The sequence below is a fragment of the Pongo pygmaeus genome, chromosome 16 (genome assembly GCF_028885625.2).
Source record: "Pongo pygmaeus isolate AG05252 chromosome 16, NHGRI_mPonPyg2-v2.0_pri, whole genome shotgun sequence".
NCBI lineage: Eukaryota > Metazoa > Chordata > Mammalia > Primates > Hominidae > Pongo > Pongo pygmaeus.
Window position 1 is genome coordinate 26,060,999 of NC_072389.2, and position 288,358 is coordinate 26,349,356.

General features: G+C 42.8%; 4 protein-coding genes and 4 pseudogenes across 13 annotated transcripts in view; 4 read left to right on the forward strand and 4 right to left on the reverse strand.

The window, feature by feature from the left end:
- Window positions 1-23,011: 23,011 nt before the first annotated feature.
- On the forward strand, window positions 23,012-36,294 carry LOC129014717 (putative golgin subfamily A member 8F). 3 transcript variants are annotated; one of them, XM_054452385.2, is made up of 20 exons: window positions 23,012-23,157; window positions 24,854-24,973; window positions 25,560-25,619; window positions 25,808-25,888; window positions 26,744-26,782; window positions 27,042-27,089; window positions 27,178-27,262; window positions 27,358-27,467; window positions 28,499-28,585; window positions 28,692-28,799; window positions 28,968-29,082; window positions 29,472-29,728; window positions 29,995-30,099; window positions 30,238-30,348; window positions 31,415-31,490; window positions 31,923-32,014; window positions 32,584-32,681; window positions 32,764-32,864; window positions 32,954-33,109; window positions 33,195-36,294. In XM_054452385.2, the coding sequence occupies exons 1-20, from the start codon at window positions 23,074-23,076 to the stop codon at window positions 33,377-33,379; spliced, it is 2,118 nt and encodes a 705-aa protein (XP_054308360.2). In that variant the 5' UTR covers window positions 23,012-23,073; the 3' UTR covers window positions 33,380-36,294. The 3 variants fall into 3 exon arrangements, with proteins under 3 accessions (XP_054308360.2, XP_063509266.1, XP_063509267.1); XM_063653196.1 differs by lacking the exon at window positions 30,238-30,348 and having other exon boundaries at window positions 29,995-30,063; XM_063653197.1 differs by lacking the exons at window positions 23,012-23,157; window positions 24,854-24,973; window positions 25,560-25,619; ... (3 more) ...; window positions 27,178-27,262; window positions 27,358-27,467 and adding an exon at window positions 28,049-28,148.
- Window positions 36,295-84,200: 47,906 nt separating this feature from the next.
- Window positions 84,201-97,369, forward strand: LOC129014530 (ATP-binding cassette sub-family B member 10, mitochondrial-like; annotated as a pseudogene).
- Window positions 97,370-107,480: 10,111 nt separating this feature from the next.
- Window positions 107,481-157,941, reverse strand: LOC134738395 (putative HERC2-like protein 3; annotated as a pseudogene).
- Window positions 157,942-161,133: 3,192 nt separating this feature from the next.
- Window positions 161,134-201,442, reverse strand: LOC129028691 (uncharacterized; annotated as a pseudogene).
- Window positions 201,443-209,246: 7,804 nt separating this feature from the next.
- LOC134738207 (C-terminal-binding protein 1-like) lies at window positions 209,247-211,043 on the forward strand (annotated as a pseudogene).
- Window positions 211,044-220,043: 9,000 nt separating this feature from the next.
- Window positions 220,044-267,293, reverse strand: LOC134737581 (E3 ubiquitin-protein ligase HERC2-like). Of its 8 annotated transcripts, XM_063653245.1 has the most exons (15): window positions 261,936-267,290; window positions 249,579-249,757; window positions 248,691-248,826; window positions 245,009-245,130; window positions 242,383-242,541; window positions 242,181-242,297; window positions 241,624-241,767; window positions 241,407-241,531; window positions 239,557-239,735; window positions 239,372-239,469; window positions 232,630-232,764; window positions 230,551-230,638; window positions 225,467-225,573; window positions 224,686-224,795; window positions 220,044-221,037 (listed from the first exon to the last, which is right to left on the reverse strand). In XM_063653245.1, exons 7-14 carry the CDS (start codon window positions 241,667-241,669, stop codon window positions 224,740-224,742), a joined length of 834 nt encoding a protein of 277 aa, XP_063509315.1. In that variant the 5' UTR covers window positions 241,670-241,767; window positions 242,181-242,297; window positions 242,383-242,541; window positions 245,009-245,130; window positions 248,691-248,826; window positions 249,579-249,757; window positions 261,936-267,290; the 3' UTR covers window positions 220,044-221,037; window positions 224,686-224,739. The 8 variants fall into 8 exon arrangements, with proteins under 8 accessions (XP_063509315.1, XP_063509313.1, XP_063509311.1 ...); XM_063653244.1 differs by lacking the exon at window positions 220,044-221,037 and having other exon boundaries at window positions 224,660-224,795; window positions 230,551-230,641; window positions 261,936-267,293; XM_063653243.1 differs by lacking the exons at window positions 224,686-224,795; window positions 225,467-225,573; window positions 230,551-230,638 and adding an exon at window positions 224,583-224,653 and having other exon boundaries at window positions 261,936-262,118.
- Window positions 222,584-229,784, forward strand: LOC134738389 (golgin subfamily A member 6-like protein 7). Its single transcript, XM_063653219.1, has 8 exons — window positions 222,584-222,803; window positions 224,331-224,459; window positions 225,580-225,630; window positions 225,719-225,812; window positions 225,895-226,001; window positions 227,278-227,336; window positions 227,665-227,806; window positions 228,101-229,784. The coding sequence occupies exons 1-8, from the start codon at window positions 222,720-222,722 to the stop codon at window positions 229,190-229,192; spliced, it is 1,758 nt and encodes a 585-aa protein (XP_063509289.1). The 5' UTR covers window positions 222,584-222,719; the 3' UTR covers window positions 229,193-229,784.
- Window positions 267,294-280,851: 13,558 nt separating the features above from the next.
- LOC134737586 (uncharacterized) overlaps window positions 280,852-288,358 on the reverse strand; it is a 13,989-nt gene continuing 6,482 nt past the window's right edge. The window contains exons 4-7 of the mRNA XM_063652334.1: window positions 287,435-287,536; window positions 285,018-285,142; window positions 282,136-282,713; window positions 280,852-280,892 (exon numbers count right to left, since the gene is read on the reverse strand). Of these exons, the coding sequence (XP_063508404.1) occupies window positions 282,710-282,713; window positions 285,018-285,142; window positions 287,435-287,536 (231 nt within the window). The 3' untranslated portion in view covers window positions 280,852-280,892; window positions 282,136-282,709. The remainder of the gene's footprint in view (window positions 280,893-282,135; window positions 282,714-285,017; window positions 285,143-287,434; window positions 287,537-288,358) is intronic.

The window sequence follows — 288,358 nt, forward strand, 5'->3', positions numbered from 1 at the left end:
TCAATTTTGTATTTCTAAATGCCAAAATATCTTGGTACTGACAATCTACTTGTCACTGCATTGCAAAGAAAATTCAGCTTATGGAAGATCATGCTCTTATTTACAAGTCATTTCCTAAGATTGCAAAATATTTTCACATTAACATTTGATAATCTTTTTATTTTTGTTTTATTTATGGTAATAATTATACATATTTATAGGTTACATGTGATTTTTGATAGATGCAATGTGTAATGATCAAATCAGAGCAATTGGGATATCCATCACTTCAAACGCTGATCATTTATTTGTGTTGATAATATTTCAAATCTTCTTTTCTAGCTATTTTGAAATGCACAGAAAATTATTGATAAGTATAGTCATCCTAGTGGGCAATAAAACACTAGAATTTATTCCTTCTATTTAACTATATGTTTGTACCCCTTAATGAAACTCTCTTCACCTTCTACACCCTCTCTTCTTGGCCTCTGGTATCCAGCATTCTAATCTCTACCTCTATGAGATAAACTTTTAAGTCTCTCACATATGAGTGAGAACATAAACATGATAAAGTTTTGAAAATGGCTTTGTAGTTTCATATTAAAACCTGTAATCATAATGTGGTTATTCAGATGTTTACTTTCAATAAAATAATGAAGCAGCAGAAATGGTTAATAGTTTATGTTTTGACAACTATTGGTCAAAACCTAATATCATAAATTTTAAGAGGTAAAAAGTACATTGCTTAAATATTGCAGTGTTAGTAATTAAATAAAGTGAAAATAAAATTAAATAAAATGTGGTTTTCATTTTCTTTGGAACTGAAGTTTAAAGAAATTTTAAATAGAAAATGAAAAAGATAAAGTATATGGTTTTTGAAACTTGAAACAAAGCTAGATAGAATGGATAAGATCCAGTATTTGATAGCACAGAAGGGTGACTACAGTCAACAATAATTTATTGTCTATTTTAAAATAACTAAAAGAGTATAATTGGATTGTTTGTAACACAAAGAAAGAATAAGTGCTTGAAGCTGTGAATCCCCTATTTACCGTGATGTGATTATTATGCATTGTATGCCTGTATCAAAATATCTCTTGTACCCCATAAATATGTATACCTACTATGTACCCACAGAAACTAAAAATTAAAAAATCAAATCAAATTCACAAAGAAGTCTTCTGACACTGTCAAAGGCTGCTGCTAATAATACTGCCTCTTCATAAAAACTCACTTAGGTAGGATGTACTTGCCCAGAGACTCGTACTCCCAACTAATCAAGAGGCTGAGGCAGCAGGATCACTTGAGTCCCGGAGTTCAGAATTACAATGAGCTATAATTGTACATTGCACAAAAAAAATGTAACTTCAAATGGTGTGGGCATTTCATTTCAATCACTGAGATGGATAAAATACAGTCATCAGTACTGATTATTTTCTGTCGGTTTATTAAAATATTTAAACATCTGTGGTACTTTTTCCTTAAAATCCAAGAAAATTTGTTCATTTCCCAAAGCAATTCTGCTTTTTTGCTCTATTTAACCTTGCATACTGCCTTTTATAGTTTTATGGCATCCTCAGTTTTTCTCTATGTTTTTACTGCTTCACATTTGGAGCTTATTTCCTTCGTATTCTGCACCAGTAGCCAGGTTTTAACCAATCATTACTACTTCTCAAATCTTTAAGTCCTGGCTTAATAAGGGCAAGCATCTCATCTACTACTTAAAACTAAAACGATTAAAATTCCTATTCAAAACATCATTGCTAAATTAACAATCATAGTCCTGGCTGGTTATTGAGCATTTTTTTCATGTTGATGAGTTTAAGCCTAACCATTGACTTATTGAGTTCTTTACAGGAATATGAAGGGCTTCACCATTGGTTAACTACCCTAGCTATTGTCAACTGTTTCCTGGGTCCCAGTGTGTCAGAGAAGAATAGAATATAAATAGACACTGAGGTCAAAAACCTCATCACTTATAGAGCAATGTGGGGCTTTTCAGCTCCTCTTCTACAGCATGTGATTTGCTTCTGTGAATACCAGTGACCAATCAGACAGCAAGGCTGAAGATTAAATGAGTAGATAAGGGTGAAATGATCAGAGATAAAAATAATACTCTTAATATGGTGTCCTAACACTGCATCCAGAGAATCATGTCTTAGCTGAATAAATGTTTCTGATATTTAAAAAATAGTCAATTGCATTCTTATCCATATAGTCAAACCAATATACTAGCACTGGCCAACTTTCTGATACCAGTAGACAAAATGACATAAGCATATGTTTTTGTTTTTTCCACACTCAGTAGCTAAAAAATTTAGATTTCATATGCTGAGCATAATCAGACTATATTTGATACAATTATAGCCTTTGGTTATTAAAACAATAAGGCCTAGGAAAACACTCTTTCTAAAAATCTACTATAATAATGAATTATTTATCCTTGAATGTATTCTGCTCTTTAGAGAATATTACCAAAAAATTTCATTAAACATTAAAATGAGTTTTGATCTGGGAACAACATTAATTGTTCATAAAAATCAGGTTTATATACTAGTTTTGCAAGGTCTGATCACAAATTGATAAAAGTAACAACACCTATTCCCTAAACTTTTTATTTCATCTTATCCAATTCATTCAATACACAGATACTAAAGTATAAATTGATATAATGTAGAGAGGACTAATTAAATGACGTAAAACTCATGACAATTATTAAAAATATATACTACAGAGAACAGATACAAATAAATTTCTGAGGAAAAGATATTGAACCAAGTAAAATGTAATATCTAAATGGCAAAATACATAAATCAAGAAGCCTAGAAAATACTCAAGTGTTTCTCAAATAATTTGTGATTTGTTTCTCTCTAAGAATTGACAAAGGAGATAACGCGTAACAGCACTAACAACATGACAAGCAAAAGAAAAGGAGCTAAAATTAGAGAAGACAATTAAGTGATGACTAAATTAGGAAATGAAGCAGTGATGAGAGCAAGAACAAATGGAGAGAAATGAAAGAAGAAAGCCATAAAATCCAACTGGTGAAAACATAAGGAACAATATTTAAAATGTGAATTAAGTCATAAAACTTGCAATCGTGACTTTTCATTGTTCTCAGATTTAAAATCCAAAATCATTAATACGATGCAAATATCCTAAATAGTCTTGATCTTTTATTTTCTATCTCATATTCTTTGTTTTCACCTCCAAATTTTCCATCCTCACCTCCCATCCTCCATACTCCAACCCCTGCTTTCCACATAGTGTCACTTCAAATATATTCAAATAGCTGATGTCTCAGAGATCCAATCATCCACAAGGATGTAGACATTAAAATACAAGAGAATTTTATCAACCCCTATCCCACAAGTTACTGACACAGAACAACACAGGAAATTTCACCTGTGATACAATTACTCTGGCAACTGAGGTATCCGGGTTCTATCATCAGGACTGAGCAGGTGGCTGGTGTGACCCACGGAGAGGAAGGAAGAGCAGTGTGGTGAGGTGGCCCACCTGAAAGCCACATGGGGGAGGGGAGCCCCCAGCCAAGAGAGGCGGTGAGCGAGCGTGCTACCCAACCTGGGAAACCATGCTTTTTCCATGGAACTATGCAACCCACAGATCAGATGATCCCACTTGTGACCCCGTACTACCAGGGCCTAGGATCCCAGCCACGGAGCCGCACAAATTTTCAACAGCCACTCAGCTAGAATCTATCTAAGCCTGTTGCATTCCCGGGCAGAAGGGCAGCCATCACCACAGCTGTGGCTGCCTGCCGTCTAAGCCATCTGAGCTTCTTGCAGGAAGGGCGGTAGCCAACACTGGGACTGCTAGTTGGCGGAGCACGGTGGCTCACGCCTGTAATCCCAGCACTTGGGGAGGCCAAGGCCGGCAGATCACAAGGTCAGGAGATCGAGACCATCCTGTGTAACACGGTGAAACCCTGTCTCTACTAAAAGTACAAAAAAAATTAGCTAGGCGTGATGGCAGGCACCTGCAGTCCCAGCTACTTGGGAATTTGAGACAGGAGAATGGCGTGAATCCGGGATGCGGAGCTAGCAGTGAGCCGAGATTGTGCTATGGCACTCCAGCCTCGGCAACAGAGCGAGACTCCATCTCAAAAAAAAAAAAAAAATTCTGCACAACGTCTATCTAACATTGTACTGAAGGTCAGCGCCAGTGTAATTAGATGAAAAATTAAATAAAAGACATCCATATTGGGAAGAGAGAATTAAAATTGTCTCTACTTGCAGATGGCATGATTTATATACAAAAAATCCTAAATAATTCACTAAAAAACTACTAGAACTAACAAAAGTGTTTGATAAGTAGGCAGGACAAAAAATCAATACACAATAATCAACTCTATCTCTATACACTTACAATGAGCAATCAAAAATGAAATAAAGAAGCAATTTCATTTACAACAGCATCAAAAAGAAAAATAGTACATTTAACAAAAAGTGTAAAACTTGTACTCTGAAAACTAAAAAGTACTGTGGAAAGAAACTGAAAAAGTCATAAATAAATGGAAAGACATGCCATGTTCATAGATTAGAAGACTACTTGTCGAAGATGGCAATACATATTTCCAAAATTGATCTAAAATATTCAATGTAATCTTCATTAAACTCCCAGATGACTTCCTTGCAGAAATTGACTAACTGATTCTAAAAGTCAAGGAACTTATAGTAGCCAAAACAACCTTTAAAAAGAAGAACAAAGTAGGTGGAGCCAATTTCAACAGTTTTTTTTTTTTTTTTTTTTTTGAGTCGGAGTCTCGCTCTGTCGCCCAGGCTGGATTGCAGTGGCACGATTTTGGCTCACTGCAAGCTCCACCTCCCAGGTTCATGCCATTCTCCTGCCTCAGCCTCCCAAGTAGCTGGGATTACAGGCGCCCACCACCACGCCCAGCTAATTTTTTTGTAGAGACAGTGCTTCACCATGCTAGCCAGGATGGTCTCGATCTCCTGACCTCGTGATCCGCCGGCCTCGGCCTCCCAAAGTGCTGGCAGTACAGGCGTGAGCCACCACGCCTGACCAAGAGTTTCTAAAAAGCTATAGTCATAAATATAGCCTGGTACTGCCGAGAAGATGTCATATAGTTCAATCAGATAGAATTTAGAGTCTAGACATAAAGGCTTTGGATAACAGTCAATTGATTTTCTTTTTATATATATTTTAGGGAGAAAAGGATTATTTATTTATTTATTTATTTATTTTTGAGATGGAGTCTCGCTCTGTCACCCAGGCTGGAGTTCAGTGGCGCGATCTCGATTCACTGCAAGCTCCACCTCCAGGGTTCACGCCATTCTGCTGCCTCAGCCTCCCCAGCAGCTGGGACTACAGGCGCCCGCCGCCATGCCCGGCTAAGTTTTTTGTATTTTTTTAGTAGAGACGGGGTTTCACTGTGTTAGCCAGGATGGTCTCAATCTGCTGACCTCGTCATCCACCTGCCTCAGCCTCCCAAAGTGCTGGGATTACAGGCGTGAGCCACCGTGCCCTGCCGGATTTATTTTTATTTTTATTTTTTTACTTTAAATTCTGGGATACATGTGCAGAATGTGCAGGTTTGCTACATAGATACACGTGTGCCACGGTGGTTTGCTGCACCTATTGCCCTGTCCTTTAAGTTCCCTCAGTGAATCAATTTTCAACGAGTCTATCAATGCAAAATGTTGACAAAGATGTGGAGCAACAGGCTCTCACCTACTGCGGAGATTATAGTTTGCTACAATTATGTTGGAAGACTGTTTAGCATTATCTAATAAAGTTGAAGATGGCACATTCTACAGCCCAGTGATTCTCCTCTTAAGTATATTTCAAAAAACTCTCTAGCAAGAGATTGTTTTTGCAAATAGAGACCTGAAAACATGCTCAAAAGAGCATAGTCCACAGTTTAAAGAGAAACACTGGAAGCACTTCAAATGTCCATTAACAGTGGAAAGAGGCCTGGCGCGGTGGCTCATACCTGTAATCCCAGTACTTTGGGAGGCCGAGGTAGGCGGATCACGAGGTCAGGAGATCGAGACCATTCTGGCTAACACGGTGAAACCCCGTCTCCACTAAAAATATAACAAATTAGCCAGCCTGTTGGCGGGTGCCTGTAGTCCCAGCTACTCCGGAGGCTCAGGCAGCAGAATGGCGTGAATCCTGGAGGCGGAGCTTGCAGTGAGCCCAGATCGCGCCACTGCACTCCAGCCTGGGTGACGAACCAAGACTCCGTCTCAAAACAAAAACAAAGAAACAATCAGAAACATTGGAGTGAATAAATAAGTGATTTATTCATGCAATGTATTCATATGTGCAATGTAAAGCTACAGTTTTATGTCTCGACATGTGGGAAATGCAAAATGATGATGTTGAGTGAAAGAAGCAAATCAGGGAAGCATATATTTAATATGGGTCTACTTACATAGAGTTCAAAGCAGGCAATACCAAGTATTACTTAGGGATATAGGTATACTACTTAGGGAGTATACATATATATAAGTATAGATATATTACTTAGGGAAATATTTATGCATTATAAAAGTATAAAGAAAAGGAAATGACAACCACAAAATCCAAGGGATTGGCTTCTCTGAGGGAAGGAAGAAATGGGATTTTTTTAAAAGCATCAGTAGGAGCTTTTAAGGTTCTGAAAATAATTGTTTCTTAAACTGAGTAACGGGCAATTGTTTTCATTACATTATTAAGTATACATGTATATGTTGTTCATATTAAATCACAAGACTTAATTTCAGCTTCACTGAAAATTATACTAAACTTCTCGCTTTTAAGACCAGAATGTCAAAATTTGAAAGAACATGTGTCCATGAGAACTGAAAATGCAGCAGATTTAATGAGAAGGAATTTGGAGACAAGGAGACCAAATAGAAGTAACTTGCTGCCTTAGTTCCCTCCTCTCATTCCACTCCCACATGTTAAGTGAGCAAATCAAAGACAAAGTCACTCCCACTAAAAAGGATAAGTAATAATTAGAAATAAAACAGCATGGGCCATTGCATAAATGTTCCAATAAAAATTGGAAGTGCTATAAGAGCAAAAAGTAGGTAAAATACAATTCAGAAAAAGATTTACTCTAGAAAACAGGTGAAAAATCTTCCTGACACATTACTATTTATTTTCACAGAAAGAGGACAAAAACTAATTGAATAAAAACAATTTAAGGAAGAAACAAGAGGTAAAAGAAAATATAAGACAACAAAAAGACATGGAGAGTTTGCTGTCAGTCATAAGGGGGAAAAAGATAATGGCTTAGAGATTAATAGAATATTCCTGATCCTTGAAGTAAGAACGTTTGAGTTCAAATCTTAGCACTATCATCTACAGTCATATGAACAGTGAGCAAGTGAAGTCCCTCTCTGAGCCTGTTTACTCATCTATAAAATCAGGACAAAATTTATTTCAATGGGTTTTTAAGTATTAAAGGAATAACCTAGTCTAATAATAGACCAAAGAATGTACTCAATAAGTGTGTCTCCTTTCATACATCTGTTTATCTGTTTGCCCCTGTCTTTGTCCTCTCCATCTGTCAGTGTCTTACTTAATTTTTCTCTTTAATAAAAACTACAACTAATTCTTGATTATTTGTGCTCATAGAAAACAAATGAATAGGAAGAGTTTAAGTCTGCAAAGTATTCAAAAGACTCCCTCAACTATTAATTTCAATCAACTTTTCTAGGTAGTATTTTTCTACAGTTTATTGCAGAGTCGATGCTGATGTGCTAACTTTGGATATTCTACAAAGCCAATAAAAGAAAGAAGCAAAGCAAGCAAAAAAGAGAGAGGAAAGGAAGGAAGGAGAGAAGGAAGGAAGAAGGAAGGAAAGAAAGGAAGGAAGGAAGAATAAATGTGAGTTCATGTATTTGGTTAATGAGGAAATATTATTCTAAAATAATTAAGTAAATCTGACCTATTTGTACTAGCTCCAGTCAAAGCACTAATAATGTAATGAGATGAACAAAGTAGGAAGAGGGTATAAAACATCATGATGAATTGTTCTACAAAATGGACCATTGATTTAATTCCTTGGGTCATTCATTCCTTATTATCTCAACCAGTGCTATGCAATAAAACATTATGCAATAAAGGAAATGTTCTGTCCAATGTAGGAGCCAAATAGTCACATGTGGTTATTGAGCCCCAGAGGCATTATTAGTATAACCAAGGCACTGAAATTTTAACTTTACTTAATTTTGCTTTGTTGAAATGTTAATATAAATAGCCACATGTGGCTAGTGGCTATCATTTTGGACAGTGCAGATCTGGACTAATTAAGTCATATCATCTGGTAAGTAGAAATAATTTCATTTAGATTCATTTTCTTCATCTTAAACAAGTCTTTTGTCATTAATGACTGTGTCCCTTTATATAGTGATCAATTCACAATAGTAGCAGATCTCGCTTTCCATTACTCTCCCTTCTCCTGCTCATATCATCATGGAGGGACAAATAACCCAGAAACAGTTAAAGATACGGTGTCCAATGAGCAAGGCTAGATTATTGGTGAAGCAACATGCTCAACAGATTTTTCCTCCATGTTTTGCACCATACAATACAAGACATCCTCAGGCATATTCTCTCCACAGCCCCACAAGGTATTTCTAATGCTGTTTCTCATAATATTTTTCAACATAGGCTCACGATTCACCTTATAGTACAAATGTTTGAGGACACCATTATTATTCAATCCAGATTCATAGCTCTCTTGGGTCTGGAAGAAAATATTTACATTTCAAAAGAAAAAATTAATTGCATATCCTTTACAAAATACATGCTGAATATTGCTTTTCTCAGTTATGATTTTAATAACTATTGGACAGCTATAAATTCCAGAGTGCCCTCCTGGGAGGTACTTGAACACAGGCATCTATGTGACCATGTGAGTGAAGAGTATGTGGCCCTGCACAGATAGTGAAATTCAAAAAAGGCACCTATTGGGAAACTTAAGGACCCTAGCAAGGACTTGTGCCTGAAGAGAACACCCCATCTCTTCTAGGAGGTAAATAGCACTGATTACCTGCCCTAACCAGACTTAATGTTACTTTATGCAGCTTCTGACCTCCAAAATATTTTCACAACCCTTCCCAACAGTGGAGTGCATTACCCACTTATGGCCTTTGGTGGTAAATCACCCTCTGCTGTGTGAATATTTTATTATGGGGTTTAGAGCAAATGTCCCAATAAAAAGAGACCGTCTTACTCTGTTTATTCACAGTGCCTAACACCCGTCTTGTATATAGTGAGTGCTCATTAGATATATGTTAATAACATAAAGAACAACCATAATTGGGATAAGCAGAATTCCAACCATGCCATATTACCCTTGCATGATTTAAAAGAAATTGTTAAAATATGTTTTAAAATAATAAGGCTTAATTTACATGGGTCCTTCAAATTATTGCCATCCTTAATGAAAATGATACATCAGAAACACAGCTTCTCTCCCAGGAAATATTTCTTCCTGTGTTTTCTCTTGACCAAAATAAAATGCCATGTCAGTCTCTCCCTCTATACTTCATTTCTTCTTTAATTCTTATCTATAGAAATAGTTTCACAATTTTGCCTTATATTAACTTTCTTTCCCTACAAACAATCTCTAGCTAATGAGTTTCCTAAATTTATTTCAAAGCTGACTGTCAGGTCAGACTGTTCAGAGAGGTTTGATGTGCCTATAATTGGTATATACGATGACTATGACAAGATAGCATCAAACTTGGGAATATGTGTAGCACCTGAGATTTATACTAATGGAGGAGATTGGCAATGGACATAAGTATCTAATGGTCTTGAGTTTTCCACATTCTAGGCACTAAAGAGAGCTTATGGTGATCCAATTAAGGTGACTAGAGGGTATATTTTTATAACAGTAGTTTAAACAGTTAAATTAATGAATCTAAAAAAGGAGTAAGAACTATGTGGAGTTTAGGAAAGCAGCATGAAAGAACAATGTTGTAGCAGTTATCTATCACAAGAGAATGTTCTGGTCACTAAAGTGGCTTACTCTCTTCTGTGAATGGGAGGAAGTACCCACATGGTCATCTAATTCCATTTCTTCCGAGTCTATTCACTAATAAACCTAAGGTTACAAAGTCTGTAGCACCATTATCTTAGTATGAAGAAAAACGTTCTTTGGTGGTGGGCACCATTATTATGTTCACAGGAAATAAAAGCTTTGCTTGTAAAGTAATAAATAGATACTCTATTCTAAACATTAGTCAGTTCCCTGAGGCTCATCAGATCTGGCGCACTGACAAGTTTAGTTTGTGGATTCAGAAAGGAAAGACCCTTGGATTGCACATCGACATTGCAAACCCTCCCTAAGAAGTCAGGCTGTCTCTTTTTAATATCTCCAACTCATTATCTTTATTCTCAACATTCTATGTCTGAAAACACCTTGACAAGTCCCATCCTTTTCACTACGTTTGCACATGTATTCTTTTCTCTCTAAGAGCCAGAGAAGCAATGGAAGATGGGCATTTGCCAACTGCCAACATATGTGAAGCTGAATCTTCTCATTTCTTGACTTGTAGATAACTCCTTTGTTTTACCCCTTATATTGGTGTTGAAGCAAAACATCTTCTGAATCAAATTCATTAACCCTACAGAGGTCTGACTAATGGAAAGAGAATACATTTAGGAGCTAAACAGATGTGGTTTCAATTTTACATCCATCATTTGCATTCACTTGCCATTTGAGATCAGACAAATCCTTAACCTCTCTTACCCTCAAAGTCTTCATCTGTGAAAATAGTAATACTTATATCACAAGAGTAGGAGTATTTAAGGAGTCTATATATATTTAAGTATCTGGAACTTCATGGATATTCAAAAGTATTCATTTTCTTTTCCTCAATATAATCTTCTCTGGCTAATAGCTTTGGCATTCCGTAGCATTTGCAGGACTCATAATATCTTAGTGAAAGGGATCATTCCAATTAATATTCCAGCCACTTTTTTCTGAAATTGCCAAGGCATAGTTTATCATCCTGTGTCCAGTATTAGTTATATCCTTGTTACCAGCTGTAACTACAAATGCATGGGTTATATTGTTATTTATAATAAAACTATTTTTCTACAACCTTTTAAGGGACGCTTTGACTTGTTACATGCATAGTCTGTGTGTGGACATCTAATGCATGGCTTAGCACAAAGCTAATTCTCTTTCTAATAATTACCATAATAAAGTTGTTAATATCAACACAATTTACAGGCTGTTGAATATACGGTCATATATCAGACGACAAAATTTTGGTCAAAGATGGACCACATACATGACAGTGATCACATAAGATTACGATACTGTGCTTTTACTGCACATTTTCTATGTTTAGATACACAAATACTTACCATCGTGTTTTAGTCGCTTGCCTACAGTATTCAGGACAGTAATATGCTATCCAGGTTTGCAGCCCAGGAGCAATAATAGGCTCTCACATATAGCCTGGGTGTGTAGTAGGCTACACCATCTAGGTTTGTGTAAGCACATTCTCTATCATGTCCAGACAATGATGAAATTGCCCAATGATGCATTTCTCTGAACATACTGCCATCATTAAGCAATGCAGGCTGCATATAGTTAAGCTGAAGAGGAAACAAAGAATTTGGCAATCTATGTATATTTATTATGATATTTCCTTTACTGGTTGGTTCCATCTGAAATCTGTTCTCTAGCTGTCATCCTGGATAGTCTATGTCCAAGCTTTGTATTCCAATTCTAGCTTTTGACTTACAGCCTGTGTCTTTGAAGAGAAAAAACTGTATAGTGTAAAATGCAGAATAATGCAGACAGATAAGCACAAGCCCAAGATCCAGGGGGAAAATGGGTTAGAATGGAAAGAAATTATATTCTGGGCAAACAAGAACCTTTCTTGCATTAACTGTAGATTTCATCAAACCTTGTCCCATCCTTGCTACCAGCTCTGTTACTTCTGAGTAAGGTGCCAGGATTTGTGGGGAAAGCTAGTAAACATTTTACAGGGTAATAAAAATGCTGACAGGCCAATGGATTAGTTAATCTATCTGGGAGGCAAAAGAGTCAGACTCAAAGATTTGGAGTGATTTGGCTAAGTCAGTTTTGCAGCAGTATCTGAAAAAAGATGTAAATAGAAACATTAATCTCAAGTATGCACAACCTTAAAAGAGAAAAACTAACCTATATTCAGTTAAACCTCCCCTGACTCTTGCCACTCAGAGACTCGGTTAAACTTCTCCTGACTCCCAATTCCATTGATGTTAGCAGTCTTCCCACAACATCTGCAAGCTCAAAGATTCATTTCCTCCTGCTTCTATTGCCACTGAAATCTCTGTCTTCCTTATTTGTTTTTATTGACAGGCAGGGTCTCACTCTGTTGCCCAGGCTGGGATGCAGTGACATGATCACAGCTCACTATGAACTCGAACTCCTGGGATCAAGCAGTCCTCCCACCTCAGCTTCCTGAGTAGCTGGGACCACAGATGGATGCATCTACATTCAGCTTTTTATTTTTATTTTTATTTTTTTAGAAACAAAGTCTTGCTATGTTGCTCAGGCTGGTCTTGAACTCCAGGCCTCAAATAATCCTCCCACATTGGCCTCCCAAAGTGCTCAGATTACAGGCATGAGCCGCTATGCCTGGCCCTTGGTTGTCTTTAATTCCACAGCACCCTCAGTCCCTTCACCAGTTTCCAAAAGAAAGACACCACTAAAATAGCACATTTCATGAATTGGAGAGGCTTCCTGAAGACCAGGGGTGACACATGGAGAGGGGTTACCTCAGAGAGCTCACATGTGCCCACAGTCTCCTGGTTGATCTTTCAACATCTCTAAACAACCAACAGAATCTCTTGTATCACCCAAATGGAATCGATTTAGAATATACCCTAATTCCTTGGGGCAAAGGAAAAGGGAGAGCATAGTACCACTCTACACTCATAAAAATCCTGTCCTTCAGAGACACCTTTCACTTTCTCAGGAGAGTTCCGTGAACATCATTTTCTCTGGCTCATTACATGTGACATTCAAAATGGTGGTCTTGGCCAGACACGGTGGCTCACGCCTGTAATCCCAGCACTTTGGGAGGCTGAGCTGGGTGGATCACAAGGTCAGGAGTTAGAAACAAGCCTGGCTAAGAAGGTGAAACCCTGTCTCTACTAAAAAATACAAAAATTAGCCAGGCACAGTGGTGGGCACTTGTAATACCAGCTACTTGGGAGGCTGAGGCAGGAGAATCACTTGAATCCGGGAGGCGGAGGTTGCAGTTAGCCCAGATCACGCCATTGCATTCTAGCCTGGGCAACAGAGCAAGACTCCATCTCACAAAAGCATAAAAGAAAGTCAGGAAACAACAGATGCTGGAGAAGATGTGGAGAAACAGGAATGCTTTTACACTGTTGGTGGGAGTGTAAATTAGTTCAACCATTGTGGTAGACAGTGTGGTGATTCCTCAAGGATCTAGAACCAGAAATACCCTTTGACCCAGCAATCTCATTACTGGGTATATACCCAAAGGATTATAAATCATTCTACTATAAAGACACAAGCACATGTATGTTTATTGCAGCACTGTTCACAACAGCAAAGACTTGGAACCAATCCCAATGCCCATCACAGATAGACTGGATAAAGAAAATCTGGCACATATACACCGTGGAATACTATGTAACCATAAAAAAGGATGAGTTCATGTCCTTTGCAGAGACACGGATGAAGCTGGACGTGGACACAGGGAGAGGAACATCACACACTGGGGCCTGTCAGCAGGTGGGGGGCTAGGGGAGGGATAGCATTAGGAGAAATACCTAATGTAGATGGCGGGTTGATGGGTGCAGCAAACCACCATGGCGCGTGTATACCTATGTAACAAACCTGCACATTCTGCACATGTATCCCAGAACTTAAAGTACAATAAAAAAAATTTAATTAAATAAAATAAAATCAATTTTAATTAAGTAAAAAAAAAATGGTGGTTTTAGAGACCCCAACTAACATTTGTGAGTGTTTATTATGTGCCACTCACTTTATGTTTACCACCTACATTCCTCACAAAGCTGACCCTGTGCCATCTGCATCATACAAAACAGGAAACTAAGGTTCAAAGAGGTTCAGTAACACTCCAGGTGTCACAGCAAGTAAATGATGGAACTGAGGTTCTAACTTAATTAGATTGACAGCAAAACCTAAGCTTAGCTCCCCAACCTCTGACTTCCTCCACAATTGCCCTCTCACCAAAAAGGAGCCACTCACCCAATTCTGTTAATTCATAGTCTCAAGCTGTGAAATACCCTGAGGAGCTGGAAAGGTAACAGACAAAGTCCAAGCTAGAGCAAAGGAGAAAAGCCCCTTTCAGCTTTCTTTTCTCTCATCATAGAGAAATCCCAAATTCCAAGTGCTTCTGAGCAACATTGATATTGTCTTGTAAAAGGTTTGTAGAATACTCCAGCAAAGAATGCCAGGAAAAGCCTATAAGCTACTGATTCTAACAATCATTAACAAAAGGCGACTTGATTTCTTAAAAATAACAAAAAGCAAGGCAGTTCTTTTTACCTTTTGCTTGAAGGCAAACAAACAAACAAACAACTTCATCCCTGAACACACCATTTTAGGTTTCTATTTTATTTCCTCCATTTTAGAGAACCTGAAGCAACAGGCTAACTAGCCCATTTTTATTCCACATTTATGCTGACATTTTGCATTTATAAAAAAGCACAGGGAATATATTTACAAATTCAACAGTGAGGAAAGGTAAAACTTTTCAAGTTTCGCCTAACCTAGTTTCCACAGCATCTTTAAATATTTCTTTCATCAGAGGAGCAGATGTTTCAACCCTGTACAAAATCTGAGAAGGCAACAGCCTGCTCCTATTTTTTGTTTTGTTTTTAAGACGGAGTCTCGCTCTGCCACACAGGTTGGAGTGCAGTGGCACGATCTCGGCTCACTGAAAGCTCCACCTCCTGGGTTCACGCCATTCTCCTGCGTCAGCCTCCCGAATAGCTGGGACTGCAGGCGCCCGCCCCATGCCGGGCTAATTTCTTTGTATTTTTTAGTAGAGATGGGGTTTCACCATGTTAGCCAGGATGGTCTCGATCTCCTGACCTCGTGATCCACCTGCCTCGGCCTCCCTGGGTGCTGGGATTGGAACAGGAATTAAAAGAATTGAAAAAATATGTAAGCAAAAACTCCGCTGTATGTTTAAAAAACCCAATTCCCCCTGAGAATGAGAAAGAGCTGCAGTCCTTTTAAAAAACTGCCTGTTTTCCTATGGCTAGTGAGCCTTATCGCTGCCTTCCCAGGCATTATCAAAACCCTAATTCCCTAACTGTGCAACTGCAAGGTCACTAAACAAACAAATGCAAGTCACAAAACATATTTTTCCTAAAAATGTAAAAAAAATATATAATTCATGCTTCAATTAAATAACTCTCTGTTTCTCGCTTCTGTAATACGCTTCCCCCTGCACAGATCTACCCCTGCTCCACAAAATGCTAAAAGATAACTCTTTGTGCAGCTCAACTCTTTGATCTGCCTGGCCTGGTGGCTCACTCTTGTGATCCCAGGACTTTGGATGGCCAAGTAGGGCGGATCGCTTGTGCCTTGGAGTTCCAGACAGGCCTGGACAACATGGTGAAACCTGGTCATTTTGTTTTGTTTTGTTTTGAGACGGAGTTTCGCTCTTGTTGCCCAGCTGGAGTGCAGTGGCTGGGTCTCTGCTTGCCGCGACTTCCGCCTCCCGGGTTTTGGTCATTCTCCTGCATCAGCCTCCGAGTGGCTGGGATTGCAGGCATGAGCCACCAAGCCTGGCTAATTTTGTATTTTTGTATTTTTATTTTGGTACAGACGGGGTTTCTCCCTGTTGGTCAGGCTGGTCTCAAACTCCTGACCTCAGGTGAGCCACCCGCCTAGGCCTCCCAGGGTGCTAGGATTGCAGGCTTGAGCCACCCCTCCCGGCCCAATTTATTAATCAGAAAGGAATAGATCGTCCTGGTGTAGTGGCTCACGCTTGTGATCCCAGTACTTTGGATGGCCAAGCGCTGGGTATCGCTTGAGCGTAGGAGTTCCAGACCTGCCTGGGCAACATGGTGAAACCCGGTCTCTCTCCCTTTTTTTTTTTTTGAGGCAGAGTTTAGCTCTTGTTGCCCAGGGTGGAGTGCAGTGGCTGGGTCCCTGCCGTTGGGGACTTCTGCCTCCAGGGTTTTAGTGGTTTTCCTGCCTCAGTCTCCGGAGTGGCTGGGACTGCAGGTGTGACCAACCGTGCTCGGCTAATTTTTTGTTTGTCTATTTGTTTTTGGTAGAGACAGGGTTTCTCCATGTTGGTCAAGCTGATCTCAAACTCCCGACCTCAGGTTATCTGCCCCCAGGCGTGAGCCAGCGCACACGGCCCAATTTATTTTTATTTCATTTTTTATTTTTCTATATATATATTTTTTTGAGACGGAGTCTCACTTTGTCACCTAGGCTGGAGTGCAGTGGTGCGCTGTCTCTGCTCACTGCAACCTCTGCCTCCCAGGTTCAAGCGATTCTCCTGCCTCAGCCACCTGAGTAGCTGAGATTACAGGTACCCGCCAGCACACCCCTCTAATTTTTTTTTGTATTTTTAGTAGAGATGGGTTTTCCTCATGTTGGCCAGGCTGGTCTCGAACTCCTGACCTCAAGTAAACCCACCTCGGCCTCCCAAAGTGCTGGGATGACAGGAGGGATTGGCCTGGAGTGGTGGCTCATGCTTTTGATCCCCGGAGTTTGGACAGGCCAAGCGTGATCCCTTGATCCTAGGAGTTCTAGACCAGCCTGGGTAACATGGTGAAAACCGGTCTCTCTCTCTCTTTTTTTTTGAGGTGTGCTTTCCCTCTTGTTGCAGGGCTGGAGTGCAGTGGCACGGTCTCGGCTCCCTGTGGCCTCTGCTTCTGGGTTTGGGTGGTTCTCCTGCCTCAGTTTCCCGAGTGGCTGGGATTGCAGGCGGGAGCCACCATGCCTGGCTCTTTTTTTTTTGGGGGGGGGTAGAGACAGGTCTCTCCATGTTGGTCAGGCTGGTCTCAAACTCCCGACCTCAGGTGATCCACCCTCCACGGCCTCCTGGGGTGCTGGGACTGCAGGCGTGAGCCACCGCTCCAGCCCAATTTATTAATCAGAAAGGAATCGATCGGCCTGGCATGGTATCTCATGCTTGTGATCCCAGGATTTTGGACTGCCGAGTGTGGTGGATTGCTTGAGCCTAAGAGTTCCAGACCTGCCTGGGCAACATAGTGAAAATCGGTCTCTTATTATTATTTTTTTTTCTGAGGCGAGGTTCCCTCTTGTTGCCCAGGCTGGAGTGCAGTGGCTGGGTCTCCGCTCATGGGGACTTCTGCCTCCCGGGTTTTGGTGGTTCTCCTGCCTCAGCCTCCTGAGTAGCTGGGATTACAGGTGCCTGCCACCACACCTGGCTAATTTTTTTGTATTTTTAGTAGAGACGGGTTTTCATCATGTTGGCCAGGGTGGTCTCAAATTTCTGACCTCCGGTGATCCACCCACCTTCGCCTCCCAAAGTGCTGGGATGACAGGCGTGATCGGCCTGGCATGGTGGCTCACGCTTTTGATTCCAGAACTTTGGACTGGCCAAGCCTGGGGGATCGCTTAAGCTTAGGAGTTCCAGACTGGCCTGGGCAACATGGTTAAACCCAGTCTTTTTTTAAATTATATTATGATTATTATTATTTTATTATTATTATTATTATTTTGAGATGGAGTCTCGCTCTGTCACCCAGGCTGGAGTGCAGTGGTGCTATCTCGGCTCACTGCAACCTCTGCCTCCCAGGTTCAAGGGATTCTCCTGCCTCAGCCTCCTGAGTAGCTGGGATTACAGGCACCCGCCACCACACCTGGCTAATTTTTTTTTATTTTTAGTAGATCATGGTAACTGCCTTAAAATGATGATTGTTCAGAAAGTCAGTTTAATTTAGATACTAAGGATATTGAGGTTATGTAACATTTGAGCAAGTTCTAAACAAAAAAAGAGAAATAGTATATTTAATTGCTAATAAAGTATTGTCAACTCACAAATATATTCACATAACATGTATTTCAAGAGCAGAATAACCATGAATATAAAAGGAATTAGCAAAAATGAAACAAAAAAGACATGAAGAAATACAAAACAGATGGAACAAATAGCACAAAATATGATGAAAGTTATAAAAGAAACTATGCCAACAATCACAATAAATGTAAATAGACTGAATAATTAAGAGAAAATGACTATAAAACAGAATTAGGGCAGGCGTGGTGGCTCATACTTGTAATCCCAGCACTTTGGGAGGATGAGGCAGGCGGAGGGATCACAAGGTCAGGAATTCAAGAGCAGCCTGAACAACATGGTGAACCCCGTCTCTGCTAAGAATACAAAAATTAGCCAGCGTGGTGGTGAACATCTCTAATCCTGGTTACTCAGGAGGCTGAGGCACGAGAATTGCTTGAATCCAGGAGACAGAGGTTGCAGTGCCGAGATACACCATTACACTCCAGCCTGGGCAACAGAGCAAGACTCTGTATCAAAAAAAAAACACAAAAAAATACAAAAAACCCCACAAAAAACAGAAAATAAACAGTATGAAAAGACATCTAAAACATAAAGTCACAGAAAGACAGAGAGAATGAAAAAAGATCCACATGTCATATGTACCTAACCCAAAGAAGGGTTGCAAGCTATATTATTATCAGATAAAATAGGCTTTGGGCAAAAAGGAATATGGGAGACTTTTTAAGGTCACAATATAATGATAAAAAATCTAATAAACCCAGGGAGAAGGTAATCTAAAATTTTAATGTATCTAATAACTAGCACTCAAAATACATGAAAGCAAAATATGACAAAATTGCAACCCTGAGAGGGCAATTTAAACACATATCTCAGTATCTGATAAAAGCGACAAAAAACAATCAGCATAGACATAGAAGATCTACATCTGTCTAGAAAATTAACAAGCTTGACCTAATGTACAGAAAAAGCATATCTCTCCAAAGTGACAGAATTCACCCCCCCCAAGTACATATGTACTGAGCCATAAGGAAAATGTCAAGAAATTCCAAAGAAGCGGAATCATGCATCCATCTTTCTCTCTAACCATAATCTCATTAAACTAAAAACAATAATAAAAAGATAAAGTAAAAAGCCAGAAAGGCAGATAGTAAATAAGAAAGTGACAGAGATGTTATAGATTTTGTTAAGCATAAAAACCTTGTATGGGATAAAGCAGTCAAAGGGATATGCAAATTTACACAGAAATCCAACCAATATAAATCCTTGAAAGATACTACATACAGATATTTCATCAGTTCTCACATGCCAAACCCAGCAAAGCCAAACTTTGGAGCCTCCCCTATGAGCAGACCTGCCACAGGAGGAGAGGCAGCACAAACCTCCCTTTGCAGTGACAATGCCACACTATGTGTGCTTCTTACCCCATCACCTCTTTGGAAGTGGTCTACCCCACTCAGTGCTACCTGACAGTAGCTTCCCTCATACCACTCTCAATAGTTCACCCCAAGACACATTGGGCAACTCTGTACCTCGTAAGCCATTGTGAATCCAACTAATAATGGCATTCAGAATGTTAGGAATCTTTGAACTATTAGATTCATAGTGATATTCAAAAGAAAGAAAACGACATAATTTCTTTTCCACACACTTGTTGCCCACATTCAGTGTGTAAAAGGCAAGGGGAATTGGGAGTACCCACAAAGAACCTGATATTGATGGCACATACATTTCTTCATTAGGAAGAATAAATTTAGACTGTAACAATTTAAAAAACCAGAAAATACAACTATACATTTTAGCTCTTATTAAAATCCAAGAGGTTTAACTTATTTGCTCCTCATTTAGGTAATTAGTGTTTAAAACATTTCAAAGATAACATATATAATGGCTACGATTTCTAGTACTTTTTAAAAATTCAAGCCCAGTCTCTTCTAATTAAATGTATAAATTATTTATCTCTGGCTTTCTTGAAAAGAACAAAGAGCCCTAATTAAAAAGTAAAACTTAAATTTCCTCTCAAAAAATTGTTACATCAAAATTATCTAATAAACCTTAGTTCAGAAAATAATTTCTGAATTAAGAAAATATGAATAATAAAACCAACAGTTTATGTTCTGAATTTCAAATGTTTATTTTTTATTATTTTTAAAATTTTGTTTTAAGTTCTAAGGTACATGTGCAGGATTGTTACGTAGGGAAATATGTGCCATGGTGGTTTGGTCCATCTATCAACTCATCACCTCAGTGTTAAGCACAGCACACATTAGCTATTTTTCCTGATGCTCCTCCCCCACCCACCCTGACAGGCCCCACTATGTGTTGTTTCCCTTCCTGTGTCCATGTGTTCTCATTGAACCTCACATTTTTAAATACAGCATATGCCAGGTGTCATTTCAGTACCCATAATTGTACAGACTACTATGTAAGCTAAAAAATGTTGATTAGATACAAATGTGTTAAATTTATCTTCTCTAAACATGTGGAAATTCTCTAGAGGCTACTTCCAGCTTCTGTGTGGATTGTGGAGCAGGCTGCTATCTGTCCCCCAAAAATGAACACCTTAAAAAAAAGAGAACTTTCTCAGCCTCCCTATTGCACACACATATGAAAAATATGTTAAATTCAATGCCAAATATTCCTGAGATCAACACAGCAGTGATCCCAAAGAGAAAATTTCTCTTTGCTAATGGGCGCAAACTTGAAGGGCAAAACAATGGAAGGGTAAGTCTGCAGACTCAGGGGTGGGACTCAAGTCAGAATCACCTGGAAGATCATTGCAACATGTTTTTGTTTTTTTAAATAGCAAACACCACCAAGTGGAGCCCGTGGGGTTTAGTAGATATTAAACCTCTAAGGAGTGGCACATCTGAGACTGAAAGTCCCATCTTTTGATTCCCAGCTCAAGGTCTCTGAAATGCCAGCACCAGCTCTGAAATTGTTACTCTGCATTATTAGGGAGACCTTTTCTTGTATACTGTCATACTCTTTTTTTTTTTAACAGTTATACCTGATCTTCTTATTTTTGTGTGTGTTCCATCAAAAGTTTTTCATTCTAAATACTTCCCTCTTTCCAACTGAGCATTTACATCTGTAACAAGGAGAAAAACATCTAACATCTCTCTCACCCTTGGTGTGTGTTTTGTTTTGTTTGTTTTTGAGACAGGGTCTTGCTCTGTCACCTGGGCTGGAGTGCAGTGGTGTGATCACCATTCACTGCAGCCTCGACCTCCTGAGCTGAAGCGATTTTCCCACCTCAACCTCTATGCAGCTGAGACTATAGGTGTGTGCCACTATGCCTGGCTAATATTTGTATTTTTTGTAAAGATGGGTTTTTGCCATGTTGCCCAGGCTGGTATTGAACTCCTGGCTTAAGTGATCTGCCTGCCTAGGCTTCCCAAAGTGCTGGAAGGAATTACAGGTATGAGCCACCGTGCCTGGCCTCACCATTGTTAAAATCATGGAAATCATGTTTGCAAAGCAGGTTGACCTGTTTAGAAAAAGGTGTCATAATGTCTCAGGTAACTCCAAAAAGACAAAGCTATGAAAATTACTTCAATACATTCATTACAGTCTCAGTATAAGATTATAGCTTCCTCTCCCAAAGCGTAACCACAACCTGACGCAGGATGAGTCAGTTTGAAAATACCACATACAATATCCTCTTGAGTAGAATCATAATTTAGAACTCTAAAAATGACCAGAAACAACAATGTCCAAGTTTGTTTTACCTAATGTGTTTCAACTTATTTGACTAGAAGACCCTTCATTCATGCAACACTTAAAAATATCCCATGGCAAATCTAGTTTTCTATGAATAATGAACAAAACATTTATAATTTAAAACTAAAATTGTCTTCTAAGCAGAGATCTACATATCAATAAAATGAAGAAATAAAATTTCCATACTGTTTTCTTCCCAATACAAGGATTAGAAGGAAAGGGAAAAGAGTAACAGCGAGAATCAATAGCCCATGTCTGGCCAGGCACCATGGCTCAATCATACCTGTAATCCCAGCAATTTCAGAAGCTGAGGTGGGAGGATCGCTGGCCTTTAGAGATCCTTGAATGAAACTCCATCTCTAAAAAATTAAAAATATTAGCTTAGAGAATCATTTGGGCCCAGGAGTTTGAGGCTGTATTGAACTATGACTATGCTACTGCATTCCAGCCTGGGTAACAGGCTGCTTAAACCTGGAGGGGCAGAGCTTGCAGTGAGCTGAGATCGCGCCACTGCACTCCAGCCTGGGCAAAGGAGTGAGACTCTGTCACAAAAAAAAATAAAAAGAGATTCTATTCACAATAGCAACAAAATCCTGAGAAGATATCTAGCAAAGTATACACAAGGCCTTTCATGAAGAGTATTGCCATAGCCTGAATGTGTCTCCCAAAATTTATGTGTTAAAACTTAATTCCCAAGATGATAGTACTAAGAAGTGGGGCCTTTAAGAAGTGATTAAGACATAAGGGTGAGCCCTCATGCATGAGATTAGTGCCTTATAAAAGGGTTTGTGGGTGGTGGTAAATCTGTCCCTTCTGCCTCATGAGAACATAGCATTTGCCTGCTCCAGAGGAAGCAGCATTCAAGGTATCATCTTGGAAGCAGAGACTAGGCCCTCACTAGACACTGTATCTGCTGGAGTCTTGATCTTGTTCTTCCCAACCTCCAGAACTGAGAAAATAAACTTCTGCTCTGTGTAAGTTACCCAGTCTCAGGGGTTTTGTTATAGCACTATGACATACATATATACATGTATATAAAGTATACACACATATATTTTTTAAAAGCTTTTAAAGCAAAAGCCAGCCCTGCCCCTCTCCCAGAGTGGGCAGCGTCTCCCCTCTCTTAGAGTGGGTGGGGACAGCGGTTGCATGGGCAGCTTTCCTTGTGGGCCACAGGTCCCTCTGGACACATGATACCTGGCCACGCCCCCTTTCCCTTTCATCTTTCTCATTGACCAATGAGCTTGGAGCATTAAGGCCACACCCTATTCTGCATTCTACTGGAGCCCTGGTTACGCCTCCTCTGGCTCAGTCGCACAGCTACCTGGTAGGTGACTGGAGGTGTTGATCAGTGCTCCCTGGGATTTTGCTGATGTGGCCCCAACCCCGCCTCCTTCCCCACCCTGCGATGGCAGAAGAAAGTCGACAGAGCAAATTGGCAGCAGCCAAGAAAAAGGTAAAAACCCACCAGATCACGGCCCCCCAACACAGCTACAGATCCCCTCCAATGACAAGACTGCTGCCAGAGTCCATACCACTTCTGAGGCACACCAGACTGGGACCCCCACCCGGGTGCCTCTGGGCTACCCCCACCAAAGTTTTGTCAGTCAGCCCCACTCCTTCAGCAAGCAGCCCAGTCTCTACCCTCACCAATCACCCCAGGGTGACTTTGGGCAGGTGAATCCTGGGGCTCCCCACTCCTTTACTGTGCTCTCATCTCCTGCTGCCACAAGCTTGACCTCCCTGGGCTCTTTGGGCTCACATCTCCAAGGACATGGGTCTCACAGCCCCAGGCCCCACCCTCACCAGTCATCCCTGGGTGACTTTGGGCTGGTGACTCCTGGGGCTCCCTGCTGCAGACTCTGCCCTCCCCTCCTGCTGTCTCAAGGTGGACCTCCCTGGGCTGTGTGCACTCACGTCTCCAAGGACCTGGGTCCCATCTCTGTTTTTCCCTCCCCTATCATGGAGCGGTGACTCAGACATCATGCTGATGTGGTCCCTCCCCCTCACCAGGAGGAGTGGAATGTAGTGATGTCACAGTCCGCCTAGTAACTGTCATTACTGCAAGACTGGCCTTTGATCTTACAACCCAGTCCCCTAAGCATTGTCACCCCATTTCTAGTTCCTCTGGTCACAGCACAAATTTCCAGCTGGAAGGGGAATGGAGACTGGGACCTAGGAGCAAGAGGTTTCAGGCTGCCTCACTCCCTTAACATAGACATTGACAGTGGGAAAAGCCTACACTTCCCCTGTGAGCTCAAAACATTGACAGCATCTCTGGATGGCAATTGGAGAATGGGTTTGGTTTGTTTTGGTTTTCTCCTAGGCTTCTGCTTTCCAGAGAGATTTTAACATTTTTTTCTGAGTTCTCCACCTCATATTCTAATTCTCCATGGTTCTGGGACCAGACTGCCCTTCAGTCAGTGGTCTCTGAAGTGAGATTTGCTCATCTTCTGTGGAAAAGATCTTGGGAAACTGAACTTGACAGCTTGAATCTTCCTCATATTGTGTAAACCTGGGGTACTTTGAGTGCCACAGGATAAATGTGGGACATCTTTCTGAAGCATCAGTTTCCCTTGATTCTCTTGAGATCAAGAGAAAAAACATTAATGTACTTAGGGATGACAGTCACATAGGTTTCTAAGAGTATACCAGACGTCCTCTGAAATGAGGCTTGGGTTGTCCTCTTTCTGATAAATTCCCAGATTTAACAGAAAGGCTGCCTTCTGCCAGGAGGATACATTGATATAAAAGTTTGAGAGGTACTGGTGCGCTTCTTCACACTGACAGACGTGTGAGGATGTATGACTCTGAACAACACGGCATACAGTTCCTGCCTACTTAATGTTTACTTTTCTACCTCTGCCTCTGGTTTTTGTCCCTGGCAGCTGCTGATTCTTGGCAAAACCCCAGAGTTTGGAGTCAGAAGACTGAGTTTCAGAGTTCCTGTGTCACCTTTTTCTTTTCTTCTTTTTTTTCTAGCCATGATATCAATCTCTCTGAGTCACTAAATGATTGTGACAACACCTTGTATAGTTGTTGGTATCATTAAATCAGATGGTGTATAAAAGTATTTTATAAAAACTGTAAAGGAGGATGTGGCTTTAGGGGCTGATAGTTCTCATGAGTATTACTGCTCTTCTTTCTGACAGTTAAAAGAATATTGGCAGAGAAACAGCCCTGGTGTTCCAGCAGGAGCCAAGAGGAACAGGAAAACAAATGGTAGCATCCCTGAGACAGCCATTTCTGGTGGTTGCCACTCACCTAGAGATGTGAGTCTTCGCTGACCAGGTTCCTGGGGACAGGGGAACCAAGGGGCAGAAGAGGATAATTGTTAAGATTGTGGATGGACTGTTGGGTACCAGTGAAGAATTCTAGGTTTGAATCCTACCTCTTTGTCTGGTAGGGATATGATTTAGGGCAAGTTGCTTGACCTCATTGGGCCTCTCTTTTCACATCTGTATAATAGAGATGGTATTGTTTCACTTCCATTTGTGAAGTTTAAGTGAGATTTATTATTGTTGTTTTTATGTTAATCCCTAGTACATGACCTGCTGTAAACACCCAGGACACCCAGGATATGGTCATTGCTGTTTGATTTTCCTCATCCCCAGTCTCAAGGGGAAGCCAGGACAATGAGAACAGTCACTTGCCATCAGGAATCACTGAAAGGGCCCCAGGATGGGATGATGCGGAGATAAGAACCATGAGAGAAGTTGGCACAAAGGAGTTATGGGACAAAGGGTCGAAGACAGGCAGAAAAGAAAATTGTGCCAGTTGATGGGGAAGAAAAGAAGTCAGAGGGCTTAGATACTGAGGGGGACAGAACATCTCCATGTGCACTCTCATCTCTTGTAGTCAGCAACAGATATCCACGGGGAGGGCCCTACATCATCTGCTACCCTGAAGGATCTGGAGGTAAGAGGCTCTGGGCAGAGGTGCAGTGACCCTGCAGGCCAGCCCTCCAACCTCTGCCCACAGCGGGGACTGGGTGCCCCTCTGCCAGCTGAGACAGCCCATACACCACACACCCCAGCCCTAATGATTGTTCTCTGTACCTCTCCACCCACTCCTCCTCCACCTCCTCCTCTCTGCATGTGCCTCAGAGCCCGTGCCAAGAACTAGCAGTAGTCCTGGACTCAAGGTCTGTAAAAGTCAGTCAACTGAAGAACACCATCAAAGCTTTGGTAAGAGTCCAGTGGGGTCCCCTGATTCCACGCTGCCAATCCTGGGCTCCAGTTTCCCCTTGGGGCCCTGAAGAAAGGGGATGGGGGCCCCTGGTGCCAAGAGCAAATAGGGAGCTGGGGTGCCCAGGCCTCACCTGGAGGGACCCCAGAGCATGCAGCATGGTTCTTTTTTGCTGCCCTCTTTGCCAACTCTTTCCTCTCCAGACACCCCTGTTCAAGTCCTTGCTACACATGCCCTGGGCTTGTTGCCTCTCGGGGAAGTGCTAGCCTGACTGGTTGTCAGGGGCCCTGTATTTCTGCCCATGACTCAGTCCCTAATTTGCTCTTTGATTCTGGACAAGCCACCTCTCCTTTTTGGGCTCTTGTTTCCAGAGAAGGTAGTGAGTGGCAAAGATCTCTGTTAGCTCTGAGTGTCCGACATTTAAAGGCCTCCTAGAATGGAAACCTCAGGGCCAAGGGCTCCTGTCTGTCCTTTTCCACCCTAAATCTTCTGTGAAGAACCGTACCTGGCCCGTACGTGCTCAGTAAATGTTTATTGAATGAACGCACTTTTCTAAATCACAAGTTAGCAGAAGGGGGTGACTTTCTCAAACTCCATCTCTAGAGGTTTATGTTACTGTCCTCTCAAGAGATTCCAGATTCAGACCTTGAGTTCTGTGGCTGTGGACAAAAGCCAACAAAGACCCAAATCCTCTGTCCTTGGGAGCTTGAGGAGAGTTTACCAGTTCAAGTTCCCACTGGGTCTGAGAACTTTGCCTTTAAAATCCATTCCTGGCCCCTGCCTACCACTGCCTGGTCTGGGGAATAGAGTTGAGGAGGCCACCCTCCATCACCTTAATGTGACTCTCCCCACAGAAACAACAGAAGAAACAAGTGGAACATCAGCTGGAAGAAGTAACATGATTTCTTTGTTTGCTCGCGACATGACTGCTGGGGAACACTCAGATGTAGAGGCCCCGAATCTCATCTCACTCACTCCCAGCCTGGGGAAGAAGGCTCACCCCCAGATTCCACCCCACCCCCACAGGGTCCCTGATAACCTGGTCTCATGGGTGGGCCTGTCCTGGGGCAGTGGTGGCATTCTGGGGACATGTCTCTTGCTGTGCCATCTCTGCTTCTGCCTGGTAAGAGCTCTGTCTTCCTCTTCCTACAGGAAAAGAAAGCAAACAATGAGAAACAGAAAGCCGAAAGGGAGCTAGAGGTGAGTGGAGGGTGTGAAGTTTCCTCCTGTCCTCTGGAGAATGTTTCTTTCCCTCTCTTTCAGCACTTGCTTGGCTTTTCTCCCAAAGTTTCAAATCCAGAGATTGGACATACAGAAAGGGAAACTAAATACGGACCTGTACCACATGAAACATTCTCTCAGATACTTTGAAGGTGGGAATCTGGGCACCCTGTCATCCTTCAACCTGGGACTTTGACAGGTCTTCAGGGGGAGTCCTTTGGGCCCCATCTCAACTCTCTTATTACAGGAGAGTCCAAGGATCTGGCCATCCACCTGCAACATTCATTGCAGCGTAAAGGAGAGTTAGAGCGGGCTCTCTCTGCTGTCACCACCACACAGAAGAAGAAGGTGGACAGGGTGAGTCCAACCACCTGCCCCATCCCCTGGGAGCCCGGCTTCACAGATGGAGGAGTCAGCCTAAAAGTCCCTGCTGCAGGATGGAGTGTCCTGCCCAGAAGGCAGCATGGCCATTTCTCACTGCTTTTTTGTATGGTTGTTAGCGGCAGCCTGGGGCTGAGTCATCTGCTGTGGGTGAGCTGGGGGGCACTCTGGGGAGTGAGCACTGGACACAGAGCTTGGAGGCCAAGTGCCTGCCCTGCCCTTACCTGGCTGTGGTCTTGGCCAAGTCCTAGGTGGGGTATTGGGTACTTGTACTGTGAAGGCACAGAAGAGTACATTTAGTATGTTACCATTTCTGTAGAGAGAGAAAACGTGTGTGTGTGTGTGTGTACATATTATGATAATATACATAAAACATGTTTGCAAGGGTTCATAAAAACTCAGGAGAGAGCAACAGGGTGGCTAGGAGATACTGCCCTTCTGTACCTTCTGAGTTTTGGATTATGTGAATGTATCATCCTTTCAAAAAGTGAACAAAAGATTAATTTTCCCCTTCCTATCTGTGCCCCCACCCCCAGCAAGAAAAATGGGCTTGGAGAATTGGATAGAACTGAGTGTTTAAATCCCGGCTCTGCCTAAGTGATCTTAGGCAAGAACTTAACCTCAAATACTCCATGTTTTTTCATCTACACAATAGAGGTAATCATAGTAACTGTCTCCTATGGTGGTTGCCAGGATTGAATGGGATTGTTAGCATGGTACCTGGTGAAGCTCTCCATAAAGTTTCAAACAGTGGTAATAATAACAGTAATAACAATAGCAATATTATCTGATGTCTCTGGGCCTCTGTTAGCCAGCTATAAATTCGATCTCTTTCCCTGTCCCTTCCAACTTTACTGAGTTCTTCAAAAACCAAACCACAGGCTTGGAAATGCCTTGATCTTTACTGAGTGAGTTGTATATTGGGCCTAGCCCTGGCCCTTTTCAGGGGTACAGTGTGGAATGGTCCAGGCTCCCCAGATTGAAACTTCTCACTCTTCACCATCCAGTTCTCCAGCCGCAGTAAAGCACATATGGAGTGGAAGTTAGAGCAGTCCATCCGGGAGCAGGCACCGCTGAAAGTGCAGCTGACACAGGTGAGGTTTTCAGAGGGAGGGATGTAGAAGGAAGATGACCCCAGGTGGCCAGGTGCAGGTGAGGACCAGTGACAGCCCTTCCTAACTTCTGTGCCCATTCTTGCAGTTGAAGGAGTTGCTTAAACAAGTCCAGCTAGAAAGGGATGAATATGCTCAACATATAAAAGGAGAGAGGGCCCGGTGGCAGCAGAGGATGAGAAAAATGTCACAGGAGGTGAGATCTGACCCTTCAGCACCCCCACCTTAGATAGGTCACTGGATCTTTCTGGGCATCTGTAAAATGGGAATAGTACAGCCAGAGGTGGTCCTGGGTCTGGGCTTTGTGGAGGTGGAGGCAGAGAGGCAGATGGTAGCCTGTCCAGCCTCCAGCCCCTCTCTCTAGGGCCCTTTCCCCCTGTGTTTTGGGCAAGTTTGCACATTGAAGAAGGAGAAGAAGCATGATAAGCATCGGGTAGAGAAGCTGGAGAGGAGCTTGTCCAAACTCAAAAACCATATGGGTACGATGGGCTGGCGTGACCTGGGAGAAGGACTGGCATCAGAGGGCTGTGAGGGTGGCTTCGAATGCCCCAGGGAGGTGGGTGGATGGAAGGGCTTTGAGGCAGAGGGAAAGAGGTCTGTGCCAGGAGACGGCAAGCCTTGTCATCTCAATGAGCCTCAGTGTCCCCATCAGCAAAGAGGGCCCATTGCCAGCCACCCACAGTGCTCTCCATCTGAAAGTGGTTTGGAAAATTGGCTACCATCAGGGTGCGAGGAATCATTAGCAGCGAGGCCAAGTTTGGGGAGCCTGAGAGGATCTGTGGACCAAGAGGAGGGTTTTTCCTTTATTTATTTATTTATTTATTTTTTTGAGAATCCAGAGGCCCTTATTGTCTGCTTCCTTTCTCAGCTGAACCCCTGCCCCCAGAGCCCCCAGCAGTGCCCTCTGAGGTGGAGCTGCAGCACCTGAGGAAGGAACTAGAGAGAGTGGCAGGAGAACTCCAGGCCCAGGTGGAGAACAATCAGTGCATAAGTCTCCTGAATGAGGGGCAAAAGGAGAGGTTTCGGGATCAGGAGGAGAAGCTTCAGGAGCAGGAGGAGAAGCTTCGGGAGCAGGAGGAGAGGCTTCAGCAGCTGGCTGAGCCACAGAGCAGCTTCAAGGAGCTGGTGCATTGCCCCAGCTGGGGACCTGTCTTCCTCCCTAGCCCTCCAGGCATTTGTTTCCCCACCTGTAAAATGGGGCAGTGTAGCCCTCACATGAAATGTTAATTCTAAAGGCACCTGTGAGCAAGAGCACTGCTCTGGTGGCTGTGGGAGAGAGGGGATGATTTTTCTAACCTGCCTCCACCCTTCCCGGTGCCATGGGAGGCAGACACCAAGTTCTGGGGTCTCCAGCTGCAGTGGGTGGTGGCTGATTGCTTCTCTTTATCCAGAACAAGGAGAAAAAGAGTGTACTACAGTTGGAGCAGCAAGTAAAGGAGGTGCAGGAGAAGCTAGGCAAGGTGAAGGAGACGGTAACCTCCACCTCATCCAAGAAGGTCTGGGAGGCAGGCAGCAGCCTCTGGGGAGGGGAGGTGCCAGGCCAGAGGCAGCTCCAGCCTGGGGGCAGGTGACCCCAGCACCCTCCAGGGCAGTCCTGTGTCTGTTTCTTGCTTCCTGCCCTCTGACTTTTACAGGTGGTTAGCCCTGGGCTCCTCCCAGGTCTGGACATCATCATCCCAGCTAGAGGCATGGAGCCCCCCAATCACAGGGGAAGACAGAGTGGTATAACAGGCTCCTTATGCCAGGTGCGGTGGCTCATGCCTATAGTGCCAGCACTTTGGGAGGCTGAGGCAGAGGAATCACTTGAGGTTGGGGGTTTGACATCAGCCTGGCCAACGTGGTAAAACCTCATCTCTACTAAAATTAAAAAAAAAAAAAAAAAAAGAAAAATTAGTGGGGCATGGTGGCGCATGCCTGTAATCCCACCTACTCAGGAGGCTGAGGCATGAGAATTGCTTGAGCCCAGGAGGCGGAGGTTGCAGTGAGCTGAGATTGCACCACTGTACTCCAGCCTGGGCCACAGAGTGACACTCTGTCTCAAAACAAAACAAAAAGTCTCCTTAGATTAAAACTGGATTCCAGCCTCAGTTCCACTGGTCACCATTCAAATACTTCACATCTCTAAGTCTCTGTTTCTTTAACTTCAAAAGGAAGTTAGCATTTTCCTTACAGAGGTGCTGAGGATTAAATGAGATAATACGTGGAAAGCATTAGGCCTGTAGCACACTTAGCAGATGGTGGTTGGCTCCCACTACTTTTCTACCAGTCTGTGGTCTACAGTTGAAATGGTGAGAAGAGGGTATGAGATTTGAGGCTGGGGAAGGAGGCATGGGGTTCTAGGAAAGCAAGGCAGTCACTTAGGCCTGAAGTAAGGGGCCAGGGGCCTGGGCAGGTGACAGAGCCCCACAGTCCCCTCACTACCCTATTAATGGGCCCAGAATCTAGAAGCCAGCCACCACGTGCCCTCATGCCCAGGGTCTTCCTGGGAGCTAAAGAGCCAAGAGGCTCAGAGTCTGCAGTGGCAGCCAGACCATTACCTGGGTCACCTGCAGCAGTACATGGCCGCCTATCAGCAGCAGGTGGCCGTCTATCAGCAGCTGACCTCTGAGAAGGAGGCGCTGCACAGACAGTGACTGCGGCAGACCCAGCTAATCAACCAGCTGCAGCGGCAGGAAGCTTGGGGCACAGTGGTGGCCGAGATGACCCGCCAAAAGTTGCAGGAGACCCAGGGGAGGGAGCTGCGGAGGACAGGGCCTTGAGGGGGACGACCTGGCAAACTCCGTCCCCTCTCACTCTTTCCTGGCCCCTTAGGAGCGTCTGGAAGCTACCAGCCAGCAGAACCAGAAGCTAACAACCCAGCTGAGCCTCATGGCTCTCCCTGGGGAAGGTACGGGAGACTGCTCAGAGGAAGAGGAGAGAGCCCCAGGAGGAAGGGGGGACTGTTAGCAGCATAGGATTGAGGAGTTGGAAGAGACCTTTAGAACAGCTGCTCATTATACCGACCGGGTGCCTGCACTAAGTTCAGCATCAATATGGTGACCTCCTGGGAGCGGGGGGGCCACCAAGTCGCCTAAGGATGGCTGAACTGGCTGAGGTCAGAAAGGGAGCAGGTCAGAACTCCCGCACAGACCAGTAGTGGGAATGTGCCTGGGCAGTATAGCAAGATCTTTGTTCTTAAAAGTAAAAATAAAGAACAGCAGCTCATTCCTCCCTGGGGAGGGCCTGGCTCAGGGTTACACAGTGAGGGTGGAGGCAGAGGTGGGCCCACCATACCTCCCTTGTTGGGTTTTCTGAGGACCACTCTGGCCAACTCCCTCAGGAGATGGAGGAGGACATCTGGACAGTGAGGAGGAAGAGGCACCTCAGCCCATTCCGAGCATCCCACAGGACCTGGAGAGCAGGGAGGCCATGGTGAGCCTGACTCCACCTGAACCCATTTTGCCACCTTCCTCTGTGGTCCCTCCAAGACCCCTTTATGCTCTTAGTTTCCCTGCCTTCTGATTTCTCTGGACCCTCACCCCTTCCGGGAGCCAGTGGTCAGACACCATTTCACCTGTGACCAACACGTTCACTCTCTGAGGCCCCAAGGGAAGGGGCTGTGCTCCACCTGTCTGTCCCATTTGTTCTGTGTATGCCCCTGCAAGAATGCTCACATCTTACCCTCAGGTGGCATTTTTCAAGTCTGCTGGAGCCAGTGCCCAGGAGAGGCAGGCATGGCTATGAGAGCAGGTGAAAGAACAGAGGGTGTGCTGCCAGAGCCTGGCTCACCAAGTGGCCTCGGCCCAGAAGGAGCCAGAGGCAGTGGTCCCAGCCCCCACAGACTGGGGGCGAGTCTGTGAGTGGGGAGACCCAGTAGGCCCTGCAGGAAGTCATGCAGAAGCTGGCCCATGCCAGGACTCACCTCCAGCTTCTCCATGATTTGAAAATGCCACCTGAGGGCAGGTCGCTGCCGAGATGTGACCCCATTATTTTGGCTCCAGAGCGGCTTTATGGACCACCTGGAGGAGAAGGCAGACCTGAGTGAGCTGGTGGAGGAAGAACGTGGATTCATCCAGTACTGCAGAGACAGATGTCATCTGTGAGTGGGAGGCCACGGCATGGCACGGGGAGCTGCAGGGCTGTGGGAGGGGCCCCAGCATCTGAGCCCTGTCCCCCGGCAGGAAAGTTCATCACCTTATCACAGAGCCAGGGGGCAGTGCCAAAGATGCGGCACCTGGAGGAGGACATCATCAGGCTGGCCCTGGACAGGGAGGAGATGAAGGTAGAGTGTGCAACATCTCTGTGGGAGTGGGGGTGGGGGTGAGGGTGGGTGCAGGCATCGGCATGACAGCTGAGCACCCCTCCCTCCAGGTGAAGCTCCTGGAGCTGCAGGAGATGGCGTTGCGGCTGGTGGAGACTACAAAAAGGGGTACAGCAAATTCCTGGCCGCTGCCCAGAACCCTGCTCATGAGCCCGGTCCAGGAACCCCAGCCCCCCAGGAGCTTGGAGCTGCCCACAAGCATGGTGGTGAGTAGAGCCCTCAGGCGAGGTGGGCAGGCAGGAGCAGGGGGTCTCGCACTGTGCTCAGATCCCCGCCTCCCTCTCTCCAAAGATCTTTGTGAGGTGAGCTTCACTGACAGTGTGGAGTCTGCGCAAGGAGAGGCCAGGGTGGGTTCTCCCCATGACAACCCTACTGCACAGCCAATCATGCAGGACCACCAGGAGCACCCAGGCTTGGGCAGGAACCACTGTGTGCCATTCTTTTGCTGGGCTTGGCTGCCAAGAAGAAGGAGATAAATATCACTGTCATCCAAGAGCTGCTCAAGAAATTTTTAAAAAAGAAACAAAGTTATTGGTTAATCTCCTACACAATTCATTTACTTCATTTGAATGTTACAGCCACTCATGATTATTTGTGTTTCTAATTTATAGTTTAAGTTTCTTTGTAAATAGTTAAAAGAGAGTTGGACTCTGTGGCTTTCACTGATGTTCACTCTGGTATCCTTTAGCAATTTTCTTTTTCAATTTCATAATTGTAGGTCATTAGCATGCATATTGAGTTTGCCCTTATGTGGTGGGAGTTCAAACACACAAAGACCCAGTATTTGCACAAAACTATTCTCGCTGGTTTGGAATAGGCTGCCATGTGTTTTTAATGTTATTGCCGCATGTATATTCATTACAGAATTCAGATAAAATTTGCTTACGTTCTGCTATTGTTTGATCTAATCTTAATCACAGTGAGCTCTTCATTAGCTCAATACGTGGTTTGCCCCCAAGTGTGCACTGTTGAATACTTTGTAATATGCCACCATGAGTACTGACATTTAGAGTTGTTTAAAGGCTGAGAACTGGAAACAGCCTTTCCCCCATTTTCTGTGTATTGGTGATGGGAGTAATAACCTTTTGGGGGAGCTTTTTAAATCTCACAGAAGACAAAAGTGGCCTGCTCTGGCAGGTATGTGCAGGATAAAGTGTGTTTCATTTGTTCTGGTGCCAGGAATTAGTGCTGTACTATGGTAGTTTCCTTAGGATTTGTATGTGTTCTGGGCTCATGAAGATATTGCATCATGAGCTGCAGCAGTTGTACTCTTTTTCAATGACCTAAAAAGGGATTATTTCTGAGGAATGAAAGGTTCCCATCATTGACTGTGGATATGGAAAACCTTTCCTAGCTTAGAGCATTTGTATCTACAATACATTTTGAAGTCAGAGTTCATGTTACCTGTTTTAATCACATGAATACATGTCCCAGCACACAAAAGGGCGCTGGTTGGCATTCTTCTTAATGTATTTAGTAAAGATCATAAGAATCCTTTACGAGTTCAACTGTCCCTGGAACAGGCATACAGGCTCTAGTCAAGAATGAATTAGAGTGAAGGAAAGCTGTGTGACACCTGGCATTCCCCTGTTCATGGAGCTTCTCTGAGGCTTGAAGACTGATTTTACCATCTAGACATCTCTGGCTAATACCTATTCTTCAACCACCTTTGTTACTCTGACATAGGAATTTACTTCTTTTCCTTGAGTGGAAAACACTTTAAAAATTAATAATGAACATTATTATAAACTAATATACGTGAGAGTACTTAGTTGAAACAAAAAACAGTTGTAGTAAACAGTATTATACTATCTTTGAAAATCAAAGAGAAGTTTATGCAACTTAAAATGTTTACAAACTGCAGTGCAATCTACTGTTTGTGAATGTCAGTGTATTAGGAAATGTGTCTACACAATCACAGAGTTATATTTCCTCACAAACTACGAAGAGCGAAATATGTTTTTGTACCTCTCAGTTTCAGTTAGGGACATATTTTGTGCAGTATTTATGTGATTGTGCCTATGCATGATGAATGAATGAAGTTCAGTCATACATTGCCTAAATCATAACTTGATGATGCTTGGGAAAGACTCAACAGTTCAAACTTCATGAAGTTCTAATGTCTGTGTTCCAAAACACATGACATTATTAGGATGTAGGGAGATATGTATGTGTGCTCCCTGGGGTGGGGATTTCTAGTTACTAGTCCATCTCCATTTTTAGCATTTGGCATCCTCATGACAGGACTTAAAGTCCTGTTCTTGCCTTTTATTTTCTGAACTTGCCGCTTTTGCATTCTTTGAGTTCAGTTTAAAGACAAGTCCATTTTAAATCCTTGGGCTAGAAATCGGACCACTGTTAATTAGCCACATTATTTGGTCTAATTTTTTTCTTTATCATTCTGAAACTGGGTTTATCTAATACATTGATAAATTATTTCAAAGGTAATTTTATCATTGAAATCACTTCACTTTTACCCTGACAAATATCAATGACTAAGAATGACCTTCGGATAGGGTTTAGCATCTGTAACCAATCTGACAATAACATGTTCATCAGGTGCCTATGGATTAAATCACACATTGGCACATTTAAGCTAAATGCCAGTCTGGAAAATAAATTTACTATATTAACTGAAATAGCACTCTTTGTGTAGGTATTTGTCATACGTTTAAGAAACAGCTGAAAAGAATGGAAATCGTAGGCCAATAACTTAAATCTTTCTTCAAAGTGTATGCAGTCTTTTGTGACACCTGATTCAGCCGAGAATTTCTGCTCTTCCTCATTCAGTATAAGGCAGCTTTCAATTTGCTTTGAAGGCAACATTGGAAGGTTAGAGTTCATCAGAAACATAGAATTTTAAAATGTGAGTTCAACTGAATAAATTTGAATTTCTGTAGGAAGAATCAAAACACCTATTTAAAGATTGCAAATATAATAATCATTTTTAAAGTATTGGATTAAATCTGATAGGTTTTCCAGAAATGAACAAACATCAGCTCTAAACAAAAGCTGATTTTTAGAAAATTTGAAAATGTAAATCAACCCTATCCATAATATAGTTTCTCTAAATCTTTATCTTAAAGAGTCATTTTAAAATAGTACAACTATTAAAAAATGTAACTGCTCTCTTAATGTTCTGAAATAAAACATTTAAAATATGAATACTGTAGTTTAAAAGAAAGAAATGGTGGGAAGGAAAAGTAGAGAAAGAAATGCCAGTTCCAGTCCAAAGCTTTATTTGCCAAGTTTTCTTGGAATGAATTTTTCCAATTTACAAATTCTTGTAAACAGAATGTATAATGGAAATACTGAAAGACTTTTGCCTAACATGGCATTATTTACTGCTGATGTGATGCTACTGTAATGTAATAAATTATTAAGTTGTTGCAAAGTGCTGTTTTTGCCTTAAAATTTTATTTTGCATGTCTTGAAAACTATAGTATTAATGGTATTGATACTGCGCAAATGCTGGGCATGCTTGGCATGAGATAATCTGTTTCATTTTTACAAAATTGTAATATATGCAAGGGTTTATTAAAAGAACACAAAATAAAAAAGTTATGGGATAAAAAAAGTTATGGGGTGAAAAAGTTACAGGATAAAAAATGTAAAAAATTGTGGCAAAAAAGTAGAAAAAAGTTTTATGAAAAGTTACCCAAAAAAGGTTATGAAAAAGAAGTTATGGGATTTAAAAAAAAGTCATGGGAGCTGGGCACGGTGGCTCATGCCTGTAATCCCAGCACTCTGGGAGGCCAAGGCGGGTGGATCACGAGGTCGGGAGATCGAGATCATCCTGGCTAACACGGTGAAACCTTGTCTCTACTAAAAATACAAAAAAAAAAAAAAAAAAGAGCCAGGCGTGGTGGCAGATACCTGTAGTTCCAGCAACATGGGAGGCTGAGGCAGGAGAATGGTGTGAACCTGGGAGGTGGAGCTTGCAGTGAGTCAAGATTGCACCACTGCACTCCAGCCTGAGCAACAGAGTGAGACTCCATCTCAAAAAAAAAAAAAAAAAAAAGTCATGAAATAAAAATAAAAATTAAAAGCAGGCCCCTATAAGCAAAGCCTGGAGAAGTGGGGCTGGAGCCTCCACTGCCACCATGTCCCTACCACCCCTTCCCAGTCACCCCTTTACAATTAGGGTAGCAAGACAAGACGTCTGTCTAATGGGGAAAGACAAACTGACCCTTTGCCACCTTGACCAGGGCTGAGTCCTTAAATTTCTGGATGACGATGATTGTTATTTAAGAGCCAGAGGCTGGTGGAGTCGGTTAGTTTGGAGGAGGCCTCGTGGCCTCCATACTCGCAACTTTTCCCTCTGGGGGCCTCCAGTCTTCCTATTCAGAGAGGTAGCTGAGGCAGGACAGTGGGACTAAGTGTGGACCAGGAGAGGGCATGGGCTGCTGGGGTGACCCCCCTTCCCCAGTGTACATACTGTGTCTGTGTAACGTTTTGTATATTCCAGAGGGTAGGGCTGCCCCTGTATCGTACCTAGCGGAGGTTGGAACTGGCACATGGGAGGAAGTTCTAATAATTATTTATGGCTGGGAAACTTATTTATTGCTAGCACTGGACATAGGAAGGAGGCAGGGATAGGGTCGTGGCTTCCCGGTGGTGTGATCACAGCTCACTGCAACCTCCAACTCCCAGGCTCAAGTGATCCTCCCACCTCAGCCTCCCAGGTAGCTGGGAGTATAAGCATGCACTACTATGCCTGGCTAATTTTTAAATTTTTTTGTAGAGAAAAGGTCTTGCTATGTTTCCCATGCTAGTCTTGAACTCCTGGCCTCAAGTGATTAACCCATCTTGGCCTCCCAAAGCACTGGGATTACAGGCATGAGACATTGCTCCTGTCCATAAGGTTTTCTCTTTATTACTGTTTTGTTGTTGTTTCATTTTGTTTTGTTTTGTTTTTTGACAGAGTCTCGGTCTGTTGCCCAGGCTGGAGTGCGGTGGTGTGATCTCGGCTCACTGCAACCTCCGCCTCCTGGTTCAAGCAATTCTTCTGCCTCAGCCTCCCGAGTACCTGGGGTTACAGGCACGAGCCACTGCATCTGGCTAATTTTTGTATTTTTAGTAGAGACAGAGTTTTGCCGTGTTGACCAGATTAACCTCCAACTCCTGCCTCAAGCAATCTGCCGTCCTCAGCCTCCCAAAGTGCTGGGATTACAGGGGTGAGCCACTGCTCCTGGCTAAGATCCCATCTCTATTTAAATAAGAAAAGAAAATTCAGAATATGTGGAATACAGAACACCAAAGACCAAAGTTATTTACCTCTCCGAGGTAATCTGTGTAAACAATTTGAAATATATCCTTTCAAGTTCATACTTGCTATGCATATATATACATATACACACATATGCTGACATATTCCCCCTTCCCTGCTGTCATGCTATTAGTCTCCTTTTTTTTGTAGAAATTGGACCAATTTTATGTTCTTTGCTGGCCTATATTTCTACTATTCAGTGATGTGCTGCGAAGATGGGTTTAAGTCAATTTACGCAGCTCTTCAATATCATTTTAAAAGGTTACGATATATGATCATATGAAGGTATTACAATTTATTCCAACAGCCCCCTTTTGCACATTTAATAATTTCCATTGATTTGCCAGGGAGAACATTCTCATGCCATGGCTACATCCTTTTGTACGGCCATCCTTAATTATTCCCTTAAGATAAATTTTTAAATAAAGTTGCCTTATTTCTTAAAAAGTAGTTTTTGGTAGTTTATATGTAACACTGTAGGTTTATGTGTACTTGCAAATAGCTATAGTGCCAGTAACAAAGTGATAACATTAAACTCTTTCACATATGCCAAAAATATTTTGATTTAGCATTTCATTAAGTGCATGATTATAGTCTCTATATCTTTCGAATTACGTTTCTATCTTTACAATTTTCAGCCGAGATACTTAGAGGTCATGTAGTAAATTAAGGTTTTCTTTTTTAAATAATCTCCATCTTTCTAAATTTGGTGAGTCACAGTAAGTTATTTTTGGGTTGTTGAAAGCTGTGTCTCTGTTCTAAATATGAGCCCAGAAATCATGCCACTTACACAATATGCTTTGTCTTCTAACATCAGAGTGTCTGGTAGAAGGTGACTGTTCTTGGAATTTAAAAAATCTAAACAGGACAAGACAAGAATCTGGAAACTATTTCTGTTTCTGATAATATGGCTGAGTAGGTAGACATGCTGGATAGTCCTTGCAAAGACATACTTGAACTTGCCAAAAAAAAAAAAAAATCCAGAATCTCTAAGAATGAAGATGAAGTGAAAATCAGAAGGGCTACTGCGAGAATAATGGGGAAGCAGCCCCAGTTATCAAGGGACATGTGCATGTGTTCAATAAAAAGTTTCAAACCTAAAAAAAGTTGAGAAAAATAATGTAATTGCCCTACATATACACATCATCAACAATTTTTCATTCATGGCATGGACAGTTTTTTGGTTTTTGTTTTTTTTTTAAAGGTGGGATTTTGCTGTGGTTGCCCAGGCTGGAGTGCAGTGGCATGAGCTTGGCTCACTGCAACTTCCGCCTCCCAGGTTCAAGCGATTCTCCTGCCTCAGCCTCCCAAGTAGCTAGGATTACAGGCACCTGGCACCACATCCTGCTAACTGTTGTATTTTTAGTAGAGATGGTGTTTCACCATGTTGGCCAGGCTGGTCTTGAACTCCAGACATCAGGTGAACCACCTGCCTCATTCTCCCAAAGTGCTGGGATTACAGGCGTGAGCCACCACACCTGGCCACAGCCAGTTTTGTTTCATTTATATTCCCACTTCATTTTTGTACATTCCTTCTTCCTCTGAATTATTTTGAAGTAAAACCTAAACATCTTATCATTTTTTAATTACGTTATATGTATCTGTAGAAGGCAAGGAATTTTTAAAAATAAATATATTCACAATGCCATTAAATACCAAAAAATTAATATTCTGAAAATAGCCACGAATCCAGAGTTCACATTTTCTTGACTTTCTCATAGGTGATTTTTTTCCTGTTATCTATTTCAATCAGATAACTGTTTGCTCATATTTAATTCCTTACTGAGCAATGTCTAAACTTAAACTGACATAAAACCAGATGATCTGACCAAATGCTTAGTGTAAGAAAAAACTTCAAACTGCAAGAGGATGCCCTCCAAATATAGAAAGGACCATTGTTTTAAGAGGTATGTTAACTAAAATGTGGCAATGTAAGGAGCAGAGCAGGAAGAACCTTTAAGTCGGAAACTTACAACAAGTCAATTTCACAGTCAGTTTCCGGGTCCTTCCACAACAACCTCTGGCATCTGTTTTCTCTACAATGGAGGTAACAATAGCAGCTATTTCAGAGCAGGAAAAGGCTTAGAGCAGTGCTACAAGAGGGTCGTGGCTATATAAAGTTTAGCTATTTGTATATTGTAACAAACCAACTTTTTTTTTGTCAATAATAGATTTCTTTTGGAAAAGTTGTGAAGCTGTTCCTGGATTTAGCAATTTTATATACTTTCTTTTTCTTTATTATTTTTTTTCCTTTCCCTTTTCCTGAGACAGAGTCCCACTCTGTTGCCCAGTCTGGACTGCAGTAGTGCCATCATACCTCACTGCCACCTCCACCCCCGGCTCAAGCAATCCTCCTACATCAGCCTTCAGAGTGGCTGGGACTACCCGCGGGGCCCACCAGGCCCGGCTAATATTTGTGGTTTTTGTTTTGTTTTTCCATTAAGGGACTGGGTTTCGGGCCAGGCACAGTGACTCACACCTGCAATCGCAGCACCCCAGCAGGCCGAGGCCGGCGGATCACCCGAGGTGAGGAGCTGGAGACCAGCCCGACCAACATGGAGAAACCCCATCTCAACCAAAATAAATAAATAAATAAATAAATAAATAAATAAATAAATAAATAAAAAAGTAGCTGGGCATGATGGCTCATGCCTGCAACCCCAGCCACTCAGGAGGCTGACGCAGGAGAATCACCCAAACCGGGAGGCGGAGGCCCTGCGAGCCAAGACCGCACCACTGCACTCCAGCCTGGGCAACAAGAGGGAAACTCCACCTCAAAAACAAACAAACAAACAAAAACAGGTTTCACCATGTTGCCCAGGTGGGTCTGGATCACCTAGGCTCAAGTGATTCGCCGCGCTCAGCCGTCCAAAGTCCTGGGATCACAAGCATGAGCCATGAGGCCAGGCCGATCTACTCCTGTCTGATTAAAAATTGGGCCCAGCGCGGTGGTTCACGCCTGGGATCCTAGCACCCCGGGAGGCCGAGGCGGGCAGATAACCTGAGGTCAGATTGAGGCCAGCCTGACCAACATGGAGAAACCTGTCTCTACCCAAAAAAAAAAAAAAATACAAAATACAAATGTAGCAGGGCATGGTGGCTCACGCCTGCAATTCCAGCCACTCGGGAGGCTGAGGCAGGAGAACCACCCAAACCCGGGAGGCTGAGGCTGCAGGGAGCTGAGACCCTGCCACTGCACTCCAGCCTGGGCAACAAGAGCGAAACTCCCTCTCAAAAAAAAAAAAAAAAAAAGAGAGAGACTGGGTTTCACCATGTTGCCCGTGCCAGCCTAGAACTCCTAGGCTCAAGCGATCTGTCGCGCTCCACGTTCTGAAGTCCTGGGATCACAAGGGTGAGCCGCCACACCAGGCCCATGTGTTCCTTTCTGATTAATAAATTGGGCCCGGCGCGGTGGCTCACTCCTGCAACCCCAGCACCCTGGGAGGCCGAGGCGGGCAGATCACCTGAGGTCGGGAGTTTGAGACCAGCCTGACCAACATGGAGAAACCCGTCTCTACCAAAAAAGAAAAAAATAAAAAGCTGGGCATGGTGGCTCATGCCTGCAATCCCAGCACCCCGGGAGGCCGAAGCAGGCGGTTAACCTGAGGTCAGGAGTTTGAGACTGCCCTGACGAAGGGAGAAACCCCGTCAGTACCAAGAAAAATAATAATAATACAAAATTATCCGGGCATGGTGGCTCATGCCTGCAATCTCAGCCACTTGGTAGGCTGAGGCAGGAGAGTCACCCAAACCCAGGAAGCGGAGGCTGTGGGGAGCTGAGACCACGCCACTGCACTCCAACCTGGCAACAAGAGCGAAACTCCGCCTCAAAAAAAAAAAAAAACAACAACAAAACAACAACAACAACAAAAAGCGAGACCGGGTTTCACCATGTTGCCCAGGCCTGTCTGGAACTCCTAGGCTCAAGCGATCCCCAGCGTTCCGCCATCCAAAGTCCTGGGATCACAAGCATGAGCTGCCACACCAGGCCCATCTATTCCTTTCTGATTAATCAATTGTGCCGGGCGCGGTGGTTCATGCCTGCAATCCCAGCACCCTGGGAGGCCGAGGTGGGTGGATCACCCGAGGTTGGGAGTTTGAGACCAGCCTGACATGGAGAAACCCCATCTGTACCAAAAAATAAAAAAAATAAAAAATAAGCCATTCATGGTGGCTCACGCCTGCAATCCCAGCCACTCGGGAGGCTGAGGCAGGAGAATTGCTTGAACCCAGGAGGCAGAGGTTGCGGTGAGCCGAGATCATGCCACTGCACTCCAGCCTGGGCGACAGAGCATGACTCCATCTCAAACAAACAAACAAAAAAAAGCAGGAGTATTTATGAAGCAGCCAGGAGCTGGATATGTGGCCAGCTTGCATCTTTGTGATAAGCATTTGATAACAATTGAGCTTAGCAATAGAGTTACGGAACTGGTACTTAGATGTTTTTCTTTTTCTTTTCTTTTTTTGAGACAGTGTCCTGCTCTGTCACCCAGGATAGAGTGCCATGGCACGATCATGGCTTACTGCAGCTTCAACCTTCTGGACTCAAGCTATCCTCCTGCCTCAGCATCCCAAGTAGCTGGGACCACAGGTGCACACCATCACACCTGGCTAATTTTGAAATTTTTGTAGAGATGGGGGTCTTGCTATGTTGCCCAGGTTGGTCTCAAACTTCTGGCCTCAAGTGATTCTCCCACCTCGGCCTCCCAAAGGGTTGGGATTACAGGTGTGAGCCACCACACCTGGCCTGTGATTGCTTTTCTTAACATGGTACTCTGCCATGGTACTCTGCCATTATATTCTCTATTAGGAATTTGATATGCTCAGAAGATATAGTGAGTTGCCTGTTTACTAACATGAGGGTCCTTTCGGGTAGTGTCCACCACAGGAAACATTACTATTTGGGTTTTGTGACCCATGGCAAGGACCCAGCACTCACCTTTCCAGACCTCATCTGGTGGCCTTGTCATCCTGGAGCTGAAGCTGCATGCGCACAAGCAATCAGTCACAGTGTATCCGTGCAGGGTCCCAACCCACTCCAGGGTTCATTTTGGGATGGCTTCCCCTCCCTCAGCCCGGTCTCCAGCCCCATTGCTCTCCAGGCATGCCCATCTCTGTCTCCACGGTGATCATGTGTTTGCAGGGAGCCATCAATATCCTCTTCTCTTACGCTTTCTGAATGGGAGAGTCAATCTCAACCAGAAGCTAGCAGGGACTTGGGTGGACAGGTGTCTCACACTGGATGGGGGAATCCAGGTGGGAGGGGAGGGTGGGCTTGCTCTCATTTGTGGGTGGGTCATGGGATTTGCTATGAAACTGGAGGGAAAATCTGGATCCCTAAAGAGGGGTCCCTTCCCTTCCTAAGGGAAGGCCTCAGCTTCGAGATGGCAGGAGGAGCTGGGTAGCCATTGGATATGGCTAAAGCACACGAATCATGACCATGGTGCACTGTTTGGACAGCAAGTCAGTGGCCCAAGGAGAGAGAGGTTAGTGATGGGAAGCGTCCTGGGACTCACCAATGCATCTTTATATTTTTCTCTTTAAACATTAGGAGAAGGCTGGGTGCTGTGGCTCACACCTGTAGTGCCAGCACTTTGGAAGGCTAAGATGGGCAGACTGCTTGAACTCAGGAGTTTGAGACCAGCCTGGGCAACATGTCGAGACCTCATCTCTACAAGAAATTTTAAAATTAGCCAGGCATTGTGGTAGGTGTCTGTGGTTCCAGCTACTCAGGAGGCTGAGGCAGGAGGATTGCTTGAGCCTGAGAAGTTGAGGCTACAGGGAGCTGTGATCTTACCACTGCACTCCAGCCTGGGCAACTGAGTGAGACCCTGTCTCAATCAATCAATCAATCAATCAAGAAATATTAGGAGGAGAATGTGTTGATGTCTCTTTTCTGTCATAAGCTTGGCTCTCTAAGAGCCTTTTCTTCCCAGGAGGACAAGCTGGTGTTTTACGAATCTAGGACTTCTTGCCTGAAGCTTGTAAAGTGCTAGATGGAATGAAAACAGCTACAGTAAGAGCAGGCTCTTATGCAACCTTGTTACACACAAGGCATTGCTCTAAGTGCTTTGCAGGGGTTGAGATGCACTTGAATAGCTGAGGACAATCTAGGGGTGGGGTTTCCAGAGGCTGTTAGGGGAGCGGCCCCCAGCCTTCCTGGTGGAATCCCTGAGCATTAATCACACACATAAGTTTCACTCCACAAACTTGGGTTGTAAAAACATTACGATCTAGCCAGGCGCAGTGGCTCATGCCTATAATCCCAGTACTTTGGAAGGCAAAGGCAGGAGGATTGCTTGAGGAGTTCCCGACCAGCCTGGGCAACATAGCAAGACCCCATCTCTACCAAAGAAAAAAAAATGGCAGGGTGTGTTGGTGTGCACCTGTAGTCCCAGCTACTTGGGAGGCTGAGGCAGGGAGATTGCTTGAGCCCAGAAGTTCAAGGCTGTGGTGAGCTATGATTACACTACTGCACTCCAGCCTGAGCAACAGAACAAGACTCTGTTTTTTTTAAAGCCATAATCCATTATTTTTTTCTAAATTAAATGGAATGTGTTGTGAACCACAATCATTTATTTTGTTTACTTATTTATTTATTTTTGAGATGGAGTCTTGTTCTGGTGTCCAGGCTGGAGTGCAGTGGCGTGATCTCGGATCACTGCAACCTCTGCCTCCTGGGTTCAAGCAATTCTCCTGTCTCAGCCTCTCGAGTAGCTGGCTGTGTACCACCACACCTAATTTTTGTATTTTTAGTAGAGATGGAGTTTCATCACGTTGCCCAGGCTGGTCTTGAACTCCTGGCCTCAAGTGATCCACCTGCCTCAGCCTCCCAAAGTGCTAGGATTACAGGTGTCAGCCACCGTGCTTGGACCTAGCCACAATTATTTAATACCAGGGCTCCCTGCCGTCGCTCTCCAGAGCTGCGAGAAGGTCTCAGGAGCATATTGGGTCAGGTATGTGTGGAAAGGCCCTCCAGGCTCAAATGCACACTGGGCCTGCTCTGTGCCCTGACTCCAAGCTCCAGGAGCCCTCAAAGGTGGCAGTTCCATTGCTCATGAGCCAAGCTTAGGGACCGGGGCCCTTCCTAGCAGCCAGAAAGAGCCTTATTCTTAGCATTTTTTTTTTAATAGAGACAGAGTCTGGCTGTGTTGCTCAGGCCAGAGTGCAGTGGTTCAACCTCATAACTCACTGCAACCTCAAACTCCTGGGCACAAGCCACCCTCCCACCTCAGCCTCCTGAGTAGCTGGGACTGCAAGCATGCACCATCACACCTGGCTAGTTTTTAAATTTTTAAATTTTTAATTTTCTGTAAAGACAGTGTCTTGCTATGTTGCCCAGGCTGGTCTCAAACTCCTGGCCTCAAGCGCTTCTTCTGCCTCAGCCTCCCAAAGTGCTGGGATTACAGGCATGAGCCACCTTGCCTGGCTCTGTTCTTAGTACCAAGGGCCCTCACACCCCCTGTCTTTTCTTGGGACTCTGCCAAGTCCCAGGCTCCTTCTCAGGCTTGGGGATGGTATCCAAATCAGCACATCCACTTCCATCTCCCCACCTCTCCCCAAACCCTTCCCTCCGGCATCTAGAGCCATCCTGAAGTTTCTCTTCTTGAGTCTAGTCCTCCTGGGTATGCTTGGGGACTGAAATGCTCAAACTGGCCTCACCTCTTGACACTGTAATTGTTCCTTATCTCCTGTTAAACAGGAACGCTGCTTTGTGTAGTTCAGTGCCTGCTGCCAAGTCAGAGCTGTGACCTCAATGAAAGTGGCCCAGCCACACCAAACCTCAGTTTCCATAACAGTCCTGGGATCCAATGTGGCTTTCACACTACATGTCACTTCACTCTATTATCTCCGACGGAAAACCAACTCAAACTGGCTTAAGCAAAAAGGGTTCTCACTGGGCCATGTAACCAAAAAGTGTAAGCATAGGTGTGGCTTCAGGAATGGCTGGATCAAGGCACCCACATGTGGCATTGGGAGTCCCTCTCCTGGCTGTTGGTTTCAGTTTTCTCTGCAGGGGTTACACTCAAGCATTTGTTGCCTCCTCATAGTGGCAAGGTGGCTGCCCAGGACAAGAGGCTTATAGCCAAAGGCTCAGCTACTTAAGGATAAGTTCCATCAGAAGCCCAAGTTGAGGCCGGGCTTGGTGGCTCACACTTGTAATCCTATCAGTTTGGGTGGCTGAGGTGGGTGGATAACTTGAGGTCAGGAGTTCGAGACCAGCCTGGCCAACACAGTGAAACCATGTCTCTACTAAAAAAAAAAAAAAAAAAACCCATGAAAATTATCTGGGCATGGTGGCACATGCCTGTAATCCCAGCTACTTGCAAGGCTGAGGCAGAAGAATCACTTGAACCTGGCAGGCGGAAATTGCAGTGAGCTGAGATCACGCCACTGCACTCCTGCCTGGGCAACAGAACGAGACTCCGTTGGCAATGACTGGGTCATCTGTTCGGTCCTGAACCGGTCACTGTGTCAGGTAGAAGCATTGTTTGATTGGCCAGGCCTGGGACACATGGCCATCTCCAGACCTAGGAATGGCATCATCTCTACCCAAACCCCATCAGCCAGGAGGTGGGGAGGAGCAAAACTTCAGAAGAAACTCCGGGCCCTGTCATCAAGCAGAGGAGGAAAGGAGGCCACACAGACTGAGACATCAAGTACCCACTGTGCCCTCACCACCAGCTCCTGCCCTGGCCAGTGCACTCCTGGACCATCTCTCCTCCCCGTCTTGTTCACAGTCACCCTCTCACCCCAGCAGAGATCAGGCCAGGGGACTGGTGGCAAGTGAGTGAAGGGTTTCATCAGTGGGGGTCCCTACCTTCCAGGCACAGTGTAAGTGGACCCCCCACACACGGGGGCTCTCCTGGGTTACACAGTGTCCTCCCAAAATTCACATCCACCTGGAACCTGCAAATATGACCTTATTTGGAAATGGAGTCTTTGTAGATGTTGTCAAGATAAGATGAAGTCATACTGTTTTAGGATGGGCCCCATATATGGTAGGACTGGGGTTCTTATACGAAGAGGGACCCTGGCACACAGATGCATACAGGGAGAGCGCTGTGTGATGAGAAAAGCAGAGATTGCAGTGATGCTGCCACCAGCCAAGGAGCCACCATCAACCAGGAGACGGGCATGGATCCGATTCTCCCCGCGAACCTCCAGAAGGAGCCAACCCTGCCAACATCTTGGTTTTGGACTTCTGTTCCCCACAACTGTGAGACAATACATTCTGTGGCTTTAAGCTTTATGATAATTTGTTACTGTAGCCCTGGGAAAGGAAAACAAGGGTAGACAGATACTGATCAAGTAAGCAAACAAATGCGAAATTGCCCTGTAATAAGTGAGGTGCAGGGTGCCTGTGCTGGGGAAGAATTCTCTGAGACTTGAAGTCAGAGAAGGAGTTAGCTAATGGGGCCCACAGGGGTCTGCACACGCAGCTCACGGCCCAGCTCTCGTTGGCCGAGTGTTTTCGCAGGGATTAGGAACTGAGAATGGTTTTGCAAGAAGAACATCCCAGGCCGAGGTGACGGCATGGGCAAAGACCATGAAGTGGGAGGCGGCCTCTGTGAAACCAACAAGCTTTCAGCCACGTGGGTCTCTCTGATGCGTTGTCTCCGCCACAGAGGGCTTTAAAAAGCCCCGAAACTGGACAGGTGTCACTGCCTGTGGCAGTAGCGGCCATTTGGTGCCTGTGGTTTCAACTCCACCCGTTTCACATGTCTATGTTACCAGACTGGCCCCTGAAGGGGATCTGCGTGCCAGGCCCTGACCTGACGGGCTTTGGAGACATCCTCACCAGTGTCCCCTGACCTACGCCCCGCCCTGTGGAGTGAGGCCTGGTTGCCCAAGCTGGCTGGGCAGGGCTGTTTGCTGCTTCCAACAAACATAGGAGAGAATGTATTGCTGCTTTTTATTGCCAGTGAGAGCTCCGCAAGGCCTGGCCCGAGATGTGGCTGGCGTGAGGGGTCCTGGACCTGCTGTGCTGGGGATGCATCCAGTTCTGCGGCACTTGGTCCAGCGAGGACTGGAGCCCATTGGGGACGGGGCCTCGGGCTGCAGGGGCGGGGCACCGAGCCGCCTGGGGGTGGGGCCTCAGGCTGTTTGGGGGCGGGACCTCAAGCTGTCTAGGAACGGGGCCTCGGGCCAGCTGGGGGCGGGGCCTCATGCTTCAGGGGTGGGGCCTCGGGCTGCCTGGGGGTGGGGTCTCAAGCTTCAGGGTCGGGGAGCCTCGAGCCGCCTGGGGACCAGGAGACCTGTTGGGGAGGAAGTTCTGGAACTGCTGAGGAGGATCACAGTGCTTTTGCTTCCTCTAGGAGACCAGCTGCACAGGCTGGAACATGCCATCTCTATGCCTGTTTTCCTGTCGAAAAATCCAGAGACATTACTCTCAACATTTTTTCCTCTGTAACACAATATTCAAATATGTAACCCCTTGGTAAAGCAGTTGTAAGAATTAAACAAGAGGAATTGTGCTTTCATTCAGCAAATATTTTTTGAGCAGCTACTAGATGCCAGGCACTGTTTTAGACGCAAGTGATACTTCAGGAAACATAGACAGACAGACAGACATGCCCTCCTGGAACTGGCATTGTAGAACAAGGGTCCACATCCTGTGGCTCACAGGCCAGATCTGGTTGACCATCTATTTTTGCAAGGACGTTAAACTAAGAATGATTTTTGCATTTTGATTTTTATTTTATGAAAAAAAATTGGGGGCTGGGCGCGGTGGCTCACGCCTATAATCCCAGCACTTTGGGAGTCCAAGGTGGGTGGACCACATGATGTCAGGAGTTCAAGACCGCCCTGGCTAACATGGGGAAACTCTGTCTCTACTAAAAATACAAAAATTAGGTGTCATGGTTGTGAGCACCTGTAATGCCAGCTACTTGGGAGGTTGAGGCAGGAGAATCACTTGAACTCGGGAGGTGGAGGTGGCAGTAAGCTGAGATCGCACCACTGCACTCCAGCCTGGGCAACAAGAGTGAAACTCTGTCTCAAAAATAATAAAATTAAAATAAAATAAAAAAGAGTAGCCTCTGGATCAATAGCTCAGTATCACCTGGACATTTGTTAGAAATCCAGACCTACTGAACCAGAATCTGTATTTTAGCAAGACTCCCAGGTGATCTGTGTGTACATTAACGTGTGAGATGTTTTTGTAGCAACATGCATGGAACTGGAGGTCATTATCTTAAGTGAAATAAGCCAGATACAGAAAGACAAATATTGCATGTTCTCACTCCCAAGTGGGTGCTAAAAAATGCATACACATGGCTCCACAGAAAGTGGAATAATAAACAATAGAGATTCAGAAGAGTGAATGTGAATTCTGGTGGTTCATCCACCGCTGTGAATCATGAGAAATAGTTTAATGGCTGCCAGGTGAGGTGGCTCACACCTGTAATCTTAGCGCTTTGGGAGGCCGAAGCAGGAGGATCACTTGAGCCCAGGAGTTCAAGACCAGCCTGGGTAACATGGCAAGACCCCATCTCTACAAAAAATGCAAAATATTAGCTGGGCATGGTGGCAAGCACCTGTAGTCCCTGCTACTCAGGAAGCTGACATGGGAGGATCATTTGAGCCTGGGAGATAGAGACTGCAGTGAGCCATGATTGCAGCACTGTACTTCATCCTAGGTGACAAAATGAGAACCTGTTTAAAAAAACAAAAATAGGCTGGGTGCGGTGGCCCACGCCTGTAATCCCAGCACTTTGGGAGGCTGAGGCAGGCGGATCACCTGAGGTCAGGAGTTTGAGACCAGCCTGGCCAACATGGTGAAACCCCGTCTCTATTAAAAGTACAAAAATTAGCTGGGCATGGTGGCGGGCACCTGTAATCCCAGCTACACAGGAGGCTGAGGCAGGAGAATAGCTTGAACCTGGGAGGTGGAGGTTGCAGTCAGCCGAGATTGAGCCTGCACTCCAGCCTACTCACAGAGCGAGACTCTGTCTCAAAAAAACACAGCAGCAACAACAACAAAAAGAAATCACTGAATGGGTACAACATATGTTATCGGGATGATGGAGATCCTAAAAGCCCTGACCTGACTGTTACACAATCTATGCAGGTAATGAAATTGTATTTGTTCCCCATAAATTTATGTAAATAAAAAATTTTAAAAAGTGTGAGATGTGCAGTTCTAAAATGATGCAGAATGCTCAGCACAGGGCCTGACACTTAGCAAGAGCTCCATGAATATTAGCTAATGTGGTGGATGGACTCATGGTCCCCCAAAGAGGTCCACATCCGAATCCCCAGAACCTGTGAAAGTGCTAATTTACATGGTAAAAGAGGCTGTGCAGGTGTGATCAAATTAAGGCTCCTGAGATGAAGGAATTCACCTGGATTATCCCCGAGGGGCCCAATGATGCAATCACAAGGGTCTTTTGTTTGTTTGTTTGTTTGTTTTTCGAGATAGACTCTCACTCTGTTGCCCAGGGTAGAGTGCAGGCTTGATCTCAGCTCACTGCAACCTCTGCCTCCTGGGTTCAAGTGATTCTCCTGCCTCAGCCTCCCGAGTACCTGGAATTATAGGCATGCACCGCCATGCCCAGCCACTTTTTGTACTTTTAGTAGAGATGGGGGTTTCACCATGTTGCCCAGGCTGGTCTCGAACGCCTGACCTCAGGTGGCTTGGCCTCTCAAAGTGCTGGGATTACAGGCATGAGTCACCACACCTGGCCCACAATGGTCCTTATAAGAGGCGGTGGGCAGGACAAGAAGAAACGTGAGATGTGAGGCTGGAAGCAGAGGGTGGAATGCGTGCTTTGAAGGTGGAGGCACCTGCTTTGTAGGGGGCCTGTAGAATTGGGAAAAGACAAGGACTCAGATTTTCCCTCAGAAAGCCCTGAAGGAACCAAGCTCTGCCAACACCTTGATTTTAGACGTTGGACCTCCGGAACGGTAAGAGAATAAATGTATCTTATTTTAAGTCACTAAGTTCGTGGAAGCTTGTTAGAGCAGCAATACAGAATGAATATAGCTGCCATTCTTATTGTTATCCTGTTTGTCGTAGGCTGGCTCTGCCATCTTCCCATTCAGTTGTTTAGGAAAGTTATTGAGTCTCTCTGAACTTGAGTTTTCTGCCCTGTAAAATGGAGACAAGTTTTCCTACTTCTGGTCAAATGAGATAATGCACGTAAAGTGACTCCAGCTGTCCTGATTGTTGTTGCTCTTGTTTAAGTAAAGGCAGTGGCCATGGCTGGCTCTGTGTGACCTTGGGCAAGTTATGAGACTTCTCTGAACTTTAGTTTCCCTGCCTACAAAGTGGGGGTCATGACAGCATCCACCTCCTGAGGCTGTCGTGAAGCTGGAAGGAGACCCTAAGCATAATTTCTGGGCCCATGCCTCGCCTGAGGAGGACGCAGGTGTAATTCTGGCTGAATTGGAGAATGTGATCTCTCAACTGGGTGGGCTCCTCTAAGCTGTCCTGACTCGGGTCCTCTGTGCTGGATCACAGCCTCAGCCTGGCTGGCAGGGGAGTACATCATTCCTATTCCCTTTGCCTCCCCATCTCTTCCCAAGTGGACACCACAACCCCATTGCTTTTTTTAGAGATGGAGTCTCCCTCTCTCACCCAGGCTGGAGTGCAGTGGTATGATCTCGGTTCACTGCAACCTCCGCCTCCCGGGTCTAAGTGATTCTCCTGCCTGAGTAGCTGGGATTACAGGTGGCTGCCACCACTGCCGGCTAATTTTTGTATTTTTAGTAGAGATGGGCTTTCACCATGTTGGCCAGGCTGGTCTCAAACTCCTGACCTCAAGTGATATGCCCGCCTCAACCTCTAAGTGCTGGGATTACAGGCATGAACCACCGTGTCTGGCCCCCATTACCTTTTGTTGTGACTGCAGCAGACTCACTGGGGGGCTTCTGTCCCCAGAGGGCGGGGAGCTCAAGTTAGTTCATTGAGGAGGGGCAGGGGCCACTGGGCTGGGGCAGGGGCTGGACATCCCAACACGAGGGTCCTTCCTGTGCTGAGGTTCCGGACTGAGGCGGGAGTCAGTCTGAGGCCTGGCCGTGGGGCTTGGCATCTATCCAGGCTGGAGTTTGCAGGATTTGTGCTGTGGTGCTGGACTTGGCTCCCTCGGAGTGTGTGTCTCACTGGATTGGATCTGTCTGTGTCTTGGGGGTGTTCTTTAAAGGGAAGAACCTGACAGACTTCACACTGCAGTGCTGCGTGCAGGGCCTGGAACACAGAAAATATCTATTGGACCAGTGAATGGATAACCCAAGGCACTGAACGTCCCCAGTGCAAACAAGAAGGGAGTTTGTGTCAGTGGGGAGTCTCCCAGGCCCCAGTAAAGGCTGGTTGACCAAGTCCTAAGTTCTGAGTGTTGCTGAAGTGGCCTTGCTCCTCTGAAAACAACTGTGTGCATCTCAGCCTCACCTCTCCTGGAGGAGGGGCTCTCACTTCCTACTAGACCAGGACTGCAGCCTCAGAGAGGTTTGAGGGTGTGCCCAGGGCTACACACTTAGAGTGAGTTTGGGGCGTGAAGCAAGGATTTGTGGGGTGGCTGCCCAGCTAAGCACCTGGACACTGTTCTGTAGGAAAGAGAGCCATTAAAGAATTTGTTTCTACCTCTTTTTCTTCTTGGTTTTGTTACTTTCCCCCAACATTTTATTATGAAAATTTTGAAACAGCAACATCAACTCATTAACATTTTACTAAATTTGAGTGATCACACATCCATCCCTCTATCCTTCCATCCATCGAAATTTTGGGTGCATTGTCTCTTTACTTTTACTTTTTCTTTTCTTTCTTTTTTTTTTTCTTTTTGAGACAGAGTCTCACTCTGTCACCCAGGCTGGAGTGCAGTGGCACAGTCTCGGCTCACTGCAACCTCCACCTCCTGGGTTCAAGCGATCCTCCCAACTCGGCCTCCCCAATAGCTGAGACTACAGGTGCCCGTGACCACCATGCCTGGCTCATTTTTGTATCTTTTAGTAGAGATGAGGTTTTGCCATGTTGGCCAGGCTGGTCTCAAACTCCTGACCTCAGGTGATCCGCCCACCTTGGCCTCCCAAAGTGCTGGGATTATAGGTGTGAGCCACCACTCCTGGCCCACTCCTGTTATTTTTTTATCCAAGCACCCTGTTCTTATCCTTCATAGGATGATTACAATTAGATACACACTATTTGTTTCCTTTTGGGTGGGGCTAGGTCTGTCTTGTTCCCTCCTGTGTTCCCCAGTCTGGCACAGGTTGCATGTTCTGTAAGTATCTGCTGAACGAACAGATGAATGAGGGAGACGTTACTGGTCTTTGCTCCTCCAATGCTGCCCCCCACCCCCCATGTCATGTCTCTACATGTCTGATTTCCTGAGAGAGGCTTACGTGCCTGGCATGGTACTGAGCCTTCTATGAAGCAGCCCTCTAAGGGAGGGATCCCTAGGTCATACATTCACAGATGCGGCAGCTGAGGCTCAGAGAAGTGAAGTGACAGGCCCCGGGTCACACAGCATCGAGGGGGCAAGTCAGGATATGATTGCAGTTGCTCTGACCCCGGGCCCATGCCCTGAGTCTGTGCACAGCCAGACTCAGAGATCCCAAAGTGGGTCCCCATCATGTCCCGGCTCTCCCCACTTCAGAAGCAGGACGTTGAAAATTTCAAGGGGCCCCAGATACCCCACCTGGATGGCGTCCTGGCTCAGGGCAGACCTGTCTCCCAGGCTCCGCCTTATGTTCTGCTCTTTCTCATTGCCTCCCAAATTAGTTCCATGTTCAGCCCGGGGCCTGTGCATTCCACTTGTTTTCTGTAACTGGAGCTCCCCCAGTGCTTGGCACCAAGCTCAGTGACTTGGCGTCGGCTCAGGTTCCTGATTTCCTTGGACAATTTCAAATGATTTCACTGGCAGAGAAAAGCCCAGCCCAGGGTCAGTGAGCAGGTCACTCCCCTTTCGTGTAATCAGGTAGAAAAGGATCACAGATGATGAGCATTGCCTCCCACGACACACAGGCTGTAGGAACAGGCCTCCTTTTCTACTTTCACCCTGGAAACCACCTTGCAGGATGGGCCTTGCGATCCCCACTTCACCGATGGGGAAGCGAGGGCTCAGAGAGGTTGGGTGCTTTGCTGAGAGTTGCACAGCAAATGAGTGGCAGGGCAGGATCTGTCCCCTAGTCTTCTGGCCCCAACATACAACCTCTTCCTCCCAGATTCCTTTCCGGCTCCAGGCTGCAGCAGGAACCTGGCCCTGGGGACTCAGAATGGCGACAACCCACACCTTGCCCACAAAGACCTCAAAGTCAAGCAGAAAAAGACTAGATTGAGCACAAACAGTGATCAAAGCAGCACCCGCCAACGTGAGACAATATGTATTTTTAGAGAGTGAGTCCGTCCTGATGATTCACAGGCTTGGCTAGGCTTGCAGGGCAGCCCCAGGACACCAAGGGCAGGGTAGGAGATGAGCTACCCAGGGGCCAGGAGACCAGAAGGGGGTCCAGGGCTGTGCCTCCTTATTCTCCATTGTGTTGTTAAGGGCTGGAGGGGGGGTGGACGCCCTCCCACTTGATCGGAAGATGCATTTCTGAGTAAGTACTTAACTAGCTCACGGTCACAGAATTAGGATGTGATACAAGCAGCCTCCCATCACTTCATAAGCATCTGCTCTGGACTGGGCACTGTGACGGGTGCTTGGGAGATGGCAGAGCATGAAACTGACAAAGTTCTAACCTCATGCAACTGATCTTCCAGAACAGGTGTGGGCACACTTTCTCCATAAAGGGCCACATAGTAAATATTTTAAGCCTCGTGGGCCATGACAGCTCTTAAGGCTGCAGTTGTAGCTGGAAGGCAGCCATATGCAATACGTAAATGAGGGGGTATGGCTGTGTGCCAATAAAACTTTATTTACAAAATCAGGCCAGGCACGGTGGCTCACGCCTGTAATCCCAGCACTTTGGGAGGCCGAGGTGGGTGGATCACGAGATCAGGAGATCAAGACCATCCTGGCTAACACGGTGAAACCCCATCTCTACTAAAAATACAAATAATTAGCCAGGCGTGGTGGCGGGCACCTGTAGTCCCAGCTACTTGGGAGGCTGAGGCAGGAGAATGGTGTGAACCCAGGAGGTGGAGCTCGCAGTGAGTGGAGACTGTGCCACTGCATTCCAGCCTGGGTGACAGAGCGAGACTCTGTCTCAAAAAAAAAAAAATCAAGGAGCAGCTAGATTTGGCCTGTGAGCTATAATTTGCTGACCCCTCTTCTAGAAGATGCCTTCATCCACACCTGGGTTCCCCTCATTTGCCCTCTGCTGTGTGACTTGGGGACCCCGATGGCCCTACGGACTGTGGCCTCCAAGGCAATGTGCTGGTTCTGCAGGTGAAACGGCGACAGTGCTCTGTGTTCCCTGAAGATGTGTTTGCATTTGGCCTCACAAGCCCCCACATGTAGCTCTTTCTGAGTCATGTTGTACTGTGACCTTTTGGGCACCAGCATCCGTGTGTCACTTGGTTCAACCTAGTGCTTGGTCCATAGTGGGTGATGGATGAATGTTTGTAGCATCTGCAGAGTGAACAGACCCAAGGCTATGCCTAGTCCTGTGTATCTTCACTAAAGTGAGAAACTGGCAATAGAGGGGGGGTTGTGACAGAGCCCAGGGCCCCCTCTGGTCTTCCTCCTTGTCCTCCAGGGGTCCGGGTACTGCACTGTCTTACCCCCACCCCATGCTCACAGAACAGTCCAGGAGGAAGGTGCAGGGCAATGGGGAGGGCCTGGCTCATTGTGGGCACTAGTGCTGAGCCCCGGCTTCCTGATCTGTGAAATGGACGGGGAGATGAGGCTCACGTCTCTCACAGAGGTTGCTCATGGGCTCAGGTAAATCCCTGTGCCTGCTCAACCACCAAAATTCAAGATGAACTGTCTCAGGTGTGCCTCTCAGCTCTTCTAAGAGGTGGAGTTAGGCTGGGCATGGTGGCTCATGCCTGTAATTCCAGCACTTTGGGAGGCCAAGGAGGGCAGATCACAAGGTCAGGAGATCGAGACCATCCTGACTAACACAGTGAAACCCCGTCTCTACTAAAAATACAAAAAAATTAGCCGGGTATGGTGGCAGGCGCCTGTAGTCCCAGGTACTTGGGGAGGCTGAGGCAGGAGAATGGTGTGAACCCAGGAGGTGGAGCTTACAGTGAGCCGAGATCGTGCCACTGCACTCCAGCCTGGGCAACAGAGCAAGACTCTGTCTCAAAAAAAAAAGAAAAGAAAAATAATTAAACACATACGTGTCCATAGGCAACAGCACTAACGCATGCCTGAACAAACCCTCTCTAACACATGTGTTTTCTCTGTAACGTAGTCACTCCTGCCTTGCTCTCACTGCACACGGGTGTCATTCTAAACATCGACACGACCGCAGAAAGCACAAAAATGGGACAAATTTGGCACTAAGTAGACCATGAAAAGGATACTTGTTTGCGATGTGAGAGCTGAGATCAGAAGGCAGCGTGAGATCTTCTGAAACCTCAGCTGGGAACACGCCCCTCAGACAGTGGAAAGTTTTTGCCATTTGCACATGTCTGTGAATGACCTTGAAAGCACCTCGAGTGTTGATTTTTGACGTTACAGATATATTCTAATAAGTAGGTGAACTTGCAAATACAGAATCCACAAATAATGGGGATTGAGTCTGTGTCTGTAAAAATTTGTGCTCAGTCATTAGCTGAAAGCAGGCTGTGGAAAGGTGATTTGGATTTTTTCTACATATAAGAAAAATCTTTTTTTTTTTTTTGATGGAGTTTTGTTCTTGTCGTCCAGGCTAGAGTGCAATGGCGCAGTCCTGGCTCACTGCAACCTCTGCATCCCAGATTCAAGCAATTCTTCTGCCTCACCCTCCCAAGTAGCTGGGATTACAGGCACCTGCTACCACGCCTGGCTAAATTTTTTGTATTTTTAGTAGAGACAGGATTTTACCATGTTGGCCAGGCTCGTCTCTAACGCCTGGCCTCAGGTGATCTGCCGGCCTCGGCCTCCTAAAGTGCTGGGATTACAGGCGTGAGCCACTGTGCCGGCCCAGATAAGAAAACTCTAAGGCCAGGTGCAGTGGCTCACGCCTGTAATCCCAGCACTTTGGGATGCCGAGGCAGTTGGATCACGAGGTCAGGAGATCGAGACCATCCTGGCTAACACGGTGAAACCCCGTCTCTACTAAAAAAAAAACAAAAAATTAGCCGGACGTGGTGGAGGGTGCCTGTAGTCCCAGCTACTCGGGAGGCTGATGCAGGAGAATGGCATGGACCTGGGAGGCAGAGCTTGCAGTGAGGTGAGATCGCTTCACTGCCCTCCATCCTGGGTGACAGAGTGAGACTCCATCTCAGAAAAAAAAAAAAAGAAAAGAAAAATCTATGCCACTTTTGAGAACTTGCTTTGTGCCTGTCTGAGCTAAGCTCTTCAAGGCCTTATCTCACTTAATCCTCAGAAGGGTCCTGTGAGTTTGGTACTGTTTTTATCCCTGTGTTACAGATAAAACACAGAAAGGTTAAGTAACCTGCCTATCATCACACAGCCAGCACATAAAACTTGAAACCAGGCAACCAGACACCACACACACAACACCCCTGGTACGGGCCTGGCATAGAGTGTTGTTAATAGGCTGGTGTATTTTGAGCAGTGATTGGACCCAGGCCTGTGTGGATTCTAAGCCCACCACACCATGGAATATGACTGTGGGGAGAGTTTTTGTTTTGTTTCATTTTTTTTTTTTTTTGATAGTCTCTATCACCCAGGCTGAACTGCTGAGGCATGATCTAGCTCACTGCAGCCTTGAACATGTAGGCTCAAGCAATCCTCCCATCTCAGCCTCCCAGGTAACTGGGACTATAGACATGTATCACCATGCCCAGCTAGTTTTTGCTTGTTTGTTTGTTTTCTGTGGTTTTGTTTTGTTTTTAAGATGGAGTCTCACTCTGTCACCCAGGCTGGAGTACAGTGACGCAATCTCGGCCCATTGCAACCTCTGTCTCCTGGGTTCAAGCGATTCTCCTGCCTCAGCCTCCCAAGTAGCTGGGACTACAGGTGCCTACCACCACGCTCAGCTAATTTTTGTATTTTTAACGGAGATGGGGTTTCACCATGTCAGCCGGGCTGGTCTTGAACGGCTGACCTCAAATGATCTGCTTGCCACGGCCTCCTGAAGTGCTGGGATTATAGGTGTGAGCCACTGCACCTGGCTCCCAGCTAGTTTTTAAATTGTTTTGTAGAGATGGGGTCTTGCTATGTTGCCCAGGCTGGTCTTAAAATCCTGGCCTCAAGCCATCATCCCGAGACTACAGGCATGAGCCACTGCACCCAGCACATACATTTATTAGTGTGCATGGTAGACACTCCATAAAGAGTGGTTTTAGCCTGGCCAACTGGCTGTAGGATGTTGGAGATCAAAGAGACTTCAGATTTCATCTGTCAGCCCAAAAGAGAAGGGGACTTCTTTATTTTTCTGAGACACAGTTTTACTCTGTTGCCCAGGCTGGAGTGTAGTGGCACAATCTCGGCTCACTGTAACCTCCACCTCCTGGGTTCAAGTGATTCTTGTGCCTCAGCCTCTTGAGTAGCTGGGATTACAGGTCCCCACCACCATGCCCAGCTAATTTTTGTATTTTTCGTAGAGGTGGGGTTTCACCATGTTGGCCAGGCTGGTTTCCAACTCCTGACCTCAAGTGATCTGCCCACCTTGGCCTCCCACAGTTCTGGGATTACAGGTGTGAGGCACTGCACCTGGCCAAGAAGGAGACTTCTTTAGATCATTCACTTGTTCATTTATTCAGTTAATCTGTGATCTGAGTACCTTCTGTGTGCCAGATCCAGGACTAGGGACATGGAGGAGAATGTACAAGCAGGTCCTGCCCTCAAGGGGCTCCTAGTCCATGGGAGACAAACACTGAACAACCACAGGTCCACATAAAGACCAGATTGCAGCTGTGATGAGTGCTACCAAGAAGGGAGGAAGCACATGTGCCCAGCTCCCAGGGGCCATGTCATGAGGGTTCTGGCCCCATTGCGGCAATCCCTTTCCCTTTCCTGGACATTAGTATCTCAGCTTCTCTTGTAGTTAGAAGTGGTTGGCCTGGTGCGGTGGCTCAGGCCTGTAATCCCAGCACTTTGGGAGGCTGAGGCGGGTGGATCATGAGGTCAGGAGATCAAGACCATCCTGACTACCACAGTGAAACCCCGTCTGTACTAAAAATACAAAAAATTAGCCGGGTGTGGTGGCAGGCACCTGTAGTCCCAGCTATTCAGGAGGCTGAGGTAGGAGAATGGCATGAACCCAGGAGGCAGAGCTTGCAGTGAGCTGAGATTGCACCACTGCACTCCAGCCTGGGCACCAGAGCGAGAGTCCATCTCAAAAAAAAAAAAAAAAAAGTGGCCATGTGGGCTGGGCATCGAGGCTCACACCTGTAATTCCAGTGCTTTGGGAGGCCGAGGTGGACAGAGCATTTGAGGTCAGGAGTTTCAGACCAGCCTGAGCAACATGGTGAGACCCTGTCTCTACCAAAAAAAAAAAAAAAAAAAAAATTAGCCGGGTGTGGTGACACATGCCTGTAATCCCAACTACTCAGGAGGCTGAGGAGAATTGCTTGAACTTGGGAGGCAGAGGTTGGAGTAAGCTGAGATCGTGCCACTGTACTCCAGCCTGGGTGACCCTGTCTCAAAAGAGAAGTGGCCGTGTGATCAAGCTCTGGCCAATGCAAGGGATAGACACTTCTTCCGTCTCTTTTTGTCTTGAACTAGGATGTGACAGCACACAGGCTGGAGATGGAAAGCAAACACACAAGGGTGGCAGACTGAGAAGACAGGAGGAACCTGGATGCTTTTTCAAAAAATTTATTTTTGTGGAGACAGGATCTTGCTATGTTGCCCAGGGTGGTCTTGAACTCCTGGGCTTAAGAGAGCCTCTCACCTTGGCTTCCCAAGCTGTTGGGATTACAGGTGTGAGCCACTGCACAGCCAGAACTTGGATCCTTGATGCCAAAGAGCCGCAGTGCTAACCTCCAACCTTGTCAAATATGGCCACTGTCTGCAGCTTTAAGTCACTGCCAGGTGGATTTCCTGTGACTTGTGGCCGAAGGCACTCCTGACTCAGCCACCCTGAGGACCAGCTGTTGAGGTTGGGGCCTGTACCATGGGGAATTCACTGGGGCCCAGAATGGGATCCCACAGCCTCTGACTCCTCATTCAGAATTTGCTCTGCTCTGCCTACTGGTTCCCGAAGCTTGGTCCTTGGTTAAGCTGGGTTCTGCTCCCGTATGTAAGCACTGCTGCCTTGCCCCTCAGGTATGGGGATTCCAAACCGCAGTCCCTCCCCAGCCTCCTGCACCACCATGTCCTCACCGTAGGTGCTGCGTGCTCTCCTTTCAGCTGACCCCCCGGCCCCATTCCTCTTACAGTAAACTTGTTTATAAAGGAGGCTTTCCATCACCATCAGTGACAAGCCAGGATAACTTGCCATAAAACGAGGCCATTGTTCCATTTTCCCCTCTCTGAAATGGGGGTTATAATATTTTGCTGTGTTTGGTGTATGAAAATGCTTAGAACAATGTATAGCTTATAGTAAATGCTCAATAAAGGTTTGTTGTCACTGTTACCCCTGAATAAGAAGGTCCTTGTAAATACAAACAAATACACACATATAAACAAATACTTACGGTGGACCATATGAAATCATCATCTGACTGTTTTCAAGCTATAATCACAGCAATTGTATTTGGTTTAACTATGTATATGTATATATAAAGTATAATAGCTGAGTTCAGTGGCTCAAGCCTGTAATCCCAGCACTTTGGGAGGCCAAGGCAGGAGGATTGCTTGAGTCCAAGGAGTTCAAGACCAGCCTGGGCAACATAGTGAGACATGATCTCTATAAAACACTTTTAAAAAAAAATTAGCCAGGGATGGTGGTGTGCACCTACAGTCCCAGCTACTTGGGAGGCTAAAGTGGGAGAATTGGTTGAGCCCAGGAGCTCAAGCCTGTAGTGAGCTATGATTGCACTGCTGTACTCCAGCCTGGGCAACAGAGCAAGACCCTGTCTCAAGAAAATAAATAACAAAGGCTGAGCAGGGTGGTTCACGCATGTAGTCTCAACACTTTGGGAGGCCAAGGCAGATGGATCACCTGAGGTCAGGAGTCCAAGACCAGTCTGGCTAAAATGGTGAAACCCCATCGCTACTAAAAATACAAAAATTAGCCAGGCATGGTCATGAGCGCCTGTAATCCCACCTACTTGGGAGGCCGAGGCAGGGGAATCACTTGAACCCGGGAGGCAGAGGTTGCAGTGAGGTGAGATCATGCCACTGCACTCTAGCCTGGGCAACAACAGCGAGACTCCATCTCAAAAATAAATAAATAAATAAGTAAAGTGCAGGTCCTGGTGTGTGTCCGTCTGTCTTTCCCTCCCCCTGCCTCCTTTTTCTCTCTCCCCCACCTTCTCTTTCTCTCTCTCCCCAATACAATATAATATATGTATATATCTAAATATATGATAAATAGATATTCTAAATGAAAAAGCCCTGGTCTGTGAACCACAGAAAATGGTCTCACTCCCACTTTGGTTGCACTCTGCCCTGTGGGGACCCCTGACTGAAGGAGGGCAGCTGAGAGTTGGTTAAATGCTTCAGAGTCACATGGAATAGGGTTGGAATTATGGCTATGTCACATTCTGGTAATCGGACAGGGGACAGCCTCTCAGGTACCCTGTATGTCAGTATCTCCCTGCCAGGTGGTATGTGTGTTAAATGATGTCATGAATGTAAGTGCTTAACCCAGGCTGGGCACAGTGGCTCATGCCTGTAATCCCAGCACTTTAGGAGGCCGAGGTGGGTGGATCACCTGAGGTAGGGAGTTCGAGACCAGCCTGGCCAACGTGATGAAACTACATCTCTACTAAAAATACAAAGATTACCCAGGTGAGGTGGTGGGTGCCTGTAATCCCAGCTACTCGGGAGGCTGAGGCCAGAGAACCACTTGAACCTGGGAGGCAGAGGTTGCAGTGAGCCAAAATCATACTGTTGCCCTCCAGCCTGGGTGACAAGAGTGAAACTCCATCTCAAAAATAAATAAATAAATAAAAGTGCCTAACCCAGAGCCCAGCAAGTGATGAGCAGGCAATCAATGGCGTTTTGGTTTCTCCTTTTCCTTCTTTCCATTATTAGAACGTTTAGTTGTTAATATCATGTACTAGTCAATTAAAAGCATCTGCCAAGGAGTACAGAGAGACAGAGTTCCAGGAGGGCTTGCTCTGCACAAGTGGGGAGGGGAGAGCCTGTCTCCTGCCTCCCAATCTCATAGCACTTGTTGCTCCCCCTCCCCGCTTCCCAGTCTCCCAACGCAGTGTCTCAGTGTCCTGCCAAGCCAGCCTTCCCTCAGCTGCACTCTTGTGGACTGGCCCCTTGGTAAGCACTGGCCTTCGTGTTGCCTTCTTGCCCTTCATTGAGTCATTCATTTATTTAAGAACCTTTCTTGATTGCCTGGGCCATGCCAGGCCACCTGCCAGCCCCTGAGGTCACAAAATGAGCCAGGACGTCCGTGGCTTCCCAGAGAGCACAGTCCAGAGATGGAGACAGACTCAGAACCAAACCCACAGGGCCTCCCTAAGTTTGAGGCTCTGGCTCAAGAAAAACAAGTTGGTCATCTCTTTAGAAAAAGCCTGAAGCAGCTGGGTGCAGTGGCTCACCCCTGTAGTCCTAACACTTTGGGAGGCTGAGGCAGGTGGATCACCTGAGGTCAGGAGTTCGAGACCAGCCTGGCCAACATGATGAAACCCCGTCTCTACTAACAATACAGAAATGACCCAGGCATGGTGGTAGGCACCTGTAATCCCAGCTACTTGGGAGGCTGAGGCAGAAGAATCCCTTGAACCTGGGAGGCGGAGGTTGCAGTGAGCTGAGATTGTGCCATTGCACGCCAGCCTGGGCGACAAGAGTGAAACTCCATCTCAAAAGAAAAAGAAAGAAAAAAAAAAGCCTGAAGCTCTGCGCATTTCTGGTCATTGGCTTCTGTGGCCCATCTCCCTACCTCCTGCCTTTGCACACCCCTTGGTCCAGCCAGAATAAGACATTTCTAATCTTCCAAAGACAGGAGCAGGAACTAAGAGTGTAGGCTGTGTGCCTGTGTCCCCATCTCAGCCCTGTGACCTCGGGTGAGTGACAAACACCTCTGGTCAGTAAAAATAGATGCCATAAGCAGACATGGTGGCTCACATCAATAATCCCAGCACTTTGGGAGGCCATGGTGGGAGCATTGCTTGAGGCCAGGAGTTTGAGACCAGCCTGGGCAACATAGTAAGACCCCATCTGTAAAAATAAAAAAAAGGCCAGTTATGATGGCATGTGCCTGTAGTCCCAGCTACTCAGGAAGCTGAGGCAGAGACTCACTCGAGCTTGGGTTGGAGGCTGTGGTGAGCTATGATTGCACCACTGCACCCCAGTCTGGGACACAGAGCAAGACCCTGTCTCAAAAGGATGCTACAGCACCTACCTGGAGCAGTCGGTGCCTCAATTGAGTGAATGATGGTGTTACCAGGCAGGTGCAGGGGCCAGCATCAGCTCTTTCCTTTCTCCTCCCCTTGGCCAGCACCTCCTGGGGTCTAGGAGCCATATCAGGAATGATTCTGTCTCTACTAAAAATACAAAAATCAGTGGGGCATAGTGGCATATGCCTGTAATCCCAGCTACACGAGAGGCTGAGGCATGAGAATCACTTGAACCCAGGAGGCAGAGGATGCAGTGAGCCAAGATCATGCCACTGCACTCCAGCCTGGGTGACACAGTGAGACTGTCTCAAAAAAATATATATATATATAAATATATATAAACATATAAATATATATAATATAAATATATACATATATATAATTTTTTTAGGCCAGGGGCAGTGGCTTACACCTGTAATTTTAACACTTTGGGAGGCAGAGGTGGGAGGATCATTTTACCTAGGAGTTTGAGACCAGTCTGGGCAACATAGTGAGATCTTATCTCTACAAAGAAAGTTTTAAATTATTCAGGCGTGGTGGTGCATACCTGTAGCCCCAGCTACTTAGGAGGCTGGGGCAGGAGAATCCTGCTGCTGCATTTTGTGCTATTGCCCTCCAGCCTGGGCAACAGAGTGAGACCCTGTCTCAAAAAAGAAGAAGAAGAAATACATATATATATTTTAAGATCCATTTTAGCGTTGCAGTAAAATTAAGAGGAAGGTACAAAAATGTCCCATGTAGCTCCTGCTCCCACACATGTATAGACTCCTCCATTAGCCACACCCCTGGACAGAGTGGAATATTTGGTACAATTGATGAACCCACACTGACACATCATTGTCACTTGAGGTCCATAGTTTGCATTAGGGTTCATTCTGGGTGTTTTATAGTCTAGGGGTTTGGACAAATGTATAATGACATGCATCCACCAACATAGTATCATACAGTTTCCACTGGACTAAACCTATTTTGATTGAGTTGTCATACAGTAAATAAATTAAGCGTCATAGCAGCACAGTGTAGCGCGGAAAGCAGAGACTGGAGTCAAGCAAGCCAGGATTTCTGCTCTGTCTCTATTACTTACATTGGTGTGGTTAAGGCAGGTTACTCTCTGAGATTCTGTTTTCTCCTCTGTAACACTAGAATGATTCTACTTACATGATTCAAGTAAGAATAAAATGAGAAAAAAATAAAATAACGAAAGGTAACACACTTGGTACAATGTCATAATAAATAGCAGCCAGCTACTCCCATCCTTGATGTCTATCCAACCATAACTGCGATCCCATCATTAACAGGTTCTGACATTTTGACTTGTCTTCATTTTCTTATTTATAATAAGTGGCAAGCAATGTCAATAACCAGCTCAGTTACCCATAATAGTTGCAATATTTAAGCAGCAAACACCAAAATAATATATCAAATTATAAAGACAAATATCTCACACAAAATGGGAGAAAGAAATACTGGAAAGAAATGAGAGGTAAATTCTCAACTTCCACTGTGCATTCTCTGAGAGAAAGAAGTTTTGCTGTGATTTAAATCTTAATAGGTAATTGAAATATAGATGTATAACATTATAAAAGTGCATTTCATTGAGTTATAGAATTTCAGGATTGTTAAGTCCAAATAGTTAATGGATACCTGAATATCATTAAAAATGCTTTTTACTTTAATTTACGCTTTAGAGCACTTTTTTAAAAGGCTGAGGAATCCCTGAGTAAGCAAAATGGTCACAACCCAAGAATAAGAGGTTAGAGGTGATAAACGGAGGTTATCTTCAGAGAATCCTCTCCATTTATAGGTACTAAGCTGTGAATGGGTACATAACCCTATAATAAACCTTCAAAAGAGATGGGTTGGAAGAAACGTACAAATCTAAATCTAGTAGTTGTTCACTAGTGGGCCAAGGCAATTGGGGAGAGATGCTGTAATAAAAGATAAAATTCAATCAGCAACTTAGTCCAGAATTTTTCAAAGTATAATCCACAGCCCAACTGTGCCTAAATCCTCTAGGGACAGTGAGTGATGGTGGTAGACACTGAAAATACAACCTATTTTTTTTTTTTTTTTTTTTTTTGAGATGGAATCTCGCTCTATCACCCAGGGCAGAGAACATGGGGAGGGAAACAACACACACTGGGGCCTGCTGGTGCAGGGAGTGCGTGGAGAGGGAGAGCATCAGGGAAATAGCTAATGCATGCTGGGCTGAATACCTAGGTGATGGGTTGATAGGTGCAGCAAACCACCATGACACACATTTACCTTTGTAACAAATCTGCACATCCTGCACATGTACCCTGGCACTTAAAGTGTAGATTTCAATAAACAGAGATGATCGAAAAAGGATATTACAAAAAGAGAGAACAGGAATAGAAATGAAGGTCAGAAATGGAGAACATAATTAGAGAAAGGCGTCTGTCTCCACTTTCCCTCTACATGTTTTATCATTCCCTTGATCTTAATCTACTTGACTCTTTCAATGTTTCTCCAAACTTTGCTTTACATTTGATTCTCTTTATTATTATTCTAATTAATGCTTTCAATACCCATCTCCACCTAGACTACTGTGACCATCTTCAAAATGGCCTCTTCCATTCATTTTCTCATCTTTGGATCAATCTGCTGCCTCATTTTACAGCTTAAAAAACAGGATTGGATTTCTCAGTGCCCACTGAATAAAGCCATAAATCTTTAATATATAATGTCCCAATATGTCATTCTAGGTTTTGGTTTTATAATTTCCCTTAATGCAGATACATGGAGGTCATGAAATAAGCAAAGAAATCAAGTAACAAAAAGACTGAGATCCAATTAAAAAGCCATGGATGGTTAAAGCATGGTATATGAGGATTTTCCAGCGGTCTGAGTACTCATGATATTGAAAAAGAATGAAAACTACAGATTTTGGGAAGCTCAATTTTGTAAATATATGCACATATGCAGAGGAAATGTCCAACTGGAGGTAAACTATATGTTATAAATAATTATTTTTAGAAAACAGGACAGAGTCTCCCTCTGTCGCCCAGGCTGGAGTGCAGTGGCACGATCTCGGCTCACTGCAAGCTCCACCTCCCAGGTTCAGGCTTTTCTCCTGCCTCAGCCCCCACCAGTAGCTGGGACTACAGGCGCCCGCCACGACACCCGGCTAATTTTTTTTTTTGAGATGGAGTCTCGCTCTGTCGCCCAGGCTGGACAGCAGTGGCGCGATCTCGCCTCACTGCAAGCTCCGCCTGCCAGGTTCAGGCCATTCTCCTGCCTCAGCCTCCGGAGTAGCTGGGACTACAGGCGCCCGCCACCACGCCCGGCTAATTTTTCTGTATTTTTAGTAGCGGCAGGGTTTCACCGTGTTAGCCAGGATGGTCTCCATCTCCTGACTTCGTGATCCACCCGCCTCGTCCTCCCACAAAGCGCTGGGATTACAGGCATGAGCCATCACGCCCGGCCAAAAAACATTTTTTTTTTCTTTTTTGAGATGGAATCTGGCTCTGTCGCCCAGGCTGGAGGGCAGTGGCACAATCTCTGCTCACTGCAAGCTCCGCCTCCCGGGTTCATGCCATTCTCCTGCTTCAGCCTCCTGAGTAGCTGGGACTACAGGCGCCCGGCACCATGCCTGGCTAATTTTTTGTGTTTTTAGTAGAGACGGCGTTTCACCGTGTTAGCCAGGATGGTCTCTATCTCCTGACCTCGTGATCCACCCTCCTTGGTCTCCCAAAGTGCAGGGATTACAGGAGTGAGCCACTGCCCCCAGCCAAAAAACATTCTTAAATGGCATCATTCAAATGAATGCATGGCGGGGGGTAATGCCTCACATCTTACACACCTCTTTATTTTTGAAAGACCTTTCACGTGCATTTTTAAATTTGATCCTTAATATAACACTGTACTGTATTAGCACAATTTTACAGGACACGAAATAAATTTCAGACAAGGTGAGTAACTTCTCCAAGATTAAGTAATAAAGTGCTACTGTGTTTTTCCTTTCTGTTGGAGCACAAGAACATTAGAATTTTCACTAAAGAGGAGCTGTAAGTATATTAGTGGGAGTGGGAAATGGAAGTGTCATCTATTTTTCAAAAGGTGGCAGATCTGCAATATTTAGCGAGAAACGGGGAGAAGGAAAAGCCAAAACAAATGAACTCATTTATTTAAAAACATTATCAGCATTACCCTGAAAATTACCAAAATCTTATTTGCTATATCAATATATTTTTGGAAGCATTTTATTGAAGCATTCTTGATAGAGTTTTAATGCATTTAATGCATGCTCTTTTTTTCAGGTGTCCAAAGAGAAGTGCGCTTTTTGCAATAGATCGATATTTCTCTAAGCCTGCTTCCCACACCAACTAATATCAGATTCACTACCATTTTTTGAGAATAGACTTCTAGCTCTTACTCTCAACAAAATTAATCACAGTTTTTGGGAACTAACCCAGGTATCTTCATTTTCAACCAGCATCTAACATTTGGCTAGTAAGTTGTGAGAATCAACAGATTTTACTTTTTTATTTTTATTTTTATTTTTATTCTTTTTTTTGAGACGGAGTCTCTCTCGCCCAGGGTGGAGTGCAGTGGCACCATCTCGGCTCCTTGCAAGCTCCGCCTCCCGGGTTCACGCCATTCTCTCGCCTCAGCCTCCCGAGTAGCTGGGATTACAGGCGTGCGCCACCACTCCCGGCTAATGTTTTGTACTTTTAGTAGAGAGGGGGTTTCAGCTTGTTAGCCAGGATGGTCTCCATCTCCTGACCTCGTGATCCACCGGCCTCGGCCTCCCAAAATGCCTGGATTACAGGCGTGAACTGCCGGGCCCGGCCCTACTTTTTTTGATATGATATAGATGCAGGCAGAAATATCTAAATAGGGTTATAATCAACCCAAATCTTTTTTTTCAACTATCATAAATTACCACAAAAATTTTGTTCCATGTGAAAAGATTACCTAATGAATGAATAAGTAACTTGGAACTTTAAATAAAGAAAATGGACAGACACTCATTCACACACGTAGGTAGAGGAGGTGCATTGCAGTAGAAGAATTTCTTTTCTAGATTAATGGTTGTAAATATCCCCAATCAAATATTAGTTAATAAGGCAACATTGTCTTTTGAAAAATAATTTGAGAAATGACAATAATTTTGTTTCTGCTACTAATTTTTACCTCTGATTGCTAAATGATCTAACAACTACCCATTGTTCTCCCTGTGTTTGTTTTCTAGTGTAAATTTGGTAGACTTAATTATGGGTGATAATAGTAGCATTTTTGAGGGATGACAATCTTGTGTATTTCAATGCATAATTATAAAAGCACTCTTGACAAATGAATTGATCATCTACACAAAATAGGCATGGGTGTAAAATGCAGATCAATCAAATGGAAGATCAATCATGTTAAGCAATATTTTCCAACAGTTCTTTTGAGAGATATTCAGAGAGACAACAAGGAAAGTAAGTTTTAAATAATCTTGTAGATGCTATATTTTAAAAGATACTAAGTACATTTTTTGTTTGTTTTTAACCACAAGATTTCTTAATGTAATGAACAGACCAATATGCAGTGAATTTCTTGGAGGCAACTGTATAGTTCACTGTTGAATGTATTTGGCAATGAGACATTTTTGCAGTTATCTTGTGGGACTAGGATAATGTGAGATGGATTCAGAAAATCTGAATTTAAGAGTATACAGCTCTGATGAACCACATTAACTTCTAGCTGATTTAAGATCTGTCTTTCTAGGAAAAAAATTAATTTTAGATGATTTGTATACTACAGGTAGCGTGGCCCATTGTAAAAGTTTAGAAACCTCCCCTTATCCTCCTTCTTCCCAAAAGCATATATAATTATTTTGCCTTGAGAATGAATAGTGGTTTTTCATCACTTCAAACATGATTGAATAACCTATGAAGACCCAAATACAGTGGGAAAGACAGAAGAGAGTCCCAATTCGTTGGTTATTGATTATAGCTCTGCTGATTTTGTGCCATCCCATTTTGGTCATTTTTATGGGTTCTAACATATTCCATCTGTTGAGCACCTATCTCTCTGTGTCTTTGAACTGACACTGAACATGTGGACTCTAATTAGTTCCTTTACAATTTCCTGGTAAGAGTATGATCTTACCTGTTTATTTGAAATCTCATGGCCTCTTGACAGCTTTTTACTATCTACATTGTTACACATAATTCAAAGATAGAGAAAACACAATGAACATTTAGATCAACTAACTCACACTACAAAAGAGGAAATACAACATATTACTTCTTTTCCACTCCTGCCTATGAGACTTTGCAATGTAATAATGATCCTTTGAAACCTCGCTGATTTCTACAGAGTCTCCAGACCTAAATTCTCCAAAGTGATGCCTTCAAACTACTGCTTAGGACATGGCCTGTCCCTGGAGGAGAGTGAGGTACCCCCCAATCCCCGCCACTCACATAGAAACGTTTGTGGGAATAGGACTAAGCTAAAAATTTCACGAGGCAATAAAGTATTTCTGAGCCAGTGCTAGCATTGTTTCACATCTCTGTATTCCAAGACTTAGCTTTGCAGCTGTTGCCTGACACAGAGAAAGCCCTCAGTATCTTTGTGTTAGAGGAATAATCAGAAGTATAGATAAATAAATTGAAAGCAACAGCTAGAGTACATTATACAATCAGAGCTAATTGTCAACAATACAAACTGTATACCTTGAAGGACAAGGTCTAAAATTTATTTTTTTAAGGTAGAAAAAGGATTATCTTCTTTACTAGATTTCCAAAAAGCATGATTCAACCCTCATCAATTTCTGTACCTGTGAATGTGCTTTGGCATTATACTTACACAGCATCAGATATTTTATACTCTGGATAATTAGTGGACAGTTTTGCACTTTTGATTTGATATTATACCATCAGTATTCAACAGTTACTTTAACCGCTACTGAAATATTTTAAATACACTGCATTTAATCATAGCAATTATCCTGTCTGCAGAAGTTTCCAGTGACAGAGAACTACCCTGTGATTGACAACCAATGATGAATAGTTCTTTTTTTTTTTGACACTAAGTTTGGCTAACAAGTAAATGAGGATTCTTCACATTTTCTTTGCTTTGCCTTGCCAAGTGTAAAAACTGTAAGTCCTCTGGCTGACATTTGACTTGGTGAAACTATAATTGTCTCATTGGTTGTGGCTCTGTTAGAGAAAAATTATACATATAATCAACTATCAGCTCAGATGAATTTCTCAGCTATATTGCTTACTTTTGTTTGTCACAGAATTAACAGGAAAATTTATTTTTCTCTTTAATCTCCCTTAGAACATAATAATTGAATCCATTTCCCACCACAAAACTCTTATCTCCTGCTTTGTTTTTTTTTTATAAAGAGAAACTTTAGCACAAAATACATATGGCCCAAAGACATGTTGAAACATATACTGAATATACTCTACAAAATTTTAAATATATATGTGAAAAATTCTCATGAATATGTGACATAAAAGGTAAAATGAAAATTGACTTTTTGAAATAATAATCAGTTAAGAAATGGGTATTAGGAAATAGTTCATTCTTTTTTGGATGCATATGCTAATGAGCCTTTAGGGAAGGTTATGGTGTGAAATCTAAGATTCAGGGATTCAGATGTTTCTCAGGGAATTCTGTGCAATTAAAAAACAACATTTAATGGATGTGGTATAAAATTATCTTAAGTGATTCTATTCCAAGGGGAGGAAATCATATTTTTCTAACACTGAAACTGAGAGAAGTTTGGAGACAATTCCGAAAATAGGAAAACAATTTAGTTTCAGAAAATTAACTGCTGTAATACCACAATACTAAACCTGGAGTTGCAAGTGTGTTATATAAGATGACCAGGCCCTAAGATGTCATTTTTCTTACCTTTGGTAGGATAGAAAAGGACTATGATGCCTTGTTTATTATGTTCTAGAATTCTTATTAGATAATTACATAGGTTGTATTATTTAATACTTCCTACAAGTCAAAGAGATATTACTTTCTCTCTTATTTTACAGATTAGGGCACAATATTTGAATATTAGGTAATAATACCTAATGTTATAGTGCCAGGGAATGGTTGAACTTAAAGTCCAATCTGCATGCAAAGACAGTGTTCTTTCCATAAACTCTTCAATTATATAGTCTGTATAAGAGAACTCTCTCTTTTCGCTGAATGAATTAATCAATTTAGTTACTAGAGTAAAGCTGGTATAATTTAATTTCTTGAAGACCTTGGCTTAACACAGGAAAATAATAAAATAGAGTAAAAATCTTTTGAAATAACAATGATGTGTCTCTCAGGATAATAAAGGTAGGAAAACTTCAAGGTCCAATAGTAGATGGATGATTAAACAAATTATGCTATGTCCATATACAGGGTATACATATTTAAATCATTACTTTAGTTGTACAATATAAACTTTTCAATATGTCACCAGATGTTATAGTAAAACATTAAGGGAAAATAATTAATACCAATGAAGGGAAATCTTAACCTAATATTTAATACTTTATCACTTAATAAGATTTTGAGGAACACCTTTCTTATTTCTTTGTTCCTTTTAATTTAGAGTCACAGAGATTTTGTATAGCCAAAAAAAGAAAAAAACCCAAGAGGTATTTTATATATATATATATATATATATATATATATATATATATATATATTTTTTTTTTTTTTTTTTTTTTTTTTTTTTTTTTTGAGACGGAATCACCCTCTGTCACCCAGGCTGGAGTGCAGTGGCACGATCTCGGCTCACTGCAAGCTCTGCCTCCCGGGTTCACGCCATTCTCCTGCCTCAGGCTCCCAAGTAGCTGGGCCTACAGGTGCCCGCCACCATGCCCGGCTAATTTTTTGTATTTTTAGTAGAGACGGAGTTTCACCATGTTAGCCAGGATGGTCTCGATCTCCTGACCTCGTGATCCGCCAGCCTGGACCTCCCAAAGTGCTGGGATTACAGGCGTGAGCCACCGTGCCCAGCCGAAGCCGGCAAATATTTCACATGTTCTAAAAGTTCTCACATTCGCAACAGTATTTAGAAAATGAATGGAAAACATTGACATAAGAGTAACTTGTGTCTGCATTCATTAAATTTAAAATTTTTTTTTAATCTTTTTTTTGAGACAGAGTTTCACTCTTTTTCCCCAGGCTGGAGTGCAATGGCATGATCTCGGCTCACTGCAACCTCCGCCTCCCGGGTTCAAGCGATTCTCCTGCCTCAGCCTTCCAAGTAGCTGGGATTACAGGCACCTGCCACCACGCCCAGCTAATTTTTTTTTTTTTGTATTTTTAGTAGAGACGGGGTTTCACCATGTTGGCCAGGGTGGTCTCGATCTCTCGACCTCGTGATCTGCCCGCCTCGGCCTCCCAAATTGCTGGGATTACAGGCGTGAGCCACTGCTCCCGGCCACGAAGTCTATATTCATTGTCTCTCACATACATTTTGCCCGTTAAAAATACATTTTGTGCAGTTTAAGCCCCAAGTGTCACAGAAGTACTGCAGTACTTGAAATTCCAAAGTGAGACATTTCAATCTTCTTTAAACTGGAAATAAGTCTTATACTTGTCACCTCTTGTAGTTTATACAGGTCTCTTTTGATCCTTTGGCAGTTACTTGCTGAATATTGAAAGGGGCTTTTTTGACAAATGTAAAACAGGGTTTATGTGTGCATATTTATTTTTATAATTTTTATTTGTTGCTAGGTCCAAGAAGCCTTTTTCTCCCCTTGGCATTACTTTGATGCACCTGTTATGATCCTGCTGAAAGCTCTCTTGCTTCTTTGGAGCTCTGAGAGGAGCTTTGTACCTTTGACATTTTCACTAGCTTTTGGCTAGCTGCGAAGATTTCGGCTGCTGTGGTGCAGTACAGAGGCAGCCATGTATTGGGCTGCCAAGTCTCAAACTCTTGTTTAGCATGACAGCGAGAACCTCCAGACCTCACTAAAGAGAATCTGCAGAACAGAACTGTGTTCTTTCACAAGGTGGTTGGTGCCAAGGCTGGGTTGGTCTTTGACAGAGCAGAAGCCAGGATGCTCAGTATCGGAAGCATCCTCACACACGGTTTTCAGCTCAGGAGTTGGGGTTAGGGATGAATTTTGCCAATACTGGATATAATGGGGGATATTTAGAAAAGGTGCCAGGCATTGAACAGATTCAAATTTTCCCAGTATCCACTCTATTTTCTTTTTTTTTTTTTTTTGAGATGGAGTCTGGCTCTGTCGCCCAGGCTGGAGTACAATGGCGTGATCTCGGCTCACTGCAAGCTCCTCCTCCTGGGTTCACGCCATTCTCCTGCCTCGGCCTCCCGAGTAGCTGGGACCACAGGTGCCCGCCACCACCCCAGGCTAATTTTTTTTTTTTGTATTTTTAGTAGAGACCCCCGGCCTCCCAGTATCTACTCTTTTTGTGAAAGCAAGAAATTGTGAATTGCAAATAATCTAATTAGTTTAGAAAACCAAATAAGAAAATAAGCATAGCATTTTTTGGCCTGACGCGGTGGCTCACGCCTGTAATCCCAGCACTTTGGGAGGCCGAAGCGGGCGGATCACGAGGCTAGGAGATGGAGACCATCCTGGCTAACACGATGAAACCCCGTCTCTACTAAAAAATACAAAAAAAAAAAAAAAAAAAATTAGCTGGGCATGGGGGCGGGCGCCTGTAGTCCCAGCTATTTGGAAGGCTGCCGCAGGAGAATGGCGTGAACCCGGAAGGCAGAACTTGCAGTGAGCCGAGATCACGCCACTGCACTCCAGTCTGGGCGACAGAGCGGGACTCTGTCTCAAAAAAAAGAAAAAGAAAAGAAAATATTTCTTAAAAATCCTCAAGTAGGCTGTAGCATTCAATGAATTATGTCATAAATTGAATGGAAAGAGAATCTGAGCATGTCTTGCAGAATAAGGAGTGAGAAAGAGACCTGCAACATCAGGCATGCTAGATAAAGAAAAATATCTTAGGCAGCAAAGAGGGCTTTGGGGCTCGAGGTAGAAAATTGAATGGTTAAGTTTAAGTGAGTGCTTCAGTAGCATTTTACATAAAAAATTCATCTGTTTTTCAAAGTAGTATACTGTGCTAAATGCTGTTTATATCTTCTTAGTTCTGTTGCCCCGCTTGATGATTACAGATAGAAATCCTTTGTAGGGACATGGATGAAGCTGGAAACCATCATTCTCAGCAAACTATCACAAGGACAAAAAACCAAACACCGCATGTTCTCACTCATAGGTGGGAATTGAACAATGAGAACACTTGGACACAGGGTGGGGAACATCACACACTGGGGCCTGTTGTGGGGTGGGGGGAGGGGGGAGGGATAGCATTAGGAGATATACCTAATGTAAATAACGAGTTAATGGGTGCAGCACACCAACATGACACATGTATACATATGTAACAAACCTACACGTTGTGCACCTGTACTCTAGAACTTAAAGTATAATAAATATATATATAAATAAAACTAAATTAAATTTAAAAAAAGAAATTCAATCATTGTAGGAGCAGTCAGCTTTCACAAGGTGGCCACTGAATAACACGAATGGTATTTGCTCTTTGCAAATAAATAAGAAGGCATTGGATTTATATTGGTAATTTAGAGTAGCTTAGAAAGCCAACTGAAAAAAGGAAGAGAGGAAAAATGAAGGAAATAAGAAAGATGGGAGGAAGGAGGGAAGGAAAGCGAGTGGGCTATCTCAATAGAACAAACACGAGTACAACTGACAAACTATTTCATTGAGTCTTGGAACATATGGGCAGTTTGAGGTTCTATTTAATGTGTCAAGAGCTACTGTGTTTTCAAGATATTTTAGTCAACTGGACTTAGTCATGATTCATACTCTCCACAGCATCATAAAAGTTTCAGTTTGTGCCAGGGAAGATAAACTATTTTGAAGTAAGTTTGAATTTCAATGCTACCTCTTCACCATGTCTGCATAGACACGACCTTATTGTAGTACAGGAATTTTGACACTTTCTTTGATTTTTGTCCATGCCATGCATCTCTCGAGTCCTACAGAATCAAACCATGTTCTACCATTCAAGAAGGGTTTCTTTTCTAGTTCATAAATATTTGGGTTTAGAGCAAAGGAATGGGAACATATATTTAGAAACAAGGCAATTCATTTGACATTTATCTGATTGATGGCATAAAAAATAAAGGAGAGGTAAAGAGTGAAAGAATGAAATGTTTTACTTCAAAAGGTTATCATTAAAAATATGTTGTCCTTAAATTCTTAAAAATTCTATAATTTGAATGATGCTTCTCCAATATTGAACACTGATATTTTTAAGGAAACTCATAGGGCAAACTTGATGCTTAAGAATATTTAATTTATATTCTCGGTAACTGCCTACATTTTAGTTTTATGTGTGTTGCTTAAGATTTTCAAAACATCTAATCTGAGGCAAATATTGAAAATGAGATATGCTCTTTACAGTTGTATTATCTTTCAGGATACATTTTAATTTATTTTATTATCCAGATAATTGGAATCCTCTTAATACCCTAAAATGAAAGTAGTTTAAGAGTATGAATTGTCTTTTTTGTTACTAGCCATGTGATTTTAATTGGCAGTATTTCAATTTTACTTTTAGCATCTAATTATCTCCTTTTTTTCTATTTTTAAGTGGTTATTTGAATAACCTGCCATAGTCATGACTGTTAATTGACTAAGCAGCAAGTCATAATTTTAGAATTGCATTCCAAACTTTTGCTAAGCAACAATTTTGTGCAAAGCTCTGTGCTACACACCAGAAGAAACATAAAACTTGATTAACGATCTTCATGTTTCTAACTATTTATAGTCACCACTCTAAGAAAGACAAATATACACACAAAATTAGAAATTAGCCAAAATATTAAACTTTCATAATGGAGATATAAGCATGTATTACAGATTCATGAGGGAGGGAGAATATGTTGGGTGAAATACCACATGAAAAGTGAGTCACTGGAATTTAGCCACAAAAGGAGTTGAGTTTGGTAGGTGAAGGGTCAGGGACACTACAGGAAGAGGGAGAAACATGAACACAGACACTGAAATATACAAAGGTGTGATATATGTATGGAATGGCAAATAAACTAGTATTCTCTGCGGTCTTGGGAAGCTTGGCAAAATGAGAGGAAAAATAAGATTTCCCACACCTTGTAATAGTCTTCAGATACTGCTTTAAAGCAACTGAGAAATTACTTACAGTAAATGTGTATAACTGCAAAGCTCTTAAAAAGGGGGGTCACAGTGCCAGAAGACATCTTTTGGAAAAAAACTGTAGTGGCTGTATGAAGAGTAGGTGGCTGGCCCAGCAGATTGGAGGAAGGGAGATACATTTGGAGGTGTATGAAATGTTTCTAGGGAAGCATAAGCTTTCCTGATGCAATGTTAAAGGAAAGGGGGAAACAGCTGCCAAGGTAAAATGTAGCTCCTGTTGCCATGGCTTGATCACTAACTGGTGTAACAAATAAGGGAGCATATGAAGGATTAAAGATGAATGTGAACACGAAGTCTTCGAGGTTCAGTGGCTTCAGAGATAGTGATGCCTTTAACAGGTAAAGAACACAGGATGATGATTAGGTCTGTGAAAAATACTGTTTTAGGCAGGGGAAAATAATATACATTTGAGGGTTTGGCATTTATCTGATATGAAGCCTCATGGTAGATGAGATTTTACCAGGATAGGAGGTAAAGGATAAGAGAATGAAACAGATGCTCCAGTAAAGTGCAGTGAGAAAGAATGAAAGGGATGTATGGAAAATGATATGAAAATCTTATTTTAGAGATTTTGTAAGAATAGAGTTTAAGGAAAAGCTGCGGTCATCAACAAATTTGGAAATTACATAAAGTCGAAGAAGGATGGAGATTGAAAAGAGGTTGACGGATTTGAAAAGCAGATCATCATGAGTTTGTTTTTAGTTTTGATTCCCTGGAAGCTGAGATTGGAATTCTTGTGCATGTGTGCTCTCTGCAGAAACTTCTAATGTTACTCGGGAATCAAGACAGGCAGAGGAGCAGGCTCAGATGGAGATGAGGTTCAAACTGATTCCAGTGGGACCTCTAGAGTGTGAATTGCACCTGAGTCTTCTCTTGAGCTAAAGGCCTGGGCTGTAGAACCCTATGGCAAGTAGGCATTGGCTATGGACAAACTCTGGAGAGGCCAGTGAGTGGGAATATAAACCTCAGGAGGCAGTTCTCTGCATTCAAGGGTGATCATCCACTGAAGGGTGCAGAAGTGAATCAAAAAGTCCTGGAAATTTAACCATCACCTCTCTTTTGGAATAACCTTTGATGGTGTGTGGTTTTTGTTTTGTTTTGCTTTGTTTCTGTTTTTGTTTTTTTAGACAGAGTCTCACTCACTCTGTCACCCTGGCTGGAGTGCAGTGGTGCTATCTTGGCTCATTGCAACCTCCACCTCAGGGGTTCAAACGATTCTCCTGCCTCTGCCTCCTTAGTAGTTGGGATTACAGGCACCTGCCACCATGCCCGGCTAATTTTGTTGTGTGCATTTTTAAATTAATTTGAGTAAGAAAAAAATAAACTGTAATTTTCTGGAAACCCACGTCTTTTAATATTGAAAAGAGTTGTAATTAAATATTTCTGGGGAGAAGATTTGAAAAACACAGGACTTATTCATATAACCTAGCAAAATATGGAATTATCATTTTAGGGTAGCTCTAATAATTACTACACTGTGATCCTCCACAACAAAAGAATGCTAGTAATAAGCTCATGGATTCCTCTTTTATACTATCACAATTAATGCCTTTAATTTTTGAACTCTGAGATTCTGTTTGTATTTTTGTTTTAAATATAGTGCAACTTTTGAATTTATTGGCTTCTTAGTGTCACATCTTGACACACAACTGTTAGATTTGCCTTTAACCTAAAAATCAGTAAGTTTTTTTTAGTTGTTTAATCTTTTTCTATCCTTATTAAAATATAATTGACAAAACTACATATGTAACATTTACTGCTTAATGGCTTGATACACATATGTATTTCCATTGTGAAATGACTACTATAATCAAGTTAACTAACAAATCTACCACCTCACATATGTACCTTTTTGTTGTTGTTAAGAACACTTAAGATCTGCTCTCTTAGCAAGTTTGAAGTATACAATACAGTCTTATTAACTATAATCAACAGTTGTTTAGTCACTTAACCTTAATGAGTAAATATAGTTTGCCATAACCAGGAAGGCACAGACAAGGGCTTTTGGCCCTTCTTCCCCAACTTTGTTCCAGCATGAGAGTTAAAGAAGAAAAGAACCATTCCCTCAACAGTGTACAAAGCAGTAATAAAAATGTTAAACAGTATTACCATGTCTGAGTGCCTTTCCTGTATTTTCTAACTTAACCTAATAATAACCCTTTTAAGTGTCATCATCATTCCTAAAGAGATAAAACTTGGTTAAAATTTAAGATTTGTCACTTACTGCATGATTTGAAAACAGTTCTTTAAATTATCTTAGCTTTCGTTTTCTCATCAGTAAAATAGAGATAATAGTAGGTACCTCATAGGGGATTATTAGATCACGCTTAAAATTGGATCATAGTTAATACTTTAACTGGGGCTTTAACCATCATCATTTACATCATCCCTATCCCATTATCTTTCCTTTTGGCAGAAAGGCATATAGTGAAATCTATGCAAATTAAATGTACATATGGGAAACCCTTTTTTGCAGAAGGCATTGTGGGGCTCCCTCTACATGATCTGAAAAGTACCTATATGGCTGTAAGACACTTGACATGTCAGCTACTTTATACCCTGGCATGCCCATGTGACCTACTAAATCAGACAAACACACCAGGTTCTAATATACAGTCATATTCATTTTACAACTTTTCAATTAACATATAATCCTAAATTGCATGCTTTATGTTGAAGAAAAAAACAGCATCTAATATACCATCATAGTAACATATTAAATCTAGTTTAACCTGATTCTCCCAGTGTAACAATTTTGAGTTGTACATAAGGGTTTTACTGAAATTTTCATTCTTTTATTGGTCATGGATTAGTAACTTAGTATTTCCTTAGAATTGATGTAAGCAGGTAAACTGAAGTTGATGATCAAGTATACCTTTATAATAAGCTGAGCAGCTTTAGGCACCTAGATCTTTTGTGAAGTGCAAGTTCACCGAGAGAAGTAATTAGTAGTATGAGTAGGCTTCTCCATCATTGGCTTTTGAATGGCTCTTTATGAAGACAAAAGGAAGGAGGAACTCAGTGTAATTTCTACCTACTTGGATACCTCTGCAAGTATTGTCAATGGTTATTTCTCCTTCAAGCATTCTCCCATTTCCTTTCATCAAATTGGCCAATCTCATCTCAAATCCTCTATAGAAAATGTTGAAGTTACTCTAGGGTGAGATAACAGTTCTCAATGTTTATGGGAATTGAAGAGGTTTTGGGAAAATGGGTAATATTAATGGGAAAAAATTAGATTGTTGGAGTGAAGATTAAGTTCAAAGAGAGAATGTATGCTTTATTATAATTTTGTGCAACTGAAATGGGTGTGAAAACATCATTGATGATTAGTAATAATTACTAGATGTAGTGAGTTTTGAAAGACTCCTTTAAGGATGGCCATTAAATAGGTTTCTGTATGTACCTTTATTATAATTATGTATATGTGTATATATATTTATATACACACAGATTAGAGAAATTATGGCCTTTACTGTAAGTACATCATAGAGTTTGATTGAAAAACAAATTCTGTCAAAGAGCAACGACATAGAATTAGGCATAGTTTACTTCCTGTCAGCTGCTGAGTGTTACATTTCTGATTTAGAGGGGAGAAATGTTCTTTTTCCATAAGATTTGAGGTAATATTTCTACTTTGGTTCCAAATTTCTAGCCTAAGAATAAGAAGTAATTAATATCAAAAGAATAATGAGAAACCTCATCCCTGGTTAAAATATATATTTAGTAAATATTACAGGAAAGAGATACAGGATTATTTAGAAATAGAATAATAAAACAAAACTTTCCTTATCCTTTTTGGTTGTATAATCAGAAATTACATCTCCTGGTTAAATGATCTCTGAGATTAGTTTCTAAAGTAAGATGTATTTTGACAGGAAATTTTAACTCATTTTATTTTCAAAATACATATCTTATAGTGACCATAAATCTAATTTTTGAAGAATATTCTTCATAGTCTTATAGTAGAAAATATAGCCTTGAGTGCTGTACTCTCCATTGCTTTGGAAAACATAATTTTTAGTTGAGCAAAATACTTTTAATTGTGAGGTATTGATGTGGCCCTTGGCTGTTATTATGTAATCATGCCATGTAATTTTCTGTTCTTTGGAAAGTGATGAAATCAGTTCACAGTGATGGAATGGGCTGCTTCTTTTCAGTCCTAAACTTTTCATACACAAATCATAATTATTAATTGGAACTAATTCCAGACCATGTATTTAAATGCCAGTTTTCATGTGAATGCCAATTTTGTCCCTTATTCTCACCTTGAAAACATAACTTGCTCTACTCTATTAGGAAGAAAGCACGAGGCTGTAGTGTGTCTTCTCAGTTCGTATGTTGGATAAATCTGGCCAACAGTTTGTTTATTTAATTATTGATTGAGATAATATTTATTGGATGCTGTTGCACATCAAAAACTAGTAGTAGAAACTAGGAATTTAAAATGTAAGTGGGCTTAATCCTGTCCACAGAAGCCTATAGTAGTGAGGGAGAGTTGCAGTAAATGCAGTGGGAGAGACATACCTATGGGAATAGGCCTGGGAGGGGCTCCAGCCTAAAGGATGGTTTTCTGAGGGAGGTGGGCCTGTAAGAGTTAGAAGACCAGAAAGTGGAAATGGAGGAGAAAGAGAAAGTAGAAGGGAAGAAAGAAGAGGGTAGAAAAGAGGATGTTTTAAAGTGATTCAGCTTCTTTCATAAGTGAGGTATATCTATTGTTAACTATATTTGGGAAATACAATATTTGAATTAATCTCTTAAACCATAGTAGCAAAGCTTCCCAATAGATTCTGAATAGCATCATCTTGCTTCTGAACCAGGGACATTCTGATGATTGATTCATTAGGAGTTCTATGGACTTGAAAGTCAATTGTTATGCAATAATTTACAAGTTAGGACAACTTTAGCTTTGTATAATGAGTAACTTTAAAAAAATCAGATATTCCTGAAAATATATTGCATGCAGTATGGTTAATTCTACAACTTAATAATATAGATTGCTGGTATTTTATTTATCATCTTGAATCCCAGAATCCTTAAATGTGAACTGTTTTTAGAGGTGAGAGGGCAGATCTACAACTGCCATGGAAAAAATAGTTTTGGCTTATTGAAAGGAGGTGGTCAGCCCCTTTAGCTTATCCTAGTAGCTCTGCAACTCCTTCCTTCTACCTGTGTGCTGCAAACCTATGGCTCTTTTTCTGATGTAGTAAAGAATGCATTTGCTTCTGCTGAGTTTCCACATACATGCCTGTTTCAAAACCATGTAATTTTTGCACACTGCTACCTACCCTTTTAGTATGATGACATGATATATATTTCTACACTCAGAATTACCAGGGCTTTGTGTCTGACTTTCCAGGCTTGTTTATCCCAGACACTGCTCTATAGAGGCACCGTCCTTCCTCAGAAGGCTGCCTTGGAAAGAAAAATGAGTGAATTTCCATCCATTGCCTATAAACCACACACGGTTTAATAGCTCTATGCACATTTAAAAATATATTTTATACCTTGCAGTGTTTTTTTATATCTAGCCAAATTCTATATTCAGAGGTTTTTTTGGCCACACCTCAGTAAATAACATCATTAAAGCTTGTGTATTCTGTTTGAATTATTGGAGCTTTAGAGCCTTGCAGGCTTACTGCCCTTTAATGTATGCTCTTGAGTATCCATACAACACAGATTGAAAAGAGTTGCTTTAACTCAAAGAAATGCGAGTTTCTAATAGAACTTCAGGTACCTTCAAATGGCTATTGAGCTTTTGATCGAGGGAAACCTCCAAAAACTACATAATCTATACAAATCTTTTTATGCTTAATATCAGTTGTGGTACATTACGATGCCTGTATCAGAAGAGAGTGGTTATTTTTATTTTACTAACTCTGATATACACAAAATGATGTCATATGATCATGGAATATTAGAGCTATTATGGGACTAAGAAATAATTCACACCTTCTGTGTAAAGATGAGAAAAGTGAGGGAAAATATTGTAAAGGATATTGCTCGCTGTCTCACAGAGTAGAGGTGAAGATGAGTCAGGCATTGAGATTTCTTTATTCTCCCATCCAGTATATGAAACTGGCACTTAATTATAATCTTTTAAATGCTGATTACTTGTATCTTTCAACGGAGGTTTTTTGGATCAATAATGTTTGAAAGTTACAACACTATAGGCCGGGTGCGGTGGCTCATGCCTGTAATCCCAGCACTTTGGGAGGCCAAGGCGGGCAGATCACGAGGTCAGGAGATTGAGACCATCCTGGCCAACATGGTGAAACCCTGTTTCTACTAAAAATACAGAAATTAGTTGGACCTGGTGGTAGATGCCTGTAATCCCAGCTACTTGGGAGGCTGAGGCAGGAGAATGGCTTGAACCTGGGAGGTGGAGGTTGCAGTGAGCCAAGATCATGCCACTGCACTCCAGCCTGGTGACAGAGCAAGGCTGTGTCTTAAAAAAAAAAAAAAAGAAAGAAAGAAAGAAAGTTACAACACTAGTGTTTGATTGAGATACCATGACTCTCTCACCTTCAAAGGTTAGCGATGCTTAACCTTCAATAACCAATGATAATATCATTAATTGATGATAATTAGTATCATCAAATTTACAATAAAACCATCACTATATTTCTGACATCCATGCTTTTTGCCAAATCTGCCTGAAACCTATAGAACAACCTGGGGCTAATTTACCCCTCAGGTGACATTTGCTAATGTCTGGAGTCATTTCTGGTTGTCACAAGAAAGAGTTTTCTGGTTCAAACTGTCAATAATATCAAGGTTGATAAACCCACTAAAGGGATTTAATGCTGCCCTCTGCAACACTTATATGTAATAAAAGATATGTATCCTATACTAGTTGAAAAGAAGTCTGATCTTCCCTTTTCTATTGTATTTCAAACTTTTAGGGTTGTCTCTAGATTACATTATGTCATATTTTCATGAAGTGCTTCAAATATTCTCATCTATGTTTTATAGAACTTGATCCTCTTCCTTTTTGTTCAAAGGTCTATTTTAAGAAGTCTAACCTCACACGAATGCCAGTGCTTTTCCTTTGTGACTTTTCAAGCTTCATTTGTTAGATATGTCTCTAGATATATAGAAAAAAGTGTGATTGTTGTATTTTAGATTCCACCATTGATCTACACAAGAAAAAAATTGTTTTGTGTTTTTTGCATTTCCTGGTATTTATTTGTGTTTGGGGCTCTATCCTTATTAACTATTAACAATTTCATGGGATGATGAATAGTAATTTTTTATACATTGAAGAAATATTGAGTCCGGGAAATAGAAGCTAGACACATAACTGCCCCTTTGGAGTTGAGCCTTCTGCAGGATATTCATAAGTGAATTTACAAACAAGATGTGATATGATGATAAAGAATATGGAAGGCATTACAAATGGACATAAAAGGGCCTATAATCAAGGCTTGAGCAATCAGGTGAGGTCTGAGCTGACACCTGACAAGTACATGGAGGTAAATATTGTTTCTGGCAGAAAAAAACGTTTTGAACACATCTCATTTAGAGATGAGATACAGCCAGTGCCCCAGAGGTACTGAATACGGTAAACAATTGTAGCAGGATGATAGGTATTTGTGTATGTAAACAGACCTAAACATGGAAAAATACAGTAAAAATAAAATCCAAAAGGTAAAGAGAAAATACACCCACATAGGGAACTTCCCATGAGCGGAGCTTTCAGGACTGGAAGTTGCTCTAGGTGAGTCAGTAAGTAGTGAGTGAATTTGAAGACTGAAGACATGACTGTACACCACTGTAGACTTTATAAACACTGTACACTTAGGCTACACTAAATTTAGAAAACGTTTTCTTTCTTACGTAAAAAATTAACTTTAGCTCACTGTGACATTTTTACTTTACCAACATTGATTGTTTTAATTGTCCTTTATATTCTTACTTTAAAGCTTTTTTCTAATTTTAAAAAATTATTTTTTGTTTATATTTTTATATTATTTTGTTAAAAACTAGGACTCAAACACACACATTAGCCTAGGCAGACACACGGTCAGGATCGTCGATATCACCGTCTTTCACTTCCACATCTTATTCCATTGAAAAGTCATCAGGGCCAATGACATGTACGGAGCTTTCATCTCCCATGATAACAGGACCTTCTTTCCAAATACTTCCTGGAGATCCCAGGTGTCACTTTTTTAGAAATATGTCCATGGTGGTTTACTTATTGTTTTTTTTTTCTCTCCTTATAGATTTGCTTATAAGCAAATAATGCATCATGAACATTTCTCTCTATTAAGGAAAATCTGTTGCTGTTGGTGTCCATGTTTTAAAACTTTTTATGGAGCTTGTTGAGCTCTGCAAAAGTTGCACCCATCACTGCGTATTTTCTTGGGAGTTCGTCTTCTCTTTTTAGGTTTATTTACATCAGCCTCACCATAAACATGTGAATAATGTTTGAGCTGTAATGATACTTCAGCTAGGACCTCAACAAGCAATAGGAATTTTTCAGTTCCAGTATAACTTTAAGGGACCCACTGTGGTATATGTGATCCGTCGTTAGCCAAACATTGTTATGTGGGGCATACCTATACTTTTATGAGATAATGCAGAACTTGGAGAGCTTCATTTCAGATCTTTTCATTATGAAACATTTGCTGAGTACCTACTCTAGGACAAGCACCATTCTAGGCTTCAGAACAACAGCACTGAACCAAACCACTGAAGCCTCTGCCGTTGTGTAGTTTACATTCTAGAGTGGTAGTTTATTAGTATTATTCATCTATATATGCAACTTTTCATTAAGAGTTTTCACCCTTGTATACGGTCAGAATGGTAAGTACAAGTGTTTTCATGGACTGAGCAATGTAACGATTGGTAAATTAATGGAATTTTTTTAAAATTATAGAAATAATAAGTTGATATTAAGCTAAAAGTTGTCTTTAAGAACTTTGATACTCAGTCTCTAACTTTTCAAGTTATTCTTTTGGGGTTTCTCTTTCTCATCTGGGGGTATAATGCTTGATGTGGATGAGACTATGCTGGAAGAATTTTATTTCTTTTTTCATTTAAAATATCATAGTTGACGTGGCAGATACACTGATCAGCAGCATTTAGAGAAGGGTAACTTTTTAAATCAGCATGGAAAATTAAGGTACATCTTAGAAAAGTGATTACTCTGCCCTTATACCAAGACACAAGAAGACTTTACACTGGCATTGCAGCATGGAGAGATTTACAACAGCTTTCATTGGTTTAGATGCGGCTAAAGAATTAACAGATGATTGGTTGGCATTCTCAAAATGGAAAATTTAACAAACTTCTAGAAAGGTAATCAAGTTATTGTCTGTATATTCCTCACACCTCTGAATGATGAGTGTGCTTTCCAACATCAACATTCATGAAGCTGACTTTGAAATATTTAACTTAAAAGCATTTTACCCTTCTTTGAAACCTTATTTAAAATGCCCTGATATCAGCTTAGTCCTGTTAGAATAAAAAATAAAGTCATTCAAGAAATTTACACTAGAGATAACCGTTTCTAGGTCATAACGTTTTATTGGATACAATCAGAAAATGTGGTGTGGTTGGCAAACCCTACATTGGGTTTTGAAATTACTGTGCTACCAGTATGTTCCAGCCAATGAGAACCTTTCAGCCATCGGCTTTTATTGATTTGTATTCCTCAGAGTAACATAAATAGCTTTCCTTAAGTCTTCCAAGTTCACTATGGTTATTTTTTTCCTGAAATTTCTGCTGTTAGAAGGCTTATTTATTTATTTATTTATTATTTTTTGAGACAGAGTCTCACTCTGTTGCCCAGGCTGGACTGCAATGGCGCTATCTCGGCTCACTGCAAGCTCCGCCTCCTGGGTTCAAGCGATTCTCCTGCCTCAGCCTCCCGAGTAGCTGGGACTACAGGCGCCCGCCACCACCCCCAGCTAATTTTTGTATTTTTAGTAGAGACTGGGTTTCCCTGTGTTAGCCAGGATTGTCTCCATCTCCTGACTTTGTGATCCAGCTGCCTCGGCCTCCCAAGGTGCTGGGATTGCAGGTGTGAACCACCGCGTCCGGCCTAGAAGGTTTATTCATGCACTTACTCCATGGCTTTCCAAGCCCTTCATGGTTTGAGCTTGGAATTGGTAGCAACGTTCTATGAGCAAGCAGGAAAAAAAGAGGTGCTATAACCAATTATTCTATAAATACTTATAGTATGGAGAGTTCTGCAATCACAACAATACATTTTAGCTTTTTCAGAACAAATAAAGATATTGAAAATTTCTTTCTTTTCTATTTTTAGTTTCTGTGGGTGCATGATAGGTATATATATTTATGGGGTATATGAGATATTTTGGCACAAGCATGCAATAGGTAATAATCACATCATGGGAAATTGGGTCTACATCCCCTCAAGCATTTATCATTTGTGTTACAAACAATCCAATTAAACTCTTAGTTATTTTAAAATATACAATTGAACGATTGGCTCTAGTCCCCCTGCTGAGCTATCAAATACTATAATAGGTCTTATTCTTTTTTTTTTTTTTTTCCGAGACGGAGTCTCACTCTTTCGCCCAGGCTGGAGTGCAGTGGCGTGATCTCGGCTCATTGCAAGCTCCGCCTCCAGGGTTCACGCCATTCTCCTGCCTCAGCCTCCCAAGTAGCTAGGACTACAGGGGCCCACCACCACACCCAGCTAATTTATTTTTGTATTTTTAGTAGAGACGGAGTTTCACCCTGTTAGCCAGGATGGTCTCAATCTCCTGACCTTGTGATCCGCCTGCCTCAGCCTCCCAAAGTGCTGGGATTACAGGCGTGAGCCGCGGCACTGGGCCTGTCTTATTCATTCTTTCTAGTTGTGTTGTTTTTTTTTTTTTTGTGTGCCCATTAACCATTTCCATTTCCTCTCCTCTTCCCCCTCCCCAGACTACCCTTCCTGTCCTCTGGTAACTATCCTTCCATTCTCTATTTCCATGAGTTCCATTGTTTTGATTTTTAAAAGATACTGAACATTTCAACCAAGAAAGGCAAAAATAAGCAAGTACTCCCTCATCCAATCACACTAGAAATTAAATTCATTTTTAAAAAACAACTGAAATATTTTTATTGCTTATTTTCACTTTTAAAATATATACGTGAAATCTAACCCGCAAATTTATACTGTTAATAGACATGTTTTCAACATTTGTTTAAAAATATAAGTTAAGTTTCTAGACTTAACATATGGTGGTTAAAATGAGAATTCGGCACTTTCAAGTCACACTTGATTTTTTTCTATTCTCTAAGATGTTAACTATTTTATTTTACCTGGAAATGTGAATAAATGTATTAAATAGCAATCTCATTGCATATATCAATTGATGGTAATTAAATTGAAGCATCTCTGTTACTATTTTTAAAAGATCCTCCTTTGAATTTTTTTTTTTTTTTTTTTTTTTTTTTTTTTTTTTTTTGAGAAGGAGTCTCACTCTGTCGTCCAGGCTAGAGTGCAGTGGCGCGATCTCGGCTCACTGCCAGCTCTGCTTCCTGGGTTCACGCCATTCTCCTGCCTCAGCCTCCCCAGTAGCTGGGACTACAGGTCCCAGGCTAATTTTTTTTGTGTGTATTTAGTACAGACAATGTTTCATCGTGTTAGCCAGGATGGTCGCCATCTCCTGACCTTGTGTTCCGCCCGCCTCAGCCTCCCAAAAGTGCTGGGATTACAAGTGTGAGCCACCGCGCCTGGTCTGTCTTATTCTTTCTTTCTAATTTTTATTTTTTTTGTACCCGTTAACCATTCCCACTTCCTCTCCTCTTTCCCCTCCCTAAACCACCCTTCCTGTCCTCTGGTAACTATCCTTCCATTCTCTATTTCCATGAGTTCCATTGTTTTGATTTTTAAAAGATACTGAACATTTCAACCAAGAAAGGCAAAAATAAGCAAGTACTCCCTCATCCAATCACACTAGAAATTAAATTCATTTTTAAAAAACAACTGAAATATTTCAATTGCTTATTTTCACTTTTAAAACATATATGTGAAATCTAACCCTCAAATTTATACTGTTAATAGACATGTTTTCAACATTTGTTTAAAAAATAGGAGTTTAGTTTCTAGACTTATGATGGTTAAAATGAGAATTTGGCACTTTCAAGTCACATTTGATTTTTTTTCTATTCCCTAAGATGTTAACTATTTTATGTTGCCTGGAAATGTGAATAAATGTATTAAATAGCAATCTCATTGCATATACAAATTGATGGTAATTAAATTGAAGCATCTCTGTTACTATTTTTAAAAGATACTCATTTGATTTTTTTTTTTTTTTTTTTTTTTTTTTTGAGAAGTCTCACTCTGTCACCCAGGCTAGAGTGCAGTGGCGCGATCTCGGCTCCCTGCCAGCTCTGCCTCCGGGGTTCACGTCATTCTCCCAAGTACCTGGGACTATAGGCGCCCGCCACCACGCCTAATTTTTTTGTATTTTTAGTAGAGACGGGGTTTCACCATGTTAGCCAGGATGGTCTCGCTCTCTTGACCTCGTGATCCGCCCGCCTTGGCCTCCCAAAGTGCTGGGATTACAAGCGTGAGCCACCGCGCCCAGCCTTATTTAAATTTTTTAATCCTGTTTTCAAACTTTATAGTCTAAATTTTGGAAAATGCCACGGTGAAATTTGATAAAGACAATAGCTAGTAGATGTTGACAGACTTTATCTTCTATACCGGTGAGTTTTAACATGCTTTTCTAACTAGCTCCTAGTAACCATGGAATGAAATTATAGAACAGGTACAACTTCAAATTTCATTGGCTTTTCAGCTCTTAAGAGAATAGTCATATCTAAGCAATGAAATTTTGTTTAATCTACCTTAAAATATCTGTAAAATGTGTACTTTCCCACTAGCTATTACAACCATGGCAATCTACATTCAAACATGCATATAAAATGAGTCATCTTTTCCTGCCATTACAGTTATGGAAAATTAGTCCTAATGCCTATTTTATACGAAGCATTGTACTTTCCTACTGTGAAAAAATAGTGAAGTTCTAAATGGAAATGTGAATGAGAAGCAAAATTGGCAATATTCTCTAATAATATGAAATTAACATGTAGAATCAAATCCTTGATTAATGCAACCAAACAAGTTACTGCCAGGACATAAGAAATAGAAAGCAGGCTGGTTTTTCATGATAGAGTTGTCAAGTTTCATGGCATTTCAAAATGCCTTAACTCTGATGACGTCAATTCCGCTACTTCTAGATCTCTGATGCCGGCATGACCTATACCTTAAACATTATGATTTTCTTGGTCATTCAGTCTAGTACTGAGTTTTCAATTTTAGTTTTTTTATGTATTATGTATTGAGGGAAATTGTATATAAAGGCATAGATTTTAGATATATAATTCAATGACAAATATATATAAATTCATGTAGCCAAAACCTAAATCAGGATATGCAATATTTCTACTTGCTAGAAAGTTCCCTTTGTCCACTTTCAGTCATTTCCCAGCTCCAATAGGCAACGTGATTTCTGAAGTCTATATCCATGTATTACTTTTGTCTGTTCTTGGACTTTGTATATTTTGTGTCTCACTATTATTGTTTAATATATATTCTTGAGGTCCTTTCATGTTGTGTGTATTGGTATCTCATTATTTTCATTGTTAAGTTCCATTGTTCATTGTTTTCATTGCTAAGTAGTATTCCATTGTGTAGATATACACATTTTTTTAAAATCTGGATTTTTTTGGATGAATATTTGATTTTTTTCAAAGTTTCTACTATCTTCAGTAATACTGCTATAAACAGGTATGTAAAAAGTCTTTTTGTGGTCATTCAATTGATCTTGTGTAAAGGCCTAGGAGTGAAATTGATAAATATGAAATATTTTTATGTTTAACTTTGTAAGAAACTGGATTAGTTTTCAAAAGTGTGTATTTTATTGTAGTCTTCCATCAGCAAATTATGAGAGGTTGAGTTGTTCACCATATGTTCATCATTTAGTGTTGTCATTTTTTTGCATTCCACAATTAGTAACTCTTTGTGGTTTCAATTTGTATTTACACACAATTAAAGATGTTAGGTGTATTTTCATGTGCATCTTGGCCATTTGTATATCTTTTTTTGAAGCATCTGTTCAAGTTAGACATTAGGATATCTTTTTCTTATTGATGTGTAGGATTTCTTTAGTAGTCAAGCTCTTTTTCAGGTATATATTTTTGAATATCTTATTCTAGTCTGTAGCTTGCTCTTTTATTTTCTTAATGTTTATGATTATTTCTTTTTCATTTGTAAAGACACCTTGTGAATATAAATTTTTGTTCTCTATGTCCTAAGAAATATTTTTTTCTTGAAGATGGGGCAGATTTTCTCCTATGCTTTATATCAGAATCTTTATAGCTTTAGACTATACACCTAAATCTATTATATACCTGAAATTAATTTATGCATTATGATGTAGGGCTTAAGGTTTTTTTTTTTTGACTTAGGAAGTGGTTCCATCATTTGTTAGAAAGATTTTTCTTTCCAATTTGAATTGCCTTGGTGCCTTTGTTTAAATTGAATGATCAAATATGTATTTGTACATTTCTATTCTTCTCTACTAGTGTATTCATTTTCCCTTACACCAATGTTGCTTTGTCTTGTTCAGGATAGCTTTTGACAAGTATTCAACCAGGAATAATAATTTCTCCCAATTCATGCTTCATTATGGTTTTTATCTTTCTATTATAAGTCTTATGCATTTCTATATACATTTTTAAAAACAACCTATCAGTTTTTTCCAAACAGCAGATGGGATTTTGATTGAAATTTAATCTAATAACCAAATTGAAAATTGGCATCTTAACATGATTGAGTCTTCTAATTTATGAACATGGGTTTAGGTCATATATAATTTTTCTCAGAAATGCTTAGTAGTTTTCAGGATGGTATTATTGTATACATTTTATTATGTTTTAATGTTAGCAAGTACAATTTTAAAAGAAATATAATTTATTTTCACATTGGTCTTATGTCTTGTTTTATAAATTTCTTATGATTTTATACATAAGTGATTGTGTTGTCTGTGCATAAAGATTTCTATGGCTGTTTTTTTTTCTTCCAAATTTTGTATTTCATTCTTTTTTGTTGCTTTTTTATTACTGGCTCAAACCTCAGTACAACGTTAAATAAAAGTTACAGGGGCATACATACTTGCCTTGTTCCCACTGTTAGGAAGAACACATTCAATATATAGTCATTAAGTATGACATTTGATGTATGATTATGTAGATGCTCCTCTCCAATATAAGAAAAGGTTTGCCTCTATTCTTGGTCTACTCTGACGTTTTATCAAGACTACTTATATAATTTTGTCAGTAGAATTTTGTACATCTATTCAGATCACTATATGGAACTGTCTTTTTAATGCTATTAATCAATTCAAATACATTGCTTAATTTTTGGATGTTAAAATAACTTTTTATTATCACAGCAAACCACAGTTAATCATTATATATTTCTTATATATTACTAGAATTGATTTGCTAATATGTATTTTTAAATTTTGCATCTGTGTTTATAAGTTATGGAGGCTTATTGTTTTTGGTAATGTCTTTACTAATTTTTCAAACGATGGTAATTTGATTACTTTATTTCCAATTTGCGTGTCCCCTTATTTCTTTCTTTTGACTGATTGCTCTAACTAGGACTTGCTTAGGACTTTTAGTACTATGTTGAATAGCAGTGATGAAAGTGGGCATCCTTTTCTTGTTCCAGGTCTTAGAGGAAAAGCTTTCAGTTTCCCCCCATTTAGTATGAAACTGAGTGTCTGTTCTATATGCTTTCATTATGTTGAGGCGTGTTTCTTCCATACAGTTTTTTCAAGGCTTGGATCATGTAGGGGTGTGGAATTTTATCAAATGCTTTTTTAGCATCAATTGAAATTATCATACAGTTTTTGTCCTTCATTCTATTGATATGATGTGATTTGATGTGAGATGATGATAATGATTTGCATATGTTTAACCATCCTTGCATCCCTGGGATAAATCCCACTTGGACATGATGAATGATCTTTTTAATGTGTTGTCGAATGCAGTTTGCTAGCATGTTGCCGAACATTTTTGCATCAATGTTCACCAGGGATATTGGCCTGTTGTTTTTTATTTATGTGTCTTTGGTTTTGGTATCAGAGTAATACTGTCCTTGTAGAATGAGTTTGGAAATAGTCCCTCCTCCTCTATTTTTCACAGTAATTTGAGTAGGATTGGTATTAGTTCTTTTAAAAATATTTGGTAAAATTCAGGAGTAAAGCCGTCGGGTCTTGGGCTTTTCTTTCCCGGGAAACTTTATTTTATTTATTTATTTTTTTTTTGAGAGGGAATCTCGCTCTGTCGCCCAGGCTGGAGTGCAGTGGCGCGATCTCAGCTCACTGCAAGCTCCGCCTCCCGGGTTCACGCCATTCTCCTGCCTCAGCCTCCTGAGTAGCTGGGACTAGAGGCGCCCGCCACCACGCCCGGCTAATTTTTTTGTTTTGTTTTGTTTTGTATTTTTTAGTAGATACAGGGTTTGACCATGTTAGTCAGGATGGTCTCCATCTCCGGACCTCGTGATCTGCCCGCCTGGCCCTCCCAAAGTGCTGGGATTACAGGCGTGAGCCACCGCGCCCGGCCTTTCCTGGGAAAATTTTGTTTCCATCTCACTACTTATTGGTCATTTCAGGTTTTGGATTTCTTCATGGTTCATTCTTGCTAGGTTGTATGTGTCTAGGAAAGTATCCATTTATTCTAGATTTTCTAATTTATTGGTCTGTAGTTGCTCATACTAGCCTCTAATGATCCTTAGAATTTCTACAGTATCAATGATAATGTTGTCCCCATTTTCATCTCTGATTTTATTTAGTTTTTTTGTTTTTTTTTTTTGTTTTGTTTTTTAGTGTGGCTACAGGTTAGTGGTTTGGTTTATCTTTTTAAAAAAAAAAACTTTTCATTTTATTCATATTTTGTATTTTTTCATTTCAATTTCATTAATTTCTGCACTTATCTTTATTCTTTCCTTTCTTCTATACTTATTTTGGGTCTGGTTTACTCTTGCTTTTCTAGTTCTTTAAGATGTATCGGCGCCTCAGGCCCAGCAGAGCCAGGGCGGCTCCTGCCGGTAGCCTGCGTGCGGCCCGGCCAGCCGCGCCCCGCGTTCATCTCGCCCCGCGTTCATCTCGCCGTTCACTGCCCTGAGGCTGGCGCCGCCATGGGGCGCGGGGACGGAGCTGCTCTGGGGCATTGGAGCCGCGCGGTGCTGGAGAAGCCGCGCGCCGCTGGAGGGAAGCTGCCGGGGCGGGGGTCTGGGCGGCTCAGGGGGCGGCGCGGGCCTCGCGCGGCTCCTGGGGCTGTGGGCTCGGGCGCCTGGCTGCTGCAGGTGCGGGGCTCTTGCCTGGCCGGGCGCTCCTCGGCTCCCACGCACCGGGTTCCTGGACGCTCCCACCGACACTGCCTGGGCGGGGATGAGGCCTGGCGGCGCAGGCTGGCGGCGCCTCCGGGAAGGATGGGCGGCTACGACCTGCGGCGCCTGGACTCTCGGAGCCCGGAAGCTCCTGGGGCTGGCGTACCCTGAGCGCCCGAGGCTGGCAGCTGCGGTTGGATTTCTCGCGATGTCCACTGTTATCTCCATGTCTGCCCCTTTCTTCCTGGGGAAGATCATGGATGTCATCTATACCAACCCCACTGTGTAGACTACAGCGACAACCTGACCCGCCTCTGCCTTGGCCTCAGTGGCGTGTTTCTGTGTGGTGCTGCCGCCAATGCCATTCGTGTCTCCCTCATGCAAACTTCAGGTCAGCGCGTTGTGAAGAGGCTGAGAACTTCATTATTCGCCTCCATTCTGGGGCAGGAGGTTGCTTTCTTTGACAAGACTCGCACAGGAGAATTGATTAACCGCCTCTCATCAGACTGCACTCCTGGGGCGCTCAGTGACTGAAAACCTCTCAGATGGGCTCAGGGCCAGGGCCGGGGCCGGGCTTCTGTAGGCATCAGTATGGATGTTTTTTGTCTCACCTAATCTGGCCACCTTTGTTTTGAGCGTGGTGCCTCCGGTGTCAATCATTGATGTAATTTATGAACGATATCTGCTGAAACTGAACAAAGTCACCCAGGATTCCCGGGCACAAGCCACTCAGCTAGCTGAGGAATGTATTGGAAATGTAAGAACTGTTGGATGTTTTGGAAAAGAAATGACTGAAATAGAGAAATACGCCAGCAAAGTGGACCATGTGATGCAGTTAACAAAGAAAGAGGCATTCGCTCGGGCTGGCTTCTTTGGAGCAACTAGGCTGCCGGAAACCTGATTGTGCTTTCTGTCCTGTAGAAAGGGAGGCTGCTGATGGGCAGTGCCCACATGACCATGGGTGAACTCTTTTCCTTCCTAATGTATGCTTTCTGGGTTGGAATAAGCATTGGAGTTCTGAGATCTTTCTACTTGGAGTTGATGAAAGGACTGGGTGCCGGGGGGCGCCTCTGGGAGCTCCTGGAGAGAGAGCTCAACCTGCCTTTTAACGAGGGGGGAGGGTTATCTTAAATGAGAAAACCTTCCAGGGTGCTTTGAAGTTTAAGAACGTGCATTTTGGCGATCCCGCTCGCCCAGAGGCGCCCATATTTCAGGATTTCAGCCTTTCCATTCCGTCAGGATCTATCACCGCACTGGTTCTGGCGGTGGCCCAAGTGGTTCTGGCAAATCAACAGTGCTTTCGCTCCTGCTGAGGTTGTAGGACCCTGCTTCTGGAACTATCAGTCTTGATGGCCATGACATCCGTCAGCTAAACCCAGTGTGGCTGAGATCCAAGATTGGGACAGTGAGACAGGAACCCATCTGGTAGACAACATGAGAGACTTTAATGCAAAACAGTGTTGCAGAAAAAAAAAACTTCAGAGACTGTATGAAATATGTAAACCATATATCAAGTTATTTGAAAAATACCTATTTTTTCCAAAGTGTGTAAAATATTGCTTTGAAATGTACCTGTTCTCAAGATCTTTTTATTCAGAGTTTTAATAATTGTAACTTTTTAAATGTTTATAGCACTGAAGTTATTTTCAGGTTTTGTATTTTGTTTTATTGTGGAATATTTTAATTAATATAGCATGGCATCTCATTTTCTTTTGCCTGCTGTTAAAGATGGAAGCTATTGTCAAATGACAACTTAAAAAATGGAAGTATAAATAAAAAGCCTGATTATTTTAGGCCAGTTTACCAGTCACTGTGTAATTCTTCTGGTAATAGTCTACCTACTTTAAGTCTAATTTTACTAGATAGAGTAATGGAAAATGAAAATTTAACCCTTTATTCCGATAATCTCATGAAGCAAACCTAACTAACATCAGCTGGAAAGAAGAGAACATTTATATTGCCCGTCTCCTGTGTCTTCAAAGGTGTAAGAGTTGAAGACTACGTGTTCCTATGGGAACTATGTTTGAATATGTGCAATTTTCAACATTCTGGCACAAGAAAACCTGATAAGTTTTTAAAAGGGCAGAAGCTTATTTTTTGAACAGGAAAACCTATTAAATTCACATGTGTGTATGAGTACTTCTGGGAAGCAAGGGGTGAACTGCTAGGTATTATTGAGAATGAATGATTTTTGCATATAAGTTGTTTGAAGGCATGTATTTTGAAAAAAAATCTGTTACAAATTTATAATTTCAAAACAAATTGAATCTTATGATACTTTTGGAATTTCATTAATAAGGCTAAAATCTGAGGAATATAACTAATTTTCAGCCTTAAGACATTTAAGTTTGGAAGTCCTTGCTATTCAACAGAATAACAAGAAAAATGTATCACTCTTCTGAAAAGATATTAATAAGCCCTTTTCTTTTATTTACGGTTATAGTTTTATTTACAGTCTCAAAATTCCTAAAGCAGTGCTGATAACCATTGAATTTGCCATATTTTGTATTCAGTGCTGTTAATGTGCTGTTGCCTCAGGAAAAATTGCTTTTTCTCCATTGATGAGGCTAGACCCTAAGAAGTAATTAAGTCAATGTAAATCAAATGGAAGTTTTGCCATGAACTAAGCATTTATTAGTTCCCTGATTAGACTGGAAGAAGAAACCGCTATTTCATGACAAGCATGGTATATTATATTTTATTCTTCATAATTAATGAATAAAATTGAATGAATGAACGTAGTGTTTTCTGAATTAGTAAACAGTACATCTGTGACAATCATTTTAACAAGCTCTACTTGTGTTCTTTATAAAGTGTGATTTTCAGAAAGCAAACAAAACACAATTACAAGGTTGAATCTGAGGAAAATAATCCTTGTGCCATGGAGGTATTTACAAAATTGCATTTCATTGTTATGTTTTATTTTCTGATGCATGATGTTCAATTATATCTTTAGGTAATACTTTATATCATAGATTAAAATTTATAGTGAACTTTAAAAAAAGATGTATCATCAGGTTGTTTATTTGAGGTTTTTTACTTTTTTGATCTTGGAAATTATAGGTATAAATTTCCCTCTTACTACTGCTTTTTGCTGTATCCCATAGGTTTTGGTATGTTGTGTTGCCATTTTCATTTGCTTCAATAAATTTTTCAATTTCTTCTTAATTTCTTTGTTGAAATTGTAAGGATCATTAGAGGCTACTATGAGCAAACATAAACGCCAGAAATTAGAAAACCTAGAATATATAGATACATATAGATACAGAAATATTCACATTATGAATTTGTTCTTAAATAACCTTTGGTAATTTGTCTCTTTAAAGAACTTTCAGCTGCCAAATTCGTGAGTATGGAATTGTCCATAATAGTTATTATCATTTAAATATAGAGGTTCTGTAATGATATTTCTTCTTTTATCAGTCCTTTTTTCTTAGTCTTACTAGTATGTAACAACTTTATTGATCTTTCCAAAGGAATTTTCACTTTGTGAATTTACTATTTACTTTCAATTTCATTTATTTCTTTCATTACCTCTGTTATTTTATTTTTTTCAAATCATGTTTTGTTTATTTTTTCATTGACTTTTAAACCTATGTATTTTTCCAATACAAGAATTTAAAGTAATAAATTACCCTCTCAATTTAACTCTACACCACAAATATGTAGCTGTTATTATCAACATTTTGTTTTATTTTATTTTTTTAATTGGCACATAATAATTGTGCATATTTATGGGTACATAGTGATGTTTCAATACACATAGTGTATATATTGAATTACCCTGACGAGGTGATGGTAATTAACATATCCATCATTGCAAACATTTACCATTTCTTTGTTTTGGGAACACTCAATATCCTTTGCTAACTGTTTGAAACTATATAATATATTATTGTTAACTATTGTCATACCATAGTGGTCTGGAGCATTAGAACTTATTCCTCCTATCTAGCTTTAATTTTGAATCTTTTAACAAATCTCTTCCTATCCCTCTCTTCCTCTTATACTTTCCAGCCTCTAGCATCCTCTGTTTTAACTTCTATAAGATCAAAATATTTTAGCTTCCACATATGAGTGAGAAGCTGTGATGTTTAACTTTCACTCACATAATACCCTCCATTTCTATGCATGTTGCTGTGAAGGACAGGATTTCCTTGTCTTTTATGGCCAAATAGTACTTCATTGTGTACTATTTCCCTCTCCTCCTTTTTCCCTCTCCTCCCCTCCCCTCCCCTCCTTGAGATGGAGTCTTGCTCTGGAGTGCAATGGTGTGATCTTGGCTCACTGTAACCTCTCCCTCCCGGATTCAAGTGATTCTTCCACCTCAGCCTCCCGAGTAGCTGGGGAGGTGCCACCATGCCCAGCTAATTTTTATATTTGTAGTAGAGATGGGGTTTCACCATGTTGGCCAGGCTAGTCTTGAACCCCTGACCTCCAGTGATCTGCCCATCTCGGCCTTCCAAAGTGCTGGGATTGCAGGTGTGAGCCACCGTGCCCGGCCTATATACCACATTTTCTTTAACCATTCATCTGTTGTTGGATCCTTAGGTTGATTCCATATCTTGGCTACTGTGAATAGTGCTGCAATAAACATCTAGGTGCAGATGTTTATTCAATATACTGTTTTCCTTATATTTTTTCTAAATTATCTTTTGATTTCTTTTATGAACTATGAGTTAGTTAAATAGTGTTTCATGTTATTTACAACTATTTGGGGGTTTCCTAGGTAACTCTTATGTCATCAATTTCAAATTAAATTTTATTGTGATCAGAGAATATATTCTATAAAATCTAAAACTTAAATTCATTTAAACTTACTCTTTGATTCAGCATTTGGCCTATGTTGGTGATGCTTTCAATACACGAGAAAACAATGTATATTCAGCATTTTAAGTGTAGTTTTTATAAATGTCAATAAGCTCAAGGTGATTTATAATGAAGTTGAAATGTTCTATAGCCATACGAATGGTTTGTCTTACTGTTCTATCAGTGATGAGCAAAGGGATGTTAAAATCTTTAATTATTACTGTCATTTATCCATTTCTCCCTTCAATTCTGCTTTTTCCTTCATGAATTATGAGGCTTTATTATTAAGTTGCTGTCCCTTTCATAATTCTGAAATGGGGGCATTTCATAATTATGAAATAACCAATTCATCAGAGGACAATTCCTGATATTATTGTCCTCTGATGAATTGGTTATTTCGTGATTATGAAATGCCCCCATTTTCTCTTATAATGCACCCTCTTTTCCAGTCTACATTGCATTTTGCTAATATAGCCACACAAGCTTCCTAATGCTTGCTGTGTATATGGTTTATCTTTTCTTATAGGTTTACTTTTCACCTATGTGTGTCTTTATGTTTAATATATGTCTCTGGTAGACAACATTAGTTGGGTCTTGTTCTTTTGTCTAATATGACAATCTCTACCTTGTAATTGGATAATTTAGTTCATAAATATGTTAAATGAAACGTGTTGCCACTTTTAAAAACTGTACAATCTCTTTCTTCTCTTCTCATATTTTTGTTTAATTGTATTTTAAGTATTCATTTTAAATTGCATAGATGAGTTAGTTGCAATGCTTTTGTATTGAGTTATTTGTATTACAATAATCATCAATTTATACTTAATCTAAATTTTACTTAGAGGTAATTTTTTACAACTTCATATATAATGTAAAAAACTGATGACATCCTTTTTCTATTTTTACATTCTCTCCAGTGATTGATAGTGTTGTCCACTTTGTCAAATCAAAACAAGGCAACATTTTCATAAAAAGTGATCTGTGCTCCACCTATCCTATTCATTTGCACTTTTAGGGCAGAAAACTATTCTGCATGATACTATAATGGTATATGAATCTGCCCAAACTCATAGAATGTATGACAGCAAGCGTGGACCCTAATATAAACTATGGACCTTGGTGATAAGGATGTGCCAATGCAGGTTCATCAGCGGTAAGTTATGTGCCACTCCAGAGGAGAATGACAGCAAGGGGTCAGGCTGTGCCTGTGTGGACACGATGATGTATGAGAAATCTTTGTATCTTTCTTTCAATTTTGCTGTGAACTTACAGCTGCCCTAAAAATAAAGTCTATTTAAAAAACCCAAAACAACAACAACAACAAAAACTGATGACAGTAACATTTCCTTTATTCCTCTGTCTTTTGTGATTTTTTTAGTGTAAGTTTTTTTATGCACATCATAAACCCCACAATAAAATGATATCTTTTTCAATTTAAATAGTCAGTTTCCTTCAATGAAATTGACAGATTAAAAAAAGCATTTCTTGTTACTTACATACTTATAATTTCTATGCTTTTCATTTCCTCTAATTTGAAGTTTAGATTTGATGTTATTTCCCTTCAGGCCAAAAACTCTGATAGCATGTTTTGTAGTACAGATTTGCTGGTGACAAATTAGCCCATTTAATTTTTCTGAAAATGTCTTAATTTTACCTTCAACTTTGAAAGATACTTTAATAATATATAGAAACGAACCTGATGCTCTGTCATCTCCAAATACTTTAGTAGAGTGATTCTCAACCAGGAGGAGATTTGCCCTCCAGGAAACATCTGATAATATCTCAAGATATTTTTAGTTGTTCGCCTGGGGAAAGGTGTGAGGAAGATGCTACTGTCGTTTAGTTATTAAAGGCAAACCAAGTCGCTCAACATCCTACAACTCACAGGAAATGCCCACAACAAAGAGTTATATGGCCCAAATGTCAAAAGCGATAGTGCCAAAGTTGAAAAACCCTGTTTTCATATATATTTTCTACAAACACAATTGTGTCTATGTATATACATATATATAATTCTATATATTACAAATCGATTACAGTAATATGTGTGTGCCCCCCCCACAAACACACAATACATGCACAGTACAACTAACAAAACCAGAAAATTGATATTAATATATTGCTACATCTGATTTTCAAGCCCCCATTAAAATTTCACCAATAGTCAGCCAGGCACGGTGGCTCACACCTGTAATCCCAGCACTTTGGGAGGCCGAGGGGGATGGATCACGAGGTCAGGCAATCAAGACCATCCTGGCTAACACGGTGAAACACCGTCTCTACTAAAAATACAAAAAAAAAAAAAAAAAAATTAGCCGGGTGTAGTGGTGGGTGCCTGTAGTCCCAGCTACTCGGGAGGCTGAGGCAGGAAAATGGCATGAACCCAGGAGGCGGAGCTTGCAGTGAGCCCAGATCGCCCCACTGCACTACCGCCTGGGGGACAGAGGGAGACTCTGTCTCAAAAAAAAAAAGAAAATTTCACCAATAGTCCCAATAATGTTTCATTGCAAAAGGATCAAGTTCCGCATCATGCATTGCCTTTCATTGTCATGTCTTTTTAATGTCCTTGTATCAAGAATAGATCTTTAAACCTAACTTGAGCAAGATTTCTGGCCCATATTTTCTTTCTTTTTTTCCTTTGCTTTGCCTCTCCTTCCTTTTCTCCTTTCCTTTCTCCTTCGCTTTCCCCTTCTTTTTTCTCTTCCCTCTCCCCTTCCCTTCCCCCTCCCCTTCCTTCTCCTTTCCCCTTTCCCTTACTTTTTCCTTTTCCCTTGCTTCTTTTTTGAATGGCTCCCTTTAGGTTTTCTGAGGTTTCCTTGTGACTAGAGTCAGGCAATGCATTTTGGAAAGAATATCACAGAACTGATGCTGTGTTTTTTTCATTGCATCCTATCAGCTGGTACATGATTTCAGTTTGTCTCATTACTGACAATGCTTATTTTGACAGGTTGATAATGGTGGTATATACAAGGCTTCTATCTTGTTATTCTCTATTTCTAGATTCTGTTACTTTATTTTATGTTGCTTTTCCTAAAGGGTAATAGGAATTTTATCTGTTTCTTTGTTTTGTTTTTGTTTATTCCCCTACATATTTTTATTCCTTACTATACTTTTAGTACATAGTACCTAGTGCAAAACACTAATGTATGTTGAACACCAACATTTGTTGAACAAATGTCTGAAACTGAATCTGTCCTGCTACTACAAAATCATATATATATATGTTTTTTTTCCCTATAGGGACACCATCAGCTATGTAGTTGTCTAAGCCAAGACCTTCTGCTGGGACTGATTAAAGCCCATGCATCCTCATTATCCAGAGCCTGTGTTGCTCATCTAGAGCTATAGTCAGGCTAACCACTCCTTCTGGTTAATATCTGAGAGGAAAAATCATGCAGCAAGGAGATAACTGTGAGGGAACAAAAATGGCACAAACCCAGCCTGGATTTCTCTCTCCCCTTTTAAAGATTAATGAATGAAAAAAATTCATCATTAGATGTAGTTAGTTTCTATTACATAAAAAGGAAGCTGACGAAATATATAACTGAGTTATATACCTACATCCAATTGGTTCTATTTCTCTGGGGAAGTCTATTAAAGAAGTTATTGAGTATTGTTTACATGTACACTGACAAATATGTCTAAAGGTTATGTCTGAACACCTATAAATTTCTATCAATGATTATATTTAGTTCATTCTTATTACACTGGATTCTAATTCTTATGAAGTTGATGTTTGGTAGAATTAATGATAAAAGGAGATTCTGTCCCCTGTTGAAATTTGTGTGTAGTTACATGCCAGAGTTTTGAAGATTGAGGAAAAGGTTGAGCTTAAGTAATGTTATGGGCAAACTCAATGCTTGAATGTAAGATAGTACTTTACTTTGAAAGATTTGGAGGATTTCATAATGACTTTTACTTTTGCTAGTTATTGATACATTCACACGTAAATTAAGGTTTACTTAGGTAAGCTCAAGGAAATCATGCTTTTTCTCAGGCTTATTTTAAATCTGAATATTTTTACTGTCTTTGCTTTTACAAGAAAATATTCATCATTGTATTTTTTGTCTTAATTTTCAAAGTCAAATGTTAATTGTTTTTGTGGGATTACTTTGGCAAATATGGGAGATCCCCAAACAAATTTTAAACAGTTTTTTCAGCCGGGCGCGGTGGCTTAAGCCTGTAATCCCAGCACTTTGGGAGGCTGAGGCGGGCGGATCACGAGGTCAGGAGATCGAGACCATCCTGGCTAACAAGGTGAAACCCCATCTCTACTAAAAATACAAGAAAATTAGCTGGGCATGGGGTCGGGCACCTCTAGTCCCAGCTACTCCGGAGGCTGAGGCAGGAGAATGGCGTGAACCCGGGAGGCGGAGCTTGCAGCGAGCCCAGATCGCGCCACTGCACTCCAGCCTGGGCGACAGAGCGAGACTCTGTCTGAAAAAAAAAAAAAAAAAAAAAGAAAAAGTTGTTTCTGTTCTCCTTTGTTTTCTACTTTCTCTTAAATAGAAATATATTTCTTTTACAAGTAAATACTATGAATTAAAAAAATAATAAATTATGACTTTCGTGAGGATCAGTTCTCCTAGACATTGGTTTAGCTAATGCCAGCTATTTGGTATAAAAATCTGTATCAGTGGAGAGGTGAAAAAGAGCTAAAGGAAGAATAAGAAAGACAACAGCATCTTTAAGAAGTTTCTCTTTTTTATTTTTTTATTTTTTGAGACGGAGTCTTGCTTTGTTCCCCAGGCTGGAGTGCAGTGGAACGATTTCTGCTCACTGCAAACTCCACCTCCAGGGTTCACGCCATTCTCCTGCCTCAGCCTCCCGAGTAGCTGGGACTACAGGTGCCCGCCACCACGCCCGGCTAATTTTTTGTATTTTTAGTAGAGATGGGGTTTCACCGTGTTAGCCAGGATGGTCTCGATCTCCGGACCTCGTGATCCACCCGCCTCGGCCTCCCAAAGTACTGGGATTATAGGCATGAGCCACAGGGCCCGGCCAAGCAGGCTTTCTTAAAAGAAATCAGTTCTTGTTTTCTTACAAGTTATAACCTCACTACACTAAAGTCACATTTTTTAATAACTTAGGAATTTTCCGAAACTTCAAATACCCTATGGCCCAATGGTAAAACATCAGATGACATTTGCCCCTGATTTAAACCGTTTTTCTTTTCCTCTTTCTTCTTTATTTTTCTTATACTGTCTCCTCATTTCTTTTTCTCTCTTCCTATTTCTCTTTTTCTCTGTTTCTTCCTACCTCCCCTCGTGACTTTGTCTCCTCATCCTATCCCCGTGCTACTTAGATGCCACATCAATTTGACTAGCCTAAATTTACAATGAATACTTTTTAAATTCATGCTTCTGAAACTTTTAAACGATGAAGAGGTGTAAATGTCTCAAATAATAATTTGCTTGATGGCTGAAATGAATGGCATTTCTCAAAAAGGCCAAGGGACTGAATACAGAAATTTAAACAATAACTTTCTGTTAGTGATATGGTTTGGATGTTTTGTCCCCTCCAAATCTCATGTTGAAATGCAACGTCCACTGTTGGAGGTGGGCCTAGTACAAGGTGTTTGTTTCCCAAGGGTGGACCCCCATGAATGGTTTTGTGCTGCCCTCCTGGTAATGAGTGAGTTCTTGCTCTATGAATTCACAAGAGATATTGTTGTTTAAAAGAGCCTGGCATCTCCCTTGCTCCCTCTCACCCCATGTAATACGCCAGCTCCCCCTTTGCCTTAAGCCATGATTGTCAGCTTCCTGGGCCTCAGCCGAAGCTGAGCAGATACTGGTGCCATGTTTGTACAGCCTGCAAACCATCAGCCAAATACTCCTCTTTTCTTTATAAATTACCCTGTCTCAGGTATTCCTTTATAGCATTGAGATGGACTAATATAGTCAGTTTTGACAACATGAACCTTTCATATTAAAATTTAATTTCTAAATTCACTCATTTACTGTGATTGGTTTATAGCTTTTCTGTAATAATGACTTTTGCATGTGACTTTCAATGTGCTTTAAAAATTGATTCACTTTTTAGCTCTATTTTTGGAAACTACCAGCTTCCACTGTTGAGGTAAAAGTATCATCATTGAGGCTCTACTGCTGAGGTAGCTGTTATCTGATTTCCCTTCAGTTCTACTGCTGTCCCAGTGGAAAAAGGGAATCTTCACAACTTACATGACATGTTTGCCTGAACTCTAATCTTCCACATCTGCTGTAGAAAAGAGAGTAAAGTGGCAGTTCAGGGCAGTTTACCCATTTAGAAATGGTGTCTGCTCAATATTTTCCTCTGTGTCACTTACTAAAACATATAAAAGAAATCATGGACATTAAAAGAAAGAGAGGTTTAATGTGATATTTTAATTCTAACAAAGATTTATGGGCATGTGAATCCTCAAAAGCACATACCCCCTTAATGTTTTTCATATCACACATATCACATCAGACACATATCACACATATCGGGCACATGTCACACAGAACTTACTATAATTATCAGTTTTTGAAAAAATATTATCATTTGCTTTTTCTATATAAATAATTCTTTTTTTACATATGATTTTCAGTTCTGGGATACACGCGTGGAACATGCAGGTTTGTTATATAGGTATACGTGTGCCATGGTGGTTTCTTATTTGTGTTTTTATCTTATGCCTTTGGCTAGAACTAGATTAGATAATAAAAGTATGCATCAGTTTAAGATAGTTATTTTTAGTCATGGTAAGGACATATCTATAACTACTTTGTTAAATTTTATCAGTCACGCATGTTAAATATCATTAAATAAATATCTGAAATTGGGCTGCTGTACCCGAATACCACAGTTCACCAAGGTACTAGTCGGTTTGGTGTCTGGGAGAAACCTGTGTTCAAAGAAGGCTGCCCTTTCTCTATAACCTCAGTTGGGGAAGGAGCAAGGGAGTTCCAGGGGGCTGCTTTAGAAGGGTGCTAAACCCATTAATGAGGGCTCCTCTCTCACGACTTAATTACTTCCCAAAAGCCCCACCTTCAAAAACCCTCAATTGGCGGTTAGCATTTCAACATGCGAATTTGAGAGGGATATAAACATTTAGTCTGTAGCAGTAAATGTACAATATAAATAAACAGCTTTATTGTTGTGTTGCCTTATATTAATATATATTTCCTAGTATTAAATCTTTGTATGCCAAATCACTGGGGTGGGTGATTTCTTAGTAAGTGTGGAATTCAGTTCCTTTTTCTTTTAAGAATATTTTAACTATGTTTATAAGAGACACTGTTTAGTAATTTTATTCTTTTTATATTCACTTCATCAAGAGTTGGTAATAGTTACATTTGCTTTGTAAAATGAACTGAAAGGAAGCCACTTTTTATAACTTTATCCATATTTCGTAGTTTGGGGTCCATTTTACAAGATTTTTTAAACAGATGCTTATTAAAAACACTGGTTATAGGGACTTTAATAAAAATTTTTAAAATAACGTTTTACTTTTCTTGCAAAAATTGATACATGCAACCTATTTACTATTTTTAAAATTAAGATTCATTTAAGCAGTACCTGTTTATTTTAGTGAAACGTATTTAATTTTCTAAGATAGTATTTTTTGTCTTTAAAACAATTGCTGCATGTTTTTTTTTTCACTTTAAATTTTATATTTTCTCAGTTTTTGCTTTATCACATTTGCTGTATTTTTCTGTATTATGGGTGATTTGTTAAAGAATGAACTTGTGTATGTTTATAAATTGTTACTGTTTTTGTTTATAATTTATTGCCTTTTAATATGTAATTAGTATTCATTTTAATTTTGCTTGTATGCTTTGCTGTACCATTTTGAAATTCTTGAGTTCAATGCTTAACTATTTATTTATAAAGTTTAAATATTAAATTAAATATGTCCCATGAGTTTAGTCATTTTAATATTCTCACTCATCAGACATTTTTTGGGAACACCATATGCCTTTTCATCAAGTCAGTTTCAAGAAAATGAAAATTTCTTTTTATATATATGTATACTCAAAGCTTGGATAGAGAAAGTCTCCACTTCCTTAAGTTGGGGAAAAAGGTATTTCTTCCAGGCTATAGTCAAAAGAGATACAATTATAGTAACTTTTTGTGTTTGTGTGGGTTGTTTTTGTTTGTTTGTTTGTTTGAGATGGAGTTTGGATCTTGTTGCCCAGGCTGGAGTGTAGTGGCATGATCTCAGCTCACTGCAACCTCTGCCTCCTGGGTTCAAGCAATTCTCCTGCCTCAGTCTCTCCAGTAGCTGGGATCACAGGTGCCCGCCACCACACTGGGCTAATTTTTGTGTGTGTAGTAGAGACGGGGTTTTGCCATGCTGGCCAGGCTGGTCTGGAACTCCTGACCTCAAGTGATCTACCTGCCTTGGCCTCCCAGAGTGCTGGGTTTACAGGCGTGAGCCACTGCAACCAGCCTATAGTAACTTTTTAAAATAGGTTGTGGTGGACAAAAGTTCGCAGAAATAATAAATAGAAAAATCAGTTTATTAACACTTTATATTTTATTCTCTAAACAAAATGTTTCTCATTTTTTAAATTTAAATCATGACGGCCTGTAACAGATGAAGCATCTAAAAATTGAAATAAACATATAAATTTTTAACATAAAATATTTTAACATTTTTAGCACAAAAACTTTTAAGATTTTAATTTATATCTTTTTATTACTTTCCATATACTCTCTTGATACATTACCCATTATGTTGATTATTAACATACACTCAAGTCAAGATCTTTTATTATGTGAGGTCATCAGTCAATGATAACAGATATTGATGAATTAGTCTCATCAGAAATTGAGCAACATTTTCATTCAAGATGATACATGGGCCTTGAAAACATATTCAATAATATTGAGTCTCAGTCTTCTCCTGCTGTTTTCTGAGTGTGCATTTAGACCTTCATACATCTATCTATCTACCCACCCATTTATTAAATTTTCAGCATTTACTTTCTACTCCAAGGACCAGAACCATGTTTGTCTTGTTCACTGCTGTACTCCTATTGCAAGGACCTAGAACATAGTAGGAGCTCATTAAACTCTGAGGACTCAAAATAAGTGAATAGAAGTTGTAGCAGGAAGATTTCTAAGCCCCTATGACCTTCATTTCCTCCTGTTACTCTGCTGATACTTCACACGGCAAAGGAGTCTTGCAGATGTCACTAAGGCTAATAATCCGTCAGCCTTAAGACAGGGAGAGTATCTGGGTAAACCTAATCTAATCACACAAAAACTGAACAATCAGGGAGTTTTCTACAACTGAGAGTAGAATGGAAAGTCAGAGAGTTTCAAAGTACAAGAAGCATTTATAGCACCCTTACTGACTTTGAAGACGATTTGCGTCTTCTTTTGAGTTCAGTTTGAGATTATCTTTCTAATAATTGATTAGATTTTATTCCTGTAAAAAAAGAAATAGTTTTAAAGGAATCTATTTTTAAATACTCTGAGGAGGGTGATACTATGGGTGCTGGTTGTCCTGTTTCAACTTTGTCTTAATTTCTAATGTAATTAAACTTTGAGTAGGTAATGTGACCTGTGTGGTTTTTATTTTAAAAAATATATTGAGGTTTTATATCATCTATTTTTAAATTTTTCAATGGAAACTTGAAAAAATACTGTTTCACATATTCTTGAATATATATATTAAAAATCTTTTTTTTTCTTGAGACAGTCTTTGCTATCAGTAAAGCTATCCTCAAAAAAATGGGAATTCCCTCCTCCAATTTTCTGAAAAAGTTTGTGTAGAATTGGTATTATCTGTTAGCTACATGTCTGTTAGAAATCACCACATCTGGTCCTGGAGATTGGTTTCCAGGAAATTCAATTTCTTAGACACATCGCTAAGAGTATGTCCTTTGAGGAACTTGTCCATTTCATCTAAAAAGTCAAATGTGTCAGCATTAAGTTGTTCATTATACTTACTTTCTAATATCTGTATACTCTGGGGTGACAAAAACTCCTCTATGCCTAATATTTTTATAATTTGTAATCTTTTTTTTCTTGACCAGTCTAGATAGAGATTTTAACAATTATATTGATCTTCTCAAAGAACCGGTTTTTATTTCCTTTGCTTTTTCTCTATTGTTTTTCCGTTTTCTATGTTATGGATTCTCCTCTGCTCTTTCTTACTCCCTCCGTTTCTTCTGTTTACTTTGGTTTGTATCTGTCCTTCTTATTGTTTTCTAAGATGGACACTAAGGTCATAGTTCTGAGACCATTTTTCTTTTTTAAAATAGGCATTTCATGCCATAATTTTCCTTCTAAGGTCTGCCTTTGCCGGATCCCACACATTTTGGTACACAGTTTTCTTTTTCACTCTTCAAAATTATTTGTAATTTATTTCTGATTCATTCTTTGATCCATTGTATTTGGAAATGTTTTACTTTCCACATACTGGGGATTTTCTAGGGATCTGTTATTAATTTCTAATTTAATTTCCCTGTGGACAGAGAATATATTTTACAAAATTTGAATCCTTCTGATGCGTAAGATTTGTTTTATGGTCCAAATCATGATCTATATTGGTAGGTATTCCTCATGCACTTGAAAAGAATGTAAAATCTGTCCAGTGTTCTAAAAAAATGTGATTAGGTCAAGTTAGTTGATACAGTTGTTCAAATCTTATATCAATTTTTTAAACGTAGTTGTTCTATCAATTATTGGAGGAGGGGTATTCAAATCTCTAGTTACAACTGTGGATTTGTCTATTTCTCCATGAAGTTTTATTTTAGTTTCATGTATCTGGAAGATCTATAATGAAGGGTGCAAAGGTTTAAGACATTATGTCGTCTTGATGAACTATCACCTGCATTGTCTGGATACTATTCTTTTAGTCCCTGTCAGTATTGTTTGCTATGAATTCTACTTTGTATGACATTAACACAGGCATTCCAGCTTTCTTTTGATGCACATTAGCATGGTATGTACCTCCCTGTCCTTTTGCTTTTAGCCTATTTATTTGTTTGTATTTAAAGTAGGACCCCTGAAGGCAGCGTATGGTTTGATCTTGCTCTCATATCCATTCTAACAACTTCTGACTTTTAACTGGGCTGTTTGAATCATTTATGTTTGATGTGATTATTAACATATTTGGCAGCTGGGGTGCAGTGGCTCACACCTATAATTCCAGTGCTTTGGAAGACTGAGATAGGAGGACTGCTTGAGGCCAGGAGTTTGAGACTAGCCTGGGCAACACAGCAAGCCCCAACCTCTACAAAAAATAAAAATAAATTAGCTGGGTGTGGTAGCACGAACCTGTAGTCCTAGCTATTCAAGAGGTGGAGATAGGAGGATTGCTTGAGCCCAGGAATTCAAGGCTGCAGCATAACCTAAGGTCGGGAGTTTTTGAGCAGCCTGACCAACAGGGAGAAACCCTGTCTGTACCAAAAAAAAAAAAAAAAAAAAAATTACAAAATTAGCCGGGCATGGTGGCTCATGCCTGCAATCTCAGCCACTTCCTAGGCTGAGGCAGGAGAACCACCCAAATCCTGGAGATGGAGGCCGTGGGGAGCCGAGACCGCACCACTGCCCTCCAGCCTGGGCAACAAGAGTGAAACTCCGCCTCCAAAAAAAAAAAAAAAGTGACCGGGTTTCATGATGTTGCCCAGGCCAGTCTGGAACTCCTAGGCTCATGAGATCCCCCACGCTCAGCCATCCAAAGTCCTGGGATCACAAGCGTGAGCCACCACTCCAGGTCGATCTATTCCTTTCTGATAAATAAAGTGGGCTGGTCGCAGTGGCTCACACCTGCAATCCCAGCACTCCGGGAGGCTGAGGCGGGCGGATCACCTGAGGTCGAGAGTTTCAGACCAGCCTAACCAACAGGGAGAAACCCCATCTGTACCAAAAACAAAACAAAACAAAACAAATACAAAATTAGTCAGCCATGGTGGATCATGCCTGTAATCCCAGCCATTCGGGAGGCTGAGGCAGGAGAACCACCCAAACCCGGAGGCGGAGGCCGTGGGTAGCTGAGACCAGTCACTGCCCTCCAGCCTGGGCAACAAGAGCGAAACCCCGCCTCCAAAAAAAAAAAAGAAAGAAAAAGGAAAAAAAAAAAAAAAAAGACCGGGTTCCACCATGTTGCCCGAGCCGGTCTGGAACTCCTAGACTCAAGCAATCTGCCACACTGAGCCGTCCAAAGTTCTGGGATCACAAGCGTAAGCCACCACACCAGGCCGATCTATTCCTTTCTGATTAATAAATTGGGCCGGGCGCGGTGGCTCACGCCTGCAATCCCAGCACCCTGGGAGGCTGAGGCGGGCGGATCACCTGAGGTCGGGAGTTTGAGACCAGCCCGACAAACATGGAGAAACCCCGTCTACACCAAAACAGTAACAACAAAAAAAAAACAAAAATACAAAATGAGCTGGGCATGGTGGCTCATGCCTGTAATCCCAGCCACTCGGGAGGCTGAGGTAGGAGAACCACCCAAACCCGGAGGTGGAGGCCACAGGGAGCCGAGACCGCGCCATTGCACTCCAGCCAGGCAACAAGGGCGAAACTCCGCCTCAAAAAAAAAAAAAAAAAAAAAAAAAAGACCGGGTTTCACCATGTTGCCCCGGCCAGCCTGGAACTCCTAGGCTCAAGCGATTCCCCGCGCTGGGCCGTCCAAAGTCCTGGGATCACAAGCGTGAGCCACCACGCGAGGCCGATCTATTCCTTTCTGATTGATTGATAAATTGGTCCTTGCGAGCTGGCTCATCCATGAAATCCCAGCACCCCCAGAGGCCTAGGCGGGCAGATAACCCGAGGTCGGGAGTTTGAGACCAGCCTGACGAAAATGGAGAAACCCCATCTCCACCGAAAAAAAAAAAAATACAAAATGAGCCGGGCACGGTGGCTCATGCCTGTAATCCCAGCCACTCGGGAGGCTGAGGCAGGAGAACCATCCAAACGCGGGAGGCGGAGGCCTCGGGGAGCCGAGACCTCGCCGCTGCACTCCAGCCTGGGCAACAAGAGCGAATCTCCGCCTCAAGAACAAAAAAAAAAAGTGGCCAGGTTTCACCATGTTGCCCAGGCCGGCCTGGAACTCCTAGGCTCAAGCGATCTGTTGCGCTTGGCCGTCCAAATTCTTGGGCTCACAAGCGTGAGCCACCACGCCAGGCCCATCTATTCCTTTCTGATTAATAAATTGGGCCTGGTGCGGTGGCTCACGCCTGCAATCCCAGCACCCCGGGAGGCCAAGGCGGACAGATAAACTGAGGTCCGGGGTTTGAGACCAGCCTAACCAACAGGGAGAAACCCCGTCTGTACCCTCCCCCCAAAAAAAAAATTCAAAATGAGCCGGGCTTGGTGGCTTAGGCCTGCAATCCTAGCCACTCAGGAGGCTGAGGCAGAACCACCCAAACCTGGAGGCGGAGGCCGCGGGGAGCCGAGGCTGCGCCACCGCACTTCAGCCCGGCAACAAGAGCGAAACTCCGCCTCAAAAAAAAAAAAAAAAAAAGAAAAAAAAATTGACCAGGTTTCACCATGTTGCCCAGGATGGTCTGAAACTCCTAGCTCCAGCGATCTGCCGCGCTTGGCCATCCAAATTCCTGGAATAAGAAGCGTGAGCCACCATGCCAGGACTATCTATTCCTTTCTGATTAATAAAGTGGGCCGGGCGCGGTGGCTCACGCCTGCAATCTGAGCACCCCGGGAGGCCGAGATGGGCGGATAACCTGAGGTCGGGAGTTTGAGACCGGCCTAACCAACAGGAAGAAACCCCATCTGTAACCGACCCCCCCCCCAAAAAAAATTAAAAATTAGCCGGGCATGGTGGCCCATGCCTGCAATCCCAGCCACTCAGGAGCCTGAGGCTGGAGAACCACCCAAACCCGGAGGCGGACACTGGGGGAGCCCAGACCAGGCCGCTGCACTTCAGCCTGGCAACAAGAGCAAAACTCCGCCTCAAAAAAAAAAAAAAAAAAGAGACCGGGTTTCACCATGTTGCCCAGGCCCGTCTGGAACTCCTAGGCTCAAGCGATCCGCCGCGCTTGGCCGTCCAAAGTCCTGGGATCACAAGCGTGAGCCACCACGCCAGGCCGATCTATTCTTTTCTGATTAATAAATTGGGCTTTGCGCGCTGGCTCACGCCTGCAATCCCAGCAGCCCCGGAAGCCAAGGCGGGCGGATAACCTGAGGTCGGGAGTTTGAGACCAGCCTGACCAACAGGGAGAAACCCCCTCGCCCCCCACAAAAAAAATTACAAAATTAGCCGAGCATTGTGACTCATGCCTGCAATCTCAGCCACCTGGTAGGCTGAGGCAGGAGAACCACCCAAACCCAGGAGGCGGAGGCCTCGGGGAGCTGAGACCTCATCACTGCACTCCAGCCTGGGCAGCAAGAGCGAAATTCTGCCTCAAGAAAAAAAAAAAAAGACACTGGGTTTCACCATTTTGCCCAGGCCGGTCTGGAACTCCTAGGGCTCAAGCAATCCGCTGGGCTAGGCCATCCAAAGTCCTGTGATCACAAGCGTCAGCCACCACGCCAGGCCAATCTATTCCTTTCTGATTAATAAATCAGGCCTGGCATGGTGGCTCACACCTGCAATCCCAGCACCCGGGGATGCCGAGGCGGGCAGATTACCTGAGGCCGGGAGTTTGAGACCAGCTCGACAAACATGGAGAAACCCCGTCTGCACAAAAAAAAAAAAAAAAAAAAAAAATTACAAAATGAGCCGGGCATGGTGGCTCATGCCTGCAATCCCAGCCACTTGGGAAGCTGAGGCAGGAGAAACACCCAAACCTGGGAGGTGGAGGCCGTGGCGAGCCGAGACCATGCCACTGCACTCCAGCCTGGGCAACAAGAGTGAAACTCCGTCTCAAAAAAAAAAAAAAAGAGAGACCAGGTTTCACCATGTTGCCCATGTTTGGTCTGGAACTTCTAGGCTCAAGCGACTCTCCACGCTCGGCCGTCCAAAGTCCTGGGATCAAAAGTGGAGCCACCACGCCAGGCCGATCACGCCTGTAATCCCAGCACTTTGGGAGGCTGAGGTGGGTGGCTCACCTGAGGTCAGGAGGTGGAGACCAGCCTGGCCAATATGATGAAACACCATCTCTAATAAAAATACAAAAAAATTGGCCGGGTGTGGCGGTGGACACCTGTAATCCCAGCTACCCAGGAGGCTGAGGCAGGAGAATTGCTTGAACCTGGGAGGCAGAGGTTGCAGTGAGCCAAGACAGTGCCACTGCACTCCAGCCTGGGTGACAGAGTGAGACTCCATCTCAAAACAAAAAAATAAATAAAATAAATTGGGCCATGCATGCTGGCTCATGCCTGCAATTCCAGCACCTCCAGAGATCAAGGCAGGTGGATGACCTGAGTTCGGGAGTTTGAGACCAGCCTGAACAACAGGGAGAAAGCCCTTCTGTACCAAAAAAAAAAAAATCAGCTGGGCATGGTGGCTCACGCCTGCAATCCCAGCCACTCAGGAGGCTGAGGCAGGAAAACCACCCAAACCCAGGAGACAGGTTGTGGGGAGTCCAGACCGCACCACTGCACTCCAGCCTGGGCAACAAGAGCGAAACTCTGTCTCAAAAAAAAAACTGGGTTTCACCATGTTGCCCAGGCCGGTCTAGAACTCCTAGGCTCAAGTGATCCGCCATGCTCAGCGGTACAAAGTCCTGGATCACAAGTGTGAGCCACCACACTAGGCCAATCTGTTCCTTTCTGATTAATAAATTAGGCCGGGCACGGTGGCTCACGCCTGCAATCCTGTAGTGGGATTTTTAAGGAATTAGAGAGACTGATGGGGTTTAGGAGGTTATTAATTATTTAGGTGCATCGGCCCAGTCGGATTAACATTTAAAGCACTGAGTTCTGAACAAAGAGTTATCTTTTAAGCCTTTTGTGGGGAGGGGGTAGATCTGTGAAGGGGGAAGCATATTATAGAAGCGAGAAACAAAGATAGTTGTTTAACTGAATCATGCATTATATTATTTTTTCCTTTTTTAGGAAAAATATGTTTTGTGACTTGAGTTTATTTGTTTAGTGACCCTGCAGTTGCACAGCTAGGGAATTAGGGTTTTTATAATGCCTGGGAAGGGAGGAGAGATAAGGCTCACTAGCCATAGAAAAACAGGTCGTTTTTTTAAAGGACTCCAGCTCTTTCCCTTTCTAAGGAGGAATTGGGTTTTTTTTTTTTTTACATATAACTGAGTTTTTGCTTACACATTTTTAAATTTCTTTTAATTCTTGTTCCCATCCTAGCACCCTGAGAGGCCGAGGTGTGTGGATAACCTGAGGTCGAGAGTTTGAGACCAGCCTGATGAACATGGAGAAACCCCATCTCCACCAAAAAAAAAAATATATATATATGTATATATACATATACACATATATACATACACACACACAATTAGCCAGGCATGGTTGCTCAAGCCTGCAATCCCAGCCACTCGGGAGGCTGAGGCAGGAATATTTTCTCCCTCCCTTAGACAAAAGACAGCATACACCATTGTGCACTTTATTTATTTTTTGACCTGGGGTGGGGTCTCACTCTGTCACTGAGGCTGGAGTACAGTGGTGTGATCTTGGCTCACTGAAACCTCTGCCTCGTAGACTCAAGCTGTCTTCCCACCTCAGCCTCCAGGGTAGCTGGAACCACAGGTGTGTGCCACCACACCCAGCTATTTTTTTTGTATTTTTGGTAGTGACTGGGTTTTGCCATGCTGCCCAGGCTGAGCTCTTGGGCTCAGGCGATCCACCTGCCTCAGCCTCCCAAAGTGTTTTCAAAGTGTTGGGAATTACAGGTGTGAGCCACTGCACCGGCCCATTTTGCACCTTTTTAAACTTATCTCAGAGATCACTTCGTATCTGTTTATAGAAATATTCTTCATCTTTTTTTAAATTAGTACTTTGTAGTGTGGATGTACCACTTTTTTTTTTTTTTTTTTGAGACGGAATCTTGCTCTGTCTCCCAGGCTGGAGTGCAGTGGCGCGATCTCGGCTCACTGCAAGCTCCACCCCCAGGTTCACACCGTTCTCCTGCCTCAGCCTCCTGAGTAGCTGGGACTACAGGCGCCCGCCACCACGCCCAGCTAATTTTTTGTATTTTTAGTAGAGACGGGGTTTCACCATGTTAGCCAGGATGGTCTCCATCTCCTGACCTCGTGATCCGCCTGCCTCGGCCTCCCAAAGTGCTGGGATTACAGGCGTGAGCCACCACACCCAGCCGTACCACATTTTTACTCAGCTAGTTTTTAACTGACATTTGAGTGTTAGGCCTTCTTTTCTGACATTATTAGACTAAAATATGAAAAGGAAATCTTGCAAAAAATTTAAAAGAAAATTTACCTGTCTTTGTGATCTTGTTGTAGGGAAACTTTTCTTAATGATTAGTATCCAGGATATGAAAAATAGCCTAGTAATGAAAAGGAAAACTTAAGACAAAATGGGCATAGGATGTGAAGAGTTACTTTACAGAGGAAGAAATTGGAACGGTCAGTAAACACGGGAAAAGATAATTGAATAGAAACTAGTGGATAAATGAAAGTTAAAATGAATGTTCTATCATCTTCAGATTGGTGAAAATGTAAGTCTGACAGAATTGCTGGCAGAGATATGGGCCAGTGGAAACTCAGCTAGGTAAAGTGGAGTGCAATTTTATACTCTCTATTGAAGTTGAAGACGCACATACCTCAGCCAAAAAAACATGTGTACAAAGAAATTTGGAAAAACTTTATCACAGTTATCACACATATGCAGTAACATAAGACGATGCAGAATGTAAGTTAACCAACAAGAGATTGGATAATTAAACTCACATCCATGTGGTGGAATATTATACAGCAATTAAAAATGAACATACTAGATTGAAAAGAATTAACATAGGTAAATCTCATAAAGAAAACTTTGAAAAAAAGCTGCAGAAGGATATGCACAATATAGTAACATACGTGAGTAGTTCATTTCCATATTTATGTTGTTTCAATGTTTTTTTTAAAAAAGAGTTATCAGTTGGGTGCGATGGCTCACACCTGTAATCCTAGCACTTTGGGAGGCTGAGGTGGGTGGATCACCTGAGGTCAGGAGTTTGAGACCAACCTGGCCAACATGGTGAAACCTCACTTCTACTAAAAATACAAAAATTAGCTGGGTGTGGTGGTGCACACCTGTAATCCCAGCTACTTGGTAGACTGAGGCAGGATAATCACTTGAACCTGGGAGGCGGAGGTTGCAGTGAGCTCAGATTGCACCACTACACTCCAGCCTGGGTGACAGAGCAAGACTCCATCACCAAAAAAAAAAAGAGTTGTCACCATATATGTATTGTTTTCTTATATTCATTAGCATGTGGATATAGATATTATTAATACTGTAAATTATTTTGTTTAGTGGTCTAAAGATACACTTCTTGTCTGGATAAGTAAAATACAATTGTTTAAAAATATAAATCTTTATATTTCTTATGGATACATGATTATGTAGTAAAAAATATCTGTGGTGGTAACCCACCAGAGCCAGAGCATGATTGCTTCTGAGGCTAGAGGGAGGGCCGTGGGATTGGAGAGAGCTAGAACAGAAGCTTCAGCTGTGTCTAATTCATTGTTTCTTAAAAAGAATTTGGGCTTACAAGTTCAAATATTAAGATTTGATAACGTGAAATGGATTTTAAAAAATCACCCTACTTTATCTTTGAAATGTTCCATAATTTAAATAAAAGGATTGATATTATATATGTACTTGAGTTGCTATAATGTTTTACATTTTTCTTTGCTTCACTCTGAATTTTTCAATGATCTCTGGGGAAGCTTCAGTCATTTTCTCTCTGAGGGATTTGTGTGTGGTGGTGGTAGTGTTGGTATTAGGTATTATAGTCTTCCTACCACATAAGCAGATTTTACTCACATGCAGTGTGATTGGAAAGGAAAAGCACTGTAACATCTTACAGATATTCATGATTTTTTGTTGTTGGAAGTGAGGGACAGTTCTTATTTCAAACCTTATGTGCTTTTTTGGTGTTTACTTATAGTATTAGTAATGATAGAATGTACAAATCATTAATTTACATTTACTGAGTTTTGCCATCATTTGTAATTCTAAGGTTCCTTTTGTTGTGTAGAAATGTGTTTGAATATCAAAACACTGCGACAATGCATTCTTTCTTATTTCATCCTATTTCTCCTGAAAGTTTACATTTTTTTTTTGGCAGTCTGATTATGATGTACCTTGGTGTGATTTTACTTTGCTTCTTCTGCATAAGGCTCACTGAGCTTCTTAGACCTGGAATTACCAGTTTTCATGAATTTGAGGCTGCAGTGAGTCATGATCATGCCACTGCACTCCAGCCAGGGTGACAAAGGAAGACCCCAGCTCTAAAAAATGTGTGTGTGTGTGTGTGTGTGTGTGTGTTAGGTTTAAATCTGTATCTTGCTATTTATTTGTTCTTTGTTGTCATTTTCCTCTTGCTTTCTTCTGGATGAACTGATTATGTTTTATGACTTCACTTCAACTTTTGTTGGTTCATCAGATAAAACTCTTGGGTTATTTTAGTGATTGTTTTGGGGGTGTGTAGATGACATCTCTAACTTATCACAGTCTATTCTGAAGTCATATGCTACACCTGTATAAGAACTTCACAAGTCTACTTCCACTTCCTCCCCCAGTCTTTGTGTTACAATTAACTTCTGTGTAGGTTTTAAACACCCTAATTTATTTGTATTATGTCCTTGAAATATTCAATTATCTCTTTCAAAGATCTAGGAAAAACGTCACGACATTAATGTTTCTTCATGCCTTTGATAGACTGATGATTCCATCTGGTATAATTTTCCTTCTATTTAAAGATATTCTTTTCAGGTTTTGGTTGTGCAGGTCCGTGGTAATGAGTTCTTTCAGTTTTTGTTTATCTAAACAACTCTATTTCAATTTCATTCTTGAAAAAATATTTCTGCTGGGTAAAAAAAAAATATGTCGACAATAATTTTTCCTTATAGAAAATCCACTGTCTTCTAGCTTGCATTGATTCCTAAAAGACATCTGTATCTATGCTTATCTTTCTTCCTGTATGGAACATGTTTAGTACCCCCACCCCTGCCCTCGCCCCCACCCTCGCCCTCGCCCCTGCCCCCGCCCTCACCCTCGCCCTCACCCCATCTGCTTTTAAAATATTTTTCTCTTTATCTCTGGTCTTGATCCATTCACCTTAGTATAGTTTTCTTCATGTTTCTTTTGCTTAGGGTTTTTTAAACATCTTGAATCGTGGATTTATTGTTTTCAACAAATTTGGAAATTTTTTAGCCATTATTTCTTCAAAACCCCCCAGGTTCCCCTCCTTTGGTGGCTCCGATTATGCATATATTAGGACATCTGAGGTTGTCCTACAGCTCACCTCTCTGATGTTCTGTTCATTTGTACAGTCTTCTTTCTGTTTCATTCTGGATAGTTTCTTTCATTATGTCTTCAAGTTCACTGATCTCTTTTTCCTGCAATGTCTAATCTGCCATTAATCCCATCCAATGTATTTTTCATCTTTAGAACTTTGATTTGGGCATTTAAATATCTTCTAGGCTTTACCTAACACATTCAAATTCTCTTCTAGCTTCTTGAAGATACGGCATATGGTTAAAATAACTATTTTAATAAAGTTCTTGTCTAGTAATTCTACCACTGATACCATTTCTGAGTCAGTTGCAACTGAAGATTTTTCTCCTCGTGTAAGTTGTATTTTCCTGCTCCCCCCTTGCAAGCTTGGTAATTTTTTATTGGATGCAGGAAATTGTGGAATTTACCTTATTGGGTGGTTCATGTTTGTATTCATAAAAATATCCTTCTACACACTGCTTTGAATGTGTCCCAGAGATTCTGGTATGTTGTGTCTTTGTTCTCATGGGTTTCAAAGAACATCATTATTTCCGCCTTCATTTCATTATGTACCCAGTAGTCATTCAGGAGTAGGTTGTTCGGTTTCCATGTAGTTGAGCAGTTTTGAGTGAGTTTCTTAATCCTGAGTTCTAGTTTGATTGCACTGTGGTCTGAGAGACAGCTGGTTATAATTTCTGTTCTTTTACATTTGCTGAGGAGAGCTTTACTTCCAACTCTGTGGTCAATTTTGGAATAGGTGTGGTGCTGAAAAGAATGTATATTCTGTTGATTTGGGGTGGAGAGTTCTGTAGATGTCTATTAGGTCCGCTTGGTGCAGAGCTGAGTTCAGTTCCTGGATATCCTTGTTAACTTTGTCTTGTTAATCTGTCTAATGTTGACAGTGGGGTGTTAAAGTCTCCCATTATTATTGTGTGGGAGTCTAAGTCTCTTTGTACATCTCTAAGGACTTGCTTTATGCATCTGGGTGCTCCTGTATTGGATGCATATATATTTAGGATAGTTAGCTCTTCTTGTTGAATTGATCCCTTTACCATTATGTAATGGCCTTCTTTGTCTCTTTTGATCTTTGTTGGTTTAAAGTCTGTTTTATCAGAGACTAGGATTGCAACCCCTGCCTTTTTTTTGTTTTCCATTTGCTTGGTAGATCTTCCTCAATCCCTTTATTTTGAGCCTATATGTGTCTCTGCACGTGAGCTCGGTTTCCTGAATACAGCACACTGATGGGTCTTGAGTCTTTATCCAATTTGCCAGTCTGTGTCTTTTAATTGGAGCATTTAGCCCATTTACATTTATGGTTAATATTGTTATGTGTGAATTTGATCCTGTCATTATGATGTTAGCTGGTTATTTTGCTCGTTAGTTGATGTAGTTTCTTCCTAGCCTCGATGGTCTTTACAATTTGGCATGTTTTTGCAGTGGCTGGTACCGACTGTTCCTTTCCATGTTTAGTGCTTCCTTCAGGAGCTCTTTTAGGGCAGGCCTGGTGGTGACAAAATCTCTCAGCATTTGCTTGTCTGTAAAGTGTTTTATTTCTCCTTCACTTATGAAGCTTAGTTTGGCTGGATATGAAATTCTGGGTTGAAAATTCTTTTCTTTAAGATTGTTGAATATTGGCCCCCACCCTCTTCTGGCTTGTAGAGTTTCTGCCAAGAGATCCGCTGTTAGTCTGATGGGCTTCCCTTTGTGGGTAAGCTGACATTTGTCTCTGGCTGCCCTTAACATTTTGTCCTTCATTTCAACTTTGGTGAATCTGACAATTATGTGTCTTGGAGTTGCTCTTCTCGAGGAGTATCTTTGTGGCATTCTCTGTATTTCCTGAATCTGAATGTTGGCCTGCCTTGCTAGATTGGGGAAGTTCTCCTGGATAATATCCTGCAGAGTGTTTTCCAACTTGGTTCCATTCTCCCCATCACTTTCAGGTACACCAATCAGACATAGATTTGGTCTTTTCACATAGTCCCATATTTCTTTGTTCGTTTCTTTTTATTCTTTTTTCTCTAAACTTCTCTTCTTGCTTCATTTCATTCATTTGATCTTCCATCACTGATACCCTTTCTTCCAGTTGATCGAATCGGCTACTGAGGCTTGTGCATTCATCACGTAGTTCTCGTGCCATGGTTTTCAGCTCCATCAGGTCCTTTAAGGACTTATCTGGCATTGGTTATTCTAGTTAGCCATTCGTCTAATTTTTTTTTTGAGGTTTTTAACTTCTTTGCTGTGGGTTCAACTTCCTCCTTTAGCTCGGAGTAGTTTGATCATCTGAACCCTGCTTCTCTCAACTCGTCAAAATCATTCTCTGTCCAGCTTTGTTCTATTGCTGGTGAGGAGCTGCGTCCCTTTGGAGGAGGAGAGGCACTCTGATTTTAGAGTTTCCAGGTTTTCTGCTCTGCTTTTCCCCCATCTTTGTGGTTTTATCTACCTTTGGTCTTTGATGATGGTGACGTCCAGATGGGGTTTTGGTGTGGATGTCCATTCTGCACATTCAAAGCAGTGTGTAGAGGGAAGTTTATAGCACTAAATGCCCACAAGAGAAAGCAGGAAAGATCTAAAATTGACACCCTAACATCACAATTAAAAGAACTGGAGAAGCAAGAGCAAACACATTCAAAAGCTAGCAGAAGGCAAGAAATAACTAAGATCAGAGCAGAACTGAAGGAAATACGGACACAAAAAATCCTTCAAAAAATCAGTGAAGCCAGGAGCTGGTTTTTTAAAAACATCAACAAAATTCATAGACCACTAGCAAGACTAATAAAGAAGAAAAGAGAGAAGAATCAAATAGATGCAATAGAAAATGATAAAGGGAATATCACCACCTATCCCACAGAAATACAAACTACCATCAGAGAATACTATAAACACCTCTATGCAAATAAACTAGAAAATCTAGAAGAAATGGATAAATTCCTGGACATATACACCCTTCCAAGACTCAACCAGGAAGAAGTTGAATCTCTGAATAGACCAATAACAGGCTCTGAAATTCAGGCAATAATTAATAGCTTACCAACCAAAAAAAGTCCAGGACCAGATGGATTCACAGCCAAATTCTACCAGAGGTACAAAGAGGAGCTGGGACCATTCCTTCTGAAACTATTCCAATCAATAGAAAAAGAGGGAATCCTCCCTAACTCATTTTATGAGGCCAGCATCATCCTCATACCAAAGCCTGGCAGAGACACAACAAAAAAAGATAATTTTAGACCAATATCCCTGATGAACATCGATGCAAAAATCCTCAATAAAATACTGGCAAACCGAATCCAGCAACACATCAAAAAGCTTATCCACCATGATCAAGTGGGCTTCATCCCAGGGATGCAAGGCTGGTTCAACATATGCAAATCAATAAATGTAATCCAGCATATAAACAGAACCAAAGACAAAAACCACATGATTATCTCAATAGATGCAGGAAAGGCCTACTGACAAAACTCAATAACCCTTCATGCTAAAAACTCTCAATAAATTAGGTATTGATGGGACGTATCTCAAAATAATAGCTATCTATGACAAACCCACAGCCAATATCATACTGAATGGGCAAAAACTGGGAGCATTCCCTTTGAAAATTGGCACAAGACAGGGATGCCCTCTCTCACCACTCCTATTCAACATAGTGTTGGAAGTTCTGGCCAGGGCAATCAGGCAGGAGAAGGAAATACAGGGTATTCAATTAGGAAAAGAGGAAGTCAAATTGTCCCTGTTTGCAGATGACATGACTGTATATCTAGAAAACCCCATTGTCTCAGCCCAGAATCTCCTTAAGCTGATAGGCAACTTCAGCAAAGTCTCAGGATACAAAATCAATGTGCAAAAATCACAAGCATTCTTATACACCAATAACAGACAAAACAGACAAACAGAGAGCCAAATCATGAGTGAACTCCCATTCACAGTTGCTTCAAAGAGAATAAAATACCTAGGAATCCAACTTACAAGGGACGTGAAGGACCTCTTCAAGGAGAACTACAAACCATTGCTCAATGAAATAAAAGATACAAATAAATGGAAGAACATTCCTTGCTCATGGGTAGGAAGAATCAATATCGTGAAAATGGCCACACTGCCCAAGGTAATTTATAGATTCAATGCCATCCCCATCAAGCTACCAATGACTTTCTTCACAGAATTGGAAAAAACTACTTTCAAGTTCATATGGAACCAAAAAAGAGCCTGCATTGCCAAGTCAATCCTAAGCCAAAAAGAATCAAGCTGGAGGCATCACGCTACCTGACTTCAAACTATACTACAAGACTACAGTAACCAAAACAGCATGGTACTGATACCAAAACAGAGGTATAGACCAAGGGAACAGAACAGAGCCCTCAGAAATAATGCCACATATCTACAACTATCTGATCTTTGAGAAACCTGACAAAAACAAGAAATGGGGAAATGATTCCCTATTTAATAAATGGTGCTGGGAAAACTGGCTAACCATATGTAGAAAGCTGAAACTGGATCCCTTCCTTACACCTTATACAAAAATTAATTCAAGATTAATTAAAGACTTAAATGTTAGACCTAAAACCATAAAAACCCTAGAATAAAACCTAGGCAATACCATTCAGGACATAGGCATGGGCAAGGACTTCATGTCTAAAACACCAAAAGCAATGGCAACAAAAGCCAAAATTGACAAATGGGATCTAATTAAACTAAAGAGCTTCTGCACAGCAAAAAAAAACTACCATCAGAGTGAACACGCAACCTACAGAATGGGAGAAAATTTTTGCAATCTACTCATCTGACAAAGGGCTAATACCCAGAATCTACAATGAACTCAAACAAATTTACAAGAAAAAAACAAACAACCCCATCAACAAGTGGGCAAAGGATATGAACAGACACTTCTTAAAAGAAGACATTTATGCAGCCAAAAGACACATGAAAAAATGCTCATCATCACTGGTCATCAGAGCAATGCAAATCAAAACCACAATGAGATACCATCTCACACCAGTTAGAATGGCAATCATTAAAAAGTCAGGAAACAACAGGTGCTAGAAAGGATGTGGAGAAATAGGAACACTTTTACACTGTTGGTGGGACTGTAAACTAGTTCAACCACTGTGGAAGTCAGTGTGGCGACTCCTCAGGGATCTAGAGCTAGAAATACCATTTGTCCCAGCCATCCCATTACTAGGTATATACCCAAAGGATTATAAAACATGCTGCTATAAAGACACATGCACACGTATGTTTATTGCGGCACTATTCACAATAGCAAAGACTTGGAACCAACCCAAATGTCCAACAATGATAGACTGGATTAAGAAAATGTGGCACATATACACCATGGAATACTATGCAGCCATAAAAAATGATGAGTTCATGTCCTTTGTAGGGACATAGATGAAGCTGGAAACAATCATTCTCAGCAAACTATTGCAAGGACAAAAAACCAAACACCGCATGTTCTCACTCACAGGTGGGAATTGAACAATGAGAACACATGGACACAGGAAGGGGAACATCACACACCGGGGACTGTTGTGGGGTTGGGGAAGGGGGGAGGGATAGCATTAGGAGATATACCTAACATTAAATGACGAGTTAATGGGTGTAGCACACCAACATGGCACATGTATACATATGTAACAAACCCGCACGTTGTGCACATGTACCCTAAAACAAAGTATAATAAAAGAAATACAAAAATTAAAATATATATATATATATTCTTGAGCTTTGATCTCTGTGATAAGTTACTTATAAGTAGTTTAATCCTTTCGGGTCTTGCTTTTAAGCTTTGTTGCTGGGATGAGAGCAACAATTCGTCTGTCGCTAATTTTTCACCAATACTGGGTAACATCATTCTTAGTACTTTAATCATTGCCCTGTAAATTGAGGTTTTGGGAGCAGGCTCCATCTCCCTGCTGTGTGAGCTCTCGGGACTATTCCTTGTCATCCCTTTGGGTGGTCTGTTCCTCAACCTCACAGCTGTGAGTGCCATATTAGGCTCTGCAGGTCTCCGCAGTCCTCTCTGTGCAGCTCTCTCCACTCTGGTACTCTGTAGACTCTGTATGTCTTGGCCTCCCTGGACTTCCAGTTCTGTCTCCTCTATAGTAAGGGAGTCTGCCAGGATCTGCCTGGTGTTCTCCTTCCTGTGTCACAGTCTGGAAACTTTCTACAGGAAATCCATTGGGCAATTTTTAGAACTTGCCTTGTTTTTTTTTATTTTTCATTTAAAAATTTTTTAATTTTTAATTTTTGTGGGTACTTAGTAGATGTATATATTTATAGAGTATATGAAACATTTTGATTCAGGCATACAATGTGTAGTAATCATATCAGGGTAAATGGGTTATCCATCACCTCAAGCATTTATCCTTTCCTGTGTTACAAACAATCCAATTATAATTTAGTTACTTTAAAATGTACAATAAGTTATTGTTGGCTATAGTCACCTGTTGTGGTATCATACTTGATCTTATTCCTTCTATCTAACTATATTTTTGTACCATTAACCATCATCCCTTCGCACTCTCCTTGTTTCCCATGACTCACGGAACACTGTATTTTGTTGCCTGATATTCAGTGGCTTTGGGACCATTTCATCATTTCATTTCATTTCATTTCAATTTCATTTCATTATTTCATTTCATTTCTTTCGACAGGATCTCACTCTGTCACCCAGTCTGGAGTGCAGTGGCACAATCTCACTTCACATTTCATCATTTCATTTCTTCATTCATTTATTTCATTTCATTTCATATGACAGGATCTCACTCAGGATCTCACTCTGTCACCCAGGCTGGAGTACAGTGGCACAATCTCAGTTCACATTTCATCATTTATTTCATTTCATTTCACTTCATTTCATTTCATTTTGTTTCATTTCATTTCATTATTTCATATAACAGGATCTCACTCTGTCACCCAGATTGGAGTGCAGTGGCACAATCTCAGCTCACAATTCATTCCATCATTTCATTTATTCATTTCATTTCATTATTTCATATGACAGGATCTCACTCTGTCACCCAGACTGGAGTGCAGTGGCACAATCTCAGCTCACATTTCATTTCATCATTTCATTTCATTTATTTCATTTCATTATTTCATTTCATTTCTTTCATTTCATATGACAGTATCTCACTCAGGATCTCACTCTGTCACCCAGACTGGAGTGCAGTGGCACAATCTCAGCTCACATTTCATCATTTATTTCATTTCATTTCATTATTTCATATGACAGGATCTCACTCTGTCACCCAGGCTGGAGTGCAGTGGCACAATCTCAGCTCATATTTCATTTCATCATTTCATTTCTTCATATTTCATCTCATTTCTTCATTCATATTTCATCTCATTTCATTATTTCATTTCATTTCATTTCTTTCATGTCATATGACAGTATCTCACTCAGGATCTCACTCTGTCACCCTGGCTGGAGTGCAGTGGCACAATCTCAGCTCACATTTCATTTCATTCATTTCATTTCATCATTTCATTTCATTTCATTTATTTCATTTCTTTCGACAGGATCTCACTCTGCCACCCAGGCTGGAGTGCAGTGGCACAATCTCAGCTCACATTTCATTTCATCATTTCATTCATTTAATTTCATTTCTTTCATTTCATCATTTCATTTCATTTCATTTATTTCATTTCTTTCAACAGGATCTCACTCTGCCACCCAGGCTGGAGTGCAGTGGCACAATCTCAGTTCACATATCATTTCATTATTTCATTTCTTCATTTCATTCATTTTATGTCATTTCATATGACAGGATCTCACTCTGTCACCCAGGCTGGAATGCAGTGGCACAATCTCAGCTCACATTTCATTTCATCATTATTTCATTTCATTTCATTTCAATTTCATTTCATATGACAGGATCTCACTCTGTCACCCAGGCTGGAGTGCAGTGGCACAATCTCAGGTCACATTTCATTTCATTTATTTCATTTCATTATTTCATATGACAGGATCTCACTCTGTCACCCAGGCTGGAGTGCAGTGGCATAATCTCAGCTCACTGCAACCTCTACCTCCCGAGTAGCTGGGACTTCAGGTGTGCACCACCACATCTGGCTAATTGTTTTTCTATTTTTCATAGAGATGGGGTTTTGTCATGTTGCCCAGGCTGGTTTTGAACTCCTGAGTTCAAGCAATCTGCCCACCTCAGCTTCTCAAAGTGCTGGGATTACAGGCGTGAGCCACCATGCTGGACCTGTTTAATACATTTTATATGGTGTTTTAGTTATTCCTAGCATAGGAAGGCCCCTGTTACTCCAATCTGGCTGGTAGTTCCCATTAATTTTTTAATACTTGTGAGTTTGGTTCGTTTGTTTAAAAAATGGTGTTGAGTGTGTGTTCTTTCTTCCTCACCCCTGCCGTTTCCTCTGTATTTGCAGTTTTACTATCATGAGTGTTACACAAAATGCCAAATGTGATTCAGTGGATAATTTAAGGGAGAAGGACAAAAAAACACTTACTTAGTACTTGTCATCAAAAACACAGAGGTGACTTTTTTTTCCTCTCAACAGAGGAGTCATATGGGTAAGCCTTCATATTGCAACATAAAACTATTTCTGCCAAATGAGTCATTAACATTATTTAGTTTGAGCAGATTATTTTAAATGTTGCCTTGAAAAACAAAGCACCAATAGATTGTAGCAGCATTAAAACAAACAAAAACAAAGACAAATAGAATGTTGAAATAATTTTTTCACATCATACCTTCTGTTGCCATGCCCCAACTTCCCATCTTCTGCCTCACCCCAAGAGTAAACTTCTCCTTCTGAAGACAGGGCAAGGCAGTGCTTTCCTTCCGAGTTTATAGCTACTTTCTTAATAAACACATGCTGAATGGATTCAAGCAATGTTGGGGTAGACACCGACTCTGTCCCTCCAATGCCTAGTCTGCCACCTGCAGCATACCCCGTGGCATACAGCGAAGAAAAGAAAAAGCAATAATAACATCAGTTTTTAATCTCCATATCCCCTAAATTTAGTAATTCATAAACCTAATCCATGCTTTAGACATTTTTACCACATAGAAATAAAATGTAAAGTTAAAAATCACAGGAATGTTTATGCCTTTATACATGCTCTATCAAAGTTCTAGAAATGAAATAAAAACATGACTATTAGAAATTCCAAATTCAGAAAACATATTGTGAAAATAAAGTCTCCCTGGAAGCTCTTCCATTTTTGTGTAGAATACCAACTACAATTAACACCAAGAAAAGCAAAAAACAATTTAATTATCTACTATATGCAAATCTGACAATAACAGCCACAAAAACATACCCATAAAAGAACACAAATACATTTTAATATTTCAGCAGGGCAGCATATGAACCACACAGGAAAAAACGCTTTTATTTTTCCATCTAAGTGGGAATGTTTTAGGACACAAAACATCTATGATTAATTTTTAAAAAAACATGATTAATTTAAAAAACACACACACAGTCAGACTGCCGTTTTCCAAATGAAGGCAAACATCCCTCCTGATAAAAACTTAAATGCTGTTCCATGCTGTTTTAGACATCTTTCAAAGGTGCTGCTGCACTGACATAATGTAAGGAAGCCACAAGCGCCAACGCAGGACGTGAAACCCAAACTCAGGTGGATAAACAAGCCCCACCCCCAAAGCCAGCTTCTGGGTGCTGGGTGAGGCTCTGGGGTGCACAGGGTGCAGGGTAATGCAGCGTGCCTCCAAGGACTTCCTGTAGAAAGTGGGGCTCCAGGGGTTACCCCTCAGTGCCTGTGAATAAGAAGAACACCACAGAAAGCTGCCTTTCTCAGCCTCAGCACTGACAGGGAGACAGAGGCTTGTCCCTGAGAATTCATAACTACAACAGGAGTTGGCAAATTATGGCCCATGGGCCAAATCAGGCCCATCATTTGTTTCTGTAAATGAAGTTTTATGGGAACACAGCCACACCCACTCATTTATAATATGTCCAGGGCTGCTTTTGTAGTTGCAACAGAGACCATATGGCCCAAAGCTGAAAATACTATTGTGCCCTTTACAGAAAGTGCTTACCAACCCCACCCTAGAAAAAGGACAAAATAAAGATATTTTGAAACAAACAATCAGAATTAACCAAGGAAAGAATTTCACTAAAGTAAATTGAGAAAGATATGCTAAAGAAGAAGGAAATGATTTTATAAGATCTGAGAAGTAACAAATGATGGTAAGAAATGATAGTAAGCAAAGATATGCAACATTTGGCTAACTCCAAAAAAAACCCACGGTCCATATAAAAGCACCAAAACAACAACAATAATGTCTACGGCAGAGGGGAACAGGTTAGAACCCAAACACTGGGTAACAAGGGGTCACTGATTGGGAGGAGGGGAGAAATACTAATTAACTTTAGGTTTTTAAGTACCTATGTTAAAATAACCAGAGAAACAATGAAAAGAAACAGAATTCTCCTGAGAATTGTCAAAGAGGGGCTATATTTCAAACTTTTTTTTTTTTGAGACGGAGTCTCACTCTGTCATCCAGGCTGGAGTGCAGTGGCATGATCTCGGCTCACTGCAAGCTCCACCTCCCGGGTTCACACCATTCTCCTGCCTCAGCCTCCTGAGCAGCTGGGACTACAGACGCCCGCCACCACGCCTGGCTAATTTTTTGTATTTTTAGTGGAGATTGGGTTTCACCGTGTTAGCCAGGCTGGTCTCAATCTCCTGACCTCTTGATCCGCCTGCCTCTGCCTCCCCAAGTGCTGGGATCACAGGCGTGAGTCAAGGCACCTGGCCCTCAAACCTTTTTATGAGGCTAGACCACTTTGACACCTGTGCTAGCAGTCCGCCTCTGACACGGTTCACAATGACCCCTGCTTCCAAATATGCATGCTCCTGTACACAGGCACACCCCATTTGACTGTGCCTTGCTTTACTGTACCTCGCAGATACTGTTTTTTATAAACCGAAGGTCTGTGTCAACCCTACACTGATCAAGTCTATCAGCGCCATTTTTCCACCAGCATGTGCTGACTTACTGTCTCCATGTCACGTTTTGATAATTCTTGCAATATTTTAAACTTTTTCATTATTATTTTATCTGTTATGATGATCTGTGATCAGTAATGTTTGATGTTACTGTTGTACTTGTTTTGAGGCATCAAAAACCACACCCATAGAAGACGGTGAACTTAAATGATAAATGTTGTGTATATTCTGATTGCTCCGCCAACCAGCGTTCTCCCATCACTCTCCCTCTCCTCAGACCTCCCTATTGTGTCCCTGAGACACAACTTATTGAAATTAGGCCACTTAATAACTCTACAGTAGCCTCTAAGAGCTCAAGTGAAAGGAAGAGTTGCGTATTTCTCACTTAAGTCGAAAGCTAGAAATGATTAAGATTAGTGAGGAGGGCATGTTGAAAGCCAAGACAGGCTGAAAGCTAGGCCTCTTGCACCAGTTACCCAAGAAAAAGTTCTTGAAGCGCAATTAAGTGCAACTCTAGTAAACACACAAATGATAAGAATGCAAAACAGTCTTATTGCGATAATAGAGAATGTTTGACCAGCATAGACAGAAGATCAAAACTGACACAACATTCCCTTAAGCCAAAGCCTAATCCAGAGCAAGGCTCTAACTCTTCAATTCCACGAAGGCTAAGAGAGGTGAGACAGCTGCAGAAGGAGTCTGAAGGTAGCAGAGATTGGTTCCTGAGGTTTAAGGAAAGATGCCATCTTCATAACATAAAAGTGCGAGGGAAAGTAGCAAGTGCTGATGTAGAAGCTGCAGCAAGTTACGCAGAAGATCTAGCCAAGATCAGTGATGAAGGTGGCTACACTAAACAACAGGCTTTCAATGTAGATGGAACAACCATCTATCGGAAGAAGACACCAGCTAGGACTTTCATAGCTAGAGAGAAGTCAATGTTTGCCTTCAAAGCTTCAAATCTTTTGTTAGGGGCTAATGAAGCTGGTGACTCTATTAGTTGAACTCGTTGAAGTCAATGCTCATTGACCATTCTGAAAATCTTAGGGCCCTTAAGAATTATGTTAACTCCACTCTGACTGTGCTCCAGAAATAGAACAAACCTGGATGGAAGTCAGCACATTTGTTTACAGCATGCTTCACTGAATATTTTAAGCCCACTATTGAGGCCTACTGCTCAGAAAAAAAGATTTCTTTCAAAATATTACTGCTCATTGACAATGTACCTGGTCACCCAAGAGCTCTGATGACCATGTACAGAGATTAAAGTTGTTTTCCTGCCTGCTAACACATCATCTTTTCTGCAGCTGCATGGATCAAAGAGTAATTTCAACTTTCAAATCTTGTTATTTAAGAAATACATTTCAGTCTCTACTAAAAAATACAAAAAATTAGCCAGACGTGGTGGTGGACACCTGTAGTCCCAGCTACTTGAGAGGCTGAGGCAGAAGAATGGCATGAACCTGGGAGGCAGAGCTTGTAGTGAGCAGAGATCACGCCACTGTACTCCAGCCTGGGTGACAGAGTGAGACTCCGTCTCAAAAAAAGAGAAAAAAAACAAAGACATACATTTCATAAGGCTATAGCTGCCATAGACAGTGATTCTTCTAATGGATGTGGACAAACTAAATTGAAAACCTTCTGGAAAGCCATCACCATTATAAATGCCATTAAGTACATTTGTGATTCATGGGAGGAGGTGAAAATATCAACATTAACAGGGATTTGGAAGAAGTGGATTCCAACCCTCATGGATGACCTTGAGGGGTTCAAGACGAGTGGAAGAAGTGACCTCAGATGTGGTGGAAACAGCAAGAGAACTAGAATTAGAAGTGGAGCCTGAAGATGTGACTTAATAGACTATAGTATACACATACTTTTATATCCACTGGGAAACCAAGAAATTTGTGTTACTTGCTTTGTGAAGACACTTGCTTTATTGTGTTGGTTTAGAACCAAGCCTGCATACCTCCAAGTATGCCTACAGCTCCCGCTCCCTGAGTGTGGGCTGGACTTAATGACCTGCTTCTGATGAGCAGAATAGGGCAAGAACGATGGAGTGTGGTCACTTCTGTGATTCAGTTACACAGGACCGTGGCTCTGTCTCGCTCCACTCTCTCTTGCTGGTGCTCCCTCCTGCGCCTCCCTTGCTCTCGAAATAAATGGGGGGAAAAAGCAGCTAATGAAAAGTGAAAATGGGCCAGGTGCAGTGGCTCACACCTACAATCCCAGCACGCTGGGAGGCCGAGGCAGGCGGATCAGTTGAGGTCAGGAGTTTCAGACCAGCTTGGCCGACATGGTGAAACTCCAACTCTACTAAAAATACAAAAATTGGCCCGGTGTGGTGGCAACCACCTGTAATTCCAGCAGCTCGAGAGGATGAGGCAGGAGAATTGCTTGAACCCGGGAGGCAGAGGCTGCAGTGAGCCAAGATCATGCCACTGTACTCCAGCCTGGGCAACAGAGCAAGACCCTGTCTCAGAAAATAAAATAAAATATTCATAGTCTTAATAATGGAAAATAAAAACATTTACTGAATGCCAAAAAATCTCCCTAAAAACCCCAATCAGTTGTGATCTACATAAAGAACAATTATGCTCTGCTTTCTAACCACAATTTTAAAGAACAAAAATATTCATCAAATGTGGGCCGGGTGCGGAGGCTCACGCCTGTAATCCCAACACTTTGGGAGGCCGTGGCAGGCAGATCATGAGGTCAGGAGTTCAAGACCAGCCTGGCCAATATGTTGAAACTCCGTCTCTGCTAAAAATACAAAAATTAGCTGGGCGTGGTGGAGGGCACCTGTAATCCTAGCTACTCAGGAGGCTAAGACAGAGAACTGCTTGAACCCGGGAGGCGGAGGTTGCAGTAAGCCAAGATCAGGCCACTGCACTCCAGCCTGAGCGACAGAGCAAGACTCCCTCTCGAGAGGAAAAACAAACAAACCGAAAATTCATCAAATGTAATAAATAAAACATATACTTTGGATTTTTCCATGTACTTAGCTTTTCTTAGAGCATCTTTTAGAATTATTGCTTCACAAAAAACACTTTGGGAAATGTTTTAATTTATTAACAAATACTGGAGGGCTAGGAAGAAGAGGTTAAAACTTTTTAAAATATACACAATGAATTACGGATACGTGAAAAAAATACAAAATTAGCCAGGCGTGGTGGCACACACCGTAATCCCAGCTACTCAGGAGGCTCAGGCAGGAGAATCGCTTGAACCCGGGAGGCAAAGTTTGCAGAGGGCCGACAAGATCCTGCCATTGCACTCCAGCCTGGGTGACAAGAGCAAGACTCCATCTCAAAAAAAAAGAAAAAGTATATATAGTAAGTTTGCACTTGGGCTACATGAAAATAATGTAAATGGCTCCTTCTCCCTGTGCATCCTTGATTCATAGGTTAAGATAACAGTAGCTGCTACATTAAGTCACGTCACTCAAAACAACTAAGCATTTTCTACATGAAGAAAGGCTGTTTTTCTAAAGGTGTTTAAACATGTTGAAGTTTTTTTAAAACTTGAGTTGTTCAATAAAAAGTACACTTCATAAATTCACATTTTAAAATAATTAGAACTACCTCATAGATGCACGGTACCTTCTAGGTTGCTAAAGACAGGCCCTGCTCAGCACAGAAGCACAAGCTCACACAGCTTCCTGGAAGGCAAACTTGAAGTACCAGAATCAAGTTCTTTCAAGTGCTAATGCTGGTGCTCCGTTCTAGTGAAAAGCCAATTTCCCTTATCATACAGTAACTGAGCACAAGTTCACCTACTGGTTTCAGCTGATTCATTGGGCAAACGCGACACGTCCGCATGTCAGAGAACTGCACGGTGATTTTGCCCTTCAGGGTGATGCGAGTCACGGTGCCTTCTCCAAACTCATCGTGCACAACTTGGCCACCCAGGCGCAGGCGACCATCGATGCCTCCAATCACGGCCAGGACCGCCATGAGGCCCCCCACTTCAGGGTTCTCGGAGTCGGGGAAGTAGTCCTCTAACTGGGCCTAGTGCAGACCAAACAGCGAGCTCGACCAGGGACACTCACGGAGCTGCCCAATCCCTACAGGTTTACCGTTCAACTAAATTAATTCTGAGACCACAAACCCACCCCTTCTGAAGGCCTTCCCGCAAAGCTGTGGGTGATGGAGCGGAGCTGGGAGTTGATGTACTTGCTGATGAACCCATTCCACTGAGTCAGGGAGTGCAGCGTGTGCAGCAGTGCCACCACCTCCTCCACCAGTGTGCTGCTGTGGGTGGCAGTCAGCGAGGCCTGAGGGCGCACCCTGCGCCGCCTCGGCGTGGACTCTGAGGAGGAAACAAGGGGAGAAGCTGCTGCACCACTCTTCACCAGGGCATAGGGAAGGGAGACGGCCACCCACTTCTAAGTGACGGCACTACGCCGCTCTTCACCAGGGCACAGGGAAGGGAGACGGCCACCCACCTCTGAGTGACGGCACTACGCTGCTCTTCACCAGGGCACAGCGAAGGGAGTCAGCCACCCACCTCTGAGTGACGGCACTATGCCGTTCTTCATCAGGGCACAGGGAAGGGAGACGGCCACCCACCTCTGAGTGACGGCACTGTGCCGCTCTTCACCAGGGCACAGGGAAGGGAGACGGCCACCCACCTCTGAGTGACGGCACTATGCCGCTCTTCATCAGGGCACAGCGAAGGGAGTCAGCCACCCACCTCTGAGTGACGGCACTATGCCGTTCTTCATCAGGGCACAGGGAAGAGAAATGGCCACCCACCTCTCAGAGACGGCATGTCAGAGGAGCAGGTAGTGAGCAAGCTCCCCAAGAAGTCAAACAGCTTCTCCATGAGGCATTTCATGTCCCTCGCCCTTTCGGTCTTGTCCCATGACGGAAGGACTTCTTGCAACAAATGCACAGCTAAGATCTGATAAAAGAAAGTTTAAAACGACAAGCATTAAAAAAAAATCTGATTAGGAAACTACAGATTGTTATTTTCTCTTTTTCTTTTGTTTTTGAGACAGAGTCTCACGCTATCACCCGGGCTGGAGTGCAGTGGCATGGTCTCGGCTCACTACAACCTCCACCTCCCAGGTTCAAGCAATTCTCCTTGCGTCAGCTTCCTGAGTAGCTGGAATTACAGGCACCCACCACCAAACCCGGCTCATTTTTTTTGGATTTTTAGTAGAGACAGGATTTCACTGTGTTGGCCAGGCTGGTCTCAAACTCCTGACCTCATGATCTACCTGCCTCGGCCTCCCAAAGTGCTGGGATTACAGGCATGAGCCACTGCACCCAGCCTCTCATTTTCTGTTCTCATAATGCAAGTAATCATGTGAAAATTTTGAGATTCATTACTTTACAGCCAAGTAATTACACTCAAGTTGATTAGTGATTAGGATTGTCAGGGATTTTAGAAAAAAGCAACACTACAGATGCATGTGTTTAATTAAAAAAGAATTATTTTTAGTTTAATTCTTAAGACAATTACACTACAGATTCTGTGAAGCAGATGAGTGAGTAGTTGCAGGATTTACCACTTAAGAGAAAAGCAGGTAAACTAAAGGTTAGCAACTTACCAATTATCAAGGACCTCTGCCCCCTGCCTCCAGAAAATCTACCCTGTCACTTCTAGACCCTTTCTGCACTCGTTACTGAATAAAGGCCCCTGAATCTGAGGGCAGGGAACTTCAGTACATGGAGGCCTCTCTCAGGGAACTGATTTTGCCTGGCAGCACATTACCTGTCTCTGCAGCGAGGCAGCAGTGAAGGGTGCGTGCCCTTCCACGACCTTCATGAGCAGCGTGATCTGCTGCGGGGAGCTGAGGGCGCTGCACACCTGTGGCATGAGAGCGATGCTCCACACAAACCCCAGCGTGCACCAGCTCTGGTGTTGCTCCCTGTACACCAGCCTGTTTGGAGAAGCTGCAGGAGGGAAAATAGACATGCTTGGTAACAAGTCCCTAAAGACAAATCTCTAAAGATAAATCCTTATTTTTTTATCAACTTATTTTATTTTCTACAATAAGCTCCTTTAACATACATTGCAGTTTGTAAATTAATTCAAACTAATTCAAAGTGAGAAGTGGAAGAAAGCTTTTAAGTTAGTTCAAGAAACATTTCCGAATTTTTCTTTTTTTTTTTTTTTAGAGATGGGCTCTCACTATGTTGCCCAGGCTGTTCTAAAACTCCTGGGATCAAGTGTTTCTCCTGCCTTGCCCTGCCGAATAGCTGGGACTACAGGCATTTTTAAAACCTCCTAAGGATGTGTAGTAAAAGTAGTTAGGGAATTTTAGCTATGCATTGTTTCTAGGCAATAGGAAAATGATCTATAATTCAAATAGCAGTACTTTGCAACAATGCATCTATTATATTTTTAATTTCATGTTTTAAATATCTCCACAATCTTACTTATATTTAATCTGCATCACTTACTTTTTTTGTATTTTCAGTAGAGAGTTTCCAATCCAAGTTTAATACATCTGCATTAACAAAATGAGTTTTTCACTAGGTTTACACCATTGGATTCTGGCACCAGTGGGCCCACCTCTGCTCTGCCTGGCTCCAGGACTCCACTACTCCCTGAATGGAGGCTGAGGCTTGGAGGCTGGGCCCCCCGAGGGACCCCGCCCACAGCCCCACAGGACCTTCTCTCCCTCCCACCTCCCCCACCCTGCCCTCAGCTATCCAAGCTTATGAGGACACCTGCCTTCCTTCAGCACACTCACATGAGCTCACACACACACACTCTCACACCCTCATATGCATCCTCACACTCACACCCATACTAAGTTATTCAGACACACTCATGGGCACTCACACACCCATCCTCACACTCTCAGGTGCACTCACACCACTGTCGCAATCACTAACACACACACAATCCCAGTCACACGTATGCACACACAACCTACGATGCAAGCTGACACACACTCCTATGCACTCTCACATACACTTACCCCTCCCAATGCATACAAAAACTCACATATGTACTCACGCTCCTAAACACTAGTCACAACTGATTACTCACCTACTCACACCTTTACCCACACACTTTCTCACTTTACACTCACACCTATACTGTTATAACCTCCCACTCACTGACATGAGCAAAATGCTCACATTCACTCACACGCATTCACAATAACGTCACTCGTGCTCACACTGACACAAGGCACTCATACACATTTACACAAATGCTTGCACTCAATTGCACACTTACACACTTGTGCTGCCACCCACTCATACTTCCTCACACTCACCAAGCCTGACTCACACTTCATCTCATTCGCACACCCAGTAATTCCCTCACACTCATGCCCCCCTCGTGCTCACCCTCACACACACACACTGGCTCAATGCACTGACGCTTTCACTCCCACTTCACCTGAATGTAGTCACCTGCCCACTCACACGCTCTCATGGACATACACACCACTCACATAAATGCACGCATACACACACCCACACAACCACATGCTACAAACACACCGTCACACTTGCAACACAAACGCTCAGCCACTTGCCCATCGACTGCTAACACACTCACTCTCATCAATATGTGCGGACTCTCCAGCACACCACTAATACACGCATGCTCTCACACACACTGGAGCACGCCCACATACCCACCCACACTCACATGTGCTCACTCTCAGTCACAGGCACACTCACCCCACTCCCTCAGCTCACATTTCTCATACTTACTCTCCACACACACAAACACTTTATGGATTAAACTGTGCCTGTCCCCCGACCTCACATACATTCGGAACCTCAGAATATGATCTTATTTAATGAGGTCTTTGTAGACGTCATTAAGGTAAGAATTTAGGTGACATCAAAAGAAACTCAATGAAAGAGTCCTTTCAGAGACAGAAAAGGACATGCAGAACACAGGGGCAGAGGCCATGTGAAGACGCAGGCAGAGACTGGCACAATGCGTCCCCACACCGAGGAAGCCTGGAGCTCCCAGAAGCTGGACGAAGTAAAGAAGGACCTTCCCCTAGAGCCTGTGGAGGGAGCATGGCCCTGCCCGCACCTGAATTTGGGACTTCTGGTCTCCAGAACTCTGAGAGAACAAATTTGTTGTTTGAAGCCAGTGTTAGGCGTTGAATTCAGAATTGCAAAATTCGTATGTTGAAGCCTTAACCCCTACCATACCTTGGCAGGTGACCTTGTTTGGAAATAAGGTCACTGCAGATGTAATCAGTTTGATGAGGCTGAATGACGTCCTTATGAAAAGGGGAGATTTGGAGGCGACTCACACACACGGAGAATGCCATGTGAAGATGACGGCAGAGATCGGGGTGTCACCTCTACAAGCCAAGGAACAGTAAAGAGACCAGCAAACACCAGAAGCTGGGGCAGAGCCCTGAAGCAGCTTCTCCCTCACAGCCCCAGAAGGAACCACCCTTGATCTCAGCCTTCCAGCCACCAGAACCATGAGAATTTCTACTGTGTAAGCCCCCAAGTTTGTAGTACTTTATAACAGCAGTGACAGGAAATGAATCCACACACATCCACACCCACCCACCCACACGCACACCCAGACACGACAAGCTTGCGGTCCCTAGCGCAGACTCCCTGGGCCCTCGATCTCTCATTCCATACATGTCTGTCGTTCCGCTTTCCACTAACATTTGCAGCAGTCCACATAAAGTCTTGGCAGCTTCGCTCTGCATGATCTCAGCATGAACTCCAGCAGACAGACAAAGAGACTGCAGTAAGTTAACAGTGCTGGTAAACATCATTGCAGTGGGGTGAATGTTCCTTTCAGTTTGTTCGGCTTCTAAAAAAAAAATCAAAATAACAAATGATATTGGGAGCCCCAGCCTCTTGGATGGTCTTACCAAGCCCAGCCATGTGAAGCTTCACATGTCTTTTAGGAACAGCTAAGAAATGTCACGAAACCTCCTCCCACAACCTGGATCTCCACAGATAGGATCTAGCTTTCTTGGTGCACCCCTAAATTCTCACCTCTGCTTCCCTAGAAGTGATAAAGTGCTGACTAACTCCACATTACATGAAGAGTTCAGAGTCAGGGACCGCAGAGAAAAGGTAAAGGCAGGCAGAAGGTGGGGTGTGCTCCGGCGGGGGCTCTCACTGGAGGAGGAGGTGATGGACCGAGACTGCAGGGCAATTCCACCAGGCCTCGGCTCACTCGCTCAGATGCAGGCTCAGCACCAACCACATGAGACTCACTGGTGGTGCAGCTGCCCCCACCTGGCCACCACATTCTCAAAGAGGGGTGGGTGCACACATGAGAGGAAAATGCAGAAAGTCAGTTCTAGCCAGATTGTTGGATCCCACAGCCACTCCACACACCTGCATCGGAGGTGCTTGGGAGCTTACTTAAATTGCAGGCTCCGAGGACAGAGCGCCAGCTGCAGGTGTGTCCTGACATCCCATTCTAAGGCCCAGATGGCAGTGGTGGCAGCCAGCACCTGCACAGTTTGTGGGCTGCCTTGGACTAAATGCCTTCCTGAGTCACCCACCAGAGTCGTCCTCTGTGTCCGAGTCCTCTGCTGAGGGCTGTGCAGCGACTGGCAGCTCTGCCACCTTGAGGTCATATTTTCCTTCTTTCCCCATCCTGTAGGAGTTGGTGCTGTCCGTGTCCCACTGGATTCTTATCCACCCATCCTCTCCCAGCTCACCAATCACTCGGCCTAGGCCTGGAGGAGGCCCATCCTGAGAAAGCCAAAGGAGAGATCAGTTAGGAGGGTGCGTGCCCCGCCCTGGTCCTTCCATGGCTCCCAGCAGACCTGCCACACAGATTTCGCCATATGCCACCCTGTCTGTCAGGGGCTGTCCCCAGAAACAGATTTCACCTCTCCTACAAAATGTGTGCTTGCATCATTTTAAATTAAATGGCATAAAATAACGTGATCATGCTGCTTTACCAAGGAAGTCAGGGAAATCTCATCTCAATGAGGATCCTCTAAGTCAATGCAGAGACAGGGCTTTGCAGCAAGTCCTGACCCCTCAGTCCCTCACAGGCCTTGCAAGAGCACAAACCTGAAACAAGCACCAGCACCTCCACATTCTCTTTGCTTCAGTTTCCCCCGGGCTCCAGGGGGAAGCTCTGCCTCTCACTTCTGCAGGAGAAAGCTGTTTCTAGAATGGATGCTGCTGTCTCCAGACACTGCTATTTCTAAGATGACTGTGACAAAGCCGGGGCTTACCAGCATGGCTGAGAAAAGCTAGACAGACCACGGGAAGGTGAACACTGCCCTAACTTAGCTAGGGCTGTGGTAAGTGACTTCCACCTGGGGGCACCTGGCAGAGATTTAGAAGAGGCCTGCGATGAGGGAAAATGGAGACAAGGCCACAGGCCCATGAAGTATATCCCTAACTACTGGGTTCAGGGCACTTCGCAGCACATGGCCATCAGCTCACAGGGGCAGCACCTGGGCTTCCTGCCGCAGAGCCTTCACTACACCAACTTTTAGGATGAGATTTACTCTCTTGCTCACTCTCACTCTTGTTCCAGTGACCCATCAAACTGAGCCTCATGCCAGTGAGTTTCCTGAAAAGAGCTGCCTCTCTTTCCAGACTTGATTCTGCTCAGATGCCCTACTTATGATTCCCTACTTGTGTTCACTCCCTTCAGCTGCTTGGGAACCAACACCTGTGTCATCGATCAACCGACACATCCTGGATTATTCCAATTTCCACCCACCAATATCATACACACCTGTGCAGAAGATAACTAATGTGTGGCTAATGTGTTCCCATCAAATCTCTGAGTACCTGATCACCCCATTTCCAGTCCACATCTCTCATGACCCTCGTTCCAATCTTCATCATGGCAGCCAGTTCTGGCCCTGAAACAGGGAGCTGCACAGGAGCCGTTTCCTTCCTTGTTTCTTCCAAAACTGTGGCAGAAGCACCTTGAGCAGAAGCATTCATATCTTCCTCAACATTGTCACAACTGGGGCCTGACAGAGCGTCAAAAACAATAGCTGAGCCAACAAGTAGCTGCAATGTCCCCTGAATACACACAAAACATTTAAAAAGTACTAATGAAGATCATAATTTTGAAGAATCCATACTATATGCTTTATCAATTAATATAATACTATCAATATTTTACTGATGTAGGATAAAAAGAAGACAAACTGAAGAACGAAATACATAAATAGGCTAAGAAAATATAAAAGATATTAAAATGCTCAGTAAAGCTACTTTCTCTACTTCTAGGAGTTACTCCCCTGAAAAAGCAAAATAACTGAGTTAGAAAGATACTCATCACATTTTTTACTAATAGAAAAACAAAGATAACTACCTAAATATCTAACAGTGGGAAACTAACAAACTTTAATCATGGTTCTGTGCAGAAGACAGCTAACAGCTGGCCCGAGATACAACCTCAGACAGGATTGCTGCAGGCTAGCCCTCGGCTGGAGTCTGGATCTCAGGAGGACTCCCCAACTCCCTAGGTGGGAGGTGTGGTTTGCTGTGCCTGAACTGTCTGTACAAACAATGTGTTCTGTGCTGAAACCTGTTTTCCTTGTACTGGAACTTGGTACGTGCCAGGCAGGGGGTACCTGTGTGATCAGCCCCGATGGAAACCCTGGGCCTGGAGTCTCTACCCAGCTTCCCGGCAGACAGCACTTGACACGGCTCAGTGCCAGGGCAGTTAAGCTCGTCCTGTGTGGATCCTGTGGAAGCTTGTACCTGCTTTCCTCTGGACTTTACCCATGTCCTTTTTCATGATTTTGCTCTGTGTCCCTTCACTGTAATAAACTATAGCCCTGGGTACAACTACATGCTGAGTCTTGTGAGTCCTCCTGGCCAACCATCAAACCTGGAGACCCCTGACAGTTAGTGCCCTGGGTGGCTACAGAGTCATCCATAGCATGAAACAGAAGCTGAGCTGCTGTCACCTGAGAGAAGTAAAACTTACCAATGGATTTGAAAATAGGAGGCTAACCCTAGGAGAGTAGGCTAGATTTTTAACCCCCCTTTTCCCACTTGCTAAACTGAGAGGGGGTGGGAGTGCGGTTCTGCTAACTCCCTTGATTTCAGTTTCTCCTCCAGGTGGGAGGGGAGAAGATCCAAACAGTCCCAAAGGTGGGCTTGGGTGGACCAAAAAATGTAAAAAGTTTGTTTCTCTCTCTTCCAAGAGAGCAAAAAAGGATATTCAGTTCCCAGGGCTGGAGCAAAACTTTAGATAAACTAGTGGAGGAAATAGCCTTTCCTTTAGCCTAGCCACTACTTTAGGGCCCCCAGGAAGGGGCCCCAAGGAAGGGACAGGAGTTGCATTCCAGGTGGATCTCCCAGTATCCCCTGGGCAGCTATACTGTTAACTCTGTAAAGACTGAATTTATTGCTAAGGGCTTGAATACATTTGCAGCCAAAACTGGGGGGAATTTTTTATTTTACATAGCTTTATGTTTTGTGGCTGTTACATGTGGATGTATACATTACGCTGGTATAAAATATTATATGCTTATAATTTCTTAAATGATAAGAAGGATACCCTGATCAGGGCAAGCTGCAAATATAGACAGATATTCATGAGACACAACCTCCTTGCTTTTTGCAGCTAGTGGGCCAGATGAAATTTAAACACATGAATACTATCAACAGAACAAGTCCCCATACTTAATGATTTGTGCTGTGATTTTCATTATTGGAACCTCTGGGGAAAAAGAAGACAACATAAAAAGGCCATTTCTCGATGGAGATATGCTTTTGTAATTTTTAAATGCAACTTTTCGTTGTTAATGAGGCCTCAAGAAATGAGATGTAACTCTTACTAGATGATTCTTTTCAGCTGTAATACACATATTAAAATATATATTTAACACAACATATAAATATATAAATTAAAAAATAATTATATATATATATACACACACACAGAGAGAGAGAGAGAGAGACAGACAGACTGACAGACAGACAGATAGAAAGATTCCCCCTGCCCCCAAGACAGGATTTCACTCCGTCGCCCAGGCTAGAGCCCAGGCTGGAGTGCAGTGGCTTGATCTCCGCTCACTGCAACCTCTGCCTCCCTGGCTCAAGCAATCCTCCCACCTCAGCCTCCCAGGTAGCTGGGACCATAGGCACACACCACTATGCCCAGCTAATTTTCATATTTTTTGTAGAGACAGGGTTTCGCTATGTTGCCCAAGTTGGTCTCAAACTCCTGAGCTCAAGCAATCCACCCACCTCAGCCTCCCAAAGTGCTAGGATTACAGCCTGGCCTGATACATATTTTTGAATGGATTAATGTGAACTCTAAGACTGATGTGATTAAAAGAGCTTGGGAAAACCTTGCTTTTTCACTGTGACTTTGACAACTGGCCCTGCAGCATCTCAGTTTTAGCCAAAGAACACCACCATAAACCAATCAGATCTAACAGACATATACAGAACATCTCACCAAAAAGAGCAGAATACACAGTCTTCTCAAATATACCACAGAACACTCTCTTAGACTGAACAGACCATATGTTAGGCCACAAAGTCTCAAATTTAAACAGACTAAAATCATACAAATTACCTCTCCAACCAAAAGGAAATGATGAGAAATTAATAACAAAAGGAAAAGTGGAAAATTCACAAGTATATGAAAATTAAACAACACACGGTAAACAATCAGTGGGTCAAAGAAGAAATCACAAGGGAAATTAGAAAATACTATGAGATGAATGAAAACACAACATACCAAAACTTCTGTGCTGCGCCAAAAGCAGGGCTAAAAGGGGCAATTATACTATAAAAGTCTGAATTTACAAAAGATGATCTCAAATCAATAATTCTACATCTGGAAGAACAATAAGAACACAATAAAAACCAAAGTTAGGCCAGGTGTGGTGCCTCACACCTGTAATCCCAGCATTTTTGGGAGGCTGAGGCAGGTGGATAACTTGAGCCCAGGAGGTTGAGGCTGCAGTGAGCCATGACTGCGCCACTGTACTTCAGCCTCAGGGACAAAGTAAGACCCTGTCTCAAAACAAAGACAAAAACAAAAACAAAAAAATACAAAGCAGAAAGAAGGAAATGATAGAGATTAGAACAGCCAAAAATTAAATAGAGAATAGAAAAATAATCTACAAAACCAAAAGTTTGGTTTCTGGCAAGAACAAAAAATCTGACAAACTTTTGGTAAATTAAGAAAAAAAGAGGCCAGGCAAGGTGGCTCACACCTGTAATCCCAGAACTTTAGGAAGCTGAGGTGGGCGGATAACGAGGTCAAGAGATCGAGACCATCCTGGTCAACATGGTGAAACCCCGTCTCCACTAAAAATACAAAAAAATTAGCCGGGCATGATGGCAGGCACCTGTAATCCCAGCTACTTGGGAGGCTGAGGCAGGAGAATCACTTGAACCCGGGAGGCGGAGGTTGCAGTGAGCTGAGACTGTGCCACTGCACTCCAGCCTGGCAACAGAGTGAGACTCCGTCTCAAAAAAAAAAAAGAAAAAAAGAGAAAAGATGCAAATAACATCAGAAATGTAAGTGGAGACACTACTACCAACATAAAAATAAAAAAGAGTATAAAAGAACACTGTGAACAACTGTATGCCAACAAATAAAATAGCCTAGATAAAATGGTCACATTCCTAGAAACATACATTACCCAAACTGACTCAAGAAGAAATAGAAAATCTGAATAGACCTGTAACAAGTAAAGAGACTCAATCGGTAATTAAAAATCTTTCAGGCCAGGCACGGTGGCTCAAGCCTGTAATCCCAGCACTTTGGGAGGCCGAGGCAGGTGGATCACGAGGTCAGGAGATCAAGACCATCCTGGCTAACACGGTGAAACCCCGTCTCTACTAAAAATACAAAAAATTAGCTGGGCGTTGTGGCGGGCGCCTGTAGTCCCAGCTACTCGGGAGGCTGAGGCAGGAGAATGGCGTGAACCTGGGAGGCGGAGCTTGCAGTGAGCTGAGATCGCACCACTGCAGTCCAGCCTGAGCAACAGTGTGAGACTCTGTCTCAAAAAAAAAAAAAAAAAAAACAACAAACCTTTCAACAAAGAAAAGCTTAGCTGGTCAACTCTACCAAACATTTAAAGCAGAATTGACACCAATCCTCAAACTCTTCTAAAAATAGAATATATGGGAACACTACCTAGTTCATTCCATGAGGCCATTATTACCCTAACTGTAAAACAATAAAATATTGCTGAAAGAAATTAAAGAGGACAGAAATAAATGGAAAGACATTCCACATTCAGAGAATGGATGTTAACATTGTTAAGATGGCACTATTCTCCAAAACAATCTACAGATTCAATCCCTAGCAAAAATCCCAATGGTCTTTTTTGCAGATATGGAAAAGCCAGCCTTGAAGTCCATATGAAAATGCAAGGGACCCAAAGTAGCCAAAATAATCTTGAGAAAGAAAACACACTTCTCAATTTTAAAACAGTACAAAACTACAATGTTTAAAACAGTCTGGTACCTGCATAATTATCAACATATAGAATATGATAATGTAATTGAGAGTCCAGAAATAAACCTAAATATCTACAGCCAACTGATTTTTGCCAAGGGTACCGAGAACTTCAGGGAAAGAACAGTCCTCAACAAGTGGTATTGAAACAATCAGATCATCCAAAGAAAAAGGCTGGACTCTTATCTTACACTGTGTAAAAGAAATTACCTAAAAATGGACCAAAGATCTAAATATAAGAGCTAAAACTATAAAACTTACAGAAAAAAACATGAGATGAGGATAATCTTCATCAACCTTGTATTTGGAAATGGCTTTTTCCATCTATCAAAAGCATAGACGACAAAAGAGAAACAGATAAATTGAACTTCATCAAAATAAAAAACTTCTCTATCAAAGGAAATACAATCCAGAGAACAGGAGAAAATACCCTCAAATTATATATCTGATAAAGGTCTACAGATCTGTGAAGGTCTAGTATACATGAAATTTTTAAAGAGTCTGAGGACTGGTGTTAATTCTTCTTTAAATATTTGGCACACTTATATAGTGCATTTATTGGTACAACAAGATGACGACGACAAATAACCCTATTTAAAAAGGAGAAAGGGGCTGGGTGCAGTGGCTCACACCTGTTATCCCAGCACTTTGGGAGGCCAAGGCAGGCAGATCACCTGAGGTCAGGAGTTCCAGACCAGCCCGGCCAACATGGCGAAACCCCATCTCTACCAAAAATACAAAAATTAGCCCGGTGTGGTGGTGTGTGACTGTAATCCCAGCTACTTGGGAGGCTGAGGCAGGAGAAGCGCTTGAACCCAGGAGGCAGAGGTTGCAGTGAGCCGAAACCCCATCTCTACCAAAAATACGAAAATTAGCCCGGTGTGGCGGTGTGTGACTGTAATCCCAGCTACTTGGGAGGCTGAGGCACGAGAAGCGCTTGAACCCAGGAGGCAGAGGTTGCAGTGAGCCGAGATCGTGCCACTGCCCTTCAGCCTGGGCGACAGAGTGAGACTCCGTCTCAAAAAAATAAAATAAAAAATAGAGAAAGGGACTTGAATAGACATTTCTCCAAAGAAGATATACAAATGGCCAACAAGCACAAACATGTAAAGAAGCTCAATGTCATTCGTCATTAGTGAAATGCAAATCAAAATCACAATGAGATACCACTTCACACCCACTAGGATGGCCTTAATCCAAAAAAAAAAAAAAAAAAAAAAAAAAGAAAACCACAAAAAATAGTGTTGGCAGTGAAGTAGAGAAACTGGAATCCTGCAATCCTGCCCACTGGTGGTGGGAATGTAAAAATGATACGGCACTGTGGAAAAGTTTGGTAGTTTCTTAGTAAGTTACACACAGTTGTACCATATGACCCTGTAATTCCAGTCCTAGGTGTATAATCAAAAGAACTAGAAACAAGTGTTCAAACAAGTATTTGTATATAAATGTTCCTAGCAGCACTATTCACAAAAGTCAAAAGGCAAAACCAACCCAAATGTCCATCAACAGATAAATGAATAAACAAAATGTTATTACATATTCATACAATGAAATCTTTTTCAGCCATAAAAATAAAGTACTGATATATACCAAATGAAATAACCCAGACACAAAGGCCACAAACTGTATGATTCCATTTATATGAAATATCCAGGATATGCAAATCCATAGACAGAGAAAGCAGATTTGTGACTATCAGGGGCTGGAGAGCAGGGTGAGTCAGGACTGATGGCTAAATGGGGTGCATTTATAGTGATGAAAAAGTTCTACAACTAGACAGTGGTGATGACTCTAGAAAATTGTGAATATATTTAATACCGCTGAATTGCGATGTTAAAATGCTACACTTTCTGCTATTTGTGTCTTACCATAATTTACAAAAAGCTTAAAAAAAAAAAAAAAAGAAATCAAAGCAAAATCTTGACGTTTTCCCAAAGGCTCTCAAGCCGGTGCAGACCTACCAATCAGGCGCAGTGCCGTCTGAGCGAGGGCCAGCGTGCTGGAATTGAGCAGGAGGTCGACATTGTTTGTGCCGTGCTGCAGGGTGAGCATGCTGAGCATCACCAGGAGGAAGCGGGCTTGCGGGATGGTCCCCAGGCTCGGTCCTGACACGTTCTCATTGGTGATGGTTTGCAGGGGAACCGGCTGGATACCTAATAAGCATTGACACCCACTGACATTTCTTGTGATGGATACAAGAATAAACATAACGCAGAAAGCACGGGCTATTACTTTAAACATCTGACTAATAAGCATTGACACCCACTGACATTTCTTGTGCGTGGATACAAGAATAAACATAATGCAGAAAGCACGGGTGATTACTCTAAACTTCTGACTATTTTTCAGTGGTTCCACAGAGTGGGCAGCTCTGTCATGCTGCACGATGGGTCTACCCCCTGTATTCTATGCACAGGTCGTTCCATCTGTCTATAGGACTTAGCATGGTGCTCTCTGAATACCCTGGTGCCCTATTCCATTCCTTCCATTTCAAATATAAAAGTTATGCCTCACTTTTCCTCCACAAAACCAATCCAATCAACTCTCTGTAGATGCTCAAACTATACAGGAAATAAATATTAATATAGGACACAGACACTTTAGGATACGTGGTGATACACATAAAAATGTAAAAATGTAAAAATGTTATACTAGAGTACTTCAACATTGTGTCTCCTGCTAAATTTTAAAGTTTTGTTTAAAATCTGAGAAAGCTGACAGCAGCATAGATTATACAAGTACAAAGTACAAACACAGTCTTCTCAAAAGCAAAAATTGGCATTTGCAAGTTTCCACAACATATAATTAAAGGCAAACTATAAAATAACATTGATGCAACTGTTGACTCACCAAACTCTTTAAATTTGGCACTGGCATCCATCAAAACATTTCGAATGTTCTGAACAGCCCAAGCATACAGCTTGCCAAAGGTGACTTCCAGCAGCATCCGATTAAAAGGTGGGATCAAATCAACATCCTTTAAACAATCAGTAAGAGGTTCCCTTTCAAATAAAGATAAAGAATTTGACTCGGGACACTGCCAGACTTCTAACTGTTACAGAACAACATTTTGTTGCCGCAGCTTCCTTAATTAAGAAAAATATGCTAACGTTTTACCCTATATCGATCCCCTCAGGAATAAGTCTTTGCCATCCACAAAACATCGCATACTGCACAGATGGAAGTAAGAAATTCTTGCTCACCAGTTTTAAAATTGTATCTATCCCTTCCAGGCGAATCTCTGCTCTCTCCAACTGCAAAATATCAATGCATACAGTTAAGTGTTATGTATATTACCCAATGCAGACATGCGTTTCTCATCAAATGTTACCTGTTTTAGTAGACACTTTCTCATTTTTTCCACATCCACCGGTTCCGCCTTAAGGGCAAATTCAGCAATTGTACTGAGGAGTGGAGACTGCGGATAAAGACCCTGCACATTCTGCTTCAACCACTTGTATTTGTGAACACCTGTAACAGTACTCAACAGCAGCTGCCATTTGTCCTAACAAAGGAAAACCATTTTCATCATTTGTCTACCCTATTTAATATTAAACTGTGCTCTAAAAGTTATTCAAGTAAAATATAAATAATGCTCATAGGTTTAAATTGGTTAAAATGTTAAATTTAGTCATTAATACATGGTTTTAAAACTATGCTATAAATATAAGTGAATTTATAATCTCTATACTAATATATGTTGGAACAGGCTAGCTTGGCATACAAAGTTAAGTTATGGTTCATTTTAATGGCCACAGGGCCCAGCACTGTTTCTGGAACAAAGAATATATTTAAGGAACGAATGGTGAATAATTAATGATACAATCTAGTACCAAAAATAAAAGGAAACCCTTCTCCAGCTACAGCTCTGACCAAGACATCATAAGTCAAGTTCATGAAGCATCACTGGGGCCATATTTCTAACAATCGCCCATCCCTCCCTCTGGATGCTCAGGTACAGAGGTACGAGACTGTGGATTCCTTTGCTATGTGCTATGATTCTATTCAGCCAACCTCAGAATCACAGAAAATACTGCACCTTGGGTGATTTAATTGCAATGGGTCTCTTGTCCACATTTATTGGACTGTGAGGCAAAATGCAAGCTTCTTCTAAATCACTCCATTTCCAATTTTTTCTTCATCATCTATAGATTCTGGCTTCTTAGGAACTGTGTTTTAAAACATCATTCACTATAAAAATCATATACTTAAATATTAATTTTAAATTAAGAAATACTTAGATTTACATGAAGGACAAATATTTCATTCAAATAAACATCTGAACAACATTATAAATTGCAATGCTCAACAACAAGAGTGAAATGATCACCCTGGCAGAACAAAAAGACAAAGTGAGAGTGCGACGAGGGGAGAAGCCCCGAAGCAGGGGAAGCCTGGCAGCCAGCAAGCTCTTCCTCAAGTGCCAGAGAGTGAACATTTGAGTCTTTCAGGCCATGCAGTCTGTTGCAAATACTCAACTCTGCTGCTGCAGCACAAAAAGTAACCACAGATAAAGCAATAGGTGTGGCTGTGCTCCTGTAAAACTCTATTTATGGTGCTACAATTTTAGCTTCATGTAGTTTTCATGTGTCAAAAATAATATACTTCTTTTAATTGTTAAAAAACAATTTCAAACTGGAAAAAAAAAAAAAAGTCTTAGTCCATGGGCAACACAAAGCAAGCAAGAGGTGGAATTTGGCCCACAGTTCCTGGCTTGTCCACCCTGGTCCAGTTCAGTGGTTCTGTTAGTGTGTAACTGAATCAATTGAATTCACTGTGATATGTGGAATTTCCTCCCTATATTTTATCTTTTAAAATTTTTGGTCTAAATCTCCTCAGCATATAATATAAAAAATAAGCAACATGATAATACACCTGGGCAGTAAAGAGCTAACATAGCAGGCCGGGGTTGCTCAGACCCTGCAAATTCCCAAGGAAGGTCTGTCCCTTCAGGATTGGTCCTTCTTCTAGGAGCTGAGCTCTGAGCCCTTGGAACACCCTGCCTGATAAGTTTTTTGGTATACCTGACACCCAGGACCTTGTGGCAGTGGTCTGGCCAGGTAGTTTATGCTAATGATGTGACTTGCGAGGGACCACTTGTTTTTGCACTGGGGCACTGGAGTCTGAGTAATTGAGGTCAGTCACATGGGCACTGCCTGCATATGTGACTGGCCCCCAACAAAAACTCTAGACTCGAGGCTCAGGTGCGCTGGCCCGGTTAACATTTCTTCACACATGAAGTGACACACTTGCTGGGAGAGCTAAGCACATCCACGTGACGCCACTGGGGAGAGACACCAAAGCTTGGGCCTAGTTTCCTCTGGACTTCCCTCCATTCACCCTTCCCTTTGCTAATTTTAATCTGTACCATTCTTGCGGTAAAAAAAAAAACAAAACACAGCTGTGAGTTTAACAGCTCTTCTGGGTCCTTTTAGTGAATCATCAAGCCTGAGAGAAGGCTCAGGGATCCCTGACACAGCAACAGGAATATTAATCACTTAATCTTTTCAAGTTACTTAATTTCCAAAAAAAAGAAAACCAGCTTGAAACAGCACACAATAAATCTATAAACCCACAAGAAACTCTAAGAGTGACAGTGTGGGCTCAGCACCCACGGATATGAGATGGCAAATGGTGGAGTCTCCCACCCTCATGCCGAGGCAGCCTGTCTCCTGGGCCCGGGCTGAGTTCCTGCGTGCCTGGGTTAAAGGAATCACAGAAGTGTGACTGCTGTTACTTCCTGATCCAGAGCACCCCTCGGATCCAGACAGGCTGTTATGGTGTAGGGTTTGTTCAGGAACAATCAAATTAGGATGGCTTCTATCACACTTTAGTCTTTCATAAGCTTATTGTTCAAAACACCCATCAGAAACTCAGTAATTAATACTGTTCAATAAGCAGGTTTGTGAGTAAATCAGTATAAGTCTTAAGAATATGATCAGAGGCCAGGCGCGGTGGCTCACGCCTGTAATCCCAGCACTTTGGGAGGCCAAGGCAGGCAGATCACGAGGTCAGGAGATCAAGACCATCTTGGCCAACATGGTGAAACCCCATCTCTACTAAAATACAAAAATTAGCCAGGCATGGTGGCACGTGCCTGTAATCCCAGCTACTTGGAAGGCTGAGGCAGGGGAATCGTTTGAACCCGTGAGGCAGAGGTTGCAGTGAGCTGAGATCGCTCCACTGCACTTCAGCCTGGCGATAGAGCAAGACTCCGTCTCAAAGAAAAAAAAAAAGGATATAATCAGAAATTTCTGTAGTTTATTTATAATCACAAGTGACTAAATTCTAAGCATTTTTATTCAAATTTGGATTTAATGCAAAAAGATTTTTCTGTACCCTTACACAGCTACTTCCAGGAAAATGTCAGTAACTCTTTTAGCTTCCCTTTATAATTCTCCATGTATCAGAATACTCAATATTTCCAAACAAAAAACATTTCTTTAGAAGAATGGCAATAAGTTTAAATGTTCCCATTATATCTCATTACCAGGATAACTAATAAAATAAAAACACTTCCTTGTTCCCATCAATTTAGTAAAGATTATTTACATTTTCAACATCAATTTACTAGTAATCAAATCATACCACACTCAATTCCTAAACTGCCTCTTGGAAAAATAAGCGAGATTTCTGTATTTAATCATAACTATACATAAAAATGATGGCAGCAGGTAGAAATGTCACATGGAATTAACAGTAGAGAAACTTCACTCTGAAATCACAGGTCCAGCGCAGCAGGGTGAAGCACATGCTTTAATAGTATCTTCTGTCCTTTTACATTCTTACCTCTCTTTTTCCTTCATTCTCGAATTATCTTCTGAGCTATCCTCCTCCAACGGGGCAAAGAACTTAACGATTTAAACTTAGACATTATAGAGAGGTCATTACAAACACCAGGTCTCAGTTCATTAAAGGGGAATCTCAAACGTTCCATGACAGGAGCACAGACCTCCTTGTAAGAACGGCCCTGTTCTTGATGAGTCTGCAAAGTTAAGCAGGAAAAGACAACTTTAACAACAAATATTTCAGTAACTGTCTGCAAAGCACAGAATAAAAAGAATTAAAATCTATCACCTTAATGAGCGAACATTTTGCTTGGCAGACAACTCTACAAACATCCACCACTGACTTAGGCAACGTTCTGTGCTTTACTTGCTCAATACCAAGTGCACCTGCATGAACTAAAGATAATGCCACATGACCTGCAAAAAGACATTTAAAAGAAGGGCAGGGAAGGAATGAATATGTACTGCAGGTTAGTCGAGGGATCTGCAGTGTAGCTAAAGTACACAGATATTGAGCTCCTTACCTAAATCTTCATGTTTCGAGAGGCAACATAACAGCAAGCGACCGACCTCTTCCACGGGATGCTCGGGGGGAAACATGATCAGTGTGGTCAAATGGCACTGCCTACAGTACCTTTCTATTTGACACAAAAAGTCCTGCAACAGAAACAGCTGGAGGTAACTTCAGGGCCACCCAGTGAGTCTTCACAAATTTTAAACATGCCAAAGCTTCTGGTGCACTTGCAATCAGTAATGCTTCTGAAGCCTCGCTAGCATGTTAACACAATCAGGTTCTCACCTCAAAACCCTCCAAATAATACATGAAACAAAGTCTGTGCTATGTTAACCAAAGAGCACATAAGTATTCCCATGTCAAAGTCCCCAGATAAACAAAAGCACTGAGGTGGCAGTGGGGGCAGGCCTAGCTCACCTTCACGTTGTGATCCTGAATGTTATTGTCTGCAATGGCTGGCAGAAATGCCTGCGAATGGTCCCCCAGGGCCCGTCTGTGGGAGCAGGGTCGAGATTTGCTGGCAGGTGTGCCCACTGGGAGCTGCAGTGGTCCTCATCTTTCTCCTCGTTGTAGCTGTAGTGGATCTGGCTGGTCTGCAGGCCTCCAGAGAAGATGGATGACTGAAGCCATTCTAGAAAATGCACATGCAAACATGAAACAGAAACTCAAGTGCGCAACTCAAAATAAATGCTAAAAAAAAAAAAAAAAAGATGCTCAACTAAACACTCAATTTAGAAGGTGAAATTCAGCATCATTCATATGAAAGAGCTCCACCTAACATGTTTACACAGCTTGACTTATAATTCCTCTATCTACGTGAACACACTTTCTGGTGATTCCACACACCTCAGGCATGGCATCAGAACTCAGGATCATAGTTCCAGTCCAACATTCTCTGGATACCTGTGCTCTGCCTGCAACTGCCTGGTTCCACATATACCGCGTGAAGACTGAGTTGCACATTCTAACAGGGAGGGCAGCAAAGGGCACTGCTGACACAATTAATCACAGGATTTCGAGTCTGAAACTATGTGCAACGGATGACTATGGGGGTACCAGGGAGACTGGAAGACAGACCACCGCTATTCTGAGGGTCAGTAAGGGACTTGTGGAAGCAACAACTGAGCTAAGATGAGGAATAAGACCTAGACGCTGAGTATCCAGGCAGGGAACAGCACCTCTGAAGGGTCTCTACAAAGAATTACATCCTCAGGGTAAGCTACGTATTCCTAGAGCCCTTATAAAGGAACAAAAAGGAGAAAATATTTAACAAACACACAATCTTTAATGAAGGATAGATCCTTGGAGATGGGAGGGCCGATGAACTGGAAAGGAGACCTGTGCGTGGTGCAAGGCACGGGATCGGCCAGTGAGAATGTTAATTACAACTGCTTATGGCAACTTGAGGGAGTGCACCACTACAGATCTCTATTAACGATCTGTGTTATCAAATACTGCTCCAAATCCAAGCAATCAAAGCGGTCATGCACTTAGTGTTCTTTTACTGGACATTTAGATTTTAGAGCACTCAGGAGCATTCCCCAACCCACCACATTCGTTCTTCTGAAACACTAATCCAATGCCGACTCTCTCTGGCCCTCTCTCTTTAAGCACAGGACAGCCCCTCCTTACTGTTGCAAGATAAGACTCTGAGCCTCCCGTGGATCGGACCCACCTGCCAGGGCCCATGGCACCCTCTGCCCTGGAGCTCGCCAGCCCTGCCCTCCTTGCCAATTTAAACAAAGCCCATCTTCTCGCAAGCAATGAGCCTTGAGGAGGACGGAGGGAAGCAGACACCTCACAGGACACCACAGGCAGCCCAGCACCCAGCACTGCACAAAGGTCCACCCAACAGGGGGGCTGTGTGGACACCAAGATCCTCCTTCCCCGCAAGCCTCTGCCACACCCACTCTCGCAAGCAGCAGGAAAGCCCTGCTCCTCTCAGCAGTGCCCTTGACACTCCTGTGTTTTCTGCCCAGAATGCTCCCTCACACAATTTCAGGACTGCTGCCAATGCGAAGCCTTTCTTCTCCCAGAATCATGTATGAACGTCTCCATTTCACCATTCACCACCTTGTAACGTGACCTGCTTAGAATGCTGGCTCATCAACAAGCAGCAGCTGAAGGCAGAGGCATGTCCTATCCATCACTGCATCCTGAACACCTCGCATGGTAACGGCACCAGAAAGCAGAGGCGTGTCCTATCCATCATTGCATCCTGAACACCTCGCATGGTAACGGCACCAGAAAGCAGAGGCGTGTCCTATCCATCACTGCATCCTGAACACCTCACATGGTAACGGTACCAGAAAGCAGAGGCATGTCCTATCCATCACTGCATCCTGTACACTTCGCATGGCAACGGCACCAGGCAACTGCTCAACAGAAGCTGCTCACACGGACGGACAGACAGACAGACGGGAAATGCACAACTACATGAAGGAAAATGTAAACCCATCTTAGGAGACAGGAAGAAGCTTATTATTTTAGGTGGTTACAAAGGCTGCCATCCTGAACTATAACTGACTTGAGCCTGGTCTGGTAAAAACGCAGTCCTCAAGTAGAATGCTGTTCCCTGAGAGGACAGCTGATCCACATTCTGTGCAATTTCTGGGCATGCAGGCAGAAAAAAGCCATGCTGAGCCCATCAGGCAGAGGCTGCAATACGTGAGAACACCACAGGGTAGACGGGTAGACATTCCTGCACACTTTTTAGCTTCCTCTGCAGCAACAGACCATGAGGGCAAATGACAGCCACTCACAGCTGTTTCTACCTGATTCAGTCTCACTATCCTTATTATTATTATTTTTATCATCATCAACCGTGTTGAATCCTCCTCTCTTTTTTTTTTATTGAGATGGAGTCTCGCTCTTGTCACCCAGGCTGGAGTGCAATGGCGCGATCTCGGCTCACTGCAACCTCCGTCTCCTGGGTTCAAGCAATTCTCCTACCTCAGCCTCCCGAGTAACTGGGATTACAGGCACCTGTCACCACGCCCAGCTAATTTTTGCATTTTTAGTAGACATGGGGTTTCACCACATTGGCCAGGCTGGTCGCAAACTCTTGACCTCAAGCAATCCACATGCCTCAGCCTCCCAAAGTGCTGGGATTACAGGCATGAACCACTGTGCCTAGCCCTCTCCCATTCTTAATGGCACTTACAGTTCAAAAAAAATAATCTGCTGATCAGCAAAAAGCAAAGATTTTCTTACTGGCACATTCAATCTTGACAGGAGACAGCAGTGTGCTCATTGCTAAACAGGAAGCATGTAATCCGAGAAGCAGGCCCACATTCCTCTCTGTGTGTATCAGAGGTGAAGAGAGACTCCCCAGATCTGGTATGGTGACAACTTCTTGGTGAGGCTGGAAAAATAAATTCCATCATCAATCTGAGGAAACAGAATTAATTAAAAACATAAAACCAAAAGGACAGCTCTGTCCTGCAGCTGTACCTCCATGTGAGCCCAGGGGTGCTCTGGGCATTCTGCCTCTCCATAGTGTAATGAGTTGATGCTGCTGTGCCCAAGTAACAGCAGATACCACATAAACCCACATGCCCAATAAAGCAGGCAGCAACCGCACAGCCCTACTGCAGAAAAACTAAAGCACAGATACGTGATTTGGCTACAATATTCCTTAGGAATCAGTTTCCAAAGTGACTGTACACCACGCTTCAGAAAGTATAATGAATTGTTACATGCACAAAGAACACACTGGGCAACAAAACTATGACAAGTATTCTATGACAAGTATTAGCGGACTGTGACCACACATGTAGAGGAAATGAAATTTATTCTAACAAAAATCTGAAAAAAGCAAGAGTTCAACTTTTCCAGTCACAGAAGATATTTACAGCAAAGTTAATTCTCCCCTTCATAAAATGCTTTAAGCCCTGCCCTAATGGCATTTAATACATTTTATTACTTGTGGATACCTAGAAAGCTAATCCCAATATATAAATTCTATGTGTTCGTGAATACATAGTAAGGACAAATTTCTATTGTAAAGAATTACACTTGTACATAGTTCTTCCCAAAAAATACGTACCTCAAGATAATAAGCCATTCCAAATTTCTACATAAGACCAAAGTTTAACCTCTTTTCTTGTGGAACACTGTCTATATTTCTCACAATTGATCATTTAAAAAACAATCTTTCAAGACCAGTACATCACAGATCTCAACAAGAATAAATGTAAATTCATTTATGACAAAACTTCTAAAGGATCTTTATATTTATCTCTAATGCCCCCCAAAAGACTCAGATATCAGTACTTCTAGATCCAAATATTCCTATCACAAACACACAGAGGGTATCCCCTGCTATCCTCTGCATCACTCAAGGCATACAGCCTCACCTCCAAATATTGGCCAACACAAAACACGTGCATGGATTCCCGGGTGTCTTCAAACTGCAAAGCAGCTTCCAAAGCTACCACTGGGTCTTCCCCTGCAAACTGAGCTGAAACAAAAAGGGAAAAAGCAACATGAGTTCAATTCAGCTTGCCTGGAGAGCTATAGGAGAAATAGTGAGTAGGAAATAAGTTAGGTGCTTAACTCAAAAGTGAGGGTTACCAGAGTATAATGACCTCCCACTGTCTCCCAGGGTTGCCTGGGCCGACTCAGAACTTGAAATGAGTTCCAAGTATTAAAACAAAAATGCATAATGAAAGGAAATTCTTCAAATGTGCTCAATTTGTTGATAAGACAGACACCAAAGCCACCGATACATTAAAGTATGCAGGGGCTGGCACAAAACTAAAGAAATCATTTATAAGCCAAATACTCTGCTTAGAATGATACAGGCTGTAACTTTTAACCAGGAAATAAGAAGTGTAATCTTACCAAGAATACTATTTCCTGTTAACGACTGTGTCTGGAAGTCCTTTATATCATACACTTTCCCGTCAATCACAGTCCAGAAGCCTCCATCTTTATTATGGTTCTCCAAATCAGCTTTGCGTATAAGTGTCACTCCCTCATTATTTCTACAGTTCTGACCTGTAAAAAATGACTCTGTATATACAGAAACCAGAATCAGTCCATCGATCAATCAATAGGTAAAATGAAAAGAACTGTGTGAAAGAACTACAGCAGAAATAAAAAAATCCACAATCACAATGGGAGAAATACATATCTAGCTCTGAAACTAATACCACACATACAAATTCTATTAAATATAGAATGCTTTAAAAAAAAATCTAGGCAGCATGAGTATCAAATCGGGCCATGCCAGGCCACAGAGCAAATCTCAACAGATTTCAAAGAAATAAAGTTACAGAGCATGTGTGCTGACTACAATGCAGTTAAATTAGAAATAGGTTTTCAAAAATTCATTCAAAATAAAATAAAAATGACTGTATATACAGAAAATAAAAATATTCATCCACATATTTGAAAATTATAAAATACACTCATAAGTAACCCAAAATTCTAAGAAAAAATGACTATGAAAATTAGAAAATGTGTTCAATTAATAATCAAAATACTGCAGATCAAAATTGGTGACATACAACTAAATGCATGCTTGAAGGCATTTATGCCTTTAAATGTGTATATTAGAGGGAAAAAGCTAAAAAAGAAAAGAAACACCAAATCAATAAAAGTCTATTAGTTCATAAAAATACTCAAAAAAAGAAAACCTGAGTGGTGGTCACCTATGCAAGTGCTAGGATACCAACTCAATATTACGAAAAATAGTTAAAGGGAGGTGGCAGTTCAAGAAGTCAAGCTTAGACTATGTCCTTCCTGTACAGATTGTACCTCCTGCTAACCAGACAGCAGAGGGCAAGGTTGGTGGGGATTTTATAGGGGACACGCAACACATGAATTCCCTGGTCTAGCTTCACAGAACTAAAGCGGGAGCCACCAAGCACTACAGGCCTCCTGAGCCAACAGAAAGCACGCAGCATGACTCCAGACATAACACCACCCTAATGAGCCTGAATTCAAATCCAACCAAACCTCTAGATCTAACCAGCAGATTAATGGAACTAACAGAAGAACATGTTGGTCTAGAATAAGAGAAAGCAATCAACCAAATTCAGAAAATGTGAAGTTCTCCAAAATAACCAACCTGCTTCTTTGAAAAAGAAAACGGTATGATCAGAGACAGGGAGAGGAGGGCCTGGAGCCATGCTGTTTGGAGAAAGAGACTAGAAGCATATGTCAAGCAATGCCAACACAGAGAACGTGCTCAGGTCGTAATTCAAAATTACCACCTAAAAAAGGCATTTTTGAGATAGTCCAGGAAAATGTAACATGGACTGCATGTTAGATTAAGGAATCACTGTTAATCTTATAAAACAGGATAATGATATTGTAGGGTTTTTTTTTTTAAATCCTTATCATTAAGAGGTAAAATGCCTTAAAATATTTTAAAGACAGAGTTATGCTTTAAAATAATCCAGTCAGGCAGGTGCGGTGGCTCACACCTGTAATCCCAGCACTTTGGGAGGCCGAGGCGGGCAGATCACGAAGTCAGGAGATCGAGACCATCCTGGCTAACACAGTGAAACCCCATCTCGTACCACGCCGTATTACCTCATTTAACAGATATGATGAAGCAACTGAACAGGCTATTTTTCCATTTCCATTGCATTTCAACAGAGCCCACTAAAAAGTAGTATAAATGGCCCTTAAATACTAATATATTTTAAAACGCTCAAACTATATCGAAGTCACCACTTTCTGCCTTAGCAGGCAAAATCCCAAAAGCCCACACACAAGGCTGGGAGGCCAGCAGCCCTATTGGTGGTGAGAGAAATCAAGACGTACAGGAGCAATCTGGTGACAACCAGCCCACACTAGATGCATCCCCACCTGTGCATGTGCACAGGCACACATGCGTGCACACATGGAGGACACATGTTCCAGGTCAGGCCTTGCAGAACTATTTGTGTTTTTTGTTATTGTTGTTGTTGTTGTTGTTTGAGTTTCACTCTTGTTGCCCAGCCTGGAGTGCAGTGGCACGATCTCGGCTCACTGCAACCTCTGCCTCCCAGGTTCAAGCGATTCTCCTGCCTCACCCTCCTGAGTAGCTGGGATTACAGGCATGTGCCACCATGACCCGCTAACTTTTGTATTTTTTAGTAGAGACGGGGTTTCTCCAAGTTGGCCCGGCTGATCTCAAACTCCCAACCTCAGGTGATCCACCCACCTTGGCCTCCCAAAGTGCTGGGATTACAGGCATGAGCCACCACACCCGACCCTCAGCACTATTTGTATAGCAACACTGTGGCAATAAGCCCAAGTGTCCACCAATAAGAGACTCACTAAAGAAAGATACATAAAAGACACATCCACACACTGAAGACTAAGCTGCTTTATAAACACAAAGAGCGACACTCTGATAAAATACTCCAGTATATATGGTTAGTAAAAAAAAAACAAGCAACAGAAGTAATGCAACATGCTACCACTAGCGTACTCATTCCAGAGATCAAGGAGGTTACAGAGGAGACTGAAAAGTCAGAGGCAGCAGGTGGGAAATGGGTGGAAGGCGTGGGCGGGGAAGCGACAGTGTGTCTCTGCCTAGGTTTGATTTTTAAACCATGTGACTGTATTCCTTTTTTTTTTAATGACTGTAAAACAAAATAAATGCTCTTCATACTAGAAATAAAATGTTAGCAAAATCTGCATTCAAAACTAGGATTACTGTTCTACACTGACAAAGTTCACTACCATTAGCAAAAGCAGTTTTCTCATTGACATAATGAGATACAACAGCGTGCATGAGGTCCTCAGCAGGCCTGCACCCTACAGGTGCTCCACACATGCAAATCACTACTATTACCATTACTATTACATAACAGATATAATATATAATTATACTGTCACTGCTATAACCAGCATTACATACTAACACAGCCCACGTTCAGAGTATAAAGAAGGCTGTGGAACCCCCTGCAGAAGGTGGGAGGGCCTGGGACTGTGGATAAAGGGGAGCTCTTTGGGACTGTGCCACCTGAACCTGGAACCTGGGCCCCCAGGTTGGGTCCCCAGGCCTGTGTGCCTCAGCTTGCTCATCATTCACTCTCAACACGGATAACACCTTCAACTGCAAACATGTTTAAAAACCACAGGCCAGCTCCCCCTACCAATATCAGAAAAAGCAAGTCTCCACACAGGCCCAGGATGAGAACCTACAAGTGGTACTAGCTACAAAACACATGGAGAACAGGGTTCTTGCACACACACCTTATGAGATGTTGGAGAGCTATACGGCAAAGGCATCTACAGGGTGTAGCCAGACGGTCTAAAAGGGCCGTGACAAAAACCGCCATTTGTTGCAGATCAATGGCAAGCTCGTTGTCTTGTGGAAGGGTGAGGTACCTCAGGAAACTCTCACTGGGGCTCAGAGGGCCAGACAAAAGCTAGAAAGGAAAAGTAAACAAACATTCAGAAATGGTGGGAAAAATTAAAGTAACACAGTTAGCCTTTACCCACTCTTTATATGTTGGTATTGACTCATTTGACCCATCAAATGACAATGCTGATGATACAGTTATACTATACAGCTATGTATTTGTGCAGCACATAAACTGTGTAAATGTCTAAATTTGCGGTATACATGTACACAACATTGACTGTGCGTGTATACATTTATGATACCACAGGTAAGTTGAATCCACACAGATTACTAACATGAGCAAACCACCCTACAGGCCTAGGAGCCCTGGAGAAAGGCAGAAGCACCTCTGTGGGAACCCAGCACAGCATATCAAGCTGGCCTTGAAATCTAAAACCAAAACCTTTATTTTAATCTAAACATTGCCCACTCTGGAGAACGCCGACTTTCATTTGCAAATTAAATCATAGTTCTAATTCTTCTAAAGGCAGAAGAGTCCTATTATCATTAGCTTAAAGACTGCCAAATAATAGAAAAATTAAACCAAAGCATGATATTGAAATGCCTAAGACTTTCCCAAAAAGATGCAAAATCCAACTTGTACTTGACCTGTAAAGACCAGCAGTCCTGGAGGTTTAGGCCCAGGGCCCCACACGCCTGCTCCTCCCCCAGCTCGGCATCCACACCTGTTAAGGGGGGAGCTGGTACTAAACAGAGTGACAGCTCAAGTGATATGCCCTTCACAGAGCCCAGTACATAGGAAGGACCAACAAAGCAGGCCGCTCTTTTCGTCATTCTTTTCTGGTATTGATTTAAAAGTGCGTGTTTCAAGCTTGGTTCTGTGCTGACAAGGAAGTCGGTGCTCACTGATCCGAGTCTTCTCCACAAACAAGTGACCTCCTATACCTGTCTAATCTGACTCGCTGCTGTTACCACCAAACACACACATGCCAGAGAAAAACACTGCCGCGGACACACACGCTGGTCTTGCGTGAAAAATAAGTAGACTCAAGTGCCACCTACACACAAAGTTCCATCATGACACTCACGTACATGTCGCCGTTGGAGTGAGGCATATCCTTCCTGCAAATGATGCTCTGGAACCTTTGCAGCAAGGGCAAAAGTGGGGCACTGGTGCCCTGGGCAGAACGCTCATTGTCAGTCTCCTGTGCCCCGCTGTCCCACAGCTGAAGCAACAACAGGATGGCAGACAACATTTGGCTAAAGGAGAAAACATATTTATTCCTTGTAAAAACAGATTAACTTCTTTTCTTCATGGTTGATCAAAAATAAAAGCAAACAGCTAGATAGAAGTGAAGCAATACTTGGGATATTAAAGGAAATGAAAGTAAAGCCGTGGTAATTAAATCACTGAATTGACACCGAGACTTTAGCATAAGACATTGCCTTCTGCTGATAGGAAAGACCAGTTAAGAAGCTCAAAGAGCACGTTTACATGGAACTTCTAGGATCTTAAATTCATGGAATAAAAATAATTAAATGAGAAAAACTGAAAGAAAAAAAAAAGAACAGTTCCCAGGCTAGAAAACTGAGCATAAAAGAGGAAGAGAAGAAAAGGTAAAGAGAGAGCGAGCTCTGGGACATGGTTCTCTGGTTACAGAGCACCACATCTGCTGCAGTCACACACGATTTAGTGAAATGCACACAACGCAACAGGTATTTGGACACAGAGGTGCTTCCCCAAAGCATTTCCAGTCTGTGGCAGCCCTCACCTCAACGTGCCTCTCTGCACAGCCAGCTCCAGCAGGATGGCCAGGGCCAAGTGCTGGTCCTGCAGGGGGATGCTTCTGGCCCTTTCGTGCCTGGTGTTCCATGAACATCCCTGAAATGAAAGCAGTGGATGCAGGAACAAAGCGACCTCCAGAAAGACAGTATGCTTACAATCACACTTAACATGTTTACTACACGCTCCCTCCCAAGGAAGGATATATTTTTAATATTTAGAATCAAGTTTCTGAGACTTGCTACTCAAATTTTTCAGAGATTTTTAAAGTATACAATTAACTTACAGAAATGTATTTTATTTAAAGTGTTCATTCAGATACTATATTACAGTAGATGACATACTCCAAGTGTGTGAAGCATGAAATAATTTATCTCATTATCCAAAACATAAGCAGAAGAATAGCTATCTTTTCCAGTTTCAATGATGCGTAAGACTATACCAGTATCAACCTCCTCCTACAGAATTAGAGAACCAATTTCTAAAACCACCTGAGGATCTGGAGGCAAAATGTCTATACTAATTTCTATCTCTGATCAAAGATTACCTGGTTGCTTACTCCATACCCAGCTCTCCAGAATTGACTTGGCCCTATATACAGGTGCAGGAGTTTCATCTTTTTTCTCTTTGTCATCCAGATCTTCTTTCTTTGTTCCACTTGATTCGACACTATCATCTGCAGAATTAAAATTTTTTTAATCTGTAATCGCTTTTCAGAATGCCATACCATTAGTCTCTGCAAATGTCCCTCCCCGAAAAGTTACAACACACATCATTAACTGAATGTTTGACAACTTAAAAATAAAATACATCAATCATACCTGTAACAGATCCAGCATAATTTTCATAAACAAACCAATATATCGGCCAGGAGTGGTGGCTTACGCCTGTGATCCCAGCACTCTAAGAGGCCGAGGTGGGTGGATCACGAGGTCAGAAGATGGAGACCATGTTGGTTAACACGATGAAACCCTGTCTCTACTAAAAGTACAAAAAAATGGCCAGGTATGATGGTGGACGCCTATAGTTCCAGCTACACGGGAGGCTGAGGCAGGACCATGGCGTGAACCTGGGAGGCAGAGCTTGCAGTGAGCTGAGATGGCACCACTGCACTCCAGCCTGGGAAACAGAGCAAGACTCCATCTGGAAAAAAAAAAAAAAAGAAACCAATATATCAAATTATTTAAAGTGTGTCTTCCAAAATGATATTTCATTAACTTCCTAGTAGATTTCACAACTGAGAAACTTAGTTTTTGATATTTACCTACTTCAATTTCACACCAATTGCTTTTATCCAGTGAGTCCCAGTGCTTGCGTACCCATGGGAAAATGGAGGGTGTAGAAAAGGAGTACAATTCAAAAATCTTTTAACTCTTTACAAGGCCCTACTCCACTGCCAACCGGGAAGCACTGCTATGCAGGGGCACTGTCACTGATAGCATAATTCAAGAGCACTGGGACAAAAAGGAAAAGCTGAGAAAAATGACTTTAGGCCACTGAATGTAAAGTTTCAGTCAAAAACAACTGTCATAAAACTCCTTACATAGTAAGCGAAGAGAAGAGAGAAATAACCTGAACCTTGAAGTCTAAACACCTTCCATCACAGAAGGCTGTGACTAAACATCTAAACAACATAATTAGAAAAATGTATCTCAGTCAGTGAAAAACATGATATCCCATCCAGATTACAAATAATGAGTATCTAAAAATCTCTAAGGAAACAGTTCCTCTGTTTACAACATTTCTGACACCAAATGTATGGAATTTTGCACCAAGCAATTCTCCAGTTCTCTGCGACACCCAGCTGTGTGTCCCACAGTGCAATTCAATTTTGAAACTAACTACCTAGAATTAGCACAGACCCCACACGTTAATAACAGCAGAGAAAAGGTGAATGCTGAAAAAAATATCCAAAGAACTAATGGCTGAAAACTTCCTAGGTTCGGCAAATGACATAAACCTAGGCAGATTGAAGAATCTGTGCAAAGCCCACACAAGATATCCTAAAGGAAGCCATGACGAGGCACATCATGATCAGCTGCTAAACACTAAGGACAAAACCTTTTGAAAAGTGCCACAGAAAGTAGATATAGAAGAATGTCTTCTGTGGCCTGAAATTAAGACCAAATATTATGTGCTGCCTTGAGATCGGTAAAATCAAGAAGGCCTCAATAGCCTAACCACAAGGTCTCCCTGGAGCTCTGCTCTCAGGTACAAGATCCCAAAGCCAAACAACCTCCTTATCATGGAGACCCGACCCCAGCCTGCTCATCCCTGCTGGCCCAGAGATATTCAAACAAGCCAATCACATCTTCCCATGGGAAGCAAGGTCACCTCACCCTCCTGTTACTACAAAATATGTCTCCCACAGCCCCTGGTGGTTCACTCTGTTCCCAAGTGCAGCCCCCATGTGGCATGCGGTGTCCCCCACCCACAGGGCTGTGAGCATGTGTGACTAATAAACCGCTATTTCATCTGTGCAATGTCGGTGTCCTATGTTCAGCCATCCCATATCCCTAGGGCAGGAATCTTCTAGGGTTATAAACAGAACTTTAATCAACCTCTCCTTGGTTATTTTACTGGTTCCATGATACAGCTTTTTCTGTGCAAAAGATCTGAACAGGAACTTCACAGAGGATACAAGAGTGGCAAAAAAGAACATGATATTCAGCATCCTTAGCCATTACGGAAGTGCAATTAAAACCGCAATGAGATCCCACTAGACTTGTTAGAATGGCTCAATTGAAAAACACTGATAACATCAAGTGCTAACAAAGACACAGAGCAACAGAAACGTGACAGATTGCCAGTGGGAATGCAAGCTAAAACAGCGTCCAGTTTACCAAGGTAGACACCTCATGTCACAGAATACAGAGTAGAACCCAGCCAGGAACACAGCTCAGGTGAGAACACAGGTGCTGGCTCTAAATGCCACACTCTGCCCTATGTGTGTGTGTGTGGTCACTAACCACAGCCCACTGGCCAAACCCAGCCCACAGCCTCTTTGTGTATGGTCTGAAAGCAGAGAAAGTATTTTACTTTTGTTGTTGTTTTGAGACAGAGTCTTGGCTCACCACAACCTCTGCCTCCCAGGTTCAAGCGATTCTCCCAGGTTCAAGTGATTCTCGTGCCTCAGCCTCCGAGGAGCTGCGATTACAGGCATGCATCACCATGCCCGGCTAATTTTTTGTTTTTAGTAGAGATGGGGTTTCACCATGTTGGCCAGGCTGGTCTCGAACTCCTGACCTCAGGTGATCCACCTGCCTCGGCCTCTAAAAGTGCTGGGATTACAGGTGTGAGCCACCATGCCCGGCCACCGTATTTTATATTTTTTAATAATTGAAAAACAATCAAAAGGAAAACAGTGTTTTGTGACTTGCAAACATTCTGAGGACTTCATCTTTTGTGTCCATAAATAAACTTTACAGAATGAACGTCCCCTGCCCGCTGACGCAGTATTGTCTGTGGCTACTTTGGCACTACAGCTGCAAGGTCCCATGGCTATGACAGAGACCATAGGGTCCATTGAGGCCTTAAAATATTTACTATCTGGCCCTTTAGAGAAAGTAGGCCACCCCTACCCTACATCTGGCTATAAATTTTACACATTTGACAAATTCTGAGACCCTGTCTCAGAAAATAAGATAAAATATTCATAGTCTTAATAATGGAAAACAAAAACATTTATTGAATGTCAAAACATCTCCCTAACACCCCGAACCAGTTGGGATCTACATAAAGAACAATTATGCTCTGCTTTCTAACCATGATTTTTAAAAGAACAAAGGACAAAAAAATTCATGAAATGTGAGCCATCCATGGTGGCTCATGCCTGTAATCCCAGCGCTTTGGGAGGCCAAGGTGGGCAGATCATGAGGTCAGGAGTTCAAGACCAGCCTGACCAAGATGGTGAAACTCTGTCTTTATTAAAAATACAACAATTAGCTGGGCATGGTGGAGGGTGCCTATAATCCTAGCTACTCAGGAGGCTGAGGCAGAGAACTGCTTGAACCCAGGAGGCAGTGGTTGCAGTGAGCCAAAATCATGCCACTGCACTCCAGCCTGAGCGACAGAGCAAGACTCCCTCTGAAGAGGAAAAAACAAAAAAATTCATCAAATATAATGAATAAAACATATACTTTGGATTTTGCCATGTACTTAGCTTTTTTTCTTAGAGCACCTTTTAGAACTATTGTTTCACAGAAAACACTTTGGGAAATGTTTTAATTTATAAACAAATACTGGAGGGCTAGGAAGAAGAGGTTAAAACTTTTAAAAATATACAGAATGAATTACTGATACAATAAAAAAAAAAAAAGGTTGCTGATTCCTGTCTTGGAAGACACTGTCATATGGACACTCTTAGCCTCAGCATCCACAGGTCCAGAAAGGGAAAATTTCAAGTCAGAGAGAATTCTCTATATATATACCATTTATTTGGAACATTCAGCCCTCAAGATCCCAACATCATGACCTCAGTTTCAACACAACTGTCCTTAGTCCTCATGTCACTGCTTTTGGTGCTGCTTGTTATCAAGGCAGTGGAAGCCAGTGATGCAACTGCTCTCTCGTTAAAAGGTGTGGTTCTCAGTATTACAGGCATTTGTACTTGCTTGCGGGTATACGCACAAAAGAAAAAACTGAACAGATGTGACTTTGAAGGGCCTAATGAATGAAACCTCACTCCGAAAACCTTTGTGCTACTGAAACTAAATGTAAGCTTTGGTGTCTGAAAGTTTCCAAGAATTAGTAAGTAGGAGAGTTTTACTTTCTGAGTTGTTTCCATGAAATGGGAACAAATTGGTACATAAATGGATTTTGCCCAGAATCCTAGGAAATCACCACTGTTCAGTTGTAATCACCGCCTCCTAAATCACTGAGTCTGTTCTCTGTATTTTATTAGACTTTTGTCATCTCCCAAGTTAATACTGTATTTAGATATCCAATAGTCAGCCAAAAAGGGAAACATTTATCTCTGGGAAGAAAAAAAATCATTTAGAAAAATGTATTCAGTGTATCTAACACTGAAATGGAGAAAAGACTTAATGTTAAAGGGAAAAAAAAACACTACAGACATTGACATAGAAAAGAGATTTAATGTTAAAAAAAAAACTTTATATTAACTGAGTAACACCTCCTGATGAGAAGTGCTATATTAAATATAAACCCAATATGTTGTTTAAAAAAAAAAAGATGAAAATCAAAAGCACTACGCAGAGTGAAAGAAGCCAGACACAGAAGAACCTGACTACATGATTCCATTTATGGAGTTCTAGAACAGGCACAATTTGTCAGTGCTGGAGAAACATCAGGCCAGCTATTGCCTCTGGGAAGAAGGGGCAGGACACCAGAGAACTTTCTGAGCAAGAGTCATGATAAAGATGTGGGTTACACAGGTTACATTTGTCAAAACTTGTGAAATGGTAAACTCAAAATAGATGCGTTTCATTATATATAAATTTTACCTGAAAGTCAAAAACAAAGTTGAACTAGAATCAATTACATACATGAGTGTCTAAGGAGCTAGGTGAGACAAACAGTAGATGGACAGACAGCAGGATGTGGAGCCAAATACAGTGGCAGAACATGGAGGTGGGTCTGCAGCCACTCACTGTACACGTCAGTTATTGTGTGTGTGTGTATGAATGTTTTCAAACAAATATAAAAAATAAATTAAAAAAAAACACGGGTAACTCTGCTTGACACTGAAACTGAAAAGGGAGACTAATACTTTTTCCCATGGTTTGTTTTGTGTTTTTTGTTTTTGTTTTTTTGAGATGGAGTGTCACTCTGTCGCCCAGCCTGGAGTGCAGTAGCACAATCTCTGCTCACTGCAACCTCCACCTCCTGGCTTCAAGCAATTCTCCTGCCTTGCCCTCCCAAGTAGCTGGGATTACAGGCGCCCACCACTATGCCTGGCTAATTTTTGTATTTTGTAGTAGAGATGGGGTTTCACCATGTTGGCCAGGCTTGTCTCAAACTCCCAACCTCAAATGATCTGCCCACCTCAGCCTTCCCAAAGTGCTAGAATTACAGGCATGATCCACCGCACCTGGTCCCCATGTATTTTCAAGTGGACACCATTCCAATTCATTCCACAAAAGAAGAAGAAATACTTGCTGGGTGCGGTGGATCATGCCTGTAATCCCAGCACTTTGGGAGGCTGAGGCGGGTGGATCACGAGGTCAGGAGATCGAGACCATCCTGGCTAATACAGTGAAACCCCATCTCTACTAAAATACACAAAAAATTAGCCGGGCGTGGTGGCGGGCGCCTGTAGTTCCAGCTACTCAGGAGGCTGAGGCAGGAGAATGGCGTGAACCTGGGAGGCGGAACTTGAAGTGAGCCGAAATCGTGCCACTGCACTCCAGCCTGGGTGACAGAGCAAGACTCCATCTCAAAAAAAAAAAAAAAAAGAAGAAGAAATACTTTCTTCAGTCTAACGCTCTCCCAACTGAGCTATTTCAACTTAGAATAAATACTTTCTAAACTGGTAGCTTTATCCACATTGATGACTCTCAAGTAGGGGGACCAACAAACTTCAACAATGGTTCTCAACCAAGGATCTTTTCAGATTCAACAAGTTTAGGGTGTATACAAGCACCCATTTCTTTTAAACCTCAATGGGGACTCTGAAACACAGCCACTGTTATGAACAACCTAATGATAGTATTATTGAGCATTCAAAATTACAATGCTAAATAACATCGTTCAATGGCATTTCCTTGCAGGCCAAAGGCTTCCAAAAAGTGTTTAATACACTCCCAAAGAACACCACAAATGCAGCAAGATGGTTTTGCAATAAAAATGCCTTCAAATCACATAAAACAATAAAATCCAGGCAGCTTGTATTAACTACCATTTTAGACAACAATCTCCAAAGTAAAAAGCAAAACTTCAAAGAGTTAAGCTCAAAGCTCTTGCTCCTATAGCACATTACAAAATTTCTATAAAATGCATTTTATAACGGTCTTTACAAAATAAAAAACACTAGTTAAAGTCCCTTACCTTTTCTAGGAGGGAGCTCTCCATTCTGGGTTGATTCGGTTCCAGTGTATACAATTTCTCCATCTTTAACCATTTCATTCCACAGACCACACAGCCCATTTCTTGAGAATACAAGCTGGAAATGATAAACGAGATAAGCTTACAGAGTGCTCACACTCACATTGCAATTTTTAAAGAATGATATGGAAAAAAAATCTCAATCCCCCTTATGTATTCAATCATTCGGTAATAAAATCAATGATTTACTGAATTAGTGACTTAATCATTTTACATTTCATGGAAGTCATTCAAGAAATATAAATGAAAAGGTGCATAATAGTGTAAATACTATGCTACCTCTTATGTAACATACAAGAAAAAAGACACATGGTCGGGCGAGGTGGCTTATGCTTGTAGTCCCAGCACTTTGGGAGGCTGAACAGGGCACATCACCTGGGATCAGGAATTTGAGACCAGCCTGGCCAACATGGTGAAACCCCGTCCCAACTAAAAATATAAAAAAATTAGCTAGGCGTGGTGGCGGGTGCCTGTAATCCCAGCTACTCAGGAAGTTGAGGCAAGAGAATCGCTTGAACCCAGGAGGCATAGGTTGCAGTGAGCTGAGATCGCGCCACTGCACTCAGCCTGAGTGACAAGAGCGAGACTCGGTCTCAAAAAAAAAAAAGAAAAAAGAAAAAAAAGACAGACACACAAACACACACAGGTGCATGTGCTCTGAAAAGATAAACCAAAAGCAAGTACCAATGACTACCTTTGGGGAAATGGGGAGGGGACATGGACAAAGGCAGCAGGACCAGAAAAAGCAACAACATTGTGAGTATACTTTATAAGTCTTTACTTCCGAAACATACATGACTTTCATCCTCAAAAATTAAAATTAAATCATAAAAAAGCAAAACCTACAACTGGCAACAAGCAAATTAACCCATGCATATACAAAGAAAAGTAGGTCAAGGGACTTTTGAACTATATATCATTAATAGAATATACTATAATGAAAAATAAAATCTTTTATTTATTGGTATTGATAATATTGTCACAATTTTAGAACTACTTCATGTTGCACAATAAAGCAATGTAAATACAACAAAACATGTTTATGATAAAGTATTAAATGTTATTAGAAATTAAGACTTTAGGCTGGACATGGTGGCTCACACCCGTAATCCCAGCATTTGGGAGGCCAAGGCAGGTAAATTACTTGAGGTCAGGAGTTCATGACCAGCCAGGCCAACACGGTGAAACCCCATCTCTACTAAAAGTATAAAAAATTAGCCAGGTGTGCTGGTGCGTGCCTGTAATCCCAGTCACTCAGGAGGCGGAAGCAGAAGACTAGCATGAACCCAGGAGGCAGAGGTTTCAGTGAGCCGAGATTATGTCACTGCACTCCAGCCTGGGTAAACAGAGTGAGACTCCATCTCAAAAAAAAAAAATTAAGGTTTCCAGTGGAAAAGAGGAAAAAAATCATAGAAATTTTGAAAAACAAGTTAAATTGGAAAGCTATGAACTTTATTTTTGAATATATTTGCTTACTCTGTTTTTGAAAGGACTAGAATCAAAGGCAATCGGACAGCACGCACCCAGATTTTGGTTTCTCAGAACCATTTCCCAATAAAAGATGCTAGGGCTCTTGGGAAAATAAATAGATTCAAGGGCTAGGGCAGACAAAGATGAGCCTGGAATATCTTGTTTCCTCAAAGAAAAAGCTGTTAATGTCCAGGTGCGGTTGCTCATGCCTATAATCCTAGCACTTTGGGAGGCTGAGGTGGGCAGATCACTTGAGGTCAGGAGTTCGAGACCAACCTAGCCAACATGGTGAAACCCTGCCTCTTCTAAAAATACAAAAAGTAGTTGGGCATGGTGGCAGGTGCCCATAATCCCAGCTACTCAGGAGGCTGAGGCAGGAGAAGAGCCTGAACCCAGGAGGTGGAGGTTGCAGTGAGCCGAGTCTATGCCACTACACTCCAGCCTGGGTGACAGAGCAAGACTTTATCTCAAAAAAAAAAAAAAAAAGCAGCTGCTCAAAGACTGATAGGGACTCCTGGCTAAATTTATAATAATTATAATATCTGTGAGCATCAAAATCAAAAACGCCTTTGCTTGCTAACATCTGTGAGTCAGAAAAGGCTTCCCACAACAGGAAAAGGGAGCATTTCAGACACTGGGGGAAGGCATCCATTCTGAAAACTGCGTATGTGACAGAAGCTCCCTTGTCTGGCAAAAAAAAAAAAAAGCCATTTTTAATCAAAAGAGGCACAGATGTTTGCCCATCTTTTTTTTTTTTTTTAACTTCTATGGATACACACTAGTTGTATGTATATATACAAATGGGTTACATGAGCTATTTTCACACAGGCATACTATGCGTAATAATCACATCACCGTAAATGGAGTACTCAATACCTAAAGCATTTATCCGTTGCATTACAAATAATCCAATTATACTGTTATTTTTAAATGGACAATAAATTGACTGTAGTCACCGTGTAATGCTGTCAAGTACTAGATTTTATATATTCTATCTAACTCTTTTTTTTTTTTTTTTGAGACGGATCTCGTTCTGGCACTAGGCTGGAGTGCAGTGGCACGATCTTGGCTCACTGCAACCTTTGCCTTCCGGGTTCAAGGGATTCTCCTGCCTCAGCCTCCCGAGTAGCTGGGACTACAGGCTCACACCACCACACCCAGCTAATTTTTGTATTTTTGGTAGAGATGGGGTTCACCATGTTGGCCAGGATGGTCTGGGTCTCCTGACCTCATGATCCACCTGCCTCGGCCTCCCAAAGAGCTGGGATCACAGGTGTAAACCACTGTGCCCAGCCCTATCTAACTCCATTTTTATACCCATTAACCATCTGCACTTCACCCCCACTTTATCCTTCCCAGTCTCTGATAACCATCATTCTACTCTATCTCCATGAGTTCAATTACTTTCATTTGCTTAGCTCCTACAAATAAGTGAGAACATGCAAAGTTTGTTTTTCTGGGTCTGGCTCATGACATTCTGTTCCTGACTTAGCATAATGACCTCCAGTTCTATCCATGTTGTTGCAAACGACAGTATCCCATTCTTTTTTATGGCTAAATAGTACTCCATTGAGTATATATGCCACATTTTCTTCATCCATTCATCTGCTGGGAACACTTAGGTTGCTTCCAAATGTTGGCTATTGAGAATAGCGCTGCAGTAAACATGAGAGTGTACATATTTCTTCAACATACTGATATTCTTTCCTCTGGGTATATACCTACCAGCAGTGGGATTGCTGAATCATATGATAGTCCTATTTTTAGTTTTTTGAGGAACCTCCAAGCTAATCTCCATAATGGCTGTGCTAATTTACATTCCCACCAACTGTGCACAAGGGTTCCCTTTTCTCTATATTCTTGCCAGCATTTGTTCTTGTCTTTTGGATATAAGTCATTTTAATTAGGGAGAGACAATATCTCGTTGTAGTTTTGATTTGCATTTCTCTAACGATCAACCATGTTCAGCACCTGTTCATATTGCCTGTTTGTCATTTGTATATCTTCTTTTGAGAAATGTCTGTTCAAATATTTTGCCCATTTTCATTGGATTATTAGATTTTTTTCCTACAGACTTGCTTGAGCTAATTATATATTCTGGTTATTAATCCCTTGTCAGATGGATAGTTTGCAAACATTTTCTCCCATTCTGTGGGTTGTCTCTTCATTTTGTTGATTGTTTCCTTTGCTGTGCAGCTTTTTAACTCGATGTGATCCCACTTGTCCATTTTAGCTCTGGTTGCCTGTGTTTACGAAGTATTGCTCAAGAAATCATTACCCAGTGCAATGTCCTGGAGAGCCTCCCCAATGTTTTCTTTTAGCACTTTCATAGTCTGAAGTCTTAGGTTTAAGTCTTTACTCCATTTTGATGTGATTTCTGTATATGGTGAGAGATAGCGGTCCAGTTTCATTTTTCTGCATATGGGTGTCCCATTTTCCCAGCACCCTTTATCAATGAGGCTATCCTTTCCCTCATATATCCTCCGGGCACCTCTGTCAAAGGTGAGTTCACTGTAGATGTATGGATCTGTCTCTGGGTTCTCTATTCTGTTCCATTGGTCTACGTGTCTGTTTTTATACCAGTACCATGCTGTTTTGGTATACCTTTCTAGCAAACTTTGCACTTGATCTAAGCCAAAAAAGACTAGGAAGTGATTGTAGTATAACTTTAAGTCAGGTAATGCAATTTCTCCAGTTTTGTTTTTTGCTCAGGATGGCTTTGGCTATTCTGTCTCTTTTGTGATTCCATGTAAATTTCAGGATTTTTTTTTCTATTTCTGTGAAGAATGTCATTGGTATTTTGAAAGGGATTACATTGAACGTGTAGATTGCTTTGGGTAGTACAGACATTTTAACAATATTGATTCTTCCAATCCATGAACACGGAGTATCTTTTCCTTTTTTGTGTGTCTCCTTCAATTTTCTGCATCAATGTTTTACAGTTTTCGTGGTAGAGATCTTTTCACTTCTTGGGTTAGGATTATTCCTACGTATTTTCCTTTATTTGTACCTATTATAAATGGAATGATTTTTCTTGATTTATTTTTCATATTGTTCACTGTCGACATATAGAAATGCTACTGATTTGGCCAGGCAGAGTGGCTCATACCTGTAATCCCAGCACTTTGGGAGGCCGAGGCAGGCAGATCACCTGAGGTCAGGAGTTCAAGAGCAGCCTGGCCAATGTGGTGAAACCGTCTCTACTAAAAATACAAAAATTAGCCAGGCCTGATGGCAGGCGCCTGTAATCCCAGCTACTCAGGCGGCTAAGGCAGGAGGATCGCTTGAACCCAAGAGGCAGAGGTTGCAGTGAGCCGAGACTGCGCCATTGCTTTCCAGCCTGGGCCACAGAGTGAGACTCCATCTCAAAAAAAAAAAAAAAGAGAGAGAGAGAAATGCTACTGATTTTAGTATGTTAATTTAGTATCCTGCAATTTTACTGAATTTATCAGTTCTAATCATTTTTTAGTGGAGTTTTTAGGTTTTTCCAATTATAACAATCATCTGCAAACAAGAATAACTTGGCTTGTTCATTTCCAATTTGGATGCCCTTTATTTCTTCTTTTTTTTTTTTTTTTTTTTTTCTGAGATGGAGTCTTGCTCTGTAGCCCAGTCTGGAATATAGCGGCACAATCTCAGCTCACTGCAATCTCCACCTCCGGGGTTCAAGTGATTTCCCTGCCTCAGCCTCCCAAGTAGCTGGGACAACAGACACCCGCCACCACGCCTAGCTAATTTTTATATTTTTAGTAGAGATAGCATATCACCATGTTGGCCAGTCTGGTCTCAAACTCCTGACCTCAAGTGATTCACTCACCTCAGCCTCCCAAAGGGCTGGGATTACAGGTGTGAGCCACTGCACCCGGCCTTTCTGTCTCTTATCTGACTCCTCTAGCAAGGGCTTCCAGTATTATACTGAATAATAGTGGTGACAGTGGGCATCCTTGTCTTGTTATGGATCTTAGAGGAAAGGCTTTCAGTTTTTCACCTTTCAGTATGATACTAGCTGTGCGTCAGTTGTATATGACTTTTATTGCGTTGAGGTGTGTTCCTTCTATAACCAGTTTTTTTCGAGTTTTTATCATGAAAGGATGTTGAATTTTATCAAATGCCTTTTCAGCATGAATTTAAATGATCATATGGTTTTTTATCCTTCATTCTACTGATATGATGTATCAAACTGATTGATTTGGATATGGTGAAACATCCTGGCATCCCTGGGATAAACCCCACTTTGGTCATGATGAATGATCTTTTAATGTGTTGTTGAATTCGGTTTGCAGGTATTTTCTTGGGTATTTCTGCATCAATGTTCATCTGGGATACTGGCCTGTTTTCTTTTTTTTGATTATGTTTTTGTCTGGTTTTGATATCAGGGTAATACTGGCCTTTTAGAATACGTTTGGAAGTATTCCCTCCTCCTCTATTTTTCAGAATAGTTTCACTAGGATTGGTAATAGTTCTTCTTTCAATGTTTGGTAAAATTCAGCAGTGAAGTTATTGGGTCCCGGGCTTTTCTTTGCTGGAAGACTTTATTATTACAGTTTCAATCTCACTACCTGTTACTGTTACGTTCAGGTTCTGGATTTCTTCATGGTTCAAACTTGGAAGGCTGGATGTGCCTGTGAAATTATCCATTTCTTTTTTTCTTTTTTTTTTTTTTTAGACACAGTCTCACTCTGTCACCCAGGCTGGAGTGCAGTAACATGATCTCAGCTCACTGCAAACTCCATCTCTCAGGCTCAAGTGATTCTCGTGCCTCAGCCTTCCAAGTGGCTGGAATTACAGGCATGCAACACCATGCCTGGTTAATTTTTGTATTTTTAGTAGAGATGGAGTTTCACCATGTTGGCCAGACTGGTCTCGAACTCCTGACCTCAAGTGATCCACCCGCCGCAGCCTCCCAAAGTGCTGTGATTACAGGCATGAGCCACCGCGCCCAGCCTGCAAACTTATGCATTTCTTCCAGGTTTTCCAAGTTATTGACATATAGCTGTTCACAGCCTCTAATGACCCTTTGAATTTCTGCAATATCAGTTGTAATACCTACTTTTTCACCTCTGATTTATTTGGGTCTTCTTTTTCTCTTAGCCTGCCTGAAGGCTTGTCAATTTCATTTATCTTTTAGAAAAACCAACTTTTCATTTCACTGATCTTTTGTATTATTTTCTTCATTTCAACTCCATTTTATTTCTGCTCTGATCTTTATTATTTCTGTCCTTCTAATTATGGGTTTGGTTAGCTCCTTCTTTTCTAGTTCTTTAAGATGTATCATTAGGTTATTTATTTGAAGTTTTTCTACTTTTTTCATTTTCCTCTTAGTACTGCTTTCACTATATCCTACAGGTTTCGTATGCTGTATTGCCATTGCCATTTGTTTCAAGAAATTGTTTAATTTCATTCTTAATTTCTTCACTGACCTGTTGGTCATTCAGGAGCATATTGTTTAATTCCCATGTGTTGGTGGAGTTTCCAAAATTCCTTGCTATTGATTTTTAGTTATAGTCCATTGTGATCAGAGAAGATACTTAACATAATTTTTTTAACTTATATATGGCAAAAGACAGGAATCTACCTTCATTCTTCTGCATATGAATATCAAGTTTTCCCAGCACCATTTATTGAAGAGTCTGTCTTTTCCCCAGTGTATGTTCTTGGTACCTTTGTTAAAAATGAGTTCACCGTAGGTGTGCGGATTTGTTTCTGGATTCTCTATTCTGTTCCGTTGGTCTACGTGTTTGTTTTTATGCTAGTACTATGCTGTTTTGGTTACTATAGCTCTGTAGTATAATTTGAATTAAGGTAATCTGATTCCTCCAGTTTGTTTCTTTTTAATTATGAGAGCTTCGGCTATTATGGGTCTTTTGTGGTTCAACATGAATTTTAGGATTTTTTTTTTTCTGTTTCTGTGAAGAATGTCATTGGTATTTCACTAGGGATTGCACTGAATTGGTAGATTGCTTTGGGTAGTATGGACATTTTAACAATATTGGTTCTTCCAATCCATGAAGATGAAATATTTTTCCATTTTTTGTGTCCTCTTTAATGTCTTTCATCAGCGTTTTAGAGTTTTCATTACAGAGATCTTTGTAATGATCTTCTTTGGTTACTTCCTAGGCATTTAATTTCATGTGTGGCTACCGTAAATGGGATTACTTTTCTAATTTCTTTTTCATATTGTTTACTGTTGGCACATAGAAATGCTACTGATTTTTTATGTTGATTTTGTATACTGCAACTGTACTGAATTTATCAGATCTAATCATTTTCTTCTGGAGTCTTTAGGTTTTTCCAAATAATAAGATCATATCATCTGCAAACAAGGATAATTTGACTTCTTCCTTTCCAATGTGAAGGCCTTTTATTTCTTTCTCTTGTCTGACTGCTCTAGCAAGAACTTCCAGTACTATGTTGAATAACGGTGGCCACACTGAGCATCCTTGTCATGTTCCAGATCTTAGAGGAAAGGCTTTCAGTTTTTCACCATTCAGTATGATACTAGCTGTGCGTCTGTCATATATGGCTTTTATTATGTTGAGATATGTTTCTTCCATAACCAGTTTTAAGAGGTTTTATCATGAAAGGATGCTGAATTTTATCAAATGCCTTTTCAGCATCAATTGAAATAATCACATGGTTTTTATCCTTCTGTTGACACGATGTATCACACCGATTAATTTGCATATGCTGAACCATCCTTGTACCCCAGGGATAAACCCCACTTGGTCACGATAAATGATCTTTCTAATGTATTGCTGAATTTGGTTTGCTAGTATTTTGTTGAGGATATTTACATCAATATTCATCAGAGACACTGGCCTGTAGTATTCTTTCTTTGATGTGTCTTTGTCTGCTTTTAGTATCAAGGTTTGAATTTTTAATGACTTATTTTGTGGCCTAACATATGGTCTAACCTTGAGGATGATCCATGTGCTAAAGAGAACAATGTACATTCTGCAGCCATCAGATGAAACGTTCTAGAAATATCTATTAAATCCATTTGGTCTACAGTGCAGATTAAGTTTGATGTTTCTTTGTTAATTTTGTCTGGATGATCTGTCCAATGCTGAAAGTGGAGTGTTGAAGCCTCCGTCTATTAATGTATTAAGGCCTATCTCTCTCTTTAGCTGTAATATTTGTTTTATGTATCTGGGTGATCTAGTGTTGAGTGCATATACACATATATTTATAATAGTTACAGCCTCTTGCTGAATTGGCCCCTTTATCATTACATAATGACTTTTTTGGTCTCCTTTTATAGTTTTGGTCTTGAAATCTATTTGGTCTGATATAACCACTATGCTTTTCTTTGATTTCCATTTGCCTCTTCCTTTTTCCATCCCCCTGCACCGTCCTGAAGAGGTGGTCTCCAATTTGAAGAAGCATGCAGCCAATGAACTGCCTGTAGGGAGGGGCAGCCTCCAAGGGCCCAGGGTTTCAGTCCCACAACCACAATGGATCCAATTCTACCAACGAGGACCTGAGCTCCAGGTGACAGTGTGCCCTAGCCAACATCTTGACTACAGTCTGTGAAACCTGAAGTAGAGGACAGAACTAAGCTATGGCCAGACTCCTGACCCACAGAAACTGTGAGAGTGTAAATGCTTGTTGTTACAAGCTGCCAAATTTGTGGTTGGTAACTTGTTCTGTAGCGACAGCAAGCAAGCCAGCATCCTTCAGTTTTTGTAGAAGGAACAGCTTTCTCTCAGCACTCTTATTTTTTCTGTTCACATCACTAACAGGATAACTGCCATAAACATACTTGAAACCAAAACATATGACTTTTGGTAAAAATATCAGCTGGTGGGGGAGAGGTAAACTCCTTCCTAAAAAGTGAGCCCTGGCCAGGTATAGTGACTCACATCTCTAATCCCAGCACCTTGGAAGACTGAGGCAAGAGAATCACTTGTGCCCAGGAGTTCAAAACCAATCTAGGCAACATAGCAAGACCCTGTCTCTACAAAAAAATTGTAAAATTAGCCAGAAGGCTGGGCATGGTGGCTCACACCTGTAATCCCAGCACTTGGGAGGCCAAGGCAGGTGAACTGTTTGAGCTCAGGAGTACAAGACCAGCCCTGGCAACATGGCAAAACCCCATCTCTACCAAAAATACAAAAAATTAGCCAGGGGTGGTGGCGCACGTGTACTCCCAGCTACTTGGAAGGCTGAGGTGGGAGAATTGCTTGAGATCAGGAGGTAGAGGCTGCAATGAGTTGAGATCACTCCACTGTACTCCAGCCTGGGCAATAGAGCAAGACCCTATCAAAAAAATTTTTTAATTTAAATTTAAAAAATTAAAATAATATAAAAAATAAAATTAAAAAGGAAGCCGAAAGCATTCAGGGCCCCTGAAGTTTAACCAGTGAATGGAAAGGTTTGACTCTTCTACTCATTCAGAGGAGGGCAGTGAATACGTGCACTGGGGTTCAGTCCAAACCCTACCACAGTGCACATGATAAGAGGCTAACAGTGGCCAGAACTCACAGCCCCATGTGGGCCGTGCTGCAGGAGTTACAGACTATCTTTAGGCACTCAAGGGAATATGACACTTGATCTGCGTCTTAAAGTGTTTCAGAAAACAGAAACAGAGAAGATGAATTAAGAAGCTATTACTGGCTGGGCGCGGTGGCTGACACCTGTAATCCCAGCACTTTGGGAGTCCGAAGCGGACGGATCATGAGGTCAGGAGATCAAGACCATCCTAGCTAACACGACAAAACCCCATCTCTACTAAAAATACAAAAAATTAGCTGAGTGTGGTGGCATGCGCCTATAGTCCCAGCTACGTGGGAGGCTGAGGCAAGGGAATTGCTTGAACTTGGGAGGCGGACATTGCAGTGAGCAGAGATCCCACCACTGCACTCCAGCCTGGGTGACACAGTGAGACAGCATCTCAAACAAAACAAAAAAGGCTATTACCAAGGGTCCAAAAAAGAAAGGATGAGAGTCGAAGTCAAGACAGGGAGGTACAGTCTTTAAGATTATTTCAGGCAGGGCACGGTGGCTCACATCTGTAATCCCAGCACTTTGGGAGGCCAAGGTGGGCAGACTGCTTGAGCCCCAGAGTTCGAGACCAGCCGGAGCAACATGGTGAAACCCAGTCTCTACAAAAAATACAAAAATTAACCAGGCGTGGTGGTACGCACCTGTAGTCTCACTACTCAGGGGACTGAGGTGGGAGGATCACCTGAGCCTGGGGAGGTTAAGGCTGCAGTGAGCCGTGATGGTGCCACTGCATTCCAGCCTGGGCAACAGAGTGAGACCCTGACTTAAAAAGAAACTATTTCAAATCACATCAGTTAAATCAAATGTGAAAGGGAAAATAAGGGAGGGAACAGAAGAGGAATGAGAATTAGTTCTGTTTTAACCACTAAGATTTGCACTAACTACTGAACATAAACATGGAGCTCCTCCCCACTCCACCAACCCTCAGTAAATATAGATCCAGATCTTAGCAGAGTGTTCAGGGCTAGAGACTCAAATCTGGGAGTAGTCAACAAATGGACTGTAGGTGATGTCCTGGAGAAGATGCCAACACCCAAGCAGAGTGGGGAGACCCCTGCCCAGCCCTGAAAGCACTCTGAGATCGCCCCAGACTGGCTGGGATCCACACACCAGTGTTCTGCGGTACAGCCTAGATTGAGAAACATTGGTGTTACAGAGGTACCATTTAAAAAAAAAAAGCCAAAAGATGAAACATTTAAAGACTAAGCCAAGGAGGAAGCCCAGTTTACATGGAAACAAGAATAATTACCACCACCTTTCAATTATTACCTGGGAAGGAAGAGGATAGGCCAGACCTTGTCCTTCTGAGTGACAAGGAATTCTTTTTTGGAAGGTGGAGACTGGACTCCTGGAGGGACAAGCACTATGGAAGCCTCCTAGGAACTGATGACCAAAATAAATGGTAAGCACCATTCAAAAAACAATTTGGGCACCTTAAAGGTGGAACATTACTAAGGCAATAAAGCAAGCCTCACTGGAGGAAGTCTCCAGAGAGTTAGACTGTGAACAAGCAAAAGTGAAGCCCAGGAGAAGAGCTCTCCAGATGACACACAGTACAGGATCCTGACTGAGGAAGCAGCAGCCTGGGAACAACTGGAAGACAGCCATGGCACTGATAAGAACAGGGACTACAGGCAGGGCGTGGTGGCTCACGCCGTAATCCCAGAGATTTGGGAGGCCAAGGCAGAAGAACTGCTTGAGTCCAAGAGTTCAAGAGCAGCCTGGGCAACATGGTAAGACCGTGTCTCTACAGAAATATAAAAATTAGCCAAGTACATGGCACACGCCTATAATCCCAGCTACTGGGGAGTCTACAGCAGAAGGGTCACCTGCACCCAGGTGTTTGACTCTGATCACACCACAGCACTCCAACCTGGGTGACAGAGACCCTATTAATTAAAAAAAAAAAAAAAAAAGAAAGAAAGAAAGAAAAAGAAAAAAAAGAATGAGACTTTCCATTTGTAAAGTGAGAGTATTTATTTCTACAACTGTCTCCAATTAGCTTTTTATTAGTAGCTGACTTACCTAAACGTGCCCAGTAGGTTTTCAACTTTTGACTTTTTTGGTTCAGATCCCAGATGCTTCTAATTAGGTTATTTGGGCTGAGAACTCTTTTCCAATTTTTTCCAATCTCACATTCCTATCTCACACCTCTGAAATGACATGCCAAGTAAAGGCACTTTCATCATCAAAAGACCCCAGCAAAAGAGGCAGTAACAGGCTCACTTTTTGTAAGTTAGTAAACTGAAGCTCAGAGGTTCAATGACTTGACCAAAGGCCACACAACACTGAGGCTGTGAGAGGTGGGATTTGGGAAGAGGCCCAACTCCAAGGCTTATTCGCTTCCTACCAACACCATAACACGCACCCACACCTGCAGCACGGCAGCCAGGGCAAGCCTTCATGCTCCCATATGTAGGCCACCAATACTTTAATACCAATCAGGACTAGGCAAGCAAACCGTTAAGGCATTTTTTTTTTTTTTTTTTTTTTTTGAGACGGAGTCTCGCTCTGTCGCCCAGGCTGGAGTGCAGTGGTGCCATCTTGGCTCACTGCAAGCTCCACCTCCTGGGTTCATGCCATTCTCCTGCCTCAGCCTCCCAAGTAGCTGGGACTACAGGCACCCGCCACCAGGCCTGGCTAATTTTTTGTGTATTTTTAGTAGAGTTGGGGTTTCACCGTGTTAGCCAGGATGGTCTTGATCTCTTGATCTCGTGATCTGCCCGCCTTGGCCTCCCAAAGTGCTGGGATTACAGGCGTAAGCCACCGCATCCGGCCCGTTAAGGCATTTATTAAAGTGCCTTCAGAACAATAGAGTCAGGCAGTAAAATCCAAAACTGAATAATATAACAAATGAATATCTGATTAATGTATAGGTTAGAAAATGTTTCTTTTTCATGTCCTTACAATTTGACAGAAAAGTAATATCTTCAAATATTTGCAGATGAGTAGAGGTATATGGCTTTTTTTCTGAAATCTACAGAAAAATACTAAACACCTACTGAACACAGGACAACATATGAAAAAATGTTAAGAACAGATTCCTGGAACAATTAGAAAGGTCAGACAGGAACATTAAGTACGTCGATTTGAAGACATCTGAGAAGCAGCAAGGGAGTGACGTCTTCCTATAGCCTAAGACCCACGAGAGGAAGAAAGAGGCCCAGACAACCTAAGCAAGCAGGGATGAGACTGAGAAGCAAAACGGAGCTTCTGAGAGACTCCCAGGGCCCTCATACAAGAGAAGGAGGCCTGGAAGACCCCATGCTCTGAGCTGGAACCTCAAAGGGCCACACACCAGAAATATGGGCGAGTTAGAAGTAGACCAGCCTTCACAGAAAACCAGCCCAGTTCCGCATTCTCTCAATTTCCAGCAGGACTGCAGTGACCTAGGATTGCCTAGAACATCCTCTCTGGAGGAAGATATTGCTCCTCGATTTATTGCTACAATATTGCATATACAATATCTGGAAGTCAGGCAAAAATAATAATGACAAAGATACAAGACCGCATCATTGTAAAATGAAAAAAAATAGAAGTCAATAGGACAGACCAAAAGTGGATCCTGAAAACAGAAATATAAAGACTTCTGTCACGCAAGAATAGCCTGAGGAATGAACTGAAGTGTTGACACTCTGCTCAGCAGATGCCAGCTCGGGGCAATGGGGTGAGGGAAGTGGGAAAGCAAGACAACATCAATGAAGCAATGGTATGTGGTATATGACTTCACAGTCAGCTAAGCGTGATTTTAGCCTACTCTATGTAGGAGCCATTCTTATTTCCTTTAATTTCCTAAAAAAAGAAAAATATATATTAAAAAAGAGTGATTTTATATTTTTCAATGGTTGAAACATACTCAAAAGAATCGTATGTCAGCCAAGCACAGTGGCTCACACTTGTAATCTCAGACTTTGGGAGGCCGAGATGGCTGGATCATGAGGTCAGGAGTTCAAGACCAGCCCAGCCAACATGGTGAAACCCCGTCTCTACTAAAAATACAAAAAAAAAATTAGCCGGACATGGATACATGCCTGTAATCCCAGCTACTCCGGAGTCTGAGGCAGGAGAATTGCTTAAACCCAGGAGGTGGAGGTTGCAGTGAGCCAAGATCGCGCCACTGCACTCCAGCCTTGGCAACAGAGCAAGACTCCCTCTCAGGAAAAAAAAAAAAAATCATATGTCAACACATGAAAATTATATGACATTCAAATTCTGGAATCCACAAAGTTTTCCTGGAATATAGCCACACACACGTTTGGCGGCTTCTCACAGGACAATGGCCAAGGTGAGTTGTTATAAAAGAGCACGTATGGTCCACATAAACATTTACTAGCTGGTGCTTTACAGAAAAAATGTGCTGACCCCTATGTTAGTGCCCCCTCTTCTCAATGAGCTGCAAATACAACCAACTGTTCAGCCAGCACATTCACTAGGCATATGTAGCTTTTCCAGAAGGTTTGCAAGAAGAAACTACACCATAAAATAGTCCAAGGAGGAAAGAAAAAGGGAGGAATAAAAACACTCAGTTCCCTCATGTCTCCTTGTAAAGTGGTGAATGTTCATACCACAGGGAATTCACACCCACACTCGCCACACCTTCCAGGCTGTGTCACTGACTCCTTGTAGGCAGTCAGGAAGCCATACTCCAACTCTCTTGTGTGACATCACAGCGGAGACTGGAGCCGAAGGGCAGCTCACAGGCATGAGTCAACCAAGAGGGACACAGAGAGGCAGCTAAGGAATCTATGGGGTTGGACGAGGTTTATAAATACACTTTTAAAATAACTACCTTTAATAGGGTCAAGCAATTAAAAGATCCTATTAACAGCCAGGCACGGTTCACGCTTGCAATCCCAGCACTTTGGGAGGCCAAGGCAGGCGAATCATGAGGTCAGGAGTTCAAGACCAGCCTGGCCAATCTGGTGAAACCCCATCTCTACTAAAAATACAAAAAATAGCCAGGTGTGGTGGCAGGCACCTGCAGTCTCAGCTACTCAGGAGGCTGAGGCAGGAGAATTACTTGAACCCAGGAGGTGGAGGTTGCAGTGAGCCAAGATTGTGCCACTGCACTTCAGCCTGAGCAACAGAGCAAGACTCCTTCTCAAAAAAAAAAAAAAAAAAAGATCATATTAACAATTCCAACACAGAAGTTTCAACTAGAAAAAAGTACCTAAAGTGGCAGTTAAAGAAACTGTCAAACATTTCAAACTAAACATTTTAAAGGGATGTGTTTAATATAATTATACCTCAATAAAGTTGATATTTTTTAAAAATGGAAATTCTGGAATAGAAAAATACAATAATAAAATTTAAAACTCAATGGATTTGATTAAAAACAGATTGGGAAGGCCTGTGCTTCCTCCACCTATAAAGGATTAATTTTGTAGAAATTACTTCCTTGCTATAATCAACTAGAAAACGGGACAGAATATACCAAAAAGCTGTTACCAAAAACTGGACAACAGAAAGCCCAGAGCTGGGATCCCTCAGAGAAGCAAAACACTGCCCAGAAGCAGCTTCCAGGCTGCAGCACAGGAAAGGGGAACCCAAATAGAGCCCAAAGAACTTGCTGAGCTCAGGAGACAGATCAGCTATACGTAGGCCAAATGACAAGAATACAGCAAGCTCCAGAGATGAGTTGAGGGGCCCCTTGAGTATCTGTCTGAGTACTGCTCTGAGCATAGGTTAAGAAAACTACAGAATACTGGGGAAAGAAGCACTAGAAAGTAATAAGCAGCATCACCATGATGCACAGTCTTGGAAAAGCCTGTGTTTCCACAAAGAAGGACAGAAAGATCTTCTCATACACCAAGCATCAGGTGGAGTCCTGAGAAGAGTATTGCCTTCGTAATATGGATAAATGAGCCCAAGGGTAAAGGCTGTGTGGATCAGCCCTAACAAACCTCAGAATCAAGCTTTGAAAACATCAAACTGACCCCATGTAACTTTCATGTATGGCAGAACAAAACTAAGGCTCTTTAAAAAAATAAAACAAAATCCTGCACAGAACATAAAATTAACGTCTAGCATTCAATCAAAAATTAGCAGGCATACAACCACGCTCCCATAACTAGGGCAATCAATCAATAGAAATGACAGAATCAATCAACAGAGATGGATCTAGAAGTGATCAGAGATTACGGAATTCACAGACAAGGACATTAAAACCTCTCTTACAGAAATGCTCCCTATGCTAACAGAAGGAAAGCATGAATGTTATAAAGAGTGAAACAGAAGATATAAAAAGACTCAAATGGAATCTCTAGAAATGAAAATACAAAAGTGAAAATTGTGATGGAGGATATTAACAGAAGAAACACTGCATAACAGTTACAAACATAATCTACAATATCTAAGCACATAGCTATGCCATGCTCTCTCCCTTAACACTCATGCAGTCTAGGTTTAACAAATAACTGTTTCACGCCCATCATCAGTTGCAGGTTGATCTACAGTCATCCAGTTGTCCAAAGATCTTTCTCCACTCCATTCCTAAGGAAGGGCTCATGAGAACAATACTTCCAAAGTTACAGCTCATTGAGAAGTTTACATGTTTTTCATCTGAAAAGTTGGTTTTGCTAGAACAAAAAATGCTTTACTCACATTTTCTTTTCTTGAGTGTCTTAAACAGGTTACTCAATTTCTTCTTCATAAAGAATTGTCATCTGCTGGGCTCAGTGGCTCACTGCTGTAATCCCAGCACTCTGGGAGGCCAAGGTGGGTGGACTGCCCGAGCTCAGGAGTTCAAGACCAGCCTGGGCAACATGGTGAAACCCTGTCTCTACTAAAAATATAAAAAATTATCTGGGTGTGGTGGTGCACGCCTGTAATTCCAACCACTTAGGAGGCTGAGGCACAAGAATGGCTTGAACCTGGGAGGTGGAGGTTGCAGTGCGCTGAGATAGTGCCACTGTACTCTAACCTGGGCAACAGAGTGAGACTCTGTCTCAAAAAAAAAAGGAATTGTCATCAAAGTCCTATGACTAAACCCTTTTCCTTAAAAAAAAAAAAAAAAAAAAAAAAAAAACTAGTATTACTAGTCTTTTCCAAGAACCAAAGTTAAAAGTTAGTTCTTTAAAACACCAGGCCAGGCACAGTGGCTCATGCCTGTAATCCCATCACTTTGGGAGGCTGAGGCAGACGGATCACGAGGTCAGGAGATCGAGACCATCCTGGCCAACATGGTGAAACCCTGTCTCTACTAAAAATACAAAACAAATTAGGCGGGTGTGGTGGAGTACACCAGTAGTCCCAGCTACTCAGGATGCTGAGGCAGGAGAATCGCTTGAACCCGGGAGGCGGAGGCTGCAGTGAGCCAAGATCACGCCACTGTACTGCAGCCTGGTCGACAGAGCCAGACTCTGTCTCAAACCAAAAAAAAAAAAGAAATTCTTCTAGTCCCTCCCGCACTTTCCATTAAACACATTTCAACTGTGTTATAGAAACACAAAGAGGAATCTAAGAGATATTTCATTAAACATTCTAGGATATTTCTGCTAGTTAACAATATGAAAGCTGGAGTTTTGAAGACTGCCTCAGTGAGCTCTTTTTTTGACTGCCTGATTGAGTTGGAGAAGCTCTGCCATCAAAACTGCTCACAGCCTAACACTATAAGACAACTTAATATGAGCACAACAGAAAGGTTTGAAATTCTCATAAGCTGGAACACTTCCACAAAATTTATAATGGAATAAAGTTCATGTTGTAGGTTTTATTTTAAAAACGAAATATAAAAATACAGGAAAAGAGCTGATGTTATTATTATTACTACTATTATCTTAAGAGACATTGCCTCTTACTGTTGCCCAGGCTACAGTGCCCGGTGTGAGCAACAGCTCACTGTAGCCTCAACCTCTCTGGCCCAAGGGATCCTCCCACATCAGCTTAACAAGCAGCTGTGACTACAGACATACACCACCATCCCTAGCTAATGTTTTTTAAATTGTAGATAGAGACAGGGTCTCACTAAGTGCCAAGCCTGGTCTGGGTGGAACACCTGGCCTCAAGTAATCCTCTTATCACAGCCTCCCAAAGCGCTGGCATTGCAGTTGTGGGCCACCATGATCGATCGACCTGATATTATTTTGAAAGCAGCCTATTTTTAAATCTTACAAGCAAATTGACCAACCTATGGGATTACAATTGCCACACGGCTAAATAAGCTAACATATTGCTAGATTTACTTGTTAGAAAATTTAATAATCATAGGTCATATGAAATATCATCTTCCCATGATACTCTTTGCTAGCACACCATGTCTGCTGCAGTGTGCTCAAATTTGGAATAATATTTCAAAAATGACACTAATCAATAAATGGCATTGGCAGACAAATGAAGAGTGGAAGACAGGAGTGGCATGGAGAAAACCTGGGGTGGATAAGAAGACAGGAATATGACCATGAAATTGGTCAGATGTGGATTTAGTTCCCTGATCTTGCTACCTTGTTCATCTTCACATTTCTTCTAAAAAACAGGAATACTATAGATAATAACCGAACTCTCTGTAATGCTTTCAAGAGATTACAGGTAGCATTCCTACTAAAAGTCCTAGTAGAGTAGATGTTCAATTTATGAATGTTTTATCTGTTTCAGGAAGCAGATTTTGGGCAAACCAGTTTGAAAACTTGTACCTCACTGGTCTGGCTTACACATGAAACAATTTTTGTGGTTAACAGACAAAGTGCTTCAAACTCACTACTGTATTACATTTTTTAAATCTCAAAAATACTCACCTTCACCAAAATCTTTTAATAAGATGTGGCACAAGATTCAGTTAGTCCATTCTCCAGGTGACCAGCTTCATAAGCACTACAAATAAGTGAAAACAACACCATTTACAGAGGAATGAAAAAAATAAACCCGTTACCTTATATGCCAAAGTCTGAATCATCAGCTGCCATGGATATACACTTTTGACTTCTTTTAGCAATTAAAAAAATCAACATGACCACAGTAAGGGGTTGAACAGAAACTTCAGGGGGAAAAGGAAGCAGATTTAAAAATGCTCCAACAGACCAGGCACAGTGGCTCACATCTGTAATCCTAGCACTTTGGGAGGCTGAGGCGGGTGGATCACCTGAGGTTGGGAGTTCAAGACCAGCCTGACCAACATGGAGAAACCCCGTCACTACTAAAAATACAAAGTTAACTGGGAATGATGGCACATGCCTGTAATCCCAGCTACTTGGGAGACTGAGGCAGGAGAATTGCTTGAACCCGGAGGGAGGAGGTTGCAGTGAGCCGAGATCACACCATTGCACTCCAGCCTGGGCAACGAGAGAGACTCCATCTCAAAAAAACAAACAACAACAACAACAACAAAAAACTCCAACAGACCTGTGAACACCACAATAAAGACTGGCCAGAGATTTCCAACATATAGACTATATAGACCAGATACACAATGCTTTCTGTGACTGAAGTAGAGAAAGAGAAGGGATATGTACCCAGAGACCCACAGGTTCAATGTTATTGCACTCCACCCTGTACTTAAAATCCAACTTCCTGGCCAGGCATGGTGGCTCATGCCTGTAATCTCAGCACTTTGGGAGGCCAAGAGGGGGCAGATCATCTGAGGTCAGGAGTTTGAATCCAGCTTGGCCAACCATGGCCAACATGGTGAAACCTCGTTTCTACTAAAAATACAAAAACTAGCTAAGTGCAGTGGCACACGCCTGTAATCCCAGCTACTCGGGAGGCTGAGGCAGAATTGTTTGAACCCAGGAAGCGGAGGTTGCGTTGAGCCAAGATTGCGCCACTGTGCTCCAGCCTGGGAGACAGAGCAAGTCTCAAAAAAAAAAAAAAAAAAAAAAAAGAAAAATAATCCATCTTCCTACAATTGTATTCACAGCTATTAGATTTGACACAGACCTGTATACTTGGTGAACTGTACATTAAACAGTTCTGAAATACTGAATGGCATTCCAACTTAAAATGACTTCAGATTAATCCAAATTAAAGCAACATTAAAACTCAAAACAAATACTCAACATCAGGAGTCCAATCAAGGGCCAAACATTTGATTCACCCACTACTAATACTTGTACTTGTATGAATTAGTTCAACCCAAGCAAATGTCTTTTCCTACAAGAATGATAATATTCCTCATCATAACTGTAAAACAACATTTAGTGGTCACAAAAAGTCAATACAATAAAGGCCCTTCTGTCCGGGCATGGTGGCTCACGACTGTAATCCCAGCATGTTGGGAGGGTGAGGCGGGTGGATCACCTGAGGTCGGGAGTTCGAGACCAGCCTGACTACCATGGAGAAACCCCATCTTTACTAAAAATACAAAAAATTACCCGGGCATGGTGGCACATCCCTGTAATCCCAGCTACTCGGGAGGCTGGGGTAGGAGAATCGCTTGAACCTGGGAGGCGGAGGTTGTGATGAGCCAAGATCGCGCCATTGCATCCAGCCTGGGCAACAAGAGCAAAACTCCATTTCAAATAAATCAATAAATAAAAAATAAAGGCCATTCTTGCTGTAGAGCTCCTAATGTTTGGGACTAAAACAAAATAAAATACAGCTGTGAATTTCTCAATGCTCATTTTATCATATTAATAAATCATAAGACTGCAATTCTCCTCATGTTCAGTATATATCAGAAGTCTAACCACGTGAAGTAAAATGAATGGGCAAATGTTAGGTATCCAATTCAACAAAACGAGACTCCTAGACAAATCCACAAAATACATTTCCGTATTTTTTTTTAAATACCAATCATTTTATTTAGATAACAAATTAGTTCACTGTTTAACAGTTACCCAAAAACTGTGGAACAAAATAATTACAATGCTCCCCAAACTACAGTCAGAGAATAATGCAGGAAATATTCTCATTTCTATTCTGATCAATTTTATAAATTAAAATAAAAATTAACAGCACACACACACACACACCCCCACACCCATGCACACACACAAGAATCATACCATATGAATAAAAATCAAACTGTTCTGTTTAGAATGAAAAAGACCAAAGAACTTCTTAGAGGATGTGACTAAGATGCCAGTGACTTACTGTGTATATATAGTCTAGTGTGGATATACATTCAGCCAGAGTACCCTTAAAGCACTACCAGAACAGATCATCTCTCATTCTGTTACTGATTAATCCACCTGCAGACAGGGTGGTGGTGTGCCTGGTAAACTAAAACGGAACTGAATCATGGCTTTAGCCTTATGACAAAATATACCTCAGGGTAACCAGGACTTCAACAATGAAGTAGACCAGGTCAGATGGCAAGACAGACTCCCAAACAGACAAGAAGGCACTTTTCTCCAGAGTTTGGTGCTAGCCATAACCAATAATTCTGATTTTCTCTTGCTCTGATCCCAAATTTAATGGCAATCCCCTCTCCCCCAAAGTAAAAATTCAACAGTGACAAAGAGTTATTAAGCATAATTAATACTTAAAAGAGATTAGGAGTCTGAGAGATGGTGAGGATAAATATCAGGGAATTTTTTTTTTTTTTTGAGAGAGAGTCTGGCTCTGTCACCTAGGCTGGAGTGCAGCGGCGTGACCTCGGCTCACTACAACCTCTGCCTCCCAGGTTCCAGCAATTCTCCTGTCTCAGCCTCCCAAGTAGCTGAGATTACAGGCAGACACCACGACACCTAGCTATATATATATTCTTTGTATTATTAGTAGAGATGGGGTTCACCATGTTGGCCAGGCTAGTCTCCAACTCCTGACCTCAAGTGATCTGCCTGACTCGGCCTCCCAAAGTGTTGGGATTTACAGGTGTGAACCACCGCGCCCAGCCAATATCAGGAATTTTTTGGTAAATGGTGGTAAAACAACTGGACATCAACATGGGGGAGAACAAAACTCCGTCTCAAAAATTCAAAATGGAACAAACATCTATATGTGAAATCAGAACCAAAAAGCTCCTAAAAGAAAACACAGGAAGAACATCTTTGTGTCCATGGGGTACACAGAGATTTCATTAACTGATCGATTGATCGAGACAGGGTCTTGCTCTGTCACCCAGGGTGGAGTGCAATAGCGCACTCATAGCTCACTGCAGCCTTGACCTCCAGGGCTCAAGACATCCTACCACTTCAGCCTTCTGAGTAGCTGGGACCAGACACACAACACCACACCCGTTTCCTGGAGTTTTTTGGCATTCTTTTTTGTTGTGTAGAGACAACGTCTCCTTTATTGCCCAGGCTTGTCTCAAACTCCTGAGCTTAAGCAATCCTACCGCCTCAGGTTCCCTGAGTCCTGGGATGATAGGCTTGAGCCATCACACTAGATTTCTTGAATAAAACCCAAAAAGTATGAATCACACAAAAAAAATTGATACCCCGTTACTACCAAAAAAATACAAAAAATTCTCTGGGGAGCCTGGGAGGCAGAGATTACAGTGAGCCAAAATTATGCCATCGCACTCCAGCCTGGGTGACAGAATCAGACCCTGTCTCAAAAAAAAAAAAAAAAGGGCTACGACAACATGGCAATAGGATAGAATAGACTAGTGATGTTTGAGAGAGTAGTTTAGCAGAAAACAGGTAAGAGGATTTGAACCCAGAAAAGAAATTATAACAAACACAAACTTAATCTTAAAAGCATTGAAACATTTTTTTCACTTGGAAAGGACACCTGAAACCAGTTTATACACATACATGGTCACACAACTGCAAAACAGCCTTTCCTGTAGGAAATCTCAGATCATGTATGCCTGCTGACACACACACTAATTTCTATATGTATGTACATCAATGTTATAACTACTACTCAAAATGTCATTTTTAAAATTCCTCATTTCCTGAGTTTATTTCTTTTAGAACTTACAAAAATAACATACCTTTTTAGAAAGGCCAAGGTCCCCCTTCTTGGGCATAAATCCAGGGTCTAAATCTTTGGATTCAAGAAGTTTCTTAGTTGGTTTTCTTTGACATTTACTTTCATAAAGTCCTGAAATGCATGTATCTTTACATTAAATGATTTAGAAACTGGGCACAAGTTAATTTTTTAAAAATCTGTATACCACACAAAATGAATGTCAATGTTTTTGATGTTTTCTCCATCATCTTATGGGAAGAGGCAGGAAGGTAATTTGATTATAAAATATTAGTAAACAAAACAAGTAAATAGTTCTCAATGCAAGCACAAACTAATGTGAGGGATGTGTGTGTTGACTTTAAATCACAAAATAACTAAGGGAGAAATCAAAGGGACAGAACTATCTTTATAACAACTGATTTTTGGGAGGACAAAATAAGGAGAAAAGGAGTGAAACAGAGCTTGAATAATGGTCATAAATGGACCAAACTTACACTTTCTGCTCTGCCCCTAAGTAAATAAAATTCAATAGGTAAAAGATAATTCATAGGATGACTCAAGAATTATATAAAAGAGCTGACTTAATAAATCGAGTTTGGCACATAATAGGTACTGAAACAACAACTATCTTTACTATTCTTTCAAAAATCTTTTTTATTATACCCAACTAGTTTAAGCACAATTGGAATCATTTCTTTAAGGAACAACATCAAAAGCTCCTGTTGATAATGTAAAAAAGTTACATCCAAAATTTAAAGGGGTACAGAAAAGAGGATTCTTCCCATTCCTTGACTGCCTATAATATTCAATAGTTACAAGGTGAATTAGAGACAATGTGTTTAGATTCAACTCTCCCCATGTGATATATAAAGAATGATCAAGTGAGAAGTAACTGGTAATTAACTTCTAATGAACTGGTAATTACTATGTGGTCAGGTATACAACATCATACATTAATACATTATGATCTCCATTTTATAGATGAGGAAACAAGTTCAGAGACTAAACAACTTCCCAAGTAACACAAGGACTGGTGGAGCCAGCACTTGAAGCATAGTGCTTATTCCACTAATGTGCGGTGCCCCTCTTGAAGCCCTGTTATCCTGGTTGTAATTTACACAGTGGCTGATCAACAATCATGAAGAGCAACACTGGAGCAAGGAGCATAGTTATCAAAAATATGTCTTCTTGATAGCGTGCCACAATTCATAGTTAGTAACTATATCTAATTAGCCATCATTGTAAGTATTTCCCAGGACAAAAGGGAGTAGTTTATTGTATATAGATACTATGTTGGCTTTACATCAAAACATACTAAAATCTCCTGCTTCCTCTAATCATACCTGCTCAAATACTGAGACCCCAACCCCACCTTACCTGGCATTTTAACCAGCAATTCCTCAGACTCAAGGGCAGGCCGTGGAGAGACTTCCGGAGCCACAGGTACAGACAAGGTCAGCTGCGGCAACTCAGCATGTCCACCTCCAAGTTCTGACTGAGCCAAGGGGCCTTCTAAAAACGGAACTTCCTTTTTTTTTTTGAGATGGAGTCTCGCTCTGTCACCCAGGCTGGAGTGCAGTCGCAGGATCTCGGCTCACTGCAACCTCTGTCTCCTAGGTTCATGCCATTCTCCTGCCTCAGCCTCCCGGGTAGTTGGGACTACAGGCACCCGCCAACACGCCCGGCTAATTTTTTGTATTTTTAGTAGAGACGGGGTTTCACCATGTTAGCCAGGATGGTCTCAATCTCCTCACCTCGTGATCCACCTGCCTCAGCCTCCCAAAGTGCTGGGATTACCAGCTTGAGCCACCATGCTTGGCCAACGGAACCTCCCTTTCAAGAACCGGAGGCTCTTCCTTGGTTGAAATCAAAGAATTCTCGTCCACCTGCTTGTTCTGAGCACTAGATCGACCTCAGGCTAGAAGGCTTTCCTCTTCACAGCGGGAACTTACCTAAGAACAAAAAATAAAAATAGAGTCCACAGGCCAAAACTGTTGCAATTTAAGTGTCAAAAAGAATAACGCCCTTTAAAAGGAATGAAATTCTGACAAAGGCTACAAAAAGTGGATGAACCTTGAAGACATTATGTATGCTAAGGGAAATTACTTAGACACAAAGAACAAATATCATATGATTTCAAGTATATGAGGTATCCAGAATAAGAAAATTCTTAAGATAGAACATAGAATGGCAATTGCCAGGGGCTGAGCAGAAAAGGGAGTTATTGGTTAATGGGTATTGACTTTTAGTTTGGAAAGATGAAAAAAATTATTGAGATGGATGGTGGAGATGGTTGCACAACAATGTAACTGTGCTTCATGCCACTGAACTGTACACTTAAAAATGGATAAAACAGGCCCAGCGCTGTGGCTCACGCCTATAATCCGAGCACTATGGGAGGCCAAGGCGGGCGGATCACGAGGTCAGGAGATGGAGACTATCCTGGCTAACATGGTGAGACCCCATCTCTACTAAAAATGCAAAAAATTAGCCAGGCATGGTGGTGGGCACCTGTAGTCCCAGCTACTTGGGAGGCTGAGGCAGGAGAACAGTGTGAACCCAGGAGACGGAGCTTGCAGTGAGCCGAGATCATGCCACTGCACTGCAGCCTGGGCAACAGAGCGAGACTCTCTCTCCAAAAAAAAAAAAAAAGGGATAAAATAATAAAATGTTATATATATATATTTATATATATATATAGCATATATATAACATACATATACAAATATATATAACTATATATAACATATATAAATATATATAACATATCTATATATATAACATATATAACATGAAAATATATATAACATATACATATAACATATATAAATATATATAACATATACATATAACATATATAAATATATATAACATATACATATAACATATATATAACATATAAATATATATGTTTTAACCAAAATTAAATAAAGAAAACAATGAAGTTGACTGAGGTACACTGAAGCTATAATATTGATAAGTCCACAACAGTAATTCAAAGGCAGGGGAAAAGACTGCTCTAATGTCTCCAATTAAAACAACTACTAATGAACTCCTTAATGTTACAATTGGTAATTAATGGGAAAGAAAGAAGCACTTATTCTGCCTTTCAAGTATTTCAGGACAATAATAGAGTCCAGTTAATGAAAGAGACTATCACTTAATAAAAATAGAGAAAATAATAAAACCTGAAAGTCTGCATTTTGTAACCTCTAATAAAATTATTAATATAGGTAAAGATCTTCAACTGGCATTTTCAAGAAACCATCAGGGAAGCTGGGCGTGGTGGCTCACACCTGTAACCCCAACACTCTGGGAGGCTGAGGAAGAAAGATCACTGGAGCCCAGGAATTCCAGACCAGCCAGGGCAACACAGTGGGACATTGCCACTACAAAAAACTTGTTGTTAAAAATTAGCCAGGTGTGGTAGTGTGCACCTGCGGTCCCAACTACTCAGGAGGCTGAGATGGAAGGATTGCTTAAACCCAGGAGGTCAAGGCTGCAGTGAACCGTGTTCATGTATCTCTGCACTCCAGCTTGGGCAAGACCCTGTCTCAATTTTAAAAAAAGAAAAAACAAACTGTCAGGGAATGGCTGATGGGAATAAAATATTCCTTTTTTTAACCCTCCATATGCAATATGTTACACATTATCATCTCTGGTATAGTCTAGCTAAAAATGTTCAACTTCAATCTATCAAACTGATAGGTTCTATCTTCCACTTCACAGAGAACAGGAGATAGAGAAAATCTAAGTGACACCTATGGGGAAGCAATTACACAAATATAGAGAAGTAGATAACTTTACATGTCACTCTCTTAAAGACATGATCTTGATCAGGAAAAAGAGATTGCTCTGAATTCAAAGGGATTTGAGAACCATAACAACCAGTTACAATGAGTAGTCCTAGACTGAGACCTGGTATGAATAATCCAAAGGTAAAGGTTAGGGGATAACTGGTGAAATCTGAAAGGCAGTTGATGTCAGATAAACAGATCTTATATAAGATGTAAGTCTGTTAAATTGATTATAAAGGAAAATGTTCCATTTTTTAACTACATATTAACCTATGTAGGCGTAGAAGGTCAAAATGTCTCTAAATACTTCATTTTAAAACAACCGAATTAAAAAATAAGACAAATAAGATGTATTTATTTTTGAAATTAGGGTCAGATTATATATATTTCACTTTATATCCCATATTTTTACTTAAGATTAAATCATAACAATATTCCTAAGTCATTAAATACTCTTTGAAAGCAAAGAGGGAAAAATATATACATAAAGAAATATAATATGTAGACTCATTTATATATTTCCTGAATAACCACTAAATCCTAAGTACTGTGCTAGAAGCTGAGAATAAAAAACAAGATCCCAGTTAAGGAAATTACTGTTTCATGAAGCTGAAGTATGACACTGAAGATAAAATTGCAGTTTCCTAAGGACCAGTGAAAGTTTGCCGAAATTTTGCAACACACCTTGTGCACCTGCTCCTGTACCTTCTTTTGTTTTTTCTTAGGAGTAAATATTGGATCATATTCTTCTGTATATTCCAAAAGCCACTTGCTTGGCTTCCTAAGGCGTTTCTTCTCTGACCGCACAGCTAAAAGATGATAAACAAGTTCAATATTAATCCAAAAGTTTCAGGAAAACCCACTGTTTTTATGAGACCATCTGGTACTCCCAAAAGTAACCAGATGGGAAACCACATAGTAAAATAGACTATGGCTTAAGATGCAAGAGGCACAAAATGGCTTATGTTTTCTCATATGCAAAAGGAACTGGGGGAGACAAAAGGACTTGTGTTACCTTATATACACATACAACAGAATATATGTGGCCCATCCAATATTAAGGAAAAGGTTAAATTTAAAGCCAGGTCTTATAGTCACTGACACCTGTACATATAAAGCTAATATATACCTAACAAAAATATAGCATCTAGATCAGGTAAACGGGTAAAATACATCTTGAGTTACAGGTTAAGTATGCCTTATCTGAAATGCTTGGGATCAGAAGTGATTCAGAATTTTTCATATTTTGGAATATTTGCATACACATAATAAGTTATCTTGGGGATGGGACCCAAGTTGAAACAGCAAACTCATTTACGTATTATATACATCTTTTATACACATAGCCTGAAGGTAATTTTACAAAACATTTATTTTCTACATTACACAAAGTTTGTGTACAGTGAACCGTAAGAAAGCAAAACTCTCATTATCTCAGCCACCCACGTGGAATATCTGTGGTTGTTTGGCATTACCATCATTCCTGCCTCTGAATTTATATGCTACTGATAGGCAAACATTTCCTTACACTTACTGACACATAAGTACTTAACAGTAAAAATATGACATACCCTTAACACAGTGAGAAAGTAGTGTGTTCAGGGTAGCTACGCAGCACAGTAGCATCACTAGAATACTTGTACCGGCTGATAAAAAACAGTAATAACAACGTCGGGCTTTGCGTCTCCATCTATGATGCTGTGTTTTGATTGTAAGGTTACTGTAAACTGTTTTATTTGATAAGGTAAGCAGAGGCCAGACCCAGTGGCTAACGCCTGTCCCCAGTACTTTGGGAGGCCGAGGCAAGCAGATCACAAGGTCAGGAGATCGAGACCGTCCTGGATAACACGGTGAAACCCCATCTCTACTGAAAACACAAAAAATTAGCCAGGCATGGTGGCAGGCGCCTGTAGTCCCAGCTACTCCGGAGGCTGAGGCAGGAGAATGGTGTGAACCCGGGAGGCGGAGCTTGCAGTGAGCCGAGACCATGCCACTGCACTCCAGCCTGGGCGACAGAGCGAGACTGTGTCTCAAAAAAAAAAAAAAAAGACTTTCTAATCATATTGTAAATGTGTAACAAGGGCCAAGTACTGTGTATTAAACTTAATAAATCAAAACAACAGGCCCTCTAAGACATAAATGGTGCTTCACTGTATGTTTATCTACCTAACCCATCACAGGAACTCAATTCAGCATTAAACTGGTTTTAGATCAAGACACTAGAACTCATGTTTAGCAGTTATTAAATTACAATTATTAAGAAAAAAACTTCATTAGGTAAAGTCCTTTACTCCAAAAAGTTTCTCTAAATACATAAACACTAATATAAAAACAATTATTAAAACAACTTTGCCAGAATCTCAGGATTTCAGAAATATGAAAGTACTCATCTCTCACCTCTCCCATCCACTTAAAATGACAAAAACAGACCATTATAGCTAAATCAAAGGACATGTTTAAAGAGAAACAAACCCAAAGAGTAACTACACCAATTCTTGACCCAATTCTCTGTGCTCTGTCTTATGTAACATTACACTATGAATAACAATCCCATCATCCACGACAGCTTTTTTTTTTGAAACAGTTTTGCTCTCATTGCCCAGGCTGGAGTGCAATGGCGTGATCTTGACTCACTGCAACCTCCGCCTCCTGGGTTCAAGCGATTCTCCTGCCTCAGCCTCCCGAGTAGCTGGGATTACAGGCATACACCACCACCCCTGGCTAATTTTGTATTTTTAGTAGAGATGGGGTCTCACCATGTTGGTCAGGCTGGTCTCCAACTCCTGACCTCAGGGGATCCACCCACCTCGGCCTCCCAAACTGCCGGGATTACAGGCGTGAGCCACTGCGCCCGGCCACACAACACAGTTCTAAACACTGGACTCTCATATCTACCAACACTCAATACCTGTTTAAAAAGAAAAAGAAAAATTAGGAAGGGGCAATAACATTTCAGTGTAAGTATCCGTGATCAACTACTGCTTAACAGCCTACACGACTTTTGATGAACAGTCAAGGCAGATTACTTAATACTTAAAATGGTTAACCTTAGGGAGTAGTAAAATACACAGACACACACAAGATATTTCGAACACTTCTTTTTGCTGCTGATAAGGAGTTCCAAAAGTAGTTTTTCCAAGCCATTTCCAAATAAAAGTAGATTGGGTGTAAAGAATTGTCTATCGAAATATTACTGTTAGTATTTATTTAATAATCTCCTGACAAGCTTGCAATTACCACGTTAAATAAAAAAATTAGGATCTAAGGCCAACACTCTTTCCTCATATTCTTGATGTGAAAATCTGAGCACTCCTCTCAATAAGGAGTTACAAATACAAAACAAACAGCTCAACTGAACTAACTCTTCTCTCTCCAGAAACACAAACACAAGACCTCATAAAATGAGTGAGTTCCTAGCGGCCATAATTACTGCAACTTACTTCTCCAATTTTCCCCTCCACAGTTAACTCAACAGCTCAAAAACTATCAGTAACAAACAGCAGTCACCATGATATGGTTAGGAGTGTGGCAGATTTCTTAACCAGTAATAATAGGAAAAAAATTTTGCCTATTAATAGATCTCAAGTTTCGTGCACTTGCAAGAAACTAATTAAAAGGCAGCCGTGCACAATCTACAAAAACAGCCATAAAAACTGTTACATTTTAAGTTACAGGAAACAAACCTGCTCCTCTAATTCAGCAAGATACAACTGATCTCCCTTTACATACCCTAAAAAACAAAAGCCTTGCACAAGAAATTTAAACATGGAAGCAGAAACACACCAAGAAAAAGACATGTCAAACCTCACCTGTATGTCTGTTTTCAACCATTTGGAGTCAAGGCGAGCCTGGGCAGCCAAACAGAAAGATTCAGAGGGCATCTTTTCTCCAGCTTCCTCCCAGGTCTCAGGCCTGCAAGTAAACGTACATGTTGAAGACCTAACGCTTTTTAATAGTTTACAAAGGCACTCCCGAACGGTTTAATGCAGAAAAGGAAAAACAGAGCAAGAGAACAGAAAGGGGGGAGAGAAGAGCTGGGGAGGTGAGTGAAGGGGGGACAGGGAAAGAGGGAAGAGATGGAGGAAGAGGGAGGTGGGGAAGGGAAATCCTCCTTCCAAGGTAGGCAGGGTGTGCCAAGTTTCTGCACCACGCTGACGAGACCTTGAGAATGGACGGTCACAGGAAGCCAAGTCACAATGTCATCCCCCTGCCCTCAAATCGAAAAGGTACACACACACGACAGGGAGCCCATCGTTTTAACGACAAATGACAGCAGCATGAATCTGCCGCTTTACCCCACAGCAGGGCGCGTGCGTGAAACAAATCACTCAAAAGGATCGCCTGCAGAAAAACCCACAGCCACCACCACTTAAGAGATGGAGAGAGGCCGGAGGCTGCGCCGCGGGCGCTCGGCGCAGGCCGCGGTGCGGCCGCCGCGCCCACGCCCGCCTCCCGTGCTCCGCCGCCCGCCAGCCCCGCGCCCGCACCGCCCCCGCCACCGGCCGCCCGGGTGCCCCAGGCCAGGACCTGAAGCGCAGGGCCCGGCCGCCTCGCCCCGCGGGCGTCCGCACGCAGCCTCCCAGGAGCCGCTTGCTCAGCCGGCGCCTGCGATCCCGGCGTCTCTCGTGGCCCGACGGGCCGACGCGGGACAGCCGCCCTCTGCGTACGGCCAATCGCAACGAGGCTGCTCCGCGGGCGCAGCCAATGGGGAAGAGGAGCCCTTCGCTGCTCCTCCCGACTCTCCCGCTTCCAGCAATCCCGCTTATCTTCCTACTTGGAGCGCCCTGGCCGTGGCCAAGGCCAACAGCGGGAGCCGGAAGGCGGGATTTCCGCCGCACGCACGCACGCCCTCACTCCCACGGAGACTGCTTGGCCCGGAGCGCTCTTAATCACGCGGCTGTGGGTGGTCGCGCTCACACAAACTGGAGCTATCCAGGGCGCGGGTCGAGTGGCGAGACCAGCTCCCCTGGGTATGAGAACGGATCTTTGTCTGGTTGGCTGACTCGGGCCTAAGAGCTTCCTTCCTCTGTGTTGAACTGAATGCAGCAGAAGTCTTGAGCAGATTACATGGAGCAGCTGTAGAAGCACGGTGCCGGGGAATCAAAGAAGGAAACAGATCTCCAGCGACCACAAAATAAAATTGAAGAAATATAAAACAATATAGGCCGGGCATAGTGGCTCACGTATGTAATTCTCAGCGCTTTGGGAGGCCGAAGCGGGAGGATCCCTCGAAGCCAGGAGTTGGAGGATCCCATGTTGGCAGACTAGGCAACATAGCAAGACTCTATCTCTAAAAAATAAAAATAAAAAAATTTAACAATTACCCAGGTGTGGTGGCACACACCTGTGATCCCAGCTGCTCGGGAGGCTGAGACAGGAGAATCGCCTGAGCCTGGGAGATCAATGCTACAGTGAACTGAGATCGTGCCACTGCACTCCAGCCCAGGCGACAGAGTAAGATCCTGCCTCTAAGAAAGAAAACTACCGGCCGGGAGTGGTGGCTCACGCCTGTAATCCCAGCACTTTGGGAGGACGGAGCAGGTGGATCATTTGAGGTCAGGAGTTCAAAACCAGCCTGGCCAACATGGTGAGACCCCTCCTCTACTGAAAATACAAAGATTAGCGAGGTGTGGTGGCGCGCGCCTGTAATCCCAGGAGAATCGCTTGAACCCAGGAGGCAGAGGTTGCAGTGAGCCGAGATTGCACCACTGCACTCCAGCCTGGGGGACAGAGGCTGCGCCACTGCAGCCTTGACTTACCGTGTTCAGGTGGTTCTCCACCTCAGCCTTGCCAGTAGCTGGGACTGCAGGCACATGCAACCACGCCTGGCTAATTTTTGTATTTTTTGTAGACAGGGTTTTGCCATGTTGCCCAGGCTGGTCTCGAACTCCTGGGCTCAAGTGATCCGCCCGCCTCAGTCTCCCAAAATGCTGGGATTACGGGTGTGAGTCACTGAACTCGGCTAATAGTAATGAACTTTGAACAGAAGGAAAGATGTTATTATTTTCTTGATTATGTTTTATCTATATTTTCTAATTTTTCTAAACATGTAAAGATAAAATTCTAAAAACTCAGTAAAACCCCAGAACAAAAAAGTTAGAGTATAAATATTTATTTTAGTTAACTTGTACAAATTTGGTTTCTGGAAAAAGAATGAAATAGATTTTCTGAGAAAAAAAATCCACCACTTTGGCCGGGCGTGGTGGTTTACGCCTGTAATCCCAGCACTTTGGGAGTCCAAGGCGGTGGATCAACTGAGGTCAGGAGTTCAAGACCAGCCTGACTAACATGAAGAAACCCGTGTCTCTACTAAAAATACAAAAATTAGCCAGACCTGATGGCACGCACCTGTAATCCCAGCTACTCAGGAGGCTGAGGCTGGAGAATCCCTTGAACCCAGGAGGCAGAGGTTGCAGTGAGCTGAGATCGCACCATAACACTCCAGCCTGGGTGACAAAAGCAAAACTCTGTCTCAAAAAAAGAAAGAAAGAAAGAAAAGCAGACTGGCTGAAAGGATTAAAGAACAAAATATGATCCACCAATGTGCTATCTACAAGATAAACATTTTAAATACAGAAACAGATTGAAAGTAAAAGGATACAAAGATACAATTAAAATAGTAACCAAAAAAGAGCTGAAGGGGCTGTACTAATATCAAATGTAATACACTTTAAATTAAAGCAGGGCTGGGCATGTTAGCTCACGCCTATAATCCCAGCACTTTGGAAGGTGGAGGCAGAGAGATACTTGAGCCCAGAAGTTTGAGATCAGCCTGAGCAACATGGCATAATCCCATCTCTACAAAAAATACAAAAATTAGGCGGGCATGGTGGTACCCACCTGTGGTCCCAGCTATTTGGGAGGCTGAGGTGGGAGGATCATGTGAGCCAGAGAAATTGAGGCTGCAGTGAGCTAAGATCGGGCCCCTGCACTACACCCTGGGCAACAGAGCGAGACCCCGTCTGAAAATACAAAAAATAAAAAACGGGGTTGAGAGACAAAAAAGGACATCCTTTTTTTATTATTATTATTTTTTGAGATGGAGTTTCAGTCTTGTTGCCCAGGCTGGAGTGCAATCATGCGATCTTGGCTCACTGCAACCTCCGCCTCCCGGGTTCAAGTGATTCTCGTGCCTCACGCTCCCAAGTAGCTGGCATTACATGTGCCTGCCATCATGCCCAGCTAATTTTTATATTTTGCTATAAGACGGGGTTTCACCATGTTGGCCAGGCTGGTCTCGAACTCCTGACCTCAGGTGATCCACCTGCCTTGGCCTCCCAAAGTGCTGGGATTACAGACGTGAGCCACCACGCCAGCCGAAACCTTCATTTTAAAAAAGGCCAGGTCAGGCACCATGGCTCATGTCTGTAATCCCAGCACTTTGAGAGGCCAACGCAGGCGGATCACCTTATGTCAGGAGTTTGAGACCAGACTGGCCAACATGGTGAAACCCCGTCTCTACCAAAAATATAAAAATTAGCTGGATGTGGTGGCATGCACCTGTAATCACAGCTACTCAGGAGGCTGAGGCAGGAGAATTGCTTGAATCTGGGAGGCGGAGGTTGCAGTGAGCCGAGACTGTGCTACAACACTGCAGCCAGAGTGACGAGAGTGAGACGCCATCTCAAAAAATAAATAAAGGCTGGGTGCCAGATGTGGTGCATAGGCCTAGTTTGTTCACTCCTGTACTTAAGATATAAAACTCTAAAGAACAGTGGGAGGAGGGAGCTTCCCTCTAGAGGCACAGGAGCAGGCAAGTTGGTCCCTGAGCAGTGACTTTATAATAACATGTTACACTGTGTTTTTTTGTTTTTGTTTTGTTTTTTGTTTGAGACGGAGTTTCGCTCTTGTTGCCCAGGCTGGAGCACAATGGCATGATCTCAGCTCACAACAACCTCCACCTCCCAGATTCAAGCGATTCTCCTGCCTCAGCCTCCCAAGTAGCTGGGATTTCAGTCATGCAACACCTCGCCTGGCTAATTTTGTACTTTTAGTAGGGACGGGGTTTCTCCATGTTGGTCAGGCTGCTCCCGAACTCCTGACCTCAAGTGATCTGCCCGCCTCGGCCTCCCAAAGTGCTGGGATTAGAGGCGTGAGCCACCACACCCGGCCTATTTTTTTTTCTTTTTTAGACAGAGTCTGACTCCGTCACTCAGGCTGGAGTACAGTAGCGCAATCTTGGTTCACGGTAACTTCTGCCTCCCAGGTTCAAGCGATTCTCCTGCGTCAGCCTCCCAAGTATCTGGGATTACAGGCATGCACCACCACATCTGACTAATTTTTGTATTTTTAGTAGAGATAGGGTTTCACCATGTTGGCCAGGCTGGTCTCAAACTCCTGACCTCAAGTAATCCGCCTGCCTCAGCCTCCCAAAGTGCTGGGATTATAGGCCTGACCCACCGGGCCTGGCCCTGTGTGTTGTTTTATGTACGTTTCTATATGTGTTCTATTTCACAATAAACTAAATATTAAAACAAAGAATAACTGATAGCTATGCACAAAGGTATTTAAATTTCACCCTCACAAATAATTATTTTTTTTTTAAACAGGGTCTCACTCTGTTCCCCAGGCTGGAGTGCAGTGGCACCACCTTGGTTCACTGCAGCCTTGACCTCCCAGGCCCAAGTCGTCCTTCTACCTCAGCCTCCCGAGTAGCTGGGACTACAGGTGCACTCCATCACACCCGCCTAATTTTTGTGTTTTTGGTAAAGATGGGGTTTCACCATGTGGGCCAGGCTGGTCTCGAACTTCTGGGATCAAGGAATCCACCAACCTTGGCTTTCCAAAGTGCTGGTATTACAGGCGTGAGCCACTGTACCCGGCCAAGAATTGTTTCTTCTCCTTACCTAGGTAGAGACCTCTGCAGAAATGCTGGGAGATCTTTGGAGAGGGGAGATTTTTCAAATAAAAAATTTAATACTTGGCCGGGCGTGGTGGCTCACCCGTGTAATCCCACCACTTTGGGAGGCCAAGGCGGATGGATCACGAAGTCAGGCGATCGAGACCATCCTGGCTAACACGGTGAAACCACATCTCTACTAAAAAAAATATAAAAAGTTAGCCAGGCATCGTGGCAGGCGCCTGTAGTCCCACCTACTCAGGAGGCTGAGGTAGGAGAATGGGGTGAACCTGGGAGGCAGAGCTTGCAGTGAGCCGACATCAGGCCACTGCACTCCAGCCTGGGCGACACACCAAGACTCCGTCTCAAAAAAAAAAAAAAAAAATTTAATACTTTGGGATGCCAAGGCGGGTGGATCACGAGGTTAGGAGTTCAAGAACTGCCTGGCCAATGTGGTGAAACCGTCTCTACTAAAAATACAAAAATTAGCCGGGCTTGGTGGCAGGTGCCTGTAATCCCAGCTATTCAGGAGGCTGAGGCAGGAGTATCGCTTGAACCTGGGTGGCAGAGGTTGCAGTGAGCTGAGATAGTACCACTGCACTCCAGCCTGGGCAATAAGAGTCAGACTCTCTAAAAAAAAAAAAATTGATCTAGTTCTAAACCTCATTTTGAATCCACCCATATTGCTCTGAAATACATTCATCTTTTCTGTGGCTAAAACCTTAAACCCTAGCCAGTAACTCCTATTGCACTTAAGGAAATCCAATCTTGCTGTGGCCCCTGAACAGGCTGCTGCTTGCCCATCATGGTGCCTCTAGTTTGTGTAAAATGCATATGTTATTTTATAATAAATCATACAAGGCTTTTTTAGTTCTAAAAGGCTATTATTCACTAGTTGCTGTGTGAATCAGTATTTCTGGGTGCATTAGAAATTATTAGAGTTGATGCCCAAGACTCATCTCCACCAGCACAGGGGAGGCATCTGCTTGTTTTATGGTCTGTGACTCTGGGCCTCCTTCTGCTGGGCTCAGTCCTGAGGTGGGTCTGACTCAGCTCAGAGCTGTGCACCCCAGCCGTCCTCCCCAACTTACATGAGTGCTCTTTAGGATGGAGCTGAACAGCGGCTTCTCAAAACCACTTGGCCCCATCACAGGCCCTGAGAACTGATTGGGTCACTCTGGTGGGCTTCCCAGCCCTAGCCAAGAAGGGTTTCTCTAGGGAGCCTGGCCCCCACTCATGAGACCTGGAGCCCCAAAGATCCTGACCAGAGGCCTGCCTCCTCCAGAGAGGGGCCACTCACCCCCACCAAGCTCCCTTCACAGAGACCCATCCAACAGAGCTGAGGAAAATCATGCCTCATAAATGAATAAATACATAAATAAGGATGCCGGGGACCTATGGATTTTGTAATTCCTGAAAGAGGGCAGAGTGGCTGGCTCACAGCAAGCGCAGTAGGAGATACTGCTCACTGGCCAGGCTGTGCTCTGTCTCTTTGCAGGGAGCCCTAGGGGACAAGAAAAGCCAGAGGAGACCAGCTTGCCTAGAAGGTACCTCTCCACCCCTTCTCTGGAGTTTCTGGGACATGAAGCCCACCCGAGGGACACGTGCCTCCTTGGGAGTTGTACCAGGCCTCCTTCCTGATCTGGCCATCCAGTGGTTTTCAGTGCCAGAAACAGATGAATAAAATAGGCCCTTTATTGGATGTTCTTCAGGAACATGCACACTTCTTTGGATATTTCCATCGGTTTATCTGTAGTTAAAGTTAAATGCTGTGTTATATCGAGTATTGGTGAAGATGTAGAGCTACAAGAACTGTCAAGCTGGCAGTAGCATAAAGTTGTATAAGCACATTGGAAACCTGTTTGGCAGCTTCTACTAAAGCTATATCTATGCCTACCTTCAGAAATCCCATCCTAAGCATGTACACAAGAGAAATGAGTGCATATGTCCACAAAAGGACATATAAAAATGCTCATTGCCATTTCTATTCATAAGAGCCCCAAATGAAAACAACCTAAATGTCCATCAACAGGAGAGTGAATAAGTGGTGATACAGTCACATCATGGAATACTACACAGCCAAAAAAGAAAAATGAAGTGGTAGGAACGTTCAACGACATGGGTGAATAGAGGGAGCCAGGTATGAGAGACAGTGCACTGTACCAGCCCACTTAGATGAAGCGCAGAAAGGCAGAACTGATGATGATTGGTCAGAAGAGTAGTTTCCTTTGTGGGAAAGTTAGATCAGGAAGGAGCTCTCTGGGGTACTAGAAATCTGCCGTATCTTGGCTGGGTGCAATGGCTCATGCCTGTAATCCCAGCACTTTGGGAGGCCTAGGCGAGAGGGTCACTTGAGCCCAGGAGTTAGAGACCAGCTTGGGCAACATAGCGAGATCCCATCTCTACAAAAAATTAAAAATTAGCATGGCATGCTGGTGTGCGCCTGTAGTCTCAGCTACTCAGGAGGCTGAGGCAGGAGGATTGCTTGAGCTCAAGAGTTTGAGGCTGCAATGAGCTATGATTGTGCCACTGCACCGCAGCCTGTCACTTCAGCGACTCAACCAGACCAGTCACAAAAAAAAAAAAAAAAAAGAAAGAAAGGAAAGGAAAGGAAAGGAAGAAAGAAAGGAAAAGAAAAGAAACGGCTGAGTGCACTGTTTCACATCTGTAATCCCAGCACTTTGGGAGGCCAAGGCAGCTGGATCACTTGAGGGTGGGAGTTTGAGACCAGCCTGGACAACATGGCAAAACCAAAAACACAAAAATTAGCCAGGCATGTTGGTACATGCATGTAATCCCAGCTACTCAGGAGGCTGAGGCATGAAAAATCCCTTGAACTCGGCAGGCGGAGGTTGCAGTGAGCCAAGATCGCATCACTGCACTCCAGCCTCTGTGACAGAGTAAGCCTCTGTCTCAAAAAGGAAAAAAAAAAAAGAAATCTGCTATATCTTCACCTAGGTGAGGCTATCACATACATTGATATATATTGGAATATGTGTGTGTGTGTGTCTCAGTGTATATACCAAAATGCACATTAACAAAGATTCTGGCCGGGCGCTGTGGCTCATGCCTCTAATCCAAGCTCCTTGAGAGGCTGAGATGGGTGGACCACTAGGTCAGGAGTTCGAGAATAGCCTGGCCAATATGATGAAAGACCTCTCTGCTAAAAACACAAAAATTAGCCAGGCATGGTGGTGCGCTCCTGAAATCCCAGCTACTCAGGAGGCTGAGGCATAGGAATCGCTTGAACCGGGCAGGCTGGGGTGGCAGTGAGCCAAGATCGGGCCACTGCACTCCAGCCTGGGTGACAGAGTAAGACTCTATCTCAAAAAAAAAAAAATATATATATATATATATTCCATTAGTAAACGTAGAATTACTGAATTATAAAAATCAGCATTTTGGCTGGACGCCATGGCTCACACCTATAATCCTAGGATGACACTTTGGGAGGCTGAGGAGGGCAGATCTCAAGGTCAGGAGATCGAGGCCATCTTGGCCAACATGGTGAAACCCTGTCTCCACTCAAAATACTAAAATTAGCTGGGTGGGGTGGTGCGTGCCTTTAATCCCAGCTACTCAGGAGGCTGAGACAGGAGAATCAATTGAACCCAGGAGGCAGAGGTTGCAGTGAGCCAAGATTGCGCCACTGCACTCCAGCCTGCCAACAGAGTGAGACTCCATCTCAAAAAAAAAAAAAAAAAAAAAAAAAAATCACCATTTTGTGGTATTTAATTAATTTATTGAGGCAAAGATGGCAATGGATGAAAATACCGTATTAGATGAGAGGATGATGGGGGATGTTTGCAGTGAAGGAGTCAGTTTCTCACCACCTGAATTATTTGAACTTAGCACCACTAAAAGTGGAGCAATCAGGTACAGAGTGCCTCCAGACCTGATGCAATAGAAATCACTGACACCATCTAGTTTTTTTTTCTTTTTTGAGACAGAGTCTCGCTGTGTCACTGAGGCTGGAGTGCAGTGGCATGTTATCGGCTCACTGCAATCTCAACCTCCCTGGTATAAGTGCCTCAGGCTTCCGAGCAGCTGGGATTAGAGGAATCTGCCATCACACTCAGCTAATTTTTGTATTTTTAGTAGAAACGGGGTTTCACCATGTTGGCCAGGCTGGTCTCCAACTCCTGACCTCTAGTGATCCGCCTGCCTCAGCCTCCCAAAGTGCTGGGATTACAGGGGTGAGCCACCGTGCCAAGCCTATTTCATGTTTTAAATATTAAAAAGTAGAACCTGGCCGGATGTGGTGGCTCACACCTGTAGTCCTAGCACTTTGGGAGGCTGAAGTGGGAGGATTGCTTGAGCCCGGGAGTTCAAGACCAGCCTGGGCAACAGAGTAAGACTCCCTAGCAGGGAAAAAAAAAAAAAATTAGAAATTTTGTCTAGGATGCTGTTCAGAAGAATTAGAATAGCAGGTCTGAGACTACTGTCCTCAGAGAGGGCTGCTTGCAAAGCTGGCATCTGGGAACTTGGGTTTAGAGAGGTGTGTCACCATTCCCTACCTAATAAAAGTGGCTCACTGTGCCTAAACTGTTTGTACACACAACATAGTTTATGTTGCTTTCCTTTATTTTATTTGTTTATTTATTCATCGAGACAGAGTCTCCCTCTGTCACCCAGGCTGGAGTGCAGTGGCATCAACTCAGCTCACAACAACCTCTGCATCCCAGGTTCAAGCGATTCTCCTGCCTCAGCCTCCTGAGTAGCTGAGATTACAGGCATACACCAACACACACAGCTAATTTTTGTATTTTTAGTAGAGATGGGTTTTCACCATGTTGGCTAGGCTGATGTCAAACTGCTGACCTCAAGTGATCCACCCACCTTGGCCTCCCAAAGTGCTGGGATTACAGTCGTGAAGCACTGCGCCTGGCTGCTGCTTTCCTTTGGAATGCTGCTGTTCTTTAGAGTGAGACAAGGGTGAACACTGGTGAACACTGTCTGGGGCGGCCTGGTGGACAAGAAGGCATTGGCCCAGGCCCTGAAGGAGGGTCAGATCCGCGGCGAGGCCCTGGTCGTGCATGAGTCAGAACCCTTTAGCTTTAGCCAGGGCCCCCGAAGGTTGCACCCAATCTCTTCTGCACCCCCCATGCTGCGTGGCACAGCGAGCAGGCATCCACCGAGATGCCAGAGGAGGCGGCGCAGGAGATCCGCAGAGCCGTATCCCAGACAGGCTGAAGAACTGTGTCAACAAGGACCATCTGACGGCCGCCACCCACTGTGCCAGCGTGGACCCCGCCATTGTGCACCCTGAGCTCAACGGGGCCACCTACATGTACCCTCAGGGCGTGGTGGGAGTGGCTCCCACTGACATCCAAGCTGCTGTGAAAGGTATCCTGCACATCGCCGTGTCCCTATCCCACAGCCTGCCCCCTGTGGCCCACCCGCCCCACAGGGGCCCCTTCTCCTGGCCAAACCGTCAAGCCCCAGGCAGATAGAGAGCACGCCAGTGACCAGTTGTAGCCCCGGAGGATCTCTCCAGCCCGGGCGCCTGGGCGGAGGGCCCGGAAACCCTCAGACCAGAGTGTGTGGAGGAGGCACCTGTGTGGCAGCCCTGGCACTGCAGAGACTGTCCGGGCTGTCAGGAGGTGGGAGGGGGCAGCGCTGGGCCTCGTGTCGGTTGTCGTCGTCAGTCTTATGGGCGCTCTGCCCTGTGTCCTTCGCCTTCCTCATTAAGCAGAAGTCAGTAGTTATTCTCCCACGAACATTCTTGTCTGTGTACAGTTTTTAGAACATTACAAAGATCTGTTTGCTTAGCTGTCAACAAAAAGAAAACCTGAAGGAGCATTCGGAAGTCAATTTGAGGGTTTTTTTTTTTTTTTTTTATGTTGGAACATGCCCCGGAATGAGGCAGTTGGCAAACTTCTCAGGACAATGAATCCTTCCCGTTTTTTTTTTTTTTATGCCACAGAGTGCATTGTTTTTTCTACCTGCTTGTCTTATTTTCAGAATAATTTAGAAAAACAAAACAAAGGCTGTTTTTCCTAATTTTGGCATGAACCCCCCCTTGTTCCAAATGAAGACAGCATCACGAAGCAGCTCCAAGACGAAAAGCTTGGGCGCTGCCCAGCTTGCCCGCTGCCCATCAACTTCTGTCCTGGGGACACAGAGGGTGGCAGCATCCCTGCTTGCACCAGTGCCATCCTGCTGATGTGGTAGGCTAGCAAGATATTGGTTAAAATCATGTTTGTGATTGTAACCATCTGTATGAATTATTTTAAAGAAGTAAAAATCTGAGAAAAACAAAAAAAAAGAGACAGACAGTGAGGCTACTAAGCAGGGTGGCCTCAGGCAGTGGCCTCACAGAACTGCCTGTAGACCTCTTAAGAGCGACTTGGCCACTGCAAGACAGGACACAGTCAGCTGGGTGGGCCGGGCCCAGGACAAGTTGAGGCTGAGACAATGGAACTTGCACCAGAGATCCAGAACCCTTGAAGGAGTGGACATCTCAGCCAACACCAGCATCCAGGGCTGAGTAGGCACAAGAGAAGACCCCACACAGTGTGGTCAGAGTGAGCTGGAGGACCTGAACTCAGGCCCCAATGCCGCTCCACCTCTGCCAACCTCACTCTGGTCTAGATCCATATTGAGCTCTTGGGCTGCGAGGTGTTACTATTTCACAGAGTAGACAGACAAAAGCAGTCCACTGTTGGCTGGGCACGGTGGCTTATGCCTGTAATCCCAGCACTTTGGTAGGCCGAGGCAGGCAGATCACCTGAGGTCAGGAGGTCAAGACTAGCCTGTCCAATATGGTGAAATCCTGGCCCTCTAAAGATACAAAAATTAGCTGGGCGTGGTGGTGGGTGCCTGTAATCCCAGCTACTCAGGAGGCTGAGGTGGGAGAGTCACTTGAACCTGGGTGGAAGTTGCAGTGAGCCAAGAAGGCGCCACCGCACTCCAGCCTAGGCCACAAGAGCGAGACTCCGTCTCAAAACAAAAAACAGCAACAACAAAAATTCCACTGTCAAGACAGCAGCGTGACCACATGCTACATCTCTTTCTTCTATAGAACATCATTAGACATACTAAAATCAAAACAAAAAAAAATGTATTTTGAGACAGAGTTTCGTTCTGTTGCCCAGGCTGGAGTGCAATGGCGCGATCTTGGCTCACTGCAACCTCCACCTCACAGGTTCAAGCGATTCTCCTGTCTCAGTCGGCCGAGTAGCTGGGATTACAAAAAATACATATATTTTAAAGTGGAATAACAGATTCATAACTAAGCATGGCATGAAAGAGGGGACCCCCAGGGACTTGAAATGGTAATGTTTTTCTTAAAAAAAAAAAACAAAGAAAGTGTGCAAAACAGATGTCTTCCTGTCACTTCGCACAGCCTACTGTCATAGCACCCCAGCCCCAGACCCCAAACTCACTATCCTGCTCGGGGACCCCCAGAACACACTGAACATTGAGGACACACCAAGTACTCTCCTATCCTCACCTCATTCCTGCAGTAAATGGCTAAAAGAATAACTCAGAAGAGAAGCCAAAAAGAAAATGCACACAGGGAACAGGAGAGGCGAGCAGAGGCCACAGGCTGGAAGCCTGGGCTGATACGCTGTGAAGACATGTCTCTGGGGGCTGCCTGCGGGGAGCAGTCTGCCATTCAAAACACACCTAGACAAGCCTCTCCTAGCAGACAAGGGCAGAACCAGAAATTAACACATGTGGGGGAAGTTATACACCACAAATAGACAGTAAAATCCGTGGAAGAACCAAGGGAATGGTGAAGCAGAATGTCAGGAAAGGACTTTATAATGCACAGACCTTAGAGAAATAGAGAAGCAACTGAGACAAGAATCAATTTGAATCCTTGGAAATAAAAAATGTCATGACTGAAATTAACAATTTAGCAATTACTGAACTGACACCTGAACAGAACTTGTAAAGCGTTGTGTGTGTATGCCTGTACACACATGCTCACACATACATACAGAATGAAACTTCAGAATATCAAGGACAAAGAAAAAGAGAAAAAAAGTGCCAGGGAGAAAAGATGATGAATGATGCATATAACAATGAAAATCAGGCCAGTCTCAGTGGCTTCTGCCAGCACTTTGGGAGGCCGAGGCATGTCGACTGCTTGAGCTTAGGAGTTCAAGACCAGCCTTGGCAACATAGCGAGACTTTGTCTATACTAAAAATAAAAAAATTAGTCTGGGCGTGGTGGCTCATGCCTGTAATCCCAGCACTTCGGGAGGCCAAGGCGGGGAGATTAAGAGGTCAGGAGGCTAACACGGTGAAACACTATCTCTACTAAAAATACAAAAAAAAAAAAATTAGCTAGGCAGTGTGGTGAGCACCTGTAGTCCCACCTACACAGGAGGCTGAGGCAGGAGAATGGCATGAACCCAGGAGGTGGAGCTTGCAGTGAGCCGAGATGGTGTCACTGCACTCCAGCCTGGGTGACAGAGCAAGACTGCATCTCAAAAAATACATAAAAATAAAATTTAAAAAATTAGCCAAATATGGTGGTTTGCACATGTAGCCCCAGGCTAAGGTGGGACAATCGCTTGAGCTCAGGAGTTTGAGGTTGTAGTGAGCTATGATCATGCCACTGTACTCCAGCCTAGGCAACAGAGTGAGACCTTGTTTCAAAAAAGACCCCAAAACCAAACAACAAAATAAAATCACAAAAATGAAAATATATCAGATTTCTTTTCATTTCTTAGATGTATTCTGCATATGAAAGACACACATTAAAATTGCAGGTCCAGGCCAGGCGTGGGGGCTCACGCCTGTAATCCCAGCACTTTGGGAGGCTGAGGGAGGTGGATCACCTGATGTCAGGAGTGGGAGACTACCCTGGCCAACATGGTGAAACCTCGTCTCCACTAAAAATATGAAAATTAGCTGGGCATGGTGGTGGGAGCTTGTAATCCCAGCTACTCAGGTGGCTAAGGCAGGAGAATTGCTTGAACCCGGGAAGCAGAGGTTGCAGTGAGCCAAGATTGCACCACTGAACTCCAGCCTGGGCGACAGAGTGAGACTGTCTCAATAATAAATAAACAAACAAACAAACAAACAAATAAATAAAATACAGGTCCAGGTAGCACTCCCAGTGGTCCCACACATCTGTCCCTTGTTTCAACAGTGTTAGGACAGACCTGAGCCCTCCCTCTCTTCCAGCCTCTCCTAACCTCCAATCTCCTCTCCAGTTACAACCTCCAGGACCATCTTCTCAGCCATCTCCTGCCTCCAGGACCAGCCAACCCCATTGTTGTTAGAAATAAGGTTAGCTCCTTATTGCAGAACAACCACGACCTCCCAGATTCGTCAGAATGATTCCACCAAGAAGGAAACTGTGGTCAGCTGCCTGGTCCATGTGTATCGGTGGGTCTCCAGAACTTACAATTCCCTGGGCTTCTATTTCAACCACAATGATTGGCTCTGGAGGGCTTTGGCTGCTTCTTCCATGAGTTGGTTCAATAGAAGCACAAGGGCACAGTGTGTCTCTTGGAAGTGCAAAACGAGCTGCACCATCTTCCAACGTGCACAGAAGCCATCTCTAGATGAGGGGGGAAAACCATGGATGCCATCAAAGCCACCATCGCCTGGAGAAGAATCTGAATCAGGCCCTTATGGATCTGCATGCCATGGGTTCTGCCCACACAGACCTTCATCTCTGTGACTTTCAGGACAGCCATTTCCTAAATGGGAAGATGAAACTCTTCAAGATGACGGGCAACCACTGCAGTTACCTTTGCTGGCCAGCCAGCCCCCAGGCCCGCCTGCACCAGTCTCCTCTTTTCCAAAAGCCTACCCGCAAGCACAACCAGGGCCTCCAGAGCCCAGCAGTCTTTGAGGGGCTCCTCTGCACCTCCTGGTATCAAGGCTTCTGCCTGACCCTCTCCCTCCAGCCAGTAGGCAGCTTTTTAACCACCCTCCAGCCTTCTCCCAAGCCTTGGACCAAAGGGGAAGAAAGTTTTTAAAGCAAAACAAAACAAAACAAAAAAAAAACAAAAACAAAGAAAAATAGGATATGGAAAAATTGACAGTAATACAACAGAGAGCTCAGAAATAAATCCAAACATATCTGGTCAACTGACTTTTGACAAGGGCATCAAGAGGACACAATGGAGAAAGAATAGTCACTTCTTGGCTGGGTGCAGTGGCTCATGCCTGCAATCCCAGCAGTTTGGGGGGCCGAGGCAGGTGGATCACCTGAGGTCAGGAGTTTGAGACCAGCCTGGCTGACATGGTAATTACGTTTTTTATTTCCAAGAATTCAAATGGATTCTTGTCTCAGTTCCTAATTTCTCTAAGGTCTACACATTATAAAGTCCTTTCCTGACATTCTGCTATTGCCATTCCCTTGGTTCTTCCATGGATTGTACTCTCTTTTTGTGGTGTATAATTTCCCACGTGCTAATTTCTGGTTCTGCGCTTGTCTGCTATGCTAACGTTGAAGCAAGGATGATAACAGAACCTCCCTAAAACTGATCCTGTCCTTGTCCAGGAGCTGAACCCACTTTTGTAAGATGAATGAAAGGCCACAAGATTAGGATTTGGGGTGGGGATCCTGAATTCTGTGAAAATACAGGCATAGTTTCTGTAATCCCTTACTGCTCAGGAGTCATGTGGCCAGAGGTCACAAGATTTGTGTCTTCCCCAATGACTCCTGTAGATAACGTCACTCTTGTCTAAGATTGGCCTTTTGGGATGTTTTTCAGACTCACCCCACCTGGACTCAACCTGTGGCCTCATCCAGACATGGACTCAGTGCATGAGGACCATTTCCACACCCCTATGATTGCATCCCCAACCACTTGGGATAACATCATTCATTCTTTTGCACGTGGAAATCCAGTTTTCCCAATACCATTGTAATTCCCCAGTGGGTTCTTCCTGCTTGCTGCACAGACAAAACCAGTTCACTGAGGCCATGGTATTGCAGTAAGGAGTTGAATTAACTCAATGCCAGCCACATGGAAGGACTGGAGTTATCACTGAAATCCACCTCCCCAAAGGCTGAGGTTAGGGTGTTTCAAGGCAAGTTTTGTGGGCAGGGAGGGGACTCAGGAATGGGTGCTCTTTAATGGTTAGGGCTTCTCTAAGTGTGTTCTGAATGGCAGACTGCACCCCGCAGGCAGCACCCAGAGACATCTCTTTGCAGCATATCAGCCCAGGCCTCCAGACTGTGGCCTCTGCTCGCCTCTCCTGTTCCACATGTGGATTTTATTTTTGTTTTTGGCTTCACTTCTGATTTATTCATTTAGCCATTTACTGCAGGAGCGAGGTGAGGATAGGAGAGTACTTGGGGTGCCCTCAATGGCCAGTGTGGTCTGGGGTCCCCGAGCAGGACAGTGAGTTTGGGGTCTGGGGCTCAGGCGCTATGGCAGTAGGCTGTGCGAAGTGACAGGAAGACATCCACTGCACATATTTTCTTTGGTTTTAAAGAAAGACGTTACCATTTCATGTTATATTTGTTTTATGAGACAGAGTTTCATTCTGTCACCCAGGCTGGAGAGCAATGTTGCCATCTCAGCCCACTGCAACCTCCACATCCCAGGTTCAACCGATTCTCCTGCCTCAGTCTCCCGAGTAGCTGGGATTACAAAAAAAAGTACATTTTAAAGCAGAGTAACAAATTGATAACTAAGCATGGAGTGGAAAGAGGGGACCCCCAAGGACTGGAAATGGCAACAATAGACTATGAACTAAATTTCTCCCATGGTTGATTTGGCCTATGCCCAGGAATGAGCAAAGACAGCAGGCCTGTGAGACTGGAAGCAAGATGGAGTCAGCCATGCTAGACTTCTCTCACCGTCGTCATCTTTGCAAAGCTGGTCTCACCATTTATTGAAGTGAATTTTTTTTTTTCTTTTTTTGAGACAAAGTCTTGCTCTGTTGCCTAGGCTGGAGAACAATGGTGCGATCTCAGCTCACTACAACGTCTGCATCCCAGGTTCAAGAAATTCTCCTGCCTCAGCCTCACTATGCCTGGCTAATTTTTGTATTTTTAGTAGAAACGGGGTTTCACCATCTTGGGACTCACAACACACATCAGCCCATCTCCTCTCCTTCTTGGCAGGGATGGTCACGATCCACATTCCCAGTGAAAGAAACCAAAACTCCATTATAGGGTTTCACCATATTGGCCAGGCTGGTCTCAAACGCCTGACTGCAAGTGATCCAAGCGCCTCGGCCTCCCAAAGTGCTGGGATTACAAGTGTGAGCCACTGCACCCAGCCAATTAGGAGGAAATATCCAACATTTAGCCAGGTGCAGTGGCTCACTCCTTAATCCCAGCACTTTCAGAAGCTGAGGTGGGAGGATCACTTGAGCCCAGGAGTTTGAGTCCAGGCCGGCCAACATAGTGAGACCCTGTCTCAACAAAACATTTAAAAATTAGCCAGGCATGGTGGTGTGCGCCTGTAGTCACAGCTACTTGGGAGGCTGAGATGGGAGAGTGTTTCAGCCCAGAAGGTCAAGTAAGCTGTGATTGTGCCACTGTACTCCAGTCTGCATAACAGAGCAAGACCCTGTCTCAAAAAAAAAAAAACCCAAAATATATAAATAATTGATACAACTCAAAACAAATAACCCAATTTTTTAAATGTTTTAAAAAAAGAACTTGAATAGACCTTTCCTTAAAGAAGATATAAAAATAGCAAGTGGGTATCTGAAAGGTGTTCCACATTATAGATCATTAGGGAAATGCAAATCAAACCCACTGAGATACCCCCTCACACCCCTTATGACCATTATCAAAAAGTCAAAAGATAAATATTGGCAAGAGTGCGGAGAAATGGGAACTTTTGCATACTATGGATGAGAATACAGATTGATACAGCCATTCTGGAAAAGTGTATGAAGATTTCTACAGAAATTAAAAATAGAACCACCATATGACTCAGCAATCCCTCTTCTGGGCATACACTCAAAGGAAATGAAATCATTACTTTGTAAAGATATCTGTATTCTCATGTTCATTGCAGCCTTAATCACAATAGCCAAGATATGGAAACAATCTAAGTGTCCATCAAAGGATAAATGGATAAAGAGACTGTGGCACACATACACAATGGAATATTATTCAGCCCTAAAACAAACAAGGTCTTGCCATTTGCCGCAAGATGGATGAGGCTGGAGGACGTCATGCTTAGTGAAATAAAGCATACACAGAAAATCAAATATTGCATAAACCCATTTATATGTGGGATGTAAAAATGTAAATAAATAAATCTACAGAGATAGAGAGTAAAACATTGTCTACCAGGAGAGGTAGGAGAGGGGAGGAATTGGGGACATGGAGGCCAAAGGATACAAAGTAGCAGGTATGAAGGATGAACAAGCCTAGAGATGTAATGTATGACATGAGGACTGCAGGGAACAAAATTGTTCTGTATGTGAAATTCATGCTCAATGAGTAGATTTCAACTGCTCTTGCCACAAAAGCAATAAGGAAATGGGGAACTATGTGAAATGATTGGTGTGTTAATTTCTTTCAGTATAGGAATCTTTTACAATCTATATATAACCTTTAACATCATGTTGCAAGCCTTAACTATACACAAGAAAATTTATTTTTAAAAAAGAAAAATTGACAGTCAAAGACTGACAAAGCAAAGACTAAGTAAATAAAAACAGGGGTAACTGTATTTATATCTGTTAAACAAAACAAAACAAAACAAAAAATGAGCCACCCACTAAGGCAAGTGCCTGCATCAATAGAGCTTTGTGGAGGCACAATTTGACAACACCCCCAGAAAAAACACAAGCCACAGAAACTACTGTAACCATGCTTTCCAAAGAGGGTTTTGGGAACTCAGCATGTAAAGGGAGAAAGCAGGCAGGAGAGAAGAAAGGGAGGGGGAGCAGGCAGTGAAGGGGTGGTTACATTCTTAGGAAGCTCTAATTAGTGCTCAGTAAATCTTCTTTTACAAAGATAAGGTAAACATTTGAAAAGAGGGAGGAAAGAGTCAATTATGCAGCCATCTCAGGGTAGCCTGAAGAGTGACTGATCTCATTTTCTTGTTCTGTACCTGGGAAGATAAGCCTATAATCAACATTGTCAGTGTCAGATTGAATAGAACTCAGTTTTACGTCTTAAACTGAGGTTGCAGAGCCAGGGTTACAACTGGCATATGCTTATTTTATAGGGGGACATGGATCCTGAAATATTTAGGGGCTAGCAAGGAATGTCCCTGTGAACAGTTTGTAAGGGGGGCCATATGGAGAGGTACGTGGCCTTTGTGGTAGTGGGGACCTGGCTTATGTCTAATGCCATCACACAGGATTGTGAAATGGCAGCTATCTCTTTGGGGAGAAAGAATGGCAGTGTTGCATGACTAAGATCCCAAACTTATGTCTCCCTTAGCATAACAGGTTTGGCAGTTCCAAGACTTTATTTTCTTTTACATATTAAAAAAACTCTAATGAAAGAGCTATGTGAGAGATATAAAGAGGGTATTTCCAATGAAAAAAGGGTGCAACCAGCAGGGAGAAAAAGGAATTCTAAATGTGTTTATGCTTGGTAACTTAACCTTAAAACACACAGAACAAAGCTTAACAAACGAAAAAAAGAAATAAGTTGACGATCATTGTGGGAAACTTTAATATCTGTGTCTCAGCCACTGAAAAATAAACAAACATCAGTAAGGAAATAGAATCATTAAAGGATGCATTTAACACGCTCGATCTAATTGAGAGACGTGGTACACTACACTCAACATGCAGAATACATATCCTTTTCAAGTGGAGAAGCAATATTTATAAAAATTAGCCATATTTTTGATCATTGAGAAGACACAAATTCCAAAGAGTTTTAGTTATACAAATATTTAATCAGAGTGGAACTATAAGTTTGGAAATTAAGCAAAACATTTTCAGTATGGTAAAGGGATGAATAAAATCAAAGTTTGCTTTTCTGAAACACTAATAAAATTGATGGCCCCCAGCGAGACTGATTAAGAAAACAGACAAAAGGCAGAAACTCTAACTGCAGACCTTATAAATATTTAAAAAGATAAATGAATAATAGAACAACTTTGAAATTTTATATAAAATGAACAAATTGATTCAGCAAACACAGGTTACCAAAATGAATATTCAAATATATGTAATTGAACCTGTAATTAAACACCTTATAAAGAAAACTACAGTCTCACATGGCTTAATAAGTGAATTCTTTCCAAATGCTTAAGGAAGAAATAGCACACATCTTACATCAACTCTGTCAGAAATAGGAGAAGAAACATTTCTCAAATTGTCTAAACAGCATAGCTTTAATACTTCATATTAAAACCTCACAAGTCTGGGCGCAGTGGCTCATGCCTGTAATCCCAGCACTTTGGGAGGCCGAGGAGGGTGGATCACGAGGTCAGGAGATTGAGACCATCCTGGCTAACAGGGTGAAACCCCGTCTCTACTAAAAAATACAATAAATTAGCCAGGCGTGGTGGTGGGCGTCTATAGTCCCAGCTGCTCAGGAGGCTGAAGCAGGAGAATGGTGTGAACCCGGAAGGCGGAGCTTGCAATGAGCCAAGATCATGCCACTGCATTCTGGCCTGGACAACAGGACGAGACTCCATGGCAAAAAAAAAAAAAAAAAAAAAAAAACAGAAGAAAAACTTAGACTCCACTTTCTCTTGTGAACGTTAAGTACAAAATTACCAAATGAAATATGAGCAAGCCCATCTCAACCACACATAATATGGTATTAATCACATATCACAACAAAGTTGATTTAATTCCAGAAGTGCAATGTTAAACATTCAAAAGCCAATCACTGTTAAGTTACCTTATCAACATAAAAAGATAAGAAAAAACATTGCTCAATCAAGAAAGAAAAAAGCAGTTGATAAAATTCAGTACCTATTCATAAATCTTAAAACCTGTCAACAGAGAGGAAGCAATATGTGAGCTAAACACTCCCCAAGCTGAGAATAGTGACATAACTTATTTGCAGCCAAAAGATGAAAATTGCAGGCCGGGCACGGTGGCTCACACCTCTAATCCCAGCACTTTGGGAGGCAGAGGTGGGCAAATCACAAGTTCTGGAGGAGTTCAAAACCAGCCTGGCCAACATGGTGAAACCCTGTCTCTATTAAAAATAAAAAAAAATGAGCCGGGTGTGGTGGCACATGCCTGTATTCCCAGCTATTAGGGAGGCTGAGGCAGAAGAATCGCTTGAACCGTGGAGGCAGATGTTGTGACAGTGAGCCGAGATTGTGCCACTGCACTCCAGCCTGGCAACAGAGCAAGACTGCGTTTCAAAAAAAAAAAAAAAAAAAAAAAAAAAGAATGAAAATTGAATTGCAGTATAATCTTAAAATTTTTGAGAAATCTACGTTTTTCAGCTAAAAAGAGACAGACTCAGCCTTTTGACCTTTCTTCTTTCCCTCCTTGGAAGGCAATCCAAGGCCTGGAAAAACAGCAGCCACATTGTAACCAAAAGAATAAAAACATGGCTAAGGAAGTATCAGGAAACTGAAAAGAACTCTGGACTGCCTTCCTCTGCACGTTTTAAGTGACAAAAATGAAATCTCTATTTCTTTAAGTCACTGAATCAGATTTATTCTTTCTGTGGCTACAAGTAGCCCTAAATGATGTATTAAATACTAAAATAAATACTAAAATACACACTAAAATACTAACATTTTGGTCTTGAACTACTGATCTCAGGTGATACACCCATCTCAGCCTACCAAGGTGCTGGGTTTACAGGCATGAGCCATCACACCCACCTCAAAAGCTTTGTGTTTTTAAATATATTAGACATGTCTCTAGTTTCAAAAAAAAAAAAAAAAACCCTTAATGTAGGAGAATAAGAGAAACTTTTTCCAAAAAAGAGAAATTATTGTGATTATTTTACCTTATTGGAATGTTGGATAATATAGTCAGCTTTATTAATCATCAAGCATGCTGTAAATTTTCCATTATAATAGGATTTGTACCTCAATTAAGGTGATAAAGTTTTAAAGCTCAGAAAGTGAAAGCCAGCCCCACCCCTCTCCTAGAGTGGCTGGGGACAGCAGTTGCATGGGCGCCTTTCCTTGTGACATCACAGGACCTTCATGACACGTGGCTGCTTGACCCCGCCTCCTTTCCCTTTCATCTTTCTCATTGACCAATGGGCTTGGAGCATTAAGGCCACACCCCTATTCTGCATTCTAGTGTGACCCTGGTGACGCCTCCTCTGGCTCAGTCACACAGCTGCGTGGTACGTGACTGGAGGCATATCACTGCCGTTGCCTGGATCACGCCAATGTGGCCCCAACCCCACCTCCCTCCCCTCCCCATGATGTCAGAGAAAAACCAACAGAGCAAATTGCCTGAGGCCAAGGAAAAGGTAAAACGCATAGGATTGCGGGACCCCAACCCCAACCCCAGGCCCCCTCTGATGGCAGAACAGCTGTCAGAGTCCATGTCACTCCAGAGGTACACCAGGCTGGGCCCCCCCAATGCCTCTGGGCTCCCTCAACCAAAATCTTGTGTCAGCCCCAACCCCTGCCCTCACCTGACTTTGAGCGGGTGACTCAAGGGACTCCCTGCTCTGTACTCTGCCCTCACCTCCTCTTGCCTGAAAACTGACCTCCCTGGGCCCTTCAGGTTCATGTTTCCAAGGAACTGGATGCCCCAGCACCTGCCCTCACCAGTCACCCCAGGGTGACTTTGGGCAGGTGACTCCTGGGGCTCCCCGCTCCATACTCTGCCCTTGCCTACCGCTGCCCCATGGCTGACCTCCTTGGGCTGTTTGGGCTCATGTCTCCAAGTACCTGGGTCCCAACCCTGCGAACCCCAACCCAATCTCAAAGAGGCAACTTGGGCATAGCACTGATGTCACCCGTCCCCCACCACCCCACGGAGGAGTGGAATGTACTGATGGCACAGTCCCTCTAGGAACTGTCATTACTGCTGCAAGACTGGCCTTTGATCTTAGGACCCATCCCCTAAGTGTTCTCACCCCGTTTCTGGTTACGCTGGTTGCAGCACAAATTTCCATCTGGAAGGGGAGTGGGGACCATGTGACCTAGGATCAAGAAGTTTCAGGCTGCCTTACTCCCTTAACACAGAAGTTGACTGTTTGAAAAGCCTACACCTCCCTTGTGAACTCAAAATGTTGAGAGTGTCTCTGGGTGGCAATGGGAGAACGGGTTTGGTTTGGTTTTCTCCCAGGCTTCTACTCTCCAGAGAGACTTCAACAGTTTTTCCTAAGTTCTCCACCTCATATTTGAATTCTCCATGGTTCTGGCACCAGAGTGCCCATCAGTCAGTGATCTTTGAAGTGAGATTTGCTCATCTTCTGTGGAAGAGACCTTGGGAAACTGAACTTGACAACTTGAATCTTCCTCATCTCATCTCAACCTGGGGTACTTTCAGTGCCACAGGATACATATGGGGCATCTTTCTGAAGCATCACTTTCCCTTGATTCTCTTGAGAGAGACAAAACATTAATGTTCTTAGGGATGACAGTCACACATATATTTCTAAGAGACTAGCAGACTTCTCTCCAAAATGAAGCTTGGGTTGTCCTCTTTCTGTTCAATTCCCAGATTTAACAGAAAGGCTGCCTTCTGCCCTGAGGATACGTGACTTTTACTTTTCTACCTCTGCCTCTGGTTTTGGTCCCTGGCAGCTGCTGATTTGTGGCAAAATCCCAGAGCTCGGAGGCAGAAGAATGAGTTTCGGTTCCATTATTGCCTTTCTTTTAGCCATGGTATCAATCTCTCTCAGTCACTAAGTGATTGCAACAACACCTTGTACAGTTGTCGGTGGCATTAAATCAGATAGTCTATAAGAGTATTTTGTATAAACTGTAAAGTGACTGTAGGAGCTTGTAGTTCTCATGAGTATCACTGCTCCTCTTTTCCACAGTTTACAGATGATCATCAGTGGAACAGTGCTGGTGCTGGTACCGGAGCAACCGACAGCAAACAGAAGAAAATAAATAATGGCACTAACCCTGAGAAAACCACTTCTGGTGGTTACCATTCACCTGAGGATGTGAGTCGTGGCTGGCTGGTCTCCTGAGGACAAGGGGCACAAGGGGAAGTCGAGGGTAACTGTTGAGATTGTGGAAGGAAGAACTGCTGGGTACTGGTTAAGAATTCTGGGTTTGAATCCTACCTCTCTCTCCATCTGCGAGGGACACGATTTATGGCAAATTGCTTGAGTTCTTTGGACCTCTCTTTTCACATCTGTAAAATAGGGGTGGTAATGTTTTACTTACATGTGTGAAGCTTAAATCAGATTTGTTGTTGTTGTTGCTGTTGTTGTTGTTGTGTTAATCTCTAGTCCAGGGCCTGCTGTAAACTCCTCTCCTCTTTGGGCTTCCATTTCCTGAGGAGGTAGAGTTAGAGTATTAGAGGTTTCTGTTTGCTCTGAGACTCTGGGATTCAAAGATTCACTAGAATGGAAACCTTGGGGCCAAGGGCTCCTGTCTGCCTTTTCCGTCCTATATCCCAGCTGGGAAGAACTGTCCCTGGCCCCTATGTGCTTGCTCAATGCTTGTTGAATGAACACATCTTTCTAAATCACAAGCTAGCAGAAGGGTGGGCTTTTCTCACATTCCATGTCTGAAGGTTTCTGTTACTGTCTTTTCTGGAGAATCTAGTTTCAGACTTTCAGTATTGTGGCTGTGGGCAAAAACCAATAAAGACCCAAATCCTTTTTCTTTGGGCATTAAGGAGAGTTGATCAGTTCATGTTCCCATTGGGTCTAAGAACTTTGCCCTTAAAATCCATTCCTGACCCCTGCCTACCGCTTCCTGGCCTGGGGAATAGAATCGAGGGGCTACCCTCAGTCACCTTCCTTTGACTCTCCCCACAGAAACAACAGAACCGAGCTCAGCTGAAAGAAGTAACATGGTTTCTTTCTTTGCTCACGACATGACTGCTGGGTTTCGGGGGCACTCAGATGTAGAGGCCCCAGTCTCGTCTCGCCTACTCCCAGTACGGGGAGGAAGGCTCACCTCCCAGATTCCACCCCATCCCCACAGGGTCCCTGATAACCTGGTCCCATGGGTGGGCCTGTCCTGGGGCAGTGGTGCCATTCTGGGGGCATGTCTCTTGCTGTGCCATCTCTGCCTCCCTCTAGTAAGAGCTCTGTCTTCCTCTTCCTATAGGAAAAGCAGGAAAGCCACCAATATCAGCAAGCCCTAAGGAGGCAGCTAGAGGTGAGTGGAGGGTGTGAAGTTCCCTCCTGTCATCTGGAGAAGGTTTCTTTGCTTCTCTTTCAGCACTTGCTTGTCTTTTCTCCCAAAGGCCCAGGATCATACCATACGAATCCTTATGTGTCAGAAAACTGAACTGGAGACAGCGCTCTATTACAGCCAGGATGCTGCTAGGAAATTTGAAGGTGGGAATCTGGGCACCCCATCTTCCTTCAACCTGGCATTTTCACAGGCCTTTGGGCTGCATCTCAACCTCTCTCATTCCAGAAGAATCCAAGGATCTGGCAGGATGCCTGCATCATTCCTGGAACTTTGCAAGAGAGTTACAGCGGGCTCTCTCTGCTGTGTCCACACAGCACAAGAAGGCGGACAGGGTGAGTCCAATCACCTACCCGGTCCCCTGGGAGCCCAGCTTCACAGATGGAGGAATGAGCCTAAAGGTCCCTTCTGCAGGATGCAGTGTCCTGTCCAGAAGACAGCATGGGCCATTTCTTGCTGCTTTTGTATGTGGTTGTTAGAGGCAGGTTGGGGCTGGGTCAGCTGCTGTCAGTGAGTTGCGGGGCGCTGTGGGGAGCAAGCACTGGACACGGAGCTCCGAGGCCAAGTGCCCACCCTGCCCATACTTGGCTGTGCCCTTGGTCAAATCCTTGGTGGGGATTAGGGTACTTGTACCATGAAGGTACAGAAGAGTATCTTTAGTATGTTACCATTTGTGTAGAGAGAGGGAACGCATGTACGTGTGTGTGTGTGTCTCTGTGTGTGTACGTATTATGGTAATATACATAAAACATGTTTGTAAGGATTCATAAAAAACTCAGGCGAGAGGAAAAGTATTGGGGGGAGATATTTCCCTTCTGTACCTTCTGAAGTTTGGACTATGCCAATGTATCGTTCTTTCAAAAATCAACAAAGGATTAATTTCCTCCTCCTTATCTGTGCCCCTACCCCCACCAAAAGAATGGGTTTAGAGAATCAGATATACCTGGGTGTTGAAATCCCAGCTCTAAGTGATCTTAGGCAAGCACTTAACCTTTAATACCCCATGTTTTTCATCTACACAATAGAGGTGATAATGATAACTGTCTCCTATGGTGGTGGTGAGGATTAAATGGGATTGTTAGCTTAGGGACTGGTGAAGCACTCAATAAAGTTTCCAACAGTGGTAGTAATAATAGCAATAGCAGCATTACTGTAATAATGCTGTATACAGTAATAGTAAAATTTTCTCATCTCTCTGGGCCCCTGTTAGCCAGCTAACAATTCAGTCTTTTTCCCTGTCCCTTCCACCCTTACTGAGTTCTTTGAAAAACAAGTGAGAGCCAGGTGTGGTGGCACATGCCTGTAATCCCAGCTACATAGAAGGCTGAGGAGAAGAATCACTTGAACCCGGGAGGCAGAGGTTGCCATGCGGTGAGATTGCGCTATTGCACTCCAGCCTGGGCAACAAGAACGAAACTCCATCTCAAAAAAAAAAAAAAAAGAAAAAGAAAAAAAAATTATACCATGGACTTGGAAATGCCTTGAGAACATGTCAGGTGGGATTGAGAGGGAGCAAGTGTTACTGTGGAGTAGTCACTGTAGCTGTCATCACTGGTCGGTCAGCTGCTCCTCTGCCTGCTGTATCCTGACTTGACCTTTCTCTATTTGCAGTATATCAAGGAGTTAACAAAGGAGAGGGACGCTTTGAGTCTGGAGCTGTACAGGAACACGTAGGATAGGGGAAGGTGGGATGGGAGGTCTGAGAGCCCTTAGCGTGGGTGGTGTGCTGGGAGGTGGGGGGTACAGGTGAGCATGGCAGGGGGTCATACAGGTTTGCCTGTGTGCACAGGGAAGCTCCAGTGCCGGCTGTGCCACTGACTCATGGGGTAGCCTCAGGCAACTCATGTCTTCTCTCTGGCCTGCCACCTGGGACTTTTAATTCCTGGGTCCCTTCTAGTGCCACGGTTCTGTGGTTGTGGGGCGAGGGTAGAGGGTCGATCACCAAAGCGGTCCTTTCTGTTCTTCGTTCATTCCTTTCTCTATTGCCTCCGGCCATAGCATAACCAATGAGGAGCTGAAGGAGAAATATGCCGAACTACAAGAAAAACTTCGACTTGTAGAAACTGAAAAGTCTGAGATCCAGCTCCACATCAAGGAGCTAAAAAGGAAACTGGAGACAGGCAAAATCCTGCTGCCACAGGTGAGCAGCGGCAGCCCCGGGGGGTGTGGGAGCCCCATCCAGCTGGGACCATGGTCTAGGGATCATGCAGGGTATGGGGAGGCTCCAGCCAAGAGCTGGAAAATTTGGGTCCTTGTTCTGGTCCCGCCATAGAATCCTCTAGAGTGTGCTAAAAATCTACAAATTGGGACCATGCCTGGGAAATCAGAAAACCTCAGGGTTAGGGCTTAAAATTTTTTAAAGAATCATAGACTAAAACCGTTATTTTATAGATTACATTTATATACCTAGCTTATGAGTCTATTTCCTTTTGAGGTTCAAACCAACACTTTGCAGGAGGAGAAGATGTGGAATCAGGAGGAGGAGCTACGGGATCAGAAGGAGAAGCTACGGAAGCAGGAGGAGAAGATGTGGAGACAGGAGCAGAGGCTGCGGAAGCAGGAGAAGGAGCTGCGCGAGCTGGAGGAGCAGATGCGGAAGAAGGAGGAGCAGATGTGGGAGCAGGATAAGCAGATGCGGAAGCAGGAGGAGCATATGTGCGACCTGGAAGGGCAGATGCGGAAGCAGGTGGAGGAGATGCAGAAGAAGGAGGAGCAGATGATGAAGCAGGAGGAACAGATGTGGGAGCAGGAGAAGCAGATGATGAAGCAGGAGGAGCATATGTGTGACCTGGAGGGGCAGATGCGGAAGCAGGAGGAGGAGATGCGGAAGCAGGAGGAGCAGATGATGAAGCAGGAGGAGCATATGCGCGACCTGGAGGGGCAGATGCGGAAGCAGGAGGAGGAGATGCGGAAGCAGGAGGAGCAGATGCGGAAGCAGGAGGAGCAGATGCGGAAGCAGGAGGAGCGGATGCGGAAGCAGGAGGAGCAGATGCAGAAGCAGGAGGAACAGATGCAGGAGCAGGAGGAGCAGATGCGGAAGCAGGAGGAGCAGATGCAGGAGAAGGAGGAGCAGATGCGGAAGCAGGAGCAGATGCGGAAGCAGGAGGAGCAGATGAGGGAGCAGGACGAGAGGCTGCGATTTAAGGAGGAGAGGCTGTGGGATCAGGATGAGAAGATGCAGGAGGAGGAGGAGAAGATGCGGGGGCAGGTGGAGGAGAAGATGCGGGGGCAGGTGGAGAAGATGCGGGAGAAGGAGAGGACGGGAGAGCAGAAGATGCAGGAGGAGCGGTGCTCAGAGCCCTGCCTCCCTCCCTCCGAAGATCTGTATGATACGAGCCACCCTGGCAGCGTGAAGCCTGCACGAGAGGCCACGGAGGGTTCTCCTGATGACAACTGCACTGCACAGATCATGCAGCTGCTTGGTGGAAGGAAGAATGCCCAGGAGTGCCCAGTCTTAGGCAGCACCTCCTGCATCCCATTCTTCTACCGAGGAGACAAGAAAAAGATGAAGATCATCAGTATCTAAAAGCCGGCACTGTCAACAAGGCCTACAGAAGTGTAAGCCGCCACGTGACCTTGTGAATATCGTCTGAGAACAAACTTGAAAAAAGAAAATTTATTTTAAATTGTGGCAAAATACTGGCCGGGCACGGTGGCCTGCACCTGTAATCACAGCACTTTGGGAGGCCTAGGCGGGGGGATCACCAATCCCAGCTACGTGGGAGGCTGAGGTTGCAGTGAGCCGAGATCACACCACTGCACTCCTCTCTGGCTGACAGAGTGAAACTCCCATCTCAAAAAAAAAAAAAAAAAAAAAAAAAAAAAAAAAAAAAAAAAATTTCTACTTGAGGACTCTAATATCTATGTATGTTTCTATTTTTTTTTTTTCTTGGTCTTTCTCGTTTAGTCTTGTGTTGTCTTGTCTTATGGCATACCTAGTAAACTTTTATCTGCCTCCAGAGAGTATTGACTTTGACTTTATGGCACACAATTGGCGTTCAAGCAGATCACCTTCATCTAGTTTGGGACTAAGCTGGCTCAAAGCAGGTTTTAGTTTTTGTGACAGCTGGTCTATTTTTTATTCTTTTGGATTCTTAGGGGTGGCCCTTCCAGGATCCCCACCAAGGTCCCATCTCCTTACTGGGACCCAAATTCTCAATATGTCATTTCAGCCCTGTGAGAGCACCAAACATTCAGCTAGGCTCTCCAGCCTCTTAACTATCACTTCATACTCAGTTTCTTAGCCTCTTAGCCCTCCACTGTTGACCAATCACCAAATGGGGGAAAGCACTACAGACTGTCAGGGTCACTTCCTAGGCCTGGTCACTCAAGTCCTGGCTGAGGTCTCCAATTACCTTCCAACAATTGTTTTTGATGGTGAGGGGGGACACATTTTTGTCCAGTTTTTCTAACTGTTCCTGTGGGGAGGCTAATCTATAACAAGCTATTCTGTCTTTAATGAATGTTGAAAACCTTTTTTTTTTTTTTGAGATGGAGTCTCGCTCTGTTGCCCAGGCTCTAGTGCAGTGGTGTAATCTCTGCTTACTGTAACCTCCGCCTCCTGGGTTCAAGCAATTCTCCTGCCTCAGCCTCCCAAGTAGCTGCAATTACACGCATATGCCACCACCCCTGGCTAATTTTTATATTTTTAGTAGAGACGGGATTTCACTATGTTGTCCAGGCTGGTCTCGAGCTCCTGACTCAGGTGATCTACCCGCCTCAGCCTCCCCAAGTGCTGGGATTACAGGCGTGTGCCACTGCATCCAGCCCATCTGTCTTTTTAAAAATGTTTCTGATTTGAGGTATAATTTATATTCCGTGAAATGCACAGATCTGGTTTACATTTTGATGACTTTTAACAAATGCATTATCCATGTAACCCACCTCCTTTGAAGATATGGAACATTTCTATCATCCAGAAAGTTCTCCTGTGCTTTCATCCTGTCCGGCACTCCTCCAGCAGCTGATGAACCTGCTGAGGACATTGGTACAGGATTCTGGCCTCCCCAAAAGAGCTACTTTGACAAGACTGCTTGCCTTACCCAGCACTAAATCCCTGCCTGCTCTCTCAAAATTTCCATCTTTAAACTGCTTGTACCTATAACCCTCCCACATGAAATCCATAGATAAGCCAGCCCACAGCCTAATATTTACTGTATACCCAAGCTTTCAGAAATATGACTCCCAGGAGTGGGGACTGATGGCTGCATCCCCTCCTCCTCCTGGAAGCCTCTACCAGCCTACAGAGCCCACAGAGTAGATCTCACCAGGCAGCTTGAGCCTGAAAGTGCTGCGGAGCCTCCTGCTGGTTCACCCTCACTATGGTGGCAGCTGCACGGGAGCAGCTGGGCTCACCCATTAAGCAAGAAGACGTTGGCTTGATACTGACACTCCAACCCCAGCCTGGGCAAGCCTGGCTGAAAGGACCCTTCCTTCTGGTCAGACTGTGGGGAGATGGGCCAGAGCATACACGCTCTACCGCCCTCCTCATGCTTCAGCTGTGCTTCCTTCTTAACAGAGGGAGCAGCTCATGGATTTGGCCAAAGTCTTCTTGAGGGCTGTAGGTTTGACAGGCTGGGTGTGTGGGGGCCACTGTGCTAGAGAGACAGACTGGTGTGTCAGAAGGCAGCCACCTGGCCAGAGGGGGGTCAACCCCCTTGGTAACCCCCTTCCCCCATCTGGACACAGAGCCCTGCACTCTCCACATGTGACTGCTCCCCTCAGAGCTGCCTCAAGAAGAGGGGTTCTAACCCTGTGGGTGGGGACATTGTGTTACTTTACAGTGGGCCATGGCTCCCTCTGATATCTCCAACTCAGAGGCAGTAGAGAGAAGATGAGAAATTCCCTGCACCTCTAGTCCTAGCTACTTGAGAGGCTGAGGGAAGAAGGTCACTTGAGCCCAGGAGTTCAAGGCTGCAATGAGCTATGATTATGTCAATGCATTCCAGCCTGAGCAACAGAGTAAGACCCAACCTCAAAAACAACAATAATAAGTTAAACATAAAACTACCACATTATTGGCCAGGCATGGTGGCTCACACCTGTAATCCCAGCAACTTGGGAGGCTGAGGCGGGTGGATCACGAGGTCAGGAGATCGAGACCATCTTGGCTAACACGGTGAAACCGTCTCTACTAAAAATACAAAAAAGTTAGCCAGGCATGGTGGGGGGCGCCTGTAGTCCCAGCTACTCTGGAGGCTGAGACAGGAAAATGGCGTGAACCTGAGAGGCGGAGCTTGCTGTGAGCTGAGATGGCGCCACTGCACTCAAGCCTGGGTGACAGAGCGAGACGCTGTCTCAAAATAAATAAATAAATATGTAAGCATTCCACATTATTGACCAATTCCACTCCTAGGTATAGACACAAAGAATGAAAAGCAGACACTCAAGACACTTGTAAACCAATGTTCATAGCAGCATTACAACAGTCAAGAGATGAAAGCAACCTGATTGCCCACTGATGAAGGGATAACATGTGGCTTACATATATAATGGACGAGTATTGAGCCTTTAAAAGAAAATTCTGATGCATGTGGATGAACCCCAAACACCTAAGAAGTTCAATAACCCAGTCACAGAAGGACAAATACCACATGACTCCCCTTATAGGAGACACCTTGAATAGTCAAATTCTGAGACAAAAGTAGAATGGTGGTTGCTTGGGGACACAAGGAGTTAGTGTTTCATGGATACGGAGTTTCAGTCAGAGAAAAGGCAAAAGTTGTAGAGATGGATGGTGGTGATGGCTGGGCAATAATGTGAATATACTTAATGCCAATGAACTGTACACATAAAAATGATTAAAACGGCAAGTTTTACGGTATGTATATTTTACCACAATATGTAAATTTTTTTAATTACATTTTTTAAATTGTTATGAAAAAATACAAATAATCCATCCAAGTCATTTAGAAAAGGAGCATCAGATCAAGCTTTTCAAAGTGCCAAAACTCAGAAGATTACCTGGTTGCTTGCCCCATACCCAGCTGTCCAGAATTGACTTGGCCCTATATACAGGTGCAGGAGTTTCTTCTTCATCTTTTTTCTCTTTGTCATTCAGATCTTCTTTCTTTGTTCCACTTGGTTCGACACTATCATCTGCAGAATTAAAGATTTTTTAATCTGTAACTGCTTTTCAGAATGTCATACCGTTAGTCTCTGCAAATGTCCCTCCCCGAAAAGTTACAACACACATCGTTAACTGAATGGCATGTGGTGTCCCCCACCCCCAGGGCTGTGAGCATGTGTGACTAATAAACTGCTATTTCATCTGTCCAGTGTCGGCGTCCTATGTTCAGCCATCCCATATCCCTAGGGCAGGAATCTTCTAGGGTTATAAACAGAACTTTAATCAACCTCTCCTTGGTTATTTTACTGGTTCCATGATACAAGTTTTTCTGTGCAAAAGATCTGAACAGAAACTTCACAGAGGATACAAGAGTGGCAAGGAAGAACATGATATTCAGCATCGTTAGCCATTATGGAAGTGCAATTAAAACCACAACGAGATCCCACTAGACTTGTTAGAATGGCTCAACTAAAAAACACTGAGAACACCAAGTGCTAACAAAGACACAGAGCAACAGAAACGTGACAGATTGCCAGCGGGAAGGCAAACTAAAACAGCCACTTTGGAAAACAGTTCAGCACATGACCCAACTTTCACACTACTAGGTCTTTATCCTAGGGAAATGGAAACTATATTCACACAAAATCTGTACAGAAATGCTCACAGCAGGATTACAATTGGGAAAGAAAAATGGAAACAACCACAAGGTCCTACAGTAGCAGAATGGATAAACACCATGTTGTACATGCACATGACCAGATACTAGTCAGCAATAAAAAGAACTATCAATACACAGAACAGCAGATAAACCTCAAACATATAACTGGGAGTAAATGAAGATGGTTTCAAAACGTTACTTAAAATATGGTTCCACTCACATGACATTCTCAAAAAGAATACTCTATACTGATGGAGAACAGATCAGTGGTTGCCAGGATACGAGGCCAGGGAACACGTGATAAAAAGGAGCAGCACAAGAGAGCTTTTAGGGTGATGAAACTTCTCCATCCTGATGATGATGGGGGTTACGTGAATCTATAGAAGTCAAAATTTACTGAACTACATACCACAATAAAATAAATTTCATATAAGTTTTTTAGTTAAAAAAATGTTGGCTGGGTGTGGTGGCTCACACCTGTAATCCCAGCACTTTGGGAGGCTGAGGTGGGCAATTCACAAGGTCAGGAGTTTGAGACCAGCCTGGCCAACATGGTGAAACCCTGTCTCTACTAAAAACACAAAAATTACTCAGGCTTGGTGGCACATGCCTGTAATCCCAGGTACTTGGGAGGCTGAGGCATGAGAATGGCTTGAACCTGGAAGGCGGAGGTTGCAGTGAGCTGAGATCACGCCATTGCACTCCAGCCTGGACCACCGAGTGAGACTGCATTTCAGAAAAAAAAAAAAAAAAAAGGAAAATACCTAGGTCCAGGGAGGACAGCTGGAATAGTCTGGTGGAATCATGTCAGAGCAGGGAGCTGGGTCTGGAGGGCTGGAGTAGGGTGTGGCCCCACTCTAGGAAGGAACTAGGAAACGCATCCTGGGTGAAGCAAGAGCAGAGTCCCGTTCTGCAACAGGTGAGCATTTATCTTGATCTGAGAAACTACATGCACATTTAATAAGTCTCACTTAGCCTCTTATTTTCCTTAACAACATGGAAAATGAGAGAACAAACAATTCAGAAGGTTAAGACATGAAATACATTTAATTCAGAAATCATACACAGGAAGGTAGGAAATGAATGGGGGAAAAAAGCAGCTAATGGAAAGTGAAAATGGGCCAGATGCAGTGGCTCACGCCTGTAATTCCACCACGTTGGGAGGCCGAGGTGGGCGGATCACTTGAGGTCAGGAGTTTGAGACCGGCCTGGCCAACATGGTGAAACCTGATCTCTACTAAAAATATCAAAATTGGCCCGGCATGGTGGCAGCCACCTGTAATCCCAGCAGTTCGAGAGGCTGAGGCAGGAGAATTGCTTGAACCTGGGAGTCAGAGGTTGCAGTGAGCTGGCATCTTGCCACTGGACTCCAGCCTATACAACAAAGCAAGACTCTATCTCAAAAAAAAAAAAAAAAAAAAAAAAAAGTGAAAATAACCCAACATGTACTATGCAAAGCCTCTGGCCTAACAACAATACATTACCCTTTTAAATCTTTACAAACAACCTTGAAGGAGGCAGGCTTTGTTGTCTCCAGTTTACCAAGGTAGACACCTCGGATCACAGAATACAGAGTAGAACCCAGCCAGAAACATAGCTCAGGTGAGAACACAGGTGCTGGCTCTAAATGCCACACTCTGCCCTACGTGTGTGTGTGTGTGTGTGTGTGTGTGTGTGTGGTCACAAACCACAGCCCAGGGGCCAAACCCAGCCCACAGCCTCTTTGTGTATGGTCTGAAAGCAGAGAAAGTATTTTACTTTTGTTGTTCTTTTGAGACAGTCTTGGCTCACCACAACCTGTGCCTTCCAGGTTCAAGCGATTCTCCCAGGTTCAAGTGATTCTCGTGCCTCAGCCTCCGAGGAGCTGGGATTACAGGCGTGCATCACCATGGCCGGCTAATTTTTTGTTTTGAGTGGAGATGGGGTTTCAGCATGTTGGCCAGGCTGGTCTCGAACTCCTGACCTCAGGTGATCCGCCTGCCTTGGCCTCTAAAAGTGCTGGGATTACAGGTGTGAGCCACCACGCCCGGCCACTGTATTTTATATTTTTTAATAATTGAAAAATAATCAAAAGAAAAACAGTATTTTGTGACTTGCAAACATTCTGAGGACTTCATCTTTTGGTGTCCATAAATCAACTTTACAGAATGAACGTCCCCTGCCCGCTGACGCAGTATTGTCTGTGGCTACTTTGGCACTACAGCTGCAAGGTCCCATGGCTATGACAGAGACCATAGGGTCCATTGAGACCTTAAAATATTTACTATCTGGCCCTTTAGAGAAAGTAGGCCACCCCTACCCTACATCTGGCTATAAATTTTACACGTTAAAAAAATGCAACATTCTTAATTTTAAACTCAGTACACTGGAACACTGCTCATCTCCCTTCTTCAAGATGAAAAGCTTCGACAGTCACCAGGAAGCAGACAAGAACCCTAAGTACACCTGAAGAGTTATTCTCAGGAGCATAAATTACAACATTTTACAACAGCAAAAGCAGGATGAAGTCACTGGAGGGTATGAAAACAACCAAGAGTAATTAGCACCACCAGCTCCAAGACCACACCACATCAGCTTCAAAGTTGTCTACTCTTCCTTTCACTACTGTACAGTTCAAAGTAGACACAGAGAAAATCGAACACATACTGCCCAGACACATTGCTTATGGAATGCTGGAGAGAAGGGAACCGAGACCTCCCATTGGCCAGGTGTGGTGGCTCACACCTGTAATCCCAGCACTTTGAGAGGCCAATGTGGGAGGATCACTTGCACCCAGGAGATCAAGACCAGCCTGGCCTACACAGCAAAACCCCATCTCTACTAAAAATACAAAATACGGCTAGGTGTGGTAGCTCACATCTGTAATCCTAGCACTTTGGGAGGCCGAGGTGAGAGGATCACTTGAGGTCAGGAGTTCCAGAGCAGCCTGGCCAACACAGTGATACCCCATCTCTACTAAAAATGTGGCTCATGCCTATAATCCCAGCACTTTGGGAGACTGAGGCGGGTGGATCACGAGGTCAGGAGTTCGAGACCAGCCTGACCAACATGGTGAAACCTCATCTCTACTAAAAATTCAAAAATTAGCCGGGCGTGCTGGCGTGCACCTGTAATCCCAGGTACTCAGGAGACTGAGGTGGGAGAATCACTTGAACCCGGGTGGAAGTTGCAGTGAGCCAAGAAGGCGCCACCGCACTCCAGCCTAGGCCACACAAGCAAGACTCCGTCTCAAAACAGAAAACAGCAACAACAAAAATTCCACTGTCAAGACAGCAGCGTGACCACATGCTACATCTCTTTCTTCTATAGAACATCATTAGACATAGTAAAAAAAAACCAGTATTTTGAGACAGAGTTTCATTCTGTTGCCCAGGCTGGAGTGCAATGGCGCGATCTTGGCTCACTGCAACCTCCAGCTCCCAGGTTCAAGCGATTCTCCTGCCTCAGTCTCCCGAGTAGCTGGGATTACAAAAAAAAACATACATTTTAAAGCAGAGTAACAAATTGATAACTAAGCGTGGAGTGGAAAGAAGGGACCACCGAGGACTGGAAATGGCAACGTTAGACTATGAACTAAACTTCTCCCATGGTTGATTTGGCCTATGCCCAGGAATGAACAAAGACAGCAGGCCCGTGAGACTGGAAGAAAGATGGAGTCAGCCATGCTAGACTTCTCTCACCGTTATCATCTTTGCAAAGCTGGTCTCACCATTTATTGAAGTGAATTTTTTTTTTTTTTTGAGATGAAGTCTTGCTCTGTTGCCTAGGCTGGAGTACAATGGTGCAATCTCGGCTCACTGCAACCTCCACCTCCCAGGTTCAAGCAATTCTCCTGCCTCAGCCTCCCAACTAGCTGGGATTATAGATGCCCACCACCATGCCTGGCTAATTTTTGTATTTTTAGTAGAAACGGGGTTTCACCATCTTGGGACTCACAATACACATCAGCCCATCGCCTCTCCTGCTTGGCAGGGATGGTCATGATCCTCATTTCCCAGTTAAAGAAACCAAAACTCCATTATGGGGTTTCACCATATTAGCCAGGCTTGTCTCCAACGCCTGACCGCAAGTGATCCAAGCGCCTCGGCCTCCCAAAGTGCTGGGATTACAAGTGTGAGCCACTGCACTCAGCCAATTAGGAGGAAATATCCAACATTTAGCCAGGTGCAGTGGCTCACTCCTTAATCCCAGCACTTTCAGAAGCTGAGGTGGGAGGATCACTTGAGCCCAGGAGTTTGAGTCCAGGCCTGGCAACATAGTGAGACCGTCTCAACACAGCATTTAAAAATTAGCCAGGCATGGTGGTGTGCGTCTGTAGTCACAGCTACTTGGGAGGCTGAGATGGGAGAGTGTTTCAGCCCAGAAGGTCAAGTAAGCTGTGACTGTGCCACTGTACTCCAGTCTGCATAACAGAGCAAGACCCTGTCTCAAAAAAAATCCAAAATATATAAATAATTGATACAACTCAAAACAACCCAATTTTTAAAATGTTTAAAAAAAAAACTTGAAGAGACCTTTCTTTAAAGAAGACATGAAAATAGGAAGTGGGTATCTGAAAGGTGTTCCGCATTGCAGATCATTAGGGAAATGCAAATCAAACCCACTGAGATACCCCCTCACACCCCTTATGACCATTATCAAAAAGTCAAAAGATAAATGTTGGCAAGAGTGCGGAGAAATCGGAACTTTTGCATACTATGGATGAGAATGTAGATTGATACAGCCATTCTGGAAAAGAGTATGAAGATTTCTACAGAAATTAAAAATAGAACTACTATATGACTCAGCAATCCCTCTTCTGGGCATACAGCTAAAGGAAATGAAATCATTACTTTGTAAAGATACCTGTATTCTCATGTTCATTGCAGCCTTAATCACAATAGCCAAGATATGGAAACAATCTAAGTGTCCATCAATGGATAAATGGATAAAGAGTCTGTGGCACACATACACAATGGAATATTATTCAGCCAGGAAAACAAACAAGGTCTTGCCGTTTGCTGCAAGATGGATGAGGCTGGAGGATGTCATGCTTAGTGAAATAAAGCATACACAGAAAATCAAATATTGTATAAACTCATTTATATGTGGGATGTAAAAATGTAAATAAATAAACCTACAGGGATAGAGAGTAAAACATTGTCTACCAGGAGAGGTAGGGGACGGGAGGAATTGGGGACATAGAGGCCAAAGGATACAAAGTAGCAGGTATGAAGGATGAACAAGCCTAGAGATGTTCTGTGAGACAGCTGATTTTTGTATTTTTAGTAGAGATGGGATTTCACCATATTGGGTCAGGATGCTCTCAAACTCCTGACCTCAGGTGATCCACCTGCCTTGGCCTCTGAAAGTATTGGGATTACAGGCGTTAGCCACTGTGCCTGGCCTGTATTGTATTTTAATGGGTGATGATTGGTTTTCATATTAAGATAGTGAAATCTAGCACAAAAATCTCAACAATGTGTTTGGTGATTGAAGGAATATTCTGAAAATTACCTAGTATAGATGTTAGGATAAAGAGCAGACCCTTTTAAATATAGGTGAGAGGAGAAGTTGGAGGGTATGATGATACTCAGAAGTTTTTCACAGGCTGCGTGCAGTGGCTCACGCCTATAATTCTAGCACTTTGGGAGGCCGAGGCAGGTGGATCACGAGATCAGGAGATCGAGAGGCTGAGGAAGGAGAATTGCTTGAACCCAGGAGACGGTGGGTGCTGTGAGCCAAGATCGTGACATTGCAGTCCAGTCTGGGCAATACAGCAAGACTCCGTCTCAAAAAAATAAAAATAAAAATAAAAGAAAAAATTATTACGTAAATAAATAGGCTGGGCATGGTGGCTCAGGCCTGTAATCCCAACACTTTGGGAGGACAAGGTGGGCAGATGACCTGAGATCAGCAGTTCAAGACCAAGCTGACCAACATGAAGAAACCCCACCTCTACTGAAACTACAAAATTAGCCAGGCGTGGTGGCACACACCCGTAATCCCAGCGGCTCGAGAGGCTGAGGCAGGAGAATCACTTGAACCTGGGAGGTGGAGGTTGCAGTGAGCCAAGATCGCGTCATTGCACTCCAGTCTGGGCAACAAGAGTGAAACTGTCTCAAAAAAACAAAAAAACAAAAAAAGTAAATAAATACAATACAGTACAGCTACTACGATTTACCTAAGAAGCTGTTGTATGAGCTGAACCAGAGGCAAACACTGTTTGCCAGAAGGCTCACAGATCCCCGTATTAATAAGGTCTTTATCCAATGGAGTCCTGCTTCTATGAAATGTTGAGGCATTCGCTTCCTGTTCATCAATTTCTTTTTCCTTCTGTGCTTCTTTTTTGGCCTCAGTATCCTGTAATTCATAAACAGAAATTGTTTACAAGTGATCTCATCAGCAGGTGTGAAGGCACACAGGCTGGCTGAGCCCTGACCCCAATGCCAAGCTATCCCAGCCTCCGTGGCTAACGCACACACCTACCCACAGGCCCCCACCTGCCCTGTTGGAAACCCTAACTCAGTTGTGCAGTTCCAAACAGTGTCTTCTTTTTACAGATCCAAGGTCCAGGCTGCCTCTGCTGATGCTTTCCAACCTCCTTCTGTGAAGTCCCTAAAATCTTTAACCCTGCTACTGGCTCTCACAAAACCCAATGTGATCTGCCCCACACACGCAGCATCCAGCTGCTTTGTAAGGACAAGAAAAAGCTGGAATTCTCACACACACTGGTTCAAATGTAAATGGCAAAGCCACTTGGGGAAACTATGAACACACACTGACCCCAGGACCTAACAAATTCCACTCCAAGTGTTTACCCAAAGGGAGAACATATGTCCACTAAAGTACTTGTACATAGCACAATCGTGGCAGCTCTACACGGCCAAAAACCAGAAAGCCTGGGCATGGTGGCTCACGCTTGTAATCCCAACACTTTGGGAGGCCAAGGTGGGGGGATCACTTGAGCCCAGGAGTTCGAGACCAGCCTCTGCAATACAGCGAAACCTTGTGTCTACAAAAAAATCAAAAAACTAGCTGGGCATGGAAACATGTCTGTGGTCCCTGCAACACAGGAGGCTGAGATGGGAGGATCATTCGAGCCTAGGAGGACAAGGCTGCAGTGAGCCAACATCAGGTCACTGCATCCAGCCTGGGTGACAGAGCAAGTCCTTGTCTCAAAAAAAAAAAAAAGAAAACAAAAACCAAAAGCAATTAAATGCCCTTCAATAGGGGAATGAATTAACAGTACTACACCTATAAAATAGAACACTTCCCAATAAGAAAAACGAAGTCACAATACACATAACAGTGTGGAGTGAATCTGAAAATCATTCTCCAAGGCAAAACAGGAAAGAGTGCATACTATACAGTTATATTGCTGCAACACTCAGAGCAGGCAAAATGAATCTAATCTCAGGGCAGGGGAGTATCCTGGCTGCAAGTGCCAAGGGCACAGGGATCTTTCCGGGTGACGGGAATGGTCTACATGAGGAACAGGTTACCTGTTAACTTCACTGAAACAGACAACCTGCAGTATTTCATCACAATTAAATCATAACTCAAAAAAATTTTAAATTAGCACATAAGGTCAGTCGCGGTGGCTCACGCCTGTAATCCCAGCACTTTGGGAGGTTGAGGCAGGCCAATCACAAGGTCAAGAGATCGAGACCATCGTGGATAACATGGTGAAATCCCGTCTCTACTAAAAATACAAAAACTTAAGCAGGCGTGGTGATGGGCGCCTGTAGTCCCAGCTACTTGGGAGGCTGAGGCAGGAGAATGGCGTGAACCCAGGAGGCGGACCTTGCGGAGAGCCGAGATGGTGCCACTGCGCTCCAGGCTGGGTGACAGAGTGAGACTCCGTCTCAAAAATAAATAAATAAATAAGCACATAAAATAATTTTAATTTAAAAAATACTTGGATATGATAAAAGTTGAGTGTTTTACTGTGTTCTGTTATTCTTCACATGTGTGAGTGTGTATTTCCGATCTCAGTGCACCACCAGGTCATGTGTGCCTCCAAGGCCATACCTGGATCTCCGCAGTAATGGCTGCGTGTAAGGCTGACTCCAACCCTCCAGCAGCCATCAAGCTGCCCACCAGAAGATCAATCATGAATTGACGACCTGGACTTAGGTTCACTTCATTGCCTGAAACTGAAATAGAAAGTGTGTGGCAATTGGAGTGAAACGCCATCCCCTCCCAGCACCCTGACCCATGCCCTCTCCTGTTCCTTCCCCGAGCCCACCTGCGCAGGGCAGGAGAGCAGAGAGTGCCCGGGCCTGCTCCTCCATGGTGGGCAGCAGCACGGACAGCCGCTCTGCAGCACGGCCTGGGCAGCCGACTGCACGATGCTCAGCACGTCCGCGCTCCTGGCCAGGGTCACCACTGTCTGGTTAGGAACACAAACATAAAACCAAAATTAAAAGCAAGTAGATCCCGTAACGTCAGACTATAGAATACAGAAAGACTTACCACAGGGAATCTAGAGTGGCCAAATGTTAAGAAATGTAATACTACTAACCAGAGACAATTCAGAGTATCAATCATTCCATTTCAACTCTCATTCTTAATAAATAAAATGCCCACACAGGAATGGCGGCAGCTGCTAACCAGCTGACAGCCCCCAGGCAAACAAGTCCAGTAACCACCAGGGCCTCTTCCCCAATGCCACTGAGCCCTACACCCACTGGATGACAGGGTGGGCGGCCTCATGAGGCCCACTGTACTCCTCATCTCTTCCTCCAGGGAAGCTGCCATGTGTGTCCTTGAGGGCCTATCCAGGGTGGCGAGAGCTCTACGTACCATTCTCAGTGACAGCCAAGGTTTGAGCGTCCCCACTCCCACACGCCACATCGGTGACCTTCAGTCCTTATTTAAGCCCAGCTACCAGCATCGGAGTGGCCTCATCTTCACTGGAGCCTTCAAACAGATAGGACAGAGGTTACTAAGTCCTGTAAGAGGCCACCTCCTGCTGCACGCTCCCACTCATGCAGAGCAGACATACCGTGGCCCAGCCGGCCGCAGTTCCCGTGGCCCCAGGTGTACAGCTCCCCCTCGGCAGTGATGGCCGCGCTGTAAGTGCTCCCGCAAGCGATGTGCACCACGTGCTTCCCGGCCTGCTTTCCAGAGAAGGCAGAGATCACCTTAGGCTCCTCCAGAGACCCTGGGGAGGATGGGAACAAACAGGAATGCCCTTCTTCTTGGTGTTTTTTCTTATTAGCAAAGGAAATTCAATATCCAAATTTAGACCATCACAGCATCAGGCCAGTTTCACCTTCCAGGTACTTTATAAAATAAGGAAGAGAGAATTCCAACACCTAACACCTCCATGACTTTTTGTTCAGTTGGAACCCGATGCCAAGCATGGTATCCAGTAGAAATATAAAAACAGTGTTTGTTAAAGACTCGTATGACAGGCCGGCCACGGTGGCTCCCACCTGTAATCCCAGCACTTTGGGAGGCCAAGGAGGGCAGATCACCTGAGGTCAGGACTTCGAGACCAGCCTGGCTAACATGGTGAAACCCTGTCTCTACTAAAAATAAAAAATTAGCTGGGCATGGTGGTGGGCACCTGTAATCCCAGCTACTTGGGAGGCTGAGGCAGGAGAATCACTTGAACCCAGGAGGCGGAGGTTGCAGTGAGCTGAGATGGCCCCATTGCACTCCACCTTGGGCAACAAGAACAAAACTCCATCTCAAAAAAAAAAAGAGACTTGTAAAGTCCATTGCAGCTTTATTCACAATGGCCCAAAACCATGGTCCATCTGCAACAGAAGGAATGAATTACCCATACACACAACAACATGGCGTGTTCTCAAGACATCTGCTAAGTGAAAGACGCCAGAAACAAAACACCATACACTGTATGGCTTTGTTTATATTAAATTATAGAAAAGGCAAAATAATAACAACAGAGAGCAGATCACAGGTTGTCAGGAACTAGAGGTAGGAAGTGGGGATCAAAAGGGTACAAAGACGGCCCTGGAAGCGACGGGAGCACCCCATGTCTTGATGGTGGTGACCCAACTGCGTGCACTTGTCAAAACCCACCCAACTCTACATCTGAAACTCATGCATCTGGTTGTATGGAAGCCTCATAAAGCTGACCGACATTTGTATGTATTTGTTAAATGAATATGGATGGAATGAACCCAGCACTCTGCAATCTATACTTTACAAATGAAAAGTATGAGGCAGTGGGGATTAGGGTAGAGAAGTCTTACTAGTTGAAGAAATTGCAAAGTTAGCGAAATATCCTATTCTTAGGATCCAGAATATGTTCCTATAATAGATGACATTTTCTTGAGAATCTATAGAAGCCAGGCCTCTCCAAAGACATGGTTTACTCTGCATCCTGACCAGATTTTACCTCTACTATGAATCTTTCAAATAACTGATTTGTAACTACTTAATTTACTAATATTTACTAACACTTAATGTTAACTTTCACTAAATGCAAGTTACATACATGTGGTGTAAGGTCTAACATTAAGACCCAATATTACATGTTGCCTTGACATCTGATATAAACTGGGAGGTTTTAATGGCCTCAGGGCAAGTTTCCCTCCCCCTGATGCCAAACAATTCTCATCACAGTGACCAGGCACAGGTACAGTTCCAGCTTATGCCTGAGGAGTAGGCCCCACTGCCCTGCCAGCCCAAGGAATTCTTAAAGCAATTATTAAAGTCTTTCTGCAGGAACCATAGCCACTCTCGTTACCACACAGCCTGCCTCTCGCAGCCCCTGGTTCTCTGTTCTATCCTGAGCGAAAGACTAAGAAACTTCCGTCCATCTAGTCTGCCCAGTGTCAGTACTGTGGGATGGAAATCCCTCCCCCACTGACAAGGTGAAGAGGTGATTAAAACAATACATATAATGGAATTTTACCCATTTAATCCTAAGGCCACTGAAAATTATTCCTAACCTTACTATGGCTATCATATGAGATTTTCTCCACATTTACTTTACATAATGCTTCATGATGCTATTTAAAATCTAGTTTCCCCTTTCCCTTTAATCTATGTGTTATGGGAAATTTCAAACACAAAAAGCAGAGAGAAGGCCTTTTCTGACCAGCTGGGTCCATCATGTGCATATGGCTTTCGAGAGTCCCCTTGGCCAGGCACCCCTCTCCTGCCCTCTTCATTCCCAACACAGGAACCTCACACCCTCAGACAGGCCCTCCCCTCCTCCTCCTGCAACCCAAAGCCTGCTCTCCACTCAAAGCCAGGGTACACCTTAAAAAGACTTCTGCAATTAACTTCAGCCCACAGGCATTTTCTCTTCTTTCCACTATTTACTTAGCCTTTTAAATTTAATTCTCAATTACTATTCTATCTTCAAGGTAAACTCTTTACGTTCCTTAAAAACAATTACTTAGGTTTTTTTGTGGTAGTTTCCCCACAAAAGGCACTCATTTATGGTAGCAAATTGGATTTACAAGCCTTTCTAGAATGAGGCACATCACCAAATAAGGTGATCTGGTTGTTCTGTTTGTTCATGCATGGAACTGTACCAGGGTGTATGTGTGGAGGGCTGGGGGATGACAAGCAGCATACAATTTGCAAGCCTTCAAATTATAAAGCAGCCTTCTGCCACCAAGAAAATAAGTGATCTCATTCTGACTTACAGTTTGAAAATAGCACATCAGAGGGAATGTCCTGAAAGGAATGAGTTGCTTCACTATTCTCAGACCTGGTCCCACTCTGCTCCCTCTCTCTGTAACTGAAGGTCAATCACAGCCGGGAGAGCCTGCAACAGAGACATTTTTTATTCTTAAGAATTAGCCATGAGGCAGGGCCAGTATTAAAGACAGATAAACAGTAAAACTTTCTAAATTTCACTTCAACTAGGTTCCCAAACCACAGATGACAAGCTCCATGTGGTTCACCTGCCCAATTTACTTAGAGGGACTCAGGGGAGTAATCCCAACTGTGACCATTGCTCAACAAACACTGAGCAGCTATTATCTGCCAGGCACTGAAGTTGTAAAGACGATCAAAGGGCCTATCCTCAAGGACTCCACAACTAAGAGAATTAAAAATTCCAAAAATAACCTACTGATATTTTAAACACTTTTAAAGACCCTTATGATTTTCTGCTTATTCTCTTTGTGTGTGGGAGGGGAAGGGTTTTTTTTTTTTTTTTTTTTTTTTTTTTTTGAGACAGTGTCTCGCTCTGTTTCCCAGGCTGGAGTGCAGTGACGTGATCATCGCTCACTGCTGTCTCAAATGCCTGGGCTGCAGTGATCTCCAACCTCAGCCACTCAAATCGACAGGACCACAGGCGCATACCACCACACCTAGCTAATTTTTTTGTTCTGCTTGTTCTCTCTAAATTTTAACAAACTCTTTTTTGTTTTTTGAGTCGCAGTCTCGCACTGTCACCCGGGCTGGAGTGCGATGGCGCCATCTCAGCTCACTGCAACCTCTGCTTCCCAGGTTCAAGTGATTCTCCTGCCTCAGCCTCCTGAATAGCTGGGATTACAGACGTGTACTGCCATGCCCAGCTAATTTTTTGTATTTTTAGTAGAGACGGGGTTTCACTATGTTGGCCAGGCTGGTCTGGAACTCCTCACTTCATGATCCACCCATCTCGGCCTCCCAAAGTGCTGGGATTACAGGAGTGGCGCCCAGCCAACAAATTCAATTTTCACAATTGATTTTACTAATATTTGTAATGTGAACTTTCATTAAACATAAAGCATGTTAAAAGTTGAAAAAAATACATCTCAAATAAAAGAAAATTATGAAATCGTTCCACCTTCTTAAATAATGTGGAAAACACATAACTAAAGAACAGGCAAAAATGGACTAGTATTCTAATAAAGAAAACCTAAACTAGGACCTGCTTTGCAAAATGATTATCAGTAGGCAACAAAATCACCAAAGTTAGCAAACTTTAAAAATCACAGCAACTTGGCCGAGCACGGTGGCTCACACCTGTAACCCCAGCACCTTGGGAGGCCAAGGTGGGAGGATCACCTGAGGTCAGGACTTTGAGAGCAGCCTGGTCAACATGGTGAAACCCCGTCTCTACAAAACACACCTGGACAACATGGTGAAACTCCGTCTCTACAAAAACACAAAAATGATTTTTTTGTATTTGCCGTGAGAGCGGGTGCCTGTAATCCCAGCTACTGGTGAGGCTGAGGCAGGAGAATCGCTTGAACCCGGGAGGTGGAGGTTGCAGTGAGCCAAGATTGCACCACTGCACTCCAGCTTGGGCGACAGGGTGACACTCCGTCTCAAAAAAAAAAAAAAAAAAAAAAAGAAAAGAAAAAATTGAAAAAATTACACCAACTGAAGTACATGGACACCATTAAACTTTTCACAGCATTTTTGACATTTCATTTTAACAAAGGCTTAGTTAAAAAGACATGTGGTAAGGGCCCACAATGAGGAACCAGGTCCAGAGGTGTTAAGTAACTCGTCACACAGCTGAGGTAGCAGAAGCAGAAGCATAATCCAGGCCTCCTCATCTCTGCCAATCTCAGTCTTCTGCTGAAGAATTTAGAATCACTGTCTGTAGCAAGAAGACCAAATTGTGTAACCTAGTAACAAAGACCCTTCGCCATTTGTTCCAAACCTATTATTATTATTATTATTTTTAGACGGAGTCTCCCTCTCTCGCAGGGGCTGGAGTGCAGTGGCCCCATCTCTGCTCACTGCAAGCTCCACCTCCTGGGTTCACGCCATTCTCCTGCCTCAGCCTTCCGAGTAGCTGGGACTACAGGTGCCCACCACCACGCCCGGCCAATTTTTCATATTTTTACTAGAGACGTGGTTTCACCGTGTTAGCCAGGTTGGTCTCCATCTCCTGACCTTGTGATCCACCCGCCTCGGCCTCCCAAAGTACTGGGATTACAGGCGTGAGCCACCGTGCCCGGCCTACATTTTATTTCCCATACCATATTTCACACATCCTGTGTTCTACCCCGGTCAGCACTCTGCTGCTATTCTAACTTGCTCCTACCTTTCCTCCTCCGTATTTGGTTGACACTAACTACCCCTCTTTACGGTTACTTTGGTACTTAACTAGTATTGCCTTCACTGTGGCTCCCAGTGAACATGCAGCTTGCTTATATCATTTACTCAACCAACCAACATTTACTGAGCACGTACAATATTCTAGGAGCAGGGGTACAACAGCCCACATGGGGTTATCTCCTGCTAGAGGTAGGGCGAAATAATAAACGAAATAAAGACATTATTCTGGAAAAGTGGCAAATGTTATGGTAAAAAATAAAACATATGAAGGGCACTGGGGAGTTGAGTTGGGGGAATCTATTTTAATGACCGTAGTTAGGAGGCCTTGCTGAGCAGGTAACACTTGAGCAGAAGCTTCCAAGAGCTTTTTGAAAAGAACAAAGGAGAGAGAAGCAAGTGCAGGGGCTCTGAGGTGTGAGCGGGTGTGCAGTTTCCTCAACAAAGGCCACTGTGGCGGACCTTGAGTGAGGGCGGGTGACATGCATTCGCGTGAAAAAGCGAGTGTCGGCCGGGCGCGGGGGCTCACGTCTGTAATCCCAGCACTTTGGGAGGTCGAGGCGGGTGGATCATGAGGTCAGGAGTTCGAGACTAGCCTGGCCAACATGGTGAAACCCCGTCTCTACTAAAAATAGAAAAGTTAGCCAGGCGTGGTGGCGGGCGCCTGTAATCCCAGCTACTCGGGAAGCTGAGGCAGGAGAATCACTTGAACCTGGGCGGCGGAGGGTGCAGTGAGCAGAGATCGTGCCACTGCACTCCAGCCTGGGTGACAGAGCAAGCCTCCGTCTCAAAGAAAAAAACATCAACAAAACAAAAACAAACGAAAAACAACTTTAGACCTCTTAGTTTTTTTACGAAATCTTTACTACTTGGTTTCCATTGCTATCTAAGTTAGCTTAGGCCTGGCTCAGTGGCTCACGCCTGTAATCCCCGCACTTTGGAGGCCAAGGTGGTTGGATCGTATGAGTCCAGGATTTGGAGACCAGCAGGTGTAACATGGTGAAACCCCGACTTTAAAAAAAATACAAAAATTAGCCAGGCATGGGGCCGCATGTCTGTGGTCCCAGCTACTGCGGAGGCTGAAGTGGGAGGACAGCTTGAGCCCGGGAGGCAAAAGTTGCAGTGAGCCCAGATCGCACACTGTAGCCTGGGGACAGAGCAAGACCCTGGCTCAGAAAAATTAAATACATAAGTTAGATTTAATTTTTTCCAACCTCTCATTTGGCTAATAATTTTTTAAAGCAGTACTGTACTTATAAATATTACAGAACCTAAATCTCCAACTCTAGGCAATAATATTAGTTATAAGTTACAATTTTAACTTACATGTAAGTTTAATATGGTCTCTCTTATGAAAAAAAGGCTGGGAGAGGTTAGAGATGACTTATTCACTCTCATTTCCTCGTAAATACCACCCTTTATTCTCATTTAAAGTCTGAAACCCTGGCCGAGTAGCTCCAGCCTAGAAAGACGAAAACACAGAAGTAAGCAAAACGACTAAAGTTGCTGAGTACGTTTTAAAATTTGGTTGCTAGCCTTCATACTCATTTTGCCAAGCAATCAACATAAAACCTACTCAATTGAGCGTAACTACTGCTTCGACAGGCAGCTTACTGGAATGGAAACTCTCGACTCTGATATTTCCTCTTACTAAAAAAAGTACTAACCGGGCATATGGCTATATACAGGATTTCTAGAAACAGAACTTAACATGCAGTCCTGTATTGAACTGACAATCTAGGAAAGAAATTAAGGAGGCACAAACACAAAAGTAAACACACAGTTTTGCGCAACTGTATAGACAGGGAAATAGGATTCCGTGATTTTATAAAAAAAAAAAAATTAAAACAGCCAGGCTCAAAACGTCACAGCAGACTTCTAAGGCTTAACTGTCAGTTATGATCCCCGCAGCAGCTGAAGCCACCTTCTAATACAAAGACAAATGAAACTATTTTAATGAACTTAATGAACATGCGTCCCCGACATGGCCAACGAGCCAGGCTTACTTGTGGGACTGAAGGGCAATCCGATTCACGGTGGGTTTCCACAGTGAAGATTACCAGGAAAAACGCTTCCGACTCAGAACACCCGGAAAGGAAAGCTGCCCGAAGAACCCTTCTCCGACACAAGACGGGCTGGCTCGCCATCAAGTCAGCCCCTTCGCGCTTACCTGAAAGGAAGAAGTGACGACCTCACCCTAACCCGCAGGCCTACCTGCCGCGCGGCTTCCCCTCTGGAGCGCTGCCCGGGGCACCGCAGCTCACACTCCCACACAGGCCGCCCAGTCCTGCGCTGGCACGGCAACCGCCTTCGTCGCCGTCCAGTGGAAGGTGCAGCATTCGGCGCTGAAGCCGTGCGCACCGCCTCCTCCACAGAGAAGCGCCGATAAAAACCTGCCAAGGACAACCTGTGAATCCGCAGTCATCACCAATGCCTGCACCTACGACCTGCGCCGGAAAACATAGGCACGGCTAAATGACGCAAGAGGCCGCGCGCGCACGCGCAGTGCTGCACGACCTACACCCCGCCCCGGGGCGCTCTCCCGCCGGGTTCCGGTTTCTTCACAGGGTCCCAGTCAGCCGGGCGCGGAGGGGCGGGGCAGGGACGGGGGCGGAAAAGACGGTGGGGGCCAGGGGCTGGGACGGCGGCGGGGCCGAACGTGGCGCCAGGATCAAGGCTGGACCTCGGGAGGGAGGAAGCTGGAAGTGTAGTAAGCAGGACAGTATTTTGCCAGGTGGTGTTGGCCCATCAGGAGTTCAAAATGAAAGTCTGGCGTGGCGCTTATTTAAAATTAGGGTTCCGACTGGGTAGGGTGGCTCACTCCTGTAATCCCAGCACTTTGGGAGGCCGAGGCGGGCGGATCACGAGGTCAGGAGGTAGAGACCAACGTGACCAACATGGGAAAACCCCGTCTCTACTAAAAATACAAAAATTAGCTGGGCGTGTTGCTACGCGCCTGTAATCCCAGCTATTCCAGAGGCTAAGGCAGGGGAATCGCTTGAACCCGGGAGGCGGAGGTTGCAGTGAGCAGAGATCAGCCACTGCACTCCAGCCTGGGCGACAGAGCGAGACTCCGTCTCAAAGATAAATAAATAAAATGAGGGTTCCCAGGGGCAGTCACAGTGTGAAGCTGCATTTAATTGGTGTCCCTGGGCGATGCCATAGGAGAACGGTGCCCTAAAGAGCGCAAGAGGCGGGGAAAGGGTGCGTCCAAACCTGGGGGCGGGATGGGGCGGGCCGAAGTAGCAGTGGTAGTTCCACCACTGGGCCCTTCCTTACTGACCGGGTCAGGGAATAGATGTGAGGTTGAGGTTTGGTGAAAGCCCGCCTCGAGACACTGAGAGCAGATTGATTGATTTATTGATTGATTTTGAGACGGAGTCTCGCTCTGTCGCCAGAATGGAGTGCAGTGGCACGATCTCGGCTCACTGCAAACTCCGCCTCCCGGGTTCAAGCGATTCTCCTGCCTCAGCCTCCGGAGTAGCTGGGACTATAGGCGCGCGCCGCCACGCCCGGCTTTTTTTTTTTTTTTTTTGAGACGGAGTCTTGTCATCCAGGCTGGAGAGCAGTGACACGATCTCGGCTCACTGCAACCTCTGCCTCCTGGGTTCAATGAAGCCATTCTCCTGCCTCAGCCTCCCCGTAGCTGGGATTACAGGTGTGCACCACCACGCCCAGCTAATTTTTGTATGTTTAGTGGAGATGGGGTTTCACTATGTTGGCCAGGCTGGTTTCGAACACCTGACCTCGTGATCCGCCCGCCTCAGCCTCCCAAAGTGCTGGGATTACAGGCGTGAGCCACTGCGCATGGCCAATTTTTGTATTTTTAATAGAGACGGGGTTTCACCATGTTGGCCAGGATGGTCTCGATCTCTTGACCTCGTGATTCACCTGCCTCAGCCTCCCAAAGCGCAGATTTATTTTTCATGAGATATACAGGAAACCAACTGTTAGGCTATCCTGCCTTGGCTCCTCCTGGAAAGGAGAAATTCCTTGGGATCCACCAATGTGGTTTCTGCAGAAGTAGTCAAAGACAGAGCTCATTCATAAGAAGCAAAGAGTAGCCAGCTAGATTGAGACCTCCTAGTAAATCAATGATTCCGTGGTTGCAGGTGTAGAGTCCCTTAGGAATGTTGTTCCAGGTTGTGACTAGACACAGAAACACTATTATATGAAATTTAAATCATGTGGAGTGAGGATATTTGTAAAATGAATTATGCACTTTATTGAAACAAAACACCAAATATCATTTGTCCTTTTCAGGCTCTGATCCTATTGGACTGTTGTGTTCTAGACTGTATACACAGCCTCTGACCACTCTGGTTTTGGTCTAGGTCACTATGCAGCTTCTAATTTTAAACATTTTAATCTGCCGTGAGCTTAGCAATCATCTTAAAACTGGCTCAGAGGGCCTATTACTTGCATCTTAGAACTGGCTCAGAGGATCTATTACTTTCTTTGGTCTCAGCCATGTTTTGGCTAGGTGACACTGTTAGATAAGGAATTCCATTGAATATTGAAAGATGGTTGACAAGTTGGTCTCAGGTGATGTGGTAGATTGATGAAAAATGGCTCTAATTGGCTGGGCGCGTTGGCTTATGCTTGTAACGCCTGTAATCCCAACAGTTTCCGAGGCAGAGACGGATGGATCATGAGGTCAGGAGATCAAGACCATCCTGGCTAACACGGTGAAACCCTGTCTCTATTAAAAATAAAAAAAAATTAGCCGGGTGTGGTGGCGGGTGCCTACAGTCCCAGCTACTCGGGAGGCTGAGGCAGGAGAATGGCGTGAACCAGGGAGCCAGAGCTTGCAGCGAGCCAAGATCATGCCACTGCACTCCAGCCTGGGCAACAGAGCGAGACTCCATCTCAAAAAAAAAAAAGACAAAAAAAACTTGTAACTGAATATTGCATAGCAACTTTATTTGTAATAGCTAAAACTCTGAAAGCAACCCAAATGTCCATCAACAGGATAAACAAACAGTGGCACATGTATATAATAGAACACTACTCAGCAATAAAAGGGAATGAACTGGTCAAGTGCAATGGTGCATGCCTGCAATCCCAGCACTTTGGGAGACTGAGGCGGGCAGATCACCTGAGGTCAGGAGTTTGAGACCAGCTGGCCAACATGGCTAAACCCCATCTCTACTAAAAATGCAAAAATTAGCCAAGCGTGGTGGCAGGCACTTGTAATTCCAGCTACTTGGGAGGCTGAGGCAGAAGAATTGCTTGAACCCAGGAAGCAGAGGTTACAGTGAGCTGAGGTTGCACCATTGCACCCCAGCCTGGGCGACAAGAGTGAAACTCCTCAGAAAAAAAACCTCAAAAAAAAAAAAAAAAAAAAAAAAAAAAAAGCTGGGGGAATGAACTATTGATATATGCCTTAACATAGCTGAGTCTCAAAATAATTATGTAAGTGAAACAAGCAGACCAAAAAAACAGTGTGTACTCAACGATTACATTTATATAAAAGCCTAGGAAATGGAAGCCCATGTATAGTGACAGAAAGCAGATGAATGGGTCCCTAGGAGTAGAGGAGGCAAGGAGGGTGAAGGGATTGCAGTGGGTCAAAAAGAAACTTTGGTGTGATGGGGATATTCACTGTTTTGTTTATGGCAATGTTTTCATCATAAGACACTTGTCAAAACTTACCAAATCATACATTTTATATATGTGCAGTTTATTATATGTCAATTAAACCCCAGTAAAGCTGTTGAAGTCTTGTCATTGTTACAGAAGCATGGGCCTCTGCAACAATGACAAGACTTCAACAGCTTTAAAACAGTATTTTAAAAAATCATGTATTAGGAAATCAAATAGTTTTCTTATGTATAAATTGTTCCCCAATTACTCTTGTATGTTTTGGTTTTGTTACAACAAAAGCATCAGAACAGCAAAGCAGATGATCATTTTTTCTTTACCTCAACCCCCTATCACTAGTTAAAACTGCCCTTTGTCCTTCCAAAATGAATAGTGGCATTCCCTGCCATTTTAAAGCATTTCTATTATATGAATACTTTTCAATTAATATTATTTAGTTTATTCAAGGCCATTGATGACCTACAAATGTAGTAGGGCATTTTCCAAAACATTTGTTGGGGGTGAGCAGGGAGAAACTTTCTGAAAAATACAGGAATAACTCAAGGTGAATTGAGGTAGAACAGTAGGATAGTGATTAAAAGCCAGGAGTTGGCTTTTATGAACTGCCTCACTTGGTAAAATGGTAAGTGGATGTGGTAAGCAGAATGCCCAAAGATATCCACGTCCTCACCTTGAAACCTGACTGTGCCACCTTACATGGCAAAAAGGGCTCTGAGGAGGCAACTAAGGATCTTGAGAGAGGGAGCTGACCCTGGATTGTCCATGTGGGCCCAAATCAGTCACAAAGGTCCTTCCAAGAGGGTGACAGGAGTGTCAGAGTCAGAGAGTAAGCTATGATGATGGATGAGTGGCGAGAGAAGTGACATTGCTGGCTTCAAAGATGGAGGAAGGAGCCACGAGGCAAGATACAAAGGCGGCCTCTAGAAACCGAAAGAGCAGGGATGAGACTCTTCCCAGGAGCTTCCAGAGGGACCTAATCCTGTCTGCACCTTGATTTTAGCCAAGTAAAGCCTGTGTGGAACTTCTAACCTCCAGAACTGTAAGACGATATGCATGTGTTGTTTTAAGCTACAAGGTATATAACTTGTGAAGAGCTGTAAGAAAAAACTAACACAGTTAAGTATGCCAAATTAAGGGAAGGAGAAGATGCTGGGATCCCCCAAATGTCTTTGTCAAAAATAAAACAGATTCAGTGTTACAGATGAGCAACCTGGTCTGACCTTCTCTCCACCCTCTGGTCCATCATGTCAGTGATTTTCACAGACTCATTGTATTTGTTACTTGTTCAGCACCTCTGCTGTCCTGCTCGTCACCACCCAGTTCCATTCCTCTTTCTCATGTCCTTGGCTGGAATGAATCCTGTCCTCTTTGGACTGGTAATAGAGAGGTACCCAGATCTTTTTTTTTTGTTTGTTTTTTGTTTTTAAGATGGAGTTATGCTCTTGTTGCCCAGGCTGGAGTGGAACGGTGCGATCTCAGCTCATTGTAACCTCCTGCCTCAGCCTCCCGAGTAGCTGGTATTACAGGTGCCCACCACCATACCTGGCTAATTTCTGTATTTTTAGTAGAGACAAGGTTTCACCATGTTGGCCATGCTGGTCTCAAACTCCTGACCTCAGGCGATCTGCCCACCTCGGCCTCCCAAGGTGCTGGGATTACAAGTGTGAGCCACTATGCCTGGCTCCCACCCAATTCTTAAAAGCCTTCAGTAAATTCTAAACACACAACTTTCCTGAGACTGTCCCCAGGAAGCCTGTCCCAGGGCAGCCATGCGAACCCCTCAATGGCAGCCCTCCTGCGCAGCCTGACTTTGGGCCCATCCTCACCCACCCAGGCACACTCAGCCTCTGCTGCACCTGCTGAGTGATGGCACTGCTATTCTAATGTTGCCATGGGCTTTCCACAAATGTCTTCACATCCTGTGAATGTTTCTCTTCCATAAGCCCTGCTTCAATGGGGCTCTGACACTGAACGCGACCCACCTGCCTCCCTGCCTGCTTCCCACAGCATGTCATCCAAAAGCATGGCAAAGAAGTTTGCAGGCAGCCCCAGCCGAGCCTATGCTGTAGAGCATGCTCCCTGGACTATGTCATCCAAAAGCATGGCAAAGAAGGCAGGCGGTCCCATCCGAGCCTATGCTGTAGCACGCTCCCTGGACTATGTCATCCAAAAGCATGGCAAAGAAGTTTGCAGGCAGCCCCATCTGAGCCTATGCTGTAGAGCATGCTCCCTGGACTATGTCATCCAAAAGCATGGCAAAGAAGTTTGCAGGCAGCCCCATCCGAGCCTATGCTGTAGAGCATGCTCCCTGGACTATGTCATCCAAAAGCATGGCAAAGAAGGCAGGCGGTCCCATCCGAGCCTATGCTGTAGCACGCTCCCTGGACTATGTCATCCAAAAGCATGGCAAAGAAGGCAGGAGGTCCCATCTGAGCCTATGCTGTAGCACGCTCCCTGGACTATGTCATCCAAAAGCATGGCAAAGAAGGCAGGAGGTCCCATCTGAGCCTATGCTGTAGAGGACGCTCCCTGGCCTACTGGGACTTGTACTGTGTGTCTGGCTGATTCTCTGGAAAGTTCCTCTACAACTGAAAGAAGGCCGGGTGAGGTGGCTCACACCTGTAATCCCAGCACTTTGGGAGGTCGAGGCGGGTGGATCAAGACCACCCTGGCCAATATGGTGAAACCCTGCCTCTACTCAAAATACAAAAATTAGCCAGGTGTGGTGGTGGACGCCTGTAATCAAGCTACTGGGGAGGCCGAGGCAGGAGAATCGCTTGAACCCGGGAGGCAGAGATTACAGTGAGCCGAGATGGCACCACTGCACTCCAGCCTGGGCGCCAGAGCAAGACTCCGTCTCAAAAAAAAAAAAAAAAGTGATAGAGGAAGCCATGCCTCAAACCCCCCCAGTAGAAGGACTGTGACCAGAACTTGACTCCCCTGAAGATGAGACTCTCTAGAATCTCAAATCTAGAAATGCTAGCACCTGGCAATTCATTTAAAGTTTCATTGTTTAGCTCCCACTTATAAGTGAGAACATGCGGTTTTTGACTTTCAGACATACAGAGTGGAATAACAGACACTGGAAACTCCAAATGAATAGGAATGAAAGGTAAAGTAGACTTGGAAGAGGGCCAAGCGGGCGACTTGAGAGATCAAGTACCTTCATTAATTTCATACTTCGCCAGTGACCACCCAGTGCCACTGATTCAGGCTAGCTGGGTTAACCTGAAGGGAAGGGTGGGAGGGATGAAATATTATATTCAGGTGATGTTACACTAAAAGCCCAGACTTCACCACTGTGCAATATATCCGTGTAACACAACTGCATTTGTACCCCTGAATCCATCAAAAAATTTATTTAAAAAAGTTTAAAGCTTAAACTTTCAGTAAGACACAACTTTTTCCAGCATAAGGACTGTCACGCTAGGTCTCCCTTAAAGCAAGAACTTCCCTCTCTGGTGCTTGCGTATCTCCCCTCTCCTCCTCATCCTCTATTTCTGTCATTTCGTACTGGTCAATTCTGCTGCTTGCCACAGATGTAGAAAAGGATTTTACGGCGAGTAGATTTTAAAACTGCTGTATTCTCAACACCTACACAATGCGTGGTACATTATAAGAGCTTCATCAAGGCCGGGCATGGTGGCTCACGCCTGTAATCCCAGCACTTTGGGAGGTCAAGGTGGGTGGATTACCTTGGGTTGGAAGTTCGAGACCAGCCTGACCAATATGGAGAAACTCGTCTCTACTAAAAACAAAATTAGCCAGGCATGGTGGTGCATGCCTGTAATCCCAGCTACTCGGGAGGCTGAGTCAGGAGAATCGCTTGAACCCAGGAGGTGGAGGTTGCAGTGAGCTGAGATTGCGCCATTGCACTCCAGCCTGGGCAACAAGAGTGAAACTCCGTCTCAAAAAAAAAAAAACAAAAAGAAAAGAAAAAAAGCACTTTGGGAGGCTGAGGCGGGCGGATCACAAGGTCAGGAGATCAAGCCTGGTGACAGAGCGAGACTCTGTCTCAAAAACAAAAACAAAAAAAAGCTTCATCAGTATCTGTTGAACAAATCAAAGCAGACACTGAAACAAGACTCTATGTCTATCTTCTCCCACCATGAGTGACACAGCTAGCCTGAATCCATGGCACTGGGTGGCCACTGGCGAAGTATGAAATTAATGAAGGCCCCTGATCTCTCAAGTTGCCAGCTTGACCCTCTTCAAAGTCTACTTTACTTCCTTTCATTCCTGTTCTGAAGCTTTTAAATAAACTTTTGACAGGGCATGGTGGCTCAGACCTGTAATCCCACCACTTTGGGAGGCCAAGGTGGGCAGATCACCTGTGGTCAGGAGTTCTATGGGAGACTGGCCAACATGGTGAAACCCTGTCTCTGCTAAAATACAAAAATTAGCTGGACACGGTAGCGTGTACCTGTAATCCCAGCTATATGGGAGCCTGAGACAGGAGGATTGCTTGAGGCTGGGAGGCAGAGGCTGCAATGAGCCAAGATCACGCCACTGCACTCCAGCCTGGGCGAAAGAGCTAGATTCTGTCTCCACAAAAAAACTTTCACTCCTGCTCTAAAACTTGGAGTCCCACATGGATTCCCCACTGGTAACATACTTTGGTGCCACATGACTTAGAAATGTTTCCTAGTGTAAGACACCTCCATGCCTCCCTTGCCTTCTTTGGCAGGAGGTGCTCAACCCCTATACACGTTTTCTTCTCCTTTTCTCTCCTACTTACTAACCAAATCCCAAAACAATTCCTCTCAGCCATAAGTGACTCTGCCCCGCCAGCTGGTCTCTCAGCTCACCTTGATGGGTGGCTCACAGGGATGGAAAGGACCTTGGGTCCAGACCGGGAAGAACTGAGGCACTAATGGCCTCCTGGACAGGAGGTTCTGAAGAATCATAGGGCTAAAGCCTAACACCATGCAGTGTCGGGGGCTTGGGAAAAAAAAAGAAAATCACAAGTTCACTTTGATTAATTTAAAACCATAATATAGGCCGGGTGTTGGTGGCTCACGCCTGTAATCCCAGCACTTTGGGAGACTGAGGTGGGCAGATCACCTGAGGTCAGGAGTTCGGGACCATCCTGGCCAACATGATGAAACCTCGACTCCACTAAAAATACAAAACTAGCCAGGTGTGGTGGCACGCGCCTGTAATCCCAGCTACTCGGGAGGCTGAGGCAGGCGAATCGCTTGAATCCGGGAGGCAGAGGTTGCAGTGAGCTGAGATCACACCATTGCACTCCAGCCTGGGCAACAAAAGCAAAACTCAGTCTCAAAAAATAATAATTAAAAATAAATAAATAAATGAAAGCATAGTATATAGGGACAAGAAACAGCATCTATCTTTTTTTTTTTTGAGACAGAGTCTTGCTCTGTCACCCAGGCTGGAGTGCAGTGGCGCGATCTCTGCTCACTGTAAGCTCTGCCTCCCAGGTTCATGCCATTCTCCTGCTTCAGCCTCCCGCGTAGCTGGGACTACAGGTGCCCGCCAGCACGCCTGGCTAATTTTTTTTTTTTGTATTTTTAGTAGAGACGGGGTTTCACCGTGTTAGCCAGGATGGTCTCGATCTCCTGACCTCGTGATCCACCTGTCTCAGCCTCCCAAAGTGCTGGGATTACAGGCTTGAGCCACCGCGCCTGGCATTTTTTTTTTTTTTTTTAGACGGAGTCTTGCTCTTGTCGCTCAGGCTGGAGTGCAATGGCATGATTTCTGTTCACTGCAACCTCCCTCTCCTGGGTTCAAGCGATTCTCCTGCCTTAGCCTCCGGAGTAGCTGAGATTACAGGTGCCTGCCACCATGCCTAGCTAAATTTTGTATTTTTACCATGTTGGCCAGGGTGGTCTCAAACTCCTGACCTCGGGTGACCCACCTGCCTCAGCCTCCCAAAGTGCTGGGATTACAGGCATGAGCCACTGCGCCTGGCCTATCATGTTTTTTTTAAAAGGCTGATCTGTTGTTTATTTTCTTATTCATCAATTCCTTTGAGCCACATGAGCTGGGTTGAAATAACACCGTTTTCCTCAATTTTTTAGAAAACTAAAGCCTGTAATCAGCTTTCCTTCATTTTTCCCTAATGTCTTCCATTTGGTGTTCACGTGTTCTTAGGCTTCTCCTGGTTGTGACGTGCTTTCAGATTCCATGACCTTCACAGAGGACTGGTCAGGTGTACTGCAAGATGTTCCTCTACTCCGGTTTGTGTGGTGTTTTCCTCATGCTGATGCTAGGGCCGTGGATTGGGGGGTGACGTGCTTTCTCGGGCCATCCTGTTAATAAGGTCATGTGCATTGACCATCTCACGCAGTCCTGGGACCTGTCATATGGACAGGTGCTCCCTGAAGTGTGGCTGCGGTGTGTGTGTATGTGTGTGCCTTAGAGACAGACACGTCTGCTTCCTTGGGAAATCATACTTGGTTTTATTTAATTCTATTTAATTAAATTGTATGGGAAGTCCGCTATGCTTTTACTTCAAAGCTGAATTCCTTAAACTATCCATGATTTTATATTTTCATTCGAGACTGTTAGGCCCTTTATCTCTTCTCTGAAGCCACACCTGGCTTGCTCAGAGAAAGTTTCACCTGCATTCTGCAATGTAAATTATTACATGAGTTCACTTTCTCTCACAACCCATGACTCGGGGGCCACATCCTTCCCAGACAGCTCTTAATATTCTTCTCCTGAGAATATGGCCAAGAACCACAAGACTTTCTCAGTCCCTCTGGAAGCAACGGAAATGGACTGTTTCACAGCCTGCCACATCCTGCATCGGCAAAACTGTCCCGTCCGGGGCCTCCCAGCACAAACCACACCGGCAAAAAGCTCTGCCTCGCAGAGCACTAAGGAGTGCAGGGCTGCGGTGCATCCACCTGGGAAGTAGCCGTGGCCCATCCAGGGCTTGGTTTTGGATCTGCCGTGCGTGTTCGCCATACTGAAGATCACTTGTATTCATTTGGTGCAGGTCTAAGCCGCAGCAGGCTCCGGAAGAGCACCCCAGGAATGCACAACTCTGAGAGGTACTCGGGAGGTTGAGGCAGGAGAATCGCTTGAACCCAGGAGGGGGAGGTTGCAGTGAGCCAAAATGCTCACTGCAATGAACACTTATGTAAACGTATCTGTATGAGTCCCAGATTTAAATTATTTTGAGGACATAGCTAGGAGGGGAATTGCTGAGTCATAGTAATTCTATGCTTAAATTTTTTAGGAACTGCCAAATTTTTCCACAGCAGTGGCGTCATTTTACATTGCCACCAGCAATGTGTTGGCTCCGTGTTTTCCATGTTCTCACCAATACTTGTTATTTTCTAGGTGCCTTTTTTCTTTTCTTTGTTGTTGTTGTGGGTTTTTTTTTTGGTCATCCTAGTAGGTATGAAGTGGTTGCTTATTCTTTTTAAATATACTTCTGAAGTCCAGGCTTTTTGAGATGGAGTTTTGCTCTTGTTGCCCAGGCTGGGGTGCAATGGCACGATCTCGGCTCACTGCAACCTCTGCCTCCCGGGTTCAAGTGATTCTCCTGCCTCAGCCTTCCGAGTAGCTGGGATTACAGGAATGTACCACCATGCCTGTCTAATTTTGTATTTTTAGTAGAGATGGGGTTTCTCCATGTTGGTCAGGCCGGTCTCGAATTCCCAACATCAGGTGATCCGCCTGCCCTGGCCTCCCACAGTGCTGGGATTACAGGTGTGGGCCACCATTCCTGGCTTCAGCCCATACTTTCTTTTTCTAAAACATTGTAGGTGTTGTCCCATTGTCTTTGGCATTAAATGTTATTCTATTTTAATGTCTGAGGCCACAATCAAGAATAATTAAACACAAATAGGGTATAAATAATGTTAAGGAAGGATTGTTGATTTTGTTGGGTGTGATGGTAAAATTGTGGTTAGGTTAATGTCTTTATTACAGATAACTACTAAAGTATTTATAGCTTAAATGATTATGTTGGGGATTTACACTTTTAAAAATCTCATAAGGAAAAAAGTGAGTGTGTGAGCAAGAGTGGATATAGATTTGCCAACAGATGACACCTGTTACCACCCCAAGGAGGATAGCAAATAGAATAACAGCTGGGTGTGGTGGCTCACACCTATAGTCCCAGCTACTTGGGAGGCTGAGGCAGGAGGATCACTTGAGGCAGGGGAGTGTTTGAGGCTGGGCTGTAGTGTTCTATATTCATGCGTATGAATAGTCACTGCACTCCAGCCTGGGCAACACATGGTAAGACCTCTTCTCTTCAAAAAAAAAAAAAAAAAAAAAAAAAAAGGCTAGGCACAGTGGCTCACACCTGTAATCCCAGCACTTTGGGAGGCCGAGGAGGGCGGATCACAAGGTCAAGAGATTGAGACCCTCCTGGCCAACATGGTCAATCCCCGTCTCTACTAAAAATACAAAAATTAGCTGGGCGTGGTGACACATGCCTGTAATCCCAGCTACTTGGGAGACTGAGGCAGGAGAATTAGCCTGGCATCAGAGTGAGACTCTGTCTAAAAAAAAGGCATAACAATGCCTGCCATTGGCTGGGCACAGTGGCTCATGCCTGTAATCCCAGCACTTTGGGGGGCCCAGGCGGGAGGATCACAAGGTCAGGAGATCGAGACCATCCTGGCTAACACGGTGAAACACTATCTCTACTAAAAATTAAAAAAAAATTAGCTGGGCATGGCATCATGCGCCTCTAGTCCCAGCTACTTGGGAGGCTGAGGCGGGAGAATCGCTTGAACCTGGGAGGCGGAGGTTGCAGTGAGCTGGGATCGAGATCATGCCACTGCACTCCAGCCTGGGCAACAGAGTGAGACTCCACCTAAAACAAAACAAAACAAAGTAAAACAAAACAAAAACAAAACAATGCCTGGCACCAGGAGTACAGGTGTAGCAGTCTCAGAATGTCAACTCACTCCATAGTTTGCAGATGTCATGGTCACCAAGAAAGACCCAACTCATATAGGCGGTGAACAACACTTTACTCACATTGAGAAGAGGCAGGGCAAGATCAGCTTCAACAGTGGGCATCAGTCTCCCAAGGCAACCTTCAGTCTACACGGGGTGGTGTTCGGCTTGCACCTCTCCTGTGCTGTAGACAAAAGATCCTGTGTCCTCCCCACCAGGAAAGATGGAATAGTGAGGTTGGCCAAGTACTACATAAAGCACATGCTTTAGAAGAACAAAGAAGACAATATTGAGTCTGAAACAGAGAAAGATATTACCACACAGGGAAATAAACCCAGTCCAAGTTGCAAGGGCTTTTTTTTTTTTGAGACGGAGTCCCACTCTGTTGCCAGGCTGGAGTGCAGTGGCATGATATCGGCTCACTGCAACCTCTGCCTCCCAGGTTCAAGTGATTCTCCTGCCTCAGCCTCCCACATAGCTGGGACCACAGGTGTGCGCCACCACACCAAGCTAATTTTTGTATTTTGAGTAGAGATGGGGTTTCACCATGTTGGCCAGGATGGTCTCTATTTCTTGACCTTGTGATCCGCCTGCCTTTGCTTCCCAAAGTGCTCGCATTACAGGCTTGAGCCACTGCACCTGGCCACCCAAGGCCTATTCTAATGCTGCCAAACAGGGGTCAAAAGATTGCACACACGTGACTGCCTTTCCTAGCAAGATTAAAAGTTGAAAGATCAGCAGGAAGTTGCTAACTGATTAACGTGGGTAGTGTATATAAAGTTATGTGAATTGCATGCTTTCTCCCTTCTTTATCTGTGTGTTTGAGAACATCCGTAATGAAGGTATTTATGGTGGCTGGGTGAGGTGGCTTACGCCTGTAATCCCAGCACTTTGGGAGACCAAGGCAGGCAGATCACTTGCCTACTTTAACTTATATTCCTTTATTCAGGGAGAGAAGTTATTGAGATGTTAACTGATTGTAGGCAAAGGGAAGAAACATGGAAGTCAGGTTTGTTGGTGGAGGAAAAATGGTACTAAAGACTCTGCCCAACAAATATTCAGAATCCAGAAATGTTCGTATTTCTCCGTGGTTCAATTTCTCATGTGTCACTTTCCATTATAAGGATTCTGGGGAGCAAATAAGATACGATTCTTCCAGGTATCAACCCAGAGTCTTTTTCTTTTCTTTTTTTTTTTTTTTTTTTTGAGACGGAGTCTTGCTCTGTCGCCCAGGCTGGAGTGCAGTGGCACAATCTTGGCTCACTGCAACCTCTGCCTCCCAGGTTCAAGCAATTCTTCTGGCACAGCCTCCTGAGTAGCTGGGATTACAGGCCCATGCCACCATGCCTGCTAATTTTTGTATTTTTAGTAAAGACAGTGTTTCACCATATTGGTCAGGCTGGTCTTGAACTCCTGACTTCATGATCCACCCTCCTTGGCCTCCCAAAGTGTCATCCCAGGATTACAAGCATGAGTTCGGCGCCTGGCCAAAATGGTGTTTTTTTTTTTTTTTTTTTTTGAGACAGAGTCTTGCCCTGTCACCCAGGCTGGAGTGCAGTGGCGCGATCTCAGCTCACTGCAAGCTCCACCTCCCGGGTTCATGCCATTCTCCTGCCTCAGCCTCCCATGTAGCTGGGACTACAGGTTCCTGCCACCACGACCAGCTAATTTTTTGTATTTTTAGTAGAGATGGGGTTTCACTGTGTTAGCCAGGATGGTCTCGATCTCCTGACCTCGTGATCCGCCCACCTCAGCCTCCCAAAGTGTCATCCCAGGATTATAGGCGTGAGCCACTGCACCTGGCCCAAAATGGTGATTTTTATAATTCAATCATTCTGTTTACTAATGGAATCTTTTTTTTTTTTTTTTTTTTTTCTGGGACAGAGGCTCACTCTATCACCCAGACTGGAGTGCAGAGGCCTAATCTGGGCTCACTGTCACCCCAGCCTCCTGAGTTCAAGCGATTCCTCTGCCTCAGCCCTCTGAGTAGCTGGGATTACAGGAGTGCACCACCATGCCTGGCTCATTTTTGTATTTTTATTGGAGAGGTCTTTCATCACATTGGCCAGGCTGGTCTCAAACTCCTGACCTCGTGATCTGCCCACCTCAGCCTCTCAAAGAGCTTGGATTATAGGCGTGAGTGGCAGGAATCTGTTAATGTGCATCTTGGCATATACACTGAGACACACACACACACATATATTCCAATATATATCAACGTATGTGATAGCCTCACCTAGGTCAAGATATGGTAAATTTATTTTCTTTCTTTTTTTCACTTTTTTTTTTTTTTTTTGAGACAGACACTTGCTCTGTCACCCAGGCTGGAGTGCAGTGACGCAATCTCAGCTCACTGCAACCTCCGCCTGCCGAGTTCAAGGAATTTTCATGCCTCAACCTCCTGAGTAGCTGGGATTACAGGCATGTACCAACATGCCTGGCTAATTTTTGTATTTTTGGTTTTGCCATGTTGTCCAGGCTGGTCTCAAACTCCTAGCCTCAAGTGATCCAGCTGCCTTGGCCTCCCAAAGTGCTGGGATTACAGATGTGAAACACTGCGCTCAGCCTTTCCTTTCTTTTCTCCTTCCTTCCTTACTTCTTGTGACTGGTATTGCTCAGTCACTGAAGTGATAGGCTGCGGTGCACTGACACAATCATAGCTCACTGCAGCCTCAAACTGTTGAGCTCAAGCAATCCTCCTGCCTCAGCCTCCTGAGTAGCTGAGACTACAGGCACACACCAGCATGCCATGCTAATTTTTAACTTTTTGTAGAGATGGGATCTCACTATGTTGCCCAGGCTGGTCTCTAACTCCGGGGCTCAAGTGACCCTCTCGCCTAGGCCTCCCAAAGTGCTGGGATTACAGGTGTGAGCCATTGCACCCAGCCAAGATACGGCAGATTTCTAGTACCCCAGAGAGCTCCTTCCTGATCTAACTTTCCCACAAAGGAAACTACTCTTCTGACTTCAATCATCGTCAGTTCTGCCTTCCTGCGCTTCATCTAAGTGGGCTGGTACAGTGCACTGTCTCTCATACCTGGCTCCCTCTATTCACCCATGTCGTTGAACGTTCCTACCGCTTCATTTTTCTTTTTTGGCTGTGTAGTATTCCATGATGTGACTATCACCACTTATTCACTCTCCTGTTGATGGACATTTAGGTTGTTTTCATTTGGGGCTCTTATGAATAAAAATGGCAATGAACATTTTTTTTTTTTTGAGATGGAGTCTTGCTCTGTCACCCAGGCTGGAGTGCAGTGGCACGATCTCCGCTCACTGCAAGCTCCGCCTCCCAGGTTCACACCATTCTCCTGCCTCAGCCTCCCGAGTAGCTGGGACTACAGGTGCCCGCCACCACGCCCAGCTAATTTCTTTTTGTATTTTTAGTAGAGACGGAGTTTCATCATGTTAGCCAGGATGGTCTTGATCTCCTGAGCTCGTGATCCGCCCGCCTCGGCCTCCCAAAGTGCTGGGATTACAGGCATGAGCCACCGCACCCGGCCAACATGGAGATTCTTTACATTGTTCTACCCTGGTGTATGTCTTAAGATTTTTGTAATAAAAAGTCAAAAACAGGCCAGGAGCAGTGCTCCCAGCACTTGGGAGGCTAAGGCAGTTGGATGACTGGAGGCCAGGAGTTCAAGACTAGCCTGGGGAACATAGCAAGACACCGTCTCTACTAGAAATACAAAACAATTAGCTGGGTGTGGTGGCAAGCGCCTGTAATCCCAACTACTGCGGAGGCTGAGGCATGAGAATCTCTTGCACCTGGGAGACGGAGGTTGCAGTGAGCTGAGATCGCACCACTGTACTCCAGCCCAGACCACAGAAGGAGACTCTTCTCAGAAAAAAAAACCACAGACCTCTCTCTGTGAAATGCAGTGCAACATAAGGAAAAGAGCCTAAGCTTAACAGCCAAACAGACCTCAACATGAATCCTCCTGTGGGCAACTGCTGGAAATGGAAGCTCGTTCAAATCACCTGTTTTATCTATAAACACTGAGCACATCCAGCAAATAAATATTTTAAGAAAAATATTTCAATATGTAAACAGGCAAAACACTACCTAATGCTGAATAACTGGTAGCTTTTTTTTTTCTTCTTTTTTTGAGACTCAGTCTCCCTCTGTTGACCAGGATGGAGTGCAGTGGCATGATGTCAGCTCACTGCAACCTCCACCTCCTGGGACCAAGTGATTCTTGTGCCTCAGCCTCCCAAGTACGTGGGATTACAGGTGCCCACCACCACGCCTGGCTAATTTTTGTATTTTTAGTAGAGATGATGTATCGCCACATTGGCCAGGCTGATCTCAAACTTCTGACCTTAAATAATCCACCCCGCTTAGCCTCCCAAAGTGCTGGGATTACAGGCATGGTAGCTATTATTAAACCTGAGCAATCTAAACAATGATGTGATCACCCTATTGAAGGAAAATAGGGTAAGCCAAGAGCACTAAAAAATGACTCCCATTTCTTACACTGTACCAAAACTGGTAAAATTTCCTACTCTCAAAGATAATAGCTTTCCTAGGAAAAAAGGGAAAAAAATCCATAAATTTAAAAAACCAAAAATAAAAAAATTCCATCTTCTCTATACCTCACATCATATGCAAAAATTAATACAAAATAGATTGTAGACCTAATAGTGAAATGTAAAACTAAAAAATTCTATGAAGAAAACATAGAACTAAAAATCTTTGTGACACTGGCCAGGTGCGGTGGCTCACACCTGTAATCCCAGCACTTTGAGAGTTTGGGAAGCCAAGGCAGGTGGATCATCTGAGACCAGAGTTTGAGAACAGCCTGGCCAACATGGTGAAACCTTGTCTCTACTAAAAATGCAAAAGTTAGCTGGGCATAGTGGTGCATGCCTGGTATCTTGGCTACTTGGGAGACTGAGGCACAAGAATCACTTGTACCCGAGAGGTGGAGGTTGCAGTGAGCCAAGATTGCGCCACTGCACTCCAGCCTGGATGACAGAGTGAGACTCTGTCGCAGATTAAAAGAAAAAAAAAAAAAACTTTGTGACACTGGCTTAAGCAAAACTTCTTAGCTATGACAGCAAATCACAGTCCATAAAAAGAACAAATTGATAAACTGGATTTCATAAAAATTAAGAACTATTAGTCTTACAAACACATCATTAAGAAAAAGAAAAAGTTGGCCAGGCACAGTGGCTCATGCCTGTAATCCCAGCACTTTGGGAGGCTAAGGCAAGTGGACCACCTGAGGTCGGGAGTTCGAGACCAGCCTGACCAACAGGAGAAACCCTGTCTCTCCCAAAAATACAAAAATTAGCCGGGCGTGGTGGCGTATGCCTGTAATCCCAGCTACTTGGGAGGCTGAGGCAGGAGAATCACATGAACCCAGGAGGCGGAGGTTGCAGTGAGCCAAGATTGCGCCATTGCACTCCAGCCCGGGCAACAGTGCGAGACTCCATCTCAAAAAAAAAAGAAAAAAGGAAAAAGAAAATGTGGCCAGAAGTTGTGTGTTGCACCTATAATCCCAACACTTTCAGGGGCTGAACAAGGAAGACTGCTTCATCCCAGGAGTTCAAAACCAGCCTGGTAATAAAGTAATAAAACCCTGTCTCTACAGAGAAATTTAAAAATTAGCCAGGCATGTGGCAGGCACCTGTAGTCCCAGCTACTAAGGAGGCTGAGCCAGAAGGATCGCTTGAGCCTGCGAGGTTGAGGCAGCAGTGAGTCAGAGTTGTACCACTGTACTCCAGCCTAGGCGACAGAGAGAGACCCTGTCTCAAGGGAAAAAAAGAAAAATGGGAGGGGGAGGGGAGGGGCAGGGAGGGTACAAAGTGTCCAAAAACTTGAATGTTCTTAGCAGCTTTATTTATAATAACCAAAACGGGAAACAACCCAAATGTCTATCAACAGGTGAATGGATCAACAACCAATTAAATCCATACAACAAACTACTACTCAGCGATAAAAAGAAATGAACTATCGATACATACAACCACCTTACTGAATCTCAAAATAATAATGCTGAGTGATGATTTCACAGGTGCACGCATATATACATATCAAAATTTATCAAATCATGCACCTGAAATATGTGCAATTTTTTGCACTTCAATTCTACCTTAATAGAGCTGTTTTACACACTCAAAATGATTTTTCTCTTGACCATGTAATATCCTCCCTTTAGGTACTGTCTTCCTTTCTGTTGAAGTCAAGTTTCTTCAAGAAGTTATGTATACGGCTATTCACTCACCCTTCAATCTAGTGTAATGAGACATCCTCTGGCAAAAATTGAAGCATTTTCTCACTGCCACATACAAAAGCCTCTCTTCACTCTGGAACCTCCTTAGTGTCTTTGCTGCATCTGCCCCTACAGATAACACCTGACTCCTGTGGCTTCAGAGATATTCACTAGCTCCTCCTCTCCTTCCAGTAACTCATTATAAGAGCCTATATGCCCAGGTAGTGTCACTGACCATTATCTTACCCTAATGACACTTTTTCTTTGGGAAGTATGATCCATATGTGCGGCTTCAATGACTTACAGGCATAAGATCCATACCTCAGCCCTGATTTCTTCAGTTTACATGCTGTAATGTCTACATATCATGCTAAAAAAAAAAAGAGAGAGAGAGAGAACACTTTCCAGCCTGGGCAACATAGTAAGACCCCCTTCTCAATAAAAGTAAAAAAATATTACCCAGGCATGGTGGCAAGTGGCTGTAGTCCCAGCTACTTGGGAAGCTGAGTTAGGAGGACTGCTTGAGCCCAGGAGCTCAAGACTACGATGAGCTCTGATCACGCCACTGCACTCCAACCTGGACCACAAGACCTCATCTCTTAAAAAAAAAAAAAAAAAGGACATTTTACTTAGCACAGCTTTATGAAGGGCTTTACCAGCAGGTCTCAGCTGACTATTCCTATTTTCTAACCCAATCTATTATCTTTTTACTTTTTTGGTACATATTTTTATTGATGTATGATGTACACACCATGAAGCACACACATCCTAAGAGTATAGTTGATGAAGTAAACATGCTCATGTAATCACTATGCAGATTAAGAAATATAAAACATTACCAGTAACCAAGAAGCCCTCTTAGTTACTGCCTATGCCTCTTAACTAAAATATCCTAAACTCTAAACACATTGGCCTGTATTCTATATTCCCCAAATGTTTTACACACTTTCTTTACTGGACCTTCTGCCCTTCCCCTCCCGACACCATTTTCTCTTTCTCTCTTAAAGCTAAACACAGATCTCTTCCTCTATAGCATTAGCTCATCTTTGCTTACATTACACTCTAAATGTATCACCAACACAATGCTTTTTGCACTGTATTATGCCACCCACTTATTATTCACTTGGTAACTTTTCTGAAAGCAGTGACCCCACAGCACCATTTCTATATGTGTAACAACTAGCCCAGTGTTGCCACAGGAAAGTGTCTCCAATAAAATTCAGAGGGGAGGGGAGAGGGATAGCATTAGGAGATATACCTAATGTTAAATGAAGAGTTAATGGGTGCAGCACACCAACATGGCACATGTATACATATGTAACAAACCTGCACGTTGTGCACATGTACCCTAAAACTTAAAGTATAATAAAAAAAAAAGGAAAACTTAAAATTCAAACTTTCTTTGGAGGAAGACCATTTGATATCTACTTTACCTGTGTGTGACATTCATTGCAGATAAATTTTCCTCTTGGCATCTCAGTCAATCCAAGGCACTCCAGGTGGAAAGCCCCGCAGCACTGAGCCTCACATAACAGCAGCTCACCTGGTTTTTCACAATTCTGTTAAGAGAAAGAAAACATCTATCTGTTTTTCCATGTTTGAGAATGAAGAGTAAAACCAGTGTCAGTGGGTTAAAATAAACAAAGGTTAAAAGTGGCAAAAAATGAGGTGAGAAAGAGGCAAGGGCCTGTAGTTGTAGATTTTATTCTAGTTACAAAGGTGTACCATTGGAGAGCTTTGCCAAAGGAAAGCTAAAATCAGGTATTCATTTTTAAAAAGGTTGTTCTGACTGCTACACAGAAAACGAGTTCAAGAGTAGAAAGGTCAGAAAAGAGCATAGAGATAAACCAGAAAGCTACTGAATGGTTCAAGCAACAGACACTGGCTAGCTAGACTTGGGCCATAAAGTTCCAAAAGAGCTCCCATCAAGGTCTGAACAGCCCTTTTGGGACACATCTAGAACCATCCCAGAGAGAGATCACTTTTCTGAAATAATCTCAGCTAAGATAGGGCCTCACTTAAGACAGGGGCTTAGGAAATAACAACAGGCATCTGTCATTATAAAACACTGTAAGATTTATGTACTTTTTTTTTTTTTTTTGAGAGAGTCTTGCTCTATCGCCCAGGCTGGACTGCAATGGTGCAATCTCGGCTCACTGCAACCTCTGCTGACCAGGTTCAAGTGATTCTCCTGCCTCAGCCTCCGGAGTAGCTGGGATTACAGGCACGCGCCACCACGCCTGGCTAATTTTTGTATTTCTAGTAGAGAGGGGTTTCACCATGTTGGCCAGGCTGGTCTCGAACTCCTGACCTCATGATCTACCTACCTCAGCCTCCAAAAGTGCTGGAATTACAGGTGTGAGCCACTGCACCCAGCCCAAATATTTTTTAAAGCCTTGTACTACTATGAAAGGCAAACAAGGGGAAAGGTGACTAAATAAGTTTTAGCTTCAAGAACTCATAGAAACAGAATAGGTCTTGATCACTTAAGAATTAAAGCTTAAATAAAAAACTAACTAGGACAGCTTTAGGGAGAAAGGTTAGAGAGGTAGGCTAGAATTGATAGGGGACCCCAGGGACTTTATCAACCTATAGTCTGAGCTATCCTCAAATGTCTGACTCCCCATTATCTACTATTCACATGTAAAAATTGAAAAATAGCATTATACATTGTACTTCGCATATTCAGAGTGCCAATAACATAAGTTTTTATATATAGTGAAAAAAAACTGACCTTCAGCACTTAAATAGGAAAATGTTCATTACAATGTGAATTAGAAACAACATTTTTGCATTAACTAAATGTTATAGACTAATTCTTCAACTGGGATAACCATGTAATTTATCTTTCAAACTGGGACACTTGAGAGTGAAAGGAAGTGCTATTAATAAATTATGACAGAACAAGGGACCTACACAAAGACCGATCCAGACAAGCCAGGACCACAGGGTCACCTTACCTTTAATCTTTTTATTAAATGATCTTTGCAAAATGTATTTACACTCTGACCTGTCTCACTAAGTAAATAATGGGCATAACTGTTTTTGATGATTAACACTGTTGTTTGGGATCTGGTCCAAGTATGTAATAGTGAAGATAACAGGCAAAGAAATTCAATTGAAATTATATTGGCCACGATAACATTTTCTGGTCTGAGTTTACTTTTTTAGAGATCTCAACTTATTTATCTATTACTATTTATTATTTATGCGATAGGGTCTCACTCGGTCACCCAGGTGGGAGTGCAGTGGCATGACCATGGCTCACTAAAGCCTCTACCTCCCCAGCTTCAGGTGATCCAATGACCTCAGTCTCCCAGTAGGGGAACTACAGGCATGCACTGTCATGCCTGGCTAATTTTTATATTTTTGGCAGAGACAGGGTTTTACCATGTTGCCCAGGCTGGTCTCAAATTCCTGGGCTCGAATGATCCACCCACCTCAGCCTCCCAAAGTGCTGAGATTAGTGCTGTGCTCGGCCTATGGTTTCAACTTAAAAAAGAACTAATATCCTCAAGTTTTTTGTTTATTTAAAAGTCTGTAATCTTGACCTCTTGGGCTACAGGTATGAGCCAATGCAGCTGGCTAATTTTTAAAAAAAGACAAATTTTTTAAAAATAGAGACAGGGGTCTCACTGTGTTGCCCAGGCTGGTTTAGAACTCCTGGCCTCAAGCAATCCTGCTGCCTCAGCTTCCAAAAGCACTGTGATTGTAGGTATGAGCCACTGCGCATTGCCTATCTTCAAGTTTTTATACACCAAATTTTAAGAATTACATAGGTACATCAAGACCATTAAAAAAAAAATTCAAATGGTCATTGACTCTACTCACAAAGACTTAAAGGCTCTTTAACAATAAAGTGGAATCCCCTATCTCACAGAGAGGCAATCCAGCACAATGGTTAAGACTCTAAACCAACCAAGTCCAACGGAGCTTAAAGGTTAAAAAAAGGAGAGTGAGACTCCATATCCAGACAGCCAGGCTTCTCTCATGAATATAAGCAAGCTATTTATCCTGTCTGTAATTTAGTTTCCTCATCTGCAAAATGGGGATAATCACAGAACTCTACTTATGAGATTATTAGAATGACTAAATAATATAATATTTATAAAGTGCTTGGAACAATACTTCATACATAGTAAATACTGGATAAATATTTATTAAATAAATAAAATATAGATGATAGGCTTTCTAAAGTCACCACGTTAAAGGAAAAATATCTCAAAACTAAAATTACCCTTGAAAAGTTCCTTACAAACCCAAAGATTCTGACACCATGAGAAGTACTGGAGAATTATATTTAAATAAGCCACCAGAGATTCACATATTCCATCTCAGACTTGCTTCACGGCATATATTCCTTCATGGGCCTTAAGGGCAGGTGGTTCACCAACACTAAACTATTTCTCCAAGTATCTTTCTTTGTGGGAAGAAAAAAGGGTCAAATCCTTAAAGAAAGTGACTCTACTGGAATCATCCAAAAGCACTGTTATTCTACCAAGAAACCATCATAAAGAGATGGAGTGGGTTTCCCTTTAAAGATGAACGTGCAATGAAAACACAAGTGGGCAAATATTTCTCTACCTGTCAAACATTCTCCTTGAGTGCAGCTCCTCCACCACGTTCACCCTGCATTGTGTTAGAGGCAGCCATCCCAGGATCGTGTTCTACACCTTCCTCAACAGTCTCCTTGGGGCTTGTGGCCGTCCTGTGAGGCATTAGTTCTCCCTTGCAAAGAAAAAACAATGTCCCACATCTGTATTATTGATGTCTCTTCCATTTGACCCCCTCCCTCTGGGCTATTTGTCTAGCCATTAAGCACTTACAGATGTTCAGCCAATCACTCGGGCGGACTGCATGCAATGTTAGTTCTAACCCTGCTGTGATTGGGCAGGTAGTGGGCGCCTCATGCCCTGCCACTAACTGCTCTCAGGCTGTTTGTTCCACTGGAACTTTCTGAGCTGTTCCATTTTAAGGTTTCACTAAGGGAGAGAAAACATTCTTAAGTTTATTTGATTACTTATTTGTCCTTCCAAGGTCAGTGTTTCCTAAATAATGCCCCTCTTGGGCATTCTATTCAAATCGTCCTGGAAAGAAACATTCTGCATCATAATGTGTGATGCTGACCTGACTTCTAACTCTCTTTTAACCTGAGTTGGAAACCCAAAGGTCATATCCATGATTGCACTGATGCTTTACAAGGAAATGGTTTTAAATCTTTTGTTTCCTGAAGGTCGATATTCATAAAAATTGTCCTAAGATTAAGTGGCTGATGGTCTCAAAAAATAAGCAAGTAAATCTTCCCGCTGATCACAGCAGTCTCAACTTTTTTTTTTACTTAAATAGAGACAAAGTCTCATTGTATTTCCCAGGTTGGTCTTGAAACCTTGTTCTCAAATGATCCTCCCACCTCAGCCTCCCAAAGAGCTGAGTGGCATGAGCCACAACGACCAGCCAGCAGTCTCAACTTTTTTCTTTTGAAACAGAGTCTCACTCTGTCACCCAGGCTGGGTGCAGTGGCATGATTTCAGCTCACTGCAACCTCTGCCTCATGGGTTCAAGCGATTCTTGTGCCTCTGCCTGATTAGCTGGAATTACAGGTGCACACCACCAGTCAGCTAATTTTTGTATTGCTAGTAGAGATGAGGTTTCACCATGTTGGCAAGGCTGGTCTTAAACTCTCAACCTCAAGTTATTTACCCGCCTCGGCCTCCCAAAGTGCTGGGATAACAGGCGTGAGCCACAGTGCCTGGCCAGTCTCAACATTTATAGGGCAGTATCTAAGTTCCTTCAGGTCACATGTTGAGTTGATATTGTGCTCTCTGGTTTTACAAGTTTACTTAACGATGAAACACATATACTTGATTGGACACCTACAGCACAGGATGTGATGATCTTTTAAAAAGACCATATTGACAGTTGCAATACGTGCCTTGCCTTATTATTAGGATAAGGCTCTACTTTTCCTCCAGGATGCCTTGTGGCCATGAGCCACTTCGGTAGAATAGTGTTCTTAAGAAAACTCAAGGGAAACAGGGATGTGGCCTCTGGTGTGAAAAGTAGCTTCTCTTTAGAAGGTGAAGAGACCAGGAACTGAGTAATACCTCTGAGCACGGAATCTCTTTTGATGAGTCATCATTTTTCACTTTTTTGCATTGCATCTTGGCTGCAGCATGCCTCTGTCGTTTTCCCATCCTTGGTTTGTCAAATATCTTGATAGTGCCTATGACAGGAAAATAGGTGCTATCTGCTGGCTAATAACACACATGTCCAAAATCTCTTATCCTATTATTAGAATAAAAACCAACCTTAAAACTCATTTAATTCTCCAGCTTTATGGATTAGGAAAATGGGGGAAATAAGAATTGAGACTAACTCATCATGACATAATTAGTTGGGAAATGGCTACATATATGTAACTTCTCCCTCATACAGATTAAATAGTAAGTGTATAGGTTATTACAGAAATTTTAATTTATGTGATTGAAATGACAAATCTTGTAGTTCCTCAAAGGAATTAAATCCCATAGATGAAGTGGAAATGCATTTTACTAGTTATGAAAAGATAGCACTCCCTAGGCTTCAAGATTGGAGACAATAATATCAATCACTATATGATTTAAGGATTAAGGGCTGGGCACCGTGGCTCAAGCCTGTAATCCCAGCATTTTGGGAGGCTGAGGCCGGCAGATCACATGAGGCCAGGAATTCAAGACCAGCCTGACCAACATAGTGAAACCCCATCTCTACTAAAAATACAAAATTAGCCAGGCATGGTGGTGCATGCCTGTAATCCCAGCTACTCAGGAGGCTGAGGCAGGAGAATCACTTGAAACCAGGAGGGAGAGGTTGCAGTGAGCCAAGATCACGCCACCACACTCAGCCTGGGTAACAAGAGCAAAACTCCATCTCAAGAAGAAAAAAAAGAAAAAAAGGATTAAGATGGAGAGTTGAGGCCGGGCACAGTGGCTCACGCCTGTAATCCCATCACTTTGGGAGGCTGAGGCAGGCAGATCACGAGGTCAGGAGATTGAGACCATCTGGCCAACATGGTGAAACCCTGTCTCTACTAAAAATACAAAACAAATTAGCCGGGCATGGTGGAGTACACCGGTAGTCCCAGCTACTCAGGGGGCTGAGGCAGGAGAATCGCTTGAACCCAGAAGGCGGACGCTGCAGTGAGCCGAGATCGTGCCACTGTACTGCAGCCTGGTCGACAGAGCCAGACTCTGTCTCAAACCAAAAAAAAAAAAAAGAAATTCTTCTAGTCCCTCCTGCACTTTCCATTAAACACATTTCAACTGTGTTATAGAAACACAAAGAGGAATGTAAGAGGTATTTCATAAAACATTCCAGGATATTTCTGCTAGTTAACAATATGAAAGCTGGAGTTTTGAAGACTGCCTCAGTGAGCTCTTTTTTTGACTGCCTGATTTGAGCTGGAGAAGCTCTGCCATCAAAACTGCTCGCAGCCTAACACTATAAGACAACTTAATATGAGCACAACAGAAAGGTTTGAAATTCTCATAAGCTGGAACACTTACACAAAATTTATAATGGATAAAGTTCATGTTTTAAGTTTTATTTTTAAAATGAAATATAAAAGTATAGGAAAAGAGCTGATGATATTATTATTACTACTATTATTTTAAGACACATGGTCTCTCACTGTTGCCCAGGCTACAGTGCCTGCTGTGAGCAACAGCTCACTGTAGCCTTAACCTCTAGGACTCAAGGGATCCACCCACATCAGCTTAACAAGCAGCTGTGACTACAGACATACACCACCATGCCTAGCTGATGTTTTTTAAATTGTAGATAGAGACAGGGTCTCACTAAGTGCCAAGCCTGGTCTGGGTGGAACACCTGGCCTCAAGTGATCCTCTTATCTCAGCCTCCCAAAGTGCTGGCATTGCAGTTGTGGCCCACCATGATCGGCCTGATATTCTTTTGAAAGCAGCCTATTTTTAAATCTTACAAGAAAATTGACCAACCTATGGGATTACAATTGCCACATGGCTAAATAAGCTAACATATTGCTATTTACTTGTTAGAAAATTTAATAATCGTAGGTCACATGAAAAATAATCTTGCCTCCATGATACTCTTTGCTGGCAGATCATGTCTGCTGCAGTGTGCTCAAATTTGGAATAACATTTCAAAAATGACACTAATCAATAAATGGCTTTGGCAGACAAATGAAGAGTGGAAGACAGAAGTGGCAAGGAGGAAACCTGGGGTGGATAAGAAGACAGGAGTATGACCATGAAATTGGTCAGGTGTGGATTTAGTTCCCTGACCTTGCTACCTTGTTCATCTTCACTTTTCTTCTATAAAACAGGAATACTATAGATAATAACCAAACTCTCTGTAATGCTTTAGAGAGATTACAGGTAGCATTCCTACTAAAAGTCCTGGTAGAGTAGATGTTCAATTTATGAATATTTTATCTGTTTCAGGAAGCAGATTTTGGGCAAACCAGTTTGAAAACTTGTACCTCACTGGTCTGGCTTACATATGAAACATTTTTTGTGGTTAATGGACAAAGTGCTTCAAACTTACTACTGTATTACATTCTTTAAATCTCAAAAATACTCACCTCCACCAAAATCTTTTGAAAAAGATGTGGCACAAGATTCAGTTATTCCATTCTCCAGGTGACCAGCTTCTTAAGCACTACAAATAAGTGAAAACAACACCATTTACAGATGAATGAAAAAAATAAACCCTTTACCTTATATGCCAAAGTCTAAATTGTCAGCTGCTATGGATATACACTTTTGACTTGTTTTAGCAATTAAAAAAATCAACATGACCACAGTAAAGGGTGAAACAGAAACTTCAGGGGGAAAAGGAATCAGATTTAAAAATGCTCCAACAGACTGGGCACGGTGGCTCACATCTGTAATCCTAGCACTTTGGGAGGCTGAGGCGGGTGGATCACCTGAGGTTGGGAGTTCAAGACCAGCCTGACCAACATGGAGAAACCCCGTCACTACTAAAAATGCAAAATTAACCGGGCATGATGGCACATGTCTGTAATCCCAGCTACTTGGGAGACTGAGGCAGGAGAATTGCTTGAACCCGGAGGGAGGAGGTTGAAGTGAGCCGAGATCGCACCATTGCACTCCAGCCTGGGCAAGGAGAGAGACTCCATCTCAAAAAAACAGAAACAAAAACAAAAATTAAAAAAAAGCAACAACAAAAAAAACTCCAACAGACCTGTGAACACCACAATAAAGACTGGCCAGAGATTTCCAACATATAGACTATATAGACTAGGTACACAATGCTTTCTGTGAATACACTATGCTTTCTGTGACTGAAGTGGAGAAAGAGAAGGGGTATGTACCCAGAGACCCACAGGTTCAATGTTATTGCACTACACCCTGTACTTAAAACCCATCTTCCTGGCCAGGCACGGTGGCTCATGCCTGTAATCTCAGCACTTTGGGAGGCCAAGGGGGACAGATCATCTGAGGTCAGGAGTTTGAATCCAGCTTGACCAACCATGGCCAACATGGTGAAACCCCGTTTCTACTAAAAATACAAAAATTAGCTAGGTGCGGGGGCACATGCCTGTAATCCCAGCTACTCGGGAGGCTGAGGCAGAATTGTTTGAGCCCAGGAGGTGGAGGTTGCATTGAGCCAAGATTGCATCACTGAGCTCCAGCCTGGAGACAGAGCAAGTCTCAAAAAAAAAGAAAAATAATCCATCTTCCTACAATTGTGTTCACAGCTATTAGATTTGACACAGACCTGTTTACTTGGTGAACTGTACATTAAACAGTTCTGAAATACTGAATGGCATTCCAACTTAAAATGACTTCAGATTAATCCAAATTAAAGCAACATTAAAACTCAAAACAAATACTCAACATCAGGAGTCTAATCAACGGACATTTTATTCACCCACTACTAATACTTGTACTTGTATGAATTAGTTCAACCCAAGCAAATGTCTTTTCCTACAAGAATGATAATATTCCTCATCATAACTGTAAAACAACATTTAGTGGTCACAAAAAGTCAATACAATAAAGGCCCTTCTGTCCGGGCATGGTGGCTCACGACTGTAATCCCAGCATGTTGGGAGGGTGAGGCAGGTGGATCACCTGAGGTCGGGAGTTCGAGACCAGCCTGACAACCATGGAGAAACCCCGTCTCTACTAAAAATACAAAAAATTAGCCGGGCATGGTGGCACATCCCTGTAATCCCAGCTACTCGGGAGGCTGGGGTAGGAGAATCACTTGAACCTGGGAGGCGGAGGTTGTGGTGAGCCAAGATCACGCCATTGCATCCTGCCTGGGCAACAAGAGCAAAACTCCATTTCAAATAAATCAATAAATAAAAAATAAAGGCCATTCTTGCTATAGAGTTCCTAATGTTTGGGACTAAAACAAGATAAAATACAGCTGTGAATTTCTCAATGCTCATTTTATCATATTAATAAATCATAAGACTGCAATTCTCCTCATGTTCAGTATATATCAGAAGTCTAACCAAGTGAAGTAAAATGAATGGGCAAATGTTAGGTATCCAATTCAACAAAACGAGACTCCTAGACAAATCCACAAAATACATTTCCGCAATTTTCTTTAAATACCAATCATTTCATTTAGATAACAAATTAGTTCATTCTTTAACAGTTACCCAAAAGCTGTGGAATAAAATAATTACAATGCTCCCCAAACTACAGTCAGAGAATAATGCAGGAAATATTCTCATTTCTATTCTGATCAATTTAATAAATTAAAATAAAAATTAACAGCACACACACACACACACACCCACCCACCCACGCACACACACAAGAATCATACCATATGAATAAAAATCAAACTGTTCTGTTTAGAATGAAAAAGACCAAAGAACTTCTTAGAGGATGTGACTAAGATTCCAGTGACTTACTGTGTATATAGAGCCTAGTGTGGATATACATTCAGCCAGAGTACCCTTAAAGCACTACCAGAACAGATCATCTCTCATTCTGTTACTGATTAATCCACCTGCAGACAGGGTGGTGGTGTGCCTGGTAAACTAAAATGGAACTGAATCATGGCTTTAGCCTTATGACAAAATATACCTCAGAGTAACCAGGACTTCAACAATGAAGTAGGCCAGGTCAGATGGCAGGACAGACTCCCAAACAGACAAGAAGGCACTTTTCTCCAGAGTTTGGTGCTAGCCATAACCAATAATTCTGATTTTCTCTTGCTCTGATCCCAAATTTAATGGCAATCCCCTCTCCCCAAAAGTAAAAATTCAACAGTGACAAAGAGTTATTAAGCATAATTAATACTTAAAAGAGATTAGGCATCTGAGAGATGGTGAGGATAAATAGCAGGGAATTTTTTTTTTTTTTTTTGAGAGAGAGTCTGGCTCTGTCACCTAGGCTGGAGTGCAGTGGCATGACCTCGGCTCACTACAACCTCTGCCTCCCAGGTTCCAGCAATTCTCCTGTCTCAGCCTCCCAAGTAGCTGGGATTACAGGCAGACACCACGACACCCAGCTATTTTTTTTTTTTTTTTTTGTATTATTAGCAGAGATGGGGTTTCACCATGTTGGCCAGGCTGGTCTCCAACTCCTGACCTCAAGTGATCTGCCCGCCTCGGCCTCCCAAACTGCTGGGATTACAGGTGTGAGCCACCGCACCCAGCCAATATCAGGGATTTTTTGGTAAATGGTGGTAAAACAACTGGACATCAATATGGGGGAGAACAAAACTCCATCTCAAAAATTCAAGATGGAACAAAGATCTGTATGTGAAACCAGAACCAAAAAGCTCCTAAAAGAAAACACAGGAAGAACACGTTTGTGTCCATGGGGTACACAAAGATTTCACTGATTGATTGACTGACTGAGACAGGGTCTTGCTCTGTCACCCAGGGTGGAGTGCAATAGTGCAATCATAGCTCACTGCAGCCTTGACCTCCAGGGCTCAAGACATCCTACCACTTCAGCCTTCTGAGTAGCTGGGACCAGACACGCAACACCACAGCCGTTTTCTGGTGTTTTTGGCATTGTGTTTTGTTTTGTAGAGACAAGGTCTCCTTTATTGCCCAGGCTGGTCTCAAACTCCTGAGCTTAAGCAATCCTGCCGCCTCAGGTTCCCTAAATCCCTGGATTATAGGCTTAAGCCATCACACTAGATTTCTTGAATAAAACACAAAAAGTATGAATCACACAAAAAAATTGATACCCCGTCTCTACCAAAAAAATACAAAAAATTATCTGGGGAGCCTGGGAGGCAGAGATTACAGTGAGCCAAAATTATGCCACTGCACTCCAGCCTGGGTGACAGAATCAGACCCTGTCTCAAAAAAAAAAAAAAAACAAAAGGGCTACAACGACATGGCAATAGGATAGAGCAGACTAGTGATGTTTGAGATAGTAGTTTAGTAGAAAACAGTTAAGAGGATTTGAACCCAGAAAAGAAATTATAACAAACACAAACTTAATCTTAAAAGCATTTTAAAATTTTTTTCACTTGGAAAGGACACCTGAAACCAGTTTATACACATACATGGTTACACAACTGCAAAACAGCCTTTCCTGTAGGAAATCTCAGATCATGTATGCCTGCTGACACACACACTAATTTCTATATGTATGTACATCAATGTTATAACTACTACTCAAAATGTCATTTTTAAAATTCCTCATTTCCTGAGTTTATTTCTTTTAGAACTTACAAAAATAACATACCTTTTTAGAAAGGCCAAGGTCCCCCTTCTTGGGCATAAATCCAGGGTCTAAATCATTGGATTCAAGAAGTTTCTTAGTTGGTTTTCTTTGATGTTTACTTTCATAAAGTCCTGAAATGCATGTATCTTTATATTAAATGATTTAGAAACTGGGCACAAGTTAATTTTTTAAAAATCCGTATACCACACAAAGTGAATCTCAATGTTTCTGATGTTTTCTCCATCATCTTATGGGAAGAGGCAGGATGGTAATTTGATTATAAAATATTAGTAAACAAAACAAGTAAACAGTTCTCAATGCAAACACAAACTAATGTGAGGGATGTGTGTGTGTTGACTTTAAATCACAAAATAACTAAGGGAGAAATCAAAAGGACAGAACTATCTTTATGACAACTGATTGTTGGTGAGGACAAAATAAGGAGGAGTGAAATAGAGCTTGGATAATGGTCATAAATGGACCACGATTACAGTTTCTGCTCTGCCCCTAAGAAAATAAAATTCAATAGGTAAAAGATAATTCATAGGATGACTCAAGAATTATATAAAAGAGCTGACTTAATAAATCGAGTTTGGCACATAATAGGTACTGAAACAACAACTATCTTTACTATTCTTTCAAAAATCTTTTTAATTATACCCAACTAGTTTAAGCACAATTGGAATCATTTCTTTAAGGAACAACATCAAAAGCTCCTGTTGATGATGTAAAAAAGTTACATCCAAAATTTAAAGCGGTACAGAAAAGAGGATTCTTCCCATTCCTTGACTGCCTATAATATTCAATAGTTACAAGGTGAATTAGAGACAATATGTTTAGATCCAACTCTCCCCAGGTGATTCATAAAGAATGATCAAGTGAGAAGTAACTGGTAATTAACTTCTAATGAACTGGTAATTACTATGTGGTCAGGTATATAACATCATACATTAATACATTATGATCTCCATTTTATAGATGAGGAAACAAGTTCAGAGACTAAACAACTTCCCAAGTAACACAAGGACTGGTGGAGCCAGCACCTGAAGCACAGTGCTTATTCCACTAATGTGCGGTGCCCCTCTTGAAGCCCTGTTATGCTGGTTGTAATTTACACAGTGGCTGATCAACAATCATGAAGAGCAACACTGGAGCAAGGAGCATAGTTATCAAAAATATGTCTTCTTGATAGCGTGCCACAATTCATAGTTAGTAACTATATCTAATTAGCCATCATTGTAACTATTTCCCAGGATAAAAGGGGGTAGTTTATTGTATATAGATACAATGTTGGCTTTACATCAAAACATACTAAAATCTCCTGCTTCCTCTAATCATATCTGCTCAAATACTGAGACCCCAACCACACCTTACCTGGCGTTTTAACCAGCAATTCCTCAGACTCAAGGGCAGGCCGTGGAGAGACTCCCGGAGCCACAGGTACAGACAAGGTCAGCTGTGGCAACTCAGCATGTCCACCTCCAAGTTCTGACTGAGCCAAGGGGCCCTCCAAAAATGGAACCTCCTTTTTTTTTTTTTTGAGACAGAGTCTTGCTGTGTCACCCAGGCTGGAGTGCAGTCATGGGATCCCCGCTCACTGCACGCTCAGTCTTCCGGGTTCATGCCATTCTCCTGCCTCAGCCTCCCTAGTAGCAGGGACTACAGGCTCCCGCCACCATGCCCGGCTAATTTTTTGTATTTATAGTAGAGACAGGATTTCACCATGTTAGCCAGGATGGTCTCCATCTCCTGACCTCATGATCCACCCGCCTCGGCCTCCCAAAGTGCTGGGATTACAGGCGTGAGCCACTGCGCCTGATCTACAGAGCCTCCCTTTCAAGAACTGGAAGCTCTTCCTTGGTTGAAATCAAAGAATTCTCATCCACCTGCTTGTTCTGAGCACTAGATCGACCTCGGGCTAGAAGGCTTTCCTCTTCACAGCGGGAACTTACCTAAGAACAAAAAATAAAATTAGAGTCCACAGGCCAAAATTGTTGTAATTTAAGTGTCAAAAAGAATAATGCACTTTAAAAGGAATGAAATTCTGACAAAGGCTACAAAAAGTGGATGAACCTTGAAGACATTATGTATGCTAAGGGAAATTACTTAGACACAAAGAACAAATATCATATGATTTCAAGTATATGCGGTATCCAGAATAAGAAAATTCTTAAGACAGAACATAGAATGGCAATTGCCAGGGGTTGAGCAGAAAAGGGAGTTATTGGTTAATGGGTATTGACTTTTAGTTTGGAAAGATGAAAAAAATTATTGAGATGGATGGTGGAGATGGTTGCACAACAATGTAACTGTGCTTCATGCCACTGAACTGTACACTTACAAATGGATAAAACAGGCCCAGCGCTGTGGCTCATGCCTATAATCCGAGCACTTTGGGAGGCCGAGGCGGGCAGATCACGAGGTCAGGAGATCGAGACCATCCTGGCTAACACGGTGAAACCCCGTCTCTACTAAAAATGCAAAAAATTAGCCAGGTGTGCTGGCGGGCACCTGTAGTCCCAGCTACATGGGAGGCTGAGGCAGAAGGAGGTGTGAATCCGGGAGATGGAGCTTGCAGTGAGCCGAGATCATACCACTGCACTCCAGCCTGGGCGAGAGTGAGACTCTCTCTCTCAAAAAAATAAAATAAAATAAAATAATAAAATGTTTTATATATATGTATATTTAACCAAAATTAAATAAAGAAAAAAATGAAGTTGACTGAGATACACTGAAGCTATGATATTGATAAGTCCACAACAATAATTCAAAGGCAGGGGAAAAAGACTGCTCTAATGTCTCCAATTAAAACAACTACTAATGAACTCCTTAATGTTACAATTGGTAATTAATGGGAAAGAAAGAAGCACTTATTCTGCCTTTCAAGTATTTCAGGACAATAATAGAGTCCAGTTAATGAAAGAGACTATCACTTAATAAAAATAGAGAAAATAATAAAATCTGAAAGTCTTCATTTTGTAACCTCTAATAAAATTATTAATATAGGTAAAGATCTTCAACTGGGGTTTTCAAAAAACCATCAGGGAAGCTGGGCGTGGTAGCTCACACCTGTAATACCAACACTCTGGGAGGCTCAGGCAGAAAGATCACTGGAGCCCAGGAATTCCAGACTAGCAAGGGCAACATAGTGGGATATCGCCTCTACAAAATAGTTGTTGTTAAAAATTAGCCAGGTGTGGTAGTGTGCACCTGTGGTCCCAACTACTCAGGAGGCTGAGATGGAAGGATTGCTTAAACCCAGGAGGTCAAGGCTGCAGTGAACTGTGTTCATGCATCTCTGCACTCCAGCTTGGGCAAGACCCTGTCTCAATTTTAAAAAAGAAAAAACAAACTGTCGGGGAATGGCTGATGGGAATAAAATATTCCTTTTTTTTTAAACCCTCAATATGCAATGTATTACACATTATCATCTCTGATATAGTCTAGCTAAAAATGTTCAACTTCAATCTATCAAACTGATAGATTCTATCTTCCACTTCACAGAGAACAGGAGATAGAGAAAATCTAAGTGACACCTATGAGAAAGCAATTACACAAATATAGAGAAGTAGATAACTTTACATGTCACTCTCTTAAAGACATGATCTTGATCAGGAAAAAGAGATTGCTCTGAATTCAAAGGGATTTGAGAACCATAACAACCAGTTACAATGAGTAGTCCTAGACTGAGACCTGGTATGAATAATCCAAAGGTAAAGGTTAGGGGATAACTGGTGAAATCTGAAAGGCAGTTGATGTCAGATAAACAGATCTTATATAAGATGTAAGTCTGTTAAATTGATTATAAAGGAAAATGTTCCATTTTTTAACTACATATTAACCTATGTAGGCGTAGAAGGTCAAAATGTCTCTAAATACTTCATTTTAAAACAACTGAATTAAAAAATAAGACAAATAAGATGTATTTATTTTTGAAATTAGGATCAGACTATATATATTTCACTTTATATCCTATATTTTTACTTAAGATAAAATCACAACAATATTCCTAAGTCATTAAATACTCTTTGAAGACAAAGAAGAAAAAATATATACATAAAGAAATATAATATGTAGACTCATTTATATATTTCCTGAATAACCACTAAATCCTAAGTACTGTGCTAGAAGCTGAGAATAAAAAACAAGATCCCAGTTACAGAAATTATTATTTCATGAAGTTAAAGTATGACACTGAAGATAAAATTTCAGTTTCCTAAGGACCAGTGAAAGTTTGCCGAAATTTTGCAACACACCTTGTGCACCTGCTCCTGTACCTTCTTTTGTTTTTTCTTAGGAGTAAATATCTGATCATATTCTTCTGTATATTCCAAAAGCCACTTGCTTGCCTTTCTAAGGCATTTCTTCTCTGACTGCACAGCTAAAAGATGATAAACAAGTTCAATATTAATCCAAAAGTTTCAGGAAAACCCACTGTTTTTATGAGACCATCTGGTACTCCCAAAAATAACTAGATGGGAAACCACATAGTAAAATAGACTATGGCTTAAGATGCAAGAGGCACAAAATGGCTTATGTTTTCTCATATGCAAAAGGAACTGGGGGAGACAAAAGGACTTGTGTTACCTTATATACACATACAACAGTATATATGGGGCCCATCCAATATTAAGGAAAAGGTTAAATTTAAAGCCAGGTCTTATAGTCACTGACACCTGTACATATAAAGCTAATATACACCTAACAAAAATATAGCATCTAGATCAGGTAAATGGGTAAAATACATCTTGAATTACAGATTAAGTATGCCTTATCTGAAATGCTTGGGATCAGAAGTGATTCAGAATTTTTCATATTTTGGAATATTTGCATCTACATAATAAGTTATCTTGGGGATGGGACCCAAGTTGAAACACCAGACTCATTTATGTATTATATACATCTTTTATACACATAGCCTGAAGGTAATTTTACAAAATATTTATTTTCTACATTACACAAAGTTTGTGTACAGTGAACCATAAGAAAGCAAAAGTGTCGTTATCTCAGCCACCCATGTGAAATATCTGTGGTTGTTTGGCATTACCATCATTCCTGCCTCTGAATTTATATGCTACTGATAGGCAAACATTTCCTTACACTTATTCACACATAAGTACTTAACAGTAAAAATATGACATACCCTTAACACAGTGAGAAAGTAGTGTGTTCAGGGTAGCTACGCAGCACAGTACCATCACTAGAATACTTGTACCGGCTGATAAAAAAACAGTAATAACAATGTCGGGCTTTGTGTCTCCATCTATGATGCTGTGTTTTGATTAAAAGGTTACTGTATCCTGTTTTATTTTATAAGGTAAGCAGAGGCCAGGCGCGGTGGCTCACGCCTGTAATCCCAGCACTTTGGGAGGCCGAGGTGGGCAGATCACATGGTCAGGAGATCGAGACCATCCTGCCTAACACGGTGAAACCCCGTCTCTACTAAAAACACAAAAAATCAGCCGGCCATGGTGGCGGGTGCCTGGAGTCCCAGCTACTCCGGAGGCTGAGGAAGGAGAATGGTGTGAACCCGGGAGGCCGAGCTTGCAGTGAGCCGAGATCATGCCACTGCACTCCAGCCTGGGCAACAGAGCGAGACTGCGTCTCAAAAAAAAAAAAAAAAGAGACTTTCTAATCATATTGGAAATGTGTAACAAGGGCCAAGTACTGTGTATTAAACTTAATAAATCAAAACAACAGGCCCTCTAAGGCCAACACGGTGAAACCCCGTCTTTACTAAAAATACAAAAATTAGTCGGGCATGCATGGTGGCTCACACTTGTAATCCCAGCTACTCAGAAGGCTGAGGTGGAGAGAATCACTTGAATTCGGGAGGCGGAGCTTGCAGTGAGCCAAGATTGCACCACTGCAACCAGCCTGGGCGACAGAGCAAGACTGCGTCTCAAAAAAAAAAGACTTTCTAATCATATTGGAAATGTGTAACAATGAGCAAGTACTGTGTATTAAACTTAATAAATCAAAACAACAGGCCCTTTAAGACATAAATGTGCCTCCCTGGGTTATCTGCCTAACCCATCATAGGAACTCAATTCAGCATTAAACTGGTTTTAGATCAAGACACTAGAACTCATATTTAGCAGTTATTAAATTACAATTATTAAGAAAAAAACTTTATTAGGTAAAGTCCTTTACTCCAAAAGGTTTCTCAAAATACATAGACACTAATATAAAAACAATTATTAAAACAACTTTGCCTGAATCTCAGGATTTCAGAAATATGAAAGTACTCATCTCTCACCTCTCCCATCCACTTAAAATGACAAAAACAGACCATTATAGCTAAATCAAAGGACATGTTTAAAGAGAAGCAAACCCAAAGTGTAACTACACCAATTCTTGACCCAATTCTCTGTGCTCTGTCTTATGTAACATCACACTGTGAATAACAATCCCATCATCCACAACAGTTTTTTTTTTTTTTTTGAAACAGGTTTGCTCTCATTGCCCAGGCTGGAGTGCAATGGCGTGATCTTGACTCACTGCAACCTCTGCCTCCCGGGTTCAAGCGATTCTCCTGCCTCAGCCTCCCGAGTAGCTGGGATTACAGGCATACACCACCACCCCTGGCTAATTTTGTATTTTTAATAGAGACGAGGTTTCACCATATTGGTCAGGCTGGTCTCCAACTCCTGACCTCAGGGGATCCACCCACCTCGGCCTCCCAAACTGCCGGGATTACAGGCGTGAGCCACTGTGCCTGGCCACACAACACACTTCTAAACACTGGACTCTCATATCTACCAACACTCAACACCTGTTTAAAAAGAAAAGGAAAAATTAGGAAGGGGCAATAACACTTCAGTGTAAGTATCCATGATCAACTACTGCTTAACAGCCTACACGACTTTTGATGAACAGTCAAGGCAGATTACTTAATACTTAAAATGGTTAACCTTAGGGAGTAGGAAAATACACAGACACACACAAAATATTTCAAACACTTCTTTTTGCTGCTGATAAGGAGTTCCAAAAGTAGTTTTTCCAAGCTATTTCCAAATAAAAGTAGATTAGGTGTAAAGAATTGTCTATCGAAATATTACTGTTATTTATTTAATAACGTCCTGACAAGCTTGCAATTACCTCATTAAATCAAAAAATTAGGACCTAAGGCCAACACTGTTTCCTCATATTCTTGATGTGAAAATCTGAGCACTCCTCTTAATAAGGAGTTACAAATACAAAACAAACAGCTCAACTGAATTAACTCCTCTCTCCAGAAACACAAACACAAGGCCTCATAATGAGTGAGTTCCTAGCGGCCATAATTACTGCAACTTACGTCTCCAATTTTCCCCTCCACAGTTAACTCAACAGCTCAAAAACTGTCAGTAACAAACAACAGTCACCATGATATGGTTAGGAGTGTGGCAGATTTCTTAACCAGTAATAATAGGAAAAAAAATTTGCCTATTAATAGATCTCAAGTTTCATGCACTTACTTGCAAGAAACTAATTAAAAGGCAGCCGTGCACGATCTACAAAAACAGCCATAAAGACTGTTAACATTTTAAGTTAAAGGAAACAAACCTGCTCCTCAATATAGCAAGATACAACTGACTTCCCCTTACATACCCTA

Bases quoted from the DNA above. Each gene is read 5' to 3' on its own strand.
- LOC129014717 (XM_054452385.2), top strand. From the start codon at position 23,074: ATGTGGCCCCAACCCCGCCTCCTTCCCCACCCTGCGATGGCAGAAGAA. The intron at 26,783-27,041 runs GTAACATGATTT...CTCTTCCTACAG, and splicing joins TGGAACATCAGCTGGAAGAA to GAAAAGAAAGCAAACAATGA. The intron at 28,586-28,691 runs GTGAGGTTTTCA...CCATTCTTGCAG, and splicing joins TGAAAGTGCAGCTGACACAG to TTGAAGGAGTTGCTTAAACA.
- LOC134737581 (XM_063653243.1), bottom strand. From the start codon at position 241,669: ATGGAGGAGCAGGCCCGGGCACTCTCTGCTCTCCTGCCCTGCGCAG. The intron at 241,532-241,623 runs GTGGGCTCGGGG...TTTCTATTTCAG, and splicing joins TGCTCTCCTGCCCTGCGCAG to TTTCAGGCAATGAAGTGAAC. The intron at 221,038-224,582 runs GTAGGATTCAAA...TTTGCCATGGAG, and splicing joins CCTCGCAGATGGAGAGAGAG to TCTCGTCCTGTTGTCCAGGC.
- LOC134738389 (XM_063653219.1), top strand. From the start codon at position 222,720: ATGTGGCCCCAACCCCACCTCCCTCCCCTCCCCATGATGTCAGAGAAA. The intron at 224,460-225,579 runs GTGAGTCGTGGC...CTCTTCCTATAG, and splicing joins GTTACCATTCACCTGAGGAT to GAAAAGCAGGAAAGCCACCA. The intron at 227,337-227,664 runs GTAGGATAGGGG...CTCCGGCCATAG, and splicing joins CTGGAGCTGTACAGGAACAC to CATAACCAATGAGGAGCTGA.